A 265,407-nucleotide genomic window follows, 5' to 3' on the forward strand; every position below is an offset into this window, starting at 1 on the left:
GCAATTCCTAGGCTCTGTGGTTTAACCCACAGTGCTACCCGCAATACATACACATAAAACAAAGCCTCATAGCTTCGCAAGAGCTTCCCAGTTCATTCTGGAGAAGTGGGGAAGGGAACTGAATCTTGCTCCCTAGGGTCGATTGCTCTGCTCCCCCACTCTGAACCGGGTCTCTCTTTAGCATTTCAACACATTTTAGTGTCCAGGGATGGTTGGTCAGCACACTACATTGACAAATGTCCCATCTAGTTTGGCTCCAGATGAGCACTCTCCTTTAAGGAAGTAACGTTCTCACTCAAGCATCAGAAAAACGTAGCTGGGACCACCCTGGGCAGCAACCAGCATCAGCCTTCCTTTTAATGCTGTAAGTGCTAGTATAAGGGGAAATTAAAGCAAAACCACAATTAATGGATTTGTTTCTAGTACAAGAAAGATAGGAATGTGCTAAAATGCAAGAAGGGAAACTACAAAGGCTATTGAATGGTATGTGTAAAAAAGAGTTGTGCATATATATATTTTTAAAAAGGTTTTTAGTCATTGTCTTTATGGATTCTTAGGCAGGTCATGTGGTGGGGAATCATTATGTAAGGAAAGCTCAAAGAATGAAAATAAACAGGATATCGTATATAGAAGAGCCTTTAAAATGAATTTTATTGTCAGATTATTATTTTTTACAAGTAGCCTTTTAGAGGCTTCATACAAGAACTCTGTTGCAAAACTCTAATAAATAGTCTGCCCCAAGTCCCACTGTTTAAAATAAAATAAAAACTAAAGAGAAAGAAAAATAAGTCAGGATGCTGAGAGATGTTAGCAATATTTCCCGTTTACAAATTACATCAGGCATTATATAGATCTCCTTCATACAAATTATTGAAGATGAAAAACAACAACAACACCCTAAGACATTCTATCTTTCTGCGAAAGCACTCCAGAAATACTCTCAAACCAATCCTCTCACATGGCCAAATGTTCTCAGGGGGGAAAAACACCCCGAGGGGATTTTCATCAAATGAAGTTGTAGGTCAGAAGGAACCATGTGGGTTTGTACAGTTAATTAAGAGTTATGAAAATGCGTATCAAAGAAGGCCAGGAAGACTCAATGGAAGGTAAAGAACATTCCCAGTGATGAATGAGGCCTAGAACACAGGGAAGGAGAGGAAGGTTGATGAAATGGACAGGCATGGGCTGCTGCCATTAGGTGCAACAGTGCATACGGAAGAGTATCACGGCTGCATGCAGAGAAGGTCACAAATGAGATTTACCACATGCCACTTGAAACAAAGCTTAGGCAGGCTGCAGGGCACATCGGTTTCTTCCCCCAATGCTAAGACTTCATTCCTTGCCGATGTGACGTTTTATGGCAGTTCTAATGGAAAAGTCACGTGCCAAAGATTCAAGAGTAAGGATTCTTCCTTCTCCTGATTCTAAAAATCAAGGGAAGACTTCGATCATGTTAATAAAGGAGCCATCCCATTGTCTTTTCACTCAGGGCAATGATGACAAAAAATTTACTTATATGACAGACGCCTGCTGATTGGAGCGCAACTCGCAACAGTTGCTTCACAGCTTCACCTTATTTTGGATATGTACGAGTGCTAAGAAATAACACATGGGCAGCGACACTGGTGTGTCCTATTAAAGTCTCAATATGCAAGCTATTAAAATGAAAATCCATTGAGGTCAACAGCATTCAGGCACACATGGCTTTGTGTGCAGTCTTAACAGTACAGCACGTTATCTGTCAAAAGGCCACCAATGGAAACTGGGGGTCGGTATTGTCTCGTGCTCCTTTCCAAGGCAAACTTCAGGGGTGCTGCATAAGGGTGCCACACTGCTAGGGTGGGGTATGGAGAAAGAGCTTTGGCTCATTTCCTTTCTCTGGAGTGGGCCCTGTCAAGGCCCACAGACCACTGCTTCCTGGCCCTTTTCCTCCTTGCTGTTGCCGACTGTTTGCAAGCAAAAGACAAAAACGAGGAAGCAGGGTAGCATCCTCTACTTCCCTCTAGGCAGTTGTGCAGATTGGGCCCGGAGGGAGAGAGAAAGGCATTGAATGGAGAAGAGGAGGAGACCCACGGATGAAGGGTGCCTGGCCCAAAGAGCTCCCCAAACCTAGAATCCACACTGGACATAATTACACAATCTCCAGATCAACAGGAGTGGGCTACCTGTATTAAAGAAATGTAAAATATGCAATGCTATCAGGAAGGGATTGGTGAAAGAAAGGTCCCTAGGCAGGAAGACACAGAAGGCAGTTCTTACAAAAGGAGTGAGTATTCTCTTCACTCAAGGAGCCTGAGAAAGGATATCTGTTCAGCATATCAAATTTGTACTGTCTTTCTGTCCCTTAGGTAGCTGGAAGCCCATGCACTTCCGCTGGAAAACAAAGGCGCAACAACCACCGATTCAAAGAGATGTGCAGAAATGGAATTGGGTAACTTGCCATAGCCATGGCTCAAGTCTCCACTGGCTACACTGTACACACTTGTACGCGTGCACACTCTAGGGGAAATGGCTCTATACAAGGTAGGTGGAGATAGCACTAAGGATGGCCAAGCACAAATCATTAAGGTGACACCCAAAACATAGCTCACATCCTCTGGCTTGTGGAATACGTCAGAAACAATAGAAAGGAAGCAGCAAAACAAACATCTTCCTAGTTTTCTAGAAGTTGTAATATTTGCCAAAGCAGCAAGAATAAAGCAGATTAATCTGAAACTGATACAAAGGAGTGAATAGAAATAAATAGAGGCAGATGGACAAGTTATTCTGGTCCACTCTCCCAAGTCATTTTTGTACAGGACAGGTAAGGAGAATGTGCAAAAAAATAAAGACATTCACATTTTAGCAGTTAAACTTTTATTTTCTTTAAAATTACTTTTTTTGTTGCTTTTATTTTTTTCCTACAAAAGGCAGTCAATGATTGTTGATCTGCAATAGTTCTGGGTGCTTGCAGAGATGCATAAAAGGGTAATCAGAGTATGAAAGATGTAAAAGTGCTCTGACTGGACTTTCAAAGGTCATGATGAGTGTGGTATTAAAGCAAAGTCCCACTACAGAGGTGATTTCACTTTTTTTGCCAATGTGTTTGTTTCAATGTGTGCTGTTCTTAGCTCATATCAATTGTGTTGAAAACCCATTCCGTGAATTTCTTCAGTTTCTCAGAGGCGTTCTGGGATTCCTCTTGTAACCGTAAATTGTCTTCTCGCAAATGCTGGACTTCGGCCTGAAGATTGGCTTTGTCTTCTTTTTCCTGGAAGAATGAGCAAAAGACAAAAGATCTCAGATGCGGATTCTATGTGACAAGCCCTATAGTGATCACCAGGGCAGACCTTCATCAAAAAGGTCTCTCCAACCTCCCCAGGCTTCCTGCCTTCTAATTTACTACTACAACTACTACTGTGATGGGATAATGAGCTGCTTGTGCGTAAAAGCTTGATCCCTCTGGGGTTTGGCTAGTCACCCAAACCTAGGCACTAACGGAGTCCCCAAAGCATGACTCCGTCAGTCGCTGGTAGAATCCGACAGTGGGCGTCTACGGAACTTACTCCAACATAAAAGTTGTTTGACGGACATGTGCCTCCTGGACTCTCTGCGTGACAGCTTCCGGCGAGGGGTGGGGGTTGCTAAAGGGGGTCTTGTTACCTCCTCACTGTTCTCACTAGAAGTATCCCAGAGCCTCTCCCCCGATTCCCTTTCTGCTGGAACTCCTGCTCTCCCCCTACTGGTTCCTTCTTCTGCTGTAGAGTCTCTCCTATTCTCCTGGAGCCTCTCCACCACCTGTCCCTCCGATGGCAGTTCCCTGACATCCACCTCCCCCCCAGGGCCCCCTTCACCCCCCCGCCTCCTCTCCCACTGGCGGTGAGGGCGGAAAGCCCCGGAAGGAACTCTCCTCGTCGTCCGAGGATTCAAACACTTCTAACCATGGCGTACCGTCTCTCTCCTCGTCTTCCTCTTCTTCGTCGGAGTCGGCTTCCTCACCCACCCCTGACTCTGGGAACCCTTCAAACTCGCCTTCCTCATCGGTGGTCCCAAAGTGTTCCCTTCTAAATCGTGCCACGGGTTGCGGTTTTTTTGGGAAACGCTGATGAAATGTTTCTATTAAAACCTCGTCCTTGACTAACTCTGCTGGTACCCAAGTGTTTTCCGACTCAACTTCCCCCTCCCATTCTACCAGATATTCCACCTGATTCCCCTTCCACCTGGAATCAATGATTCCTGCCACGTTCATGTCGCGTTCTCTCTCTTCTATCACGGGCGTTTGGGTGACCTCTCTCTCACGCTCCCCCCACTCACGTCCCTCTCGGTACGGCGACAGTAATGACCTGTGAAATACTGGGTGCAATTTCATGTGACTGGGCAGTCTGAGTTTGAATGTTACTGGGTTGACCTGCTGTATGACCTCAAAGGGTCCCAATCTTTTGGGTCTCAATTTCTTACTCCCTCCCTTGAACGGTAGTCCTTGGGTGGATAGCCACACCCGGTTTCCCACCCTTATAGTTTCACCTCCCCTCCTATTTCTGTCTGCTTGTTTCTTATATTCCTCCTTGGCTTTCTCGAAGTTAAGTTGAAGCTGACGGTGGATCGCTTCCATCTCTTCAAAAAAGTGTTCCGCCGCTGGCACGCTCCACCTCTCCCCTCCTTCTCCTGGAAATGCCCGGGGATGACACCCATAATTTGCCAGAAAAGGACTCATCCCTGTGGACACGTTCTCCGCGTTGTTGTAGGCAAATTCTGCCAGAGGTAACTTATCTACCCAATCATTTTCTCTGTCTTTTACATAACACCTCAGGTATTGTTGTAAAATCCTGTTTGCCCTTTCCGCTTGCCCATTTGTTTCTGGGTGCCGGGCAGTTGAGAAATTGAGTTCCACGTGCAGTAAGCTCATAAGTTTCCTCCAGAACCTGGAAGTAAACTGTTTCCCTCTGTCGCTGACCACCCTCAAGGGGGCGCCATGCAACCTGAAAATATGCTCTACAAATAACTTGGCGGTTTCCTCCGCGGTGACCGCATGGGAACAGGCTATAAAATGACACATCTTAGTTAATAGATCTACCACCACCATGACAGCTGTTTTGCCCTTGGATTTTGGCAGGTCTGTCATAAAATCTATGGATACTGCCTCCCATGGCCTTTCTGGTGTGGGTAAGGGTTGTAATAGCCCCGCTGGCGCCACCCTCTCCCCTTTCGCTCGCTGGCACCTGTCGCAACCCCTGACATATTCCCGTACGTCCTCCCTCACCTTGGGCCACCAAAACTCTCTGGTAACCAACCACATGGTTTTGTGCTGTCCAAAATGCCCCGCTGTGGGGCTGTCATGCAACTGCTTGAGTACTCTGCCCCTCAGTTCCCCATCTGGTATGTACAGTGCCCCTTTGTAATACAACGCCCCGTTCTTTTCTTCAACCCCCCCTGTGTTCTCCTCTGTCCTCCTGAGTTCTCTGAATTTCTCTTGGGCGTATTCATCGTTCTCAGTACCCTCTATCAGTTCCCTCTGCCCCACCAATGCCGCCCCACACACCCAGCGGTCTTCAGGGATTACATGCCTTGCCTCAGGCGCTCCCTCCCCCTCTAAGTACTCAGGTTTCCTGGAGAGAGCGTCCGCCCTCACGTTCTCGGAGCCTGGCACGTAACGAATCTCAAAGTGGAATTTGGAGAAATCCTGGGCCCATCTCACTTGTCTCTGGTTCAGCACTCGTGCTGTTCTCCAGTATTCCAGATTTTTATGGTCAGTTCGGACTTGAACCTTGTGCTGCGCCCCAATCAGCAAGTGGCACCATCTCCGGAATGCTTCATGAATGGCGAGCAGTTCTCGGTCGTATACTGTGTAGTTCCTCTCGGATTTGTTCAACTTCCGCGAGAAGAACGCACACGGTCTCCATTCGGACGTATCTTTTCCCGGCTGGAGAAGCACGGCCCCCACCGCTCGGTCTGACGCGTCAGTCTCCACCCTCATTGGTTGTTGTAGATCTACGTGCAAAAGTTGCTCTTCCTGCTTTAAGTGTTCGAACGCCCGCTGCGCTTCTTCCGTCCAAACAAATTTTTTCTTGCTGCTAAGACAATCCGTGATGGGTGCTGTTAAATGGGCAAAGTTTTTGATGAACTTCCTATAGAAGTTTCCGAAGCCCAGGAATCTTTGCACGTCCTTCTTGGTCTTTGGTGTTTTCCATTCCAGTACCGCTTGAACCTTGCTGGGATCCATGGCCAATCCCTTGTCAGACAACCGGTACCCCAGGAATTCCACCTCCCTGGTATGAAACTGACACTTCTCCAGTTTCACCCACAGCCGATTTTCTCGCAGTTTGCTCAGTACTTCTCTTACATCTCGCACATGCTGCTCCTCATTCTCTGAGTATACCAGGACGTCATCTAAGAACGCTACGCAGTTCTTGTAGAGCAATGGCCCCAGGACGTGATTCATGAACGATTGAAAACAGGCCAAGCCCGCCTGTAGACCGAAGGGCATAACGAGGTACTCAAAGGCCCCCAAGGGGGTGAACATAGTGGTTTTCCACTCATCCCCCTTTCTCACCCGTATCAAGTTATATGCCCCTCTAAGGTCCAGCTTGGTAAAAATTTTCCCTTTTCTCACACGTGTCAGAATGTCATCAATTCTAGGCATAGGGAACGTCACTGGTTCTGACACTGCATTTAGGCCCCTGAAATCACACACAAGCCTGGGTTTACCCGTGTGTTTTTTGTCCACAAAGAACACTGGGCTGCCCCCCACCGCTCGTGACTCTCTGATGAAACCTCGCTTGAGGTTCTTGTCAATGAACTCCCTTAACTCCTGCATCTCACTGTCTGACATTGCATACAGCTTGCCCACTGGCAATTGTGCTCCTGGGAGTAAGTTAATTTGACAGTCAAAGGGTCTGTGCGGGGGCAGTTTATCTGCTTCCTTTTCGCTAAAGACGTCAATCAAGTCAGCGTATTGTGGTGGCACCTTCCCCTTGTCCATCACTTCCATCCCTGCTAGAGTGGCCCTGGCCCCTGCCTGAGCCTCTCCCTCCTTGCAGTGTTCTAGGCAATGTGCTGATCCAAAGGAAACCACTCTCTGATGCCAGCCTACTAGCGGATCGTGTAGTGCCAGCCAGCTCATTCCCAAAATAATAGGAGCTCCTCCCAAGGTGGCTACGTTAAACGCTATCAGTTCTGTGTGTCTTGCCACCCTCATTATCATTGGTACAGTCTGTTGGCTCACTTCTCCTCCCAACAGTTCCCTCCCATCAATCGTGGTAACCTGCAAAGGCTTACTTAATGGGATAGTCTGTATCTGGTGTTCAGCTGCAAACTCCTTACTCATGAAATTACAGGAACTACCTGAATCCAATAGCGCTTTTATCTTTAGTGGGTGTCCGTTTGCCAGTTCCAGCAACACCTCTATCACAAGCGCTGGTCTTGGGGGTTCCGGCATGGGCACATTCACTACTCCCTGGCCTGGCTGCTGTGCCCTGATGTTGGCAACCAGGCGTTGGCTTTTACTTGCTCCCTGATTTCTTCTTCCTCCTTTCCCCCAACAGTTCCCGCCATCCCTTGCCATTCCTTCCTTTGCGGACAGACTCTGGCAAAGTGACCTGGCTGTTGGCAGAGATAACATCTCTTGGCGCTCTTTCCCTCCTTCTTCCGCCCCTCACTGGTGTTTGAAACTGCACGCGCGCGCGCTGTTCCAAGTTCCATCGGCTCTGCTGGCGGGAAAGGCTGCTCCGGAATCTCAGGAATGCGGAAGTCCTTCCAACGTTCCCCCTTTCCTTCCCGCTTTTCCAAAGCTCTGGCTTCCTGGCGCGCTCCTATGGACAGCGCAGATTTAGTCAGCTGGTCCATAGACTCCGCCCTAGGCGCCCGGGAAAGTTCATCTTTCACTGACGGAGAGAGCCCTTCTTCAAACAGCATTTGAATAGGTTCACTCGCAAGGTCCCACCCCAGTCTATGAATCAGCATGGTGAACTCAGTCCAGTACTCACGTACAGATCGGCTCCCCTGTTTACACGCCATTAACTGCCTGCGCACCACCCCTTGCTCAATCTCGCTGGAAAACATCAAGTCCATGGCGCGAAAAAATTTCATTGTGTCCTTTAAGATTTCATTATTGGCTGCCATCAGGGGCCTAATCCAGTCATGATCCCCTCTGCTTGCACAAGCTGCTTTCAAAGACTGTCGGATTGCTGTGATGGGATAATGAGCTGCTTGTGCGTAAAAGCTTGATCCCTCTGGGGTTTGGCTAGTCACCCAAACCTAGGCACTAACGGAGCCCCCAAAGCATGACTCCGTCAATCGCTGGTAGAATCCGACTGGGCGTCTACGGAACTTACTCCAACATAAAAGTTGTTTGACGGACATGCGCCTCCTGGACTCTCTGCGTGACAGCTTCCAGCGAGGGGTGGGGGTTGCTAAAGGGGGTCTTGTTACCTCCTCACTGTTCTCACTAGAAGTATCCCAGAGCCTCTCCCCCGATTCCCTTTCCGCTGGAACTCCTGCTCTCCCCCTACTGGTTCCTTCTTCTGCTGTAGAGTCTCTCCTATTCTCCTGGAGCCTCTCCACCACCTGTCCCTCCGATGGCAGTTCCCTGACAACTACTTATTTTATTATTTCTACTCTACCCATCTTGCCTGGGTTTCCCCAGCCACTGTGGGCAGCTTCCAGCAAAATATAAAAACAGAACAAAACGTGAAGCATTAAAGACTTCCATGTTGTGGCATGTCAAATTTTCTGGTGTTTTCTGGTGTTTGCGATGACATTCCTTTCCCTCTTTCTAGATCCTTGTGCCATCAATTCTGCTGAGTTTTCCCTTGTACAGTGGTGCCCCGCAAGACGAATGCCTCCCAAGACGGAAAACTCGCTAGACGAATGGGTTTTCCGTTTTTTGAGCTGCTTCACAAGACGAATTTCCCTATGGGCTTGCTTCGCAAGACGAAAACGTCTTGCAAGTTTGTTTCTTTTTCTTAACACCATTAATACAGTTGCGACTTGACTTTGAGGAGCAACTCATAGAATGCAGTGTACATAGTAGCCTTTTTTGAGGTTTTTAAAGACTTTGGTGATTTTTGAAGCTTTTCCAAAACTTCTTTTGCAGCCATTTGGTAAGTTAAGCTTTTAAAACTTTTTGGATTTTGGGTTGGGGTGTTTGGAATTCAAGGACTTGGTGTTGGGGAGGGGTTTGCAAGAATCTGGAAGCTTGTGTGTTTTTTTCTGCATTTTTATGATTTTCTGTGACCATTGGGCCACTCTGCTGTTTTTTAAAAAAAATTCTGGGTTTGAATTTCTGTGTGCTGGGTGGCTGGGGGAACAGTTGGGGAGGGGTTTGCAAGAATCTGGAAGCTTGTTTTTTCCCCTGCATTTTTATGATTTTCTGTGACCATTGGGCCACTCTCCTGTTTTTTTTAAAAAAATTCTGGGTTTGAATTTTGAAATGCTCTTTACAGTATGTGTGACTTTAAAGAGCACTTAATAAACTCTTGTTGTACCAAATTTGGCTTTGTTTGGACTTTTTTTGACCATAGGAACGCATTAATTGATTTTCAATGCATTCCTATGGGATTTCGTGCTTCGCAAGACGAAAAATTCGCTAGACGAAAAAATTCACGGAACGAATTAATTTCGTCTTGCGAGGCACCACTGTAAATCCAAGGCTTCCTCCCTCTGCCAAACAGGAAATGGACCACTGGCCGATCCAAAGCAAGATCTCCTCTTCATCCGCCATCAGTAGGACTCAATGTTATTCCGTGTTTCAAACAAGATACGACACCAAACCACACACTTCATCAGAAGTGCTTGGGTTTTCAAATTATCACTATATTATTCTATTAATACAATTATTCTTAACTGCCACAGGTCTCTTCATTCTCATTAGAATTACAGAATGTGGGCTTAAATCTATCTTTTCCTGCCATGCTCTCAATGAAAACCACCACTGTCACCTCTGGTTTGGTGGCTATTAGTTACAGGAGTTACACACACTTGTCTTCTGAGACTAATAGCTGCTGTGGAAGGCAGATTTTATTTGGAGCGTTGTGGTGGGGGAATAAAGGGTCAAGTTCTCTTTCTGCACTCCTGACAAACACTCCCCCCCCCCAGCAGCTACGCATAACAAAAAGCACCAGGGACACTTCAAGTGAAGGGCTTTGCACTTGGTTTGGCTGTAAGAAAGTACACCTTCTGATTTCATCTCCTATCTATGTTTTCGTTCCAGGGCTTCTTAAAAACTCTGTTTTGAAATACAGCACAAGATCAGGGCTCATAGAGCTGTTAGCAAGGACTAGCATTTAAACAGAAATAACTCAGAAGTTCTTTAAGTCAAAATATTTACCTTCTTTAAATCCTCCTGCAACATTCTCAGCATACTTTCCAGCTGGTTCACTTTAGAAGCAAGAGAAGGAGGAGATTCTTTACTGCAGGAAGGAGGAGACAGACACAGAGTTGTTTACTTTCTCTGTGGCCTTATGCCAGCCCCCCCCCCCACCCAATGTTTAGGACTCCAACTCACATCAGCTCCAGTGGCTAATGGTGGGATGATGAGAGTTGGATTCCAATAATGTCTGAAGGGACCAAGTCCCCCATTCTCTGTCTTATGCAGCAGAACCAGTGGTTTGCTTCCCTTAATCACAAATCAGTGTTACATCTGCATATATAACCCCTGGTAAGTAAAGGATGTTAATCAGTAAGAACACAAGCCCCCTGCTGAAACAGATCACGTGTCAACCGAAGCCAACATTTCATTTCCAATTCCAGCCAATCGGGCACTTCTTGGAAGCCATGGAGGAGGGCACCCTCCGCAGGTGTTTGTCTTTGGGAGCTGGTTGTCATAGGTATATCAACCCACCTATTCCCTACCTCCACCAAGAAAAGCATATGCCCCTTTCTTTTTTCATGGTTCTGACCAGGAAGGATCCATTTAGATAACAAGCACTACATTTCTCCTTCTTTAAAAGACATCTAAGCTAGTTGACATCACCACATTCTGCAGCAGTGAATTTGCTAGGTTAATTATGCACTGTGTGGAACAGTTATTTCCTTTGCTCTGAACCTATTGCATCTTGTTAACCAGGTTAAGACACCAAATCAAGGTTAGTGCTAACCAGGGTCCACCTGTAATAATAATAATAATAATAATAATAATAATAATTATTATTATTATTATTATTATTATTATTATTATTATTAATCATTTATACCCCGCCCATCTGGCTGGGTTTATGTCTGTGGGAAGCCTTAGCAACACGTTTCGGAACAGCTGTATAGACATTTGGGTTGGTTTGGCATCCTATGACAGAAACTGCGTGTTTCCAATACCCCTTCTGGAAAGACTGATCTAAAAACATAGGCAGACTCTCTCAAAGGTGGACCTCTTCTAGAGTTTTAAACCAATGTGTGCTACTTGCCATAGCTATTGTATGATATTACTACACATGCCGTCTTCTCCATCAACCAGACAATGATTATTTGAAATGCTGATGAGCAGATCCTTGAACTCATCCTCTCTATCAGGGATGGGGAACCTGTGACCCTCCAGATGTTGATGGACTGCCTACACACAACACTCATGATCCTTGGTCGTTGGCTATGCTGGCTGGGGCTGATGAAAGCTGGAGTCAAAGAACATCTGGATGGTCACAGATTCCTCACTCCTTCCCTAGAATAAACTGCCAAGCATCATTTCACATTTTACATACCCAGTGTAAGGCTTCATCTGAGCAGGAAGCTGGTCTTCGGTTTGATCACTGTTGGAAGCAACACTGACAGGTCTGTGGTTTTCATCACTAGTGGCAAAAAATGAGGCTCGCTGGACTGGAGAGAGACACACAAACACATGCCACAAAATAATTATTTTTTTCTTTTGCAGCAGAAGAAAGCAGTCTTCTTTCACATGAAAACAAAACAGGAAGACAAGGAAAAGAATGTCCTGTAACAAAGTCAAGAACTGGAATCCTCTTCTGAGAATGTTTCCATTTCAGATAATCATTACAGAAATGACTTTATGAAGTGGTGTCTTGATTTTGTTTTCCTCTTTCCTCCTCATTTCTTTCTTTTTATGTCATGTATTCTAGACTGCAAGCCTCCTTGCAGGAACAACCCTGTTTTAATTGATCATGTATAAGGTGCTCTGGGAGCCTTTTTCTGCTGAAAATGCTAGTTATATCACTAAATGGTCCACATTCCTTTTTTAAAAGTCTTTCTGGCCCTGTGGCAAAAGGCTGCACATTTAAGCCTTGATATTTGCAAATCAAAATAAGGATGAACTGAAAACACTGATTGACAGCAAAGCACCTATTGCATTTCAGATACAATAATAAAACGGGAAGCACACCAAAAATGCAAAAAGAAAACTGCACTGGAATAGTGTTAAGTGACGTAAGATTGTCATTGCAACTGAAGAGGAAACTTGGGTTTCAGAGCTGGAAAACCTATGCAAGACATGGTAAATTAAAACAAATTTGTAAAGAGGGCATAAGAGCTTTTGAAGCAGTAACCTGCCAAGACCTACCCTCAAAGGCTTTGGCAGCATCTACCAAGTTTGACCAGTCTAGGTCAGAAGCAGAATCGGGCAGAGGCATGAGACCAGGATCTGGCATGGGCTGCCTTCTCTGATCCTGGATATCTGTGAGGGAGCTGTCAGAGGCAGAGAACTCTCCTGAAGCAACAAAGAATACAGACAAACACACAATTAAAAGCAGAAATCAGGAAAAGCTAACAACACTGAAATTTAGCTAGCTAAGAGAATATTCTAAAGAAACAATTTTCTTCTTGAATTTCCACAGCTTCAGATCCACATGGAAGTTATTCAAAAGTGAAAAGGAAGGTAACTGAGCATTATAGGCCAGATTAAACTAATAGGTCCAGCCACTGAGAATGCCATTCTTTGTGCCATTGCTCCTCTGACTTGGCATATCAGTGGTATGGTGAAAAAGGAACATACCACTGATTTTAAAGATTGTTCTTGGTCTGAAGAGTTTCTACGATATGTCTAAGATGGGTCTAAGTTTCTAAGATATGTCTAAGATAAAGCCATATAGAGCTTTATAGGCCAAAACAATCACCTTAAATTATGCTCCAGAGCCAATAAAGAGCCAAGCAGATGCTGGAGGCACTGGCATAAAAAGCCAGTAATGGCCATACTCTTCAAAAGCAGGTCTTATATTCTATATCAGTTGTATCTTTTGAACCATCAAGGGCAGCACCAAGCAGAATACACTGCAATATTCACGTTTCAAGCTTAAATAAGGCATGACCAACATACCTTTAAACCCATCTCTAAGCACAAAAGAATGGTTGGTGTGAAAGAGGCTTGCTTATTCTGAGTTCTCAGGACAGAGCAGGCTGCCGGCTGAATCAACACACGGCACTTCCACAATAATACTGAAGTTGGAAGCATACTCACCGTGTAAGGATTTCATTCCTAACGTGTACGACGGCCTTCTTAATGGTAATGACTTGGGAAGAGAAGGATATGTGCTGGTGAAAAGGACATCATTTGGCAGGGCTTGGTCCAGAAGAGAAGCTCGCGAGGGGAAGAAGTGTTCCCTTTGACTGCTGTAAATACTCTCATCTGACAGAGTCCTCTGCAACGCACGCCTTGAGGTAGGAGTGCTGGGGAACGGAGACTGGAAGAAGAAAAAGGAGCGATAACTGCCAGTAGTACATGTCAAAAGCGCATGGTGTTTTTAATTTGTTGGAAGCCATCCAGAGTGGCTTGGATAACCTAGTCAGATGGGCGGCATATTAATGACAACAACATGTAATAATAAGGTGATTTTAGAATGTTCCTTTAAAAGTGATAACCAGTTCCAGTAGAATATTTCGTCCCTTACAGGTTTTTCAGAATGGGTGCACAGAAAATTGTAGTTAACCTGTACTGATTCAAAGGTTACACGTGTCTGCATCCCAAAGGCATTTATACCCACAGCTACAATGTGGAAAAACATATCTGGATGTACCCTGGACTAATTTTAAGTAAGCACGTGCTGAAAAGGACAAAAGGCCTATCCTGAATTGTAAAATCAATATTCTTAGTGGATATTCTCCTGTCTGTGCTAATAACATGATAACCTGCTCTCACGTAACAAAAAGCGATCAGGCATGCTTGGTGGCTGCTTGACATTTTCTGAACTTCAGGGAGATACCTGTCCTAGCGCTGCATCCATCCTCCAAAGAATGAATTAGAAATAGAAAGCACAACGTTCATTATGACCGGTATGTGTATTGGAGGGTAAGCCTGTCTGTCTGTTAGTCGCTTTTTGAAGGGGTCACTGAACATTCCTGCACTTGAGTGCTCACACAACCATGTTCCACCAAACAATGTTTGTTGGGTGCTGAGAGCAGCAGGGTTGGAGAGGCTGAATTTTTCAACAATGAAATATTATGGCCAGAGTGCTAGGTAAACATCTCCAAGAAACAGAAATCATTAACCCGTGAAAGCTGCTTGGTGGATCCACTACAATAAATGAGTAGCATCTGTGCCTTTACTGCACAAGAAAAATCATATAGAAGGCCCCTCAGACGGAAAAGGCAATTCTCATTTCTTCTACTTCCTGCATTTTCTATTTTATTATACAATAAACTTTCAACAAAGTGCTGAAGAGAATCTATCAATTCAGCAATATTCCTCCTACACAGAGAAGGTATGGAAGGAATGGCTCCTACATCTGCATGGTAAACAATGCTAAAAGCAGAGGTCTCCCTTAGTCCCTTACCTCCCCAATCTCCCAAGTTCCAAATCTCTCAATCATCATCACTGATTGGCTGCAAGCGATGCATAGTGAGGTTGTAGCAGGAATTATTGGGTGGCATGTAGACACCAGAAGGGTGGGATAGCAGTGTGCCAAACTAGAATTAGCCTCCAAATCATAAGTTTATTAATTATTTCTCCTGTAGGATTTTTTTTGAAGCCTTACATTCTGTATTTTTGTATGTACAAAAGTTATCCAAGAGTTGTTGTGGATAAAAGCCATAGTGTAGGGCAAACTTCTTCTTCTTTTGTCTGAGAGCTGCGTGCCATCAATACTTTCTCACTTCCACACCTAGGACAGATACATACAGCTCCCTTCCTCAGTTGCTGTGGGAGTTATTGCCACCTCTCCATTCATTAAGATTAATCTGATGAGTAGGGAGGGGTCAATTTGCATGCCCTTCAGGGCTTCACAGAGAGGTTTAAAAGTTCTCTACCTATTCCAATGCTGTGACTGCATACTTTTTCTCATTTCCTTCCACTGCTGCCAAAATTGCTGGGGCCATTGGGGTGGGGGTGGGCATAAAATTTGCTGGGAGGGCTGTACCTGGTCCCCAGGGCAGAAGTACTCATCCCTGAAGTGAGTTGCTCCTGTATGGCTTGTTTATGAGAAGAGAGGAGGAGAAAAGAAAAGAGAAGAGAAGAGACCTCAAACATAGGAAGATGCTTTATGCAGAATCAAGAACATTGGTCCATCTAGCTTGGTATGGTCTTCAACGGCTGGCAGTGGGTCTCCAGGGTTTCAGGCAAGGGTCTCAAGGCAGCTACTCTACCACTGTACCAATGCATATGAGTATCTTTAGAGAGAGAAAGAGCAAGCCCACTCTGCTACTGCATGTCTTCTGCCAAGAGTTCTGTAGTTGTTCAGGCATGGTGGTAACTCAGAAGCTTGGTAGACAAACAACTTATCAAAGAGGTGAAACTCTTTCTGGACCAGACCTCACTTTACACTGCAGATGCTGAACCATATGGCCATTGTGTACTTGGATTTTTAAAAAATCCCCACCTAATGAGATGTGCCTGAGACAAATGTGGGAGTTGCGGAGGAGGAGCTTCACAAACTTTTTTTTTGCCATTTGTGAAAAGTGCTCCCCTTAGCAATCTTAGGACGCGGCGGAGTGGGTGTTGTAGCACAAGTTATTCTCTTGGACTGGAAGCACTTTGCCAAAAGAAGAGGAGTCACACTGCAGGGACTCGGCAGCATGGCCCCTCCCCTTCTTCTGACAGGAGGATAGTGAAGGAAATTATATAAAAGAGCGGCTAAGAAAGAAAGAAGCGTCCCCTCAGAAAACAGCTAATTTTGAACAAAGAGAATGTAAGTGCTCGTAATGAACTCTTTCAAGGAGTTAGGGAAGGGCTATCTTAATACCCTTGTCTACTAAGAGGATTTTTTAAATAAAGAGAATAGGCAGTAATAGTAACACTGGTATCAGGATTCATGAATTTTGGCAGGTTATTTGTTTAAACGAGTGACTACCGTCTAAATGAGGAAAATAATTTGAGAGAGAGCAGACTCCATTGATCATGAGGAGTTCCACAAGAGACATGTACTAACAGCTACTAGGACAATCAATCATTTAAATGATTAGCAATTTTGCGAAAAGAGAACAGTCCTTGTCTGACGAGTCATGAGAAAGTTGTTCATCTTTCCCCTTAGAATGCCAGTAGGCAGTTGGGCGGGGGGAATACTTGCCTGTGGCAATTTGCCTTTGCTCCAGCCTCAAAGACAACACTGAAAAATAATCTGTATATGGAACCTCATACTTACAAGTTTTAATAAGCCTCTTTGGGTTTTGACAAGCAAAGAAAGAAGTTGCGAGTGCCCTCTTTTGCATGGTTGCTGTGGAAACCATTTAGTCTCTGACAAGCTTGAAATGTTAAGCAGTGGCTTTCAGCACAGAGGCCTTAGAAATCAAGGCTCTTTCTTCAAGATTATTCATTGGATGTTTAAAGATGGTTAAGTCATTAGTACTTCTGGTGAAACCTTAAGGAATTGTTCTGGGTGGATTTATTTCAAGTGTTTTAAAGTTTGGGAAGCAATTTTGGCCCTCACGAAATGAGGCATGGGTTCAGTAGAAATTTCTGCTCGCTCCAAGCATGCAGTTACTCAAGAGCTCTGATCAGAAAAGTGGAAGAGCCACTCAACTGCACGAAGGCGGCCTTTGGAAGAAAACATTCCATTAGCACTAGTGGCTTTTCAGCAAGTGATACCTCCTTCTGATAAAAGGCTGCATGCAGAACTATGAGGTGCAATTGTGGCACCTGCTAATGCAGTATATTGAAAGCTTCCCTAACTAAAACTCCCCAAGAACAAAAGGAGGCCAGTGGCAATGTTGTAATTCATGAAGAAAATTCACACCCTGTCAGAAGCTCTGTACCACTCATCTGACCACAGATCAGGCTGTAAAAGGTTTCCATGAGATGCTGTTAAGATGCTGTAATGTGAGATACCGCGAAAGCTCTTTAAAACAGAAAGCATTCATCTCCTTCCCTACAGTGTGGTGTAGTGGTTAAGAGTGGTAGTCTCGTAATCTGGGGAACCGGGTTCAAGTCTCCGCTCCTCCACATGCAACTGCTGGGTGACCTTGGGCCAGTCACACTTCTCTGAAGTCTCTCAGCCCCACTCACCTCACAGAGTGTTTGTTGTGGGGGAGGAAGGGAAAGGAGAATGTTAGCCGCTTTGAGACTCCTTAAAGGGAGTGAAAGGCGGGATATCAAATCCAAACTCTTCTTCTTCTTCTTCTCTGTCTGGTGTTGAACCACAGTAGCATTTTCTAATCTAGCAGATATTCAGAAACTTTCAGATTTAGTGTTTTACTCAGCCTTGCACTTTTCAGAAATATACAAATAAACATAAAGCCATTGAAGAAAAATATCCAGCAGTTCACCTAAACCCATTCTCTAGAAATGCAGCGGGTTTGGAAAGAGTTGCCGAAAAGGGCAACTCCATTAAGACCAAATGAGAATAAATTGGGTGGGCTTCTCTGGAGATTTTGTTTCACAAAACACAAAAGATGCCCTATTCCTTGTGGCCCAACCCACCCTGAGGAGTGCAAAAGCAGACGCACCTTGGGAAATCTCTAGGCACATAGGAATGCAGTTGGGAGAAAATGATTCTTAAGATACGCTACTACCATGCCATGTAAGATCAGGACTAGACCTTTGAACCGAGTCTGAGAAAGCAATCGAAGCCCTTCAAGAAAATTAAGGGAATCTCTGCGGCCAAATCAAGTTATCATCCTGGCCATTACACTCAGAACCCACTGATCAATTATTTACAGGAAATGCAAGTTAATGTATGGGAAAGGTAACTGACAGTTGTAGCTTTTATTGCGCACCATGACTCCCACAGTTGTTTATACTTAATCATAAAAAGAGATAAGCTCAGCAGTCATAGGACTGAGGAAAACCTGCTCTTTCACACCAGCTGCAGCAGCAGCTGGCTGGCCTTGACATCCTCTTCTCAGCAGGAAGGTGGTGATACCATTCTGTAACACCTACCTTAAAGTTTTTCTGAGACTCTGGTGTCGGGCTGTCTAGATCTATTAGCTTCTTCAGCTCTTCCTCGATATTTGACTTAGATGCTCGCTTTGGTGAGGCACGAAGATCTCTGGCTGATGCGCGCAACCGAGGATGTGCCATTTCATTACCATCGCTTTGGTGACGCCTTTAAAGGAAGGAAGATAAACCCTTAGGAATCCAAGCCCAGACCTTTGCAGCACCCTCCCGTTATTCAGAGAAAATGTTTGCATAGAAGGTGGGCACTTGGATGGGGAGAGGGACTGAGAAAAGTTGTATAGGAATGCCTGTTTAAAGGAATAAACCTGTTAGGTACATTGGCTTTTCCATAACTCTATAAGAAGCTCATCCTAAAAGCAGAAAGGCTGACTGCATTGCCACAGTATAACCACAGCTAAGGCAACTGACACCAGACTTACTGGCTAATGTGAAGCCGTATGATTATCAAAGAGATGTCTAAGAGGCTTTGCTGCTATCATTCCCTTTGCTTTGGTTTTGCTTAGTACCATTTCAGCATCCCAACCACATGCCTTCTTGAGAACAGTCTTAACACTACTACCTGTATTCAAGCCCTTTTTAGTCAATCTGTAACCTAGTCTGCCCTCTCTGTAATGCTTTACGACTTGGAATGTGATTAACCTTTGACCTTACTTTCATTTTACCCATGATGGCACTCTGCTGCATGAGCCCTCATCCTGACTCTTCAATTATGATCTCGGTTCTCGACATAGCGCCAGTTCTTGGCATAAAAGAGCGGCTCTTTTTCCACAATAGCTAAAAACCTAATTGGCAAACCCTTTTGAAATAGTACAAAAGGAAAAAACCCTATTCAGATTATCTTTGAAAGCCCATATTTGCAAAACCCTGTTGTTGCAGTCTCCCCACTGGCCCCCAGTATTCCCACTGGCACTCAGTTGAAGGGTTATTGGCATTATTTGCAGGGGGGTGGGGAGTTTCTTTTTCACCAGTAAGAGTTATCCACAAATCCACTCACCAGCTCTGATGAGTAGGGTGGCCAGCAGGACAGAGATTCTCCTAGTGCTTTATGTTGTGGTTTGGAGAAGATTAGGAATAGCAGGCTCCCTCCCACTCTTTCTTACCTTTCCCATATCCTAGCACACATGAGATAAGACTCAACTCTAATTTAAGATCTCTGCATAGAGAGATGATGATGGGTGGTTACCATACAAAATGGCTGAGACACACCAAGGCAACATTGGGGGATTGCTGATTAACCATGACAGTTCAGTTTCTATTACCAAAGTCACTTTTTCTAAACAAAGCTCCTTCTCTCAATACATTTAAAAACTGCACTTGGAGGATCCTAAACACTACTGGTGAATTTTCAGTATTTTTCAGTTCAATTAAAACATCCTGCCATAGGATTAAATGTGCAATTGAAGAGATAGAACAAGAGTTTTTAAATTCATCAAATTAAACCATTTTACTTCAGTTATTTGAACACTCTAACAATCTCCAAAGAATTCTTAGATGGGTTTAAGAGCTTAAATCACTGTACTACCCCTTAAAAGAGTTTCCGCCCATAATGTATCAAATTACTATACATTTTAGAAGCCTCTTCATGTAGAAAATTAGCACCCACCAGAACAGAACAAAAAATGCTCTTACTTTCTGGAATCCATAAACCCCACAGAGTTTATTGTCCCCTCAGGTTTTTTCCATCCAATCAAGTACTTGCTAGTAGCACCCTGGCGTGGGTAGAAAGTCCTAGGACCAGAGGAGGAGGAAGAGGAGGAGAAAGAAGGCGCAAGCTGTGGTGAAGTGGCAGAATGAAGCTCTTCTTTGGGTGAACTTCTGGCACTGGTGAAAACAACGGGACTGGCAGAGTGTCGGGAACTCATGGTACTGGGAGAGAAGCATAACAAAGACAAAGCTTAAGTGTACATGCTGACATCACGTGCAATTAATTTCAAAGCTGCATTTTGTCATGCTGGGCAGATACCTTTGCCGCCTTAAAAAAACAAAAACACCACAGCTGGAAAACAAATCATTCACCCTGTTAAATTAGAGGCACAGAAAGATTAACTACACAACTTAGTTACCTATCAGGAGACCCACCCATCCCTAATCCATCCCTTGCATCAAACTTAATAAGAGAGAGAAATGACTCTGCAGACTAACTAGTTTTCTCTCATCGTGTTTGTTCCTGTGGCAAAACTGTGATGTGGGATGGATTTAGTGTGTCTTTATGTGCAAGACTGGTACAGCACGCTAGGACACTCTCATGTTATTCAGCCTCCATTTGGCTTTTAAGAATCCAGACATAAATCCACTGCGTGGTAACATATTCCCATATGGAAGGGACGTAAGAGAAGACTTCCCTGAGCAAAAACTATAATGTGAGAAACTGCTCTAAGAAATTACTCATTCTGATTTATTCTGCTGTTATCTTAGATTCCCAGTTTTCCACCGACTGATTTGCTTTGTTGCTCTGAGGTCAGGCCAGGTCTAAAAGATTTTGCTGAATGTAGCTGCCCAGCTTCTTCTGCGACTCTCAAGAAACAGCATGTTCTTCCAAACTGAAATGCACTCCAATACTGCCTATTCAAACACTGGGATTGGTAAGGGAGCGAACAGCTCTTCTGCATCATTACATCATGCCAAGGTTGTGTTGGGAAGGCAGGTCTTTGCAGTGCACTAACCAGTTTACAGAGAAGCTGCCTGGTAGTTTCACATCTTTTCACAGCTCCAAAGGGGAAAGTGCTCTTTCCCATTATACACATTGCTTCCTGGGCTGTCCTTCACTTAAACAATGGTCCTATTAATATTTACAGAACAACCCTATAGATGTCTACTCAGAAGCAAGCCCCAATGAGTTCAATGACACAGGCTTCCAGATTTTAAATAGGATTGCAGCCTTATTATTACTATTATTATTATTATTTACATCGTCCTGTTTAAAGGGTTCTAAACTACTTGGTAACTACTCAAGAATGCTAGCATTACACAACAATGATAAATGACCCTGCCTACTATATAGCAAAACTAAATAAACTTGAGAAGCCACCATATATTACAAATGCTTGCAACAAATGTTGTTTCCTATTTATTCCCTAGAAAAAGCAGATAAGATGATGGAAAAGATAAATGGCCTGGAGAAACCATCATTTCAAATGCTGAGTGTTTGTGCTGCAGAACACTGTGTTGGTGACATAAATTCAGCAACACCGTCAGTGTTTAAGCCTGTGTTTTAAATGTACATTAAGGCCTTCTCAACATCTAAAATTCAAGATGGGGGGGCGGGGGAAGAAGAGATTTTACCAGAGGTGAATCACTGTTTTACAAAATGGATGGTTGTCTAATGCTATAGATGCTAGTTTTAAGATTTCAGAAATTGAAGAAAAGATTCAGACAGATCACCATGTGATAAATCTATTTTTCTCAACATGCAATTGAAGAGGGTGAAGTCATCAGACTGACAAATCCCCACAAACAGGGCTAGGTTGAAAAGGCAATGAACACTGCACCACTCTGCAAGTCAGCTTCTTAAGATAATAAAATTAAGAGGACAAGTATATATGAGTAGATATTCATCTATAGATATAAACAGATATAGAAATTTCTACATTAAGAAGCACTCTGTTTGAATGGCAGCAATCTTAATATCCATAGAGAAATGACAAGATAATTGGTGTGTTGAGGAATAGATAGATAGATAGATAGATAGATAGATTCTTTATTGTCATTACACAAGTGCAACATTGCACAAGTGCAACGAAATTGGATGCCATCCCTTAAAAACAACAAAAGCAAAACAACAACAACAACCAAACAAACCACATTCCAGCCACACCCACACCCACACCCATCAAACTCCCAGGTCACACTATCGAGTTACTGCATTTAAGAAGGCCACAGCTCTTGGATAGAAACTATTTTTCAGTCTATTTGTCCTTGACTTGATGTTTCTGTATCTCCTGCCAGAAGGCAGTAGTACAAACAGACTGTGTCCCGGGTGAGATGCATCCTGCAGGATATTGTTTGCTTTCCTAAGACAACGGGAACCGTACAGTTCTTCCAAAGATGGGAGGGGATGACCAATAATCCTTTGGGCTGTGGTTATGACCTTCTGGAGCACCTTCCTCTTCCTAGCTGTACAGCTGGAGAACCAGGCACAAATACAGTATGTGAGAATGCTCTCTATGGAGCCTCGGTAGAAGGACACCAGCAGTCTCTCACTCAGATTGTTCTTCTTTAAAAGTCTGAGGAAATAAATTCTCTGCTGGGCCTTCTTCACCAGAGCAGTGGTATTTGCGCTCCAAGTCATGCCCTGATCGATAGTCACTCCCAAAAACCTGAATTCCGCCACCCTCTCCACCCGTTCCCCGTTGATATACAAGGGCTGAATGTCCGCCTTTTTTTTCCTGTAATCCACCACCAATTCCTTGGTCTTAGTCGTATTAAGAGCCAGATTGTTCTCTCCACACCAAGCACAAAGCCGCTCCACCTCGTCCCGATAGGCGGACTCATCCCCTCCTGAAATGAGCCCCACCACCGTAGTGTCATCAGCAAACTTGATGATTTTGTTGCTGGAATAAATGGCTGTACAATCATACGTATAGAGAGTATAGAGCAGGGGACTCAACACACAACCCTGTGGTGAGCCGGTGTTAAGGCTAAGGGCTGTGGACATATGTGACCCTACTCTAACCCTCTGAGAACGTTCTGACAAAAAGTCCAAAACCCAGAGACAGGTGGAGTTGGAGAGTCCAATCGCCTCTAGCTTGGACACCAGTCTATGGGGGAGGATAGTGTTAAAAGCAGAGCTAAAATCCACAAACAGCAGCCTCACATAACTCCCCGGCTGCTCCAGATGGAACAGAGCAGCATGGAGAGTGGTAGTGATAGCGTCTTCCGTGGATCTATTTGCCCTGTATGCAAACTGGTAGTTGTCAAAAGTTGATGGAAGACAGGAAATAATGTGACGGCGCACCAGTTTCTCAAAACACTTCATGATGATTGGAGTCAGTGCAACTGGTCAGTAGTCGTTCAGACTACTGATTGTGGATTTTTTGCTTTGTTGCTCTGAGGTCAGGCCAGGTCTAAAAGATTTTGCTAATCCTGTTTGAAAAAAGTTGGTATGTTGAAGGAAAGGCTATTTATATTATTAGGTGATGCATCTATCCTTGTCATAGCTAGCTTTCTAACAGAACAATCAAGCCAAAGTGGAAACTCCTCTCACCTCTACAAGTGTTATTCATTTTGTTCAGATAAAGTCATGGACATCCCTGGGAATATTTCTGGGTTTGGGTGGGTGTATTAATACTCCAAATTTTAAAAAAGCTAGTTTCTCATAAAACAAATGAGCAGAAGCCTGTCTGCACATTTTTGCCTCATCTCTCATGTTCTATAAATGCTAGAAACATAGGTCTCATCCACACTGGAGTGTAATGTGAAACTGAAGCTGCTTGTTTATCTATCTTATCTCCCTCATCCTGCTGTTTTTGGACTACAACTCCCATCATCCCAAGATCTCAGGACCAGTGGTCAGGGATGATGGAAATTGTGGTCTGAAAACAACTGGAGACCCAAGTTTGGGAAATCCTGGCCTAAGGCTTTGCTTGTACTCATTCCAGCTCATAGACCACGGTTTAAGCATTATGTGTGAACCAGTAGCTCTGTAGTGCAACTTTGAAGTTCCTTTAGAAAGGTCCCAGCATTCTGTAGACTTTACACATCCAGGTCCCATACCTGGATGTAAAGTAATATACACTAGCCTTAAATTTAATGTGGTGTATGTGTGTGAGGGAGAGAGGGAGAGGGACAGAGAGAAGGAAGGAGATGAGCTGGAAAGGAAACAGAACAGACAATCCTGTAACCTATTCCCAATCACTGAAGCTATGGCTAAGAGATCAAGAGTGTCATATTCGCACGAGCCTTGTACATCTGCAACACTGTGTGCACTGTAACACAATGTATATTTCTGCCATGCTTAGATCCAGATTCCCATGTGTTCCAAGACCCCCCTACAATAAAGGAAAGCAATCTCCATCCACATATGGAAATATTAAACTTGCTTCCTATTTCCAAACTCTCCACATTGTGCCTCTTTTCAAACTGCTGGGCCGCCAAGAATCACAGGTATGTCATTATCCATAGCATTCACTCCCCATGTCTGCTAGAAAGATCTAGAGACACCAATCATCATTTTAAAGAATATTACCTTGTATGGGAAACGGCATCACTAAGGCTAAAAGCACTGTTCTCTCTTGTTAAAGGGTTGGAGGCTGGTTGGCTTTTGGTATGAATGTCCAAGCTTAACGAAGACTCTGTCTTCCTGTCCATCATGTGGCTGTCTTTTTCTAAAGTCCGGTCTGCAATAGAGACTACTTCACTGGAACTGTGCCATAGTGGTGCCACTTTCTCTTTTACAAGTCCTGATCGGGGAGATGTTGCCGAGTTGCCCAGGGAGGCTGTGCTGCCATGGCTGGGGCCATAGGAGGTGGTATCAATGCCACTGTCAGCAGAAGTACCTTGAAGATAGTTGTAGCTATTCAGCTCTGACTCAGTCCTATCTCCACTGTCATACCACTTCTCCTCACTATGGACACTGGATGCATTGCTGGACAGCGTGTTGCTGCTTGAATGACTGGAGTAATGGCTATCAGACTGCAAAAAGGGGAGAAATTGTAGATAAATTCAAGGTTTCGGGAGAAAATAAAATAAAATGGGAATAACTGTACAGTACTGAAGACCAAACATCCATAAGCCCAAATATAAAATTAACAAGAACAAAATTCATGAATACTGAACTCAAGACTCATGCTACAAGAGTTATGAGCCTGAAACACCCATCAACAGACCACTTTACAAATGAAACAGCCATTTCCACAATAATTTTCAGGCAGGACGCAGGTGGCGCTGTGGTCTAAACCAGTGGTTCTCAACCTTGGGTCCCCGATGTTTTTGGCCTACAACTCCCATGATCCCTAGCTCACAGGACCAGTGGTCAGGGATGGTGGGAGTTGTAGTCCCAAAACATCTGGGGACCCAAGGTTGAGAAAGGCTGGTCTAAGCCACTGAGCCTCTTGGGCTTGCCAATCAGAAGGTTGGCGGTTCAAATCCCTGCGACGGGATGAGCTCCCGTTGCTCTGTCCCAGCTCCTGCCAACCTAGCAGTTTGAAAGCATGCCAGTGCAAGTAGATAAATATGTATTGCTGTGGCGGGAAGGTAAACGGCATTTCCATGCACTCTGGCTTCCATCACGATGTTCCGTTTCACCAGAAGCAGTTTAGTCATGCTGGCCACATGACCCAGAAAGCTGTCTGCAGACAAATGCTTGCTCCCTCCGCCTGAAAATGAGATGACTGCCGCACCCCATAGTTGCCTTTGACTGGACTTAACTGTCCAGGGGTCCTTTACCTTTTTACTTTTACAATAATTTTCCATCAATTTGCTTTCAAATGCAAGTAAGTCCACTTTAAATTCATTGTTTAATATATTCAAACAAAGCAGAACAATTTGTCATATTGTCAGAAAGAAAGAAATCGTTAGTGGAAAGTTATGAGCATGAAAATCTACATGTTCAGAGCTGAACCAGGTGAAATGAACCACAAGGATTCCAAGATTGGATTCAGACGTTCAAGACACCAGGGGAACAGAACACACCAAACAATCAACATCCTATGCATTTCACAGCATCTGAAGTGAAACTTTTGCATCTTTCTTCAAGGCAGCTGTATGCCAGTTAAAGCAACTGATTAATGAAGGAGTTAGGACAGCAGCAGCTCAGTATATAAGAAGTCATGCTGAAGAATATGGATAAAACAAGTTACACTGGCAAATGTCTGCAACAGTTAAAAGTGTGTGTGTGTGTGTGTGTGAGAGAGAGAGAGAGAGAGAGAGAGAGAGAGAGAGAGAGAGGGCGAGCGAGCGAGCGCACGAGAGAGCTTAAAATGCAAAAGTGTGATGGTATGTACTATTAAAATAAAAAAGGATTTTAATGGTTTGGGGGAAATTCCTACTTCTCGGGCTAGTTCCTTCCCCTTTAGAAATCTGGCAATGCACCAATCTTTGCACATTGTTACAAGGGTCGTGTTTGTGCACTTTCGAGAGTGTGGATTAGTCAGACAAACACCACTGTGAGTCAGTTCACATGTTATGGTAAGCCATGGGTTATGGCTTGCTGTGAACAAGCAGTGGGCTAGAACGCGCTGCTCAGTTGCTCCCACTCTGCGCCATTTTGTTTGGAGCTGGGAGAAACAACTATGAAGATTGACTCAGCATCACTTGTGAAAGAACATTTGTTTCTTCCCAAACAAACCATGAACAGAAGCAAAGATTTGTATAGCAACTGCTCATGGCTTATTTGCATGTAAGGCAAAGCTTATGGTTTGTTTCTCCTGGCTCCAGGAAGGGCAGAGCAATGAAGGATTGGATGAGCAGCACGCACTCGTAAGCTGCTCATTCTTGGCAAGCCATAGTTTATTACATGACATGTGAACCAGATCTCTCCAAGCAGAAATATTCAAAAGAAAAGTTAAGGCAGCAGGAGAATTGTAGAGTTGGAAGGTCCCCCCAATAGTCATCTATTTCAAACCCCTGCAATGCAGGAATCTCAACTAAACAGAATGAAGAAAGGATATAGGGCTATAAATAGTTTGCTGAAAGAACCTATTAATGTTGGTAAGTCACCAAAGTCTCGCTTGTGGAATGCGCAACAAGCCAGAGGGACTGAGCAGGAGGAATCTTATTTCTAGAATAATGAAGGTTCCCACAGATCTTTGGACTATCACACTATACTGGAGCATAACTCTACTTTTGAGTTGGCAGCAAAACATTTCTATTAATAAACTTTATCTTAAAACTGCATTTAGCTCTGAAAATACTGAGGTCAGCTCTACTGCCATTTCCTCCATACTCTTAACAAGGACGTACAGGTTCAGGGAAAGTAAAGGATATTTTACCTTCGGAGAACTGCAGGGAGAGCAAAACAACTTTGCACAACAATTTTGAAAGTGGACTTACATGACCCTGCTTATTTGGAGACAAGTGGACTACTGGATCTTGCCTCATCAGCCTTCCAGTGGGGCTCTCTCTGAAGGATGGCAGCACCTTCGACACTGCAGGGAGATGGCATGTTGGTTCTGTAATGCAGCATGGAATACAGCATTTGCTTTCAGGAAGTTTGGTATTAAAAAAGAAGAAGCTTAGAACCAAGAGAACTAAAAGCAGAGTATGCTTTCTCATCATCAGCAAAATTATTGTACCAGCAATAGGCATTGACAACTTTTAAATACACTACAAAAAATACCAATATATAAACAAGAAAGTAAAAAAGGAGTATGCCACCTCTTCACCTCCTGAACTAATGTTGGCTTACCTGATACAGTTTGTATCTTAATTATTTCGAACTACATAATTAGAATCAACTTTTTTTTGTAAAAGACTGTATATGAGAGAGTACTTTTAACTGCCTTAAAACAGGAAACTAAACTATTCAAAGAGACCAACAGGTATCACTGTATTTGGGTTTCTACCTATGACATTGTCCTTTCACTCCAAAACCACACTTTTCCCTCTCTACCTGTTCCATTTTGTTCAGGTTGATATGGGGGCATTTTAGTTTCCACAGCAGATTTTTTTTGGGGCAGCTATGTTCAGTGCCAACATTAACACACAAGGGAGGGTCTGCAAAAGTAATTCTGAGTAAGATTAACTTTACACATGTTGTTACCATCTCAACAGTATAAAAACACATGTGATTAAAGTATTCTGCCAAAATGGAAACTAGAGATCAGTATAATCACAGGTTTTTCCTGTTAAGCAGATATGGGGGATGGGGAATTACCAGATGGCTTTAATAATAAGGCGCAGCTCACTGAGCCTCTGAAGTTACTAGAACAAAAGTGTATCTTTTGAATCTGAGAATCGCATTTCATTTCCTGAACTCCTGAGGCATTCGCTGAATACTTCAATCTGTCTCGAAGCCTACCTTATTTACACAGTAGCAGTCTGTTGTGATGACAAGAACGATAGTAAGAGCTGAGCATCTTCAGCTTCTCTAGCATTCAGCTAACCTAGGACAATGGAGTTACTCCCACCCACCAATCTAGCTGTCAATTATGGATACCTAGGATAACAGGAAGGATCTCCCAACTCCCAATTATCCTAGGAAGTCACAGAACCTTTCTGTTTTCAAAGTAACATCATATGGAATTTGTTCACGCTCTGATGTGGTATTCCAGGTAGTTAGATAAGCCCCTACAGAGAAGTTGAGCCTGTGTCAAATCTTATAGTTCTGGGAATCAGGTTGTCTCAGAACTTCTTTTGTTTTATTTTTAAATTATCCAGTTCAAGTACCACCATTTCCAGCTCCTATTTTTCTTTGCCTACATTCCCGCAATACACAAACCATGCCAGTTTGACCTGAGAACTGATGATGCAACAGACTTCCCTCCCAGACCTAACAGATACCAGGCTGGATGTGTCGTATCTGGTGTACTGCCAACCAGGAAGCCACACTCTCCACGCTGGAATCCTTAATCAACGCTAGTCACACTGTATCAGTGTCACTGCCAAGATGAATGAAACCATAGTAAAATTCCTATTAATGCAAAAGCCTCAGCAGGATCTACCAGTGTCAGGTCACTGCTTCAGTAGCTACAAATGAAGAGAAACAGGTCTGTGTACTGAGATGCCAAATGAAGGCTTAACTTCATTTAATCTGCTGAGTCCTGAGGATCTTTCTTTCATCTAACTACTTAACTGCAACGCACCGTGCAAATACACCCAGCGGTAGAAAGTGATTCTCACCCAACTGTACATTTTTACTTAGATTTTATCTGCATTAAAAAATAATAATCTGTACATGGGTTGTTTATACTTTCAACCATCTAATAGCATATAGCACCATTAGAAAGGAAGCACTACAAAAAGAGCTACAGAAAAGGTAAAAATTAAATTAAGCTGATGCAGTACTGAAAAGAGATGAGGGTAAATAAGCAGTAAGGCCAAGTAATATTTGTACCTGCACCACTGCTTCTTAAAAGATGCCCCAGGCACTGAACCATTATAACTGATCTATTCTCTAGAGAACTTTATTTCTACATCACATGATGTTCCCAGGTCTCAAGGACACAAAGTGCAGATGACAGTATACCTCACATTTAATCATTCATTCTCACTAACAGGGGTAACATTAAAAAAAATAAAAATGGAATTGCTCCTTTTAAGGAAGGAACAGGTTGCCAAAGTCACCTTGTGGGGAAAAACCATTTAATTGCTGCAGAAGTTATTGCTTACCCATCTGGTCAGCAATGCTATCCTCACTTCTCTGCCAACTGGGGGTGGATTTGCCACTGCCACCCGTATCTGTGTTCTGCCTGTCGATGGAGGCAGGAGATCTTCGACTCATTCCAAACCTGAGGTAAAGAATTATTCTTTAGTTCCATACATGGTAAATGTGGTACGCAGCAAACATCTCTTTACATCAAGAAGCCATACTTACGCAATGCACTTCTGAAACAAAGGATTTAAAAAAAGCAAGCAAAAAAAAAAGCTATGCTTTTCTTATTGTGGAGGTTTCTGACTTTCCATTTCTAGGATTATGAATTGAGAATATACTTCAACTGCCAAACATCCTTCATAAGTAAACTCCACTACTGCTAGCCAAGTGTATGAAGAGCCAGGATTTAAAGGACTGTGGTAATAACCAACCCAAACATGAAATATGTAATCTTGTGATGCCCATTCCTGCACAGAGAAAAGTCTGAAAGATGGAACATGAACAACAAACACTCCTTTCATTGCTAGCCCCAAAAGGGCCTCAGAGCCAAAGTCAGCAACAAAACAGAGGGCTTCGGTCCTACTTAAGGATTCTCTGCAAAAGACACCTCACCATGAATTGGCTAGCAGTCCTTTCAGTAGACCTTCCAAATGTGAAAATGCCACATGGGGGTGCATTCTGACTGGCCAAGTTTTGTATGATGCACACAGAGATTTGTACACAGTGGAGGTGCAATCTGAGTGAGTGGGTTACTGAAGGAAAAGGACAGGTGGTGGCTCAGATTCCCACCTGGATGGAGGCAGCACGGATATCAGGGATAGCACAGTAAGACAGTGACTGGTATGGAATTCTCCTTGCAGTTCCAGTGCCACAAATGGTACCGAAAGAACTGTTGTCCCACTGAACTGGGGTGGGTACACTAATTCTAAAAATGCATCCAGGGCATCCAGATTGATCAACGTTATCAGTGTGCATTTGCATGAACTTTGCACATCTAATACATTATAATTAGACAAGCCAGGTGTGTAACGTCTGAGAGCACCTTGAGTCTAGAAGCAGTGGTAGCAGAGCATTGCACCTGGCCTTTCCCATAGACGACTCTCTCCTTGAAGCTGATTTATTTTACAACATGAATGTGATGCTCCTGAGGTGTGTAGGGTACTGTTAGGCAGCCAAGTCCAACTGGTGAGCTTCCTTGCCCCACCCAGCCTTTTCATTGGGAAAACACTGAACAAGGGGAGAGAAAGCAGTGGAATCCAATGGGTGTGCTCCCTCTACCTGGTCTTTTCTCAAGGGAAAAATTAACAGTAAGGGGTTTCCATTCTTGAAAGCCTCAGGGTGCAACCCTATACACACCTTCCTGGGGATAATTCCCACTGAACACAATGGGATTTAGGTTTTGAGTAAATATGCATATGATTGCCCTGTATGATACTGGAATGCTTTTGGGAAGTGGCTGTTCATGGGTGAATTTCTGCACTCTGCTTTAGTCACTTCACTACAGCTTTCAATGTTTTTGATTGCCACTTGTATGAAACAATTGTACTCTAATTTCCTTCATACTAACAATCTGAAAATGGGTAGACTTTGTAACCACTAGATTTCAATCACTTAAACCATTCAGAACTGTTGGTTGCAATCAAATTCGTCATTCATTTTAACAATGCTATAATCCCCTGTGGCTCACAGCTTCAGCACTAGTAAATAGCCACGGAGAAAAGATGTGAGCCAGTCGACAGAAGATGAGTAATGGAGAAAGGTGATAATGAAGATTTGTTGGCCTGGTGACTATGGATAGAAACTTTTATTATTGCTGCTATCTTGTTTATTCAAGTTTACAATCTGGACTTTCAGAACACAGCCATAGCCAGGAATCCTACCAACTCCATCAAGGATGCAATGCATTTTCTGATTCAGACATAGCAGCTGTCATGCAAGAATGCCATTACAACTCTGAAAGTGCATCACTGCTCCTATTCTGGGGTTCCCATTCAAAACTACAGCTAATAAAGAATGTGGAGGGACAATAGCCTTCTCATGTCCACTTGCAATACTGGATAGTATTTTTCACAAATCACAAAGTGCGAAGACATACAGGGCCAGTTGCAGTACAACATTTTACATATTCAGTGTTTGGGGGTAGGTGATAGAAGATGGACAAAAAGATGTCTAGAAGTGGAAATAATTTGACAATATATGTTATCGTTTCAAAGACAATTTCATGAGCTGGGACTGTTGATAGGTTGCCTTTCAGCAACACTGTATTTCAAGACTAGAAGATAAAGTCTTCTGAAATGTTTTCACATACACTCATCAGTGGGAATTGCCTGAAAGCCACCTCATGGAAGCATAATGCTGTTCTGGGAACTGGCCCCATAAAACAATTATTGAATTTTAATATACGCTCTGCATTAAGTGTTAAAGACAGGCTAAGTCAAAACAAATGCTGGTCAGTTTCTAAGCAAGCCAACTTCAAACTGTGGCTTATGAAGCTGGTCTGTTTAACTAAAGCTTGTTTCAAACCAAGATCTCTGGCTTGTAGAAACCCACTCAGAATTAGGGGAAATGCTAGCAAAGTCCTTCTCCAAAAACTTGGATAAAGAGAGAAGGAGAGGGGAAAGCATGAGTTTATGAGTCTTCTCTGGGCTTCTTCCTCCTGATACACATAGCAGTAAACCAGCCCAGTGAGTTTAACAACACTTGAAAAGAGGCTAAGTACTAATTTATACTCTTCTCCAGTCTCAACGAAACAGTACACAAAATAAACAAACATACGAGAGCCTACCCTTCGGGCATAGATTTTTGCCTGTAGGTGCCTCCACCAGAGCCAGTTTCACTGGAGGATGATAAGTTGCTGGGAGAGTTACGGCACTGCTGTGATCTTGCTAAGGCAATGGATGAAACGGTGACGTAAACATCAGAGCCAGGGGATAATCTGTTCAATACAAACAATCCCAAATGTTACATTATTAAAGGAACCGTTGCAGCACAAAGCTTGATAGAGCAACAACACTTTTGTGGGTACTGCCACATCAGCAGTGTCAATTCATTGAGACAGTAAGAAATGAAGCCAGCTGGAGGGCAGTATGTATTTTCCTCCATTAACCTGCTCCCTATGGAACAGCGGTGAAAGATTAGGGAGTGACAAAGGGGAGAAATGACTGTTTCCAAGGAGTTCCAGGAATAAAGTTGCTGAGTTGCATTTGCTATTTGCAAGCAAGGAATATTAACACGTAGCATATTTTATACAAATCCCAAATAAAATGTGATTTAACCAAGCACCTCAGAACAAGCTTTCGCAAACCATTTTTTAAAAATGTTGTATTTACCAATACGATCTGCAAAACATGCCACAACTTTGCAAAATCAAATACTGGCATTTTAGGTAAAGCATATTTCCTCGGATAGTCAAGAAAACATGATGCAGGGTATTTACAGGTACAAGTCCTTACATCACAGGAATGCTTCATTTTTAATAGCTCTCAACAAATATAAAAAGACAATTGTTTGTCATAAGCTGGGTGTGGGGAACCTTTGGTCCTCCAAATGTTGATGAACTACAACTCCCATCATCCATTCTCGCAACCGCCAGTTGGATGCCTGGGGGGAGCTAACAAGGAGGTGCTGAAGTCAAATGTCACCCCCTTCTTGCATAGGGTAGTCGCTGCAGCCCCTTGAACATTTCAGTTGCTCTTTTCCGAACCTTCTCCAGCTCTAAAATACCCCTTTCTGAGGTGAGGAGCCCAACGCTGCACACACTATGGCAGATGGGAATTGTAGTTCAGCAACTTCTGAAGGACCATGGGTTCCCCACACCTGGCATAATAGGTAGCTTAATGGCCTGTTTACCCAACCAGTCTCTGAATTCACTTTGCACTTTGATTTACTTACACACACTGTTTCACAGGTGGTGAAACAGTAAAAAACAGGTTCTGTTTTTATGATATGAGCCTCCCTGGACGTTTTTTAAACTGTCCAGCAGGAAGATAGTCGTACAACTGAGAAGGTGCAAAACATATGTAAGAAAAGGAAACTTCCTTTGCTGGCTGGCTAGCTGACAGATGAGCGCAGCACTGCTCAACCCCAGTTGGGTTCCGAGTAGATCACAGCTTTCGTTCAGCTTTCAATGGTGGCCCAGCTTTACCACTGCACAGCAACTGCCTATCCTCTGTTGTCTGTGTTCTGGTAAACTCTAGGACTAATGCAATGTGTTCAGAAACTGCAGCTGGTACAGAATTTGGCAGCCAGACCATTGATTGGGGCAGGATGGTTGGAACATATAACACAAATTCTGGGTACCACTTAGTTTCTGGACTCAATTTAAAGTGCTGATTCTTACCCCTAAAGCCTTATGTAGCTTAGGATCCACAGTACCTCAAGAACTGTCTCTCCCCACATGAACCCACCCAGAGCCTGTGATCACCATCTGACTCCCTTCTATTTGGAGCATGGACTATGGACTATTTGGAGCAGAGCTTTCCAGACTGTGTGTCGCGACACCTTAGTGTGTCGGCTGCACTGTGTAGGTGTGTCACATGAACACTCCCTGTGCTCCTCCCAGGGCTGGAAAGGGATTAGTTTAACCTCCGGTTTGGTAGTAAAACTGAATTACTGTGTCGTGAAATGATGCGTGTATAAAAAGTGTGTCACCAACATGAAAAGTTTGGAAAGCTCTGATTTGGAAGGTGGCAACACAAGAAAAGAGAAGTCTTTTCCTGATGCCTAAAGCTGGATAAGGGACGCGGGTGGCGCAGTGGGTTAAACCACAGAGCCTAGGACTTGCCAATCAGAAGGTTGGCAGTTCGAATCCCCGTGACGGGGTGAGCTCCCGTTGCTCTGTCCCTGCTCCTGCTAACCTAGCAGTTTGAAAGCACGTCAAAGGGCAAGTAGATAAATAAGTACTGCTCTGGCGGGAAGGTAAACGGCGTTTCCGTGTGCTGCTCTGGTTCGCCAGAAGCAGCTTAGTCATGCAGGCCACCTGACCTGGAAGCTGTACACCGGCTCCCTCGGCCAATAAAGCAAGATGAGTGCTGCAACCCCAGAGTTGGTCACAACTGGACCTAATGGTCAGGGGTCCCTTTACCTTTACCTTAAAGCTGGATAAAGATGTGCTGGGCAAGTCTCCCTGGGGAGAGCATTCCACAATCAGGAGGCCACAAATGAAAAGGCCTATTCTCTGACTTTTGGCCCTTCACTTGAAGGATGTCATTGTGGCCTCTTCAAGTGGGGTGGGACCCATAGCCCTGCCTTTTGTTTACCTGCGTTTTCCGGCTGTGCTTTTAGGTTTTCATTGTTGCTTATAATGGGCTTTAATGTAAGTCACGTTGGATTGCTTTTCAAGAAAATCGACCAACAAATATAATATAAAGTAACAGCCAGATAGGTTATTCTGGGCTGGTGGCCAGCAGGCTTGCCTTTAGCAAAGAACAGGCAGCATGGCTAGCTGGGAAGGTTTGGTCTTGCCATGCACACCCATGGGTGCGATACAACTGCTGTTAAGGTGGAGTGCCTTACAAAGATTTGAAATGTACATAATAATAAATGTAAATAACATGTAATAACACACACACAAAAAAACCTAGCACAGCCAAAACTTTTGTTAAAGCAATATGTACACAACACATGCACCACTATATATATATATTTTAAAATTAAAACATATATTAAATTGGCTAACATGGATGGGAAATCAGCTTCTCTCCTTTCTTGTCTAGGAACTGCTATCTAAGGAGTAAAAAAACCAACAAAAATACCGTTATTGGACTAGGATTGTTTTGAGCAATATGGTGCCATGATAAAACGGCTAGCATATTTGCAAAGCTAAGCAGGGTGGTTGTTTTATTTGGTCAACTAGCATCCCTTGAAATGAGGTGTCTGCCATTTTGCTCAAATCAGTATTTTTAGTCTTGGTTAAACATTATTATTACCAGATGACTGCTCTGAAGTTCATGTCCCAACCATTTTGCCTGCTAATCATTAAATGCTGGCTGGCTGGCTGCAAGAGACTAAATTTCATTTTTAAAAATTCTACTGCATCTTGGGGCAGAAATCCAATTTAACAGCAGCAAAAGCATTGGCTTTGAGGTGCTATTATTGAGAACCAGACAGTTTGAATCAGTTATCCAGTTCAAGGCTCTCTGCATATTCACTGAGGCACTAAAGCCATTTTCCAGGCTTCCCACTTGCAAAGTTTAATTTTTCAGACAAATAATATGCTTATACCAAAAATATTTTGTTCTGAAATTCATGGTGAGGTTTCGTAATGCTGTTCTTTGGCAGTTCTTCTGCCTGCGTTTCTTTTAAATATTTATTTTAGTTGTTGCTTCTGTGCCTGAGGGCACCTGCTTTTTGCTCCCTGTATTTGCCTCAAAAATATGTTGCACATATTACAAAACGTCCCCTGCTGTGCCTTGTCCCTGAATTCTATAGTTATGAAATGGGTTAGGTAATGATATACGCAGAAGCAGAAAACTAAAAATGTAATTTGCAAGCTGCCTAAGGAGTGACTGCCAATATAGTGCCTTCACAGCTCAATTAAACACAGGTTCACTTGGAAGCAAGCTCCAAGGGGTTCTACCCAAAGGTGGCTTTGTGCTCCTGGAAAGTGATTTTATTTTGCAAGGTGGAGAACCTGATTTCCAGTGATTCTTCCTCACCTACCACAGCCCTCTTTACTCCATACTCAAGAGTTCCAGAGGGTGCTTCACCCCTCAAGAATAGCTCTTCAGATGGCAAGGGAGCTGCCACAACTTGTGCTCTCTGCTACTACAAATATACACTGGCTACAACCCACTGTCTTCAACAGGAGTTTTTCCCGAGCAAGTGTGTGGGGTTGCAAAACATGTGGCATAAAGCGTTTTCCAATCTTTGTCCGCTTATCAGGTTTGTTATCGCAACAAGTTTCTATTTTTACTTATTTATTAAGTCTATATACCACCAAGCACGGGGAGCCTTATGGTATCAAAATACAAAAATACAAAGCAAAATAAGAAACAAAACAATAACAACACACACACACAGTTTAGAAGATCGTAGGTGGTTTAACTAGCCAAAGGCCTGGGAAAAGGGGAAAGTTTTCGCCTTGTGCCTAAAGATATGTGATGAAGGCGTCAGGAGAGCCTCCCCGAGGAGAGAATTACACAGATGGGGAGCTACCTCAGAAGCCCATTCTTGTCAAAAGAAATAACCAAATTACAACTAACAAGCTCCCAGCATTCCTAACACATTTGGAAGAAGTGGCCCTGTGGTTATACTGGATGAAGGGTGGAATATAAATAACAAAACAAAACAAAGAAATGAAACTGCCCCACCTGAACACAGCAGAAACCCAACATCAAGGGTGTTTATTGTAGAAAGTAATACCTGACACTTTTAATTTCAGTGATTCTTTTCAGCTGTGAACTAGTTCATTGAGGGGAGAAGGGATGTAGGAGAGATAAAGCAAAAGTACATTTCATGGCATCAACACTCTATGGTGCCCAGGACTTGCTGTGAGCAGAACATATGACAGCCAAGAGCACACAGGCTTGCTCTATCAATGTCAAATGAGCTTTAGTCAAAGCTTGGCTCTCTAGACAAAACTGGCTGTGCCACATGATAGCATGAAATGGCAGGAAGCATAGCTGGTATCAAGTGATCAAAAAAGAAAAAAAAGGGCCAATTTACTTGGTGCTTTTGGTGTGCACGAGAGAGCGTAGAAATGGCGTATTTCAGACTACATTTGCTTTGCATTCCAGCAATGTTGGGAAAATCCAGAATGTACAAAAAAGGTTGGTGGTTTTTTACATGTCAAACTAATTGTGTATTGTAGAAACAACATCAGCCAGAGACTTCACATGTTCTCTTCAGAAGGAAGAGAATTCTGATAAGATCTAAAATTGCAACAACAGGTATTGGTACCCCAAGTAAATGGCATTGCACTCTGCAATGCTATAATGACATTTTGCCTAAAAGCAGGCAAAGAATATCTGAGGAAAGAGAAGCACAATTATCTTGGAACTGTTCCCCTTCTTTACTGACTACAGGCTTAGAGCTCATACGACCAATATAGTGAGGTCTTTCTTCCAACGGACTGTGTTATTCATATACTTTAAAGCTAGCCCTTCCACTTACCGAACCAATCTTCAACATGTGCTAATCCCCTAAAAAGTTCAAAATCCATTGATTTCAATGTGGAAAAAAGGGGGTGGAAATAAAGTTTTAGAGTGCTGAGGCAATTTGCCAAACGTGAACACAAGCGGAAGGGCTAGTCCTATAGGCGATTCTTTCATATTCCAATATGAACTGCTTTTGCCTTTCTTCCCTTACAAGATGCTCTTTTCTTAATATAGATATAACAACACAGGCGTATGTGTTTTGCAGGTTCAGAGAGGAAAATATAATCAGGGATGTTTTTCTTTTAAAAAAAGAATTTTTTAAACAATAGAGAGACATGAGTATATGTGCATTTCTTCATACTCCAGTTACTGGAAAAGTAAGGTGGCTTGACTAGAAATGGTACCTGAAGACTATGAGCTAATCTCCAAATGCTGTGAACTAGTTTAGTGTCATTTCTTTTAGATACCAAATACTTTCTGGAAGTGAATAAAAACATTTTGCTGAGGTGGGGGGTCAGATTTGATCTGGATAAGAAGCGGGGGAATTGGAATGTGAACTTGTGTGCCTGAGAGTTCTTACTGCTGTTGTTTCAAAAGTCTCAGAATGCTGCAACATACCTTGGAGGAAAGACAACATACAAATTAGTTATCTACCTTCTACTCTCCAGTGGCCGCCCGTCACTAGAAATACTGCGTGGAATATTGGCTGCTCGCTCTGGGGGAGGTATTTTCCCTTCACCTTTCCCTGAGGCAACCCTAGTGGTCGCAGGACTTTGCATCTGGGGTGGCATTTGCTGCCCATGAGGCCCTTGTCCCTTGTTAGCATTTCTCTGCCATTTGTTGTTATTCCTGAAAGGGAACTTGAACTCGTATGGAACGCCGCCGTCGTTCATTTTGTATTCCATCACCGGCATGCGATTAATTTCTGAAAAACTTCTGAAAGAGAAAGAAGAAAGCATAATGCAACTTTGAAATAAGGGAGAAAAGTACACTCGTTACCTTGGAAGTCGAGCGGAATCTGTTTCGGAAGTCCATTCAACTTCCAAAATGTTCAGAAACCAAAGCGCGGCTTCTGATTAGCTGCAGGAAGCTCCGACAGCCAATCAAAAGCCGCGAAAGCCCCGTCGGATGTTTGGCTTCCCAAAATAGTTCGCAAACTGAAACACTCACTTCTGGGTTTGCGGCGTTCAGGAGCCAAAACGTTCGAGAACTAAGCTGTTCGAAAACTAAGGTTTTTGCAATATACCCTTATATGACAGCAATTGTGATACTCCCACTCTTGAGTGCTAAATATGGCCCAGACTGGTTAGTTACACATTAATTCTATCCCTACTTTATAAGGCACTACTCAGACACAATCAAGTCATACTCAGACACAAGGAAATCAATTGATAAACTAACTAATGTTTCTGTATGTCTAACACTTGATATCTCCCATAGTCTCTGGAACAGAAGTCTGGTCATATCACCTGAACTTCCAAAAAAATCAAAATCAATTACAATCATAAAAACAGAAAGAAGACCGACTGAATTCAGTGGACTTACAGCAGAATAAATATGCTTAGGGTTATGAAGTAAAGTTTGGATTCAGAGATCCTGGAAATGGAACTCAGATCAATGGGGCTTACTCTCGGGAAACTGGGTATAGGATTGCAGCCTAAATGTTATTTTAAGAATTGCATTTAGGAAATAACTAAAAATACTGAACTTCAAAAATGACAGGGTTTTCTTGCCTTGCTGTTCTATTCTTCTACTTCAAGGCTATGCAAGTTTTATATTATTATGAACAGGTGGTTTTTGAAAAATATCTGAAAGCAACAATATGAATGATGGCTAATAACTTTTGACAAATTGTAAACATCAATTGCCCTAACTTTGAGCTGACTTATCTTAAAACATGCATTTAACACAGAACTAGCTGTTAGGAAAATGAGATAGCCTCCCACATAATATTTGTTCATTCTGCTCCAGGAGAAAGGTTCTATTCTTTCATACCCTGGCACTTGACTTTTGTACAGATAGGTGTGGGAAACCTGTTGATGACTGTTAATGGCTGTAAAGCCCTTGCTTTTTCTGTAAGACCAACTGCAGTTGTTAACAGTTGTCAACAGGTTTACCACAACTATCAGTCAATCACCCATTCCCAACCCTCCCCACCCTCTCACTATATATAAGGGTCTGGTGACTTCTGTTTCAATTTATCTGAAGAAGTGTGCATGCACATGAAAGCTCATACCAATAACAAACTTAGTTGGTCTCTACGGTGCTACTGGAAGGAATTTTAAAATTTTGTTTCGACTATGGTAGACCAACACGGCTACCTACCTGTAACTAGAACTTTTGTATAGAGAGTTAAAGTACAAGGTGAAACTCATCTCAAGTTATTCTGAGGTCGGCTGAAGGATCCAAATAATAAAAACAGGCAGCAGCTCCTTCAAAATAAGTATATATGTAGATCCCCAGCTTAAAGCGCAAATGGTGTTTTAGTTCAGTGAAGTGTTAAAATAGCTATATGACATTTAAAGATTTTGCAGTATCTCACATGCATTTATTTAAAAAGTGAGCATCACCAACATAATTGCAGCTATGAGATGCAGCTATTCAAAGGCTACGTAATTATTAACTGACTAATGAGAATGTAAGCAAACACTAGCACTGGCAATCTGACTTGAGAATACTCAGCACCACCAATGCTTCCTTCAGAGACATTATACATGTAACACAATCCTGTGGGATGCTTTGACATATCAATGGCAATGCAGAAGCACACCCATACTATAAGAATAAATAGGTAAAGGTAAAGGGACCCCTGACCATTAGGTCCAGTCGTGACCGACTCTGGGGTTGTTGCGCTCATCTCGCTTTAGTGGCCAAGGGAGCCAGCGTACAGCTTCTGGATCATGTGGCCAGCATGACAAAGCTGCTTCTGGCGAACCAGAGCAGCGCACGGAAACACCGTTCACCTTCCCGCCAGAGCGGTACCTATTTATCTACTTGCACTTTAACGTGCTTTCGAACTGCTAGGTTGGCAGGAGCAGGGACCGAACAACGGGAGCTCACCCCGTTGCGGGGATTCGAACCACTGACCTCCTGATCGGCAAGTCCTAGGCTCTGTGGTTTAACCCACAACGCCATCCGTGCCCCAAACATATTTATTTAAGAATAAATAGGTCCCCTTTAAAAACACAGTAACCACCTACGACTCTACATCCATAGCCAAATGAATGTGAAATGGGACTCTTATTTTTATATAGACCAAGTTAGAACAAAATTTCTGCTTTATAAATTCAGAGAACACCCTGAAAAAGCGAGCAGCAGATATAACTCATTTATCCCCCCACAAATAAAAATACCTTCGTGGAGTACAATCCTCATGAGGTGGGATAATGACAACCTTCACAGTAACTGAAGTCCGCAGGAGATCAATCATTTGCTCATGGCTCAGAGTAGCTACAGCCACAGTGCAAATTTCCACTAATCTGCTGCCTTGTCGTAATCCTGCTTGCCAAGCATAGCCATAAGGTTCAACATCTGCCACAATTCCTTCATAGTTCACATGGAAACCAAGCTGGCCTAGTCCATTACGACGTAAAGTCATTTCCACTGACTCACAGCCCTTTGTCACAAGCTGAGAAGTGAAAAGAGATGGGAAGAGTTTAGTGCAATTAATTACATTCAGTGGGAGACAAATACATGAGGCAGGTTTTTTTAAAAAAAATGGTACATGAAGCAAGATGGGACAATGGTATTCCTTATTTTGACAGCTATTGCTGTGTACAGTTTTCAGTGCAAGTTGGCTAGGTTACTACTGGATGAAAATCCAGGCACAGTCAGATTTTGTATAAATGACTGGCTTTAGAACTTTATGAAAATTATAGAAGCATTAAGGTAATGTAGCAATACATCTGAAAAATTCATGGGTGGGGTTATATATCAGCATTCATGGTTAGGCTGACAGAATGTTCCTTTATATTATTATATCCCTATTGATTCAATAAATTGGTAGTTCTTTGTAATTTAGTCATCTTATTTACTGGAATGCAGCTATCAACATAAAATGCAAACTTGTTCTATTGGCTAAGTCATCCTGCTAATTATGAATATTTTTGAATGCAATAGACAAATGCAGCTTTTCTTCATGACGTAGAGACTGCTATTTTCTGAATAAGAGAATAAAATGCAGTTGCTACTAGAATAGGTAGAAACTATAATATTAAGTCTTGAATAATGTTTGATACATGTCAGGGACTGTGCTACGTGTCAGTGCTCCTGTGGCAATACACTACCCAAAGGTCTCAGTGAATGACTGAACAAGCAATGGGCAATACGTAAGAAAGTATTCTTTGTCCTACTCCGCTTGCAATTTTGGAAAACTGGGAGAAGAATTAGAAAATAATTTCCATTAATATTTTTGCACAATTACATCACAGGGACTGTTGAGGGACTGTTTCACTATCAACGGATCTGCTACCAAAATCTAAGAATGGATCCAAACCATGTTAATGTTTCCATCACAATTCTTTGAATTTACTCATGCCTGAAGACCAGATCTACATATTTAGAGAGGGGGAGAGAGGGAGAACAAACTCTAACCTCTAGCCTTTTGACAATCTCTTTGATATCTTCAGGGTTTTTGAAACTCTCCACAGAAACACATTCACCCCTTTCATAGAAAATTTTGACACTTGTGTCTGTTGAAGTCCACCCTATGACATCTCTGCAGGAACAATTGAACACAACACTCTTTGTATCTTGTTCAATGATAACAACAAATTCATTAGAAATCCCCAGGAGACAGTCTATATCTACACCCTTGCTATAGTCTTTAGCACGGAGACTCCATACAACAGCACCAGAACTGTGGAGTTCTACTCCTGGATGAGGCTTGGACTTCTCCTTCTTCTTAGAGGCAAGTGAGATGAAGGGGAATTTGCCCGAAGGGTCAATGGGTGTGTTTGTGACATTCTTCTCTGCCAAATCTTTCAAGTATTCCTGACGGGTTCTGGTGGCCATGGCACGGAACTTCTCTGATTTATGAGCTGCATTCTCAGCATTGATCACTTTAGCAAGTAAGAAGTCCCTGAATACATTGGATTTGGGGAAGGTAATGCCTTTAGGGATTGGTGGTCCAAACGATGGCACATCTCTGGATCTCGTTGCAGCAACGCTACATAAAGGAAAAGGAAATGTGAGTTAAGGATGAGCTGAATCCACGGAACTCATCTTTCTATTCTGCCTTTGACTTCTTTGCTTTGATCTTTAGAAACGGCAAAATTTATTATCTACGACAGGGTAGCATGGCCTAGCAGTACAAATAAGAACAGAAAACAGTCACAGCCTCTTTTCTCCCAAATCAAAGACCTTGACCCCACTCAGCATTGAAATTGCTGGTTGGGGATTTATGAAACAGCAGTCTAGTGTTCCCTACTTCACATGGGAACCAATGCTTTAACAAACAAGCAACGGTACTACTTTACAGCAGAGCAGTTGTGTTAGCCTTCTGCAGCAAGAACAACCAAGAGTCTTGTGGCACCTTAAAGACTAAGACATTTACTGCCTGATACTTCATGGACAGCAGTCCTGAAAAGTATTTCTACTGAAATACCATGTCTTAGAATAGACTTCTCCAGTATTTTATTCCAAAGGGTAGTATGTTAAATTTGACTGAATTCATTTGTTCTTCTTGGATGTTCTCCAGAGGGAGCAATATATTGCTATCTTTCACAACCACATTCTCTGCTCCCTATGTGTGAATTCCTAAGAAACTCCATGCATATAAACAATGTGAGAAAGCCACCATGAATCTGGCATACATGGTTTCCAGACTGCTTTTCAACTTGCCAGAATTTTATTATTTTATTTTCATACACGCTGAATTAACCCAGGCTAGGATTATCACCAGGTTAATATGAAGCCCACTTGGCCATTTTTGAAGCTTGGCCTCAATGCAAGGCAGCTAACTCTGGTTCTAAAGTATCCAATTAACTCGCATGCTCTTTCTTCTGTGGAAAAAAAGTAGAAACGTTAACTGGTTCTCAGCCTGCCAAGTACTTAATGTTAAACCCAAAAATAGTTTTCCTGAAAATTAACAGTAAAAAAGCATTGTAAAATAAAGCATAAAAAATTCCAAAATGTGGTTAGCCTCTGTGTGTTCACAAAGTAATAGGTACCTGTAACAGACGTTGTCGGTGCATGGATTGTGCACACGGACAATGACAAAGACATGCTGGAAGTGAGAGCGAATATTCTTTGGGCTGAATGACTCTGCTCCAGGTTCTTGGAAAACGATGGTCACAATATCATTTCCAATATGTCGTTTTCTTAAGAGCTATGAGGGTAAAGACAAGAAACATAAGGTATTGGGGGGGGAGTACCCGCTTATAGCATATTGTGCATTGTTCCTGTTAATTAATGTTTGCGAATCATGGAATATTTTAAATTATTTCATTCAATGCTTTATTCTGAGCAAGTAAATGAGAAATTGGCCAATATATGGCATGCTGAAACTAACGACTAGCATCTTTCACCCCCCGTTTCCATAACAACAGCTACACATCTATTTTAATACCAAGAAATGTCTTCATAACAGACAGATTTTGAATGTCTCTAGAATCAAATTTATCGTAATATAACACTATGTTTGTCTACCTGCTACTTTCTTCCAACCATTATAAATTGTTCATAACCTAGACAATGTTATTCTGCGCATTAAAACTGTGCTTTTGTATTTGATAGTGGCAGTGTTACCAAACAAATTATTGTTATGCTTTTTTGTCAACTTATTCTTTTTCTTCTGAAAAGAAGCCAGAAAGCTTCCTTTAAATTACAGCATAGCACTAACCATCTGTATGATAGAACTGACCATTTAAAATATAATGAGCTTCAAGTATGTTCATGAGCAGGCAGAATCAACTAAACCATGTTATTGTTCCTTGAATTCAATGTTAGCTCCTTGAATTAACCATTGTTTTGTGGCTTGTTTGTTTTTTGTTTAAATCAGATATAAATTCCAGCTATACATAGACTTCCGCAGCTCAGTTCAGTTTAAACAATGATTAGCAAAAATTTACAAAATGAAAATGATATCAAAGAGGGCAATATATGTGGTAAAGTATATAGTAATCACTCAAGAAAGAAACTAGACATTGCCTTTAAAGGTAAAGGTACCCCTGACCGTTAGCTCCAGTCGCGGACGACTCTGGGGTTGCGTGCTCATCTCACTCTATAGGCCAAGGGAGCTGGCATTTGTCCACAGACAGGTTCCGGGTCATGTGGCCAGCATGACTAAGCAGCTGCTGGCGAACCAGAGCAGCGCACGGAAATGTCGTTTACCTTCCCGCTGGAGAATATTGCACTTCGTGCTTTCGAACTGCTAGGTGGGCAGGAGCTGGGACCGAGCAACAGGAGCTCACCCCATAGCAGGGATTCGAACTGCTGACCTTCCAATTGGCAAGTCCTAGACCACAGCGCCACCTGCGTCCCCTGGACATTGATTTTATGAATCTAGAAAAGTGCCATGGGACACATGGGGTAGATCCAAGTGTGCCCTTCTTCTAGCACATGGGGACGCAACCTGTATGCCAAGGGCCACATGTGAATGGCAAGGAGGGCAGAGTGGTGGCAGCAGGGAAAAGAGAGGATACCCCATGTACCTTTGGTTTCGGTATTGCCCACGCACTGGCTTTGCCCCTAACTCCCATTGGTATGCAGTCCTTGGCAGAAAAAAGGTTCCCCACCCTTGCACTTGCACACAATTTCTTCCACTCATGAAAGGGCTGCTTCCTACCACAAACTTATGTAAATTCTTCAGTTTGTATATGCTCTTGTACAAGACTTATACCACACTATCATAGCGCTACTCCAAGCTGAATGTATCAACTAGGCTGAAGTTTAGTCACTGGCTCTAAGCAGTAAAAACACAAGATTCCCCCAAGGCTGTCTTGTGGGTTTCATTTTTTTGAGTGCAATAGTTGAAAAAGGCAAGGTGGGGAGACAATCCTTCTGTACCCCAGACTGCCATCTCTCTCTCTGACTCTATCACAGCTCTCATGTGAAAGCAAATGATCTGGAAAAAGCTATGCTGATCAGATTTACTACAGATAGGTAGCCGTGTTGGTCTGCCATAGTCAAAACAAAAAAAATTCCTTCCAGTAGCACCTTAAAGACCAACTAAGTCAGTTCTTGGTATGAGCTTTCGAAAGCTCATACCAAGAACTGACTTAGTTGGTCTTTAAGGTGCTACTGGAAGGAATTTTTTTTGTTCAGATTTACTACTTAACTCACATTTCCTAAAGAGAAACAAACTTTAAATCAGCCTCAGATTTGTTCATTCCCAAAATCTTAAGTCATCACTAGCCAACTTGTCTACTGAAATATAACTTCTTGCAGCTACTTGGAAGTTTTCTTTATTACGCCAAAACCATTTTTTAAACAGCTTAAACATCTTGGAGGATGTTAATGAAACAATGCAAATGGGTGGGGAAAACATTATCAATCAACGAGCAATGTTGTTTCAGAGCATTCCCAACCTACTTGGTGCATTTATACCGATTCAGATGCAAGACTGCAGCAAGTAGCAAAGTTTTTTCTTGTTGCTAGGAATTAACACTCGAATACTATAGCTGTACGTTGTATATAGACTTATGCTATGGTGTCATACCTCATGAAATTTCTTCTGCAATGAACCAAATTCTCCAGTTAGTGTAAACTGTGGCTTGTTTAAACAGGACAGAATTCAACAGAGGTTTATGACCATGACTCGTTCACAAAGCAGTCTAAAGAAAACTTAGCTCCTCCTAATTCAGTTACAATGGTACATTTCTGTTAGTTTAAAACAGGAAACAAATGCCTCTAATCTCTTATTCATGGCTGCACTAGGGAGGATAGGGGAGGGGAAATCATGTCTGTCAAAAGCTTTCTTCCGCTTATTCACACAGTGCTAAATAATGCTTTAGTGTTACATCTGTAATGGGCCCACAGAATTCTTTACATAGTGAAAATGAATCCTACCTGTTGCTTGTTGTTAGGTGTGTAGGGCAGCATGGTGGAAACATGGAACATGATTTCATAGTCCTTGTACGTTGTATAAAGAGAGTGGGTGCCAGTAGAATCAGCTAAGATTCAAATAACAAAAGAAATCCAACTTACTATTTTAAAATACTTTTACATAAGCTGCAAAACTGCATGATGTTGTAAGCATCAGCTATGGAAACAATCGTACAATAGCCTCAAGAACAACATGAAAAATACAAACAAAATCTGAAAGGGAGGTAGTACCTAATAGAGATGGAATAATTTATCACCTTTGGCTGCTTCCACTTTTTCATTTGCCCCCACTCTTAATCTCAGTATGATATATTTCAGCATCAGTTTATGATTTTTTTTAAAAAAAGGAAGACCACAGAAAAATTCACAGGCATTTTACTGCACATTTCTCCTGAAGTACATGTCTGAATGCCTTTTCCCCAACACACACATTTTACAAGAAATGTTCCCTAATATAATGCATTATGTATTATTTACAATCCCCTCTACCCAAAGAATACATATGATAAGTAATTTAACTCGTTATAGAGCTCTTTGATATAGGAAAACTATGATTACAATTTAATTTTTTTAATATTTGAACAATAAATTTATCTTTTAATACAGGCCCGCACAATTTGTGACCTACCAAGCTACACCAACTACATAAAAGGTAAAGGTAAAGGTACCCCTGACCATTAGGTCCAGTCATGACCGACTCTGGGGTTGCGGCACTCATCTTGCTCTATGGGCCGAGGGAGCCGGCGTTTGTCCACAGACAGCTTCTGGGCCCTGTGGCCAGCATGACTAAGCCGCTTCTGGTGAACCAGAGCAGCGCACGGAAACACCATTTACCTTTCCGCCACAGCAGTACATATTTATCTACTTGCACTTTGATGTGCTTTCAAACTGCTAGGTTGGCAGGAGCAGGGACTGAGCAACGGGAGCTCACCCCGTCGCGGGGATTCGAACCACCGACTTTCTGATCAGCAAGTCCTAGGCTCTGTGGTTTAACCCACAGCACCACCCACGTCCCATTACATACAGTGTGCCAAATGCTTAAAGCTCTGCAATTCTGCAGTCATGGGGGGGGGGACCAGGAGGATTATTAAGCCTTTTATGACTGCTGTTAAAGGGTTATCTATGATGGGTCACAAGTTGTACAGGGCTTTTTTAATCGCCTATCTGGGCCCTAGTACTACTCTCAATATGGCTCCCAAGACTACATTTTAAAATCAGAACCAGCATTGGTCTCTGCAGGGGTGATCTCTCGTTTAATGAAAGTCTATCTGCATTGTGCCCTCATCCCAATTAGATGTGTTGCTCATCTTGTTTGCCTGCCTGGTAGAAGGAAAACATCAAAACTAATGCCTAAAATGTGAGAAACAGATGGGGAAGGATGGCAGCATATTTCACACAGCAGCAAGTATTTGGAAAAAGGTTCTTGTTGAACATAAATACAGCCTTCTCATGATGGCCAAGCTTCTGAAAGTTTTAAAAGTCCAGAACAGTAACAACTTTTAGTTTAACAATTCATTTTACTTCATAAATGATTGTAATCATAGTTCTGGTGTGCAGAGAAACTTTTGAGAACTGATCTAAATGGAGCAGTGAACTAAAACACAGGGGAAAATAAAAATCAAGCAACCGAGTCTTCAAATGGCTCCAGGCCATTTGCCGGTTAAGTAACGAGACCTGAACTAGCAGATCACTACAAGCAAGGCAACAAGTGCTTATCATAAAACACTTGTGTCTTGGGAATCATGTAAGTAACCACAGTGCTCCTCAACCATGAGTGAGGTTATATCTGAAGTCAACATTGTCGACTTAAAGCAAAATAAAAAGTCTACTGTGTGAAAAACATAGGAGAAACAAACATTAGGCCTATAAACATTTGGGATGAGGGATGCAATCCCCTTTTGAGATGGAGAAATTCTTCAAGCTGAAAGCAGAAAATTGTAAGTACACAGTTGCTCAATATGATCATTTTCTAATGATGCACAAAGTAGGCATAAATTTTTGGTCTGAAACGTTTCCTTAAGGCATTCATATACTTGAATATTTCAACTCTGGTCGTTTTTCAGGTCTAGGATTTAACTCTAGATTGTTAAATACCTGAAAATAAAAAGGAAGCGTGGTAAATAATCATTGTCAGCTCCTTGGGGAAGGGAACTGCTTTTTGTTTGTTCTGCTTGTTATTCTAAAGTGCCAAGTACATCAATGAGACACTATGTATTGATTGAAGCTCAGGTGCTTTGCACGCAGAAACCCCCAGATTCAGTCCTTGTTATAGCCAGTTAAGGATCACAGGTAGCAGGGGGCTGGGAAAGATCTCAACATGATTTACTCTTGAAGATTCCTTTTTGTTTAAGGGGAGAGGGCAGGAGCATTAAAAATAAAAATAAATCAAAAGTAGCATGCATCACATCAGCTGCTTTTGAAAAGTAGGTTGCATTCCTACCTACACTTACTTAAGACATGAACACGACTGATCTCAATGGGACTTCCTTCAGAGTAAAAGAGCATATGGTTGTTTCGTCAGTTTGAAAACCAGCATGTAAATAATCTAAATAATAAACACATTTTGTAGCTGTTCTAAGCAATATGTAGCACCTATCAAATCATGTTATAGACTTGCTGCTTGTAAATAGCTATTCAATTTTGGGTCACGTCATGCAAAAACTAAGGGACTCAGGGCTCATTAAAGAGAAAAGGTTTATGCTGATAATAAATTTAAGCAAAGTGAGCAGAGCGTCAACAACATTAGCTGCATTTTAGCACAGTTCAACTTTAAAGAAAAGACCAGGGTAGGTGGGTAAGCAGTGCTTCAACACTTGCTAGAAGAACCAGCATTATTTTCCCCTCTTCTCCCTTAAATATTTTCCTGCATAAGACCCCTCACATTACAGGTAAATTACATGGCAATGACTAGGTAGAAATAGGGGAAGGTCATTTAAATTCAAAAGAAATAAAGTAATTTCAGTTTTGTACTACAGATTTTGACATTTATTGGCGTTTCTAAATATATCTAACTGGCTTTAAAATATTCTAGGTTATTTCATGTTTTAATCGTTTCCTTCTCTGCTGCCTATAGTCAAAACATCAGTAACAGCAGAAACCATGGCAACAGAAAATTCACTGCACTGTTTGCGAACGCTTTTCTACTTTCATGACGCATTCTTTACTTTAATTTCCTATACCGCAAGTGAGATAACCATGGACCTCAATACGCACGGTTCAATCTAAATACCACATAATGAAAGCTCACAGCTATACGTGTGTGTATTTCACAGGGAGGACTATACACTGAGGAGGTGTTTACAGGAGTAATTTTGCTGATTTCTCCCCTTCCCTTAAAAAACATGCATTTTGTTTCAAGATCTTGGCAAAAAGTCACCTCTTTACTTCATTTTAGCCATGAAATTTATAAACCAAGCCAGGAACTATGTTTTAATGCACTCAATTGAGGGGAAACTATGTAGAGATTAAGAAGAAAGAAGGTGTCAGGGTTTCAGGGACAGAGAGCGAGGGGGAGGGGTCCCAGGGCGACGAGGAAGAGGACGACGACGACCCGAGGTTGTCAGTGAGTCCGTCAAGTGAATCCGAGGATTCCCAAAAGGGAGCCCCCCTGGTCAGGCCAAGGGGCAGTAGAGAGGGAGGCAGTCAGAAGCAGGGGAACGAAGGGGGAATCCCCAGTGGGGGCTGGAGATCGGGATCGGCCTCTCCGTCGGAACAGAGTGAAGGGGGTGGAGTTGCCAGTGTGTCAGAAAGAGCAGAACAGGGAGCAGAGAGGGGAAGGAGTTCGGAGCAAAACGTCCTGCCGGAAGGGGAGGAGTGTAGTACCGAGAGTAGCGTAACGGTCGAAAGGAAGGTCAGAGGCAACGTACGCGCGCCAAGTTCAAATGTGGAGGCGCGCGGAAATGAGGAGAGCCCTGAGGAGGAGCCTGGTCCCAAAGCACGAAGGAGGGGGGAGCAGGCGGCAGAAGACTCAGCCTCGGGGGAGTCCCGGAGGGAGGGAGCACAGGGGGGCAGGAAGACCCTGCGGAAAAGGAAAGAGAGGAAAAGGTGGAGCAGTACAAGCCTCTTAAGCTGGTGCAGGGGCGGGACTGACTCAGAGGGGACTTCTAACATCTAAGGGTAACAGATGCTGAGCCACGGAGCTTGGATGTAACGACAACAATGTTCTTCAATAAAACCTTTTGTATATAACTTGGACTGGATTTTGGTCTCTTGTGAGCTGGGACCTCGGGTGGCTCTGACAGAAGGTAATTTATGCTGAAAGCTCTTTGGGACAGGAACTTGTCTTTTGATTAGGTTATTTTGTGAAATGCCATGTACACTGATGGAAACAAACAAGCAAAATTAAATTTCAGGACTAATAAGAGAAGATGCCATAAAGATACACTATCAATATTAGGGACTGTATAAATCAACCAAATTCTCAGAACAAGTACTTCTGTAACAAATATGAGCTGCAGCTGCAGTGTTGTAATGAGAAGGTTTCTGAGAAGTTCACACTGAAAAGATAAGAGAGAGTGGCGGCTTGCCACTCTCCACTTCCTCAATAGGTCCACTGTCAAAATCTATTTGCTGACCATGGCTGTAACTATGTCTTATTAATCTGCATAAGAGAGGGTCCCTTACTCTTTGTGTCTAGTTGAGCACGGTATTTTTCAAATCCCTTGAGCCGAACCCGTTCTCCCAGTAACTGAAGAAACTCTTCAAAGGCCGGGCCTGCTGATTCATTGTTGTACATTTCCTCTTCTGTGCTTTGTCCAGACTTGCAGTACATGATCCCCACTTTAAGTTGATAGCTTAGCTGTAAACACAAACAGAAACTCAAGTTTTGCATTCTCATCAGCTTATGTAGCATCTATGCTGCATTAAAAGACTAACATAGAGAGTCCTTCCAAAAGTCACCACTGACTTCTTCCTCTTCCCCTTCAACAATGAGAAAACCATGACTAATAAATGTAGGCACATTAAATCTGTGTATTTCAAATCACTCTGCAAAGGACATCGGTTGCTATGTGCATTTCCAACTCAAGATTTCCCCCAAAGGATGCAAAACAGAAAGAGAAAGAAAGAAAAATATAGTTTCTAAACTGTAGACTTCAGTTTTGTAGATACAAACTTAAAAACTTCAGCGTAATGTTTCTATGTCATTGAGTTTTGACTTGAATGCAGCACTATTATCTTTGTATTGGGAGATGATTTGAATTTAAATGCGTAGTTTAGTCTATGAAAATAATCAAGTCAATGGAATACTGAGAACATAAGTGTGGCTGGATCAACTTTAAGTCCCATCTACTTCAAAATTCTGTTCTTACATAGCCAACCAAATGCTTATGGGAAGCCTGCAAGCAGGACACGAAAACTCTCCATTTGTGATTTACAGCAACTAATATTGAGACGCATATTGCCTCTGACAGTAGAGGTAGAACACATCAGTGGCTATTAGACACAATGGCTAGCCACATCCTCCATGAATCTGTCTAAATCGCTTTTAAAACCATCCAAGTTGGGGGCAATCACATGGGAGCAAATTCTGTAGATTTCAATATGCACCTAGTGAACTTTTTAAGTGGGTTTCGTGTTCTATTGTGGATTATATATTAATTTGGTTGTTATGTTATCTTATGTTGTACTCCATCCTGGTATCAGTATTGATGAAGGGCAGGCTATAAATATTTCCAATCAATAATAAAATAAATAAACTACTGATAGCTGCTGAAAGGTTTTGGAGACTAAACAGTGTCTCACTGCCCCATTCATCTCCTAACATATGCCATTCAAGAGAGTAATGAAGCCACTTTCAGTTCCGAACGAGGCCAGAAAACCAAGTTGGAACAGATCCAAACAATGAATTGAATACTTTGGTTTTGGACACCACCAACTAAACAGCTTCATTAAATACAAGCTACTGTATTTCTGTTAAGTTAATTACTTAATTTCTGTTAAGTTAATTTCTGTTAAGTTATTTCTGTTATGAAATTCTAGATATAAAAAAGCAGTATCAAAGAGTCTTCAGATATTAAAAAGTAAGGTCTAATACTATAAGAGGTTTAAGTTGTTAGTTAGAATGTATGATGATAGTGCCTAATATATCATGGATGACATAAGCAGCTGAAATAAGGCATAATTCTTGTATCAATGTCTTACACACTGTCTTCCATTATACCATGCAGGAAGAAATTAAACATGCTAGGTTATAATATTCTGCTTTAAACAGTACACATTTCAGAATTTTTGAGTTTGCCTAATTCACTTTTTTTGGCAGCAAACTCGAAGTCCTTAGATCTCAGGCAAACCCTTTATTCTGTAGCATTGGATAGACTTGGTAGATTTATTTAGAGTTTCCAGACATGGCGGCGAAAAAAGATATCTAGATCTGTTACCGTAATGCTGGCCTAGTAAAGGATTAAAGTTTGCTATTTTGAACTTACCCCTTGTTCATCAAGCTTCATAAGTTGTTCTGTGACTTTAGGAGTGTTGAAGGCCAACCTGAGACAATGTATATTCAGTTCAGGAACCACGTGCTCAAGGACCTCTTTTAAGGGCAACCCTCTAGCTGTACAGTGCTTTGCAGTTGAAGGTATAGCATCTTCCAAGACAGAACCTCTTAGGGTTGTAAGCTGTGAAACCAAAGTTATTTCCTTAGATATATGAAGGGAAGGTGGGGGTAGGCTAGTAACCCAAAGAACTAAGGATTCCTGGGTGCTGTGCTTCAAATGTTACAAGAAAGAAATTCCAATATGTAAATTATACTAAGTTGTGCATCATTGTTTTGTTTAGTACCAATATCTGAAGAACTTACACAAGTTCAATTTGAATGATTCCTTAAATGGAAAAGCAGGCATTGTGCTCCTAGAAGATGAGGAATTTTCCTCTTGATATGTTATCCAGAAATACGGAAAACAGATGGACAAGCTACTCATGCATTCACTTTTGCTTCTTCCCAGAAATGTGTAAAATGGTTTTGTTTCATTAAGTCAAGCACCTCTGTGCTACTGTTAACGCAGAAGTAAAACAAGAAGAATGCTCCTCACCCGCCCAAACTCAACATTTGGACTAGTTAATTTATTGTTATTAGTACTATTATTATTAAAGCATATTTATTTATATCCTGTCTTTCCCCCCAAAAGGGAATCAAGGCAGTTTCTGTCTACATGATAGAAACCCCACTGTACATATTTCTTTTTACCTGGGTTTCTATGTTAAAGGCTGTCCATAAACTAGCATGTTCTCTTGATTTACACCTAGTTGAATTTTTTAAAACAGGGAGGTTTCTTTGTAAAATTAAAGCAGGAAAATGTAAAAATTAATCCAAGTACCAGGAATAGAAGATGTACATATGATTTAAGCAGACATAGGCTGTGTTCAACAAGCCATGTGTCATCTCACAGAAAAAATAAGCAACAAATTGTTTCTCCATAGCTTGGTTCACAACACTTACATGCCACTTGAGTAACAAAACCTCAAAGCGGTTTACAAAAAGTTAGTGTTTTGGCTTATTCTTTAAATATGCCACGCGTTTGCTAAACAAACTGCGGCTTAGGTATGTGTGAACCAGGCCTGGTTATTAGTGAGTGGTAACTTTTCATCAGCCCCAGTCTGCATGGTCAATAGTCAAGGGTGTTGGGATTTGTAGTCAAGAACACCTGGAGATCAAGTTACCTTCTGATATAAAATATTATATACTCAAGAGCAGTTTACAACATTGCAAAAAATGGCAATTAAAAATAGATACCCAGATCTAAAACAACCCAGTGTAGAATCATAGAGGTGGGAGGATTTCTGAGAGTCATCCAGTCCTATCCCCTGCAACACACAAATCACACCTAAAGAATCCCTGACAGATGGCCATCTAATCTCTACTTAAAAACCTCCAATGAAGGTGACTCCACCTTCTGAGGTAGTCCATTCCACTTTTGAGTAGCTCTTTCTGTCATCTTATATATTTTCTGATTTAAAGGATCAGTACATTTTAGACCACAGGCAAAACATGAAAATAACCCTTATACAACTCACATTTACAGTCAATCTTAAGAGTATATAGAAAAAACATTTTTGCATTTCTTATTCTTATACTTTCCATATATTGTTTACCTCACTAGTTCTGAAAATGATGCGGTAATTGTATTGCGATCCATTTTCTTTTATTTCTTCAGGTTTTTCTCTTCTGATGCTGACAGCTACGGGACCAAGGTTCTCATCTGCCCCAAAGTAGTTCCAGTGTTCTTGTGCATTTAAAAAAAGGGGTGCGGGAGGAGAAAAAAATATTTTCCATCTCAGAAAAAAACGGTTCTGTATGTTACATTTCCATAGTAAGTAAAGGATTAAGGACAGTTTTGTTCTACATCTGAGCAAGTTCCAAACATCCATGGGCACATGCTCCCCTGGGCAAATGTAGCATGTACATACAGCTGGGAACCAATCCTAAAGATTTTGGTGATACTCATTTTAACCACTGTGATAACAGAAACTGCTACCAGTTGTAGCTATGAACATCTGGTTCACATGCTCAGTGTAATATTTGAATGTTGTAAAGCACAAAACCATCTTCCAGGCATAGCAGACATTTTCCCAACCTACAGGCTGAGGTCCATTTTCTGTATTAAAGGCACAGTAGAATTATGTTAATTATACTCCCCTTTCTAGAACAGTAAGAAGAAATGTGTCAACTGGAGATTTGGAAAAACCATTTAGTACAATGAAATATATTATAATAGAGAAACCTCCATTTGACCATTTTAATAAATGTTTTACAATGCTATAGGTGCCAGAACATTCTCACAGTCCCTGTTAAACAAGTTTTAATTACATTTCCATTTCCAAAATATTTTTAAAACCTCTGCATCTTTCTGTAGATTGTACCTTTCGATTTGGTCTCGTGCCATGTACATGTTAGAAAACTGCCTAAACTATAAAGTCTTAAAAAATCCCTGTCATATTATTAAAAAGCAAATTGCAAAATGTAAGTGTTTGTATGAATTATGCCTAGAATGATCAAGGAACATTCTGTGCGCCAGGCAGTACTTGGAGAACATTTTGTAAAATAGCAAAGAATAATGCTGTTCAAGGTATTAAATGACTGCTCACCTTTCTGATAGAAGAATTTACGATAATAATATGCACCAAGATCCACGTGTTCAACGATGTATCTCTTCCCTCTATCCAAGTGCAACACCAGGTTTTCCTTGGGTACTTCAAGAACAGCCACTCCTGCATTTGTGCAATGAGAGCTAAGAGTGGACTCAAAAGAGGCACTTTCACAGCCACCGAAGGATCCAGAGTTAGATTTTGTGAGACTGATCTTTCTTTCTCCTTCCCCACCAATCTCATTACGAAAATAAGGACAACTCATAACAAGGTCATTGCTTTTATCGTCTCCCTGGTCCATATTGAGACTTCCTTTGGAATTCAGGTCTTCTGTACTGCCCATTGGGGAATTGAAACTTGCAGAATGGGACAATGGTCCAGAAGCTAATGACGCAACTGCTGCAGCAGAAGCTCCAGTCGTTGTATTCCTTCGTTTGATCACATTGTGCCGGTTAACTGCCACTTCATTTAAATCAAATAATATGCTCTGGCAATCGTAATGGGCAAAACACTTTGGACAAGTCCAAGGCCTGACACTGTCTTCTGATCTGCTGTCCTCAAGATCTGAGGACTTCCCAAGATCCCCTTCAGCTTTGGCATTACGCAGCTTTCGAAAAATGGAAGAATCTCCCGTCTCTGATTTTGAGCGCCTCTTCAGTGGCTTCTCCCTTTCTTTAAATAGTCGAAGGTTCTCCCTCTGAGTTATGGGTCCATCTATCACATCCAAGGAAAATCCTGAGCCCTTACTTCCACTAGCTATAAGGAGTTCACAGAATTTGCTGGTGCCTGGACCTCTCTGGTCAGACTTTTCATCTTTATAACTTTTCAACAGGTCAAAAAAACCTTCCCCTGAAGTACCCTGCTTATCTATTGATGAAGTGCTGCCATATTCCCTGTGCAGTGATGGTCCAGATTTATAACTGGGCGAGATACATTCATCATAGCTATCTACATCAAGCTCACTTAGGGTAATGTCACTATTACTTCGCTGTCTTATTCTGCGAAGAGCTTTTCTTGGGGAGCTGTGGTATCCATCAGGAGTGAGAAACCTAGAATCTAGGTTCTCAGACTGCCTTGTTTTGCTCTTAAGTGTGTTTTGGATACTCTTTAACATGACAGAGTCACTAGAATTCAAGTTAATAGAGCTCCCCTGGCTCCCGGGACTGCTTTTTGAAGACATACTATCAAGGCAGCTTGATGTATCCATTTCTTGACTTGATCTACTATTTTCTTTGACATTTTCCTTCCTTGGGGGCCAGTCAGCAATCCTGGCCCTAACCCCCATTTTAGGTACTCCAGGAGTAGATGTAAGGTGATGAGACCCTTCATTGCGTGGAGGGCCTACTGGAGCCATCACTGAAGATCCCAAGCTACCATTCTGTGACCTGAAGCGTCTCATATAAAAGTCATCTGAGTGGACTTTAGGGGTTCCATCTGACACTCCGGTGGCAACAGCCCTTTCAGTCTGGGACCGCTTCAAACTGGTCATTATTGGAAAACGTGTTTATCCTTAGTAAGCTCCAAAAGAAAACACAGCCATCTCTGCCTTTCACATTTATAACTCTCTTCCGGAGAAGGTTATCCAGAAAACACAAAGGTTGCATGAGATCCCAGTTATGATCATGTAATATAATGGCAAATGTTCTACAGATGCAGCTTTTCTACGAACGACTGTTGTTCAATCACTTTTGACTTCTTAGAAGTCTTAATCCATCCATTTCAAAAATCCTTCCATACGTCAAAAAATAATAATCTTCGTTTGAAGAATGAACTTTCAACTGGTAAACTTGCTTTAATCCTAGAGCAAATAAAGAAGAGAAAGTGATTAGCCAGCACATTCACAGTTATATAAAGCAGAAAATTGAAAGCTTCAATACAGTAGTTGCTTTCTCAGTACATTTCACCAGAAAGATCAGCGATTGAGACCTAACATACTGTATTTGACAGCTTTGAATGCAGAATGATGTAAGTTACTTTTCAATATATACAACAGACTTCTCTCTAGATCAACAAACTATAGGAAAGCTATTACCATCTATAAATATGGAGAAAGAACAGATGTGCTGCTCAGTTAGGAGATACTGAGTTGGATCCAAACTGTTGTTCTGCCAGTGGAAATCACTGTTGGTTCTGTACTGTGGGACTCTCCACCCCCTATTTTTGGCAATTGCTCCTTCTCCCTTCTCATGTCACTCTGTTCCAGAGGGTCCTCCAACCCCCAACAGAAGATTTTGGGGGGCACAGGAGACTGCAGAGGAAAGGAGGAAGCATGAAAGCTCCATTTTGTAAACATTTATGGAATGGGACTTAGGATTCAAGCCATTCTTAGCAGATTGTCTATTGATTACATGTATGATTTAGGAAGACCAGGTGTAAATTATGAGTTTTTGTATGGAGCAGTCAGGATTGATTTGGAGATGACTGCTGAACCAGGCTACTACTGCTGGTTAATATCCCAAGGACAGACATGAGAAGCAATTCTTTTCATCTATTTATTAGTTGCTATCATTATTATGACTATTATTATTATTAACTGCTTGGTTTTCTCCTCAAAATTCAGAAGACACCTTAAAAAAGACGTATCTTGAAGCTCAGCAGTAGCAGCAAAGTGAAATGAAAATCAGTTACAATATTTCAGGAAAAAGCTCTTCATAAATTGCATGAAAGCAGTTTTTGAAATGTACCGTATTTTTCGCCCTATAGGGCGCACCGGCCCATAGGGCGCACCTAGTTTTTTTTGGGGGGGGGGGAATAAAGGGGAAAAAATTTTCCCCGGCACGGGGCTGGGGCAGGGGAAGCCCGACCCCAGCCCCCAGAACAGGCTGCTATCTGCAAGCCTTGGGAGCCCGGCGGGAACTCCCCAGGCTTGCGGATAGCTTCCTGAAAGCCTGCATTCGCCCCATAGGATGCACACACATTTCCCCTTCATTTTTGGAGGGGAAAAAGTACGTCCTATAGGGTGAAAAATACGGTAAATGACCACCCAAGACTGGGATCAAAATGTGTGAGGGTTTAACCCTCCTCTGATCACAGCCCCAATGAAAATGCCCCTGCTCCCCAAACAAAAGAAAAGCTAAAAATACCTTGAGTGTTTTTTTTTTTTGGGGGGGGGGGGTAACAGTGGATAGGAAGAGTTGAAGAGTTAATCCCCCCATGTGCATGGAGCTGATCCTGTTCACTTGGCTCAACTTGTGGCAGCTATCTACATTTCAAAAACTACTCATCAATTATTTTCACACAATTAATGTAGCAAAGCTGATGTGACTACCGAGAAGATGGTGCTGCAAATCACCAATCTCACTTCCAAAACTAGGACCAACTCTGGGTTTTGTGAAGCCCTTGGCAAAATGATTTGGGTGGGCTGTCCTCTCCAGTGAAACCCGTCTTTGGTGTTGCCACTGCCTGTGGCATTGGCTCATTTGCCTCCCTGCTGTTCTTTCACTCACCAAGAGGATGAAGAAGTGAATAGGTAGTGGAGAGAGGCAGCAGCAGTTTGGGAGGGGTCTTTGTGAGTGGCTCTCCTCCTGACGTGCTGGGGTTGCAACTACCACTAAATGATTCCGACCCCTGACTGAAAATGAGGCAACATGAGGCAGATATTCCTCTGCCAAGCTCAGAGAATAAGAAGAAGGAAGGGCCAAGTCATCTTCCACTCTCCTGACGAGTGTCCCTATGTGGAGCTGACTAACCAGGAGGTGGGTTACCCTGGGGGAATAGTGTGCTGGGTAAGATGCCCCCCCCCCAAGCAGGCTAGGTGCCCTGCCCTGGCAGGGCCAATCTCATTAGAGATGGCTTAGATCACCCCTTCCCCCCAGATCATCAAAAAGAGACCCCTCCTTGAAAGCAGGAGCCACAAGTACTAGGTCCATACAATTCTGGAAAAAACCAGAGTAGGGGAATAAAAGGAGGGAAAACACTGAATGAGTTCCTGGAGTTTGCTTCTGATCAAATTTCAAAGGTGGCCAATGAAGAATAAAGCCCAAGTCAACCTTCAGGACGATGACTAGGAAGTCTTCCCAAAGCATTTCTCCTTGTAAACCTTGGCATAGGTTAGTGTTCAGAGATGACTCAAGACATTTTGCTGATGGCAGAATATCCAAATGTCACCTTCATGGTGCCAAATATATAATAATAAACTGATAGTTAACAGTAGACTTCCAAATCAGGCTTGCTCAGCCTATTACAAAGCTGGTCTTACTAGCTTCATGTTCCCAAACTTATTTTCCTCTCTCATCCCTTCTACCCACCATCCCAAATCTTCTTCTCATCCCCAAATTGGAACTCTGTTTGCATAAGCAAGCTCTTACTGCTAATGGCGGGCAGTGCAAGAACCGTCACAGAGAAGTTTTAAGCTGGAGCCATAGAGCAGCCCCTTGATAACTGCCCGGCTGGATACAGCCTGCCAACCATTTATTGCTGCTCCCCTGTTTCTGCTATTCTAAGCAAACAGAAGTAGTTTTGTAAGACCTTAGTAGCCCACAATACATGGTTAGTGGGCTGTATCTGGTGTGATGGTTCACAAATTATCCAAGTCATCAATGTGCTTAGCACCAGTGGGACTCCAGACAGCCATGTGGCACTCTGGTGTGAGAAAAAGTATTGCTCAGAACAATTTATCGCAGCATTTTCCCCATGAGCGGCTATAAAAATACAAATGGAGTTTTGCATCTGCAACTGAGTCTTCAACTTCCTTTCTAGCACAGCCCCTTGCACCTTCTGAAAAATGGCTTCTGAAGGTCAAGGAACCTTCTGGAGCAGCATGGGATGCAGTTCTGGGACCACAACTGGGGTGAAAAATCAGAGGTTCCACAGAAGCGTTTTCTGGCCCAAAGCCCTCGATTATGAAAGCTGCCCAAACAAAACGCAAAAAGCAAATGAAAACATTTTGAAGCATTTCCGCAATATTTTTACCTGAAGGTTCACAAAACAGAAAATACAAATACTCAAACCCTCCCTGCCCCAGACTAGTGATTCAATATATGAATGAAATTTTTCTACACTCTTCTTGCATATTAAAATACAAATGTTTTATCTTCTGTCAAAATAAAGCACCTTTTAAATTCTAATTTTATAAGGTTACTGAAACCAAAGGCACTTCCTGCATTGGCTCTGGACTGATTACAAAGTGGTAGTTTGTCTTTTAAAGCATCTTTAACAGGAACAACAACAAAAGCCACCTCCACAAATGCACCCTGGCAGGGAGTAGACAAAGGCAAGAGAATGTCAGCATAAAATCCTGCACTGCTGTATACACCCTTTAACACAAAGAAGAGAATCCTATTCAGAGACTCAACCAATTACACAAAATGTGGCCTTCAAATACTTGCCAAGTCTATGCATGTAAGGATGCTGCTGAACCAGCACCACATTGACAGAGAAGCATTGTGTACAAATCAAGGCTTCTGACAGTTCTAGGGAAACCAGCACTTTCTGCAGCCTCTTCTCAAAAGTAACAACCTCTAGCCAGAACATATCCTACCTCCAACAACTAGCAAATTTAAAGGCGTTTCATGGAATGCAGTATCTGGAAGAGGGTATGGTTGTCAAAAAGGAACAGTTAACTGAAGCACCCTAGGCTGCAACATTTTATTGCAGGCCTCCCTTATGTAGGCAAAATATTCATGTTTAAAACTGCAATAAAATGCGCCACAAGTTTGCTGCAATATTCACACGCTTGCCTTGCAATTTCCTATTATCCATTATTGAAAGAATAATAGAGCTTATATGTCTAAGTTAACAATCACCATGCTTTATCTGCTAAGGCAACACAATGGCTAGACTGTTAATTAAACAAGCCATTCCAAACAATCCATGTTTAAGACGCCTTTCATAAACCAATTGCTATTTTAAAATCTATAATTAAGGTTTTAGAAACACACAGGGTGAGAAGCAATGCAGTGCAAATGGGAGTTTGCTCGTGGAATGGGGCTTCTCCTTCCTTTCGTCCCCCTTTATGCCTTCTGAACATCCCCAAAAACTGCCCTGGAGTGCCTATGGACACCCTAGAGCAGGGGTCAGCAACCTAAGGCCCAGGGGCCACAAGCGTTTAACCAGCCCATGGACCCCCATCGCCCGCTTGGTTGGCTCCTGTGTGTCGCATTAAACCGGCGTGGAGCAGAGCGGGGACCGCCTTCTGCAATGCTGGTTGGCTTCCCATTGGCTGCAGGAAGCTCCTGCAGCCAATGGGAAGCTGCACACACCTCCTTTGTGCAGGAAAAAGAGCCAGAAATAGCATTTGCACACACAAACACTCTGGCCCACCGCAGCATCTGCAGGACCGTGGACCAGCCCAAGCCACAAAAACTTTGCCGACCCCTGCTCTAGAGCGTATTTTGGTGGCACAAAGGGGCTGAAGGGGAGCCGAGAAAAACCAGAAGTCCCACTGTGCAGGCAGATTTTTGTTCCACAGGGACATCTCACAATCAGTAATGACCACATTGTCTTCATAAAGGATTATCTAACCTTTTAAAAAGAACATTCATTTTATAGATTTAAATATCTGAATTACTACTGTTGGCAATAAATATTATGTGACGCTATACTCATCAAAGGGACGTGGGTGGCGCTGTGGGTTAAACCCTGATCTTGCTGATCAGAAGGTTGGTGGTTTGAATCCCCACAACGGGGTGAGCTCCCGTTGCTCTGTCCCTGCTCCAGCCCACCTAGCAGTTCGAAAGCATGTCAAAGTACAAGCAGATAAATAGGTAACACTCTGGCAGGAAGGTAAATGGCATTTCCGCGCGTTGCTCTGGTTCGCCAGAAGCAGCTTAGTCATGCTGGCCACATGACCCAGAAGCTGTACGCCTGCTCCCTCGGCCAGTAAAGCGAGATGAGCGCCGCAACCCCAGAGTCGTCCACGACTGGACCTAATGGTCAGGGGTCCCTTTACATTGATACTCATCAAGGGGAGGGGGAGAAATTCAACTTCTTCAGAAAAGTTTTTATTTCGAATTGAGTATTTAAATAGCTGGGGTGCCTAGATGAACTCTGAAGAAAATGGAGGGGAGAGAGATCCACTGAGTTTGGTGAGCTTATACAGTGTTACCTCGGGTTACATACGCTTCAGGTTACATACGCTTCAGGTTACAGACTCCGCTAACCCAGAAATAGTACCTCAGGTTAAGAACTTTGCTTCAGGATGAGAACAGAAATTGTGCTCCGGCGGCGCGGCATCAGCAGGAGGCCTCATTAGCTAAAGTGGTGCTTCAGGTTAAGAACAGTTTCAGGTTAAGTACGGACCTCCGGAACGAATTAAGTACTTAACCTGAGGTACCACTGTAACTGTTCCTTCCTTGGCTTCAACTGATCACAACTCACTGTAAAAGCACAATTGCTCAGAAAAAGAAAATGAAGAAAAAAGAAAAAGAAAAAATACAGTATTTTATGTTTAATATAATTCAATGACAAGGTATAATTTCTGCATGCCAAACGTAATCTGTAAAGTAAATATTTGGTATTTAAAAACAAGTAAAAATAAGAGGCGGGGGGAGTTAGTCATCTGGGGTTTATTCAATGTGGTTTTTTTTATAAGTCTGTTACTCGAAATAAATCCAGCTGTCTGGTGCTTACTTCTAGAGAGAACTCTGCATGCTCTGTGCTGTTTCACACGTAAAGATGACTGAAAATACAAAATATTTGCGAAAACAAATCTAGCTCTTGTCTTAATGTCAGCTGTGCTCTCCAGCTTGACTACAATTTATCAGTGATTGTCAAAGAAGACACATGTTGAGCATTGAGCCAGATTCATAGGGTTGTCATAGTTTAAAATTGTTTTAACAGCGATTTCCCTGATTCGGCAAAATTCCCCCTGACACCATTTTTACAGCCCAAAACCAGGACGTGTCAGGAATTTTCCTGACATATGGGAAGGCTACAGATTTATAACTGTAGGCACCGAAACTTTATGACACTGGTGGATGGCAATCTACTCCTAAAAAAACTCTCTAAGAATCCTGGCCAAAGGGGAGGTATGGAACAAATAAGCCTCTTAAATACTGGAGTGGGGAGAAGGGAGAACCAAAGAAAAACAAGCTAAGTGACATTGTAGGGTGGAGCCAGAGCTTTAGATGTACTGGATATTATTATTCAGCTTAGGAAAGAGCCGGGAAGGGAGTGGCTGCATTTTTTGCCTGTTTTATGTGTTAACTGTTTGTTTTTATAATTTATATTGAAATGAACTAAACTGATCTTGGGATCTTAAAATAAAAAAGCATTGGGGTAAACTCATTTCCACCTTATTAGCTGGCTGTCGCAAGCCACACCAGCTGTTTGACCTTGATGCTCAAGTTGCACACTGTAAAGTTTATTATTAGAATGTTAATGCCGTAAATCAATGAGGGGATCCTTTCCTCAAAATCCATGATCTTCAAAGTAACCAGCAAAACGCAAATAATGATAATCAAAACAATACAAATCTAGCAATAACATCTGTGTCCCTAGAGCTAAGGGTAGGCTGAAGAGACAGTGATGGCCAAGGCCATTCAGTGAGCTTCGCAGCTAAGCAGGAGCTTAAACTCCAGACCCTTCAAGCCTTTGGCCCCTGGCCTGGAGGTTCCTCAAACTTGAGTTAGAAGAACCACTTTGGATGCCCCTACATATGCATGGAACACTCCGTAACTCCAGTCAGACAACAAACTGCACAAAAATCAAGACCCCTATGTTCTCTCTTAACCACCTGAGATTATACTGCATAGGCCTCAGCTCCCTCAAGAGTCTCTAGCCATTGCTGCATGTTTGTCAAAGCTCCAGATTCTTTTAAAGGCCTGCTGAATCTCCAAACAAGGCTACTGGATGGAACCCAAGAGAGCGCTGCCTAGGAATTCTACTGATAGTTCTAAATCTATTGGTTGGTTGGTAGGTATCAATTGTCCTGGGAGACAATGGAGGAGTGTATATTTGGGGGTGAAGTCAAACTGTTGGGGAGTTACAACGCCTGCTGTGGCTGTAGAGACCGATACAGGAGAGACATGTGTTGTTGCAGCTGGGGCAGATGAAGGTGTCCGGCTGTGCTGCTTCACAACCATGCACCATGGTGTTTCTACTCTTTGCGCTCCTCCCAATTGTCATTCCTCCTCTGCTTTGCCAAAGGGCCTGGTGCCTGAAGTCAGCTCTCCCTGGAGCACATCCTTGGCGATCTACTGATAGTTCTAAATCCATTATCAAATCTCATTTTGGGCATGTCTAGTTAGGCGGTAATTCTAGTTAGCAGTGATATTCAATTACTTTTATTTAACAAGGAACCAGTTAGAAGCAATGCTGGGTGGATGCCAATGGATAGGTCCCTGCCCCCGAATATTCTGCTTTTCTCATTTTGACCACACATTAGGAAGAAATTCCAGATGGTACTAAATGTTCAAAGGTGGAACAGACTGCTTCAGAAGATGGTGGGCTCTCCTTCATTAGAGATTTGTAAAGAGGGTAGATGGCCACTGATCAGGGCTTTGGAGTAGATGACCTTCAAAATCCTTTCCAACTCTATGGTTAATTATGGTTAGTAAGGAAAATACTCACATCTGTTCTAGCCTGCTTTTATTTTTACTTCTCACACACATGCACATAAACAATCTGATTTAGATTCAAATTCAAAATCCGCACAAGCAAATTACCTACGGCACATGTGTAGGCGTCTGCCTGTTCCTCTGCATCAAACAGCTTTAATCAGCCTTTCCACACTATTTTTTTGATTGCAGTTTATATAATAACGTCACATGGGTAAGAGTTCTATAAAAGTAAATTTAACTCATTCTGGGATGGAATTTTGTAAGCCTATTTGGCTGTTGGTTCTTTGTGACTGAAAAAAGGCCTCCCACGGCTGAGACAAAGAAAACGTCAAGAACCTATGAATTAAAAAAAATAAAAAATCACAGCATAGGGTGCTATCCACTGAAATCAAGGGACTTTAATTTTCACAATTAAAAAGTTATAGGTGGCAATTTATCAATTAAAATTCCAGCCCTTTTATTTTACTGCCGTACCCATTAGCCTACAGGAGGCAACCATTTTATTATGTCCAACTGATGCACGATTGCCAGCGCATGGGTCCTTTTGGACCCAGAAGAGGGCAGAACGGGGGTGTAATGGGGGGCAGGGCATAACACAGCAGGGTATGCTTCACAGTAGAGTGAACAGAAGCCTTTCCAAACAAGCGAATAGATGTTTTACCCACAATGCAAACTGCATCCCCACCCCACCATGTCCCACTCCTGGTCTAGATCCAGAGGCTCAGTTGGCTGGATGGGAATCCTTCAGCCACCTGACGAACAGTTCCTCATCACTACCATAGAATAGGACCAGCTTTATTGCACTAAGAAAAAAAAAGGTAAAAGACTAGAGGAGACTCCTCCTCTAGCAGGTGATACTAATACAAATAAAAGACAATTGCTGTGAGACCTGAGCATCCTCTGTGTTGCCCTTCCATCTGGGGCTGGCTATGGGGTTCCATCCAGTGTCAATCAAGCCTTGTGTATCTCAGTGCAGGTCTGAATATATTTTGCTTTACTAGAACAATATCTATTAAAGCCAGCTCCAAATTTTCATCCAATTACATTTTTCTCTCTCTGTTACACAGTGCTATTCGCTATTACACATAATTTGTCTTTTGTGGGAGACAAGAACTTCACCTGTCTATTGGCTACACTCTCCATGACTATAGTTCTAGAAGATTTAATTAATTAGGGACATGAGCTGCTGATGTGAGATACCAAAAGCATTAAAAATGAAATTTAACATGCTTTAAGGCTCCTTCTTTCAGCATCTTCCATGTCACTGTCACCCCCCCACACACAGTGTCACACTAAGGAAATGGCTATTATCATCAACTTAATGCTTTTAGTGGTATAAAAGATAAATATAAAACTGCAGAGATATGCGAAACCTTTGTGATTCATCTGTAAATTCTATACTGCGCCACAGTGTGGAGGTTGGTTTCTTCACTTCAGAATGCAGATGCTGAGAGTTGGCAAATCACAACAATTTTGTGCTAATTCATATTTGCCTGATAACTCACGCCCTCCTAAAATAAAGCTAAATTATATGTTTAATCTGCAGAGAGACTAAGAGTAACAAAGAAGTAAGAAACATGGGTTGATTTCACTCAAAAGTAGTTTCAAGTTGTCACAGATACGTTTATAATTAATTTCCAGAGGAGTAACTGTGTTTAGTCTGCTGCAGCCTCGTGGCATCTCAAAGACTAACCAAACTTATAATTAATGCGAGCAAATGAGAGACAGCACTTGTGTGCACATGCATTTGCATGTAAAAAGGAAAAGCATTCAACTGAGTGGATTTTGCAAAGCACCAAGTGAGGAAGCCGGTCAACTGGCTAATCAAACAGCTAATTCCGTCTCCTATTATTTCACAGCAGTCAAGTCCTTCAGGATGCCAAGAATGCTCTTGTGTAGGTCGCTGCCTACCTTTTCATTTGCATCCTGGTGTGACATATGATGGTAATGGGGAGTGTAAGGGCCTTTTGCTCTCAAGCTCCGCATACACACCACCCACTCACCCGTTATTTAAGAGCGGACATCCTTAGCCCTAAACAATATCCATGGCAATATTTAGAAACTGACTTTATATTTCATACCAAAGTACCTGAAAGCAGAAATTGCTCTAAATATTTGAGAGTGTTTCCTTGTGTCGTGCTTTTTACCGGGATACAGAATGCAAAATAGAAAATATGTGCTTTGCAGGACAAGTGAGAAGTTTCATCTGTACAGAAACAACTATTTTTGTTGTTAAATACACGTGAGAAGCTACTGGGAAAAGACTAGGCCCCTAGCTTCTTCTTTTACATACATTTGCTTTTTCACTTGCTTCACTAGAACTATGCCTGTACTCTGTATCAGTGAAAGTACAACAATATAGTACAGCAAACTATCATGATCACATTATCAAGGAAGATATTCAGCAACATAGAGTGGAATCAGATAACCATTTATCAAATGTGAATGAAATCATTTTGTGAACTGGTTGTCTATCATCCTGCCAAATAGAAAGGAGAACTTTGCCCACGTATCAGAGGCAGACATATGGTTATTCTTCGGGATCTTTGTTATTAGCCAATTCAAAAACTGGTTCATGGTTTGAAGCATTACTTGAAAACATGTTCAAGTTAAATAATTCCATCTAGCTAACTGGGTCTTTGTGAGTTGTTCTTGCTATTTCCTGTTCCACATTCTGATGTCCCTGCTATTTCCTGTTCCACGTTCTGATGTGGGCTGTGTTCCCACCTCAGAATAGGAAGCAGATATGTAGAAAAAGAAGAAGAGACAATCCCTAGGACTATGTTGTCTCTCCCATACATGGGATTTTCCAGAGTAGAGAAGAGTTCATGGAAGAATTTCAGCGCATGGGACTGTTGAATTAAAAAGGCTCAGTACCCAAGATCATGACACTCCTGACTGTCCTAAATGAATTGACAAACAAGAATAGCCAGTGATCACTACCTGTGGACAAATATTTTGTGGGTTACTGAGCCTATAATAATTCCTGGGTGCTGGATAAACTGGTTGAATCTGGCTATTTTCCCAGTTGATCAAGGTCCTCTAGTATAACTGAGCTCCTGATGATGAGAAGATAATTTAGAAAAGGATATATGTGAATAGTCATTTAGTGGAGATGAGCTACCCACTAAACCAGAATATTGGTTAATTTTCTGTGACAGGCAGAGAGGGTAAGGTAGAAAGATCATAGTGCAAGCCACAATATTAGAGAGTGCTGATTTTTGATGCAGAAGTGGAGAAATCTCCTGTGAACAGGTCTGATCAGACTAGGCAGAAGCCTGGTTGAAAGTCTATCAGTCGATCAGTGATAGGGTCTATACCGTATGTGAAAGGACCAGAATCTGACAATTTTGTTTAACAGTTTGAAGTTTAATATGTTTTTTCCAGAAATCAGAAAAAACACACATACTATAAAATAGATGCCAGTAACTTCCTAAGTGTCTGTCACTTGGCTTGCGATTATAGCAACTTTTCCATTAACTGTGGCTTTGGAAGACCTCAAACACTCTCTGAGCACCATCTCAAACTTGACAACACAATCTCTTATAATGATGTTTAGAACCCACCTGTTCCTGAATAATCTTTTTCCATTCCAGAGCAAACTCAGCTGGCACATTGCCCTCTGGGCTTGTAGGAGGAGATATTGAACACCAGCACCTGCTTTGTATCTCACCTTGTCCCTGCCCCAACTTCAAGTAGGGTTTGACTTCGTGTTGTAATACTGACAGCTAAACTGATTAAAGCAACAGCAGAAGCTATGAGCATTGCTTGGGGAACACAATGCCAAGAGAATGAAAAGAAAACCTATCCAAAATTGGGAGCATAGTCCAAACATTTTGGAGAAGTGGAGGAAATGACCTGACGTGCTACTGAAAAATATAAAAGAAAACACCTCTTATAAAATCAAGGAGAGCTCATCAAATTTATCTTAAAGTGCAGTTTCTACATTCACTGCATTCACAGAAGAAGCCACAAAGTTTGTATAGAAAATATCTTCTATAGCAGCAATTTTAGTTCTGGAAACTTTGGGAGCAGGAGGTACAAGTCAGGGATAGGTTCAAAAACATGCTATGCCACAATTACTATAAATGCTGCATCACTCTGGACTACAACATTATATAGACATGTAATTGACATGCTGAAAGAGCACATCTGAATGTTTTTGCAAGTAGGACAGCAGAGGTGTCATCAGAAATTGCAAAACCAGCGGAGTCCAAGAGTCAAGATTCTTTAGCGGACTTCTGGCTAGCTGTTTCTGCTGAAATAGTCATTTTCATCAAGTCCCCAATCCCACCAGCCCACTATGGCGTATCCCATTCTGTTATCCCCATGAGCAAGAGAAGCTTTTGGGGGCAGAGGGGGCTGCATGTTGTTGGAGGAATCAGTGTTGGAGGAATCAAGTGCTCTTCATGCACAAGCAGAAACATGTCTGCTAGCGCAAAGCCTCCTGTGGTGAGGCTGGAAGAGATGCTGAGGCTGTTTTCTCCCCACCCATGTCAGGAGGGTGAGGTTAGAAGAACAGAGGCAGGAGACAGGTTGTTTCTGCTTTATAAGCCACAGAGAAAGAGGAAGAAAGGAAGGAAGGTGGAGGACAGGGCAAAGAGAGAAACAGAAAGATATCCTCAATCCTATCCTATAATGAGCTGGGGCTTTCAGGTCCAAAGCATGGGCCAAGAGAAGCTCTAAGCCCTGTCCTCTGGTGTAAGAGGGGGCTGAAAATGATCTAAAGGTTATGGTCTTCTGGAGGATATCCTACCACCTTTGGAAAGAACCATATACTTTGGCTCAGAATATAAATCCAGTGAAATTCTGACAGTTCTAAATATGGCTAGTATATTCTTAGACAATACACACATGTTAAACACCTACACAAAGCACACTGTAGGGAGTGCATGGGAAGCAGAGAAAGAAGGTAACTCCAGCAACTGTATCCTCCTGGCACTGATGCAGCCAACAGGCCCCCAGGCTCTGTACTAAAAACTCATTTTCATATGTCTAATTAAAGTCCCTTCTTCAAAATCAATTGTCCCAACTTTACCGCACAGACTAATTTTGCTTTCATAAATACAGAAGAGGAAATCAGTAAGACTCAAAACCTCAAGGTAGAGAGAGAACCTTCTCCCAAACAATCAAAATAAATAAGGGAGGAAAGGAAGAATACATGGAACACCTTCCTTTTTGTTTGAGCTTCATCTGGCTATCTTAAGAATGAAAAATCAGCACAATAGTTGGTAAGGGCTGGAGGAGATTCCACCCAACACCTGCTGTTGCAGTTGGCTTAATAGCAGTCCTTTGCTAGATTTGACAATTACACCCACATTCCCCTGTGAGGGATTAATTGTTTGCTAAAAATAAAAAGAAGATTTGCATTTCAAGTGAACTGCCTGAGCAGTGTGCTATTTCACAGAAGGTGAAATTAATCAACCTTCTTGCTGATGAACCCAGATTTTATTTCAGATGTCCAGACTTAAATTGAACCCAACAAAAATATGTATTTTAGTATGTTCTACAACTCACTAGAACAACACACAGTAATAAAATTAATCATATACTATGGCACTGATGAGGAACCTTTTGCCCAAATGCCTAATTAGGCCTCCGCATTTGGTCCACAAGGTGTTGTCATGTGGGACAGGTAAAGGTGCCTGAAAAACCCTGTACCTTTGCAAATGGTACCAATCAGTTAATAGGTGAGCATTGCAATTGTACAGAAGGGAGTTGCAAGAGCCAACTATCAGCTATGCCTACAAGCGCCATGATGGTCGCTGCCTGCAAAGGCACAAGCACTGACCATCAGCCGATTGGTGTTGCCTGCAAAGCCCTATAAAGGTAAAGGTAAAGGTACCCCTGCCCGTACGGGCCAGTCTTGACAAACTCTGGGGTTGTGCGCCCATCTCACTCAAGAGGCCAGGGGCCAGCGCTGTCCAAAGACACTTCCGGGTCACGTGGCCAGCGTGACATCGCTGCTCTGGCGAGCCAGAGCCGCACACGGAAACGCCGTTTACCTTCCCGCTGGTAAGCGGTCCCTATTTATCTACTTGCACCCGGAGGTGCTTTCGAACTGCTAGGTTGGCAGGCGCTGGGACCGAGCAGCGGGAGTGCACCCCGCCGCAGGGATTCGAACCGCCGACCTTTCGATCGGCAAGTCCATTGGGTCAAACAGTTCGATGTCAAACCATGTGAGAAAAGGAAAACAAATCACCTGATGTCAATCAGTCATTTTATTTGTATGCCACCTTTCCAAAGTTAAAACCATGTTCAAGGTCGCTTACAACATATAAAAACTACGTAACTACAAATATAACAGAACTAGTCATAAACAATAAACAAAACTTCAAAAAGTATGCAACAAAATCAAACAACTTCCACAAAGATCCTAAGATCCAAAATAAAGATATAAAATATTAACAGCAGCAGCAGCAACAATCCCCGCCAACAACCCTCCTAAACAATCCCCTAGCCCAAGATACTGTTCAGCAGTCTCAGCTTTCGTAGCTGGAGTCAGTCAAGGACATACCTCCTGGCCAGGTGGAAAAAGGCCTGCAAGGCAGGGAGGGAGCAGGACTTCCAGGACTTCCAACCAAGATGTCACTGTACCATCAGTTGACTGACATCCTGCCCATCTGTCGAAGTTGGGGCCAGTGGCGTAGCGTGGGGGGTGCAGGGGGGGTTGGCCGCACCATCTGGGGGTTACGGTTAGGGGGCGGAAATCCACGGGTTAGGGGGCGCAAATTACTTGCCTTGCCCCGGGTGCTGACAACCCACGCTACGCCACTGGTTGGGGCACAGGAGTAAGGAGGTAAAGATCTGGCCTGCTGGCCTAAACCAATTCCCCATCCTATGGGTTGGAGCCAGAATTCCCCTTCACAAATGGAATGCCCATTCTTTTCTTCATTACACCCTGAAGGCTTCTGAACCAGCAGGGAGATCCTGGGGGCTGAAGAAGTGGGAGGCAACACTTGACTATTCCTCTCTCCTCCTGTAGTCCTCAGTGTCATTTCCCACACTGTTCCCCAACTCTCTAGAGCATGTTTTCAGAGATTGCAATGCAACAGGCTGCAGTGGAAGAGGAAAACCAGCCAAGGTCACCTTCCTCTCCTTCTATTTGTAGAACCAAAGTCTTGATTTAAGCCTAGGAATGAAGCCATATGGTTTCACATGTACACATATGGATCTGGCATATAAGAGGTACAATGGGAAAGAAAGAAGCACCTACTATAGCTTTATGGCATCCTGGCAAATTCATGAACTTCATTTTCAGCATCCACGCAGTAAAAAGTAAAACCTAGAGAAAACAAACAATATGCCACTATGACAAAACGTTCAGGGGACAATCAGTTGTTACAAATGACAACAACAACGATAATGCAAATCAAGAAGAAAGGGTGGAAAGGTTAAGTCAACGTAAGAGAAACAATTTCCAAAAATCCAGGGCCAGGGTTCAAACCAATTGGGTGCAGAGGGCAGACATATTTCATTCAAAACAACTATTCACTTCATTTTCTAAAAATCTATTCACTGTTTTTGAACTCCTGAAAACGTATATGGTTGCCTGAGGATACACACTGGAATGCCAACCAATACAAGAGGCATACTTTGTACTGAGCATACTGATACCTTGCTGTTGTAAATAAATAAAATAAAAAGTAGTGTGTGAGAGAAACCACAAAACAATCCCTTCAATAGATGCCTAGACATATTTCAGAAGAGCAAAATATGTGGGAAATTGGATAGCGCTTAGTATATTTGGCTGGTTTATTTCATTTATATCCATACTTCTGTCTCAAAAGAGTCACTCAAGGTGGCTTACGTCAGTAAGAAATACAAAACAATAAAACCATGATATTTTGAATTATATTGGAGAACAAAGTCAGCAGGTTAAAAAAAGTTTTTTTATTTAACAAAATTAAACAAAATCAACCAGCCACCTGGGAAGACAAATGCCTGTCAGAATAATAACAGGCCTTCACAAGGTAATGCAAAAGCATCAAGAAGGGAGCCAACTAAACCTCCCTAGGCCGAAGTCCCCCATTCTGGGTGCAACCACAGATGGATGGGCGGTGGTCTGCTCTTGATGAGGTTAGACTCCCTGTGAAGGAGTGGCTTGGGGGTACTTCTGAATCCATTGATGTCACTTGAGGCTCAGGTGGCCTCAGTGGCTCAGAGTGTCTTCCATCAGCTTCGACCGGTGGCCCAGCTGTGTCCACAAGAAGTATTAGCATCACATTAATTTTACTTGGCACTGCGGAGTCTGCTGGTTTGTTTGGCATGTATAAAATATCACCAATATTACAATTCAAAATGTGAGCTTATGCAGGTGCCAGGTAGCCTGACAAACAGTGTGTGGAACCTGTGCCTTGGCCAATGTTAAAACCCAGAACGTACATATTGCATTTTTAAGCCTAGCTCTCTGAAGTAACAACCTTATTGCTTCTGTTTAAAAAGTTTCATCTAACAGGAGGACAATAACAGAGCAGAACTTAATTAAACAGAGAAAGGCTGTGATATTTAAATGAAAAAAGAGCTATGAATATTCTATTGACTGTAAAGATCACTCGAAGTATCAAAAGCCAGGACCAGCATAATGGCAGAATACAGACTTAATTGACATTCCAAGGAATTACCAAATTAATCAAAATGTGTTGGTATGAGATAAAAATTCTATACAATATGTGAGCTCAAAAGGGTATTAACCGAACCGATTTCTTGAAAATAGTACAATTTTAGAACAGAAATCACTTTATTTTAGATTTCCTTTTAGTGGCTAAATAGCCTCATAGAAGAAGGCACCCAACGCAGGCATAACTATGGGAAGGACCACCTCAAATCCTATTCCGATTTCTCCAGTGACTTGTCTTGATGACTTGTTGCATGTTGATTTTGTTTAGTTTCAAAAAATGCATTGCTACATGTAACCTGTCTTCAAACGATTTCTATTCTGAAAGGTAATAAAATAATAAATGTGCCACCAATTTGATGCTTTGCATTGCCAAAATAAGAACACTTTTAATGAGAACATTTGCCCTGGGCATTAGAATTTTCAGCATCCGAGTAAGAGCAGCAGGCAGTTCACTTGCTACAAAATTAGGTACCCCTTATTTCATCATTATTAAGGGCTATGGGTATCTGTACACATTTAAATCTTTGCAAAAAACAAAAACAAACCCACGCTGAATTGTGTGATTATGCAAATGAGACAAGATAGATATATTTGCTTATTTTATATAATATATTCTGCTTCTGCAAGTCATGAAGAAGGGCAAAAAGCAATTCAAAGTACTAAAGCTACAACTACTGGCCACAATTCCCCTTTGGCTTCAAATATTTTACTAGTCCAGGAATTGCTCAAGCTAGTCTTTGCAGTTTGAGGATGAGATAATTTTTTGCTGAAAATAAAAATGGAGATTGTCTGGATGCTCAAATAATGCCATCTACGATCAAATTCTGCACTTGCTCAGAAATGATCTTGTAACTTTATTATATAACATTTCACGGAAAATACTGTGGACATTTAGCACTTCAAGAAGTTTTCTTTCCTTTTTATAACAATTTTATACATCTCAAAACAAACATTTTACATAATACAATGTAACAATTGACTTCCTTTCTTCCCCTTTCATGGTTCATTTTACTTATCTCTCATTCCTGCATATTTTACTATAACCAATCTAATCGTTTCTCCATTTTTCACCCTTCAAATATTTCCCATACTGCTGAATTTATCTAAATGCTACCAGTGTTTTCAATTGTACACAGTTATTTTCAAAATATTCAGCAAAAAAATTCCACTTCTCTTTGAATAAAAATTTTCTGGCTCTCTTATTCTATAAATTAAACCTGCTGCTTCTGCAAATTCTATCAGCTTAAGTTGCCAATCTTCCTTACTAGGGATCTTGCTCACTTTCCATCTCTGGGCTAGCAAAATTCAAGCCACCGTGGTTGCATACATAAACAATTTTTTCTGACAACTGAGAACTTTAGACTGAACTATTCCTAACAAAAAGGTCTCATTTATTTATTTATTTTGAGAATGTTGTTTTAAACATTTTTTTAACGCATTGTAGGTCAATAGTCTTTAACTTTTTTACATTTCCACCACATGTGAAAAAATGTTCCTTCCATTTCTCTGCATTTCCAACACAGATCTAATTCTACTTTGCACATCTTAACCAACCTAAAAAAGGTAAAGGTACCCCTGCCCGTACAGGCCAGTCGTGTCCGACTCTAGGGTTGTGCGCTCATCTCACTTAAGAGGCCGGGGGCCAGCGCTGTCCGAAGACACTTCCGAGTCACTTGGCCAGTGTGACGAAGCTGCTCTGGCGAGCCAGCAGCAGCGTAGCACACGGAAACGCCGTTTACCTTCCCGCTATAAAGCGGTACCTATTTATCTACTTGCACTTAAGAGTGCTTTCAAACTGCTAGGTGGGCAGGAGCTGGGACCGAACGACGGGAGCTCACCCCTCCGCGGGGATTCGAACCGCCAACCATACGATCGGCAAGTCCTAGGCACTGAGGCATTAACCTACTCAGAGTTAAATACCATCTATGCATCATTTTCATATAATTCTTTTATAAATTTTTGCTTTCCCATACCAAAGACATGCATGCCAGCCAAACTTTAAATCATGGCCTTCCAAGTCTAAAATATATGCATTTTCCAATACAATCCATTCTTTTAACCAACATAAACAAGCTGCCTCATAATGCAATTCCAAGTCTGGCAGAGCAAAGCCTCCTCTTTCTTTTTTATCAATCAAGATTTTATGTTTAATCCTAGACTTTCCCCCCTGCCAAATTTAGAAATATATTTTTTCCATTCTCTGAGGCAGTTTAGGTTGTTGACAAATGGGATCAACTGGAATAAAAACAACATCTTAGGTAATACATTCATTTGAAAGGCTGAAATTCTACCTAATAGGGAAACAATTCTTTCCCGTATCTCTATCTCTTTTTTAATATCTTTCCACAGTTTAATATAATTATCTTGAAATATGTTGGGATTTCTCACTGTCAGCCAAATCCCCAAATACTTCTCCTTTTTAACCTATTTTTAGGCCAGACAACCTTTCCAGAATCTCTTTCGACTGCTCATCTATGTTTTTAATCAACATTTTAGTGTTTTCTACACTTATTTTAAAGCTTGCCACTTTCCCAAACTTTTTAATTTCCTCTAAAAACCTGGGGAATGCTTACGTTAGGTTGTTCCACTATTAAGACCATTAAGATCCGCAGAAGCCTTTAATTTATAAATTCTACGCCCTAGTTCTATACCCTTGCTATCTTTGTTTCCCCTTATATTCTGCACATAGCTGTCAACTTACAGATTTGAAAATAAGGGACCTATTGAAACATGAAGGTACCTGAAAAGAATAAAATAATTGCTAGATACTTCCAGAGGAAAGTGGCTGCTATATTCTGGGAGTCTCATCACAACTTTCTGGGCACAGAAACCTATTTATTTGACTAAATAAAGAGTTTAAGAAGATAAAACAACATTACTGCACTATTGTGATTCTGCTCTGCTTTCCAGCTGCCAGGTTTAGACATGGTGGATTTAGAAACAGAGGCTTCTAACAGACTGTGTTTGATTGCCAGCATCTTCGTCCTCTTACAAGTTCCTTTCCCCCTATTCCTTGAAAGCACATATCCTGTTAGAAACAGTATGTGGCTGGCTGCCACAGAAAGTTAAATAGATGCACTTGACTTAAAATATATTGGTTATCTACCTGTGTAAAATTACTTCTCCACATAGAACAAATGCCCCTATCAACTCACCCCCATCCATCCATCCCACTGCTTTGCAACCTTCCCTATATCTGACACTACTTCCCACCCCTCATTCCTCTCATTCTTCCCCTCCACATCGCCATGCTGTATCATCTTCCTTCTTTCTGGGACCAAGTGCACTGCCATACACTTTCAACATGGTGGAGTCCCAGTACTGATCTCCCTGCCTCTCCTCTGTTACTATTTAAATAATAAAACCAAAATACATTAACTACACTGTCTAGCTTGGCCTATATAGATAGGGAAGTGACACTCTCAGTTTTAATTCACTAACATCCAGTGTATAACGCTGTATGTTGTTGCAAAGAATGGAACCTTTTACATACTTTGTTAGCAAGAATTATGAATTCTTCAATTTTCAATTGTAACTATATAAAAAAATACATTTCTTAGTCCAAAAACCCTAAAACCACTTGGGTTCATTAAGAACAGTAGAAAGACTTTTTACCAACCACTGTTTTTAGTAAGTTATAAGAAAGTAGCTAGTAATAATAGATGGTCTTTATTCAAACTAAAAATCAAATAAATTTAGGCTGCAATCCTATACAAACATACTTGGGATAAGTTCCCTTGAACCCAAGGGGGCTTACTTCAGAGTAGACATATACACTTTGAATTACATAACAATTGCCCTTATTGCTGAATTATGTACAGGGTGCAGTCTTCTCTCCCAAATACAAAAACTGTTATTAAAAACTATATGGGAGCTTTATATGGTTATCAATTTTCTCATGTTTGAAGGATGTTTTAAATTGTTTCTCTCTATTAATAAGATAATTGAGTATGTATATGTATGATTGAGTTCATTTTTATTATTATTACAGTGGTGCCCCGCAAGACGAACGCCTCGCAAGACGAAAAACCCGCTAGACGAAAGGGTTTTCCGTTTTTGGAGGTGCTTCGCTAAACGAATTTCTCTATGGGGTTGCTTCGCAAGACGAAAAAATCTTGCGAGTTCCCGCGTTTCCCCCCCGCTTTTTTCCACCCTTTCCCTAAGCGCTAAGCCGCTTATCAGCTGTTCCGCTGATAAGCCGCTTCTCAGCTGATCGCTAAAAGCCGCTAGACCGCTAATAGCGCTAATCCGCTAAGCTGTCAATGGGCTTGCTTCGCAAGACGAAAAAACCGCTAGACGAAGAAAATCGCGGAACAGATTAATTTCGTCTTGCGAGGCACCACTGTAATGTCATACTGTAACCTACAATGAAGAGTGCCTTAGCTTGAAATGCACCGTGATCTGATATTTTCTACTGAAGTCACTTGATACCCATTTTTTTTAAATTATGTGGGTTTAGTCTTCCAGCTCAATTAAACTTTCAAGAAACAACTGGCATACTGGGAGTTGGGATAAAGATGCACTCTGCCCTGCTAAACATTTTAGGCATCCTGGTGAATTGCCCGAAGCCCTAGTGTGTGAAGTTGCAATTATAAGAAGTTAGCAATTTAGGTCAGAAGCAGGGAATGGATTTATTCTGGACTAATTAATCCAGGTTTAGTGTGGTTTTTACAAGTGCCTGAAGGGCTCCAAGATAATGCAGAAGGCGGACTGGAAGTGTGAATGGACTGAATTCTAGTTTAAAGCAAGCAGGCTGCAACACATCCCTTCTATTGCTAAAATGATTAGTGGAGTGCGATTTTCTCCAGGCAAGAATGTCACTTCTTAGGAGGCACCACACTGGAGCCAAAAAATGAATGAAGCACAGCTTTTCAAACTGAGTCTCTTATCTAACCGCTAAATCAAGAGTGTAATGCTTAATGAATTGAAGATATCTACAGGCACCCAGCTGGCAACTTTACAAGTCCCTGCTGCAGAAATTCATGCAAGACTGGAACAGAGCAGGTCACAGCGCTCATGAAGCGAGTCTCAAACCCTTTGAGTATATTTCTGGGCAACATTCTGTAACTGCAAAAGAGAATCCAAGGAATCTGCTTTGCATAGGTATGTACAACATACTTTATTGATTATAAATTAGGGTTCATGAGAACAAAAGAATTCTACCAGTGAATGTGCTGAACATTGGCAGGTTAATATTAGGCAAGCAAATCTTAGTGCCACCTGATTTGCAAACAGTTTAACACCACGCTGAAACCCACTATATGCAACATGTTCAGAGCAAAAAAATCTGTACTCCAATATTCTATACTAGGAAGGGCTCTATCCTTGATTTTTAAAAAAATAATAATCATATTTTTAGAAATATTTTTTCATTAGTGGAAATACTAACAAGAACGCAGTTGGATAGGTGGGATTCATAAGAAAATAAGATAGATTAGGCAGTGGCTGTGAATTCCTATGAGTGGCAGATAACAACATTACAATAAAGGGGAAGGTGGGAGAGAAATCTTCCATGGCAGTGAAAAGTTGGTGTGTGTACAAAAGCTTCCAATTATTATTCAGACTAGCTGAAGAGGATACAATATTTACATTCCCACCTTCAGATACGATTTGAAGAAAATGTTTAGAAGTGCTAACTTAATTGAAAGTAATTGGAAATAGTTACCCAGAGACACAGTTAAAGATGATGTAGTGTAGTCTAGCTATTAAAGGGAGGAATTGCCCATGTTCTCCCAACTTGGGGAACTATGGTCTGTTTAAACTAGGGGATGAAAACAAACCAGAATCTGAAAACATGGTTTGCTCTTGTCGGTTCTCAAACACAACACAGGTTAAACAAGCCACAATTCCTGAAGTTTGATCATCACGGAAAACTGCGATCTCCGGCAGTGACCATTTTGCACACGTGCAATTGATGTGTGGGTCCTTTTGGACGTGGTAGAAGGCTGAATGGGGCGGAACATGCTTATGCACACTCCACCGACGTGTGCGGGGGCCAGGAACGGACCCCCCAGGCAAAATGGGTGTCACCTGGAACATAAAATCAAAAGCAGAAGCTTTTGACAAAAAAGAAGAGAGAAGCATATAAGCCCAAGCATTATGCAAACTGGTGTAGGTAGTGTACTAGGGTTCTATCCAAAGTAGTACCGAAGTAACATGTCATTAATATAAGGATTTATACTTGTGCAACAGGACTTCCCCCATCTCCTCCCCTAAACCTGTTCTAGTGGTTCCCCCAAATGTCCAGAGAAGATCTGGGGTCAGATGGGGAAATCCTTGAGCTGACAGGACATGTTTGTTGGATACTGTCCCAAATCACAAATTCATGAACTCACAGGACATCTTAGGTAAATCATCCTAATTGACAATATGGGGATAATACGAGCTGCTGCGAGGCTTACTGAGATAACGTGTGAATAACTATTTGAAAACTTGAAATGGGCTATATAAATATTTATTGTTATATTAAATATTCCATTTACACAAGCACTGCCACTGTAAGATTCTTTGGAACAGTAGAAAAAAAAACCCATGAAGGTGACTTTGTACTAAGCTGAGAAGCTTCAAGGAGAAAGGGGGGGGGGAATCTCTAGTTGCTGTGTCAGCATGGCATAATCAGCTATTAGATATCCCTCAGCGATACTGCTTGATGCTATCACACAGCAGCAGTTCCTTTCAACTCCTTTTAAAGGAATTAACAGAGCACTGCATTACCTATGTTTGTCTAATATCTCAATGACCCAGACAACATTTTACTTTGCTGAAATCAGAGAGTCTCCCTGCTTCTTTCAGTCTTACTCATCTCCGCATTTACTCACTACGCCAGTCACCAACAGATTCAAAACCAAGCTTAGCACAGGACTTTAATGTATAGGCCAAACACATCAGACCAAGCTTGGAATTTCTAAAGACCTTTTCTGAGATCGACTTTTTGGGTTGCATCCATGCTTAGTAATGCTTATTGTTCAGCAGAGGCAGCCAATGTGGTGGCTGTGAGTGCAGTGGCCCTTGAGGTCTTCCTGTTGGTCCCAATGAAAGCTCTGAGTTCCCTACACACTGCCTTTGGTCACAAGGTGATGAGAATAGTTACTTCTTTTTCCTCTTGAAAAGTACATACTGTTAAAGGAGGAAGTTGGAAGGGTGAAACTTTCCCGCTTAACTACAGGCTTTTCAAGGCTCAAATTAAATCTACCGGATTTGATTTTTACTTAGATCCCTTGGAAAAGCAAATATTGTGTTTGTGTGTGCTTTTTCTCCATCTTTCTCTGGCTTATCCAGGTTAGCGGGGGGGGGGGGTAGAAGTGGCCATGCATGGTGGTACCCAAGGCACTAAAGCAAAAAACCCCAAATGTGTCCATGGGTCTAAAACATTCTGTTTTCAGCTTCTCAAGTTCAAATGAGTCAGCTTAAAAGTTTGAGCCTAGGCTAAACTTTATACGTGCACCTCAACCTAAAGTTTACCTAATCTTAGGCTATGGAACAAAAGCATCTGAATTGGAACCTAGACTGTGGCATCTTCGTTTCCATTTAAGGTGCAAAAAACAGAATCCTACTGGCTAAAACCATGTGGTAGTTTCTCCTTTTGAAATATATTTATTTATTACTATACACCACTTGAGTTTAGTCATTTTGTGATATTGCAGCAGAACCTCCTTCCTGTCCATATAATTTAGTTCATTATGGAATGTTATTATACTTGCTGACTTTGCACATTGCCTTTTCATTCTAACGTACAACTTAATCCCACCAAATCAATTTGCTGAAAAGGGGGCTTTGATAAGCTTCGAGGCAACAAATTAAACATTTTAAATTTGTTTTTCTCATGCAGATTTGAACCAGGAATAATACTTTTTTTTAAAAAATATAAAACCTATCATACAAGAACAAAAGAAGTGCCAAACTAAAACCACCCAATGGTCACTGGTATGAGGCTTACACACACACAAAAAGAAATGCACAAAAAAGAAGAAAAGTTAGCTTTGCTTCCAGCTATGTTTGTTTTGCTGTAAACACAGTACAGCAGTGAGAAACGAAGCATATGGCAAAACAGTTTCCCATTGCCAGCCTAATTTCACATAAGATAAAGCAAAAACCAGTAAGCAACCAAACTGACCTCCAAAAAATTAAAATTCATTATACAGAAATTATTATTGTGTCAATCTCTATTTATTCAGGATAAAATGAAGAAACAGTCTACAAAGATCTCTGAGGTAATTTTTTACCTTTACTGAGGACCAAAATTACTATCTAAAGGCACCCAATTATATATACTGCATGAAGTCATGATCAGGTATCATTAATTATGGAAAGGCCTCAAGATCTTTCACTAATACACATGATAATATAGGAAAGAACAAGGGGTCATCTCTAAATCTTACATCTTCAAAAGAGGAATACACTCTACCACAGCTGGCCCTCATTTAGCAAAACTTTTTTTAAAAATTGATTTCCAATTGCAGCATTCTGAGATAATACACCTGTCTTTTTTTTTGGACCAGATAAACTCGCACAGAGATTTCCTTTTGATTGCAGCAACAAATACACTTCACTACCCTACACCCAAACTGTCAACCCTCTGGTTAAAAACTTGTCGTGCAACTGAATGTCAAAATGCAGTGAGCCTGCATGCAGCAATGCCTTCATGTTTCATGGCATATTAAAAATATGCTGTTGAGCATCAAATAAGCATTTGCTGTGCAAGTGTTCCCTTTGCACCTTGCTTTAAAGGTTCAAAGAAAGCTATTATGGCCTACTTCTCTAAAACATTACACACAGCAGTAAACACTGAAAGTTAAAAGGATAGATAAAAGGGATTCAGATGACAGCTTTTCTTAAAAAAATAAATGTAGTACTGAACATAGATGTAGAAATAAGAGATTTGTTACCATAGAAATATCAGATAAACTCTGATAACTGTTTGGGAATTATTATTGCTCCAGAAGAGTGCTACTACATTGTTTCACAGCAGTGCAATTGTCATATAGCTCACTGCCAACTGCAGCATTCTGCTGTGTGTGAATGGTGTTACTTTAATCATCCTCAGCATCTCACAATACTAACATTTGGGCTTAAAAAACCCCCAATAATTAAAATGAGAACAACGTTCCTATGTTGTCAATGGTATATTAGAAAAAAGGACTGGTACAAGTGGTATGTGGGCATGTAATGGCTGATGCAGAAAAAGACTCATACCCAGCAATGTTTCCCTTCTGCTCCCAGCAATAAGCTGTTCCCAGGATAGAGCTAGAAACAAAGGGATCAGCTCCCCATGCAATCTTACCCACTGGGGAAGAAAAAGTGCTTCTTGCTTTTATAGGAACTTGTCCCAGTATACTTGTTACTAGTAAATGTACTTCTGTGTCTACTCCTGAACATGGCTTCAGAGAACTTTTCTTTCATTTTCTCTTTGTAGTTAGAAAAGCCCATCCATAATATTTTCTCCTTTGGGACCTACCAATTCTACACAATTAAATGTGCACCACTGTATCTACCCTTAGGATTTCAGTGCAGGTTTGAGCAGGTAATAGGAATGAGCACATTTTACATAAGTTGTGTCAAACAGGGTTGTACTGAAAGATCACCGGGTTGTTGTTATTTTTAGTTCAATACCTGCTTTCCAGAAACAGGACAAATGTCAGCAAATTCCTCCAGATTTCAGCACCTCTGATTGGCACCAAGCTTTTGCATTTCTGTGCTTCAGTGTGCACTACTGATTCAGTCATAACATAAATACAGTATAAAGTTGAAAAGCAAGCGAGCAAGCAAGCACCTATTTTCTGCAAGCAAGAATTTCCAGCCACACTTACAATGAACTAGGTCCAGCTAATTTCATCAGGGCTACCTTCCAAGTAGGTGTGATCAGCACCAAAGCCCAAGACAATTAGTTCTCTCTTTTGCTCAAAGAATACATAAATGAACAGCCGAACAGTGGTTGGAATAAATTCTAACAAGCTCATGTCCATGATATTATTCTGCAGATTAATAGCCAGCTGGGCTGTACTGAAAGCGCAGATGGTTATTAATCTACAGGAAGTGTCCAGCAGCCAGCTTAGTGCTATTTTAAGATGTACAGAAAATGTTTAGATACCATATGCTTCGTTTCCAGCTGCATCCAATGTTCCTGAAGTTGATGAGTATATGTTAAATACGATGAGCGTATTTAGAGACTTGTCAGGTTCTCCCTTTGGCTTACAGGTTACTTTAAGAACATCTGAGAAGGCAAGTGATGTCTAGGAGGGAAGGGCTAGATTTGCAATAGTAAAAACTTGTGGCCCAGATTTAAATAACCAAGCGTGCCAGCAGAAGGGCTTCTACCAGCACAGTGGGGCTTTCCTCTCCTCTTCTCCTGCCGATGTCTCCCAAATCTGCTCTGGGGGGTCGAGAGAACAGCACACAGTGGGAGGAGGGGAGGTATTCTTCCATCTGGCAAGCTGAAATGTCTGCACTGATGGAACGTGATACAGAATGTTTCACTCTGTTCTTCCCTCAATTAACTTACTTCCACAGCTCTTTTGACTTAAAAGATCCTTGGAAAAGGAAACGAGAAATTTCTCTGGTTTTTGAAATTCCATTCCTGTTTTTAGAACAACAATTTCGGAAGAAAGTAATTCAACTTTTCAAAATGTTATGTTATAGTTTCTCAGTTCAGTGTTTATGGGAAACATTTTCTCATAAAAGAAACTGTTGGTTATTCCAGTTCGCTTTTTTAATGTATACAGTACTGTTGTTTTATTGCATTTTGTTGTTTTCTGTTGTGAGACACCTTGAAATAAGTATTTTAAATACGCATTGTCTCAACTGCTTCATTGTAACATGATTCTTAAGTAATAAGTAAAATCTGTCAGTTCGTCTATTTCACTATTTAGCAGCTGTACACATCCTTCTCTCAATAACAAAAGCTATATTCAAGCCAAAAGACCCACTAAATTAAGAGTCGTACAACTTGCCTCCTTTTAATATTAAAAAATCTCTTCAGTCTTTTAATAATTTAGCAATGCCTAGGGAATTGTAAATTTGACTAAAATACAAGCTCATTTTGAAGAAAAAGTTTTTAGAAAGCATATGACAATATACTTAATATCCTTTCACTCGCAAACTTATTTGCAGCTGTGTAAAAATGCTACCTTTACTGGAGGCAGAGGGCCTTCTCAGTAGTAGCTGTGGAACGCCCTCCCTTCAGATGTCAAGATGTCAAGAATTACACAGCTTTTAGAAGACACCTGAAGGCAGCCCTGTATCGGGAGGTTTTTAATGCTTGATGTTTTTATTATGTTTTCAGATATGCTGTAAGCTGCCTAGAGTGGCTGGGGAATCATCATCATCATCATCATCACTTGTTGGTTATTTTGCAGTACTAGACAAGACCATGAAATAAACACATTCAGTTCCTTTTTATATTCATTTTTTGAATCATTTTAGTATTCTTACATTTTTAAGTTGCAGTCATTCATGTTATTCAAGGGCTGCTCAAATAGATCTAAATAATTCAGGTTTGGGGGCAATACACAGGCAACTCCCCATTTCCACAGGGGTTGAGTTCCACTTCAAAGCGCTCATTGGCAGAGCACGCATAAGCATACACCACTTCATTACACTCACACCCCCATTCTGCCCCCATTCCTCCTTCTTTTGGGTCCAAAAGTACTTGCATGTCTGTGGTCATACATCAACTGGACACACCTAAAATGGTCGCCACCAGGGTATATCCACTAATGCAACAAAAAGCTAAACTTTAAAATAATTTAAAAGGCACATGCAATGGTATACATCTGTTCAACCGCATCTTGCTTCTTCTTCCCAAGTTTGCTGTCAGGATTGAAAGGAAGCTCACCACTAGCCTTAGAGGTAAACAGAGTCTCCCTCTTCCTTTTCTTGACTGCTGATGCCCCTTAGGCTCATCTTTTAGCAACCATGGCCTGGAAGCCATTTTGTTTCTTAGGAGCCATGGCCTGGAAGCCATTTTGTTTCACTCATAATGCCCCTGATGAAGAGGGTGAGGGAAATGGGGGCCACCACAAAGAACAGGGTTTGAAATTAGCTTAAGGTCCTGGGTTAAATGGAGATGTTCATTGACAAAACTGTTAACCCCTCTTAAGTCTTGGAAAACAGGCACCCCAGAAGAAGTAGGGGTGGGGTAGAGAAAGGGTGCAAAAGCTAACTGCCCACTGACCTTAAAAGTTATTTTTCATAGTTACACCCCTCCTCAGAGCCTATAGCTCCCGGGGCAGCTTTAGAAGGAGATGCAAAACTACAGACTTCAGGGAACAAAGAAATGCAGATGAAATGAAATAACAAGCCTTTATTTCTTACAGCAGTCCCAGCCAGCATGGTTAATAGTCAGAAATAATGGGACCATATCTAGAGGCAAAAGATAATCCACTTCTGCTTTCTTCCCCTCCTCTAAAAACACTAAACACTATATTCAGTCTTCCAGCCTTTATTTCAGATACTTTATGCAGTTAACCTGTGCAAACTGGGTTGTATCAAACTGTACCCTTATGCAAACAGGAGTCCTTCCATTCACAGAAATGTGTTGTGTCTTTACCCTAGCAGAGGTCTTTCCTAATAGAAGGAGGTGTGATTCTCTCCGCACCTTCTGTACCACCTTCCACACACTCCTGGAGGGACCCCCCCCCAAAAAAAACATGTGGAGCAGATTTTCAGGGGACAAAAGTGGCTGCAGGGGGAAAGGTGAATTGGGAAAAATAACCCCCTTTCCATTACTAGAGGTGTGAGCAGGATCTGAAGTCTTTCGTTTCATGGAAGAGAAAAACTGCATTCCACCCATTAGTGTTAACCTAATAGATCCATGTGACAACTTTAAAACATATTAAAAATTGCTATTAAAGCCATTCAAAATATCACAAGCACTTAATTAAAATCTAACCGTGTGCATAGAGAACATGCTTAAACATCTCTCAGTAAAACTGAGTGTAATTCCTAAAATCGGGTATCTGATACTTATACCCACATAGACTACCATGATCTTATTAATCTGGGAAATATGGTATGCCACAGGAATGCAATCATTCACACAAGAAGAAAATTAATTTATGAGACTATGAAAAGAATGCAAGCTTTTCAATCATTTCACTGTACTGCTTCCAAAAATGCAAGCAGCCAAAGGGGGGAGGGGGCCCTGAAGTGTCGTTTTTTCACAGAGCTCAGTCAGCATATGAAGCATATACAAAGGAAAGCCTTTGCATTGTGCATTTCTGTAAGCATTCAGCACATTTTTGCTTTAGTTTTATAGAAGAGCCATCACATACATAAAACTCAGTTCTGGCTTACCATCTTCCTCAGTACACAGAGAATGGTTTATAGAAAGGCTGAGATTCCTGAAATCAGGCAATGCCTGAAAGAAGGAATTGGGGGTGCAGGGTAGTGATCGAGGTGCCACTACCACAATAAGTGTAAGGTAAGCAAGCGACAGGGCCATTTCACCAGGACTGATCTCACCCCATTACCACCCCCTAGCTGGGGCTGGGCAAGGTCAGGTTTTCAACATCACAATGTTATCACCAGCCCCAAATCGTGATTTAGCGATAAATTCCAATGGCCAAATGGGTTCCATATTTTGGAAATATGGATTTCTATCTCATTGGGCACCAATCCTGGCAAAACTTTTCACATCAATTAATTCAGCTGGAATAATGTCAAATTGTTGGACATCTAGCATTATAGTTCCAATTTATAAGAGAGGTGATCAAGAAGAACTACCAGCCAATAAACCTCCCTGATGTCCCTGCTAATATATTTGCACAGCATATATACCGATCTACTAGACAAATCAGAACAGTGGGTAGAAGAACATCAGGTTTTGTCCCCATTACAGGCAGGTTTTGTAAGGGGTATAACACAATCCATCAGTGCATTGTATTGAATTACCTTATACAAAAGTATGTAAACAGCCCTTTAAAAAAGTTATGTTACATTCATTGCACTTTCATCTTTGTTTGACTCATTAGACTGGCAACACTTATGGAAGAAACCAGATGCCATTTCAGTTGATAAAACACCTGCTGTATCTTGTGAAACAACTTTATACCAATACTGACATTAAAAGTAGGGTTGGCAGGACAGGTTTTCTATCTGATTCAATCCCAACAGTAAAGGCAATTCAACAGGGCTGCATCTTGGCACCACTTCTATTTAATCTTTACATAAAGAACATAGGCCAGGAGCTTTCCTCCTCATCTGATGTTTTCCCTCCTGCAGTTGGGAAAGAGAAGATCCCAGTCTTGCTTTATGCAGATGACACGACACTCATCTAATTGGTATGAGAAGGTTACACATCAAGTTTAGAAGCTACTGTAAGAGAGGGCTTACAGCAAAACAAAGGTGTTTGCCAAAAGGAGTAAACACATATGGACCATGGATGGACATAATATCGAACAATGCCAATCATATAAATATTTAGGGCTTAATTTTTCTGAAATGCCACACCCACCTAGAAACAATAACACTTTCAGCTACATGCTTATTGGGGCCCATAAAGAAACTGTATCACACAGAGGGCCACTGTTTAGTCGAACCAGCATTAAAAAAAATTGTAGCCAAGATTGGGTCTCACCTTTTATATGGTTCACCAGTCTGGGGTAACCACTGCAGGGAGGAACTTGATGTAATTCAAAATAAGCTTCTGGGTATGATATTGGCAGCGCTACATAGTACACCCGGAGCATTACTAAGAACTGAACTAGGTCTTCCTTCTATAAAAGCCCATAGACACAAATCTAAATTTTTGTACTTGGAAAAAATATCATTACAACCAGAACAACACTTACGCAAAAGATTTTTTATTTTTTTTGGATTGCAGAATAGGGAAGGCTGGGTAAAATCCTGTAGAAGTCTGATGCAGAGTTATTTGATCTCTCCAACTTCTGGTTGTAAGATACGAGATAATTGTGTTTAGCAAAGATGCAAAAATAGATCTTGAATACATAAAAAATTGTAAATCTGCTATTTGGTATATTAAAATTAAAACAGACCACAAAGGGGCTATGTACTAGCAAGAACTAACACCCCCACCCGTTAGACATGCTTTCACCCAGCTCAGCTTCCAGACCATGCCTACTGAATACCTTGCTGGGAGATATACTAGCAGACCTGCAAGAGAGCACCTCTGTATATGTGGATCAGGGTCTATTGAGGATATTGGACATTATATTCTAGATTGCTCGTTGTATGATTCACCCAGATCCAAATTTATCTCCCCTTTTCAGACTGCCTCAGAAGGTCAACCAGATGTCTTTAAAATTAAATGGCTGTTGGAAGATGTTGATAAATGCATCAGTTATAGGTGGCACTATTTGCACTAGCAGCAAGAAATATAAGGGCAACCTTTATGGATAGTGCAAGTGCCAAACCCTAGGGATAATGAACAGAAGGAATGTTTTTTTTTAAAAAAATCTGGACATTGTAGATGTGTCTTGATCTGATGTGTGTAATGTCTTTCATTCTGTAGTTATATGATTTGTGCTTATATTGTATTGTGATGGCCATTGGCTATAAACAATAAAAATCTATTGAAAATTTTGCAGTGTAAGTAGCTTGTATTATTTTCTTTCTGAGCAAAGAGCAGTATTTAACACACAACAATGCCCATCATTCATAATGCAGCATGCATTTATAAGCTATAAAACAAGCATGGAGAAGTTTACCATTGATTGAGTCAAGACTTAAAAAAGAATTAAACTCCTGATTTAATTAGTAACTAATCCATATCCCCTCCTTAAACCACAACCCCACATGCATGCACACTACATGAATGTGGTTAATATTTCATAATTTATATTATCCCTATCGAAAACTTTGCATTAATTAAATTGCATTGAATTGACTTTATGTCAACATTTTTAGAACTAAGATCTATAAACCTGCTGCTACTATTTGACCAAATAGTGACTGAATTAACTTTCGATATTAGTAGGATATGGGAGGTGGCATGGATTTACTAGGACTATATGTGAATTGATTTATTAACATTATTTATGTGCGGACTTTCAGGTTACAAATCCTCCCATGGCAGCTTACAAGTAACATTAAACTATTTTTTAATTAAAGAAAACCCCCACAGCAATCAATATTAACATAAAATATCAGGATCATTCACTCAGGGTACTTGTTAGAAGGGCCATGGTAGGGTAAGGGGAAGTAACTAGCTACAGCAGGATCGGACATGATCTTCACCTGCATCCCCCGCCTCTTTTTGTGTATTCAAAATAATGTGTGCTTTTTAAAAATTCTCATTATAACACTTCAGCCACTCTCCTACTATGTGTTCTGGAACATGAACAAGTTTAACAGGGATACTAAAAAGCAATTTCCCACAGTAAAGTCCCCCTCTAGAGACATACATCTACAATACAACCTAGTCCAGTCTGCCAACTCCAGGTCAAAAACTCAGGAATAACTTATCAAGGCTCCATGAATTCCACAGCAGGAATGATGTAAAATTAATCTCTCATGGTAGCAAATCTATTTTGGGGTAACAGTAACCTTGCATGAGTCATTACCAGATGCCCAGCAGGTGTTCTTTTGTGAAACCAATTTATAAGATATAAGCTAACAAAGTGGTTTCAGGCAGACATTTCTGAAGACAACTTATCAACACTTCACTGTGGATGTCTATACCGACTGACCAAATCCGTGAAAAATGTGCTCATCACTAATTGTAAAATAGATGCAGTGGTACTTCGGTTTTCGAGCATCTCGGAAGCCGAACGTTTCGGTTTCCGAACGCCGAAAACCCGGAAGTAAATGCTTCCGTTTTCAAATGCACCTTGGAAGTCGAATGGCTTCCGCTGTCTGTACATGTTTTTGGTTGTTGTTTTTTTCAGTTTTCTGCAGACCGTTAGAAAACCGAGGTATCACTGTATTGGGTTTAATACCTGCATTTACAAGTTAAATTGTAAATAGAAATTGCAAATATCTAAGATGTTTTTATATTAAAAAAAATGCATATGATTACATTCTGGACACTTTTCAAAGAAAAAGTTTATGGAATCAAGTACAGTACCCAAAAATTCCTGCACCTTACACAAACCCCTCCTAGGAACTGCAGGAACACATCCTCTACCCTAAGAAAAATTGCATTTGGAGAAAAGTAGACAGAATGGATAGTAAATCTTACTAACAGCAATTTTGTAAACAAGCTGTTTTTTCCCTTCCAGTCAATAAGCCCCTCAAATTCAGATCTTTTGCAGCCAAACTGGTTGCCCACCTTTTGACTATACAGTACCCTTGTTTCTTTCCAGTAAATAAAACAGCAGCAATGGAAGGAGAATATTCTGTTCATCAGATGGCTTAGGACTCCGCCCACCCGCGGCTGCTCCCACCTTCCTTCCTATGACTAAAGGGCCAACAACTCTCTTCCAGTTGACAAAAAAAAAACGTCCTGGCTGATTGCCGAAAAGGAAAAGTCTTCCACATAAAAAGCAGCAGGAAGACAGGCATCAAATTCCAAAGCATGGCCACAAAGAAAGCTCCCTCCTGATTCCCCACAACCTCATCTCTTTACACAATAGGTTGGCCAGATGCAAATCAAAGCAAGCTCATCTGATTAAAAACAAAAGCCAGCATGCTGAATTGGGCCAGGAAACAGACTGAAAGGCCATGGAGTTGTCTCTAATGAGGAGTCACATGATCACGGAAGCCAGCTCCAGCTCTTTAAGCTGCTGTATTCTGGCCCAGCTGAACTTTCCAAACAGTTTTTAAAGGTAGTCCCACCTAGAAAACATTCTAACTTCCAAATAAAGCTGTGTTTGTCAGCTATCAGGCAAGTGGCTGTTTCCAAGCTTGATTAAAAAAAAAAAAGACAATCTGGTATTGGGAGTTTTCACTTTCCCTGCAAGGATCTATTGTCATAACTGGCAATGTGCTAGGGCCAAGAGCTTTGCCAGTCAGAGAGAATATGGCCTGCATCTTCACCCATCCCACCAAATTTAAATTTTGTGACCAAAATTTAATCCTTCGTGAATAAGGCTGCATGGCTGATATTCACGAGAGAGCTCTTCTATGCACAGTTGCAAAGGTCCAGTGATGGTAACCAGCTGAGGATAACATTTGAGTTCCAAGACGGAATTAATCAAGGAATGGGACAAAAACATATCCATGTGTTTCCCAGAGACACTGATTTAATAAAGCTGCAGGCTGTCTACTGACTGAGTCCAGAAAATTTCCTTTTGTACTGTTTCTAAATCTGTGTTTTCAATTTCTTTGTGTCTACACTGCGATCAATAGCCTTCATCCTTTCTATTCCCAGAATTCAAATACATAAGGGTTTATATGTCTTTGCTTCTGCAGTAATATTATTCACAACATACATCTTAGACAACCACCATGCCTGGCAGGTCATACAGCAACAAATTCATCATTAATAGGATAGACGTTTTTCTAGGTTTAAAGTTTGAAACTACCCAGAGACATTTCAGTATGAGTACAACTGAGAACACACACACAAACACACACACACACACACACACACACAGAGAGAGAGAGAGAGAGAGAGAGAGAGAGAGAGAGTAGGATTCAAAGTTTACAACTTTCTTCCATAATACATAACATAAGTGCTAGCTAGCTCTTATGTTCCCATGGTTATTGCCATAATGTTTTTATAACCAGAACGCTAAGCAAGATTTTTTTAAAAAAATAAAATAAAATGTGTGTGCCTGCTATTTTGCCAAGTGAATTCTCTCCCCCTCCCCCCACCATTGCCACTTCAGGGGGGAAAGGAGGGGACAAAGATAAATGTGCAGATCCTTTTATAATTAAAATTCCAACCACAATACAGTGCATGAAAGTGCATTTATCACCCTTCTGAATGCAGTAAGAATGATTTAGAAAATATTTTATCCTTTACTGTCTTTCATTTGAAGTGAAAGCACAATTTATTTAGGATGGATACACAGCAGAATTCTTAAATGCAGCCAATCTCTCTAGCCACATCAGAATAAGCTACAAATCTGAGCTAGGAAAGATTACAGCTGCTAGGGCTGTGCATCTTTTAAAATGATTGAAATCCCAGAAGACACTACTGCAACAGGTCTAAAAATTTGCTGGCGAGGAGGAGAAAGCCTGTACCACAGTATTCCCCTTCGGCCCTGTAAAGGGGGAGCTCACAGCTTAATTTTTAAAGGGATCAAGAAACCATTATGAAGAACAAGACTGGGTTAAGGGGCCAATTGACAGCTGCTCAAGTCAGGGAACCTACAAGCCTTTAAAGGATTTTGCATCTTGGTTTGTAAACAGTATGATACCAGTTAAGGCAAACATTTTAGATACTTTAAGACTTATTCATCTGGATAAGCCTATCATACATCAGTTTGGAGCATAGTTTCCACAGGGATAAGCGGTCACTGTTCAACAAAGACAAGTAGGTATCAGTTACCTAACGCGCCCCCCCCCAACCCCAACCTAACCTTGAAACCTAAGACATAGGAACATGGAAGCTGGGCAACATCAAGGCTGGGCAACATCAAGGAAGCAAATGAAGGCTTAGTAAACTAGCAACCATGTGCAGGCTGTTCTTTATGCACGGGCAACTGCTTCAGGTCGGCAAAAAGGTTTAGAACAATGGTTTCCAAGTACTGTGGACCCCCTGTTTTTCAAAAGCCAAGCCATGGACCCCAGACTTTTGAAATTTTTGATATCTCTATGGTAGTTTTTGTTATGTGGATGGTATATCGCCCAGGACTGGTATGAGGAGCAGACTGCAATATTGCTAGTGAAACTGCCACTGCTCCTGAGTCCCTCTGCTAGCAGCGTCCACTGGAGGAAGTCAAGAGTTTGCATTCACATGCAAATGTTGAGAGCACCAGGGCTGTCTCAGCTGGGAGGGGGGAACATTCCCTCACCCCAGCTGAGCAGCGCAAACAAGTTGCATTGTCCCAGCCTGCAAGCCTGGGTGAAACCACCTCAGCTCATGAGGTGAGAGCTTGGGCAGTTTCACCCGTTGTCTCACGGAGAGAGACCAATGCATCTTGTTTTTCAACATCACGGTATATCGCCAAACCGCAATGTTGAAAAGCTGACATCCCCCAGCCCTAGTGAATGATGCCACAGACCCCCTGAGGTGGGTTACACAGAGCCCTTGGGGTCCGCAGACCATTAATTAGGAACCACCGATTTAGACAACAGGAACTGGAACCACGCACAGAGAAAAAGGTGGTGGAAGGGAAGGGGTTACTGGGCTAGGCTAAAAGGACATGGTGATAGTAATAGAGTAAGGCACCACTCACATGGGCCCAAGTACAGGTCTCCTAACAAGGAGAAAATGTGTATTCCCTTGACTCTCTGCACACGGTTCATACCTGATATTTTATGTAGGGGTCTATGCCACTGGGGAAGGTTTGTGTATCATCCTATTCTTTGTTATAGCTAATTACATTCTTGATCACACACACTGTGTTTCACCAGACTGCTTTCCAACAAGGAGGGGCATGCTGCCAATATTTTTATTCGACTTTGTAAAAATACTCAAGATATGATCACATTTTTCAGAGGCATCCCTTTCCTGCACTGAGATTTTACACTGATAATGGGAAAAACATTGATTGAAAACACAACAAAAGGAAATGAAACACAGGAGAGCAAAATGATGAAACATCAGGATGAAAAATAAGTTATTCCACCTACACGTTATAGGTTTTTCACTGCCTTAGTGAATGTAACTGTTACCTACCAACTTCTCCTCCAAACCCTATGTTTTCAAATACGCAAAGAAATGTTTTCAGCAAATAACCACATACAGTGGACGCTCGGGTTGCGAACGTGATCCATGCAGGATGCACGTTCACAGTCCGCAGCATCCGCAACCCACAGCGGTGCATCTGTGCATGCGTGGGTTGCGATTTGGCACTTCTGCTCATGCGCAAAGCGCAATTTAGTGCTTCTGCACATGCACGACTGCCAAAACCTGGAAGTAACCCGTTCCAGTACTTCTGGGTTTCAGCAGTCCGCAACCCGATAAAAGCATCTGTAACCCGAGGTATGACTGTATTCCTGATACTTATGTTTTGTGGAGCAAGCAAAGTATTCAGGAGACAAAACAATTGTTTACTGCACTGGTTTATATTTAGGACAGAAGTACATGCCACAAAACAAGCTTTTTGAGATGGCTGCTTTACTGAAACATTTTTTTTAAAATCCTGCTTGAAACAGCACAGTCTTCCAACTTCAAATACAGCACAGGGAGAAACATGCTCTGTCAGACAACTTCAAAATACACTACAGTGGTACCTCGGGTTACAGACTCCGCTAACCCAGAAGTAGTACCTCGGGTTAAGAACTTTACCTCAGGATGAGAACAGAAATTGCACAGCGGTGGTGCGGCAGCAGCAGGAGGCCCCATTAGTGGTACCTCAGGTTAAGAATGGTTTCAGGTTAAGAACGGACCTCCGGAACGCACCAGAGGTGCCACTGTATGTGCAGTTCGAAAGAAAATACGGCATACTATAACAGAGCAGTCATGCTTATTTGTAGAGACTTGATTTCTTTTAAAATACTTTATGGGCGCAATGTAGAAAGTCTTGTGGCCAGAATTCCACAAATCCACCCACCAAACCATCCCTCCATCTCTGGCAAGCATGAAGAGGGTACTTCCTTCTCCCAAGTTTACAGGCAGGCAAAGGGCGAGGAAATGGTATCACCCTTTTAGTCATGCTGCTCTAAGCATCACAAAACTTCACACAACATAGACAAGCCTCTAGTCTCCATGTCAGAGACCCAACCCCTTCTCCATGCTGAGGGAGGGGCAGGGTCAAAAGTTCTGGCAAACTGCATATGCACTCAGGCTACCAAATTTATTTATGTTTAAAGAGTGACCAAGCAAGCCACTTGGTATCCTGTCTGGAATTTCAAAAGCCATTTGTGGTTTATTATAAGTACTGTGAACAATGCATGTCATGAAGTTACACTTTGAGCACCCATTCAGGAGAGAGGGAGAGGGAGAAGGAGAGGGGGAGGGAGGGAGGGAGGGAGAGAGAGAGAGAGGGAGGGAGGGAGGGAGGGAGGGAGGCATGGAATGGAGAGGGAAATTGAGATTTATTGAGACAGGGTTGTATCCAATGGTGGAAAGGTTTCTGTCAGTGGAACGAAAGGGGAAGCAATTTTTGGTGATCCTTCTTTAGCCCTGCAGCTCCCTGCACCCCTCCTAAATGTGATCTAGAGGGTTGATGATGCTCTAGAGCAGTTTCAGGAGAATCTGCAAAGGAGAGGGAGAATTACAGAAAATTGCTTCACTTCCCACTGCACTGGCTTACCATCAGCTGAATAACACCACAGATATTTTGGAAAATATGTATCTGAATCCTGGCTGCTTGGCCTTCGGTTAGGCATTGAGGGAGGGAAAAGGGCTAGCTCCCAGTCTGAAACCCTTTGCTATAAAGGAGAAGTGAAGCTTTAAGTGAAATCTGGGCAGGTTCCAGAGAAGGAAGTATAATTTTTTTAAGATGTGGCAAGCTTGGTCAGGTAGTAGTGAATAAAATGAAGTTATTAAATATGGCCATTCTATCAAGGAGTGGTAATTTAAAATACAGTGATTCCCGGACCATCCGCGGGCTGGATTGAGAAGGTGCTTGGGCAGTATCCGGACCCCGGGCCTTAGTTTGCCTACTCATGACCTAGTTCATCACAAATCCTGGCGCTGGTTCCAACTAAGTGTCAAATGCTGCACAACAAAACAAAGTTGTGAATCTAGTAAGAGACTGGGATCAAGTGTGCCACTTATAGGCAACAGGAGAAGCCAAGCCCTGTTCATCTATTGTCAAAAGGTTGACATTTAAGAAAAACAAATCCAGATGGCTCAGGCTGTTTATACCATTAGTTACAATATAAATGAGCATGTAATGAAAGATACTCAAATGAACTCCAAACCCAGAAATGTTTATCGATATTTCAGTTTAGTAAACTAAATGTGGCATGCTTTAAAAAGGCAAAAGTTTCAGCTGCTAGGTAGGAGGGGGTTGCGAAATCCAAATCAGGGGCTCTAAAAATACCAAAACCTCTTTTTGCTTATCTTGCCCTGTTTTACTTTGGTAGAAACCTCAAAGTGGGGGGGGGGGAGAGAAATGATGAATATCTTTCACAAGAGGAACCCAGTGATGTCATCGTTTAGATCTGCGTAATATATATCTGCAATAATACTTTCTTTTCTTTTTATACTTTTCTCAGAGCTGCAACCTTCTTGGCTATAACTGAAATGCATCACAACTCTGAAAACAGCCCCTCCATTTTCTTTTTCTTTAATGTTAAATTATAGATCTGCTGTACAAAACGGGTTTAAATTTCTTACAAAGTTCAAGTATGACACAGAAGGCCGCCTACACAGCAGAGAAAGTGATAAAAACCACTTGCCGAACTGGGTAAAAAACACAATAGTGTAGGCGTATATGGAAGCGAGAAGGAAGAAAACTGAACTCTATTGTAGCCTCTCTCCTCCCTCCTCAAACAAGCTTCACAAACATGGGTAACTGGTTGCCTGGAAACAAAAAGAGCTAACCCTTTAGTCCAAACAGGCATCACACGATAAAGCCAAGGACAAATCATATGAAACACATGAAGCAATCAGAAAGAATCAGACACAGTCCTGGCAATCCTATAGGCACGCCACAATTGTGGCCCACTTACCCCAGTCTTAATATCTGCATTGCTTTTTGTTAGGATGCTATAGGGAACACTGCAACTCTGACGGCCATTCCCCAAGCACCCATAATAATCAGCTGCAGAGAACAAGGCAACATTTCCCTCAGATCAGTCATGCATGGGCTATGCAAATCCATACAGAGAGACACCACCACACCCAACCAGCCAGCCAGAGACTGCCCTTCAGTGCATGAGACACTATGGAGTAACTTACAACCGAGAGTCTCCAGGAACCCCTGTGGACACAAGAGTGATTCTCCTTATACCACTCTCAGTGAGTGTTAATAAGTACCCCTTTGACTGCACAATACGAAGGGAAGGACAGGTGGTGTACCCAAAGAGATCCCTTAGGAGGTGGCCTGCACCACAAACCTAATCGCAAATGAGAGCAGCAAAACAGGTGACCAAGTATGGCATAAATGTGTCATGTTTCTACAGTGTGTTGGTAGCTTTAAATTGTTTGACTGTAGGCCAACCACTAAGGTTGGTTCTCCAGAAAATTCTGAACTGTAAAACATAACCTATGAAAATTAGGGTAACTTGCATCAGAAAACCTACTGATGCCTCTAGAGCAGGAAGGAGGACTTGTGGTCCTCCAGGTCTTACTGACCTACAACAATACCCCCACCATACACAGTTTAAAACGCCATAGATTGTTTAACTAGCCAAAGGCCTGGGAGAAGAGGAATGTTTTTGCCTGGTGTATAAAGATACGTAAGGAAGGTGCCAGACAAGCCTCCCCGGGGAGAGCCACCGCTGAAAAGTCTGTTTTCATGCTGCCACCTCTGGACCTCTCGCAGAAGAGGCACACAAATAAGGGTCTCAGATGATGATCACAGGGTCCAGGTCAGTTCATATGGTCCATTCCATCATTCCTGATCATTGGTTCTCCATCCCCGCCTTTGAGAGTGATCTAATTTAGCATGTCTATTTTACAGGCATTTATTAAACAAATCATAAAATGGTGAAAGTGCCAAGCTTTCTTAATATTGTATTTGCAACTGGCATCTGGTTCATTGTTGCCACCAAACTTTTAAAATGGCAAATTCTCCACAGAAAAATAAAGCACTGGAAAGTTTTCCTCACATCTGCAGATGTTGGTGGACTCCCATTATCCTTGACTAGTAGCCATGCTGGTTGAGGCTGATAGGAGTTGGGATTTAACAATACCTAGAGGGTAACAAGTTCTCCATTTCTGGCAGCAAATATACTTACTGATTAGGCTATAACAAAAATGGGTACAAGTTTCAAATAAGCACATCAGAAAAGATCTAGGGCACAATGGTAACTGTGTGGAAGAGGAGGAGATGATGGTGATGATTCTGTAGTTGGCTAATACAACTTTAAAATGATAATGAAAAGCATGGGCCTACACATTCATAATGTAATTTTTAATCATGTTCACAACCATCACTGTTTATTACTATCTATTATTCTTACTGGGACGCAGGTGGCGCTGTGGGTTAAAGCCTTGGCGCCTAGGACTTGCCGATCGAAAGGTCGGCGGTTCGAATCCCTGCGGCGGAGTGCGCTCCCGCTGCTCGGTCCCAGCGCCTGCCAACCTAGCAGTTCGAAAGCACCTCCAGCTGCAAGTAGATAAATAGGGACCGCTTACCAGCGGGAAGGTAAACGGCGTTTCCGTGTGCGGCTCTGGCTCGCCAGAGCAGCGATGTCACGCTGGCCACGTGACCCGGAAGTGTCTCCGGACAGCGCTGGCCCCCGGCCTCTTGAGTGAGATGGGCGCACAACCCCAGAGTCTGTCAAGACTGGCCCGTACGGGCAGGGGTACCTTTACCTTTACCTTATTATTCTTACTGCAGGCATAACAAGACTTAACACAGTAATTAAGAATATCCTAAGATTTTTTTTGGGGGGGGACTACCATACATGTTTGGTTTACCACAATTTTACCCAACTGCATACCATGAATTCTGCTCTGTTTGTGGCACACAAAACAAAGTGTACATTATACAGGGAAGATCAGACTAAATAACAGGTGAATGCCCTAGCTGCAGGTACAATGGGGCTAACAGCACTGACCGTATTTTTCGCTCTATAACTCGCATCCGACCATAAGACGCGCCTAGTCTTTAGAGGAGGAAAACAAGAAACAAGAAAGCAACGCAAAGCCTCTTGAGAGAAGAGGGAGGAGCGCTCCAGTTGCACTCAAGAGACTTTGCGTGGCTATCGCTGAAGCCAGAAGAACAAGAAGGATCACTGCGCACCGATCCCTCTTGCTCTTCTGGCTTCAGCGATAGCTGTGCAGCCTGCATTCACTCCATAAGACGCACACACATTTCCCCTTACTTTTTAGGAGGGGAAAGTGCGTCTTATAGAGCGAAAAAATTGGTGGTTGTTGGATGGTGGCAGGACTAGACTATAACAGCTGGGAAACTCAGGAGCGTTCCTAGACTACATCAACAGCTAGAGCATATGGACACACTAGAACATGGTACTGGATGCCTACATAAAACATATGCAAAAGGTAGCAAATGTAGAGGAAAGAGAATAGTTTGAAGTAGAGAGCGGATCTTGCAATAAGATTGCCTAGTAACTGACAGCTTCCTTCACAGTCTATGAAAACAAAACTGATCCGTTCCATTTGCTGGAGGAACATATTGCATCCATTAAAAAAGCAAACAAGTGTACAGTAGTTTGTGGGGGTCCAAATACTATGCTCACCCGGCAGAAAGGACAAAAGTTCACACAAGGAAGCTGACACGCCTAATGATGTTGCATCCATCTAATGCAGCACATACTGGGCACCAAATGTTCATGGTCAGATGGGACTGTGTCCAACATTCCAGTGACTAAAGCAAAGACAAATGTCACAGGTACACTGCAGCATTTAAAACTGCAACCACTTTGGGCTCAAGGAAATCATAGGTATTAACTATGTTTCATGTGTTCACTGGCTGTGATGTGACCATATTCTTTGCCAAGAATAGCAAAAAGTCAGCTTGGGACACATGGAACATATTTATTGATGTCACAGGTGCATTTCTGATATTGGCATAAGCCTCAGCACTATCCTTGACAATTTCATGGTGCTAGTTAATAATAATAATAATAATAATAATAATAATAATAATAAATATAATAATAATAAATATAATAATAATAATAATAATAATAATAATAATAATAATAATAACAACAATAATAATAATAATAAAATTATTATTATTTATTTATTATTTGTACCCCATCCATCTGGCTGGGTTTCCTCAGCTACTCTGTTGAAAACTCTGCAGCGCCTCTGTATGACAGAATCAGTAGATTGTGTAAAGTCAATGAGAACAGGCAGCAGCTGTTTTCAAAGTCACAATACCATTGATCTGGTCTAGGGAACCACCCACAAACAGGGCCTCAGTCTTATCTGAACTGAGCTTCAGTTTGTTGGCTCTCATCCAGCCCATTACCAATGCAAGATAACAGTCAAGCAGATCCACTGCCACACCTGGAGATGTAATGGAGAAATAGAGCTGTGCGTCATCATATATGACAACCAAAGAAGTTTCTATGCAAAAACTGGGCCTAAACCCTGATTGAAATAGATACAGAAAATCTGTTTTCCCCAAGAGTGCCTGGATCTGGTCTGCAACTCAAGAATCTTGACCAAGAAGGGAAGACTGGCAAGACTGGTTGGTGATTTTGTGTGTGTGTGTGTGTGTGTGTGTGTGTGTGTGTGGTGTGTGTTTGTGTATGTATTTCTGCTACTGAATTATTATTATTATTTTATTATTTATTGAATTTATTTAGTACATTATATAATATAATATAGAATTATATAGTACATTATGAACATACATGTCCCCTTGTTTTATGTTCACTGTTTATACACATACATTCTATATGTCTTTTAATTAGCATCACCATTGAAAACATTCTCTTGATTCAAAGTATATTCACTTAGCATCAAACAGTGTAAAAATTAAAATTCATTTATTTCAGAATGGGTGTGAGAGTGCATCCACATGAAATATTTAGACATTGTCCATAACAGGTTTGATGCTTTTAACCCAAAGTGCATATATGGTTAATAATCTTGACTTAACTGCTGCACCATTTGGATGGGCAACTAACTGAGGAGAGAGAGTTGACAGCGGGCAGATAGTTCACAAACACATAAAAATTAAGACTCTTGCAGCACAATTGTATGTTACGCAAATACTGTATATAACAAATGTGTCCTGCAGCCAAAATGGTGTCCTCAGCTTGTTAGCTTTTATGAGTATGAAGCATTATATGCATTATGCCACAGATAACTTTCAAGAAGACAAAAGGAGTTATACTTTAGAAGGGTCTTTGAAAGACAGAAGTTATTTAAGTAGTCACCAAGTTAAGTCATTTAAACATTACAGTGGTGCCCCGCAAGACGAATGCCTCGCAAGACGGAAAACCCGCTAGACGAAAGGGTTTTCCGTTTTGGAGGTGCTTCGCAAAACAAATTTCCTATGGGCTTGCTTCGCAAGACGAAAATGTCTTGCGAATTCCTGCGGGGTTTTTTTCCTTCCCCCCCTTTTTCTAAGCCGCTAAGCCGCTTATCTGCTTATCCGCCAAGCCGCTAAAAGCCGCTAAAAGCCGCTAATCCGTCAATGGGCTTGCTTTGCAAGACGAAAAAACCGCTAGACGAAGAGACTCGCGGAACGGATTAATTTCGTCTTGCGAGGCACCACTGTACTAGCAATCTGTAGTCTATAGTTTGTACTTCTGAAATTCATAGTTTCATTTGCAAAAAACCCCCCAACATCACTGCATATTACTTTTAATCATCATAATCTAATAATAGATTTCTCCATTCCCCTCAAAATACTATACTGGAGGTATCTTAGAGATCTGTCATCTGATAAGTTCATTGCTACTCACCATCCAAACAGCTTTGCTGTGCTAATATATTTTGGGAAGTTCATTAGTTGTTCATCTGTTCTTTTCTCCTCCCCCTCATCCTAAGAGGCTGCCATAATACAACATACCATTTCCCCAGCATGAAAAAAATGTCAGGGATCCTGACCTTAACGCCAGGAAAAAATGGAATGGAAGCCAATAGTAGCAACCGCCATAGCGTTTTATCCTTGAAGCAAATCTCATCACAGCTGAACTGTGATTTTAGCAACAGTATTTCTTTATTACAACTACTGCTTAGCAGCAGTAGTAATGTGTTAATGACACTGCATTGTTAAGTGAATAACTAAAGATGGGACAAGGATGAAACATAAGTCTCAGTTCTCGGATAATGTCAGTGATCTCAGCAACAAAAAATTACTTTAAATGAAAACAAAGATACAGTTACAGATGACCAGCAATAGTAAAACAGGTTATGTATTCTCACTACACTGGAGAATTAGAGTTCCATTTTGGCATACAGGATTTCATAAAGTGTACTTTTAGATTCATACAAATTTCATCCACATTGAAGAACGTGGAAATAGCTTTAGAAATCAATTACCTGTTTCAGTATCATTAACAGAACTCTTTAGTCGTCTTCCAACAGCACAACATTACTTAAATACTGTAACTGAAGTAAGTAGAATACAGTCCAAGTTCTGCTTCACAACTATAATTTCATCCAGACAGACAAGTTCTGTTAACTTCTGTTACCTACCTTTAGCTTGGCGGCATCTACCCACCAAGGTAGGTAACTCCCTCCCATCAGACAGGCGCCTCCTCTATTGTTTTTTTGGTACCTGTTGAAAACACTTTTCTTTCAACAAGTCTTCGAAGTGCTGTAGAGTCTTTTCCCCCAGCTGGTTTGGATTTGAACTGATATATCTGTTTTTGCTGTTCTTTTAAATTGTTTTGATATACATGGTTGGTTTTCTATACGAAAATGTTTTAGCTGTTCTGTGTATGGTTTTCGTTGTCCTGTAAATTGCTTTGGGATGTCTCAGGAGAAGTGATCATAAATGAAATAAATAAATGAATGAGTAATACAAATTCAGCCAGAAGACCCCACAACGCTAGATAAGTTTGTGCTCAATCTTTCTCCAAAGATCCAGATTGTGTATATTCAGAGTGAGTAAAGATATGCAATCTCTGTCATTTCCACTGTGATCAGCACCCCTACACAAACCTCTCTCAGGTCTTTAGTGATATACTATACAAGTATAAATGCAACCTCCAACCTTATGATGCATTTCACTAGAACACTAGAAAGCCTTCTTTCTCCTGCTTTTTTCTTTAGTGCCAATAGTAAGCTCTAGCATCTCTCTTACATAACTTTCACACGTCACAATCACCAGGCAAAATTTTAATAATTCTCTTGATGTTCTACACACCAGGACCTTAACTGAGAGGCTCATATGCATAGGCCTCATGTTCTCTTCTACAAGTACTACTAGACCTAGACCTTTCTCACGTTACAGAGTTCTCTCTTAGTCAGCATACGAAGCCACTTTCAAATCCCGGAAAAATGGAAACTATGGGAAGCCCTAGCCATGGTAAATCGTGGTGCCAGTGTAATAATGGATCAGGCTAGGAGGAATAGGGGAGAGGGAATTTGTATTCAAGATGGGAAGGAGCACACACTCTTATACCCAGCACAATCCTTCAGCCACAATGAAGAACAAGCCATACTGCATCCTGGCAGATGCATAATATTAATCATAATCAGTACAACCATAACATTTCCCATCTCCTAACTACAGTTAGGAAATCTGAAGCATTCTCCATCTCCTTTCCCCCACCCCTTCAGATGCAAATTAACACTTTCCTGTTCAGAACTATGAAGCAACATTATGCCTGTACTAATATCAGCACTAAACCTTTAGCTGTTAAAACCAACCTGCTTTTAACAGTGGGTACAAGCTCTATTTTTGGAATTACCTCCAGTTAGTATTATTATATGCAAGGAAAGGAAAGGAGAGATCTTAATGAATCTGCAGCCCTCCTCAAATCATTCATTTCATTAATTAAAGGCCAAGCTGCATTTTCACGAGTTTCAGTTTAAGGAGGAATGTGCTTGTTCAGTGAGAGACCTTCAACAGCTAAGAAAATCACATGAAGAGTGTTTCTCTGTTTGTCATCTAATTATAGCCTAGACAGAGCTATGTAGTAGTCCCAGGGCAATCCCTGGACTAACAAAAAGGGCAGAGCTCATGGAAGCTTCCATACTCCCAACTCTTGGAAGCTGTGCTATCCCAGAGAAAGTAACAGCTTCAGCAGAACCTCTTAATTTACTCTCAGGAAGAAACCCTCAGGGCCATGATGTAATTAGTAAGAGCTCTGCATTAATCCTACACAACACTTCAGGTTTCTACCTAGCATTAAGAAGAGAAACTCAGGAATTTCACATCACCTTTGTTCCAAAGGCCTGGGGGCTTCCCTGAGTCATGCCCAATGAGCTAGCTCAGGGGCTGCAAAGGTCCTAAGAACCTTAGAAGTCAGTATTTGGGAGCTTCTGCACACTTCCTTCTAGTGTCCATAATTTGGATGAAAAATAGAAGGCAGTTCTAAGGAGACAGTTGAAAGCTTCCTGAAAAACAGAGATAATTTCTAACAACAGAAAACCAAACATATTACAGTGGTGCCTCGCAAGACGAAATTAATTCGTTCCGCAAGTTTTTTCGTCTTGCGAGTTTTTCGTCTTGCGAAGCACGGTTTCCCATAGGAATGCATTGAAAATCAATTAATGCGTTCCTAGGGAGACCGCCTTCAGACCAGGTCCGGGGACAGTCTGTACCCGAACCTCTTCTGAAGGCTTGTGGGGGGAGAAGGACTTTTCTCCCCACCGCCAGCCTTCAGAACAGCCTTCTGAAGGCTGGCGGTGGGAAGAAAAGCCCTTCTCCCGCCGCCAGCCTTCAGAAGAGTTCCTGCAGGGCTGCCTAGGCTGCGGATAGCAGCCTGCTGCCCGGTGCGAGGGACGCTCTGAAGCAGAGCGCCCCTCGTGCGGGGCAGACATCTGCAGCTTGGGGAGCCCTGCAGGACTTCCCCGCAGGGCTCTCCAAGCTGCGGATAGCAGCCTGCTGCCCCGCACGAGGGGCGCTCTTAAGCAGAGCACCCCTCGCGCGGGGCAGACATTCGCAGCTTGGGGAGCCCTGCAGGACTTCTCCGCAGGGCTCTCCAAGCTGCGGATAGCAGCCTGCTGCCCCGCACGAGGGGCGCTCTTAAGCAGAGCACCCCTCGCGCGGGGCAGACATTCGCAGCTTGGGGAGCCCTGCAGGACTTCCCCGCAGGGCTCTCCAAGCTGCGGATAGCAGCCTGCTGTCCCGCACAAGGGGCGCTCTTAAGCAGAGCACCCCTCGCGCGGGGCAGACATTCGCAGCTTGGGGAGCCCTGCAAGACTTCCCCGCAGGGCTCTCCAAGCTGCGGATAGGGGCAGCAGGCTGCTATCCGCAATTTGGAGAGCCCTGCGGGGAACTCTTCTGAAGGCTGGCGGGGGAGAAGGGCTTTTCTTCCCACCGCCAGCCTTCAGAACAGCCTTCTGAATGTTGGCGGTGGGGAGGAAAACCTTCCTCCCACCGCAAGCCTTCAGGACAGGTGCGGGAACAGAGGAGAAGGCGGCGCTTCGCTTCCCCGCTGTCCCTGGAGATTTCCCTATGGGCTTTTGTCTTGCGAAGCAAGCCCATAGGGAAATTCGTCTTGCGAAGCCGCTAAAAAATCGGAAAACCCTTTCGTCTTGCGGGTTTTTCGTTTAGCGAGGCATTCGTCTTGCGGGGTACCGCTGTACTTCTTTGGCTCAGCTCTGTTTAATTTCCAACTCTTAACTCTTTTACATTGAGATTGGGCAATGGCTTTTCATTTGCGGCTCCATGCAAGACAAAAACCTGAGAATTATACCAGTCCCAACAGAAGTCAAACTCATTATCACTTCCCAGTGTTACCTTCCTGACCACTCAAAGATATGCAAAGTTACAGCTCCAAATAAAAACTGAGGATAGTGTCAACCTGATCATTCTGCCAAGTCAAGCCATATGGACACCTCAACATGCTAACATTTTCTTTTAAAAAGTCTTCTTTTAAAATGCATTGTTTATTGGTTTTTCCCCTTAACAGAACAAAGAAGGAAAAAGAAAATATATCAGCAAAACATGTCCATTCATAAAAACATTTTACAAAATCAGGCACATGTGGAAACCAATAATAAAAAACAAGAAAGAGGGGAGAGGGAATCAGACAGGAAAGGATAAAGCTCTGGCCGAGCCTGTACTACATGCATATTGCACCAATAGCTCTAGATGGGATCTCAGAAAAGTTGTGCCCTTTGCACCTCTAGGCAAAAGCAGCTTTTTCATAAACTGCAAGAGAGGAAAGATTCTCCAACCAACAAGCTATGAGAGGAGCCATCCAGTCCTTCCAATGTTGTAAAACCTGTTGGTTAGCTACCAATAAAGCGTGCAGGATCCAGCTGTGCTGTCTCTCCAAGTTCCAAAACACTCAGATATAATGTGTAACATGAACATACAAAGATTTCAGAGACATTCTCAGGAGCAAATTTATTTGAGATTTACACCCCCAAATAAGCCGCTACAGGGCGAAACCATGTCATCCTCACCACAAAACTGGCAGGTGCCAGTAGATATAATGCAGTCACTCACTGAAGATTTCATGCCAAACAGTGGTTAGACTCACTTGTTTGTATATCAAATATTGCAGCATAAAAAACATTAATGTAATCACCACTTAAGCAAGGCATAATATTTAACATGGTAACATAGCTTCTATATTTTATGTTGCATAATATATCTAGCACTACTTACACTACTTACAGTAGCATTAAGCAGTAACTGCACCTAAGAAATAATACCTTCAGAAGCAGACAATTCTGATAGCATAGAACTATAATACTATGTCCAGGTAAAATACTATCCATACTGAAACAGTTAAAAGACCTGAAGGTAAGCATTTACTATGAAATGTTATGTTCCACGCACATTTATCATTGTTCCATTTATAGTTGCTACCTCTCTGTTACCTCCTTGAAGACAACAAAAAACACCCATCACAAATGTGAGGAAAAAAGAAACAGTGCCTATGAAAAGAATCCTCTCATTTCCTTATGATTCAGCATGAATACACTAATAATTCATCCTCACTATTAGAAAAAGAAACTACAGCATACTAGTCATGTGAGTCTGTCTACCAATAGAGGCACCTCAGAAGACATTTTCTGCTTAATAGTCAACTAAATCCAATAAGAAAGGGTTTCCTCTTCATGTCCCACTGGGTAAATTAATATACACATGTGCTAAGTTGTCCCTAAATCAGTAAGGACAACTCATTTTACTGTTCCAAATTTTGAAACAGTGCATTCGGAACTTTCAGCTCATTGCAAGTTGCATTCAACATGTAAAAACACAGACCCATAAACCTAAGAGCTGACCCCTCTCTGTAACTGCTTTGAACAGGTGTCAAACGTTTTCACTGTAGTCCAGAAAGTATAACTATCTGTAAGGAGAAATGTCTCTACCAAAGTACTCCAAACACTAAGCAAGACTCAAGTGTCCACATTCTGTCACTTGAGTTTGTGATTTCTTTCTGCTTGTCTTGTGACAGAATCCTATGCATGTTGATTTTCACTTGTCTCCCGCATGGAGCAATTGGTATTCCAAACCAAGTTTGAACAAACAGCTGAAGTCCCTAAAGACCTTTAGCGGATTTAAGACAAGTGCAGAAGTGAAATTATTTTCAGGGCCAGGACCAAACAGTACACTAGTAAAATTTCTTTGATTTTTAACCCATGACTAATCCACTTCTCTTTATGCCATTGAGTGATCTGCTTTCTAACATCATAGAGGAGTATCACAGCCTAGAAGCAAGCAGCTGAACACTCACGGGAACTGGAGATACCATATAATTCAGTCCTTTTTTATAAAAAGAAGAAGAATTCAGTTCTAAGCAATGATTGTTAAATTGCTGAACAATAAATTTCAACAAGTTTGAAACCACCACCTTGGCTGCACAAATCAGCTGAGCAGTTTCATAACAGTGCTTGCAACTAGGAGTATGGCTTTTGGCTTAGGTAGGATTAAATCTCATATTTGGCTTTGGCACTACGTAAGGACATAGGATATATATATATATATATATATATATGCTTTCGTAGATTTTCACGGGTACAGGAATGCAGGTTTTGGTGTCCTCGGGTGTCTTCCCGTGTAAAAGTTGGGGTGTCTAGGCGACGTTTCGACGAGGTCTCACTCGTCATCTTCAGGCTGGTGCTTTCGGCTTCTTGTTACTGGAACAGAGCGGGATCTCAATGTTTGAGTTCCTATAAATACTGTAGAGGGGGTGTGGTGTCTAGCCTCCAATGTTCTGGGCAGAGAGGAAGTTCCCAGGCTAGTGTGCCTTTTCTTCTTTTGTTCCTTAATTACTTGAGAGATACCTTGAGTGATTTCTTGAGTGATATCCTGAGTACCACTTAGGTGGGTCATTAGGTGTGGATTAGTTGCTAAAGTCTTTGTGTCTTGACCTCTTGAACTTTGTGAAGAGTTTTCCTGAGAAGATGGCTGTATTGCACTTAGTTGTGCTTTGGCTTGGCTTCGTGTATAGGGGCGAGCTGTGGTTTTGTGGCTTGTGTCAGCCAGATCTGTGTAGGGATTGCAGGGGGGGTGCAGCATCCGGAGGTGCCACCATGGATTGGCTACTGGATGGTGTCAGTAATTCATCTGTGGAGAGGGTCTGGGTTTGGGTTTAGCAACTAATCCACACCTAATGACCCACCTAAGTGGTACTCAGGATATCACTCAAGAAATCACTCAAGGTATCTCTCAAGTAATTAAGGAACAAAAGAAGAAAAGGCACACTAGCCTGGGAACTTCCTCTCTGCCCAGAACATTGGAGGCTAGACACCACACCCCCTCTACAGTATTTATAGGAACTCAAACATTGAGATCCCGCTCTGTTCCAGTAACAAGAAGCCGAAAGCACCAGCCTGAAGATGACGAGTGAGACCTCGTCGAAACGTCGCCTAGACACCCCAACTTTTACACGGGAAGACACCCGAGGACACCAAAACCTGCATTCCTGTACCCGTGAAAATCTACGAAAGCATATATATATATATATATATATATATATATATATATATATTGCAGAGAGCTAGAGGTTTTGCTAATCAAACTCTTTATACTCTCAGCACTTCAAAATCTGCATTAGTTTACAACTTATTTTTCAAAGAGAGAATTGCTTTACCCATCTGCAGTACAGATAATCATTACACCTTGATGTGCAAATGAAGCTCAAGAAACAAACTTGTTTCAGCAATCAACTCCATAATATATGCATGGAAATATGTTTTATTATCTGTAAAATGCTTACATAACCTGCTTTACCGCATTACTGTTTGAAGAGAGTCAGGCAACAGAATTAATAACTGAATATACTCTGTCAGTCAACATACTTTCATGAGACCAAAATAAATGGAAACTTCCTGAAATGATTAAGGCAACCCAAACTAAAAGTGGGACTTAGAACATTTTTTAAAATGAACGAGCATAGACTGTGGTACACAGTTATACCTCAAAGACAAGTAAATTAATTTTGCTTTGAAAGGCTGTACTTATCATTCAGTCTTGACAACTGAAATAGTTTCTCTTTAAACTTCCAGAGATACAGTGGAACCTCGGTTTTCAAATGTCTCAGCTGCCGAACGTTTCGGAAGCCGAACGCCGAAAACCTGGAAGTGAATGCTTCCGTTTTCGAATGTGCCTCGGAAGTCAAATGGCTTCTGTGGGTATCAGCTCCAGCCAGCATGGCCAAAGGGTCAGGGATGAAGGGAGCTGTGGCTCACAACATCTGGAGGCCATCGTGCTGGGTACCACTGTAAGTGAAAGATTTCAGAACCAATGTAATGATTTTATTTAATGAGCTGTCAAAGTATGACAATCTACTTAATACATTCCATTGTTAATAATGATATATACTGACTTACAACAGTTAGATTTAACTGTTAGTTGCGTAACTTTTGTTATATAACTGAAGCTACTGTATACTTAAGTATAGTATACTTTTTATACTGCATTTTTAAAAAGGAAATGTAGGTGGCATTTCATCACCCTTTTTTTTACATTTTAATTGTGGTACTAGGCAGGGCCAGCCCCCTATTAGCACCATGAGACATCTGTCTTATGCAATGCCTCCGGAGGAGAGGCAGATCAGGCCTTGCAGCCTGCCCACTACAGCTATTTGGCTCGCTGCTGCTGCTACTGCTTTTGCCAGTCAGCCTTCAGAGCTGCTGTGAGTTTTGCTGCCAGCTGCCGTCCCTGCCTTGCAGACCCACTGCTGGTCCACAGGGTGCCCTGCCTGGTGATGGGTCCCACCTCCTTTCTTCAGGCACCAGAGTGCTGTCATTGTCTTCTCCACTGAGCTGCCTGGACAACTGCTTCTAGGTGTACCCTGTGGCTGGTGTAGACCGAGAGGCTCTTGGCAAGGGGAAGAGCACAGGCAGTGTGTATTTGTGGGAAAGGCAATGGGATGCTGATTTTGCTTTCATCACCTTCCCATTTCTTTTTCACCATTAATAGGTGAAAGCAGAAGCAGCTTTTTTAAAAATAGGGGGGTGGCAGAAGATGACAGGTGCAGAGATGGGGAGACAAATCCCCATGATCTGATTCGTGCATGGGTAAAAGAAAGCAAAGAACATAAAATACAAGGTCTCTAATGCAACACCTCCCTTCTTCTTACCTTTGGGCTGAGGGAGCTTTGGGCAACCAAGAAAGAAAGGTTTGTAGGAGTTTGTTTCCATGGGAGGGAAGGAAAAGGAAGTCTAATTCAGATAAGTGGCCATATCCTGCTCCTAGCCTGAGTTCTAGTTTGACAAATGAAATTACTTTTCTTTTTCCCGGGCTAGTTCTTGTTGTGCTTGCCAAATCGTCACTGTCCTCCTCATTCCTTCACAGCAGGAAATTTCAAACACAGAAATTAATTTATGGCCAAAGGTAGAGTTTCGTTTCATTTCATTTCTCGCTTGTTGGCTTTCTAATACCCCCTTTCCTTGGAGGGCTGGCTGCTAAACAGGGCAGTCCCATGTAAGTCTACTCAGAAGTATACTCCAGTGAGCAAGTGTGCATAGGATGGTGCTGCACAGCAGCAACTTCTGTTGGGTTGCCATAGGGTGATTAACTATTCTTTTTTTGTTGTTTTGGGAAATGAGTAATGATTAGCCTCATGCAGCACCCTCACCTGTTCAAAGTGCTCCACACACGTTATCTAGGTAATCCTTGCAACAAACCTACAAGGTAGTTCAGTATCCGCATTATATTGCAAGTGGAAATTCCCTAGTAAGGGTGCTCTAAGCTGCAACTGGACTGAGTTCATCAGAACTGGAGGAATTCTCATTTCACAGCTTCAGTCTCATAGTAACACATACTTAAACTAAAACTGATTTATATAAACTATACATATTTTTAAACATATAGACAGAAATGTTTTGAAGCAGAGGGAGCAAATGGCGGTCTTTGGGGAGCGGCCCTACCCAAAAATATTTTCTTATGCAAACATAAGCTGGTACAACAAAGATGACTGGGGCTTGGGTACTATGACTGGTGGTGGTTGTTGTTGTTGTTTTGTGTGTGTGTACACTATTTGTTGCTTCACCTCTGAAAGGAAAATTTTGTGGGCCCAATACTTGGGACAGTAGAGATTCATTTCTGTTTTTATTTTTGTACAAAATAAAACCCAGCCAGATGGGTGGGGTATAAAAATTATATTATTATTATTATTATTATTATTATTATTATTATTATTATTATTATTATTATTATTATACTTTTTACCCACCCTTCATCAAACAAGTGAATACAGTGTGGGGTACATAAAATAAAAACAGATTATTCCTTTTTTATTCCTGTTTTGTTGAATCAAAGGATTACATAAAAGCACTATAAAACTCACTAACATTATAACTATTCACACTCCAAGGTTCAGTGACCTATCATTTCAAAATCAACATCATTAAAAGCCTGACTGAAGTAGTAAGCTTTTAGCTGGTGCCATTAGTAAGGAGGAGAGAACATCTCCATCCCCTCAGTAGCCTGGAAGACTCACAACTTAGCCTGCTCAGGAGTACTTCCATTGGCAAAGAAGCATGCAGAAGAACAAGATTTTCCTAAGGCTGCTAACACAGTTTCCAAACTGTTTTTAAATTACTCCATTATGATTTAAATTTGCTACGCAATTTACAATTATTAAAATCAAGTTCCTCTTGCTCGTTGTCACCAATTTTACGACCTTGGTTAGGATTCCCATACAAACAATTGTTAGCAGACTGCTAATGTGATGATTTTCCTGTTCTTGGAAAAAATAGCACAGAACAATTTTCTCCCACTTGCAGCAGAGTCAAACAATGCATTTGATGTTGGGCTCATCAGGAGGTCTGTGACTCAAAGTGTTGAATTCCCACGGTTTTGCAAAGTGTGATTTCAAAAACAAGAGTTTTAAAAATCAGTTGCTAAGCCCAAAAAGCAGTGACTTGTTAACTAGGTGTGGGTGTCAGAAAGAGAGGCAGAGACAGAGACACAGAGAGAGTAAGACAAAGAGAGAACTGCACAGAAACTTTAAAGGTAAAAAAGCAAAATCTTCCTATTATGTCAGATTTGGGGGGGAGCAGGGTCTAGGCTTTGCAGTTTGTGGACTATGGAGAGGAATCGGCAGCACATGACCTGAAATGTTTTATTTCTGATTATTGTGTGACGTTTTAGGAGTTGTATTTAAGAATATGTTCTGGTGCTTATGTATTTTTATTGTATTAAGCTTTATAAGCCAGCTCATGTGGTCATTTTTTCAGAGTGATTAGCAGCAGAAAAATAATATAATTCCATTACTTATTTTTAAAAGGGTGGCAAAATATTGCCCTGTAAATTCAACCTGAGCCCCTTGTAATATTTTTGTAGCTAGTAATTATATTGCTCCTGCAGGTCACTTAAACCAAATGTGTGGTCACATGAATTTCAGCAGTGCATAAAGGGAGGTTGAGCAGCCATAAAAAGTAAATTGCTGCCCACCTTCAGAACAGCAAAATATATTCAAAAACACAAATGGAATCCCCTACTCTCTACCAACTCTCCTGAACTCACTGAGAAAAAGTGAGAGTTGAATGAATATTTTGTTATCCAATTCCCACACCCCAACAACAGCTACTTGAGCTTGAATAAATATGACAATCATATTCATGTTACCTAACATAAAATTATGATTAGGCTTTCTAGTATAAACTTTACAGAGATGTCACTAAAATGAAAGTTCCTCAGTCTATGTTAAATATATGATTTTCAAAAATGCTTGCCTAGAAATTTGAACCCCTAAATACTAAGAAGCATCTGCTCAAGCCAACAAACTTAAGTGGACATACCTTCCATATCTCTTGATTTTTAAAAAAGTTTTAAGTTAGGCCTTCAGTCAGCCTCCACGGAATTGCACTGACTACTTGGGCATTTTCTATTCCTAGCTGTCGAACCATGCAAATTCTCAGCAAGTTAATCAAATCAGCATCACTTTTCGGTAACGCCAATAACTGTTAAGCAGCAATAGCAGGACAGGTTCTGGCTGGGAGGTGGATACTAACCTTAGCCTCCTCAGACCTTTTCTGTTGCATGGTACCTGGTGAATGGCAACCTACTGAAGCAGCCAGAAAGCTTGGCTAGCTAGCCCCACTAAGGGCTTTTGGGAGGCAAAGGGTCCACAGCTGTCAACTTTTCCCTTGTCTTGCGAGGAATCCTATTCAGAATAAGGGAATTTCCCTTTAAAAAAGGAAACATTGACAGCTATGAAAGGGTCATCTGTGGGATAACCCCAGCTATGAAAGGGTCATCTGTGGGATAACCCCAAAAGCAAAGGGTAAAAATCCCTTGGGATCTCTCCTTTGGGGTGTGACGAGGGCGAACAGTTATGGGTGGGCCTATTCCTAGATGAGAGATTGGAGCAATGGACAGGCGTTGAGAGGGAGAATTTGAGTTTACCTTGCTTTCAAGTGAGAGGTAGAATGATGAGGAGCTGCATCTGTAGTGAGAGCATGAATACACTCACAAATGCATCTGCAGTGTTATCGCAGGGTGATATTGCCATTTTATATTGCTTTATTGTACTTTTACTGTATCTTTCTTTTGTATTAGTTTATTGCTTTGGGGGTGGTCTTTGGTATATAAAACCACTTTTCAAAAAGCTTGCACTGAATATATTCAATGAAGGTGTTATGCAAATTCTATAGCCAGTCAAAACAATAGCACAAAGAATTAAACAGAACTGTTCATTTCATGGTGATGTCAACATTAAGGTGTAAGATGCCAACATGGTCAGACATTTCACAAACACCACAAAAAGAAACAACTATTATTAAGATCTTAAATATACTTATGGTGGTGGTTTCATTTTGCCTTTGAGATGGGTCAAGCTTTGTGGGTAGAACTGGGAAGTGTGCCACAGTAAGCTTTTTCCATCAATACAACCATTTTTCCACTTCATCTTCCTTCCGAAGAGCAATTGTGGTCTGAACTTGATTCTACAAAGGTTTCTTTCAAAACTAGTATATTTCTTCTTAACTAAAAAATTGCCCCTAAGGAAATGTGGTTACAGCAACTGACAATTTTATCTCCTTTCCAATTTCCCATCATTAATATCCAAATTAACTTCCAGGAGTGAAATTAAAGCACTATTATTAGAAGGGTAAATAAGCTGTATTTCAAAAAGGGAATCATCAGCTGCACCAGCAGACTTCTCACAAGCAACACTGGATACAACCAAAGTTGCTTATTCTCTTCATCTTTGCATTCAACTCTAGCCTTTATTTATAATTGGCTTTAAATAGAAAAAAATCTACATAATTTTTTTTGGCACCCATCTTTAATTGAGGAGCAGTTTTACAAACTATAGAATGCAGGACGACACAGGAAAAGCACAAGTGTTTTGTGTTTCCTGTTCTTCTGTGTCATCCAGAATGGAGCTCGTCTGAGTTCCATTTTGGACAATGGCGAAGAGCTCAAGAAACAGGAAGCACAAGGCATTTGGGCCTCCTGTTCCAAATAAAATTATACAACCTTTGAAAATGCTAAGTGCTCTGTTAAAGGAAGGTGTAAGGATCACTGTGCCAGTCAAACAGCCAAAACTGGAATTGCTCCAGTACAGCCACACACCCTGCACTGGTTTAGCATCTCAAGACACTTCCTCTGAATAGGAACAGTAGAAGTAATTCAGCTGCAGTGAGAAAGAGATGGGACAATACAGGTGTGCCATGAAATCTAGGTGTGAGCAGGTGGAATAGCACAGCAGGATTCAAGAGCAACAACATTAAGTACAATCTAAAAAGGACAAAAACTCACCTTACGCTGGTTCACATATATATTTGATCAACACATCTCGACAGACTAAAGGTAGACACATAGAAACAGAATCACATCATCAGTTCACCACTAATATAAATCTCCCCTAGATGTCCATAGATATGTCAAAAGGAGGGGAACAGAGAAAGTGCACTGAAGTCTGAAAAGGAGACTGAGAACTTTTCAGAAGTATGCATTGGCATGCTGCATATTAAAACATAGTTCGCTTTTAACTATAGTTCAATGTGATGTGCAAGCCAGGCCCATGAATGTCTACAAACTTTTGCTTGGTATCAAAAGGGCATAAAAAGCCAGTCCATAAAACAAACACAGGATATGTTTTCCATAACAAATCTGAGCCACACAAAATATCCTGAAGAAATAGAGGGGAAATTTGTTTACCACTCATAACATGCCCTATGTAGGTTTGCTAGACGGGACATGATAACAATAAAACCATATCTAAAGGGGGATTAAGTGTATTATTCTAAAATAGCTTGGTGTCTGCAATGCAAGCAAAAAGAAAAAATCCTGAATGACTTTTTTGGCCTGTCTTTCAGCTGAAGGCAGATGTTCAGCACACATAGCATCTGTTAACTAGCCCAAGGTTTTGGTGCCTCTCTCATAGCTGTCTCATTAAGTCCTGCTGTGCCTGCTCCATGTCATAAGAATACCTAGGGGACATTTATGAGTGGGGGAAGGGTGTTTATTGTCCAAAAAATTAGGGCTGCTCCATACACGTTTGAATGTTCATAATCCTTTTACATGTTTTTACATTTTTTAATGTTTTTATTTTCCTTTTAATAGTATTGTTTTATCACTTTGTTGCTTGCCACCCTGGGCTCCTTTTGGAGCAAAGTCAAAACAGAAATTTAAAAAAACAACAATAATACATCTGTACAGACAAACATCATGTAAAGGACCCCTGGACAGTTAAGTCCAGTCGAAGGCGACTATGGGGTGCAGCGGTCATCTCACTTCAGGCCGAGGGGCCCGGCGTTTGTCCACAGACAGCTTTCCAGGTAATGTGGCCAGCATGAAACATGGAACACCATGATGGAAGCCAGAGCACACAGAAATGCTGTTTACCTTTGCACCACAGGAGTACCTAATTATCTACTTTCAAACTGCTAGGTTGGCAGAAGTTGGGACAGAGCAAGAGGAGCTCACCCTGTCGCACAGATTTGAATCGCCAACCTTCCAATCAGCAAGCCCAAGAGGCTCAGTGGTTTAGACTACAGCACCACCTGCTCCCTCATAAACATCATGTACACATGTGACAAATGTATTGTGCAGATATGCAGAAGACAACTAAGACTAGCTTCAGTTTCCTGCTATATATTTAATATAACTAATATGAAAGTGCTTTCAGTACTTTATTTTTTTACTGCTAGGACATAGGCTAAACCCAGGAATATTAATGTTTTTCTGGGTACTTTTTGTTATATGTATGTCTAACTCCTAAAAACTTACTGCATACTTAAAGTATGTTAACTTGAAGAATTGCTGCACCTTTTCCATACAACACTGAGCAATAAAACTTAACATAAAATGGAACATTATCTGGAACGTTGTCAAACGCTCTACACTAAGAGAATGCTATCTAGAATGGTGGTTCCCAACCTGTGGGCAGGGACTGCAGAGTTGTCCCAGGGGAGCCACAAAGCTTTGCATGCAATGCTTTGCCAGCCAATGTTTGGTTTACATCTGCCACCCACTGCTATGAGCAAGGCATGTATGGATTTTGCAGACCAAGCAGAAGCTTGTTTTACCTGTTCCTCATTAGAACTGAACTCCCTTTCAACAAGAAAAGCATGGAGTGAGTGGCCAGAACAAAGGCACTCCCAAAACAGCTGCTACCTAGCCATCTAGAAGCAGAGGTATATTCAGAAAGAAGCACAAGATTCAAGGGCATTTCCAAGTTGCAAACTTGATTTTAAGGGTGAGTGCAAACTCTTCCAAAATAGGATACTGTATACACCTACTCCCAGATCACTGGAATCCTTAAGCAACAGGACCTCCATTGTCCCTAAATTAAGTTTTAACTTGCGTGACCTCATCCAACCCCAAACAGTGGCAAAACACAGAGTTCAGAACCAACACTGAGTCCCTGATACCAGGAAAATATTTGTGAATAGACTAATTTCTCTCTCAGTCTGTTACAGCTCCCTCCCACCTATTTCATTTCTGTATGTAATGTGAATGGCCTCCAAACAGATAAAGAGACATTCTACTGGTGTATCACAAAAACGGCCTGATTCCAGGTAGTCCTGCAGCTACTAATAACCTTTCCAATTGTACAAGACACACTATCTAAAATCCCCAATTTAAATACTGCTCACATTACATTTCACTTACACCTCAGCTAAAGGACTACTTAAATCAAGTGTTTTGAGGTGCCTGAAAGTAAAGAGTTTTACAACTAGCAAAATATGGTGCTTGATGACAAGAATCAGAATTTTGTGTGTCACCCACTTTGAAAATGGATGTCAAACTAGTATACAATTATGGAATGTAGAATTGTGCTCTGAACATATACCTCATTCTGGTGTCTCAAATAAACTGGTTAAAACTAGAGGCCTCAATTCACCCAGCTTTCCAAATATTGAATTGAACTTTGCACCTCCACATTATCTGTCTCTACAGCACAACGGCTAACAGACTGAGTCACTGGTTATGTACTACTACATCAACATTAGAATATTATCAGCAATGCTAGCTTTGTGTATTCAGTACAATTCATACAGCCATTAGTGAGCCGCGAGATGATTTATGGAAGTCGCGTTGTAATGGATATGCATGAAATCTGGTCTTGTGAATGAGTTTGTGCATCACTGACTGAGCATGATTCATGCTCCCCTGTGGCCAAGCAAGCATGAGAGAAAGGAAACCAAGCAGACCTCTAGGATGAGCCAGCACACTGCAAAGTTTAGCCTCACAATTATCAGAATGCCTCCTGAACTGTGTATGGCCAGACTCCACCCCTTTTATAAGAGAATCTGTGCATACCATTTAGCAACAGCCATCTCTGCTTGTGATGAGTGATTTGGTGGGGTGTTGGAAGAGACAATTTAAGTTTATTTTCTACGTTGGAAGGTGGAGTGTTGTATTATAATTCAAATGATATATGTTTTGTACATAGGAAGGGAATAAGGAAGATAAATAAACCATGTTGGTATTTGTGCATCTTTTCCCCTTTTCTTGTTAACATATCACCCAATTTTATTACTATAAATAAAAACACATCTTCGGATTCTTTATCTCGCTTGCTTGTTTTTCTGAATCATTAAGTTTTGTGTCTCTTCACTATATGAGTTCTCTCGGTCTTAGTAAAATCGTTCTACGTTGTCGTAATGTCTTTAATTTCTCTTTGCAAATATATTCCTTTAATTTGGAACAGTTTATAGTTGACCATCATATATTTCAACAGTTTCACCATCAGAAGTCATCTTATTGTATTTACATTTTTCATTTCTGGGCTCATTTGGGAAGAAGGGCAGTATATAAATTTAATAAATAAAGTAACATAAAAATAAAATTCTCTTCATTTCCTAAATTATTTTTTTTCCTGATTATGGGCTGTAGTGCAACAGGAACCTCCACTTCCTCCACCTGCACATACCTCCACACCACCCCCAATCTGCTCTGAAGGGCTGAGTGAACTCCCAGAACATATTTAGGAGACGCTTGGTCATCATCACAGAGCACTTCCCACCATTTACCGTAGGTTCCAATCATAACCTGACCTGCCTCAATGTCCACCACACCACAATGTATGCATCCTCCTATCAGAATCAGAAGAATCTTTATTTGCATCAGCCACTAGCCATAGCAATTTTATATAAAATAAAATGTACTGAAGATAGAGGTAAAAACTTAACTATACAAAATACATTCTGGAAGTTTACACCAATAGTCAAATACAGTGGAACCTCTATTTGCAACCATAATCTGTTCCGGAGGTCCGTCCGGAGGTCGAAATGGGTCGCTGGGAGAGGTGCCATTGTGCACAGGTGTGGGCGGTGATTGCCCGCTTCTGCCCATGCACAAACGCAATTGCTGCTCCTGTGTGAACAGCGGCAAACCCACCAGTTACTTCTGGGTTTGCCGTGGTCGCAACTTGAAACGACCATAGGAAGAGGCGATGGTAAGTGGAGGTTTGACTGTAATAGATCTTATCCTTCTGTCATCCAGGGCAGGTATCCCAGGACTTGTTTTAACCCAAACATGCATTTCAGGACCCATTTCTTAATTAATCTTTTACCATATATTTGCATGATGGTAGTGGTCATGTTGTGACCCACCTTGAATCAGGCTGCAACCCGCTAGTGGGTCCCAACTGACCAGTGTTCTTTAATGCAAGCCTTGTGTGTGCAGTGATAATATATCCAATGCATCATGGCGTTCAGCCAGCTATACTGCCTGCAGCAAAACTGATTTGCTGGCCTCCTTTTCACCCAACACCAGGATTGTATATCCAGAGGTGAACCAATTGTGAATGAAAAGGCCAGGCTACATTGGAAGGAGAGACACACCTGAGACTGCTTGCCTAACACCAGCTTGAGAAAGTGGCTGTGTGCGTTAGCTAAATAGCCACATATTATTTCAATTATATGAATCATTTGAATTACATAATTTAAAATACACAAGACCAAATAGTTGCTATACATGTTCAGAAGCCATCTTGAGCTAATGTTTATCAAATATCAAAACGTGACACACAGGCACACAAAGCTTACTTGGCAACTGCTAGTTAGGGCGTAACCAAAGAGAGATTTAACAACAAGTGTTATTTCTCCATGACCTGACCCTTAAAGTGCTATGTTTCTGCCAGCCCAATCAACTGTAACACAGCTGAATGGCTGGAACACTCTGAGGATTAGGCCACACAAACATTTCCAGTTCTACTGTTCTGATGGGTGCAGCAAGTTGCAACAAATTCAGAATTACATCACAGGACTGAGAGAACTGTTCCTGGGATAGCCATGAGGCACACCTGGCCTATCACATTATTGGATCAGTTACTCTGCTGGTCATTGCCAGAGCCTTATGTGCCTCCAAAGAAATGAGCTTCATCATAAAGAGTTCTGCTTTAACGAGAAACAGCTGGTTTTCAACTGGGAGTAAAACCCCAACATTAACACATATTTGTCTGTAATTGTAATTGCCTCATAATGGAAGAACTGCAGGTATCAATCTATTTATTAGGATTGGGAAGGGAAGGTGGGAGAGACTCATTCAATTCAGTTCCATTGACAGAAAGTAACTTAGGATCCAAGCCACAGAAAGCTATCCTGCACTCTGTGCTCAAACAGCAGTTTCCATAAGGCTCTATGAGTCTTGCACGTGACAATCCTTGCTCACCAACTACCTCCACTCAGAGCTTCAGAGCACACTAAGGCCCAGCAGGGTTATTCAATAGCCAACTCTGCCCCAGGATTCAGATGTGCAGAAGAGCTAAAGAAGCATGAGAGGAGTGCCATACATGGGGGACCAGGGGAAGAGCCAGAAATGGGAGGATGCTACAGATATTCAAAAGAGCAATGGCTGCTATTGAATGGGCCTACAGCAGGGATGACTAGACTCTGCCCCCCCCCCAAGATGTTGCTGGGCTACAACTCTCATTAGCCCCGGACAGCACAACCACTAGTCCAGATTGATGTAAATTATAGTCTAGCAACTGCCCTACAATGTCACAACATGCTCAGTGAAGTTTTGTGGGAAGAACTGGTGGGGTTGGAAAAGTTTATCTGTAGGAGTCCCTCAGGAGCACAAGGTGCAATATTGCTCCCATAGTAAAGTAACTTTAAAACATCATTGTGTAAAATTTAAAAAGAGAAGGAAAAATAGATCTTAGCCCTTTACATGAAGGTACTCTGGTAAAACATAAAACGTTAACTTTAAAATAGTCCATTGTTTCTCTTGCAACATGTCTCCATTGTTTACAATCAGGTTTTTTTGTGTTGTGCTTAGTCTAAACTACTTCCCTGAAGGATGCGCTTAAGTTGCTAAAATAATACATTTGACACTCAACACACCACCTTTTGCACCTTTCAAAAATGTGATACTTCCCCCTCAAAACATCCTTTGCTATTGCAGGTGCCACATGAAATGCAGTTTGTACAGGTACCCTGGGCAACTATCACTTGTTGCCTGTAATGTTAACATAAACTATTCATAAAATGCCTAAAAGAAACAAGGTAATGTGCAATACAAAAACATAGAATAAAGAGAAAGAAAACCTTGCTGGCCAGCCTCACAGTTATATTGTGACAAGTAGCACTACTCTCCTTTGTCAATCCCAAACTTAACTTCATTCACATTCTTCTGTGGCTGTTTACTCTCCCACTGCAAAACTCCAGCACTAGTGTGTTCATTCAAATCTTTTCTTCCACGTGGCAAAGAGTAACAGATCGAAACATAGGGATGCCATATTTCAAACAGTGAAAACCTGGACAGAAAAGTTGCTGAGCTTTTTTCTTTATGCCAAATCTACTGAGCTTTTTTAAGCTTTGCCAAAAACTGTTGAGCTTTTTGGGCAAAATTGCTTTTTTAAAAATGCCATTTTTAGCAATTTTTATGGAAAAACAGCAATAACAGCACTGCCAACATGGGCTGCCAAAAGTCCAGATTGTACCAGACATTTTTTACGATTTCTGCCCGGGCACAGCTGCCAACTACAGTATTCCGAATATGTCCAGGAAAATCCGGACATATGGCAACCCTATCGAAAACTCCCTGCCCCAAAGCTCATTCCTCTTTACTATGAGGGGCAGAATGTTGCCCTTGGATCAAGGCTTGTGGGAGATGAGTGTAAGGCCTGAGGGGACTGAGTGCTGTAAAATAAAGACATTTACAATGCAGTTTGTTCTTATATGAAGAATCTTGAGTATACAATGGAGCATCTCTTGCAGATATCTGCAAAATAACATGGTGGTTTATTTGTGTCTTTATATCACAATGTATTGCTTCTGAAGCTCTTAGAGATGACTTACACACAGGCTATGTAATCAGTCTTGTACTCAAAGCACATAATCCAACAGATTATGCAACTGAATAGCTGTAGTAGCCTGAAGGTATTTTATGCTTGAAACACCAAAGCATCTGCAGAGATATCCTTTAAGTCACAGTATCTCTTAACCTCAGTGTAACCACTACATGAGCTAACTTGTTAGGACTAAAACAAGACAGATAAAAAGATCAGATTAAAGAAGATCAAAAGCACTAGTATTCACCCTGAAAAACAAAACTGATTCAGTTTTTTTATGCAATGAAGTTTCAGCCATTTGTCTAGAAGGGTCTTTATAAAGGCAGAATCTGACCCAATGTGGGAAGGGAGAGAAATTCAAGACCCATAAAATATAGACTATAAGAGCCAAAGCAGACTGGTTCTGGTGACTAAAACATCATGTAATTGATGGCTGAGCATATAATACCTTCAAAGATGTTACATAACTTAGAAAAATGGGCATGGGGCAAAGATATCGCTGCATCAAGATCACTAGTTCCAGGCAAGTCTCAGCTCCATGCAATATTAGCTCCATCTGGTATGTTATTTGAAGGCTCTACGAAAATAGTTAATCTCATTCCATTTCCATATGTTCAACATATTTTTATCTACCACAACCAGCATACTGACTGTAAACCAAAGGATTAGCCACTGTTTAAATGTTTTTAGTTCTCCTTTCTCAAGATTGCCCTCAGAACAAGAATAAAATCAGCTAATGGCAGCAAGCATCAGTCTGCATTCCTACTGATTTTTACTTTAGAGAAAGGCTGTATTTCAGTGGTAGAGTGCATGCTTTTTTGTTCAGACGATCTCGAGTGTGATCCCCTGCATCTCCAGGTAGGTCTGGAAAAGAACCCTTCCTAAAACTCTGGAGAATCACTGACCACCAGTGCAAGCAATACTGAGATAGATGGAACAATGATCTAACTTGATAAAAGACAACTTTCTAAACTGTAGCTCACTCCATCACACATTACACTAATCCTCTGTTCAGAAATGTTTTATTAAGCAAATTAGTAATTTTTTCTGTTTCCAAACCAGTAAAGTGCTGTTGATTTAAATTAACCATTTATTTAATGCTTCTGTTACAAAAAACTTGCCTTGGTGTTCATTTAAGCAGCCAGCAATGTAATCTCTCTACAAAGAGGAAACCAACATTCAGCAGTTGGTTCAAAATCAGCAGCTGCTCAGTAGCTTAAAAGGAACCTTGGTGGCTCAGGTTTTGTTCCCATTAACCATGACTGATAGATAGCATTTAGGTTTAGCTTATTCCTCTTCCTCTGAAGATGAAAAATCAGTGATTTCTATTCAAAGAGACCAGTGCCATAAGCAACCCACCACAGGGTATCTACCCTTAGGTTGTAGCCCTGGTCAAACAGCAGCATCTGTATACATTAAGCATCAATATGAGTGGGAACTAAGCAAGCTATAGTTCTGGACTAAGAAGGGTTAGGGTTAGAAGAGTGAAGACACAAAACTATATTATTATTATTATTATTATTATTATTATTATTATTATTATTAATAACTGGTTGTAGGAGAGGAAGAAAGAGGGCGAGTGCAGGAACCCAAGGGTCACCCAAACTCATTCATGACAACCACAATTCCTGACCACAGCAAGTTGTTATGGGAAGTGGGCTTATAAACTAGGTATCCATGACAAAAAAAGAAATGTGTCTGCTTTGACTATACAAAAAAGCAAGTCTTTAAACCTTATTCAGGATCTTTCTCCTTCCTCTAAAACCCCTTTGCAATGCCCTATACATCTGAAATGCTACCCCTTACCTCACTTAATTCCGAAAAGAAAAAATCAAGAGTAACTACAAAGCCAAACATCTGGAATTTGGGGCTGTCCATTCCACCAATAATAATAATAGTAGTAATAATTTTATTATTTATACCCCGCCCATCTGGCTGGGTTTCCCCAGCCACTCTGGGCGGCTTACAGCATATATAAAAAACTGTAAAACATTTCCTGATACAGGGCTGCCTTCAGACACATTGTGCTTCTTCAAAGTTTATATTCTTACCTCAAGTTTTGTTTGTCTGATCACTCGTTAACATAATTGAAGTTCCTATTCCTTTTGTCGGCATCACTGTACAATATACCCAGGGAGCATTTCAGCTGTAAAATACAGGGGGACAAAGAAAAGAGAAAGATTATTTTATAACCATGTATGAAATGGTTTGACCTCGTAGTAAATTCTGACCTTTAGAACAACCCTTATAGTACACTACGACCCTTTTCTATAGTGTTAAACTCATTTTCACTACACCATAAATATACATTAATGGGAGTGTTACTGGCTTTTGCCTTAAACATGCCCCTAGCACCTTGACTCTAAAATCTCAAGTTGCTTGAGAAAGTGTAAAAGGAAAAGCATACGAAAGCTAGTTGCAAGGGTGTACTTCCTATCTCTCATATCCGCATGAAGTTCTTTCCCCCCTTCAGGTCCATTCACAATGTTCCTTAATGAAACAGAGGGTGGAATTGAGGGGAGAAGATCCAATAACAGGCCTCTTCTTCGCTGTAATAGCCCAGCGTGCAGAATGCTCACACATGCATGCCATGGGGTGGAATGACTGGACTCTTGTATATAGCAGGGGTCGGCAATTTTTTTAAGCCGTGGCAGGTTGGAAAAGCAGCAGGGGGGGGGGGCTGGAAGAAGAGGTGAGGGGGGCAAGTAGTCCTCCTCCCCACCCCCAGCTGCTGCTGCTGCTGCCACCACCACCACCACTGCTTCTCGTGGGTAAGCAGAGTGAGTTCATCTGCTCCGCTCTTTGGCCCACAGGAGCACCAGGGCAGTGGCAGAGGGACAATGAATGGCGCAAAAGGGCTGGTTCCGGAGAGGGGCTGCTTAAAATGGCGATCAGCCAGCCCAGCCACCTTCCTCCTCTAGGCAGGGTGGGGAGAAGCCAGGAGGAGGGAGGGTGTGTGGGAGGGAGGGGGGAATGGAATGGAATGGCACGGGGGGGTGGGAATGGTGCAACTCAAACGAACAGAATCCCCACGCTGATCCACAAACAGTCCACAGGCCAGATCCTGAAGGCAATTGGGCCTGATCTGGCCTATAGGCCTTAGTTTGCTGACCCCTGGTCTATAGGAATCTCATGTGTAAGTGCTGTCTTCACAGCAGGCTGGATTACACCAAATACAAATGCCAACATCTTAATGCTGTATATTTTTGCTTTTTCTCAAAGATGGGCAGATTAGAATCGAATCAGGAATGTTTTTTTCTATATCTAATTTAAACAGTCAGTTGCTTTGCCACAAGAGACTAATTTTTATAGCAACATTGATTATGTTTCAGGAGGCTCAAGCAAGAAAAGATCAGCCCTTGAACTAGTTTCTGTGTCCTGGAAGATTTACATCTGTTAAGCTGCAGGAGAGGGACTATAGCTTGTGTTGCTCACATGATTTTCACGCAAAACGCCATAGGTTCTATCCTGGGTCGCAGCTGAAACTTTGCCAGTCAGTGTCAACAGTAATGACACTAGATGTACCAGGCAGCTTTTTGAGTACTACTATTTCCTGCAAAAATGACTGGACTGGGTGGTAAATTGGCTGCTGAAATAAACACCTGTATTCAAATTATATCCAACAGGAGAACTGACATGGGGGAAAACAAGCGAATTATAATTATATTTTTTAATATATTTATTTATTTTATATAGAAATTTCTATCCTACCCTTCTGGTGTATATGCACAACTCAGCACAGCATACAGTAACTTATAATCACATCAACACCACCCACTTCACTGCCCCACTAAAAACATAACAAAAGCGATGACCAAAATCATAATCCAACCTTTACACAAAGCTGCTGATACTTAGCATCCAAATGCCTGCTAAAAAAAGAATGTATTTACCAACAGGTGGGGAGGGGAAGGCTACATGTTTCAAGAAACAAGATACAGTACTGTATTCCATAACACTGGTACAGCCGCTGAGAAGGCCCCATCAAGTGCTGCTCTCAACCATGCTCCCATCAACCATGCCTCCACCCCAGGTTGAACACAGAGAAGAGCATCACCTTCTGATCTTAGGGAGCGAGCAAAATACTACTATGGAAGGAAGTAGCTCCTCCAATATTGTGGACCTAAGCTATTTAAAGCTTTAAAGAGAATCACTGAAGTTTCAATTTGTTACCAGAAACAACTAGCAACCAGTGCAGACATTGCCGGATAGGTGTTAAGACAGACCTACTGCTACATTCTGAGAAGTTCAGCAGAACCCATAGGGATGTACTCCCTCTGTCTAGTTCCCAGTGGAGGTTGTCTACAAAGTCAACCAAAGCTGCTTTGGTTCCAACTTCAGGCATGAAGCCAGATTGAAATGGATCATAATCCATTTTATCCAAGAAACTGATATTCTACTATGCCTTCGTGTACCTTGCCAAAAATGGTAAACTTGAGACTGGTTGGTAATTGTCCAACATGATGGGGGGTTTAGAGGTTTCAACAGGGGGTTATAGGTAGTTAGGAATTCTTTTTACGTAAGTCAGCGCTCCTATAAAGGTTCCTGTCAGTCTGAAGACAGGTTCAAGCATTCAAGATCTGTCAATGATGAAAGGACCGTACACTGCCCCTCCATACCTCTTGTTCAGAACAAAAACAAAACAAAATTCAAGCCCAAAGTATATCCTGCTATGTGAAGGAGTCCCGATATAATTTGGGATAGCCCCACAGTTGCTGTGGAGGGCAGAAAGTCCTGAGCGACTTCCAACAAGGTGGTCTTTGCATGGATGTCAAAGTCACTCAGTAACAACAGGCTGGGAAACTCCAACAACATGGGAAACTACCCTAGCTAGGTCACATAAAGAGCCTGTTACACAACAGAATCTCCCTTCTGTGCCAGCCACCTACCTCAAGAACAAACACTCAATGATTCAAACAGGGCACTAGGTCAGGGTGGATGGAATCATGATAGACCACAGCAATTCTGCCTCCCTGCCTGCCCATACATGCACAGCTGATGGCTGTACAGAGAAACCTGGTACAGAGAGATAAAATATGTTTACCCATCCACTTCTTCCAACCATGGCTCTGCAATACATTCCAGGTCAGATCCTGGGAGGTCATATTTTACCACGTACTGACATGGCATTCGAAAACACCACCTCCAGACTGGAAGGATTGCCACCATACGCACAAGGACCTTGGTTGACAGGTAAATTGGAAGGAAAAAAGGTATACCATCCAGTTATCCTTCCCTCTCTGGGACTCTCTGTGAAAATGAAAATAGCAGTTTGCAGATTGTGCAACTCTTTTTTCCCTCTTGCTTAATTTAATTTAAAGTGCAACACCCCCAAAATGGGGGGGGGGGGGAATCAAGCATTCGAGATCATTATTCTTTTGAGATGAAACTAGATAGTAATCATCTTGTCATGAGTTTTTCTAATGATCTGCCACTTACAGACCAGACTGACAGGAGCCAACTCTTCTTATGCAATAGAGTATTTTGTAGGGCGGGCAAGCAACCATGTGCAACCAGAATGCATAGTATCCTTTGAGCTGTATGCTTAAAATAAACCCAAAGCGGGTTCTCCATGTATCCAACTTAATGCTCAAAGGAACAAGGACTAATGGACACTGTGCCTTGTTGGGGGTGCTGGGAAATGTAGCTCTGGGAGGGAGAACTACTGTTCCCAGTATTCTGTTGGGGTATGCGCATTAGATGTGCTTTAAGCGTCTGGTATGAATCTGCCCACATACTCCATGAGGCAAGACCATATGCAAGAGCATGCTATCAGAAGACAGGCAACAGCTAGAAACCATTCTGCCTTGAGGATTTCCCATTTTTTCCTGACTCCAGCCCTCAGTAAGAGAGTTGGTTCCAGGCAAGTGTGGGACAAGATGAAAAGGATGGAATTGAGGTAAGCGACAACACACCTGGACACTAAGCTAATAGCTGCTGGAAGGAGGATTCACTAAGTTCCTGACTGTCACCTTTGTGCATGGACACTGAACATGAACTGCTACTTCCTTAGACCCCTTCCACATCTGCAGAGCCTATTGGTTCTTCACTAGGGTCCTACAAGTGAACATACAGTACAAAGTATTCCCCTGTCAAAGATGCCAGTCCTAGCCAGATTTTCTGTAAGTCTCCTTGGAGGTAGACCTCATAGGAGACTGAAACTGGAGCTTACCATATGACGGGTGGTGGAGAGATGAAGGAGCACACCTGCTGATTGTGTATTTACTATTCCTACACAAAGATCTTCATGCACAACTGCTGAGGCACACAAAAGAACTGAGCATGAGTGTATCTGTGTACACATCCCATAAACAGAAGACTGGCACAGGAGTAGTTGGGGAAGAGAATCTGCTGAGCAAATTTAGGCCAGAGACAAGTTCTGGGGATTTCAGGTTAGTGTCACTTGACGGTAGCTTTGGTAATGTGATCTACTAGATTTTTTAATTGAATCCAGGGGGCCAAGATCTGTACATCTTTAAACAAAAATGAATTCAGTGCTTTAGACATACAACTCTTAAGAAGAAGAATCTACAATTAGGCGTCAATGCACCTAAACATTTAAAAAATAATAACAACAACACATTTTTGAGTATTTCATCTAATAAAACTTTGCAGATAGCCAGTCATCTGTGCTGAGAGTTTCAGTGGCTGGGTTGGAATTTTAGAAACACAAAACCACACTGAGCTTCAGAATACAACATGTAGCATTTCACCCCATTTATCCTTTCACTGCACCAAGTGCTTCACTGTAATAGTATAACTACCACCATGAGCAGATGAAGTATAGTAGTTAAGAGCTACCCTTAGCCAAATAGTTTTGAGTTCCAATCTCTTCTCAGCTATGCTATACATTCACTGGATGTGCCAAAGCAAACCACTCTTTCAGCTTCAGCTTCCTTTTTTCAGAGCTGCCGTAAAGATTACTGAAAAAATGTAGATGAAGCTCTAGGAACATAGTGAGTAACTGCCCCAAGCAGAGATTTAAACCTGTCAAGGTCTCCCGCATTCAATTCCAGCACAGTATAAATTACATTATACAGGTCCTCAAGGCACTCCATGATCAACTTACATATTTGTTCTACTGGCGTTGACTACACAGCATTTATATTGCAGTTTCTCCAACTAAGTTAACTAACTTACTGTTAATTTTGTTGTGATCCCCAGAGGTCAAATGAACAGACTTGCTACAAAAGCTGAAAAAAATGACTATTTTTGCATCAAATTAATGCCTTCAAAAATGGAAAGCACAGGAGTTTTGAAGTCATGTAATTGCCAAATTCAGCTTCATAAGAGTGTCCATTTAGGAATAAAACATTTCCAGTCCTTTCAAAGAATGAATAATTGTAAAAATGTAAGATTATATTATTTAAATAAGATTCAGTTTCAGTTGTATTAAAAGATAAAAAGTTGTCCTTTAAATGAAATCTGCATGTAATATAAACATGTTAAGTATGCTGAATTAGTGGTAATTGGAGAACTTCAGCAAACCAAAGCAAAGTGCTGCGCTCACAGATTCCCACCCACCTCCTATTTTCTTACTATTAGGCCAGCAGGAAGAGAGCAGCTAAAATTACTTTATTATCCTGAATCCCAACTTATCATTAAGTACAAACTAGAATCGTATGTAAATCAGCTTTATAACGTACAGTTTGAAGCGGGCTTTTTTGAAAGTGACTAGTTTGTTTTACACTAGCTGTCGAGATCCAGAGAGAGTGTAATATTTACAGTTCCTATGTGGAAAAGCACTCCCCCCCCCCAATAATTATCAGCCTAGCTTCTGGACACAGAATGCTGGACTATGGCCCTTCGCTCCAAATGATATTACTTACAGACTTTGCACACATACAAGAAAGCCAGTAAATTAATTTTCATAATCCCCACCTCATCTCTACAGGCAGATATAATTGAGTAGTGCAAAATACATGATCAGAGATCTTGGATTATGCTTCAAGGTGGGATAATTTAGCTGCAAACCAATTTGTGTTCATTTGCTGCAGCAACTAAATCTTGTTCGTAGAATATATGAATCACAAAAGGGAAAATTCAATGTACACCAGTGATTTTTAAAGGGCTCTCATCTTAATGACTTACATCAACAACATTTAAAGTAATTCACATTTGCCCTTATGTTTGGGAAGATGTTACAGAAAGTGTGCAGCCAATGCCTGCTGAAAGCTCAGAAACCAGAAAGATAGCTGAGTAAGATTTCTGCTATGAGACTTGTCATTTAAAAAACATAAGAAGAGTCTGCTGGAGCAGGACGATGCTCCATCTAGTCCAGCATCCTTTTCTCACAGCGGCCACAATAGGTGGGAAACCTGCAAGCAGGACCTGTTTCAGACATTTACTCCGCCTTGGATGCACCATCTTTCTAATCCACTTATTAGGTGGTCTGGAAAGAATGGCAGAGAAAATTGGTTCCTATCTCTTCCCCTCTAACACCTATTGCATACAATGCTAGCTTAAAAATAATAATACAGATTTCTGAAAATTGGTCGAAGGCTTGGACAAAAAGGGTAATATAGGCTGAAGGGCTTTTGGATTAATGACATAAAACTTTTATGTTACTGAAATACAATTAAGGCTAGACTTGGGTAAAATTACCCGGGGGTGGTTGCAAACACATTAGCAGTTTTATTTTCTAAAAAATCCAAATTACAATCTGCCAGCCCATTAACAAGGTTTGAACTTCTGATCTAGAATTCTATTCTAGATGTTATGGGTCTACTCTCAAATATATACAACAAACTAACAGAAATTTCAACAGGAACCGTCACTGGCCAGAAAACATTATGGGAGACGAATTTAGGTTGGCAAGACCCAATGGCAAGTTATATGTAATACATAATAGTTTTGTTGTATTTTCCAGTTGTCACGCAGACCATGCATATATTCTCTTTCAACAGAGCAGCTTCAAAGTATGAACTTCTAGCTAAGCAAAGTCTCTTTCACTGACCTTGGTGATTTGTCTTTTAAGACAAAAAAAATTCCTTCCAGTAGCACCTTAAAGCCCAACTAAGTTAGTTCTTGGTATGAGCTTTCGTGTGCATGCACACTTCTTCAGATACACAGAAGTGTATCTGAAGAAGTGTGCATGCACACGAAAGCTCATACCAAGAACTAACTTAGTTGGGCTTTAAGGTGCTACTGGAAGGAATTTTTTTTGTTTTGACTATGGCAGACCAACACGGCTACCTATCTGTAACTTGTCTTTTAAGATAAGACATACATTTATAATTTACATCAGGTGTGGAATGATATTTTGACCTGTGCTATCCTAGTACATAACTTTTTATTTTATTTTATTTAAGTGAGTGAGCTCAATTTTATACCCATCACAATACCCAGCTTCTCTTGGCACAGATTTTTTTTTTCTTATTTGCACAGCTCTGAAAATAAGCTGCCTCTAGCCTAGCCTAGTTCTTTCATGTTTTGGATTTGTCATTTCCTCTCTCCTCCCACAGAAACCATGCATAGGATTTCTAGAACAAGTTCAGTTTTATGTCTTACCAAAAGAATTATTCTAAAAGCAACACTCAAGAAAGCACCAGAGTGGCAGTTTTTATAACAGGAATTTATAAACATAAGTTCTTCCATGGCTATGATTCTAAAAGTCTGTCCATTCTTTCAGAACCCTGACAATTTCAGCTTTTATTTTAAGAAAGGACATTTCCAGATCTCTTGGTTCCACAAACAAGGGTGGAAAGGTTCTGTAAAACAAATTATTATTATTATTATTATTATTATTATTATTACCCCTTCCATCTCGCTGGGTTTCCCTGAATGGGGCTGCCTTCAAATGTTTTCTAAAAGTTGTGCAATTCGTTATCTCCCTGACATCTGATAGGAAGGCGTTCCACAGGGAGGGCGCCACTAACGAAAAGGCCCTCTGCCGGGTTCCCTGTAACTTTACTTCTTACAGGTAGGAAACCACCAGAAGACTCTCAAAAGTGAACCTCAGTGTCCAGGCTGAATGATGGAGGTGAAGAAGCTTCTTCAGGTATGCTGGGCTGAGGCCATTTAGGGCTTTAAAGGTCAGCACCAACACTTTGAACTGTGCTCAGAAATGTACTGAGTGCCAATGTAGGTCTTTCAGGAACAGTGTTATATGGTCTCGGTGGCCATTCCCAGTCACCAGTCTAGCTGCCGCGTTCTGGATTAGTTGTAGTTTCTGGGTCACCTTCAAATGTAGCCCCACGTAGAGCGCATTGCAGTAGTCCAAGCAGGAGATAACCAGAGCATGCACCACTCTGGCGAGGCAGAAGTATATAAAAAATGATTTAAATCAAGTCTTACTGATTAGTGATTTAAATCAATTTGATTAAATCAAATCCACCCTGGCTGGAGGTTTATGATGCAATACATTTTTCAATGCGTACATCCAAAGTAGTCTACATGGTACCCCCTGACATTGTTTAATTATAATAGCTATCATCCCTGATCTTTAGTCATGCTAGCGGGGCTTATGAGATTTTTATTTCACAACATCTGGAAGGCATCCCATTGGCTAGCCCTCCCCTGGTTATTCAAAACACAAGTATAAGGCTTTGTTAGTGAACATGAAACCACAAATAAACCAAGTTAAGTACCCTACAGAAAACAAAACAGATAATACTTGTGATTTTGCTAGAAATATCACGTTACCTTAAAGATCTCAAAATGCACAAGGCAAACTGCAAAGCAGGCATTTGCAGCAGTGCATAATTAAATGGTGGCTATCGTAATGGAGATTAAAGGGCGATGGGATAGTTCAGTTGTGGGATTATACAGTTAACAGAATTGTATCACAGACCAAATTAATGAGTCAAACTTTAGTAAAGCATTGGTGTCTCTTCTCATTTAGAGAGGTTTATGATGCTAAAAAAAGTTTCTTTAAAACCCCAGCAACTAAATCCATCATTCATATTTTCAAATACTGAAACATGAGCATGTTTTTTCTCAAACCATAAGACAAGTTATCTGTAGTCATATCTCTAACAGCATATAGGAAAATATCCATGCAGTGTTTGTCTGAACATCATTCTCTATTGTGAGATAGAACAATAATCATTTATTTAAAAGAAGAAGATTGCATTTCTAGTTCAGGAATCGACTAAGTAGATGGTAATCAATATGAAATCATATACTTGCTAAGAGTTTATTAAATTTATTAGCTGATTTTCTGAACAATCAACTGCACACAAATCAACATTCAAAAATAGAAGTCCTTTATTTCTTTTGCCTTAGTACTTATTTCTTCTGCCTTTGAGGCAGATAAATCCAGGTCAGCTAAGCCAGTCATAACACAATACTTAGCCAAGTCACTGATCAAGTAATGGGAGCACTCCTGCCATAACAGAAACAAGTAGCTGTTTTATGAAATCTGGAGCAAAAACAAACATGCTGGTTCATAACTCTTGTTTTTAACAACTTGCCTAGGAGTCATAGGTGACCAGGAATGCAGACTACCAGCCTCTCTTAAAGGCTAGTAAAAAAATGTGCAGGGTAGTAACTGGTCCCATGCCTCCTGGCAAATAGAAGGGGATTAAATGGAGGAAGTGAGAAATTTTACTTTCTTGGGCTCCATGATCACTGCAGATGGCGACAGCAGTCATGAAATTAAAAGTCACCTGCTCCTTGGGAGAAAGGCGATGGCAAACATAGACAGCATCTTAAAAAGCAGAGACATCACCTTGCCAACAAAGGTCTGTATAGTTAAAGCTATGGTTTTCCCAGTAGTGATGTATGGAAGTGAGAGCTGGACCATAAAGAAGGCTGAGCGCCGAAGAATTGATGCTTTTGAATTATGGTGCTGGAGGAGACTCTTGAGAGTCCCATGGACTGTAAGAAGATCAAACCTATCCATTCTTAAGGAAATCAGCCCTGAGTGCTCACTGGAAGGACAGATCCTGAAGCTGAGACTCCAGTACTTTGGCCACCTCATGAGAAGAGAAGACTCCCTGGAAAAGACCCTGATGTTGGGAAAGATGGAGGGCACAAGGAGAAGGGGACGACAGAGGACGAGATGGTTGGACAGTGTTCTCAAAGCTACGAACATGAGTTTGACCAAACTGCGGGAGGCAGTGGAAGACAGGAGTGCCTGGCATGCTCTGGTCCATGGGGTCACGAAGAGTCGGACACGACTAAACGACTAAACAACAACAACAAGTAACTTGTGTGCTTATTGTTGGTTTCTGCTTCCTTCACTGAGCAGCGAAGTGCTTGTCACAAGACAATGTTTACATTCCACAGTCAAGTGCTGTTGGGTTTTCTCACGGGAAAGGAGACTGGATGTGACGTACACTGGTTTCCTGTTTTTCACTGTTCTTTGCAGTTCAGTATGTTTCTCTCCGTGCTTTAGAGGAGAGAGGATGCCTTTCTCTGCTCCGGCAGAGGGAAGATGTTTTTCTGTAAATTACCAGCTTTGAAGTGTAAATAAAGTAATATAGAGCATGTTGGCACGTACTTTTCATCATTCCGCTGTGCACTGGACACTGCTTATCTCCAACATTTGGTTCCGGGCCCAGAAAAACGCAGTGTTTTGAGAATGGACTCCAGAAGTCGGGCTCCTGGCAAAGGAACAAAGGAGCAAAGAATTGGAGTGCCGGCAAAGGATCGGAATGCAGAGGGCCGGATCGGACGATATCTCTGCGCGTCAAGATGATTTGATGAGGTATGTGCTACAGCTCCGGGCAGCCTGCCAGCTTCTAATTAATGGCTTTATGGCTGGACTTTGAACTTTTATAGCCGGTTTTGCCGTGGCACAGGCAAAAGGCTAGAAGGATAAATTTTTCCTATGCTGGGGGAAATCGAAAGTAAAGCAGCTGCAGCAGTGTCGCAGCATGAATTTAAGACAGCAGAGAGAACTTTCACTTTTGAACTTGCCTTTGGAATGCGGTTTGAAGCAGCTGCAGATAAGCAAAGCAGTTAAGCAGAAAGGCACAGGTTCACAGGCAGAGGCTGTTTTGGATTTGCTTTTGGATTGAAGCAGCTGTACACAGACGCAGCATGTATAAAGCAGCCTGATTTAAAGCAGCAAAGATGACGCTAAAGGCTAATGCCAAAGTCATGATGGCCCTTCAGGATGCTTGTGGGATTCCTAAGCTCAATAGGAAGAACTATGCGGACTGGGTTCTCTATGCAGAGGCTATTCTGCAGAAAGAGGGTCTGTATAAAGTTATTACAGAGACCCCCCCAGCTCCAGTTACAGATGAATGGAAAGCTATGGATTCCAAGGCAAGGGGAACTCTTACGTTGATAGTATCCCCAGAAGAGCTCTGTCTGTTGCGTGATAAGACCTCAGCCAGAGAAATTTGGGACGCTTTGAGAGAGGCTCACTTGAGGACAGAAGCTGGGTCCACAATGTTTTACTTTAACAAGCTGCATAATATGGCTCTTGCTGAAGGTGGAGATGTGCGTATACATCTGATGGAGATGCAGAATCTGAGACATGAGCTGCAACAGAGAGGACTCAACTTTCCAGAGGAAGTGTATTCCTTTATGATACTACAATCTTTGGGTTCAGGTTGGGAGTCTGTTGCGACTCAGATTGCTGTACAGCCAACTGCTCAGCTAACAGTGGACTATGTTACTGCCGTGATATTGAATGAAGCGGATCGCCGGGGTGCTAGCTGCATCAACAAGGGGGAGACTTCACAGACGTCATCCCATAGTGCAGTGGAACCACCAGATGGCGCCAAAGCTTTGAAGGCAGTGAAATGCTACTCGTGTGGACGTCTAGGCCATATGAAGAGGGAATGCAGATATCCCAGGGCCAAGACAGAGCAGCGCAGCGAAAGCTCATCGCGTGGAAAAGGCCGAGGCAAAGGCAAAGGTCCGGTGTCCAGGACAACGCAGCACAAGGCAATGGTCTCACGCTTCACTCCAAAGGTTGCAGAGGTCCAGAAGACATCTAGATCTTTCTTCGTTGTTGATTCGGCTGCAACGCATCACATGTGCAACGATAAGCGACTGTTCGTGTCTTTTACACCGCAGGAAGGTGCGATTCACCAGGCGGATGACCACACAATCCCCAGTAAAGGCTACGGAACTGTTGTTCTTCACAGTTTGGACTTATCGATACAGGATGTGCTTTATGTGCCAGATGCCAAGCATAATCTGCTCAGCGTTGGACAGCTGAATGAGCGGAAAATTGACGTTTCCTTTAAGAACAAAAGGTGCATCATCACAAAGAAAAATGATTATGTATTGCATGCTGAATATGTTGATCGTTTGTATGTTTTGTATTTTGATGATGTTGTGCAGGATGACACTTGTTGCATTGCAGGTTCTAACAAAAGTTTGCATGCAGAATGTATTCACGATTTTCATCGAAAATTTGGTCATTTGCATTTTGAGGCAGTATCTAAAATGCCTGCCTTGGTTGAAGGTATGACTATTAAACCCTGCAGGTACCACATGAAGTGCAAGGCATGCGCAGCAAACAAGGTAAAAATGGCTGCGAAAGGTAAGGTGTCTAGTAGGCAAGCTACAGAACCATACCAGGTTGTTCATGCTGATTTGGTTGGACCACTAGCGCCCTCTTTGGGTGGAAACAGGTACTTCATGGTTCTCATTGATGCATTTTCCAGGTATATTTATGTGTACAATCTCAAGCAGAAATCAGAGGCTTTTCCAAGGTTCAAGGAATTCTGTGCTTGGTTGGGAAATGTGCATGGTAAGAAGGTAAAGACTCTTTTCAGTGATCGCGGGGGAGAATTCACTTCTCAGCAGTTTGAAGCTTTTCTGACTGAGAAAGGAATTCAACACGATTTGTCTAGTCCTCGCTCGCCATGGCAGAATGGACTTGCGGAACGAGCAAATCAGACATTGCTTCAAGGGTTAAAAACCTTGCTGCATGATGCCAATCTTCCAGAGAGTTATTGGGCCGAAGCTCTCTCATGTCTCACTTACAGTTATAATCGCAGGTTATCTTCAGCGATTGGTTGTACCCCCTATGAGAAGATGTTTGGCAAGAAGCCATACATCAAACACATGAAAATTTTTGGTTCTGACATGTGGGTTCACTCACCACAAAGCTCCAAGTTAGACAAGCGTGGATTGCATGGTATCTTTCTAGGTTATCAGAAAGGGTCTTACAGAATAATGATGACTGACTCTAAGGCAATTAAGCTCACAAGAAGTGTTGAGTACAATGCCAAGTGGGGGGAGAATGTGGGAATTTTCCAATGTTATCCTGATGACAGTGATGAAACTGAGGATAGTCAAAAGCAACCGCAACAACCCACACCCACTGATGAAGGTTCTGATTATGAGTCTGAAACTGAATCGGGTGATTCAGAGGATTTCAAGAGTGCGAAAGCCTCTATGCGACCCTCTGAAAGCTCTGATCAAGAATTAGAGGAACCATTGTTCACAATAGGTCACTTTTCTCCTAAGAAGGAAGAGGAGAGTATTGAAGACTTAAGGCTAATTCGTAGGTCACAGAGAGCGACAAAAGGCAGACCTCCAAAGAGATTTGCTGATGAGTTTGCTAAGATAGCAGTAACAGCTGTTAAAAGCTCCAAGAAGGTGTTTGAACCTTCAAGTTTCCAAGAAATCCAGGATTTGGATTCAAAGGAAGCTGAGCCATGGTTAAATGCCATGAAGGCTGAGCTTGATTCCTTGGAAAGGAACAAAACATGGGACCTTGTTCCAGTAGTTCCAGGAATGAAACTGCTTGGAAGCAAATGGGTCTTCAAAGCGAAGACAGATCAAAATGGCAAGATAGTCAGACACAAAGCCAGATTGGTAGCCAGAGGTTTTGCACAAGTACCAGGTGAAGACTATCACGAGACCTACTCACCCACCGTGAGGTATGAGAGCATTAGGCTTATGCTCAAGCTAGCTGCAGAAGAGAATCTACACATTAGTCACCATGATGTGAATACAGCTTTTCTGTACGGATCTCTAGATGAATCACTTTATATGCTTCCACCTGATGGCGTACAGGTAAAACAGGGATTTGTTTGTGCTCTGAAGAAGTCCCTTTATGGTCTCAAACAAAGTGCACGGTGTTGGCACACAAAACTCACTGAAGTATTGTTTTCTCTAGGTTTTAAGCAAGGGAAAGCTGATCCATGTGTATTTGTCAAAGAGGAGGGGCAAAAGAAACTGTATTGTTTGTTTTATGTTGATGATCTTTTATTCTTTTGGAAGGATGTCACAATGTACAATAACGCCCTAGCTCAACTGAAAGAGCACTTTGACATGAAAGATCTTGGTGAGGTAAACAACTACCTATCTCTGGAAATAGAGAGAGATCAAGATGGTAACATTCTAGTACACCAGTCACGGAAAATTGCTGATGTGTTAAGCAAACTAAACCTGATGGATGCTAACCCTGTGGACACACCGATGATAACAGGTTATCAGGTAGATGACACTGAAGAAGCATTTTCTGACACTACACTGTACAGAAGTGTGCTAGGCAAGCTAAACTTCATTGCCAGATGTTCAAGACCTGACATTGCTGTTAGCTGTAATTTGCTAAGCAGACAAGTCAACAATCCTACTGTTAAGGATTGGAAAGCTCTAAAACGCATAGCGCGGTATTTGAAAGGCACTATGCATTACAGACTGAGATTTAACAATCAGAAGTCTGGTGGTCTTGAGATATTTGCAGATGCAAGTTTTGGAAATGACACTACAGACAGGAAAAGTACGTCTGGAGTTTGCTATAAGTACAATCAGGGTCTATTTGATTGGTCATGCAAGAAGCAAACAACAGTTAGCTTAAGTACTTGTGAAGCTGAACTGAATGCACTGTCTTATTCACTTAAGGATTGTGAATGGTTGTTACAATTGTGCAAAGACATAAAAATTCCTGTCAAATGTCCAATCCAGGTTTACCAGGACAACAAAGCATGTTTGGCTTTGCTGAATTCTGAAGGTTGTAAGCAAAGCACGAAGCACTTGCAATTAAAGTTGCAACATGCTAGGGAACGTATTCAAAAGGGACTCGTAACGGTGTCCTATATGCCAGGTAATGAAATTCCTGCTGATGTATTGTCCAAGATTGTATCAAGGGATCAACACTGTACCTATGTGCAGAAGTTGGGTTTGTACTGATATTGTACGAACACGCTGCCCAGTGATGTTCACAGAAAGGGGGAGGATGTTGGTTTCTGCTTCCTTCACTGAGCAGCGAAGTGCTTGTCACAAGACAATGTTTACATTCCACAGTCAAGTGCTGTTGGGTTTTCTCACGGGAAAGGAGACTGGATGTGACGTACACTGGTTTCCTGTTTTTCACTGTTCTTTGCAGTTCAGTATGTTTCTCTCCGTGCTTTAGAGGAGAGAGGATGCCTTTCTCTGCTCCGGCAGAGGGAAGATGTTTTTCTGTAAATTACCAGCTTTGAAGTGTAAATAAAGTAATATAGAGCATGTTGGCACGTACTTTTCATCATTCCGCTGTGCACTGGACACTGCTTATCTCCAACACTTATTTCCAAGACTGGGTTCATACAAAACTCAAATCAGTTTTCAAATTGCAGTACTGTAACTAGAAGAATGATGAACCATAAGCTTCTAAATCTCTCATCAAATATCTGTGCTCATGGCAGAATTTTCCTAAAAGCCCTGGCTCTCCTTAAATCTGATACCATGAGTCAACAGGAACACTCCTGATCTAAATTTCTGCTACTATATTGGGGCCTGCTAGCCTCAGCATATGCTTTATAAAGCACCAAGAACTAAGGTTTGCAGTGAATTTGGTTGCTGTTAACATGCTGCTAACAGACCAGAGTGAGAACAAGGCACTCATTCAATAAGGGGCATCAAAAGAGCCTAAATAATTCAGAAGAAGCCACTGATATTAATTGCTATACAGTAAGTTTGTTCAAGAAGCCTGGGTATAACAATACCAAGCTGCCGCATACACCCCAGATCAAGTAAATCAATAAAAATACCCACTAAATTTGATTAATCTGCCCTCCACTATCATGAAGCCTGAACCCCAACATAAATCGTGGCTACGCCCATGAATAATAACTAACTGGGAACAACAACTACAATAGGCTGTAAGTGAAGGGAAAAGCCAAGCCTTGAGCAGATACAGCTGTGGTAGGGGAAGCCTTCCAAGATGGCGCCGAGGCAAGTCACGCTCCCCTGCGCTCCCCGGCACTCACTTTTATTCTTTTAAAACTTTATCTTAATTGCCCTCCGGATGCCAATTTTTAACGGAAAACATTTTAAAGACTCAGCTTGCCTTCAGCTTGTCCCAGCCTGCTCCCTCCCTCCTTATCAGCTGCCTGGTCAAGGTTGCCAGAGAGGAGGGAACACTGCTGCCTGAACTGAGAGCAGAGAGAGCAGAGAGAGAAGCAAACTGCTCACCCGACCAACGGAGGAAAACATTTTAAAGACTCTGAGTACTTTTACAATTCCTGCTGCCTCTGAGAGCTTCAGCTTGCCTTCAGCTTGTCCCAGCCTGCTCCCTCCCTCCTTATCAGCTGCCTGGTCAAGGTTGCAAGAGAGGAGAGAACGCTGCTGCCTGAACTGAGACCAGAGAGAGAAGTGAACTGCTCACCCGACCAACGGTGCCTGGAGAAGGAGGGTAAGGAGAGACACGACTGTGAGCCCTGCTTTGAGACTGGCCCATAGATACCCAGCTCTGCTGAACACAGAGAAAGATTAAGCTTGGAGATTTGGGGGTCAACTGAACTGACTGACCCCCGCCCAGCTGGGGAGCTGTGTGAACTAGCTGGAGACAGCATTCCTGCTTCGCAGCTGAAGAGGAAGTGCAGTAGCTGGAAAGACTCCTTATTTTAACAAACTGTTCTGAGGAGACCAGCATTTATACTCTCAGAGACTCCTGATGAAGGCATCCTGAGTTTTGTTTGTTTGTTTGTTTGTTTTTGTTTTGTTTTTGTTGTTTTTTTTTATAGGAAGTTTTTAATCTAGAGAAATATACTGAGGCTGTTGATGAGCACATCAGGAAGCTGCTGTAGAGAGCAGGTGGGAATATAGATTGATACCCCCACTTGCCCCCCAATTTAAGGCAGTCGCACCTGGGGTAAACTGCCCTCTCTCTACATCAAGACAACTTTTACCATGGTTTTTACTAGAAGAACATATAAGGAGTTGGGTATACTGCCTGACTCGGCAATCAGCCCACCGGGCGGGCCCTGGTAAAAGACAAAGCAAAATCACAAATTACTTCCCTAAGATGGAGGAGGACAAGAGTCCACAAAAAGAGTTAATTCTTGATGAAGTAATACCCCCCTCTCTAACTGTTCTTGATTGGACGTCTTATTTTAAAGAGACATATCAAGATACTGGAAATATTAACTCTTCATGCAACCTAGCGCAAGAACTAGCTTTAGCCGAGGAACTTCAGGAGGGAAATACCTCTATTACTAAGGAACAGCGGCCCACGGAAGAAATTACATCTACCCATCAAAAAATACTTATTCCAAAATACTCTCAAACAGAACTGAGTGACGGCTGCCCTTTGGATTATTCCCTAGCAATAAGTACTGATCTAGCTAACATAAAAAATTATCTAATAATAACAAATGGGCTATTGCTGACGTTAGTAGAAAACTTCACACCTCAATTAAAAGAGATAAAACTAAATGATATGCCCCAAGAGCATAAAACAGTTGAGCTAGTGGGGACGAACAAACCAGTAATAAATAAGAGTCTGCAAAGACATAACTCAAGGGTAAAAGTGAAGAAAAGTAAAAATATCAAAGCAACAAGGAAAGCCAAGTATACCTGCAGTAATCGAAATACACATTGGCAGAAATTGTTTAAACTTCTGCCCTCGGCTCCAAATAAATCGACCACACGGGGCAATAAAAAGAAGGGTAAAAAGAGAGAAACAAAGAAACAAAGAAACACAGCAACCGGCTAAGGAGGACTCGCCAAGGCTGACTCCAGTAGCAAGTGAGAAGGCAGAAGTAACAATTCAGTCCCTGGATAACCAACTCTTTAACAATCCTGATGCTGCGGAAGTAGAGGCCTCTACCTATGAAGGCAATAAAACACCTAGCAAATTGAACAGCGGGGAAGAGGAAGCGTTTAGTAGAGATGATACCCCCCTTCAGACCTGGCAAGCCTACAGTCAGGAAAGAGAGTGGAATTTGATTCTAAATCCCCAAAAATTGGTATTCACGAACTTCCCAAAACCTAAGGGCTTCCTTACAGGGAAACAGCGAATAATGAACTTTGTATCTAGTCTAAATGATATACTACCAGGAATGGTTAATTCTAATAATATCACCTCGGTGGAATATCTACATTATGATGGTCACTCAGTGAGAGCACTGACCACTTTTGGGGATCAGAACCTGGCCAAGTTTATTTTTAGGTCAAGACCTGCCTTTTTAAAAGCACGGATGACAATACTTAGGCTCTTTGAAAATAAGGCTCCTTTGAGCCCCCTTTTGAAAACTAAGCAGGCAAACCTTAGAAAGGGGAAACAACTCCCAAAATTCTGGCCTGACAAACAGAACCCGCAATGCCTTGTGAGCAAAGGTGAGGATTTCTTTACTATGGAAGAAAATATCCTAATTGACCAGTTCTGGACGTTCCCACCATTAATACAAACTAAGAGAGAAGCTGGCCGAGAGAGCCTCAGGCAACGAGGTTATTAAGGGGGACCAAAAAAAGACCACAGCATGTAACCTTCAGATTAAAGCGGAGATTAACTTTCCACCAAGAGAGAATGTGCCACCCTCCAAAGAGAGCACTCCATCACCCCCCCGAAGGAGAAATATCCCTAAGGTGACCCCACCAGACGTATGGGACAAAATGAGATACCTAGATGAAACAGAATTGGGCCAAAATCAGGCCGCAACAGAATATCCACAGAAGGAAGATATGCATAATAAAGATTTAGTGTTCACAAACGTGAGCACTTTGCATCCACCTAGTGAAATCATAGAGCGGCTGGATAGCCCGCCATACAAAGACGATAGGCGACCGATACATAAAGCGACAAACCCTAAAAGTACGTTAGCTAATAATTGACAAAGACCTGACTCCGATAAAGCCAATCTTAAATTTTTATCATGGAACATTGCTGGTTGGCTCAACAAGGCGACTGACCAATCATTTGTCAATTTCATTCAAGATCATGATATAGTCTTCCTGCAAGAGACATGGCTAACAGGGGATTTAGATGTAAATGGTTTTGCCTCATTCTCACTCGCAGGCTCACCAAGCAACAAAGGGGGACGAGTTAAGGGTGGGCTAGGCATTCTAATATCCACAAGGCTGAGAGCATCTTTCGTCGAGCTGGAGCCTCTGAGCAGTGTGGCCATGGCATTATTAATGAAATGCAGATATTGCACACTTCTATTGATTAATATATACGCCCCTCCCCAAAGAGGCAAGCAGCTTATCAAAAATATCTGGCATAGGCTAGAATCATATGTCGATGAGCTAATGAACCAAACTCCTGCAGCGGCAGTGCTGCTGGCTGGGGATTTAAATGCCAGAATTGGCCAATCAGACGAAGCGTTATATGCTCATTTCCATGACGTACCTCCCATTTCTGAAGAAGCCCATCTTATTCCCCCAAGGCTCTCAAAAGACAAGGGCTGCAACTACGCAGGCCTATGCCTTCTACGTTTTTCCAACAATTTGGATCTGACCGTATTAAATGGTCGTGTCGACAGAGAACCCAGTGGGGAATTCACATTTATATCCAACATGGGAGCCTCCACTATCGATTACGTCCTAGTGTCATCTAACCTTTTGAGCAGAGCACGGGAATACAAAGTGGTGGAGAGGGTCGACAGCGACCACCTACCGCTCTGTTTAATACTGGACGTAAGAAAAGATTTATTTTGCTCTGATAAACTTGAAGCCCCATGTTTCGAAAACATGGAGCTAAGATACTCGCGTATTAAATGGTCCAGCAAATTGAGTGATGAAATATCGGAAAGACTTCACTCAGATACTTTTCTTGCTAGAAAGGAGAACCTCGTTAATTCCCCAACTCCTGAGGCTAGATTAGACATGTTCCGGGAACTGATTTCGTCCCTACAACCTTATCTGACTAACAAAAAAATGCCACGGCAATCTCTACACTCTAATAAATCCAAACCCTGGTTTGACCAAGAATGCATGGCTATGAAACGCCTCCTGCTGGATAAGTACAGGAAATATAGAGCAGCGAACCTACCTTCGCTTCCATTAGACTGGTTTGAGTTAAAACGTAGTTATAAAGCTTTGATTAACAAGAAAAAGCTCCAGGCACAAAGGGAGGAATGGCAGTGCCTAGTGGAGGCCTCCCGAAGGAAAGATTCTGCCACGTTTTGGAAAACAATCGCAAAAAACTGGAGAGACTCCCCGATTGAAATCGAATACTCTATACCTGCTGGAGCATGGGAGGCCTTTTTCCTCTCATTATATTCATCAAATCAACTGGTCCCAGTTCTGCCTCCCGCTTCAAGTGAATTTGGCAAGGAATGGCCCCCTGTAACCACAGAAGAAATTACTGGCCTTATTCAATCTCTTAAATCAGGGAAAGCCCCGGGTGCTGACAATATCCCACCAGAAATTCTTAAGGCAAATGTTGAATGGTGGGCCCCTGTGCTAGCCGCCTTATTCACCAGTATAAATCAAACAGCTATTATCCCTGAGGACTGGGGCTTAGCCATCATCATTCCAATATTCAAGAAAGGAAACAGATCTGAGCCAGCTAACTATAGACCAATCAGTCTATTAAGTATTATCAGCAAACTATACGCTGCTCATTTATGTGACAAATTAGTGGAGTGGATGGAAAGAGAGCATATTCTATCAGAAGCTCAAGCTGGTTTTAGAGCAAAGCGTTCAACTATAGACCAGGCCCTTATCCTTCAACACCTGGCAGACAAATACTCTAGAAAAGGGGGGTCTTTATATGCAGCTTTTGTGGATTTCAAATCGGCCTTTGATCTAATACCAAGGGATAGACTCTGGGAAAAGCTTGGCGCTACAAACATAGATAAACGCTTATTACGCCTTATCCGTGGTCTATACGAAAACACCAGGGTGAGGGTAAGATGCGATCGGTCAGGCCATCTAACTAAAGAAATTAAAACACACTATGGGGTTAAACAAGGATGTGTCCTCGCGCCAATGCTATTTAATTTTTATATTAACTCTCTAGCAGCAAATATGGTGAAAGAAAATGCCCACCCTCCCAAACTGGCAGGTATGCCCCTCCCGGTGCTTCTGTATGCGGACGACACAGTCCTACTCTCCTTTTCCTGCGTTGGCTTGAGGAAGCTTTTGAGATCACTTGCTGATTATTGTCAAGTGGAACAACTATCAATAAATTACAGCAAATCTAAAATTATGGTGTTTTCAAAAAAAAGAAGGAAACACAAATGGAGAATTAATGGTCAACCTATTGACCAGGTAGCAACTTTCAAATACCTGGGAATAACTTTTCAGGAAAGGGTCTCGTGGCACCAACAGATGAAAAACGCCATCGCCAACGCAGGAAGGGCCAACAAAGCCCTTACAAGATTCTTTCACGGGAAAGGGGGAAAATACGTTCCGGCGGCCTCCCAGGTTTTTGCTGCAAAAATACTCCCACAACTCACTTATGGATCCCAGGTTTGCAGTTTTAAAAATTTTGCGCCTATGGAGGCATTTCAAGCAAAATTCTACCGGTGTTTATTGGGGATCCTTCCCTGTGTATCTAATATAGCTGTCCGCTTAGAAGTTGGACAACTACCTGTTAACGCGCGTTTGTGGATTCTAAAGATACACTACTGGTTAAAACTTATTTTTTCCCCGGCCAGTTTGGCTCCCCTAACACTCTTAGACACCTTTCATTCTACCTGGAAAGCTTCCCTGTTTGAAAAGATAAGAAGCTTGGGTTTCTCCCCGCAGATCTTGATAGCGGCAGGATATGAGAGAGCCAGAAGTCAAGTGCTCCAGCGCATTAGGGACATAGAGCTGCAATGTCATATGGGCAAAATGGATAAACACGCCACAATTAGAGACTCTGGGAGAGGGTTCTCACCCGCAAACTATCTGGCTGATTTACAAATACCTAAGTACAGACATTCCTTTACCCTGGCCAGATTCAACGTTCTGCCCTCTGCCCTGCTGCTAGGCAGATATGAGGGCAAACCATATGAGTCACGTGTTTGCCCATGTGACTCATCGGAAGTGGAAACAAGTTTGCATGTATTGCTGCACTGTAGTTATTACGAGGATCTACGCCTGACCTTTATTGCCCCAGTTCTACGAAAGTTTAAAAATGAATCAGAACTTCAATGTATGAGAGCCTTGGTAGAAGATAAGGTTCCTGTAATCACGATCAATGTTGCTAAATTCTGTGCAGCCGCTATCAGGCGCAGAAAACAAGAGCTTTCCAATGTCAACATGCAGGTGAAGGCAAATACTTAATTTTATTCATGTTGTCCAATTTTAAATTGTAGTTATGACCTAATTTGTATTGAAATTGTCCTTTGTTTTTTCCGGTGTTATGTTTCGCTGACTAGCTGTACGAGTCAATCTGGTCTGTGACCGTTTAATAAAATTTGATTTGAACAACTACATTACATTAATAAACAGGGAACATAAAAGGAAGAAAGGAAAGCTGTTATAGGAGAGAGAACTGAACGTAAAAGGATAAGGGAGGTGAGATGAAAACAACTGGAGATAATAAGGTATAAGGAGAATGGGAGAAGAAATTACAGGGGCTGAGTAAAATATGTTCAGAGGCATGTCAGGATGTGAAGGGAAAACATAAAAAACCCCTCTGCTTAGAGCCTTTGGATCAGCAAATTTGGGAGGTTGAGCCACATGTCTGTACAGTGGTACCTCTGGTTACGAACGCTTCAGGTTGTGAGCTCCGCTAACCCGGAAGTAGCTGCTCCTGCTTGCGAACTTTGACCCAGGATGCGAATGGAAATTGTGCACACAGCAAGAGGCCTCATTAGCAAAAGCACGCCTCAGGATAAGAACTGTACAGTGGTACCTCTGGTTACATACTTAATTCGTTCCAGAGGTCCATTCTTAACCTGAAACTGTTCTTAACCTGAAGCACCACTTTAGCTAATGGGGCCTCCTGCTGCTGCTTGCGCTGCCAGAGCACAATTTCTGTTCTCATCCTGAAGCAAAGTTCTTAACCCGAGGTACTATTTCTGGGTTACCGGAGTCTGTAACCTGAAGTGTATGTAACCTGAAGTATATGTAACCCAAGGTACCACTGCACTGAGATTCCGGGAAACTATAGAACTCCTTCCACAATGAAAATTTTGAGGCAAAGAATTTAGATATCAGTAGATATGGATTGTCAGCAATTTCCAGCTGATTATGCCAAATTCTGACTCCATCGGTTTCCATTCTGTGATTGGTTCTACCCCTGCACCACCACTTTGTGACTGGTGGTCCTCAGTACAGTAATTTTCAACCATCTCAAGTTGGCCCTAGTGGTAAAAAAAGTTTGAAAATCCCTGCTCTAGGGCATCAGAAAGTTTTCTGATGCAAGTTATCCTATGCAAATTTCCAGATGATTTTCCAATTCAAATATTCCTGGAAAACCCACATCACTGGTACTAAGTTAAATAGGCAATAAGAGCAATGAGGCAAGGAGTTTGCATTTCTACTGAAGCAAATAGTTGCTCATACTGTGGAGCTGATTTGGAGGGGAAGGTTTTATAAGGCCTGTTATTGGCCCATTTGCTTGTGAGATTAGTGTGGGGTTAGTTAACAGTCAAGCCCCCTTGGATCAAAAAGTTTAATCTGTCTGGTTAACAGATGAGAGTGCTGGTGGGTGCAGGCTCTAAGACACTAAGTTGACCCCGTTCAAGATCTTCCCTAGAAGGGTTTCTGTCCTTTAGAGCAGAGACTCCTTCCTCAACCCCAGCTTAGCAGGAGATTATAATATTGTTCCTCAGTGTGCTTTCAAGCATAGGGTGGCACAGAAGGTCCCAAACATTCTGCCTATGGCTTGAAAGGGATATATTAACTTTGACATCATACTGATCACATACAAGTGCCTCAATCTCACCATTCTGGGACAAAGTCCTGGCAAGTATAAATTTTGGCTGATTACAAAGACCAGCCAACATTTAGGAACTCTTGAATCCAGGTCTTCAACAAATGCAAGCCATAATCTCTAACCCAGAGTGGGGAAACATTTTCAGCCCAAAGGCCACATTTCTTCACCAGTAACTTTTTTAGAGCTGCATGGAAAGTATTTTTAAAGTGTTAGTCTGAAAAGAAACAGTCTGATAACTTGGATTCAAAGACAATAGAATATATGTGAGAAGCCAGAGGACCAAGTCACAAATGTACACATCTCTAACTTTTGAAAGTTGGCAGCCTATCACAGTAAATAAGAGGAATGTTTGAGTAGGATATGAATAATGAATGTGCTCTGAACACAACTGGAGTGTTTACAGTAGTAAACTAATTTGCACTGCTCCAACTGTTCTAACAAAATCAATAGCAGAAAGTGTCAAACAAATAAAAGCTTTATGTGCAATTACAGCAATATAAATATTGATGCACAAAATATAACACATCTATCCACTAGATGATCAAACCTTCTTTTGGACATCCTCCATGAGACGCACCATAAGAACTTCCAAACACAAATGCATCAAACCTCTTCATTGCTTCCTGTTTTGTTTATTTTCCAACCATGCAAGGGACTACTTGCTACTCTTATTCTATAACTAACTAAAGAAGTAGCTATACAAAGGTCTACAAGGAGACGAAGTAGGGCCTGCATGTGCCTGCCAGAATCAAATTGCAAACCCTAGTTTATATAAATAAAAAAGGCAGTGTAAGTACAGTATATGATATATTATTTTTGTATTTCCTTTCAGTCCAGAAGAATCACCAATAAAATACACAACACAATAACACCAGGATTGCTTCTGCAGCACATGGTACAGTTCTGACAGTATTTAAACCAGTAGTGCCTGAAGAGCACACATGTTAAGCAGTAAGGGTGATAAATTTAAGAACTGGGAAGAAGATCAGAAATGAATTACCCCAGATCAGAAAACTATCCTTCATGGGCAGGGCCCAAATCCTGCCCAATTTCAAAAATGGCTCATAACAGGCTCACCACAGCATCAACAAGTCCTTCCTGCCACCTGTCTCTCCCCTTTCTCAAAAAGTGTCATTGCAAAAAAAAGGAGGGGCCAATGGCAGGGAATACTGTAGAAATACTATCTTTACAAGTAGAGGTAATGTTTGAGACCCAGGTGGCCATCAAGAGAATCCATTACTACCAGGGAAGATGAGAGGCTGTGTCACCAATGCCTCCCACTCCAGCAACAAAGAGGATATTGAGAACTCTATTTCCCAGGCTCCCCCAGCAACAATGGAAATTCCCTCTAGCATCCAGGCCTTTAAAAATATAGTATCTCTGGCACTGCTGAAATCCTCTACCCTACCCTTCCTGACACCATTAGTAATGGTAGGTTTGGGGGGGAAGGGCTGGAGAAACCAGGGCTGAAGGGGTACAGTGGATCCTCAGTTGTTGAACGTAATCCATTCCAGAAGACGGTTCGACTTCTGAAACATTCGACAACTGAGGCACAATTGCAAATTCCTTTTTAGAAATGGAGAAACGCGTCTTGGAAGACTTTCGAAAACGGAAAACGGAAGCATTCACTTCCGGGTTGTCGGCGTTCGGGTTTCGAATTGTTCGGCTTCCGAAGCATTCAACAAGCGAGGTTCCACTGTACTTCACTGAGCCTTGTCATTCTGAACTCTCTCAAATAATTATTGGAAAGGACTCCAGTTTCTGCAAGAAACCAGAGAAACAGGGAACCAATTGCAATGTGGCATGGTTGTGGAGCAGCCCACCTTTCACTGTTTTAACTACTTGTGAAACAAATAGTTTTCCCACTTTTCTTTATGTGTCACTAATGGGAACATTATTTTACAGGAAAGTAGGATAAATTGCTAGGACGGGGGTAGCGCTGTGGTCTAAACCACTGAGTCTCTGGGTTTGCCAATCAGAAGGTTGGCAGTTTGAATCCCCATGACAGGGTGAGCTCTTGTTGTTCAGTCCCAGCTCCTGCCAACCTAGCAGTTCAAAAGCACACCAGTACAAGTAGATAAATAGGTACCGCTCTGGGAGGAAGGTAAACGGCATTTCCGTGCGCTGTTCTGGTTTTGCCAGAAGCAGCTTAGTCATGCTGGCCACATGACCTGGAAAAACTGTCTGCAGACAAACATCGGCTCCCTCGGCCAGTAAAGCGAGATGAGCACCACAACCCCAGAGTCATACGCGACTGGACTTAACTGTCAGAGTCTGAAGGTACATTGCAGGAAGGCAAGGTTCAAGGATGTGTAACAAGGTAAGACAATAAATATGAGCATACTGTTTTCTCTGTTCTGGCACCTCAAATACACTAGGCATTTGGCTCATTTGACCTTTGCAACACTTCTGTTACTCCAAAGAAGTTTAAATCAGGATGGATCTGTGCACACTTTATCAGCAACACAGATAATAATCTGTGCACACTTTATCAGCAACACAGATAATAATCTAGTTGTACATAAGCTCCACTATTCATATGCAGCCCTGTGCTAACCTGACAGAAGTCCAAACCTGAAAAGATTCTGTTAGACTGAAGTCTGGGGATTAGAAGCTAGTGGCTTGGAAGTTACATCTGTTGCGACAATCCTTAAGATGCTACTTCAGGGGTCAGCAAACTTTTTCAGCAGGGGGCCGGTCCACTGTCCCTCAGACTTTGTGTGGGGCAGGACTATATTTTGAAGGGGGGGAAATGAACGAATTCCTATGCCCCACAAATAACCCAGACATGCATTTTAAATAAAAGGACACATTCTACTCATGTAAAAACACGCTGATTCCTGGACCGTCCGCAGGCCCGATTTAGAAGGCGATTGGGCCGGATCCAGGCCTTAGTTTGCCTACCCATGTGCTGCTTAAACACAAAAGCAGAATCCAAACACAAAAATGACTTCTAAAAATATATGCCTGAAATTAGCAGAGGGAAAATGCTGCCCTTGAAGTCATAAATCTGCCCCCTCAGTGAGGTTCTTAATGAGTCTTGGCAAGGCAGGTGCCCTGCTGTCTTGGACATGAAGTTCAGCACAAGACTCTGCTTGCAAATACAGCCTAAGACAGGCCTGGCAGTGTGCATACAATGCTGCAATAGGGTAGAGAACACATCTGCATTACACCACTGCTAGGCAAAATGAAAGGTGGACTATTTATTATTACGACACGTTTAATTATTCACTTCTTTTTAAGTGGTGCTGTGGGAATCAATGCCAACATTCACTTGGAGTTCTGCAGGTACATTGCTGGTGCCTTCCTGCAACTTGCCCTTTAGTAATACAAAGGAACAAGTGATACCTGGAACAAATTGTTGCAACATGAGATGCTCCTCTTTAGGGACCTCCAGTCCCACACCTTCTCATTTTCTTTTTCTAAACAATATATTACTTATTTTCTGCATATATAATAATGAACAAACAGAAAATGGAAAAATAAACCATGTCCAGGGAGGAATTCCAGTCTACACTCATTTCCACAGTTCCACAGTGAGATTAGTACAAGTCTAGAGGGAAAGAGAATTTGAATGCCCAGTCCAGCTTAAAACAGATTTTTGCTAATACTTATTTTTTTCAATAAATTTTTATTAATTTTCATCCAGTTATACATTTTAACCCGAATACAACAAATTCTGTCTGTTTTGAACTTCCTTCAGCGTCTCTCTGAGAGTCATCCATTTTTGTATCTTTAATACGCATTCCCTATATATATATATATATATATATATATATATATGATTTTTGCTAATACTTAAGTCCTTCATCCAATGCAAAGCCCTGCATAGTCATCACTGCGTTCACCCTCTCTCCAAGAATCTACAAAATGCTGGTACTAATGTCAAATCTCACCCTTCCAGGTCTAGGTTTAACACACACACACACAAAAAAAAGTTAATCAATATTCTCTGCCCACTGAACATGCTGCACACTCCAAGGACTTTTAAAAAAAATTTTAAAAAAAGTGATGGGGAGGAAAATATGTCAAAAGTGTTTTTGTACTTTTGCAAATCTCAAGATACTCCAAGCCTAATACTGTAATACCTCCTTCTGTGTGGCTACTGTTGTTCTGGCTACATAAGCAAGTAAAGCAACAGCAATTGCAGTATCAAACTGGGTAAGAATATAGGGAGATAATGATAACAGTAAGACATGACTTCCATAAGACACCAATGGTCAATATCTAGAACAGAACAGTTCTCACAAAATCCTTTCTGAATGAGTTTTTACTAATGTTATGCTAATGGCATTTAAACTGCAACAAATTGAGGAAGTATTTATGTACAATAGGCCCCCAGCTGGCTCTAATCTCACCATTTATCAAAAGCAAGTAATCAGGAGGAGATTTGCAAGCTAACTGGATGCAACTACTCATCTCACAGTATTTAATACAACCCTCATTGAACACAAAGATGTGGATACAGATTGGTAGTAGCATTCACAATACATGCTGGAAATAATTTGTATTGCTGGAAATAATTCATAAAACGACATCATCAATACTGGACTAATTTTTTAAGTGTTTTCATTCCAATTTATTAATGAAGTAAAAGTGTTGTACAGGCTGACTCTCCAGAATGAATGAAAAGCCCAACACTTGACAATTCAATTCAACTTAATCCCCAGGAAATTAGTCCCATGACTTTTGTGTCTCCAATATAGTACAGGAGCTCCTCTGTGCCAGACATTAAGGTATGCCAGTATACATGCATGTGGTAACTTTTTTCTGAATAGTGCATTATGAAGGTTATGTGCCTTTACACAAGGAGATAAAACTTTTCACAAAAAATAGCTAAATTTCATCCAATCTGTGGCTTGATATTTTACAGCACGGTCATATTGATATTGTAAACTGCTTTGAGGTTTTTTCTACAATCAAGTGGTATATAAATTTTATGAAATTAAAAAAAAAATTATATCTACTCAGAAGTAGGTTTCATTGAATTTAAAATACATGGGTAAAAGAATGCAGTGATTGTGTAATTTCTGCCAAGTTACCAAGGAGTGGGGGGATATACAAACTGGCAATTTGCATGGGACATTAAACCACAATTAAAATAAGCTACAGTTTAATGTGAATGAGCAACATGCTGATGCACACTGCTGAAAGCCAAGGCACTTCACTTTCCCCCTAAACTTCCCACACTCCCAGGGAAAGAGCAATAGTCTGACTTGTCGTGTTTATTTCTCCCAGATAAACTCACAAGAAACAAGTCAAGATAAACCGTTGTCTTCTGCTCATGGTTTGTTTGGAAAGAACAGACAGCACAGCTGCAATAGAAGGAGGAGTAGATAAGGAGTCAAGCGCCCAGGATTTCAGCAGCTGTTTCACATTAAACCATAGTTTATTTTAACTATGGTTTAAGGCAATATGCAAACTGAGTTTTCATGTAGCATTCTATGGGCTTTTTAACCTGTATTTCTTTCATGTGAGACGTGTGTTTTACACTGAGCTCAGGTTCTGGGCAACAGGTTATTATGAACACTGTGAATTATACCTTTATAACTTGAAAAAGTTTGTACTGGTGTTGAATAACTTGCATGTATCAGCAAGTTCTAGTCACCCAGCAATCGTATAAATCATATCCTAGCTGATTACTACAGCTCTGGTAGCAAAGCAATGCATTATGTTGTAGCATCATCAAGGGAACAGAATATATTCAATTCGTGTCACAGACTACACTGATGCCCTTTGGCAAGGAATTCTGCACATCAGTTAACACAGTGACAAATAGATAAAACAAGGACATCATTTCCAAGGGTCAGTTGGGTATGTCTGTTGAACAGACTACTATGGCATAATACTGGAAAGGAGAAGGGACGAAAAGCTCCATTGCAGGGGTATGGAACCTGTGGTCTTTAAGCTGCTGAACCACAATTCCCAACATCCCTGGCCATTGGACATGCTAGCTGGAGCTGATGGGAGCTGGGGCATGACATCTGGAGGACCACAGATTCCCTCTCCCCTGCTGTACTGGGATACCACAATGCCAGTATTTGACTGCTGGCGGAAGAGTTCACACTTATATAAGAATTGCAATGAGCTTCATTAGAGCGGTACTCCCTTCATATAGAGCAGCGGTTCTCAACCTGTGGGTTCCCAGATGTTGTTGGACTACAACTCCCATCATCCCTGAGCTCTGGCCTTGCTAGCTAGGGGTGATGGGAGTTGTAGTTCAACAAGATCTGGGGACCCACAGGTTGAGAAAGGCTGATATAGAGACACAAATGTACCATTCCCCTCCCCCAATGCTTCTAGCGAAACATGGAATGTGACATCAGTGGAAAGGAATGTGTAAATACTATTAGTAAGCATTCAACTTTTTTTTTTTACCCTTTCTATGATACTCCATGTAATTTACTTTGCTTTGTCCAATTAGGGCTCATTTTATATAGTAATAAAAGTAAAGGACCCCTGGATGGGGTTGCAGCGCTCATCTCACTTTCAGGCCAAGGGAGCCAGCATTTGTCCACAGGCGGCATTCCGTGTCTTGTAGCCAGCATGACCAAACCGCTTCTGGGGCAGCGGAACACCGTGATGGAATATATAGTAATATCTTCAACCATTAACAATGATTGTAAGCAATGGGATAGATTAAATCTAAGTTGTTATTTTAATCAATGTCAATTTCTGAGCACATTTTTTAAAGCCGCCTCAGCAAAACTGTTACACACTTTTTATCATCAACAGACCCACACAGGTGCACCAACCAATTCCAATGCATGTCTTGCATCACAGAATGCATACAAAAACAAGCCCTGTTTGTGTTTAATATTATAGCCCTTAACTGCAAGAACAGGCATGAAACACCCACGTACGAAAGCACAGCCAAGAGCTGCTATTATGCACTACCACCTGTAAAATATTGTTGAAACAGTGAGCACTGCATCACAAAATCTGCTCTTTCTCCAACGAAACACCACAGAGGTGCAGATAAGCCAAAAGGTCAATCTTTCCAACAGTCAAGGCAACCTAGAATGAAAATTATAATTGTAACTGCCAGGGATCCCTTTAAAGAAAGGTCTAAATCCCTTAGGATGCACACTTACATCAACACAATCCACTTCACCAGAACTAAATACTTCCCAGTAGTAATGGCAGAAGTGAGAGCACTGCTCCATCGATGGCTTACTCTTTAAAAGAAAACAAAATTAGAGTTCTGCATCACTAAAAAGAAGATCTATTGATAGTGGCTTGCAGCTCAGGCAGCTATTGCCCAGACAGCTCATTATTTGGTAAATCAGTCGTCATCATCTTGCTACTGCAGGTACACTTGGAAAACATCACACAATACTGGTGCAAACCTTCCACCTACCCTTGGACCATGCAAGTTCCATGCCTTCAGAAGCACAAGGCTTGTCTACTGGGAGGAGAAAGCGCTCACACCTTAGAGCAGCCTTCCCCAACCTGGTGCCCTCCTGCCATTCCTTGCCATGCTCATTGGGGCTAACAGCAGTTGTAGTGCAAATCATCCAGGGGGCCCTAGGTTGAGAAAGTTGCCTTGGAGACTCAAAATGAAACAGATCACAGCCATCGGTCTCCCACCAAGCATGGGTGCTTAAAACAGCACTGATGCTCCTGGTCCAAACTAGCTTTGGAGTAAAAAAATATGACCCTACATTCTTTAAATATTGGCACCATTCCCATGTGCAGCCTCTCAGCAACACCCCCTTAACAATGCCATCAATTCACAATTACTGAGCAATAGCAGCACAGATAAGTATTTTGGGTGGTTAAGCTACAGGGGGGGGAAATCCCTCTCTAAGCTTTTTATCAGTTTTGCCTACATCTGAAAATGGAAAACATAAAATGTTTTATTTTAATTAATTTTATATTCCTTATATCATTTTTCAGCAGATTATGAAACACTTAGACTTAGAGCAGGCACGTTCAAAGTCTGTTTTGGGGGACTAATGCGGCCCGCCAGTCAGTTTATTTCCTGGGGTAAAATCAGGTTACAGACTCCACTAACCCAGAAATAGCACCTCGGGTCAAGAACTTTGCTTCAGGATGAGAACAGAAATCGCCCGGTGGCGGTGTGGCAGCAGCAGGAGGCCCCATTAGCTAAAATGGTACCTCAGGTTAAGAACAGTTTCAGGTTAAGAACGGAGCTCCGGAACGAATTAAGTTCTTAACCCGAGGTATCACTGTAGTATTATCATAATGATGAGCAACTGCTCTCTAGAGTTTCAGATGAGAAGAATAATTTCCAGCCTTAAGTGGAGATCCCAGTGACTGAACCTGGGATCTTTTGCATGTAAAGCATGGGTTTTCCCATCCAGCTACAGTCATACAACTATCATTTATATTAATCAGAAATTAAAGCGGTACACTGTCAGTGATGACAGTTAAGTGATGAGAACATTTTTCAAGAACTGGGTATCAAGCATTAATAGAAACATATCAGATCCAAACATGTTTCAATCTACAGCTCTCTTCATTATTCTTAATATCATTAAGGACTTTTAAGATGAGTGGAAGAAGAATAATTAGCCTCATCAAACCTAGTCAGGTTTGTAGAGTTAGGTTATTGGTGAGAGGGGGAGTTCTCTTTAATAGAGAAGTGTATTAAAAATTGTTTCAAACACCTGGCCTTCTTAATGGTTGTGGCCCACTTTTATTATAGTTTGGTGGGTAGAATTAGATTTCTCAACAAGATCACCGCATATACATATATTTCCAGGTAGCATGGGAATTAAATCAAATCTTCACTTAAAGAAAAACTTGTTTTGAAATGGAAACCAAACCACATTTTCCCCAGCATTTGTGCAGAAATCAAAATGCCTTCACACCCACTGCCTGTCATGTTGAATACAGCTAAATTTGCAGTAATAGTTTTCCAATTCAGGAAAGCCTTGCAACCTGAGATACATGCCGTGTGTGCATGTATGTTTTATATTTCATGTGTTCTTTTGCATGTGTTTTAGCATGCTTTTTCTATTATTTTAGCTTGTTTGTTAGAATCTGTTTGCTCAATCTCCCCCCCCCCCCCCCGCTATAACCTGAAACAATGAATTTTGGAGTAGATAACTTATGCCACAAAATTTGACTGGGGGAGGGTGAGTCCACTGATTCTTCTGGACCTTTTTAAGGCTTCTGATGCCGTTGACTATAATAACCTTTCTGGTGCGACTCTCTAGGATGAGACTTGGAGGCACAGTGTGATAATGGCTACGGTCCCTTTCTGGGGTTAAAAACCCAGAATATGGTGCTGGGAGACTTTTGTTCCATCCCTTGGCCATTGATATTTAGGCTTAATTGGACATCTAGCCCTAAAGTTCTGTCTTTGTTCTCATGCTTTTCAACAGGTATGTAAAACCACAGAGAGAAATCAACTGATGGTTTGAGCAGAGGTAGCATTAATATGTGGATGAAACACAGCTCTATCTTTTCCACCATCTAATTCCAGGGACGTAACCCTGAATAGGTGATTTGGGAAGCTCCAGGGTTACACGAGATGTTTACAAGATTCACCATTACATAAACCTTTGCTGTCAAAAACTAATGAGTACTTGTAAGCAGTAAGGAACTAGAAAATGTTAAGGAGTAACAATTGGATAAAAATGGAAACAAAATGCAGAGAAGATGTAAAGAATCAGTAGAAGGGGGTGGAAGGAAGTCTTGAGGTTTAAAGAACCTCAAAAGAAAGTTTGTAAAATAGTAGGATTCCTTATTAGAAGTTCAAATGTTAGATTGTGGTTTGATTTTTGTATCTTTATTTTATTGTTTAATATCTGTGAAAATTAATAAAAAAATTATTTACAAAAAACACACACTAATGAGTACCAACAATAGTGAAGAAAGTTAATTCCATGATGCAATTGTAGAGAACTAAAATCATAAGAGCAACCTAGAAGATCCCATAATTAGTACTAATAAATAGCTATTGAAATAATTAATTAACAGTATGAACAATCACTACCAAGTTTATTTTTTATCACTTGCAGGTGTCCAATTCGCTAAGAAGTTACTTTTTAAAAAGCAGCTTAATATCTCAAATAAGAATCAAAATGAAGCCAACAATTTATAAATATGTATCAACTGGGGAATCTTACGTTAACAGAGATTCTTGGGAAGCAAAGTCACTGAGTCATATCTCCCTGGAAACATGAAACTAAGAACAATCCAGCACATTTTCATCTGATTATAAGATGATATTTAACACACAATTACCCTTCGTAAAAGAAAAAATATATCCAGATCTACCAAGAGCCATGGAACATCACATTCAGGTTCCTTCCAAATTGAATTAATTCAACTGATTTAAAAATGACAGACTGAACTATTGATATAGAAAATTAGCCAACAAGCCCTGTGATAGAATCTCCCCCTACCTAAGATACAAAGGAGCATGGCATTTCCCCCTAGTTGACAGTAGCATAATATCAAAAGAAATCCAGCATACACACACATTTACAAAACACTACAAAACTATATACCAAATTTCTAAAGAATTAAAAATAAAACTTCTGAAATGATGTTAATAGGGGGGAAACCCAAGGTATGAATCACCAGTTATATATTCGAAAAATTCAGTACATCCAAGTATATACTGGAGTTAAGTGATAGATGTGTCTATAAACAGGGGCATGGTGCAATAGCTAAATAACACCCAAAAAGTACTTTGCTGACATACCAAAAGTAATCCCAACTTTCACTAGAAATAGTTTAGAGGTGGTGGTAAGAAAATAGTTGTTAGACAAGCGATCAGCCTGCAGGATTTACGTTTTTTAAAGCAGCACTGGAGCTTTTTCTGCATCCCAGTGGGGTATCCTGAATGTCCTGTAAGCAGTGAATATTAAGCAGCAAGTCCCTTGGTGTAAAGCCTATACTATTGCTATGGAGAAATCTGTGCCCCTTTCTCTCATTGAAGAGACATACTATGGTTGTATAAATGAGGATGGATACAAAAGAAATTCAAGGGGGACACAATCCTCTCTCTCTCCCTCTTTCGGAGTTTGTAGGTTGTCTAAAACAATGGCTGCCTTCCAGCTTTTCAATTTGTCCTTCTCCATGTACTGTACAAAAAAATGAAACCCTAGTTGAACATACAGAATAATCAGGCATAGTAAGAAGAGAATAAATAAAGATAAGATCCAACATGTTTCAAAATAAAAATAATTATACTTGATACAATCTAGTTAAGATATTAGTGGAATACATCAGATACAAAGTAGGCTCATAAACTGTTTGAAAGTGGGGTTGTTGTTTTTAAGTAATTGTCTTGGTTTTAACAAAACATTTTAAATAAATGTTCTAGTATTTCACTATAATACATTTGACCATTACGTGGGAGGTCCAGTCATACTCCCCTAGATTCTGTCTAGGGAAGGGATGGGAATCTGTAGCCCTCCACATGTTTTCACACTAAAATTTACATAATCTCTGACAATCTGCCATGCTGTCTGGGGTTGATGGGAGTTGCAGTCCCAACAGTATCTATAGGGCCACAGGTTCACCAATCCATTCTGGGTCCTATGTAAGAGATTCTGCAACCCTGCTCTTCCCCAGAGCTCTGCATCCAAGTTGGGAGGGTATCTCTTTCCACATATGCAGAGCTGTGTATAGGGCTGGGATAGCAGAAGAAGTGCCACGTGCTATTTCAATTCATACTATATGTCTTTAATCCAAATTCAAATCTACAACTGCTAGTACAAATGTCTACATACCACAGCTGTCAATGTTTCTCTTTTTTTAAGGGAAATTCCCTTATTCCAAATAGGATTCCTCGCAAGAAAAGGGAAAAGTTGACAGCTATGCTACATACCAAGCTCAAACCTAACACCACCACAGAAGTAAAATTCATTGAACCACCAATATCACCAACATTTCAAACAAAAGATACAGCTATTACCTGCTTAGTACTTTGTTCAGCCGCTTAGGTAAACTGACCCAAAGTAAACCCAACTGCATATTGATACCTCTATTGTAAGCTGGCGTGAAGGAGTTTACTCTCAAAGGCAGCATAAGAGATAAGATGCTTCAACAAAAATTTGAATACTATCTAAATGAGATTATACTGCATTATGCAAAAACTGGTTAAAACAAGAAGGCAAACTATAAACACAGCAAAACACAATTGGGTATAAGAACAGACATGTTCAGGCAAGCACAATTTGATGAGTAACCGAAAACTTAAGGCTGCTGGTTGCAGGCAACCAATATTTAACACACATACAAATGTGTAAGTGCTCATGGACCTTGTACACAACAAACAAATGATCAGGAAAAGTGATTCCTGGATATTCTTCAACTGCTTCCTTCCCCCAACAGGTGATCATTTACTATGCAGAGGGAAAAGAAAGACCTCAAACAGAATAGTGTGTGCACAAGGCTCTTGCTGGTTGACCATCACTGTACTCGTTTCTTCAAAATACTTTAAAAATATAGTAAAGTTGGACCTGGTTAACCTCTGGACAGTTAGCCAGAAGGATAACTTAGGAAATGGAGGTAGTGAAATATAAATGCAATGAAAACCTTTTGCAATAAATACTATTGTCAGAAACTTAAGATTCCACTTTCCCTTATGCCTCAAAGGCAGAACAAGGAGCTGTACTGTTGAACTGCACTGCTCAAAAATAAACTGCTATACTCCCAACTCTATATGAAATTGGAGACACCTACTGCACAACCAACAAGAAGCACCAAAAGAAAATCCTTTATGAAGCTTGTTTACAATTTAAATCCATAAAAGTGAACATGCACCACATGCAATGTGCACAGCAGTGGAAAAGAGGAGGTTCCAGGTCAGTTTCATCATGAAAGGCAAAATTTAAAGAGGAAGGACCAATATTCATTCATCCAGACAGACAAACTGGGAATCTAATGAAACCTGACACCTCTAAAGGAAAATTGTAACACTGCAAGGACCCACACTTAGCAGAATCACCAAAAACCCAAGAATCAGTAGTCAGATTTTTAAATCATCCTGGACAAAATGAATTCAGGAAAAAAAGTCTGGATTTGTAGCAGAAAAAAATGAACAGCAGCAGTCAAGGTTAGACAAGGAGAATTTCCTACTAAAAGCATTTTCTGTTCTACCCCCCCCCCAAATGCAGACAAGTGCACTCCTCAGCAATAAACATAATCCATGATTATCCAATAGATATGCATACATTAATTTTAAAACCATACCATGTGGCAGAACTGTTACTAAAAATATAACATTTAGAACATAAAATAAAATGTAGTTTTACTTCACTTATAATCCATTTTGTTGGCAACCATCCGCCTCGGGAGACAATGGAAAAGTGTGTCTATTTTTATTTTAGAAACAAACCTGTTCAAAGCTACCTGTTCTACAAGATCCAGTTTTAAAGCATTCCCTATTCACTTATCTGAACTACCGGGAAAGAAACTACATTTCATTCTTCCACTCCCTTTCCCACACTATAAACATTCAGATTATCCCCAACGGCATTACCTTTGAATTAGCTAATAATTATCACAGTGTCCAAACTGGTTCAGAAGAAAATAACTACAGCAAAGCTGACAACTAAAACTGCTGACTCTTTTGACCCATTCCCCCAACCACCCCAAAAAAGGATGGGGGAACACAGAGGAAGAAAACCTTTCCACAGCAACCGCCTGTCGGTTCTACCCAGAGGAAAAATAATCAACTTGGTCAAGAGGTTTGGGGAGAAATACGAGTCCTCTTCTCCCTCCCGCACTCTCTTTTTTTTTTTTGGAGGGGGGGGGAGGTGGAAAAGAGATGAATCCAATGAGTACCAGAAGGCGGGGCGGGGGGGGGGCAGAGAGAAGGAAAGCCAAGTGAATGCCGCTGCTTCTTCTTTTCCCTTGTTTAAACTGGGGGCAGGGTGAGCAAGTCAGCTCCGAATCTCGCTGGTCAGTTGCAGGCGAAGCTCGCAGACTTTCCGTGCAGCTCATTTCTCGGGGATATAGGAAATATTTGGGCAGGGGGCGCTGAAAAGAGAGTCTTTCTCTCTCCAATGAATCGAAGGAGGGGAGGAGGAGAGGCTCCCGGTTTAATGAATTGGGAGACAGAGGGGGCGACCATCATGCAGCAGCAGGACTTTGGCAAGGTGCGGGGTGGGAATCAATAGCACAGAAAACTCAAGGTCTCGGGAGTCAAAGGGAAGGGGGAAGGGAAGGGGAAAGGCGCTTTAGGAGCAGAGGTTTTCGGAGAAGTGGGATTAGAGCGGGGAGAGAGGGGGCGTGTTGCCTCCACCCGTTTCATTCAGGTTTTCAGCTCCCTCCCGCTGCGACTACCAGAGTCATTTTTTTTTGGGGGGGGGGACTTGGGTTGGAGGACGGGGGGGGGTCCTGGTTTGTGTGTCGCCGCTGCCCCGTAAGTATGCGGAGGAGACTAGAAATATGTACTGTATGTGTGCATGCATATTTGTGTGTGCGCGCGCGCGTGTCTTCGTCAGGTTCAGCCGCACTCGGGGGCAGCAGAGGAAGGTGGGGTGGGGGGAAAGAGGGGGGGTCTGAAGCCGTCCGTCCCCCCCGCTGCCCAGCCCAGCCTCGCTCAGCTACCTGCCTCCCTGCTTCCCTCCCCAGAACTCACCCAACAAAGTTGCTGCTGCTTCTGCGTGAGCCGCTGCTCGCTCCCTCTCCAGCGCCCGGGATGAGCTCACCCAGCAAGCTTGCCTCGCTCCGCCTGCTTAGCAGTCCAACTCTCGCGAGAAGCCGCGTGGCTGCGGCCATCGCCGCGCGCCGCGCCAAAGAGTGGGACCCGAGCAGCCGCGGCAGTTACTATGGCAACTGCCAAGCGCCGGGCCTAGCGATGGACCGCCAAGCCTTGCGAGCCCAGGCAAAGGAAAGGGGGAAAGGGAGCTCGGCTCCGGAGGGTGTTGTCGCTGCGGTAGCCTGTCCTCCGCAGCGGCTCTGAAAGTCGAGGCACGCTCCGCGCCCTTGCAGTTGCAGCAGCGGCTCGATGGACGAAGCCGGGGGAAAGGCACCCCAGCAGCTTCTTCCCGGTTCGCGTCTACGCAGCCAACCTACTGATAATACCTAATGCGGCTGCTAAATTCTCGCCCGTAATTTTTCCGACATAAATCCAGCGTGGAGACTGTCCTTGGGAACTTATTGCAAAAAAAAAAAAAGTGCAGAAGCCTTCCTGTGCAGCGACTTCCGTGCAAAGCAGTGGCTTTTTCCATCAAGCCATGCACGAACACACAGCGGGTGGGTACTTTAGCATCACACAGATTAGCGATCAACAGCCCAGTGCTATGCACACTGCAAGTCTTGCTGCTATTTGTAGGGCTTGCTCCCAAATAACTGCGTAAAATTCAATTTGATTGAATTCAGCAGCAACCAGCAGACACAGACATAAAGCTCCAATATCCCAGCCACAGGAACAGACGCCACAGACCTAGTGGGACTTACTTCAAAGTAAATAAACGCAGGGTTTTTTTATTTTAAAAAATATGAGAATACAATCTTCCTTTCAAGAAGGGGACCTTGAGGTAATACACAAGCTCCTTTTTATCTTCACAACAACCCTGTGATGTAGTTTAGGTTGAGAGTGAGTGACTGGCTCAGGCTGTGCAGCAAGTTTCATGGCAGAGGGGGGATTTGTACCTGGGCCTCCTCATACTTCACAATCCATGCATTTGGGGGGGGGGGCATGAGAAATAACCAGGGTGCTGTTTAAGTAGATGTGTTTGGATCCGTACAGTCACTAAAGAGTTATTTTAAACTAAAATGCAACAAATGCTGCAGAGTGGGGGAAACTTGTGGCTCACCACTATATTAAACTGTGGCACTCAAGCAACCACATCCTACACATCAATCTGAATAGCACTGAATGCTTTCTGTGTGGGAAGCACCATATTTTCACAGGTAAAAAAATAGTGCACAATGACTTGGAAAACCATGCTATCCCTGACAGAAAGGCAGTTTGAGGGATTATAGGCTGTTGGTGCATGCAAAGGGGGGTGCACATTTATTGCACAAAAACAACAGCATGCACCTGTAAACTGAACAAAGATATTTCTTTTTCTGTGCTTTTGCTGGTAAAAAGAAAGGTGTCCCTGAATCTGGTCATTTCCTGTGATGTGAATGGTCTATGGTTCAATCCTAGTAACGCTCATTTGCAAGTAAGTCTCATTAATTTCAATAGCACTTACTTCCAAGGAAAGTTATTGTATAAGATGCTTAAGAAGGCCTTTAGGAGTAGAGTACACCTGGATATAAGATGCATGCCCCATCTCACTTTTTCCTTCTTGACCCTGTCTTGCCCATCTATTTCTGATATGCAGGGTCTAGTCCACTCCTGGTGCCAGATATATGTGAAATAGTAGAATTAGTGGACACACTAGAAAAGCAGATAGCCTGCTCAAATGCAGTGTAAGCAATCCAACTGAACAGCACATCAGACAGACAAGTTTACTGCAATGCAGACATGGCCTATTAAAGGAAGCACAACTGAAGTTATTGTGTTCCACTTCATTAAGGTCAGTTCCCAAAGTAAGGCACACAGCTCTTGTTCTAGCAACTTACAAATAAAATAGCCTCAATAAAATGCTGACACATACCTGTTACCAGTGCTCTCCTAACATAGTGTTGCTTTGAAGATAAAGAAACATTGTACAGGGTTTTTTATATAGAGAAATGCTACATAAGTTATTTTTAATGTTGAAACAACCATGCACACACAAATGAAGGACAAAAATCCACAGACATGAGGAAATCTCTAAACCTGACATTCTACAGAAAGTTTGTGTGTGGGCATAAAGAAGCATAAAGACAGGTTCAGGAAAAGGTGAGAAAAGCAGGTGAGAAAAGAGGCCAAGAATTGTCATGTATGAGGACATTAGTAGCAAAAGACAATACTGCACCAACCAAACTGTGGAATCTTCTATTACCTAAAAGGTACGGCAGGAGAACTTTCCAAAACAAGTGAAATCTGATAATTGCAGAATTTAGGAACTGCAGTATTTGTCCATTCCACTGACAGATCTTATCCTCCTATCACGTATGTTGCCATTAGATATTCTGCTAATGCTTCCAGAAATCATTTGGGGGGAGGGTTTTCTCCAGTTTGCCATGCTTGGTAACCTGGAGCAATAGAAACTTAGCTAGCTTTTGTTTTCCTTTATATACCGGTAGGTCCCTTTGAGAAGTGAGAGTGCTCTGAGCATTCTCAGAAATAATCTGTTCCCACTTCATAATTCCATCAGCTTGCAAAACCCAGTTCATGTTGCATGAATACTAAGGGATTAAGAGAGTAGGGATTCACATGTTTTACAGCTGATAAAAGTCCTGTTCTTCCCTATTTCTGAGGATTCTACAGTTTCACTAGGTCTAAGGCACCTCACAATGATTCCAACTGAACACTCCCCTTCCTCTGCTATTTGCAAAATGAGAGAACTCCAGGGCTTCATTTCCTAAATAACAGAGGGGTGTGGTATGTGTCAAACATCCCCAGAAAGCATACCCTCCACCTCTTTTCTGTAATTCAGAATGTGTGAGGCCTGGTTGTAGTTACTTATTAGCAAAAGGAATCCATTGTACACATACCCAGAATCACTCTTTTATTATCACTTCTCCTGGTGTCCCGCCATTGAAAAACATAGCCAAGCACTGGTAAACTCATTATGTGGTCTCAGGAAAGTAAAGTTCACTCCTATTGTTGCTTGCTGTGATGGGAATCCAAGGTGACACATCAGAGGTGAAGAAATCCAGGGTAATGTTAGACTCAAGCAGCTCAGGACTGTATCTTTCTTGCTGGAAATTTCCCCAGCCACGACCCATGTATTAATGGTGTTTAATTGGCCAGGTTAATTCCCTCTGCGTAGCCACAAATATGCTCTCATCACACTATATCCAAAAACCTATTTTGCTTTGCTTTTATGCCCTTAATTAAAAAGTTAGAAAAACAATGAGGGTACCTTTGAAAACACATGCCATACCCATACATAAAAAGGTGCAGTGATGCCTACATGAATCCACATAACTCTTCTCTCCCAAACCTGCCATCTTCCCCATACTGTAATTAGAGAGTTTGGAATTTTTCCAAGATACCATAGAATTCAGTATTTTTAACATAAAATCAATTACGTTTAAGGCAAACATGTACTTTCTATTTTTTGTTTCCCTCTCCATGCTGAGCTCTGCCCACAGAATATTGGCTTCTTGTTTTCCAGCCTTCCCTTAAGGCTTAACAAACCAGTGAATTATAGTGTTTGCTTCTTGCAATAGCATAGTCACAAATATTCTTTCTTTCTCCTCTCTCCTATCAACATGCTATTTACTTTTGAATTTTAATCTCCGGTGGACTCATACAAAATATAAATCAGACTGGATGCCAGCTTGTGATATACATATGGAAGGAAGTACTGAGTCATTTGAAAACCAAACAAAGGAAGTGATTGAAAGTTTCCAGCAAGGCCTTATAGATTTTCAGACTTTTATTTAAATTGCAATATTGAAAAGATTAAAACTTATCAAGCATCATGGTTTGAGTCACTGCAAATAGGAAAAGCTGCCAAGTCTCATTAATTGGAAACATTGATTGCACTTTGTGTTGCAGTTATTAATATGTTGGCATCAGTGGATGCCATCCACTTCAAAGCAAATTGCCTCTCAAGTGACAAGCACAAACCACTTAAACCACTGTACTTGCGTTTAAACCAACTAATATTAGTAACTCCACCAAGCCACCTTAAACTGGTTCATTTGCACACAGACAAGTGCATGAAGTAGTTGCTGTCATAAGCACTTTGCCTCCCCCCAATGTTTTCCTGAGGGGGTTGGGCCCCACCATTGTTCAGAGGGTGGAGGAGGGCAAATGTGGAGCCAGGCATGGTGTGGCTTCAGTGGCCAGTGGTTCCTCCTGCCACTGCCATCGCCACTGGCCCGGGGCAGTTTTCCCCGTCTTTCCCTTGTGCGGCACGGGGAGGGGGAAGATGGTGGCCGCTGACCACTGGGACCACATTCAGCTCCACCCCTGGCTCCTCACAACGTTGAGCGTGTGACATCAGTCCATCGTGTCAGGCGCCCCCAATCTTTTTTAGAAGTTGGCACCTCTGGCTGCTGTAGAATCTTGCCCCATATACTGAGTTTGTTGGCTTCAGCAATGCTTTTGAAGCACCCACTTGAGATGATCAAAGCAGCATTCTCTTCTTCTGGTTCTGTTTATATCCTGTACATCTCATGAATCACTGATGTTTTGCTCTGTAAGCTTCTCATCTGAACAACATCATGCTGGCCACCTACACAGGATCCAGGGGAGGGAAGGAGACCGGATTGGCAATCAGTCTGCTATTCTACAAAAAGTCCTGTGGCTAAAATCCAGAATATTTGGTTACATTCCCATTTTGGTCAATATGCAGAAATTGACCTACAATTGTAGCTTTACAACATAAGAATGGGACTTCTGTTTCCTCTCCTCCTTCACCCTACCCTGCAAGTCTTCTCTAGATGCCGCCCCAACCATCCATTACGAATTTTGAAGGCACCTCATTACTTCCTTCCAGATCTGCTAAACCAGGAGTCCTATAAGACAAAGGTCTGTCTATTTCAAAGATTGCTAAAGTTCCTAAACTTAAGATATAACAGTACCTATTTTTACACCTGTTTTCATTTGCCAAGAGGCACAGGACCCTGAGCTTCTACTATCACTTTTCCTTCTGTAACTTCTGCTTGTTTTGCCTTCTCCCCCACTTGATGTTCTCCTTCTCCACAGCTTTCAGGCAGATAATTGCATCTTGCTTTCAACAGAGATTACGATTTCTGCAGACCACTTAAATTAGTTCATTCCCACATATTAGTTCATGAAATACCTGCTACAAAATCTGAGTTCGTAATCCAGATCCCCACAGATTCTGCTACTATAAATCCTTTCCCCTTCCCTTCTAGATTGCTTTGGCTTCAGCCACTGGGGAGGAAAGGGGTGCAGAGGGAGCAGACTGCCCCCGGCACCACTATTCCAGTAAGGTGCCATCGCGGTGCCCCCCCTGGACACGTGCCACCCCTCCCATGCACCGGGCGCCACACCCCCACAGGTGGCATGTCATGCCCCCAGAACACGTGGCATGCCCCTGTGGGTGGCGTGCCACACCCTCGCAGGCGGCGTACCATGCCCCCCCGGGGCAGCCCCACCCCTGCCTGCTCTCTGCCCCCGGTAGTGCAGCATGCAGCTTCACCACTGGCTTCAGCATAGGGTGGGAAGGACATGCCTCTATCACATGTGCATTACAGAGTTCCCACAAATCCATTTCTCATCTCTTTAATCACTCAGAAGCCCCACATTACCTACAAGGCACACATACCATATTTTCCGCTCTATAAGACACACTTTTCCCCTCCTAAAAAGTACGGGGAAATGTGTGTGCGTCTCATGCAGCGAATGCAGGCAGGAGGGTCTGTCAGCGCTCCCTTTAAAGCGCTCCCTTCCCCCACCTCCCAGAAAAGGCCCCAAGAGCCGCACTCCCTTTAAAGAGCGCATGGCTCTTGCGGGAGGAAAGCCAGTAGGCTTGCTTTCGCTGAAGCCAGGAGGGCAAGGGGGATCAGTGCACACCGATCCCGCTTGCTCTCCAGGTTTCAGGGATAGCCCCTCCTGAGCGAAGATGGAGGAGCGCTCCCTCTTAGCTCAGGCTGCTTTGCGTTCCTTTCTTATTTCTTGTTTTCCTCCCCTAAAAACTAGGTGTGTCCAGTCGTCCGGTGCATCTAATAGAGCGAAAAATACGGTAATTCATAAGTTACAGTTTAGCTGCCCCAACCTGTTGTGTGTATGATTGCTGTCACCTGTTCTTAAAGTGGGATTTAAAATACATAAAAACTGTATTGCTGCATCATTATGGAAAGTATTACCAAGGAGGAAAGTTACATGAAACATCATAGAGTAGAAATCAGATATATGGTACACAATGGAAAGATGACAGGAAAAGATATACTCAGGGATGATCCTTTGGGAGATATCAGTCTGGAAGCATTCAGTTAAGATGGATGTTGGCAGGCCACATATTTTAGTCCAGATAAATGTTCAATCATATTCATAAATATTAAGTTTTCCCCTTTCTTCTTTCTTCCTTCTTTTTTGTCGTCCTGCAGTCCACAAGTACTGCATCATTTTTACGCTTTCTAAAACAGTGCCAAAAGGTTTTATCATACTAGATTAGAAGGAAGTACCCTCCAACGTTTAGCACACAAAAAGATACATGTAGGCTATCTTTAGTGATTTATCAGTTCACAACACAGTATACTTCCAAAAAGAGAGATGTATAGGCCATTAATTAGCACAGATAAAAAATAAAATAAAAGACAAAACTTTAGCCTTCAGTGTCACAAAGTAATATAACTTCTAATTCAAGATGGCAAGGATAGATAAAGAGACTTGTTTTTTCAGTCTTTGAAGAAGGTATGCTGTAATATAAAATGATTACATTGCAATTAATCCATGTGAGAGTAGTCTTATGACTTTCTATTATTCAGAACAAAATATTAGATGATACAGATATTTATCTTTAAGAAATAGTTCACAAATACAAAATAAAACTGGGCAGTTGTTGGGAATTCCTGGAGAATACCAGTTACGTATCTAGATAAACTTCAGTCAGGGCTCAGGTGCCATTTTGGGACAGAATCAGAGGCAGAATCAGTGGGTTGGTGGTTCCCATGCCAAGAAGACTGGCCAGTTGCCTGCTCTGAATGGGTCTGAGCACCTTCTGAAAAAACAGGTTTCAAGTTTGGGGGTGCTCCATCTTGATCGTGGGTGGCTCACATGGCCTCAGTGACTAGGAGTGCCCTTAACCTGATACAGCTGGTAGATCAGCTACAGCCGTTCTTGGACAGGGATAGTCTGGTCACAGTGATTCATGCATTGATAACTTCACTACCCCATTACTGTGGTGCACTCTATTTGGGGCTACTCTTCATCTGTCCAGTGGCTCCAGCTGCTGCAAAATACTACAGCTAGACTACTGATGAGGATGACTAGAACAGCGTCAGCATCTGGTGCTCAAAAGCTTGCACTGGCTGGGTTCAAGGTTCTTGTATTCATTTACAATGCCATTGACAACTTTGGTCTAGGATACTTCAGGGACTGCTGGATTCCTTATGTCACTGCTTGATCACTGAGGTTTGGGGAAAATTCACTATTAATCATCCCCCATGGCTTGGATGCATGGCTTATATTCACAAGGAGTCATGGGTTCAATATTGTGGGCCCAATACGGTGGAAATCCCTTCCAGCTTAGGTCAGCTGAGGCCCACTCCCTGTTGAACTTCCAGCGATTAGTGAAGTGGCTTTTTATTGAATCCTGATTTTATAGTTTTAATTCATATTTAGTCTTATTGTATTGGATCTCCTATATAGCACTTAGATACAGCTATGATTAAGCAGTATACAAATGAATGAACGAACGAACAAACAAACAAACAAACAAACAAACAAATAATAAACTGGAGAGAAATTCCTAACAATCTACTTACACTTCCTCACTCTTTGCAGACAAGCCTGCTGAGTTTACATTCCTAACACATTTAAAGAATTACAAATTAGTTACGCAGTTGTATTAAAAAAAAAAAGCCTTTAAATTAGAAGCTTTACCACAGGTGAGGAGCTATATATAATATTTTCATTTCAGGACAACAAATATTCTTCCTGTGTGTGTAAAAGAAAAAAATCGCCCGTACTTCTTCCAAATCTACATAAAAAGGATACCATCAACTTTTCAGAATCTACTAATGCTGATAAAGTAGGCATGCAAGCCAGGGAAAACATACTATGTATATTTCAGTTTATTTTCTTCACATATTCAACATATTGTTATAAATACAGTCCTTCGCCTTCCTTCCCGACTAAATACATAGAAAATTGTATACTTATTTTTTTCCCTTCTGTTGGAAGTTTAATTTCATTAAAAAGAAGGAATGAAAGGGTACTTGGACCTCTTTAAGAAACACATATCTGGGGTTCCTTTCAGAAGTAGCAAAACATCTCTGAAGTTTTTCTCCTATAATGGGATCCCTACAGAGAATAATTTTCAACTGTCTGCTCCCAGCCACCGGGGATGCTCACCAGAGCAAGACAGTTTGAGCATACAATGGTTTGAACATATAATGCCAATTGTGGCCCAACTGCACAGGTTGCTGATTACTTTCCGGTCCCAATTCAAAGCGCTGGAACAATGCCCCTTTCTGCCAGCCCATTTGCTCACCTGCATGGAATCCTTTGATGCCTATGGATGCCAGGATGGTTGTATCATCAGATGTCAAAGAGATAAACAACTACCTGACATTTAGAAGACATCTGAAGGCAGCCCTGTTCAGGGAAGTTTTTAATGTGTGACATTTTAATGTATTTTTAAAAAAAATGTTTTTATTAAGCAATTTCAACATAACAAATTGTCAAACCGTATAATCACATACATTATTTTCCCCCTTTTTCCCCACCCCCTTCCATTCCTCCCTCTCCCCTCCCACCAAGGAAGTCCCTCAGCTCCTCTCTCTGATTTGTCTGCACTTATTATTCTCTGCATGTTATAAAATTATACATATCATTACCTTATCTATCTATCATGTTATCAACCAATAAATTTGTGTATGTTTATTCAAAACCTGCCAAGGAGTCCAGTTCATTTTGTTGTCTTTTTAGATAATTCGTGAAAAGCTCAACATTTTAATGTATTTTTAATCTTTGTTGGAAGCCGCCAAGAGTGGCTGGGGAAACCCAGCCAGATGGGCAGGGTACTAATAATAACAACAACAACAACAACAACAACAACAACAACAACAACAACAACAACAACGTGGGTGGCGCTATGGGTAAAACCTCAGCGCCTAGGACTTGCCGATCGCATGGTCAGCAGTTAGAATCCCCACAGCGGGGTGAGCTTCCGTCATTCGGTCGCAGCTTCTGCCCACCTAGCAGTTCGAAAGCACCCTTAAGTGCAAGTAGATAAATAGGTACCGCTTTATAGTGGGAAGGTAAACGGCGTTTCCGTGTGATGTTCTGGTGCCGGTTCGCCGGAGCAGCTTTGTCACGCTGGCCACGTGACCTGGAAGTGTCTGCGGACAGCGCTGGTTCCCGGCCTCTAGAGTGAGATGAGCGCACAACCCTAGAGTCTGGCAAGACTGGCCCGTACGGGGCAGGGGTACCTTTACCTTTAATAATAATAATAATAATAATAATAATAATAATAATAATATACAAGGCTGTTTACCTGTCTCCACCCTGAACCTCAGCATTGGTCAACACCAAAAGGGTTTATAGTCAAACTTCCAACCAAAATGTAGAACCTGCCACCAGCCTAAAACCAGCCTAATTCAGATCACTGTGCACAACAAGCAGAAAGCATGTGTGCTGCTGATCAAGGATGTGTGATGCAAACAGTTCCATAAGAACGTAAGAACAGCCGTGCATCTTGTTTCCCCACAGTGACAAACCACATTCTTATGGAAAACCTACAAGAAGGAGATGAAAACAGTAGGCTTCTGCTGTTCTTCCCCAGCAACTGGTATGACTCAAGCGACCATGTGAGCATTGAAAGCTCAGTATGGTGAATTAATCTGTCTGACTGGTACTAACATAAAGTGCATTTATAAATACATGTTTCTAAAATTAACTGTACTTGCAGCTCTGAGGTTTCTGAGCAAATATGGCTTTTAATGCGGTGATCTTCCTAAACTAATCTGTTCCTGTTAGCTATTCAATCTCATCTTGTAGCTTTTTTTCCTTTCACGGATTAAAATATATTGATGCCTCAATCACAACTCTAGACATTTTATAGAAACCATTATAAATACAAACTGAGTTGGTTGCACTGTAAATTTGGCCATAGCATTTTTATATCACTTGATGATCTCCCTAGCAACATTAAACACAATGATTAGAACACCCGGCAACTTGCGTAATTAATTCACTGATAAATGCCAGCATTGTTCATAGCAAAAGAATGCAACGTGTTTTAAGGGTCCGCCTATAATTAGGGAAATGACAGTTATATATAGTTACAGAATATAGACAGTTATAGAATAAGTTTCTCTTTGAGTGCTGAAGAGGATTTTACTATGTTCCCTAAAGACAACAGGCATCAGTAGAATTGTTTTTAATAATTAAATTTCTGTACTGCATCCGAATACCACAGGAAGCTTTACAGCATAAAAAACCAAAATACATAACAGAAGAGTAAAAAACCAATACCTCCCTGACGTATTTAAAAAGCCATAGATAGTTTAATCATCCAAAGGCCTGGTTGAAAAGGAATGTTTTCGCCTGGCACTTATTAGTACTAGGTGACAGTAGATCTTTATTGACAAATATTGCCTGCAATGATTTCATTTAGCAGGGAAGACTAACAGAGCAATCCTGAACTCTTTGGGAGGGTGGTTAAGGAGCCACTGAATATTGCAGACCCTTCTCTCTGTGTCCACAGTTAGCGGAGGTCTTCTGGCCACTGCGAACCTTCTTCAACTGACACTCCAACAGCGGGTCAGCCCGCCAAAATGGGAGGAAAGCTATGGTATAGTTGACATCACCTTGCCGACAAAGGTCCATATAGTTAAAGATATGGTTTTCCCAGTAGTGATGTATGGAAGTGAGAGCTGGACCATAAAGAAGGCTGATCGTCGAAGAATGGATGCTATTGAATTGAATATTTATACCTTGCCCATCTGGCTGGGTTTCCCCAGCCACTCTGGGCGGCTTACAGCATATCTAAAAACATAATGAAAACAACAAGCATTAAAAACCTCCCGATACTGTTATTATGGCATATATTTTTGTGTTGTTATATTGTAAACCACCCTGTGATTTTTGATGGTATAGAATTATTACTATTATTACTATAAATTGGCTCAGATGGTCAGGAGAACTCCCAAAACAGTGAGGGTTTGTTCCATCTGGCAAGATGATTGAATGATTGCTAAAGCACTACTTTGAATTCCTCCCATAGATTTTGTCATATTAAAGATTTAAGAATATTCATAAATATTAAAACAAATATGTCAATTCTAATTGCACAAGATTAGACAATGATGTACATGTCCTCTCAGATTAGCTGATTCAACAAACCACTCACTCTGGTTTCGTTGCCTTATTTTTATTTAGTGTTTTCTCTTCTTTTTTAAATTTTCATTATGGATAGAAGCCTTGTCGGCTTAAATGGTCCAAGCTCTTCTGAAATTCTATGGGGTGCTCACATATCCTCTTTACAAAATCTGAAACTTTCCTCTCAAACAGGGCAGATGCTTCTACGAGTCTTATCATCTAAAGACTGTGTCACATTGTTGTCTGGAAGAGGAAAGCATGTCCGAAATATATCAAATATTGTTAATATTTAAAAGACAATAAATAACCATGAATAGTTAAATTAATTATTATATTGTATAGCAATAATAAAGCAAATACTTTTCTGTATAGCAGCATAATTTTCATTGAAACTTCACCCAACCATAAAAAGCAATATCAATTTTGTCTCATTCTACCAAAAACTAGTAGCAAAAGTCCTGCTGCATCATCTCAAGTTACAGATCTGTCTCATCTCCGAAAAGCACTCTTTGACTGATGGTGCCCCAAAGACATGTTGCGATTTCCAACGATTAATAAGCCCTTTTGTGAATACTATAAAGCTCTACTAGAAGATTAGCTAGGAAAGATAAAAGCAGAAACACAGGTGAAACAGTGATATACTCAGGACTATCCATTAGCCTCTCTTGTGAAGATCCCGACTGGCAAGAAAATCAGAATTTGAACACTGGTATCAGGGGAAATGTAGATGCACGCTGAGATTAATTTTTCTGAGCACGCAATGCGTGTCTGAAGAAAACAGAAAACGACTGGCCCTTCATGTATAGATACTGCAGATGTATAGGCATTACTGTTGTGTCAGGAAGTGGCTGTGGTTTGAGTAACAGCTTCAGCAGAGCCAAAATACAGATTTGAGCCAAATTTGAGAGGTGATGATAGACACATGTAGAGATAGATGAGGTTGTGATATGAGAAGGAAAGGAAAAAATCAGCATATGATAGATTTATTTAGGCTGAGCAGTGCTTGCATTTGAGGGATAAACAGGAAAAAGAGAGAAAGAGAAAGACATTATGCTAACTACTAGGTTACATCAATGGTTTTTGTTGTGTTTTATTGCTTCTGTCAGTTGCCCCTAAAGAGAAAGGAGTGCGGATGCTTTCCCACCTTCCACATTTTCTTATGGTTCAGCTGCATATCTTAAAGTGAATACACATATTCCACCCTCAAAACCACAAAAATTTGGGCTTTAACTGTGGATCTCCTAGGGCTGCCATATGTCCAGGATTTCCCGGACATATCCAAGATTTTTCCATCATAAATAGCGTCCAAAACACTGAATTCTGCCCATAAAGTAGACCCCTTCCCATAATCTTCAGATGGACTTTTTAGCTTTCTGCTTTTTAAAAGAGCAGTTTTAAGTGCAGCACTAATCTTCTATTCATTTAAACATTTTGCTGATTGCATTATAATTTTTTTATTACTGAAAATCCATGTTAAAAGAGCTGCAGAATTGTACTAGGGACTAGAAAAGTTAGTGATGACTCAAGTGCCAGCCAAACTGTGCTGCCTCAGCTGTAAACAGGGAGAACTGACCTCCTGTTAGCTTGATCTTGGACAGGAAATTGTACGTTTGTATACAACACAGTGAGCGTACTTCCGCCGAGGTTCAACAGCTCAAATAATGTACAACCTAGTTCTGGCAAAAGAACAAGATGGTAAAATCCAGAATGAGCCTGTAAAATTCTAGCTAGCTGGCAATTATAAGCATGCAAAACATACACAATATTATTGCCCATGTCCCCCAAACAATATTAATATCTGTCTCTGGATTCAAGCTTTATAAACAAGGATTCCCTACAAAATGGAAAAGTAGCTCTAGAGTTGGTTTTGAATCTGTAGAACTATGAAAGTTTTTTCTGGATGCTCCAGCATTCCCGTTTAACCACTCACACCCACATCTGCTTCAGTGAGCCCCTCCAAAGCTGAGCTCACCACTCAGAAATAGAATCTTCAAATATTCTGGTGACCCTTTGCTCCCATTAACGATGCTACTTTCTGGGACGTCTGACAGTCTGCTATGCAGCTTGCAACATTTAGCCAGTGACAGAAAAGACTGGAGAGAGAGAAAAGTTCACAGGATATCCTTGTTAAGGAAAATAAAGTATCTGCACTTCCCAGTTTATTTACAAAATTCCTGTCCAGCCCAAGGAAACACTATCCAGCAGAAATGTCTCTGCCTACATTCTCTTCTTGCTAATTAAGACAAGAGTACACAAGCTACAAGCCAAACTAAATACCTACATAAGACCTCTCTCATGTCTGAAGAACTCTTTATCTGGGTTTCTGTCCAAGAAATCTCTCTCCCCTGAAACGGCTGCTATAACTTGAGCCTAAGGAATTCTAATCTTAAACTCAACTCAAATGTTTATTCAGCTTTACGCCCATCATGAAACACAACACAACAAAACAAATCAAATAAAACTGTGGACTCGTACAAACCACAAGTAGTTTAACACAGTTCACAACTCACAAAGACAGATATTAGCCATTCATAAGAAAAGTTTAAGATTAAAATTAAAAAAATTTAGGCACTACACTAAAATCAATATCTGATGTCATTATCGAAAATTCTTATAACTATCAATAATCAGCTAACATTCTGTTCCGTCTCTTGTACGAGAGGACGGCTGTTAGGAATTTAGCAACCTGTAGGGTAATATAAGGATCCACATCTTGAAGAACCCAGGCGAGCTGTAGGTCTACTGGTTTGTCAGCCATAGGCTGGATTGTGGAGTTTAGTATACTAGCACGGACTGAACTGTACAAAGGGCAGATAAACATAACATGATGTAGAGATTCAGATGTTTTCATTTCACACGCACACATTGAAGGGACTTGGCCCTTAGTGAATCTATGTCTCAGCACGTTTGTTGGAAAGACAAGGTTTCTAATCTTAAAGAAATCACTTCTGTCTGATTCTACAGATCATAACAATGGAAGAAGAAATTATCTTGGGGTCAGCTGACACCCCTTTAGAGATAGCAATTAGCTTGTGTTCTGTATTGTGTGACCCAAAGAAATACCTATTTTAATCTTCATTTCAAAATGCATTTTGGTTTGTAACAATCCAAGTTCCATACAATTGTACTTTTAAATCTCACTTCCTTTATCAGCTGAGATGGTCAGCAATAAATATAAAAAATGCAATAAATCAGATGATGTACAGATCTAGCAGTGTGCACTGGTTCTCAGAAGAATACCACTGACTTTCTAGCAAGTGTGTTTAGGATTGTAGCTTTACTTTTTCAGGACCTTACCTTTATGGACCTATTTGACATTTTCAGTATGGACTTTGCATGGTTCACACTAAATGCTAAGCATTTGTATGCACTTTTGCCCAATAAGTGCATTTTTATATAAATTACTTGCTTGGAAAACTGCAACGCAGAATTTGGAGTTCGCCTTTCAAAGGATAGATGTGTTTCAGTTCGCATATTGATTCAAGAAGGGCACATTAGGTACTTTCTCATTATAATGCAAGCAAAATCAAATTTCTCTTCCATCCCTTAATGGTAGGTACCTCCAATGTCACCTTGCAGCACATTTCCCTCTGAGTCATGTACAGGGCTAAACATCCATTAAAACACACTCATGTCTATTTTGCTTAGGGCGTTATTTTTTTCGGCAGAAATTCTATTTCTTTTTATATGCTGTTATATGGAGGAGGTCTCTTTTTCAGGCTTCACAATGATGTGCGTGATTCATTAAATCCAATACATCTGTTGATAACCTCTGAAATGACTGTATTTCAACACTGCAACGATTCATAAAGAATGTACGAAATAAACAGAGCGCATTAACAGATTGGAAGTTCTGTGCTCCAGGTTTGTTATTCTCTAGTCTCAGAAGGCATGAAAGCATAAACCAAAACTGAGATAAGCTTGAGATGTCTAGACTTCTTGAGGGATTTGTCATTGCTAATGATCAGCTAGATGCTGATGAGAAACTTACACCAGTCACCAACTGAATCCATTCTTAGTTTTGATGTCTGCATAAAGACAGTGACAGTTTAAATTGTCTGGTTTTCTACCATTAGGACAGACAGGTAGCTATGCCCTGCTTGCCAACCTCTTATTGCAAAGATCATGCAGTGGACTAGATCTGGATGGCTGTGTTTGCAGCACGGTTTTCACTACAGGAAAACAATGGTGCGGCAACCTGGCCGGGTGTACCATCAAACCACAAGTTGTTATTATTGATTGATATTAGTCACTTTACTCACAAAAATGACCCAAAGCGACTAACAACATATTATAAACCCTAAAACCAATTACAGCAAACAAACCAATAACCCCCTCCCCCAAAAAATCTATACAAATGAAAGGCAAGACTTACAAGAACCTGCCCTTCTATAAGCAGCCACAAATACTTGAAACCCTTCAAAGGGGAAATATTTTGCCTAGTTCATAAAAGAGATAAAAATAAGGCCAGGAGAGCATTCCACAAGCAGGGAGTTATTGAAAAGACCTGATGTTATGTTGCCACCCTCTATCTCTCATGGAGGAGGCAAATGGAGAAGGCCCTCAGCTCAAGATTGCAGGGTTTGGGTCAGTTCATGTGGAGAGAAGCAGTCCTTGAGGCATTAGGCCTTATAGGTCAAGACCAGCATTTTGAAACTAGTTTATAACCAGTGCAGTCGTGCTGGAATTGGTGTTATAATACACTCAGGCTGTCCTGCCCTGCTTAGCAAACTGGCTTCTGATTTCTACACCAGCTGACATTCCTGAAACATCTTCAAAAGTATCCCCACATTTAACGCATGGCAGCAGTCCAACCGAGAGGTCACCAGAGCATAGACAACAGAAGTTAGGCTAACCTTGTCTATAGAGGGGCTCAGCTGGGCCACCAGTCAAAGCTGATGGAAGGCACTCTGGGCCATCTTGGTGATGGTAATGGACCCAGAAATACCCTCTCTGTACCCTCAGAAGGAGTATAACCCCATCCAGAGTAGGCCATGTCCCGTTTCCGAGCACAATTCAAAGTGTTGGTGTTGACCTTTAAAGCCCTAAATGGCCTCGGCCATGTGTACCTGAAGGAGCATCTCCACCCCTATCATTCTGCCTGGACACTGAGGTCCAGAGCCGAGGGCCTTCTGGCGGTTCCCTCACTGTGAGAAGCAAAGCTACAGGGAATCAGGCAGAGGGCCTTCTCGGTAATGGCGCTCGCCCTGTGGAACGCCATAAGATGTCAAAGAGATAAACAACTACCTGACATTTAGAAGACATCTGAAGGCAGCCCTGTTCAGGGAAGTTTTTAATGTGTGACATTTTAATGTATTTTTAATCTTTGTTGGAAGCCACCCAGAGTGGCTGGGGAAGTCCAACCAGATGGCAGGGTACAAATAAATTATTATTATTATTATTATTATTATTATTATTATTATTATTATTATTATCCTGCCTAGGGAATCACCCACTAACAATGCCTCAGCCTTGTCTGGATGAAGTTTCAGTTTATTGGTGAAGTCCAGTTCATTTCTGAGACCAGACATCAATCTAGCACATCAACAGCCACACCTGCAGGTGTAAAAAAGAAACAGAGCTGCATTTCATCAGTCTATTGCTAACAATGTACTCTGAAAACAGCAGCTTGTCCCACTCAGCAGTATTATGTTGATGTTGAACTACATGGGGGATAAAAGTAAACCTGCAAACCCCACATTTCATGGGGCTGAACAACATTCCCTAAGCCCCACCTTAAGCACATTTCATGTAAGTCCCCTGAACTCAAGAGTAAAAGAGAGAGAAAATACAGCGGGGTGTGTGTGTGTCTGTGTGTGTGTGTACAATTGGATACAAATTATCTATGAAGTTTATTTCAAAATATTATACCACGCAATCTGCTTGTAGTTTATTTTTATAGCGACATCTTCCTCATTTTTTGGCAGTTAAAATATTGTTTCTGAACTCCTGATAGTACAGATTCTGGGGTGGAGGGAGGCATTCCTCTCCCTACAGAATGACACCATCTCACAGTCGCCTTCCTCCAGTTTTACAAAAATAGCATGTTTTCCAGCTAAGAAGGGTAATTTAAACAAAATGTGAGCATTAACCAATCAAATTGTGACTTCTTATTTTTTAAAGAGAAATTATCTTATGCTCCCAACTCCGCCTCCTTTTCTTGCTTGCCACTTTCAAAGGAGTAGAGAGAGATGGAAGGGAACTGTTCCATAAAACCCATTACTGTCATATAAATTCATGACACTGCATGGAATTGCTTGAGATCTCAGAGAGCAGATAACGTATTTGGCCACAACTAACAGGGTGTTTCGGATTGTGAAATCTATTATCTTTGCTTTTTAAAATGGGTCCCCACTGCCCTTTTAAGGTGATAGGCATGTAATTAAAGCAAGTGTAAGCAATGAAAACTTTTGTTATATTTGAGAAACCATTTTACAACTGGAGCCCTTTTCATTGTGTGTGGCCTAGAAACACCCCATCTTTCTTACTGTGTGACAATTCCCCAATCAGGGATACCACACTTTTCAGCATATAGGCACATTTGAGAATTTGAAAAATTGCTGTGGGCACCATCACAAAATGGGGATTATGGCTAGTCACAAAGGACAAGTAACTTGCTCAAGAAACTGAGTTTCAAGCTGAGTTGGGGGGAGTCAATTTCTGTATACAAAACCTCTCCACTGAAAAGCCATTTCAAACTGGTCAGGCAAAATTTGCCTAAGGCCTTTCTTAGGCATGACTTGGGCAAATGTGAGGGGTATGGGGCTAATGGGTTGTTGTTTTTATTTTGATTATGTATTTTGTGGTTTTATATTTTGATTTTATTCTGCGAACTACCTCTGGGTATAGGGTGGTATATAAATTCAATAAATAAATTAAAAAGTATGGTGTGGTAAGTGGGAAAGAAAAGGAAAAGTCTGTTGAAGAAGGACTCGGTGTAGAGGGGTGAGGAAAGAGAAGAGCAGAGTGAAGAGAAGCTGAAGAAAGAGCAATGTCACAAAGAAGGAAAGGGGGGAAAGGGAAGGAAGCCATTACACAACAGAGCAGAAAATAAAGTGAGCTCTGACAAGCCGAAAGACTGGGGTCAGAAATTTTATCACCCAAACTGCGACAGTTATCTGACATCATTGACTCATATATCTTTTTAAAAAGTGCTGAGATGAATAACCAGTATTGATGTGAGGTTGGGACAATGTGATATGGTTATTTATTGTTATAATGCTTCATTTATTGGCTTAGTTGTTCCTTAATTTTATGAGATAAAGTAATAGCTTTATGTTCTTTGACTCTCAAGTGATTGCATTCTGCCCCTCCTCATTCCTGAAAGTGAAGTTACTCATTTGAACTGCAGTTTTCTGTCCAACAGAAAGCCCAGAAGGCAGCCAATTTGCCAAAATTACTTCTAAATAAACTCACTCCCCCCATTCTCTCACACTTTTTCAGGTTTATCTTCCCAACCTATCCCTCCATCCCACTCACAAGCATCCAACCAATTCGTGCACACACATCCATCTCTTCTTCCTCCTCCTCATGGCAACATATGATCTCTGTTTGGTATCCTTTTAAATATTTATTTAATTTATTGAAACATTTATGAATCACACTTGTCGTTGAAAATGTAACAAAGCAGTGTACAACATATTTCTAGCCCATCCTTCATTTTCCAGGGCAGGTTACACCACAGAAATCTAAAACGATGATCTGAACTTGCTTTGTTGAATAATGCATTGCAGTAATATTACACACACACCATAAGGCTAATATAACAGCACTTTTCAGGTCCTGTCTAAAGATACGCTGGTAACCCCATCTCTCTCTTGGCTGTAGGTTATTTTGCAGCAGGCTGCCCATTGTAACATTCCAAGAGGAGCTGATGTAAGTAGGAAACCGGAACTCCTTGTCAATAAACAATCGTGGTCTAATTTTGGCATGGAGGAAGAAAGATAGATTGGCAGGAAAATAGATGGCAGAATTCTATGCATTCTTAGACATGCCTAAAAGGCTTTCACACATCAATAGCACAGAACTGAGACAGCAGTGACCACTGTCAAATCTCATCCTGGGGTGTCCTATGAAGTGTTCAGCTTTCTGTCTGGAAATTATATTCTGCACATAATGAAATCTTTCATGCAGCCATTTCCTGCGCATCTTTATTTAGAAGTGTGATACTTCCAAATGGATGTGCATATAGCTGAAGCTGAACCCTTAAATGTCATCTCAGATCCTTCGCTGAAATACACTTTGACCCTCGCCACGTTCCCTTGCTTGCTTGAACTTTCACAAACAGGGAAACCTTGTAACGGGTTCCTATCCTATTAATCCCTCACCCTTGTAATACAGATAGTTTGCTTCTCATGCTGGACATACCAACAGAAATTTCAGTTTTCTGCGATACTGACATGTTGTTCTTTTTGGTTTCGTGAATCCAAAACAGATGCTTGCACAATTGGATCACAGGCCAAGGCAGCATCAGGCTCTATCAAGGGTTAGGTAAAGGTAAAGGGACCCCTGACCATTAGGTCCAGTCGTGGCCAACTCTGGGGTTGCGGTGCTCATCTCGCTTTATTGGCCGAGGGAGCTGGTGTACAGCTTCTGGGTCATGTGCCAGCATGACTAAGCCGCTTCTGGCGAACCAGAGCAGTGCACGGAAATGCCATTTACCTTCCCGCCAGAACGGTACCTATTTATCTACTTGCACTTCGTGCTTTTGAACTGCTAGGTTGGCAGGAGCAGGGACCAAGCAACGGGAGCTCACCCCCTGTCAGGGATTCGAACCGCCAACCTTCTGATCGGCAAGTCCTAGGCTCTGTGGTTTAACCCACAGCGCCACCCGCGTCCCACTCTATCAAGGGTTAAGCATAAGCAAATTCTAGAGAGAACTGTTATACCTTGAGGAATAAATCAACAGGCCAAAGGAACAGGTACAAACAAATTGACGTGAGTTACCAGGAATCAAAATTGACACTTTTCTTTTGAAAGGAAGTGAGGGATGGGCCTGGTTATAATCCTGTGTTCTTAGCTCCAAAAAGGCAGACATACTGTTGGCAATAACAAAGCAGAACAAAACAAAACAAAAAAAAGTGTTCTGCATTCCCATTCCCACACTGAGGGAAAAGCTTCTGTTGAATTTCTGTCACATGGAAGTTTATTGTGGACTACTGCGGTTTTTTTGCCACATTCATACACCATTGTTGTCATCAAAATGTCACCCCATACTTTCTTTAAAAAAGTATTTAATCTGGATCTCTCCTTACCACACAACATCTTCTGTCACTGCTAGCATGGAAGCTTCTTTGCAAGTGCTTCTTTTCTTTTTAGTGGGAAGTTTGTTAAATGCTTGATGACATTTTGACAGGCAGCCTCCTACTTCTGTTTGTTCCTCCGATGAGCACAATTTGGAGGGTGCGGGCGGGGTTGTTCTGGCTATTTAGACAATAAGAGCAGGCCTCTTTGCACCAAATGTTGCATAAATGAAGTCGAATTGAAATTCCAACAACCTGAAAAAAGTTGCTCTCTGACGTTCTTCCCAAAATAATACATGTACAGTACAGGAATTACCTCAAAGACTGTAACTGTAGTATATATGTTGGGATAGAAAACACACCTCCATATTTTCCTGCCAAGCTCTGTCCACTTTTATGGACAACAAACAGCAGATCAGCAGTGAATATACAGGACTGAAAAACCAGGAATGTATCCGTGTGCAAGCTGACATGCCAAACATGCACACGGAAAAATTGAATCTGGCTCACCCATTTACTGTATAAGGCGCCCTTCAGGATTATCCTTTCTCAGGGAAATAAGTGTACCCTAAGAAGCACCTGGAAATGCTTGTGCTTCCACAAGCACACTGCCTGGCCTAAAATGGGCAAAGTCAACTAAATGAAAACCTGCTAAACTTCCAACTACTTGCTTCTCTTGTCCTGATTTTGTGGAGCCTTAATGGAATCAGTTCCCCAGGGTCCCGTAAAACTGGTGCCTTTCTAGCAGAGTGCAGGTTTTAGTCATTTCTCTACTCTGCCAATTACAAGAGGAAGTACAGTATGAGGGGACAGTTATAGGACACAGCTGGGCATACCTGCAGGGTCAACCTTCATACTAGGCAAATCCTCCCTGAGATTGCTTCCTTTCTACCACTGGAAGAACACTGAGAAAATGGAATGAAACAGAATGCAGCCTAGCCAGCTCCTAAAGAGTAAAAATAAAACACAGTTTGATGCATAGGCTAATTCTTTTGGTTTAATTATGTAAATCTGGACTCTTTGCAGCACAGAGACCCTGAAAAAACCTAGGATCCAAGCAGTTACATGCAGAAGCATGGGGGTGGGTCATAGCTCAGTGGCCAAGCACATGAAGAAGAAGAGTTTGGATTTGATATCCCGCTTTATCACTACCCGAAGGAGTCTCAAAGCGGCTAACATTCTCCTTTTCCCTTCCTCCCCCACAACAAACACTCTGTGAGGTGAGTGGGGCTGAGAGACTTCAGAAAAGTGTGACTAGCCCAAGGTCACCCGGCAGCTGCATGTGGAGGAGCGGAGACACAAACCCGGTTCCCCAGATTACGAGTCCACCGCTCTTAACCACTACACCACACTGGCTCACATGCTTTTCCTGACATCTCTAGGTAGGCGTGGGAAAAAGCTGCCATACCCTGGGAAAGATCTCTCATATTCTGGAGAGCTTCTGCCAGTCAGTGCAGACAATATTGAGTTAGGGTTGTCATATGTCCAGAATTTTTCCAGACATAGTTGGAATACTGCAGTTGGAAGCAGTGTCCGGGCGGAAATTCGATGTGTCCACAGTGTCGTTTTTGGCGATTTTCCTTTAAAATAGCTCAAAAACTTCTCTCTTTTTTGCGATTTTGCCCAAAAAGCTCAACAACTTTTGTGTCTGGATTTTCACCTTTTGAAATATGGCAACCCAAACTGAGCTAAATGGAACACAGTCGTACCTTGGTTTTTGAACAGCTTAGTTCTCAAAAGTTTTGGCTCCCAAACGCCGCAAACCCGGAAGTAACTGATCTGGTTTGCAAACTATTTTTGGAAGCCAAACGTCTGTTGGGGCTTCCGCGGCTTCCGATTGGCTGCAGCAGCTTCCTGCAGCGAATCTGAAGCCGTGCTTTGGTTTCCGAATGTTTTGGAAGACGAATGGACTTCTGGCACAGATTCTGTTTGACTTCCAAGGTACGACTGTAATGGTCTGATTCAGGATAAGGCAGCTTCTTAAGCAGAAATCATCATGAAAATGCAATAAAAATGATGTCCAGGGGGGCCCTCTGTTTCTTTTGAAGGGGTTATTAGGAGGACAGGGTAAATTATGCAGAGAGAGCACAACTGGAAGGACCAGCTCAGCTTCAGGCAACACCATTGAAAGGACTGGGGGAGATAGAAAGGCAGAAAGGTGAAGTCTGGTAGAGTCAGACTTTTTAAAGGGTGCTATGTGGGTGCCATTTTCTTCAGCCAGTAAATGTCTTCTTCCAGCACTGACATCTAGGGTGACTTTGTGGATCTTCACTGTATGCAGCAGCAAGTCCTGACAACTGCATTGCAGTGCTGGCATTTCAGCATCTATCAATTTGCACTGCCTTTTAAAGCTAAGAAATACTCTGTGGCTCAGACTCAAAGACGCACAAGCAGAGATCTGTACAAGCAGCAGAGCTTGTAGCTATAAACTCACAAGATGTGGACTGAAATTAGATACAGACAGTACATGGCGAAGTGCCATCATTGCTATAATACGTCTTTGAAATTCAGATACAAACGATGTGGCTTGATCTCATCCCCAGTTATAATTGTATAATGGACTAATTTGTAATTTGCTTTTCCCCCTTTTGATAAAAAAATTAATTAAAGTGTGTTTGATTGAATCAACTATTAACTTCCCATGGGACAGAGTTTGCTTTATATTCCTTTGATTCTCTGGCTTTAAATGCATCCCTGTTGCTACTACAGAGATATCATGTGGAAGGAAAAGGAAGCATGCAGAGCATAACCAAAATTTTAAGGAAAAAATAGCAATTCTTCAAGAAATGTCAAATGTTTGATTAGAGAACTTTTTTTAAAATGTTTGAATTTGCCATCAAAGTTCTCTTTCCCTGCACCCTGCTTTGGTTCAACAATGTGGCAAGCTGTCGAGAAGGAGAGGAGGAGTGTAGCTTCTCTCAACCTTGTCAGCGCACCCTGTGCATTAAAATAAGAAATCAGCTTTGGCTAGTTGGAACTCCTTCTCTCCTATCATCTGTTTGCAGAAGTTCATTACTTAATTCCCATTCATATCGCCTCTGCAGAGAATAACAGGCTGATGACATTTCAGTTAATCATATTCTTCCCCTTCTGTGACAGCCTGCCAAGAGTCTTTGGGAAAATAAACTAGTGGGATTGTTTAAAAACGATTTTTTTTTTTTTTACCATCCCTGCAGAGGGAAAAACTGACAAGATGACTACGAGACTATTTCACAGCATTTTTTTATCACTCCTTCTCTGTCTTATTTTTCTTTTTTGCGCTTTTGCCAAAATTTTGCTCAGCATTATTTCTCACCTCTGTCACTCATGATGGTATTTCCATTGTTGCTGCCGTGTGCTTACAAGCAAGAGAAAAGGAGTGAGTGGGTGGGTGGGGCACTCAGTCCTCATGCACCAATGTTAGAACAGACAGGTAGAACAGATTTGATTGCATGCCTTTATGCAAGTCAGTCAATTATGCCTGAGTATTTAAAGAATTTCCTGGTGGCTATACAGGACCCAGTGACTGTGGTAGAGGAGAATGAACTGAACCTCTAAGACAGCATTGTCCCAGCAAGAGCTTTCAGTGTGAGAAGGGAAGGGGTGGGGGATGACAGATCTATGCTAAATTTAGTTGCCAGGAAATTATTGACTTAGGTTTCTGTTAATGGGTTTCCTGTGGCACCCTGGTTAAAGCCTTGGACTTATTTACAGTCCTTGCTTTCTGGGTGATTCTAGCTGATAGCTTTCACTAGCTGGCTCGAAAGGACAGTGGCGTAGCGTGGGTTGTCAGCACCCGGGGCAAGGCAAGTAATTTGCGCCCCTTAACCCGTGGATTTGCGCTCCCTAACCCTTGGATTTGCGCCCCCTAACCCTAACCTAACCCTAACCCCCAGATGTTGCACCCGGTGCGGCCGGCCCCCCTGCACCCCCCACTGCGAAAGGATTAGGGAGTGGGTAGAGATACTGTTCTATATATGGGGGCATCTCTTCATCCTTCTGGCTCTGCCTGCATGGGTAGGTAGGAGGCACAGCATGGCCCCACAAACCCTCCATACCCCATGCCCGTCCGTCGTCACCGTCGCTGAGGGATGGGCTGTGTTTCAGTCACAACCCATTGACCAATGACCTTTAAATCTTCCTTCTCAGCCTGCTCGTTGGCCTTTAACGATAAGTCAGTGAGAGCCAAAACAATTTTAACAACTAGCCTATCAAAACTGTCTAATATAGAAGCTGACAAGTGTTAACTGTGAACCATTAAATCTCATCTTGCAATGGCCGACAACAAGCTTATTAAGGTATAAGTTGTGCTTGAGCTTGAGCTGACTGCATCTCTCGTCATTACCTTTCAAAATAATATATATTTTTTCCTGTTTGCAATACATTACAAAAAGATTTTGTCTCTGGATTTTAGTTCTGCAATGCCTGACACCAGATAAGTCAGTCAGGGCCACTAAGAGAGAAGCTGGAAGGCTCCAGGCTACTTTACTCAGGCTCCCTTCAAGCCCAGAACCAGTCCTGGTTACCGTAAAGGTAAAAGGTAAAGGACCCCTGGATGGTTAAGTCCAGTGAAAGGTGACTATGGGGTTTTTTGGGTCATGTGGCCAGCATGATTAAACCACTACTGGCACAACGGAACACCATGACGGAAGCCAGAGCACACAGAAATGCCTTTTACCTTCCTGCCACAGTGGTACCTATTTATCTACTTCCACTGGCATGCTTTTGAACTACTAGGTTGGCAGGAGTTGGGACAGAGCAACGGAAGCTCACTCTGCCGCAGGGATTTGAACTGCCGACCTTCCTACTGGCAAGCCCAAGAGGCTCAGTGGTTTAGACCACAGCTCCACCCGTGTCCCTTGGTTACTGTATAGTATGAGGACACTGCAAAGTTCATTGCAAGTCCCTGCCATGACACCTCAGGACATCTCAATATCATGTCTCTATAAATAACTTTCAACACTTCCCCCACTATCCTCATCACATTCCCTCCACTTGACAGTACTAAAATAAAAACACTGTTTATTGAGCATTCATCTTGATTTTCATTTATTTATTTTCAAAAGTATATAAACTGCTAATTCATATAAAATATCCAGGTAGTGCACAACAATTTCTACAAGAAAACATAAAAGAATCATTAAAATGACTGGCTAATTAAGAAAGTTTGAAGAGGTGCTTTAGCCTGTTTGCATTTGTTTGCAAGGAGGTCAGATGGTATTGGCTATTTATTGAGCTTTCATTCTGATTTGTCTGCAAGGAGGTCAGACAATGTGGCATCAACCAAGCATTATCCCATGCTTTTCAGTACAGTGGTACCTCGGGTTACATACATTTCAGGTTACATACGCTTCAGGTTACTAACCCAGAAATAGTACCTCGGGTTAAGAACTTTGCTTCAGAATGAGAACAGGAATCATGTTCCGGCAGCGTGGCAGCAGCAGGAGGCCCCATTAGCTAAAGTGGTGCTTCTGGTTAAGAACAGTTTCAAGTTAAGAACGGACCTCTGGAACGAATTAAGTACTTAACCTGAGGTACCACTGTACATTTCCCTATCAGTTTTCCTTATTGCAAAACATCCAATATTTGTGGGTCTGTTGTGTGAGAGCTCCCAAACAGCTTTAATTATGCAACCTGAATTTGGCTGGTAGGGGACTGAACCACAGCCAATAATAGTAAGAGTCTGGAATTGTCTTTTCTGCAATTAAAAAGAAAACATTTATACCCCAGCGGCATCTCTATCTGCGATAACCCTTGGGAACAAGAATATCACTCAATGCAGCCACCACTAGGGAAGTGCTAATTGAAAAAGATGCCCCAAACTCCCCTGTAGCCTTCATCTGGGAAGCCCCAGATCAGGTAATGGAATTTCTTCCACAGATGAATGGCAAGAGGGACAGTGAATGGAAGACCACAGGAAAAAGTATGTGAATGGCTTTCAAAACCACAAAACTTAAGAGGCGGCTGTTCCTCCAGGCAGCAGTGAAGCCCATTGAAGTTATTAACCAGCTGTTGGGCTAAGGTCAAGGAAAGTCTGAAAGGGAAGCTGTGGTAAAATCCACAGGGAATACTGCAGGCTAAAGAAGATGATAGTCCCCAAATCCTGTTGGATAAGTCTGGCGGTGCTAAAGAAAAGTTAATCATGGCTTCAGCTCAGAGCTGCTTTACATGCTAGCATCTGGTTAAAGAGCATGTATAGGAGCCCCCATGCTCCTGGTCTTGGGGCCAAACTACCTGCTGTGTTAGCTACAAGGCTGTGCATTTAAATACAAGGATTTTGTTCAGTTGTTTTTATACAAAATTGACATCATGGGGCCTCTGATCCCTGTGTGAGAGATAGAGGACCTTTAATAACTCCCACGATCCTGTTGTGGATCAACCCCCTATTTCTGCAATTTGCACTGAAAGAAAATTCCTGTTCACTCCAACTGGAGCTTCTCCCCACCCCCACCCCACATCATGTAAATTGGAAGTCGTCTTCTTCTTTGGCAATCACTCATAGTCAAGTAAGATTGTCTTCCATAAACACGGTTTTAACAATGAGTCCGTTAGTGACTGTGGAGGCCAATTCTGGATCCACACGTCCTTCCACAATGGGGACATTGGTTTCCGGGTGGGAGTTGGTCACGGTGTGGATTTGCCATGCCTGCCTTCCTCTTAGCACATTTCTCCCTTGCGTCCTGAGTTCGAGTGTCTTCAAAGCCCATGACACCTTTGGTAAAGGCTGTTTCCCAACTGTTGGTGTTTATGCTACATTTTTTTAGATTTGCCTTGAGACAGTCTTTAAACCTCTTTTGTTGACCACGAGCATTACGCTTTCCATTTCTTAGTTCGGAATAGAGTAGTTGCTTTGGAGGATGATAATCAGGCATCCGCACAACATGACCAGTCCAAATAAGTTGATGTTGAAGAATCATTGCTTCAACACTGGAAATTGGAAGTGCAGAGGAGTTGGTCTGGATTGGGACCATGGCAGAGACCAAGGGGTTAAAGTCCCCTAGCACCCCGTCCCCACTGGGTTCCTGATCCACATCAGGTCTTCTGAACTGTAAAAACAACAAGTGGGGGCGGAGGGGGGGGACCTTTTTGGCTCCACAGGCCAAATTGTTATCTGGCCTTACCCTCAATCAGCTGGTACAATGTGAGGTGTAGTTTGGTCCTTAGAAAAGCCAAGGAGGAGGAGCCACCACCTGCAATGATCTGACTTCGCTTTACCCTGTCCTCACATTCCTGGGGAAGAAGGAGACGATGGGAAGATATCAAGCTGTTTGTGGAGCAGTAAGATCCAGCTTAGGTCCAAAATGGCAACAGCTATCTGCCTGACAAGATGATTACTGAGTTGCTCAGAGCCTAAAGTTATGCATGGGACTGTAAAAGTGTGGGAAACATTGTGTGATTGCGGTAAAATGCTTTCAAAATGAGGTTGTAATGCACGTCAGAGCCTTCAGACAGAATCCATCATGCATTCTAAAATGAAAAAAATATACTTATAGAAGCTCTATGAAATATATGTTGAATGAAATAACATTTCATAGCATTATTATATAGGAAATCTTAACAATTTTAATCGCTTATAAATTAGCTGTTGTTGGATGCAGCCATCACAGTAATTCCTATCCACCATGAACTCAGTCTGACCCTCAGCTAATCTTGTAAGATTTGACTCAGAATATTATTTAAGCATCATGAATATCCTGTTTGTATTTTTCAGCCAACCTCTTGCAAGGTTGTCTCATCTCATTAGGCTAGGCATGTGAATCGATTGTTTTACAAACACTATTTTTGGGAAGTGTGTGCACCCCAGGCTCCTATTCCCAGACAGCTTTTTAAAGATACTTCCTTGAGATCCATTCTGCTTGTATCGCAAGGTTAGTCATTGGCAGCTTAGTTTTAAAGCCAATCATGTTCAATGAGCCAGATATGACTGGGCAACATACAGGGCAATTTAGTTCATATTCTTGATTCATATTCAACAGAAAATAGAAAAGAAACAGAGATTATATAGTAGTATTGTGAGTTTGAGTGGGGTAGTAGGCGGTATGCCAAGACCCTTCTAAACCCTGGACCCAGCAAGTGCTAAAATATAAGCCAGGCTAGCTTCCTGAAGAGGTGATCACCTGGGGGATGGGCCATTAAGGGGAACAAAAGAAAGGGGCTCTGTGTGAGAGGGCAACTGGTATGGGACCCTAACTTGTGGTTAGTTAGAAGAACAAAGCCAGAGTTGAGGGCAGAGAGTTTGCAGTGGGGCTAGAGAAGCAGCAGGAAGAAGAAGCCAGAGAGAAAGAGGCCTGCTTGATTTCTGTTTAAATCCAAGGCTGCAGCTATGGGAGAAACAAGACCCTCTTGGGTTTTTAATGCTGTGAATCCCTCCATTGTAGGCTCAGGTTATATACATGTGTAAATAAACTATAGCCACCACAGTCTCTGCTGTACCTCATTCCCAAGGGAAACAAGAACCGTGGGTAAACACCTGGATTCCAGCAGAAATCTGGTATGGCTCAGTCTCCCAGCTGAAGAACCTGCAGCCTCTTGCCTCTAGCTTCTAACTCACACCTCCGAGGGAGGAGGCCGGCAGCAACAGTCATATAGAGACCACGGGATGCTCCTTCACAGCCACCACTTCCACCGAAGTTCCACATGACAAGCACTGGCTCATCCTCTTCCCTGAGCTTGGTGGGAAACATAGGGACATTCCAGGATCAAATCAGAAGCCAGGATGGCTTTTGTAATTCCAGCACAGTCCCTGGAAAATAGAGACACTTGGAATGTATGTGCTGGTGGCACAGCCTCTGCGATGTGGCGTTTGTTTAAACAGTGAACTGGTGTCAGCCTGGAGATGTGAGCAATCGGTGTCAAGGTGCTGGAAGACACAGCTGTGTGTGCCACAGGTCTTGCTTTGCATCCCCAAGAGCCTGCTGCTCTTGGGTGTGGTTGAGGACCTGGACCTGTAAGATTCAACTGCTACCAGTCCACTCAGCTTCTGTATATAAAATTACAGGGCATGTTGGGAAATGCACCACTTTGCTCTTCACCTTAAGCAGCAAAAGGTCTTGGGTCAGCCAGAAAACTATTTAATATGTTTCTGCAACAGTCACATGAAAACACACACCAATCTATTGCCACCCTAGTTATACTTCCGAAGTCTTGTTTTGACTTTGGGGGAAAGCTTTAAAAATGATAACCTACAAAATGAATTTGGAAAGGGCTGTTTGCACTCAGTGCTTGTTGCCCAGGTAGACAGAACGCAGAATCAGGAAGAGAAGGAGAGATATCCATCGCTTCTATAATCGTGGAGTGGTGCTTCAATGAAAGGAGAAACATAACAAGCTGGATAGCAAAAGATTTTCACAAATCTTCCAGTAATTTCTACTGCCTGCAACAACAATGCTGACTTTGGTAAGTGCTTGCTTATTCAATGGAATCTCTGTTCTCTCTATAATATTTTCAGCGCTGATGATTAACGCTATCATTATTAATTTCTATAGACTATTTCGGTGCATGAAATTTATTAACAATTATCTCACTTCGCTTCCACAACAACTCTGTAATTGAGGTAGTCACTTTCTCAGCCCCAAGCAGAGAGCTTCGTGGCTGAACAGTGATTGGTATCTGCTCTGCCTTCCCTTCATCCAAACGCTCCACCGCCTATACTTTGTACCAGCAAGATGGATGGATCAGCCTCTCCTCAGTTTGATTTCTTTTCATTGGCCTGTGGCTGAATGATTAACCTTCTGGTTAGGAAAGAACTCTAGCTATATAATTAATAGTGTCTTAAGGTATCACTTCAGTTGCCAGCAGGTTAGAAATTAACAGTGACGATTTGTATAATTAAACTAATTTTTATTATTGCAGTACTTGTATCGCATAGATAGGATTCCATTGACTTAGACTCCAATACTTCACCTGCTCAGTTGGAAGTAAGCCTCATTATGTTCAGTGGGACATACTTTGAATCAACATGTGCAGCAATATGTCAATAAGCTTTTAATATCCCATTGGTATCAATAAGTCAAGAGTTGGGGGGAGGGGCATAGCGTGGGGGCTACTAGAGGGGCCGTGGCTCTGAGTGCACAATTTTTCAAGGGGCATGAACCAGGCACCCCCGCGCAGGCACCCCTAGGCTGGCCTAGTACCCCTCTCCACCCACCAAGGGCTGCGTCAGTCAGCCGGCCTCCCCCGCTGAGAGGGTGGGCAGGTGGCTCTGTGCAGCCCTGCTTTGCTCTGGTGTGGGTGGGGTCGCTCCAACGGCATCAGTGGCACCTTTTCGCCCAGGCCAGGCCAGGGCGGGCACCGGCAACCACCACTACACCACTGGGGAGGGGAGAATCTGTCTATTTATGTTTCTTTCAGATTCTAATATTTCCGACCTTAAGTTCAGTACTCCATAGTTTGCATTTTTAAAAAGAAAAGTAGCCACCAGTATTATGGTGGCAATTTATCACAATATACATATTTTTTGTATTCAATTTTGCCTAACATACACATTTTTGAAGTCTTCCCTCAGCCACCTCTGGCCTAGAGCTATCCTAGAGCTGTCTTCTACTAGCTAGCTTTCCTCCACCTCTGTGATTAATGAACAAGGGTTGTTCAAGATGTGGAAGTAACCCATTCAGTTAGTATATAGTAAGGGTGTACATGGACCCCAAATTCACTTCCCATCTGTATCTGTGTTTCTTCTAAAATTTTGTTCCTAAGTCGCTCTGTGCTCTGTCTACTTCTATCTGCCTTTCCAGTTCCAAGCCACTCTCTATAAAACAAAGTTCTGTGGTTCCTCCTGAGCAGGAGCTTGCATACTGCAGTTGCTTTACAGACAGCCACATGCAAACCATGGTTGTAACATGAAGGAGACATGATGTGAGGGGTGGAGCTAAAAGCATGGCTGCACTTCCAGGTAAACACAGCTATGCTTGGCATGAGGCTATAGTTACTACCATATACAGTGGTACCTTGGGTTACATACGCTTCAGGTTACAGACTCCGCTAACCCAGAAATAGTACCTCGGGTTAAGAACTTTGCTTCAGGAGGAGAAGGGAAATTGTACTCTGGCGGCGCGGCAGCAGCAGGAGGCCCCATTAGCTAAAGTGGTGCTTCAGGTTAAGAACAGTTTCAGGTTAAGAACGGACCTCCGGAACAAATTAAGTACTTAACCAGAGGTACCACTGTACTAAATATAGTAAGAGACCAGTTTGAAAAATGGCTGTCGCTATCTACTATTGAACCATTCTGTTAGTTTTAGAATACTCTGGAGTAAATACACTCTGGATTATGGGCAAAGTATGCATAATTGCGGTAAACTAGGGTTGGAGAAAGTGTGGAAGATGTTGTTGGACTACAACTTCCATTATTCCTGGTCATGCTGGCTGGGCTGATGGGAGTTTGAGGACAAGGACATCTGAATAGGTTCCCCATCCCTGCTGCAAATAGCAGTCAGCAGAGATGGTTTGTGTGCTTGGTGTATCTTTATTAAAGTCTACACAAAGCAACTGTGAGAAAGCCCTAGAACTCCACCATCTCCCACCTGCCCAGCATTTGCAAACTTCTTCCTTCCATAGTGAGTAGTTAGCTACATCTACCAGCCACCCCCGTGGTTTATCTGGCTTCTGTTAAACAATGTGCAACGTCATAGCACTGAACATCCTCAACTTGAAAATAGGCAAGAGCACAATTGGTAACCATAGCAGCTGCAATTACTAAAATAAATGATAATGTGCATCTTGTTCTGTAGCATCGCTTTCACTTCCTTCTGAGACTGCAGTATAGAATTCTGCCATGGCATTTGATGTAGAATGAAATCATCCTGTAGCACATCACAGAATTGGGAAGGCGTAAGACAAGGGCCCCAGGTAATGATACGTGTTTATCAACTATCTCAAAGTCTAGGTAAAAAAGTAAAGGGACCCCTGATGGGTCCAGTCTGGGGTTGCGACGCTCATCTTGCTTTACTGGCCGAGGGAGCCGGTGTACAGCTTCCGGGTCATGTGGCCAGCATGACTAAGCCGCTTCTGGTGAACCAGAGCAGCGCACGGAAACACCATTTACCTTCCCGCCAGAACGGTGCCTATTTATCTACTTACACTTCGTGCTTTTGAACTGCTAGGTTGGCAGGAGCAGGGACCGAGCAACAGGAGCTCACTCTGTTCCGAGGATTCGAACCGCCGACCTTCTGATTGGCATGCCCTAGGTTCTGTGGTTTAGACCACAGCGCCACCCGCGTCCCTAAATCTCAAAGTCTAGAGTGCACAATTTATAAGTTCGCCTGCACAGGCACCGTTAAAATGAACAGGAGCTGTGCAAGAGGGTTATTCAGCTCTGCTGCAGCTCCCATTCATTTCAATGGCCCCTGCATGGCAGAAATTCGCAGTGAATGGCTGTCATGCCCAGGTATCTGTAATATGGAAAACGGAATCCCTGATACAGCTAAACGATCTAAGGCACACCTACAAGTGTCAATGGATGATTGGTCTATCCACTCTTTTAAAATGTTTCTTAGCTTTGATAGTAGTGAGGGGCACACAATCAAGGTCCCAGTGTTGGGAACAGGGAGTATTTAATCCTCCTCCTGTTTTACTGATGAACATTGCCCCCTCAAAGCTGCTGTTTGCCACATGGAGTAAAGCATACAGGTGTGGTGCCACAAATGTTTTGATCAGGGGGGAAATAGCAGCACTGGGAGCAATTTTCATTGGAAAAAGTCACTCCGAAGACTGTTCCAAATGTGGCTGCTCTTAAACTTTTACATGGCAGATCTAAACACAGATTTTCTGTTGCCATTTCAATTTTTGATGGGCAGGGAGACAATAATGGCACTGTCAATCATGCATGTTGCATGGTCAGTCAGTGGAATGCATACCTTGTCTTTGGCATCTGTGACACTGATTGCATGCATTGTTACCTGAGAATAATAATAATAATAATAATAATAATAATAATAATAATAATTTATTTATACCCTGCCTATCTGCCTGAGTTTCCCCAGCCACTCTTGGCGGCTTCCAATCAAGTGTTAAAAACAATACAGCATTAAATATTAAAAACTTCCCTAAACAGGGCTGCCTTCAGATGTCTCTTAAAGATAAGATAGCTGCTTATTTCCTTCACATCTGAAGGGAGGGCGTTCTACAGGGCGGGCGCCACTACCAAGAAGGCCCTCTGTCTGGTTCCCTGTAACCTCACTTCTCACAATGAGGGAACCGCCAGAAGGCCCTCGGTGCTGGATCTCAGTGTCTGGGCTGAACGATGGCGGTGGAGAAGTGAATGTTCTGTCAAAAGCTGCCCAGAATGGCTGGGAAAACCCAGCCAGTAGGGCAGGGTATAAATAATACATTAATAATTAATAATTTAATTATTACTTTAATTCAGCAGAAAGGCGTATATAACATACAACCTTCCCCGCCCCTGCTAAGCCATATTCATGTTCTTCATTAGAAATATACTCCAGATAATCAGAAGAATCATTGCCAGTGCTATCCTTCTCTTCTTGCATCTAAGCTGTTTATTAAAATATGAGAACAGTAATTAGTGGGACAATAAAGAGATTGTGTCAAATGTTTCCACTTGGAATACGGCATTTTTAAATAAATAAAAAACACTAAGCATGTTGCTTCTTTATTAGTCAAGACAACATGTGCAATTACAGAGAAGCTCACTTTGCATAAGGCAGAAATCAGTATTTATTTCTGTTAAGTCCATCTCAGCTGTGTTCATGTCAGCTTTGATAAGAATATTGATAATAATCTTAATAACAGATTTAATAGTATATGCTAATTACCTTCAATATATTCTGACTTCGGAAAAGAATGCTCAGGTAGGCTTTCTACATCTTTGGAGGGGAATGAATAAAGATGGGGAAATGTCTTACTTCTTAGTCATTTATGTTTTGAGTTTTTTTAGTATTGTTTCCACTCACTGTTATCACTGGAAGGCCTCTGTAACCTGAGGCTTCTGAGCAAGGCCTGTTTGGAATCAGATTAACATAACTTGCTAGAGCCTCCTGATATCTGTGTTCTAAGCAGCTTCTACTTCATCCATGTAGCCAAGAGCTGAGATCTGTTTCTGAAAAATAATATCCAATGCTTGCCATGTACACCTAAGCTGGAGAGACGTCAAATATTTCTACTTAAATGTGTTCAAGCAAAATTCGTGTTCAGAAAGAGAGAAATGGCAGCTGACACCCACCTTGCTTATCTTTTAAACCTTTTTCTTTCAGGCTATTTGTTGCCCAACCAGTGGCTCCTCCAGGGCCTTTTTTCTTCAAAGGGAAAATGCAACAAGAAATCAATGAATTAGGATACAGCAGAAGGCTCATTGCTCTTGCTTGTAGATTGAGCTGAGACAAAGGAGTTTCAGCACATTGTTATGCTTCAGCTGGTTTACCCATGCTAGGATGTCTGTGTTATCAACAACTGTTTTATTGAATCACAACTGTTAATTATTTAATTATGACTTTCTCTGTTTTCCTGCATTCCATTTCCATCGGATGCCATTGTTTACAAACCACCAACATGCCAACCATGTATGTGTGTGTGTATATGCATGTTTGTCTGTTTCTGTCTCTTTCTCTTTCTCTAAATATATATACACACACAAGTGCCTTTTATATTATTTTTTAGTAAAAAATAATAATGGGGCACCAGTACTCATATATTGATAAAAATACTGTGGGTGCCAACAATTGTCTAAATCCAGAGAGATAAGTATCTGTAACTCAGGATAAACACATCATGCATTTTATGAAGGTAACTGTAGTCCATGTAAGCTAAGGCCATAATAAATTTGTTAGTCTCAGTTTAAGGTGCCACAATAAACTTTCGTCTTTTTTCTGTGATCCCCAGATTGTTCTTTCCCAAGCCCTTGCCCTTTGATAAAATGAAAGCAAGTGTTTCCAAATGATTTCTCATTCTCCAATAATGCAGAATGAAGCTGCTAAAAATAAGGAATTACAAAATCAATTTTTGCTTTTTAATCTCTAATTACTGCTGTTTCGTCTCTCCTGGGATGGAATGGGGAGGCATGCTTGAAAGATTAAGAAGACGAAGGAACAGAAGCAATTGAAGCATTGTTTAAATTCTATTTTAAAACATTTCAGGTCAATATTTGTATTTAAAAGTCTTTTTTTAAAGAAGCTCTTTGCTGAAATGTTTTGACAGGGCTGTTTGTCCTTGGTACAACACAGTACGGAATGACTCAAATAGATTCAGGGATGGAGAGAACAGAGCTGAAAGCAGCAATAAATTCCAAATTAGTTAACAAATGTTGTAAAAGTCTTAGAAGGTTTATGGAACACAATATGTTTGAGGGAAACCTTTTGCTGAAACTCTTTTCTAATGGAAAATAACTGAAAATGAAATAAGATTGGGCTGTCTGTACCAAATGGAGCACTTTGCCATCTCAAGAGATTTAGAAAGAAAACATGAAGGGTAGCTTAAGAAATTGGATTCCCTTGTCAGTATGTGTCAGTTTACTAAGGCTTGATCTGTCATTTGTCACATTAATTCATTCCCTTTACTCCCAGCTATTTTTAAAGCAGAAATTGCTCTCAAATATGTATAGCTAAACTTTGCAGCTGAGGCCTGCTACACTACTGTATTCTTTTTGGCCATTCTGTTCTTTTGAAACAATAACAATAACAGATCTTTCTTTTCTTTCCTTTTTTTCTTTCTCTTAAGTTGTGGGTGAACATATCAGACGCCACAGCGATTCTTCAAACAGCTCTTGTTTATTCACAGGCCAGGACAGAACTGAACTGAAGGGTTCAGTCAGCCTGCTTATATAGAGCTCCAGTACCACGTTACTGTAACAACTTTCTAAAACTATCCAATCACTGAATGTCACTTTCGAGCCTTTATTTGCATAACTCTCTATAGTATCCCCCTGCTGGCACAGGGTGAGAACTTCAGTACATAACACTTTCCTTTCCTTTTGGAATCAGAAACAGGCATGCATCTGTTGAAATGGAAATCAAAAGCTTATGCTATAATTAGCTGATAGTCTTTAAGATGCCACCATCCTCTGTGGTGTTGTTTTTGCTGTGAGAGGCCAACACAAAGTTGACGCTTTCACATTCTTATTCTAGCTGTTTTTGTCTTCCTTTGTTTATATCATTTCAGTTGCTTCAGGGGATCTAGGTGTCTTTCATGCTCTTACGCGGAAGCTGTATTGTCTCAGCAATACATTTCTGCCTGGTGTTACCTGGAAAATGATACTCCAACCGCCACTAATGCTTGCACATTGCTGTGACAGGCCTTGTGGACCTGTTGTACGTGTGACACCAGACACTCCAATGACATCACTAGCAAGAGAAACCACAGTTATTTCTCCCCCATCCAATGTTATTCTGTGGATCTTTTTAAAAACAAAAACAAAATCCACATAAGTTCATAGCTGTCAATTTACAGATTTGAAAATAAGGGACCAGCAGCCTCAAAAATAAGGGATCAGCAGCCAAAATAAGGGATTTTAGTCAACCAGCTGAAATACGAAGTTAAAAGGGACCAGATAATTTTGGAGAGCAGCGTCGGTTTTTAGCCCTTCGTTTCCAGAGGTTGCTGCTCAAGACACCAGCTGATGAAACACTGCAATTAAATAACTACAAGCAGCAACCACTTTTCACGCAAAACGAAGTCCAAGCTACGAAGATGCTGCTGCAGTTCTGTATCTTTTCCTTCGTGCTCCAACTGCAGCTCTCAGTTCCATCAAGTAGGGCAGGAGGAGGGGGGGGGGGAATAGCGCCCGAAGTAAACTCGCAGATAAGACCATCTATGCTAGTCTACCACTACAAATCTATGGGAGAAGTGCTTGCGGTCCTTTCTCCGCTTTCCCCCTCTATGGTTAGCTCTTGGAACACCTGCCCGCGCCCCCGCCTCCTCCTCCTCTCTCTGAACTGCTTTCTCTATGGTTGCCCTCGCTCTCCTCTCAAGGCTCCTCAGCAATTCATAGGCCATGCCAGGCTGCCCATCTCATCCGGATCCTTCAGCGGCACAGCTGCAGTACAGCTTCCTTTGAAACCCGGGAAATTTAAGGGCCATCATCAATAAGGGACACCAGCGGGACACGGCACTGGGATAAGGGAGTTTCCCGCCAAATAAGGGATGGTTGACAGCTATGCATAAGCTCTCTGCTTTCCCACTAATTCTGGGAAATCATGCTCTTTCAACAAACATTTAAATTATAAAATGGAGGAAATATCAACAAAGCTGTCTCCCTTTCTTGCAACAATACTTAACGTTGTTTCGCTTTTTATTTTAGAATTGTGAAGACAATGTGATACCCTGCAAAGTGTAGGATCATTGCAATGAAAATAATGAATAGAGTTGGGGCAATAACACAACCCTGTTTAACACCTGATCCCACTGTGAATGGTTCACTTTGAGAGCCATTGTTATTTGCGATTGTTGCTGTCAGATCGCCAAAGAAGAAGAAGAACCACACAAAGTAATATTAAGTACAGCACTGTCAATTTCAGCTTGGTGAAATTGACAATGCACCACAGAAGAGGAAGACATACACCCCAAGCGCCTGTTTGTTTCTCCTTCACGCCTCATGAAACCTCTACTCCACTTGCCGTTGCATTCAGGAAAAGCCCTGTAGACAGGTGATTGCAGCGCATGTGAACAACAACAACAACAAAAAAGGTAGACAGGAAGTACTTTGCATGTGCTACTGCATGTTTTCTGTAGTATTGGTGGGAAACATTTCCATAAAGCTGACAAATGTACATTTCCTTGCAATTTAAGACTGTCTGATCTTGGCAGATCATGTCAGCCAAAAAGCATAGCTGCACTAAGAGGATTGCAGGAAAAGAGAAGGAAGCTTCTTGCTGTAATAGTTTCATAATAGTCCAGTTGCTGGTTTCCTTTGCATAGTTCAGTGGAAGGTTGAGCCATGCAATTATTAAATTCTATATCTAACTTAAAGCACTGAAAGAAAGTGCATGTGCACATATTGAAGTGAGCATATCACCGCCCCCCTCCTATTACTATTGATATTATTCTTGCTGTTGTTTTAAAAAGAGCATCTGATAATGCAGTACTGACACTATGAGGTTAGTAGTGTATTGTTGCCAATATGAAACAGAACAAGATTTAAGCTCCTAGGCGAATGACTCAGTTTAGATTAAGGAAAAGAAACAGGGTATGTTAGACAAGGGATAGATGTCCTTCATTTTGAATCTTCATTTTGATCGCTTCATGGACCTTCCCAGAACGCAAGCATAGTCTCACATTTAGAAGAGCACCAAGTACATGATGTGCATTTTATTATCTACACGTGGCATAAGATAAGACCCTCACCATTCAAATTTCTAAATCCCTCCAAGAAATCTCAGGTAAATAGATAGCATGCCTGGAAAAGTCATTAAGCTTTCCCAGTCCATGCCCTGGCTTTATTTCTCCCTATTTTTGCTATATTTCCTAGGGAGAAATACAACACCCGTTGTCATGGAGAGTATCCCTTTGACCTGATACAATCTCCAGGCTTGTATGATTTGTTCTTTCCCATTAATAATGGTCATGAACTATCTTCACTGTTGTTTTCAGTTTAAGAAATGAAGAGGGGGCGGGGGGAAGAGAATCAAAAACATATTGAAAATGCACCATGAACCAAAGAGGAATCCAGAGGCAATCTGCATATTTTGCACATATTTTCCTCTGTTACAAAAACCAGTTGTGGGAGTGGGGACCACAATGCACACAGAGAGCTCCTCCACCTGTAAAGGAATCCCTGCTTAAAAGAAGAAGATGCAAGAGGCAGTCAGGTCTAGGTGCATGGAGGTACGTGCAAGGAGGGTGACACTCCCTTTTCCACTGAAATGAACACATTCCGATTCTGGGCACAGATCACCAGGGACTTCTGTGCACGTCCCACTGACCTGAAAAGGACCTGTGCAAAAACATGTCCGTGTTCTATTCTAGGAGAATTCCTCTGTCACCGGCAAATTCTATAGAAATGGCTCATGAGGAAAGGGAAGGGAAATAACGGCTGCTAATAATGTAATGCCTTTACAGCAATCTATGGTGTGATCATTCCTGGAATGTTCTGTGCAGTTCTCCAAAAGGATGTTGTAGAGCTGGAAAAGCAATGGCAGAGAGCAACCAAAATGGCATAAGCTCTAACATTTCACTAATGAAAATAGGAACGTCCTAAGAAAAAGTGGGACATTCCATTCCGGGATCAAATCAGAAACTGGGATGGCTTCTGTAAATACAGAACTGTTCAGGATGAGAACAGAAATCGCATGGCGGCGGCGCAGCAGCAGCGGGAGGCCCCATTATCTAAAGTGGTACCTCAGGTTAAGAACAGTTTCAGGTTAAGAACGGACCTCCAGAACGAATTAAGTTCTTAACCCGAGGCACCACTGTATTCACATTCTGCTGCTGCTGCTGCTTTGGGAAAGACACCTACAAAATGCTTTGGTCTTGAAGAGAAGCACATGTTGAAAGATCAGAGGCCGATTTGCCAAGATAAGCAGGAGAGTGTCAATACTTCTTCCCAAGAGAGGAAATGCAAAGTGCCTTTCCCCCGTCTTCCTGAGGATATCTTCATTATGTTTTACTAGTATGTCAGCATCACATTCCGGTATACGAGGAAGTTGTTAACAAACCCCTCTAGGCTGCAGAGTATAAAGTCTCATAAGGGTATTCTGATTAAATGCTGTAAAATCCTGCATTTCTAAGGAGCTTTCCCATTTAACAATCCTTATGCAGAATGCATGTTTAAAGTGTGTAGAATAATACACAGGCACTACACTTTCTTGGAAGTGACTATGCTGTGGAAGAGTCTAAATCTATTTTAATTGTGCAACCTGAATTTTTCAGCATGTCATTGAATCCCACTTGTGCTGGTACTGTTTTAAATTTCAGGCTCCTGGTCTTGAGTTCTATGCTGTTGTTGCTGCCACCTCAGGGGAAGAGTTTCCTCACCAGCACTAGCCTGTTGCTCCAGTGGTCAGAATTCCCTAGGAATCCCTCTTTTGGATCTCTTCATCCTTCAGTGAAATCTTTCCTGTACCTATTGGGTGTTGTTGTTTAGTCGTTTAGTCGTGTCCGATTCTTCTACCTATTGGGTAGTCAATTGCAATCTAGAGCAACTGGTGCTAACCTATAAGGTGCAGATGGCTGCATGTGACATACAGTGTATCATTCACCATTCTATCATCCATACCTCTAATGTCAGGTTTTATTTTGATGCATGTTTTTAAGTACAGTTAGCAGCGAGCTTCTAAGCAACTCAAATGAGTCATTTACTCCTACACAAACACATGTTGTAGCTGCTCCTGTTGTGTGCCTATCCATTAAAAAAGAGGGGGGAGGAATCTTTAATTTTTATATATATTATTCTGCATGGCTGTAACAGCTTTTGTGTGAGAATCTGAAGGTGTTTTGAAAACAACATGGAATTAACACTTCCCAGACTTCTATGTGGTAGCAAAGTGATACAAAAATACATGACCTCTGCAGAAGGGTGATGCGTGTTTTCCCCGCATGACATGGAGAAGCACCTCCAACTGTACAATCCTATCCTCAGAACTGCTCTTTGTTTCCAATGAAGTTTATTCCTAGTTCACTGTGTCTCACTCACCCAATTTGTGGGTGCCTCATTAGGCTAGAGAACAGAAGAGATCCATTTGAAAGCCAAAGGCACACGATGTAAGTTTCACATTCATGTTCCAGATGTAGGATTAAAAAATCCCAACAGATTTATCTTTCACAAAGAAAATATCTGACTTTTGTTTCCCTAAGGTCATTGGCGAACACTGGCAAAAGTCGGGAATAGAATCTAGGACACTTAATTTACCCACCCCGGTCTTATCTTATCAGTAGCAAAGCCATCCTTTTGCTTTGTGTGGCATTCCTTATTGGGACAACAGGACTGAGGAGTTCTCTCCTTGTTGCTTAGCTACATCTGTGACCTTTCTGTGTCCTCTCCCTTTGCTGTGTGAATTCATTTCCTTTTGGATTTCAGATGTTTAGCTATCTCTCGGACTTTTCCACCCCAGAATCGTAGTTCACAAGCCTCCCTGCATTACTTCCACCCTCTTTCCCTCCCTGCCTATATCTGGGAAGGGTTTTGTTTTGTTTCTTCTGTAATGAATGATAAAAATAAAGGAAATAATGGAGCAAGTGCTTCAGAGAGTCAAGTGGGCCCTTTTCACTGCTTGAAAAACTGCAGTGACTCTTTCTCGTTCACTGGAGAATGTGGACTTTTGATTGCTGCCTTGATCTTCACATCAGAAGCTTAGGTGGTGATGAGTTGGACAGCACACACTTCAACGACTAGCCAGAGAGCTCAAGCCCAAACAGTTAGGGTCAGGCAAGAGAAACGTGTAGCTCTTTTCTAGATCTTTCCATGTAATACGGACAGATGCAATGCAGTCATGCATATTTTTCATGAAATTCTTGTGAGCTGTGATGACGGAGCTTTTTCATCTCATACAGGTGTCACCCTTGAGGGCGGAAAGCGACCTGAACAGGAAGAACTGGCTGTGTAAATCCGCTTTAATGAGAATTTGGCGGTGAAGCAAGGTGATCTGTTGCCTTCAACCTGATATGGCCAGGTAACTTGGGTATAAACTAATATAATAGTTCATACTCACTTTTCACAGGTAAAATGATTGTCTGCATAATTGTCGCATGATTCAGTTCTTCGGCAGCTGCTTGTTATTGATCAGGATGTTACACCCAATCCCACTTGGCTTTTGTCTACCATATAGTGAAGTTTCCTGTCACCTGCTCAATTCACAACCTTGGTGAATGTGGCAGAATGCTATAGATGCAGGTTGGGAACGTCGTTTTGAATGTTCCCACACCCTGCAATTAAACAACAACAACCCTAGCACATCAGAATGCAGCAGCTAGACTGGTGACTGGGAGTGGCTGTTGAGACCACATAACACCAGCCCTGAAAGACCTACATTGGCTCCCAGTATGTTTCTGAGCACAATTCAAAGTGTTGGTGCTGACCTTTAAAGCCCTAAATGGCCTCAGCCCAGTATACCTGAAGGAGCGTCTCCACCCCCATCATTCTGCCCGGACACTGAGGTCCAGCGCCAAAGGCCTTCTGGTGGTTTCCTCACTGTGAGAAGTGAAGTTTCAGGGAACCAGGCAGAGGGCCTTCTCAGTGGTGGCGCCTGCCCTGTGAAACACGCTCCCACCAGATTTTAAGGAAATAAACAACTACCTTGACTTTTAGAAGACACCTGAAGGCAACCCTGTTTAGGGAAGTTTTTGATGTTTGATGTTTTATTGTGTTCTTAATATTTTGTTGGGGGCTGCCCAGAGTGGCTGGGGAGGGCTGGCCAGATGGGCAGGGTATAAGTAATAAATTATTATTATTATTATTATTATTATTATTATTATTATTATTATTATTAGCGAGAGAACTTCTAGCCTGTGATCACCTGGTCATGGATTGGGCAGGCAATGTTATCATCAGTGGCTGCTAGTTGGGAATGGGTCCTACCCACATGAATTGGATCTTGCATTCATTGAACTGGTTTCTTTATTCACTTCTGCTCTGCATTGTACTGTGAGATGGTTTCTGCTATCTTGTGCATTGCTTTACCTTTGGGGCCCACTTTGTAAACCAATAAAATCCTCCATCTTCCTGCACTGGGAAATATAGATGTCTGCCTGAATTGGCTACCATGTCACACGTCAATGTCCATCTTCAGAGCACCATAACGTGTCCATCTTCAGAGCACCATAAATATTGTTGCACATCACCCCAACCTCTGAGTGGTGCAAGATTCCAGGGTTCATGTTTCTTTTTGTAAACGAGGCATAGTGGAGACGGTGGTGTCTTATGATATATAGTTTATTTACACATATATACAACCTAAGCCTATGATGGAGGGGTTCACAGTGTTAACACCCCAAAGGGGTTTTGTTTTCCCCATAGTTTCAGCCTTGACTTCAAACAGAAATCAAGCATCGCTCAGTATTCCCGCTGATCAGGGGTCAGCAAACTATTTTAGCAGGGGGCTGGTCCACTGTCCCTCAGACCTTGCGGGGGGGGGCAGACTATATTTTGAAGAAAAAAATGATGCAAGAGCCCCACGAGCCCCGGTGGCTGCTTACCTGTCTCTTGCAAGCAGCAGGGGCTGGTGGCAGCGGCAGGACAATGAGCGGCACACAAAAGGGCTTCGAAGAGGGGCTGCTTAAAATAGCGGCCGCTTGAGCGCTGCTGCTGCTGGCACCGACAAAGCCCAGCCTCCTTCCTCCTCTAGGCAGGGCGGGGAGAAGCCAGGAGGAGGGAAGGAGGAGGTGCCGCCACCACCGCCGTGTGAGGGAGAGGGAGGGAGAGGGAAAGAAAGAACGCATGCACGCTGGTGATCCACGTGGCAATTCTCGGACCGTCCGTGAGCCGGATCCAGAAGGCAATTGGGCCTGATCTGGCCCACAGGCCTTAGTTTGCTGACCCATGCCGCTGATGATCCCCTTGATTTGTCAGCTTCTTGCCTTTTCTCTGTTGCCACTTTCATTTATTGGATCTCCAGTTTCGCTCCACTCCTACACCCCGGTGGTTGCTGCTCCTGAAATCATCCTCTCTAACTGCTGCCAGTTATCTCTCACTTGCCCACCTCTGACTCTTCATCCATTTCTTTTTTGATGCCCACAATCTCTCAAAAGCTCTGTTCTGCTTCCTTCCGGTCCCCACTTTTCCTTCCTGTGGTCTGAATGGCCTGCGCTGGAACACTGATGTCCAGAAGTGTGCAGTGTAGTGGAAAATCCAGGGGTTGCTCCAGAAAGTTATAGCATCAGATATGAGGCGCACCCCCACATCGTGAAAATACAACCTTTACCTTAAAAAAAAAAAAAACAGAAACCAGGAAGGCAACGAGCTTAAACGGAGATATGATGGCTCATTTCCAGTTGATGATTTGTCTGTGTATTTTGCATTTGGAGGTGCATGCTGAAACATAAAATGCCTCTGTTTCTCCAGCTATGCTGCAACAGAGGCAGGTGGAGCAGCTTCATTACTGCATTCCTCCACTTTCACTCTTGTGTGGATCAGTCTCTGGAGAACAGTTATGGAAATTACGTTATCAACAATTGGGTTCTCCAAGATCCTTAAAAAAAAAAAAAAGCTCCTAAGTGCTCACAACAAATGCATTTTCTTGGAATGTTAAACGGTCTGCGGTTTTATGCTTTCCCTTTTAAGCTTTTAATGTTTTTCTGTAATATTTTGCCCAACACAAAATACCACTGTTGTCTTGTCATTGCTGACTACTGGGAGAGATTTAATTACCCAGAAAGGGATAATTAAAGTTGATTTAATGGTCCTTAGCTAAGAAAGAAGCCTCTTTTGGGCTATCCAAAGTCAAGGCGAGATGGCATTAACTGTTTCCTAGAAACAAAAAATGGTTCCGTGAAAAGTATGCCCCTGTTAAATAGAGGGGATTGGCACAGCATGTGTCTTCCCTGAGAGGCCAACACTGAGGACTCAGCTATACAGCTGCAAATAAAACGTTTCAAGTGTGTTTTAAGTGCAATATGCAATGTGACACTAGATGGCGATGGTGAGCCTTATTGAAAATTCAGTGCATTTTAAAAAACACTTTAAAAAAAGCATTTTATGCTTTTTCTGCCCACCTCTAATTATTAGATTTTTTTCAAGAACGGGGAAGAGCAATAAAAATACAATTAAAACATAATTGCTTAAAAAGGGACCAAATTGAGATGGGTTAAGCTTTACTACGAAGATCATCTAAAAATATGCATTAGTGCTAGAAAAATGGAGGCTGTAATTCAATATATTAAGAAATATTATATGTATTATATGTATTCATAGGTTTATGAATTATAATATCTATTCTTAATTTTTCTATTGGGTCAGATCATTGCTATGAATGCATTACATGTTTTAAGTGAATATGTAACTGCATGTTTTAATGGAGTTTGCACAGGTACACTCTTTATGTTGTTTTGAATAATTTCTTAAAATTAAAAATTATGACCAGCAGGATACAGATTACGGTAATCAAAGTCCTCTTCTTCTGGCACTTTGTGGGTTACAAGGGAGAGTTATCATCTTGTGGCAGCATTGCATGCACAGGAAAGATCTAATTCGAGTGAAACTGGAACTCACCCTCATCCAAATTTCAGACGCAGGTCCCCCTAATCTAAACCAGGACCACAGAGGGGAGCAAAAGCTCCCTTCCACTATGCCTGGGTCCTGATCTGGCATCGAATGGGAAAATCTTGCAGAAATCTTGCAGAGCACTCCCAGAAGGTAGGGACACACCACCTGACTTTCTTGCCTGCCTGATGCTGGGTGCTTCTTTGCCAGCAAAGGAACACCTGAAAAATACCACCACCACCCCACTTGGTCTAGGTTGGGGGTGTGGGGAGAAGAGCAATAAAGAGTCAAAAGGTTCTTAAACATAAGCCCTGCCCCCAACTACTTCAGAACTAGATACAGTGGTACCTTGGGTTACACACGCTTCAGGTTACATATGCTTCAGGTTACAGATTCTGCTAACCCAGAAATAGTACCTCGGGTTAAGAACTTTGCTTCAGGATGAGAACAGAAATTGTGCTCCGGTGGTATGGCAGCAGCAGGAGGCCCCATTAGCTAAAGTGGTGCTTCAGGTTAAGAACAGTTTCAGGTTAAGAACGGACCTCCGGAACGAATTAAGTACGTAACCAGAGGTACCACTGTACAGGGTGAGGTATGTGGTCCCCAGGTTAGCCCAGGGTGAGTTGCCCTGGATCAGGACCCCTGGATCAAAGCCATGGTATGGATGGGGAGGTGGTGGGCACCAACCCCTACTTTATATGCGCTCATGAAAGCCTTATCCAATGTTCTTTTGCACTTCTAACTATAAATAAAAATCTCTTTTAGACCCTTCCCCCCATTAGCACATAAATTAAATATATAAGGGAAAACACAGCCATTCTCCCTTTCAACCTATATGATGTCCACAGTGTGTTCAGGGATCCCAGAGGATTTGACAAGAAGACATAATGAAAAAAGGCAACTGTTACCGGCAACAATCAATACTGTTAGCAACCTGTCCCCATTCTCTTATCAGTTTTGTCCCTTGGCTCATCAAGACTCCCAAGGAAAGGATATAGATTTCACCTTCTTCTCCAACTAAGATTTCAGAGAGACTGAAGCTGCAAAATGCGGATTGGTTCCGGCCAACCGCTATGCAATTCACCTCCTCAATAATCTGGAATCAATAGAGTAAGAGCATTTCTAAAAATATTCCCGACTGGAAAAGAGCAAGGTAGAGCCTGGCTCCAAAATGGAAGGAGATATGCTTTGTGGAGGATATAGATTAAGTGAGCCAGGCTCTGTCCGTGCTTTTGAGAAGTCCCTATCTTGATCAGGAAGAAATGTGAACTGTTGAGGAAATTGTATTTTGCCTGTGATACATAGGCATGGAGAGTTGCTGCTCGTCTTCCTGGATGAGGAAATAAGAAGGAAACTCTGGCATAGGTTGTTGTTGTTGTTGTTGTTGTTGTTGTTGTTGTTGTTGTACCCCATCCATCTGACTGGATTGCCTCAGCCATTCTGAGCCGTTTCCAACATATATAAAAACATAATAAAACATTGCACATTAAAAGGTTTCCCTATACCACATTAAAAGGCCTTCAGATGTCTTCTAAGAGTAATATAGACACTCATTTCCTTGCCACCTGATGGGAGGGTGTTCCACAGGGTAGGTGCCACTACCAAGAAGGCCCTCTGCTGTAGCTTCACTTCTTTCAGTGAGGGAACCGCCAGAAGGCCCTCGGCGCTGGACCTCAGTGTCCGTAAATCATGTTTATTAACGCTGAAGTTAAAATAACATGATTCCTCCCCTCTCTTTCTGTATATATCTATCTATCTCCTCAGAGGCAGCATGCCTCTCAATACCAGTCATTGGGGAATATCACTGAGTGTGGGCTGTTGCTCACTTGTCTTGCTTTTTGAGCTTCTCCTAGACGTTTGGTAGGCTCTGTGGGAGACAACAGAAAGGCCTTTGGCCAGATTCAGTGGGGCTCTTCTTTTTATCTTAAGATAAACTGATTTCCCCCTTCAGGATATGCAAAGTACTGAGGTTTGCAATGTGTACATTTATTTAAATGAAATCAATTAATTCATCCGTTAATCAGTTAAAAGCCAATTAATTAATTACTGAAGCATTTCCATTTCATGGCCCCATTTAGGCTTCGCAAACAGAATTCTAGCCACAGTCCTTCAAAACAACATGACATTCACTTCCCCCAAGAGAAGGCAACTTTCCACAGATCTCCTCAGAAAGGGCAGGGGATTTGCTGTACCTTTAGGTAAAGAAGGGGGAAGGAAAGAAAGCTCTCTGTGGGGAAATTGACAATTTTCAATTATTTGCTTGGCTTGATAAAATCCACTGCAAACAGAGCTGAATAATGAGAAAACAGAAGATAAAAGACTGTGTCTGTGTCTGTGTGTGTGTATGTGTGTACACACATACACAGTCTTTTATCATCTCTGTTTTCTCATATATATTCTTATATATATTCTCTCTCTCTGTGTGTATATATATTCAAATGCAAGATAAATTCGCAGTGGACCCACATGCCAGCACATTGCCTCGATTAATGTCTTTACCTTTACATTGCCCACCCCCTTAATTTATCTGCAGTAGAAAGAGCCCCACTTAGGATTCAATTAGATAGAAACTCAGTCTGTCTTCTGCACAATGAAAAGCAGCACAAATTGAACATTTCATAGCTACAGAGCAGAGCATGCAGACTCATCGTGCTGGGCTGGTTTGTAAAAAAAAAAAAGGGATGGAAAGAGGATCGCTGCCCCAACCCAACTTCTACTCCAAAACAGCTGGTGACTTCCATGACTGGAAGGTGGGCACATGCCAGGCTAGCAGATGAGAGAGGAGAATACATAGTAGATTTCATGCAACTCCTCCCACAGAGTCCCATTTAACTCCTCCCATGCTGTTCTGGAAGATCCCCCAATACTCTGGAGCAGATTTGGGGGCACAATATTCTTTTATATAAATATTTTTATTGAGTTTTACATAACATATTTCAGTTTAAACATATCGTTCGCCTTCACATTTAGGATTCTCAGAATCCCTAGACTTCCTACCAGCCTTCTCTGGTTTTCAATGTCAATCCCTTTTTCTTTCAGCTTATCCATTTTTTATCTAATTTTCTAACAGCATTATTACCTATCTCCATTGTGTTTTGTACGTTACAAGTATTAGTCTAATGCTGACAAAGTTTTTAGTTGTTTACAGTGTCCTCTTAAATAATTTTTTAAAATTTCCCATTCTTTCTTAAACTGCCTCTCATCCTCATCTCTGATTCTTCCGGTCAATTTTGCCATTTCAGCATAGTCCATCATCTTCATTTGCCATTCTTCTCTGGTTGGAACTTTATCTTCTTTCCATCTCTGGGCCAGTAATATTCTTGCTGCTGTCATCACATACATGAATAATCTTCTTCTCTTTCAAAATCTCTGTACCTAAAATGCCTAACAAAAAAGCCTCTGGTTTTCTCACAAATGTTCTTTTAAACATTTTCTTTAGTTCGTTATATATCATTTCCCAGAATGCTTAAGTTATCTTGCACTGCCACCACATAGGGTAGAACATGCCTTCTTTTTCTTTATATTTCCAACATACATTAGAAGCAGTTCTATACATTTTAGCTAATTTTACTGGTGTTAAATACCATCTGTACACTATTTTCATATAGTTTTCCTTCAACAAACAGCACACTGTAAATTTTAGATCTTCCTTCCATAATTTTCCCCAAGACAAAAGTTGAATATTATGTCCAATATCTTGTGGGGCACAACATTCTTAATATGTAATAAGACTGAAATTGAACCTGGGAATAGCAATGGTCACCTTTTCAAACGTGGGTTTTTTTACGTTGCTATTTTTCACAACAGATGTTCTAAACTTTCAAGAGAAAGGACTCAGCTTTTTTCCCAAAGTTTGTATAGCTCTGAGCTTCTGAACATTTGGGTCACGTACGGAAATTCTGCTTCTGTAGCTTTGCAGTTTATTGAATCCCGGCATAACCTAGTTGTCTTTAAAAGGTAAAGGCAAAGGTACCCCTGCCCGTATGGGCCAGTCTTGACAGACTCTGGGGTTGTGCGCCCATCTCACTTAAGAGGCCAGGGGCCAGCGCTGTCTGGAGACACTTCCGGGTCACGTGGCCAGCGTGACAAAGCTGCATCTGGCGAGCCAGAGCTGCACACGGAAACGCCGTTTACCTTCCCGCTGGTAAGCGGTCCCTATTTATCTACTTGCACCCGGAGGTGCTTTCGAACTGCTAGGTTGGCAGGCGCTGGGACCGAGCAGCGGGAGCGCACCCCGCCGCAGGGATTCGAACCGCCAACCTTTCAATCGGCAAGTCCTAGGCGCTGAGGCTTTAACCCACAGCGCCACCCTAGTTGTCTTTACCATAAGTCTATTAGCAGATATTTTGGAGTCTCCAGTCTTCTTTTAGCAAAGCACCTTGAGAGATGCCTCTTCTTCCCTCCCCATCTTGATCTCTCCCCCCCCCCTTTTAACAGAAACTAGCAGGCACACTTGTCTAGATACATCCAGGCTTCCAAAGAAAGCATTGCTAACCACAGGATTTGAGATCCTGAGGAATAATGAAAGATCTCGCAGTGTTAGAAGGGTAAGTAGAGAAATGACAGGTGTGAAGTACAAAGTTGTGCTTAGTGGAAAATATGTGAAATGGTCTATTTTCTTCTAAATTAACTACCATTACCACTCAAAAGCAGGTGTTGGAATTATGGATACTTCCATGGAAACATCAGTATAATAAGCTGTCAAAAACAGATGGAATGTCAGGGAGATAAAGGAAGTAGAAAAAGAAAACAACATTTTTTAGAAGGCACCATTATAGAAATCCATGGCGAATCCACCACTTGAGTCCTGGCCATCAGGAAGGCAACTTCATGTTTAGCTCCCTTTCCATATAGTTTGCATTTCTAGCTGTTATGGACAGCCAGGTTTGGAATTGGATTCAAAACCGCCGTGATTGGGAGTAGCTGTATGCTTAGTTTATTAAAACCACAAGACCAGGGAAAACAGTGCAAATATTATATTTGTTCCTCATGAGAAATCCAGCACTCACACTTCTGAAATTTCCCCGTTTTTGGACTGGCTTTTAGGCATTGATGAGGGTTTCTATTTTCCACTGCTCTGAAAAGTATAATTTATAGCTTCCATTAGAAGTGCCAAGGAATGCTGCCAGCTTTCCAGCTTTTTGCTTCATTCCTCCTACCTGAAGGCCAGAAGCCACAAGCTGAACGACTGTGCAACGTCTTTTCAAACACATGCTGCAGCCATATTGGTCTGATCATATTAACTGCAATCAGAGCATCTCATGAAAGACTCTAAAAGATAAGTAAGCTGACAATTCAGCCATAGGATTATGGCAGATTTCTAAAAGGTTTCTTCCCAGACTTCCCCATCTATCTAGACTTCCGGCTCATCTCTTCAACTCACTGGACAGACTCCCAGTTCACTCATCCCTTACAGCAGGATCTGGAATGACCCTCCAGATGTTGCTGAGCTACAACTCCCACAAGACCCTGCAGTTCTGTTCAATGGCCAGGGATGGTGGGAGTTGTAGTTCAGCAACCTCTGGAGGGTCAAAGGTCACTCACATAAGGAACCACCATGCCAGCTTTCCGATTCTTCAAAAGCTCCGTGCTGCATCATACACATTTTCCCCACACAATAGCCTCCATTGAAGCCCAGTTGAAAAACATATTCCACCTGCACTCAGAAGCTGGTCCATCCCAGGATCTAGCAACTGTAGTGCAGAAAGGAACCACAATGTTTCGCCAGCTCACATGCTTCATCTCACAGAGGACCATAGGAAAGTAGCTCATACACCACTCTAGTAATCTGCTTCTCAGCTTGAAAATGATTAGGCATTTGGTTTCTCAATTCATTCCTATTTGGGGATTTGACATCTCAAGGTCAGGGATGAGGAACCTCAGGTCTGGGAACTGTAAGCAGCCAATTGGGCCACTCTATCCAGCCCTTGGGACCCCTCACCCCAGCTCTGTGGCAGCCTTGAAGTGTGTTGATGCTTCTTGCTCGCCTGGCTGGATGATGAAGAGAAGAGGGAGAGGGCATGTAGAGGAAACCTGATTTTTGCATGGGTGGAATGCAGCCTACTGTACAAAGGGGAGAGTCACATCTGTTGCTCAGCCCACTTTCTTCTTTGGCTCCACCCACCACTGACATGAAAGGCCCTCCAGAAAGTTGACCATGATGGAACGCTTAAGAGGCTTTGCAGCATTGGTAGCTGATACCCCTTTCCCTGATGGTTAAGGCTTCCTTCACAAAATCAGCAAACCAGATGGGAGTTGTGGGGTGTTTGTAGCAGGATTGCTGGAGGCTGATAGCATGGATCTTGGCCAGCTCATCAGCATCGGGGTACTAGCTGGGTGGGAAAAACTCATGAGATCAGCCCTGTCAACATAGGTGCAGCTTTCACAGACACCAGAGTCACGTGGGAGAGAAGCACAGAGAGGCAGCTTCAATGCTGCATGGCAATTGTAAATGTGTTGTGGAGCCTCAAGATCAGGAGCACCGCCAATACCAACTGCAGATTTGTCTGTTCATCCCTGCTCATAATGTGAAAGTCCAAAACAAGGAGACTTAGTGTTCAGAGTTGGAGGAGGAGGAGCCAGCAGGTATGGGGTTGCTGTGCCACCAGCAGGACCAGCTTCCTGATGCTGAGTCTGACGCTGGTGGTCCCAGAGTCCATGGAACTTGTGACTCATTCTGAGACTCTCACAGAGGCTGTCAGCCAAGTCTGACTTGCTGATGGAATCTAATGGCTTCTGCACTATCATGTTTGCCTATCAACACAGGGAGCGCAACAGGGAGGATCAGGAGTGCCAACTTGGCCCAGTGACTATGGATGCCCAGGGCCATGGGTGCCAAGCAGCATGCATGGCCCTGGCACTGAAACTTGTGGGTGCCTGGCCTCTTCCTGGGGAATTTTGTGGGTGCTCAGGTATCCAGGGCCCCAGGGAGTTGGCACCTATGGACGAGATGGCACAGAAAAGCAAAGAACCACTTCCCTTCAGGTCAGAGGGTTGACTCTTTAAGATCCTGTGGGTGAAGCTCAGGAAAAGCAAACTAGAGGAAGGCCTTCATTCACATCCAACCATTGAAGGAGCAACTTGTCCAGAATGCTGCCTTTCTCTCGTAGATACTTAATACATTTGAGTCGGAACACTTTGGTCTTCTCTTCTGCTTTTGAGAAAAAGAAAAATCAACAAGCTAGGTAAGATATTCTGAAATGTTTAGTCACCGTGATAACATTTTGAAAGGTATGTTAAAAGACACAGTGAGATGGTGCGTATAATTTCTTTTTTAGCAGACAAAGGCCCCTTTTCCTTGTAAGTTCTTAAAAGCCTGTCATGCTTCTGGTAATTAATTTTCCATGTGTTAACTAACCTGCAGAGGTGCTGAACTCTCAGAGTAGCTCTGCTTTCATCCTGAAAGCTCCCCTTGTTTATCTGAATTGCTGGTAATGTTCCATTTTAGGCAGTTTGTAGTGAGGAGCCTGTAAACATTTTATATGAAACTGGTTAAAACAAAAGCAAAGCCAAAAGGTCTAGAATATTCCCAAATGGTAGCAAAATGCATCGCTCATCCCAGAACCAAAGAAACAAATGACACATTTGCCTGCTGCTCTAGGACATCAAGGGCTCAACTGCTAGGAGGATGAAGGGTGCTTTAAATTGTTTTTAAATGCATTCTTATTTTTACTTTTAGTGGTATACCACAGATGCGTTTGCCACCTGGGATTCCTTTGGGAAGAAGGGCAGGATAAATACTTAATAAACAAATAAAATTCAAGTGGTTTTTTTGTTCATTTGCACATTCAGCAGCAAGTTGTCAATTGCCAAGCAATCCAATGATGGAAAATCAGGTGGTGCGTGTAAGCACTGGCCTATAGCTGTGTTTATCTGAGAGACCACGAATCTCCTTGCTCGCTCTTAACAGGCCAGTAGTTCATTTCATCTTGGTACTGAGTGCATCCACTGAGGAGACATCTGGGGTGGTGACACCATCCACCTGTAACAACCTCATCTTTATTTAAAAAGCAATCAAAGAGCTCGCAGACGTTGCCTTAACCTGGGCGAATTTGAGCAAGTGACCTTCAAAAGCAGCTGGCATCTCACTACCATCCCCCTCGGGCCACTCAGACCTCACCTATTAGAGAAGCCTCCTAATCCCCCCCCCATCAAATTAACCTCCTATAGGCTTTCATCAAATGATTAAACTAGGCACTGTTCTCATTGGAAACATTACATGAATTAGAAACCAAGCCCTTTATCATTCAGAAAGATGGGAAGCAATATTAGGTTACTAAGTAAAAAGGTTCTTTCAGCGCTCAGACGTCACTCCAAGTGCAGCACAAGGGTTCTTTTCTCCCCAGAGATCTTGAAGGAAGGCAAGCTATTCATTTCCTGATTATCAGCTTCTGCCTCTGCAATGCCGATGCCATCTCTGTGAATAATGGACGTACATGGGGAGAGGGGGCTGCTCAGGTACACAAAACTGCACAATAAACAGCAGAAGCAGCCAGATTTCCTTCCCTGGAGATGGGTAGAACAGGAAAAAGAACGCTGGGCTTCCTACGAATAAGTGATTAATATTGTGCATGGATGAATCAGTGTTAAATTTTACCTTCTTTAGCAGGCATTATTAGTTTTCTTGAATTTATATCCCAGATTTCTCCCATCATGCAACCCAAGGTGGAGTCCATACAGTTCCCAGGCAGTCACTCAACCAGAATAAAGTAAGAAGAGCCTGCTGGATCCAGCCAATGTCCCACCTGGTCCATCATTCTGTTCTCACAGTGGCTGACCAGTTCCCCCTGGGAAACCTGCAAGCAGGATTTGAGCATGAGAGTCCCCTCCCCTCCCACAGTGGTTTCCAGTAGTTGGTATTCAGAAGCACTGCTGCCTCCAACTGTGGAGGTTACTGGGCAGATCTGGAGATGCTTAGCTTCTGCAAAATGGTAGAGCTGTGTGTCTTCAAACTATACCCAGACATGCACTGGCAACATCTGGAGGGCTACAGGTTCCCCACTTCTGCTTCAACGCGATATAGAAAAAATAAGGGGGGTTGACTTTTGCTGCCCAACTCCCCAAGGGACTGAGTCCCCTAAGTCCATGATTGGTCAGAGAAGAATGGATGGAGGCAGGATGCAGTGAAAGCAAGGCAGATCTTACTTTTTCTGTTGCAACAGAGTTCCCTCCCCTCTTAGCAAAAAGGCAAGAGAGACCCAGAACCAAGAAGAAACATCTCTTTTAAGGATTGGCATTTTGGCATGGAGAAAAAGCACGTCCCCTCTACAAACAGTCAGAAATCACATCACACATAAGGTGGGGTTACTGTGGCTCAGGCAGGCTAAGGTGTAATATTCCCGAGGATTTAGCAAGTTTTACATATTTCCAGACACAGTTTACACAAGACATTAGCATTTGATAAGACAATCAGGATGCCCGGCAGAGATCCCTCAATGCAGAGTGTCTGGGCAAACAATGACAATTAATACAAAGGAGGTTCATAGATATAGGAGAGGAATCCCTTCAGAAATCCCTTCCCAATTGCTATCTGCCTACCTGTTCTCAGGCAAGGGGGATTAAGGAAGCAGAGGAAATATTTAGAGTCTTTAGGAGAGCCAAGATGGCTTTTGGATGGCTCTCACATACTATTTAGACATGTGGTTTATATACTGAGGTATGTGTTTTTACCTTGTGCAATTATCAACATTTATTCTATATTTAAGACCTTAGAATTCCTATTACAAAGGTAAGAAAGTTGCCCATCTTTTTTAGGACGGAATTACATAAGGCAAACACAGGGTTCAAATGCAGCATACATTTGACACCCCATCCAGTGAGTCAATTCTGGACAAGGAGGTTCCAAGCAGGGATATTGTTAAGCCTTCCGTCGCCACTTTCACCCGCTCCCAAAGTGGTCTTCCCTGGAAAATAAAGCGTTCAGTCATACACATTTGACTGCCGTGCTCAGGCTTTTGGGCTGGAATCCCAAGCAAATGTAACTCTGAAATGTGTGCTATTTAAATCAGTGGGGCACTTCTGAGTAAACACGGTTAGGCCTGGGCTGTGAACCGTCGGAGTGAAGAGGATTGTAAAAGGCAGATGAAGGGTTTTTGAATCCTCTTGTCCTCTGTAAAACATTCCCCGTTTCTTATTCTGGGAGGCCATCCAAATGCTGGGTTGTGAAGAATGCAGCCAACCGCAGAGGCCTTGGTTCCCAGGTGCACGGCTCCTGATTGTCTTTTCGATTGCTTAGGTTAATAAATGGAGAGCTGGGCTTTTTAAAAGTTGCCTTGCTGGCTTCCCTTTTTTCCCCTTTGCTCATCAGTTTTCCAGCATATTGCTTTCATCAGCCATGAAAAATATCTCTGCATAAATTGCATAGTTTGAGCACCAGGTAGCAAGTACGAGCTTACCTGAAAGAATAGGAACAGAGAAGGCAGATTCCCTACTGGTGCGTGGAATATTGGGGCTGGCTCTGATTTCAGGGAGCAAGTACAATGTCTAGGGGGGGGGGTGCTTCCCATTTCTGCAGCTCTTTACCAGGATTATACAGCCCAGCTGGATATACCTTAGCAGTGCCTACCTACAGGCTGGTTGCACATGTATTTGAGGCATTCTATTTTTTTTTTTTTTTAAGTATTACATCTTGCACAACAGATGGGAAGAATAGCTCAGTGATCATGAAAGGAAGTACAGAAACATATAATATATAGCTACAGCCAGCAAACCTGCATAGAAACAGCAAGGAACAATGGGGGCAGGGAACAAAATGCGTAAGGGTGCATTAGAGTGGTGCTGCTGTCACCACAGTCTACGATTGGTTGCGACAGTGCAAAGGGTGCCTGCCCTTTGCATCATTTTCCCACATCTACTCCTTTCATAAATAGTGACGATGAGCATCATAATGATCTCTGTGTGATTCCATTAGTACTTAACAGTTTGTACTATCAACTTTTTGCGGACAGAATTCAAACACAGCTTTTCACCTCTAGCCTTTTTGCCTTTGGTTCAGTGTTGTACTTTTTAAACCGGGGTGAGGAACCGGCGGCCCTCTCCAAATATGATTGGACTATAGATTCCCATCATCCCTGAGTGTTGTTTAAGCTGGCTGGAACTGATAAGAGCTGGAGGCCAACAACATCTGGACATGGCCACAGGTCCTCCACCACTCAATGCCTTCCCAAGCTTAGTGTGACAATGACCAGCCCCCTAATCTTCCCCGAAAGGCATTTGCCACCTAGCTTTCAGCTTTGCTGTAGCTCCTTGGATTGTGGCCATTCTTGTTATGTCAGAGCAAGAGAGAAGGCCACACTATGGGCATATTGAATATTTGGGAGGGAGAATTCCTCCACTGTGATATCTCTGGGTTGTTGGACAGATGATGATGATGGTGGTGGTGGTGGTGATTTGCCAATTAATGTTTTATTGCTTTTCAAAAAAGTTAACAAATTAACATCAACTTAATAATTTAATACAAATTTAAAAGTTGACTTCCCACACTGTTTCTCTTTCCTTCCTTACTCACTGCTCAGTGTAACATACATTTCCTAATAACATTTCGATGCTTAAAATATTTTAGCATTTTATCATTATTCCCCCCCCTTCTTCGTTTCCCATCAGCTGTACATATTTCGATTCCTGATTAGACTTTTATTTAACTATAACACATTCCCAAAATGTCAAGTAGAGTTACTTGTCAGCCCACAAAAAACCTCAGTTATAAATCATTATTCCGCAAATACAGCTTATCCTTCCTGCTGTTTTACTTTTGTAAAAGTCAGGCTGGTGATGGTAAATCAGAAATCCTCTTCAGCCGCAGCATTCCATTCCCTCTACACACACACAAATAATCCACAGGACCTCCAGATCCGGCTGTTGGGCAGATTAACAGGAGTACAGTAAGTGTGAGGATGAGCATGCATGCAATGTCATTGGGGGTTTTGGTCTTTCATTTCCCTGTTTTATTGCCTGACATGGAAGAGGCTGATTCTTGGGTAGCATAAAAGCCTTTCATCTAATATTGGCTTCTTGATGTAGGTAGCACACAAATGTCTTATGGGGATGCAGGTGGGAGGGCTGCCCATCAGTGTTATGAAACAAGCCAACCCAACAGCCAGGGCATGCCATGGACAGGCTGGAGTTGTTATCATGGGGTCAGGATTCTTCACCATGCCCTGGAGGGGGGGGATACAATGTTTGCAGACCACCCGAAAGGTTAAAACATTACAGCATATTACCCGAAGGAAAAGGCTTGCTGAAACCCAGCAAAGCGGAAGCCCATCGCCCTGGAGAAACTGGCCTGCTCAGAGTCATGCGCCCATGTTAATACCAGTGCTTTTCTTTTCTGGAAGAATGAACAGAGACGAGAAGAAAATCCATAAGGGAGAAAGGCAAAAACATTTCAAAACTATAAATCAGAAGTGTGGGCATTGGCGGCAGAGCTGCCTGAGGCATTTCTCCAAAGGTAGCTCTCCCAGTAGAAATCTCCTACCAGTAACCCATGTGAAAGATTTGTAGCGCAGATAATGTGCCTGAAAGACGGAGAGTGGGGGGGGGGAGGTGTGCAACACTGTCCACAACTTTCTCAGCATTTGGCTGCACAAAGGAAGCTAGTTTAAATTCAACTTAGAGCCACCTTTGTGGAAGGAACTAGCAGCAAATCCAATCCAGTAGTGCTTCGCCTCATATTCTCAGTATACTCTTGAGTACAGTGGAACCTCGGGTTAAGAATTTAATTCATTCTGGAGGTTCGTTCTTATCCTGAAACTGTTCTTAATCTGAGGTACCACTTTAGCTAATGGGGCCTCCCGCTGCCACCCCGCCACCACCACTATGCAATTTCTGTTCTCATCCTGAAGCAAAGTTCTTAACCCAAGGTACTATTTCTGGGTTAGCGGAATCTGTAACCTGAAGTGTCTGTGACCTGAAGCGTCTGTAACCCGAGGTACCGCTGTATTAGGAATGCGGCCATGCCAGGCCACTAATTAGCTTGATTAATCCATTTTAAAAATCAACTAACAGGGTACCCCCTGATTAATCTGGCAGATTTTAGTTTTTAAAATAGTAGTAGTAGTTGTAACAGCTAAGAATGATAAGCACCCCTTTGTGACTCCCTCCCTTTCCTCTCATATAGTACATAATCCACTGTCACAGCACCTTCAGGCAGGGCATGTCCACAGAGAGGAATTAGGAGTTAGGGAAAGGCATGTCTATTAGTCCTACGTCTCTCAGCTGCTTCTAGGTGTGCACCTGATGAAGCAGATACAACAACAGAGAGGCCCTGCCACTAACCTCAGCTTATGTATCTCCCTATCCAAGCTGCGCTTAAGCAGGTGCAGACTCCGCCTGTGTTTCACCTTCTGCTCCTCCCTCTTCAATCCTCTATTGGTCCTGGGAGACAGTGGAGCAGGAGAGATGAGGGCAGGAGGAGGAGGTGTGGAAGCCCTGGACTCCACACCGGCCTGACCTATCTCTCCCTCCTCCTGCATCCGTTCCTTCACTCTCCAGTCCTGCAGCTTCTCCTGCCTCTGACTCTGGTCTCCTGGCTGTTACAGGTTCCTCTAGTTCACCCTAAGTAAGAACATAACAATAGCCTGCTGGATCAGGCCAAGGGCCCATCTAGTCCAGCAACCCGTTCTCACAGTAGCCAACCAGTTGCCTGTGGGAAACCAGCAAGTAAAATATTAGCATAAGAGCATTCTCTTCTCCTGAGATTTCCAGGAATTCTACCAAGGTTCAGTTGCGCTACGTTATACACCCACTCACTCTTAGGCATCAAACTTATTTATGTTTCACAAAGGCTAAACCCGTGCAATGTTCCACTGGCCAGACTGTCTTGCTGTATTCAGGACATAGGTAATGAACTTATTCTGAGATCATGTGACTCCCTGCTTCGTCTGCAGAGCTCTCTTCCCTATTCCAGAAGGTGCACTTTGACCCGAGGTGTGAGGTTAGGGACTGCATCTCTCAATGGGGCTTTGCCAATGTGTGACTGTTTAGATACAACTCTGCCTCCCAATCATTTTCTATTAAGCTACACAAAACTATGGGCGATAAGGCCTAAAAAGAGAATTTTCTTCTCTGAAAAGAAAAAGAAAAAGAAAAAGAAAACCACCCTTACAATCCTCTTTATCACATTTGTAGACACAAAAGAGCCACAGAAGCCTTTGCTGTTTCTGGGCCTTCTGCTTTTGATGTGTACTTCCACTTGCTATATAATTGAGCCCAACTTCAGCTTCCTACAAATCTCCCCAAGAGACTGGTCATCATCCTCATTCATGGCAGCACAGAGGTAATTGAAGGAAAAGAACTCGCCACTTTCAGCTCCACTCCATTAATCCAGACCGTCGCTGGGATCTGCTGCTGTGTCATGACCTTGAGCTTATGGACACTTCTGGCAGAGGCAGAAAGGTGGGCTCCATGCAATTATCACATCTTATTATCCAGACCTCCAATGCTGCGGCAGCTTCTGCCTTCGATCTTCCACATCTCCTTAGCAATTACTGTGGAAGTTGTTTCTCACTTCAGTGGGGATTTATGTGCGTTTAGCAAATGGCTAAGAGCATGTGTATTTTTACTGACACGTCAAAGGGAGGGGGAAACTGGATCTGGGGAAAATAACCTTTCTTACATTCAGAAGCGTTTTAAGGCACTTCAAGCATCCTTTTTTTAAAAAAAAACACCATCCTGTTTCTGCTAGGATCTTGCAACTTATTTTGCTGATGCACAATATTTCTGACATGGCTTAGAGGGTCAGACCCCCCCACACACTTTCCAAAACCTGATCAGCTTTTTCCCTCTCTCTCCAATGACAAAACAGCACTTCCTTGAAGGCTTACTTTCTTCTTCGCTAATCCTACACATTAATGTAAAGCTGCAGAGAAAATGCACTCCAACAAATGGTAGAAGCAGCTAGTGCAGAGAGAAGAAGGTAGTGTTCGAATCCAGCATGCCACACTTTATTTGCATGTTGGATAGTAACAACAATATTTTTTTTATTGTAACCGTTGGACTAAATTAATAAACAGAAGGGTGTCTGACTCACTTGTGACTCCTTGTCCACTAGCTACCCTCATTTAAGAATGCTGCTGATGGTTCATGCTAACCAGTTATGACTTCTGGAGAGCAAGGGTCACAGATCTGGAAAGGGGAAAAGTAGGCTTTTAAAGAGAATATGGATGGGTTGAACTGGTTTCTTGTAGAAATGCTTTAGTTAGAAGATTGCCAAACTTCACTGGCTGGATTATTATGGGCAGAGATCTACCCTTTGGTGAGATAAGCCTGCAACCACTCTATACCTGGTTTAGCAATTCCTATTACTTTGGAGCTGCAGAACTACAGAAGGACCTCTGCTGTCAGCTGCTGGAGGTCCGTCTTGTAATATTCCTCAGTTGCTGTTGCAGCTTCTTTGCTGCCGCCTGTTGATTGCAGTTCCTTACTGCACTACAGTGGTACCTTGGGTTAAGAACTTAATTCGATCCAGAGGTCCGTTCTTAACCTGAAACTGTTCTTTAACCTGAGGTACCACTTTAGCTAATGGGGCCTCCCACTGCCGCCACTCCGCCACCATACAATTTCTGTTCTCATCCTGAAGCAAAGTTCTTAACCCGAGGTACTATTTCTGGGTTAGGTCTGTAACCTGAAGCGTCTGTAACCTGAAACATCTGCAACCCGAGGTACCACTGTATTCTCAAATTCTGACTGCGAATAAATAGGAAGGGTTGTCGTGCTGTCAGTTTAGCAGACTCTGTTCCACAGCAGTGGTGTTTGCTACTGGTGTACATGGTTGTTCTGCCACAGCAGCCCTCTCTGATACAGTCCAATACAGCCTTCCTCAACCTGGTGTTCTCCAGGTGTGGCTGGACTACTGTTCCCATCAGCCTTGATCATGCCTGATCATGCCTGATGGGAGTTGGGATCCAGCAGAAACTAGAGAGTGCTGGGTTGGGGAAGGCCGCATTAGAGTGTATGGGCAGGGGGGTGGGAGTGTGGGAGCATGAGGAACTGACCCTGGGGTGCCAATCTCCATGGCAAACACAATGTCTAGATGAGGCCCAAGCTAGCAGCTTCAGACGTGGCTCCTGCATGCCAAACGGAGGTTTGGAAGCAGATCACAGGCCAGGGAGAAACACTTGTAACTGCATCCTTTACTACTTCAATGAATTGGAGAAGACCAAGAGTAAAGGCGAAATGAAAGGGCCTTATTAAAAAATATCTTGCTTTTATATCAAGCTAATGAGGCATGCATGGTATGCTGACAGGGAGGAGAGAGTGGGGGGAAACCCTTCATTTTACCACCAACTTGATCCTTATATTTGTTCTTTCCCCTTTTAATAGAAAGTCTGTTTTAACCTGGGAGAAAATTCATCACAGTCCATTGAGCGTATCATAATGGGACGCGGGTTAGGTCTAATGCACGGCTAATTGGGAGTCTAACCTTTCAAAGCACTGCAAAGGAAATAACTCAGGAGGAAATGTTTCCAGGGGTAGAAAAGTCCCTCCAAGCAGTTTCCTCCTTTCTGCCCTCACTGCTCAGCCTCACACAGAAACAGATCCTTCAGATTATTAACTTTCAACTTTTCATACACTTTCCACAGTCATGCCTCATTTTTTAAAAAAATGTTACTACCACACAGAGGAAAGTTGCTCAGTGCTAGAAATTTCTGAATGGGCCATGGGATCTCCTCCTGGTTACAATTTGGGTTGCTGCACCTTTGCAATCCGCTTCACTTGCAGGCAAAAAGCAGGTGGTCTTGTTTCTCTCCGTGGACATCTTGGGCCAGTCACCATCTCTTAGCTTAGCCTACCTCACAGGGTTGGTGTGAGGGTTAAATGGCAGGGAGGAGTAAACCACCTAGAGATCCTTGGAAGATGAAGGTGGTATATAAATTACTACTAATTATTATTAATAATAATGCCACCAATGGTGTGCAGGGGTTGTTCAGCAGGTACGTACCTTTTTCTTTTGTATCCTAATAGATGGGGTTGTCTCCAGCTTGTGTTTAGAAGTTTGTCCCTGTAGTCTGCCCCATCACAATAAAATTTCCCATAATCCTCAGGGGAAGAGGGGGAGGAAACCAAGGCCACACTGGCACCATATATTTAAAGTACTCTCCCACTACTTAACCATCATGACTCCACCCAAAGGATGCTGGGAACCATAGTTTAAGGTGCTAATAATTGTTGCTCCTAACAATTCTCATCACTCTTAACAAACTATGGTTCCCAGGATTCTTTGGGGAAAGCCATGGTAAGAGTGGTGTAGGAGGACTTTGAATGCATAGTGTGGATGTGATGGATATATCCATGGACCACGTGAATATGGTCAAGTAACTGGAGGTGGAGAGGAGTCAAGCTGAAGTTGTGGGAGCTGAGGGAATGGGTTAAAGACGGAGGGGAGAAGCACAAGGAGGAAGAAAGTTCACATGGGGGCTTCATCACTCTCCTTGAAAAAGCTTGCACAGTCTAAGGCTGTGAGAAAGTAGAAGAGGCTTTTTGAATTTTATTTTAAGGAATGGCACAAAGACAGCAAGGAGAAGATGGTAAATGTTCTGAGTGGAGCAGAGAAAAGATCCCTGAAAACACTTCATGGCTCCCATCCTGGTTTTTGTTCACCTAAACAAAAGGTTTTGGATGGTACCTTGTTTTGAGAAAGTGTACAGTGCAGAACACTTAAAGTGGAGGTTGTGTGTATGTGTCTCAAGGGGAACTGCGTAAATGAGAGACCTACTGGAATTACACAAAAACAAATGAGTTTTATAGGCCTGGTACCATTGAAACCAACATTTTTGCCAAGATAGACAATACTTTTCTTTACCTGCTTCAAGGCATTCTATGCTACTAGGGTATCCAAGTAGCTTGCTCACATTATTAGCCAAGGAACTCTGGATGACTGCTGGCAATTCCTGGAGGTTTTTACAGCTCCTTTTCTGGGAAGTCCAGCACAACTTACTCTGGAACTTCTTCCAGATTCACTCATAAAAGCTTCCAGCTGCACTAAATAACTGGAGAAAGAAAAGAAAGGTAATACTTCATCATTCCAACAGTATTTGTATGAGTCACTTTCCATTCAGCATTTAACTTTCTAACCTGAGCAATAATGTGGTACAACTGAGCCTAAAGTTGTGTAATTTTTACATAACAGGCTAAAAATGGACTTTTACCTACCTGGACTCCCTTCTTCTCCAGATCCTGAGCAAGCTGCTGTGATAGAATATTCATAAACATTCTGAATGCTCAGGGGGAAGTCATCAAATGTTGAAAAATGTCGCTGAGGAAAGTGGAAATATAGCTTGGTCTGTTTCAAAAGAGGATAAATTTTGGATTGTAGGATTAAATGGCTGGCAAGAGATGGAAATGAGAAGTGGGAATCGAAGAGCAAAGGGCAGGGAGATAAGGCATGGGAGAAACGCTCATATAGGAAATGGAGAAGGTAGGGGTGTAAGCTTCAGGGGGATTTGCTGTTTAGGAGACAGAGTAGTTCGAGGCAGAGAAGGATGAGGGGACACTAAGAAAGCAAGAATCAAATGGAATCAAATCTTACTTGGGAATCCAGGGGCAGGGAGGGCTGTGATCTGCTGGTGGAAAACACGCAACGAGATGATTCAAAATAACTAGCTACCTTTGCTCCAGGCCAGTGGAATCACTGCTGTTTCTTACTAGGTTGGTGTGTGTGTGTGTGTGTGTGTGTGTGAGAAAAGTCTTTCTATCCCACCGTCTCAAGGCCCACAGGATATTGCTTTGTGAGTGGGAGGTGGGTCAGTAGGTGTGGTCCTTGCTTCAAGAATGGCAGTTGGCAATAAGAGGACGACACATATCAGATGATTCCCCCTTCGCACCCCAGTCCTGGCTTTAGATTCTTCTGCTGCCATCCGTGTGAAATGGGAGAAGCGACTGCTTTAAGCTCTGTGGCAAGTTTTGAGTTGCTGCTTCTGGGTTAGCGGAGTCTGTAACCTGAAGCGTCTCTAACCTGAAGCGTCTGTAACCCAAGGTACAACTGTACTTACTGGAAGAAGGGATTTAGCCATCTACGCTTTTCATATTCACTATCATTGATGCTCTCCTAAATCATCTGACAATACCTGGCGAAGTTTGAATCCTTGGGAAGAATCAACAACTTTTGAGATTCTGGGGAATTTTGGTCATGTAAAATCCTGGGTGTTGGGCTAAAGAATGTCCCCTCTTTCTTACCTCTAATTACAACCAAAGATTGAAACTCAGGAATCTGGTGTTTACAGATTAGTTGTTGTTGGGCTTCTGCCTCTGAAGGAAGTGCCTGCGCTCCTAACATGTGTATAATCTGTTCATTTCACCTTCATTTCCATAAACAAGTTACAATCTAATCCAGGCTTTGTCTTGCTCATGTGCTGGTGTGGAGCTTTCCCTCCCTCCCTCGCACCCCACCCTCTGTTTTCCTTTGCAAGGCCTCCAAAGCGCTGGCTTCCAAATTGCAAGGGAGATAGGAATGAGAACAGCAGAACAATCAAAACACTTAATACTGAAGGAGTTTAGTGCGAAAACACTTCACTTCCTGGCTGCCACAAGCTGGATATTGAGGGAAGGAATTGCATGTATGTGAAACTTTGCAAAATCTCTCAAGTCAAGAGATACCCATGCACATTTTTCAGAATCAGCTTGCCTCTTTGGATTTTCAGTTCCATTCATTTGCCCCCCCCCCCCAATGGACAGAGATGTTCAAATGTAGAACTAAACGTTTCTTTACACTACCACCCACCCCCAAACGACAATTAAATAGCATGGACATGACCTTCCTGTGTATGAGGTTTATCAGATATGTTCGTTTCTATGGTTCATAAATCTCAGGGTGGCCATGTGTCCTACTGTATACAGGACAGTCCTCTGTTTGAAGGACTGTGAAGTCCAAGTCCACTTTTAAGATAAAGAGGCATCAGAAGATAAAGGAATGTCAACAGCAGGGGTTAAGCAGCCTGAGCTGGCACACAAATCATCGAGCCACTATGGTATGAGATATTTAAATTACAGTAATTTCTTCTAATTCTGCACAAATAGGGTCCTCTTTTTCAATGATGCATTTTCTTTTTCTTTTTTTCCTCCTTGGAAATATGTAAGCAGCCCCTCTGAGATGACATTCGGTAAATGAGCATAGAAATTTGTCCCAATAGGCAACAATAAATACCAGTAACTTTTTCCACTTTCTAGTTCTGCAACAGGGGCCAAGTGTTCTCCACTGACAACAGTTTAAGGAGTGAAGAGCAGGTTGCCTCCATGTTACTCTCGCTGCATGAGGAATTGGGTGGGCAGTTTCTGTTGTGCATCAACAAAGAACAGAGACAAGATGTAGTATTTTGGGACTTGAAGAGACCGCAGCTTTATTGCTGAACGTAAGAATCTCCAGCAACAATCCCACCCCCAAAATGCAGAAATTTAAACTTTATAGATTATGAAGTAGTGAATAAAGCACTAACCTCCCAAAGCCAAATCAGTCTACATGAAGATGATATTTGAGGTAGTAATTTTGAATATTTTATTCATTTAAATTTTTTTCATTCCAGGCATTTTATATAAATAAATGTTTATAAATTTGCATTTGCTTCTTGTATAACCCCCCTCTCTCCCCTAGTCTAGAGCAACATCCAATGCAGAGTGAGTATCTCCACCCACAATAGAAAGACTCAAGTGATTTAAAAGCTCTAGTCTTGCAGATCATCCTTCTTGATGAAACACTAACACTGGGAAGGAAAAAGGACTGGAAGGGAACAAATGTTTAATAAAATGAACTTCTCTTATGGTCTGTGTTGGCAGCAGCCTATAGGTCTGTCTGCCATGTTGCCTTATCGTACACTGAAATAAATTCTATATTTCCAAAAACAAAGAAACATTATCCCTAAAAAAAAGAGAGAGAGAAACCCTTTGAGGTTTCAAGAAAGGGACATTTTGCACACGAGTGCATATCTGGGCTGTTGCAACATTTTAAAAAATCTTTGGTATTTTCAACATGATGGTCGTTTCACCATATTATTGGAGGCCAGTAGCTACTGGAGAGGTGCATCTATGTGATGAAGATATGAGCATTTTGTCCAGCAGTAAAGAACGTAGGTTTTGTGGCTTCCTGGGGGATTTCTGTTCTTGTGTTCCAGCACCGTTTTGGAAAGGATCCCCGCATCCTGTTATCATAAGCTCTACCTGGGCTCTGTGAGGCAGGATCTCTGGGGTGATTTGGAACATCCATAACTGTACAACTTCCATTTATAATATGCAGCTGGTAGCCAGAAATGAAATGTTTCGACTCTGCCAAGCACTAAATTCCTGTACAATATAACTTTCCTAGCACATTATCAACAGAACTTTGAAGCTAAGCTGCTGGTTGGTGGGCTGGAACATGCAACCTTGAAAGGAGCATACCCCACACACAATCTTATGGTGCATAAATGTGAAAAGTAACATTAGTTTTACGTTATCTAATCAGTGGTTGATTTGGGCATCCGAAACTTGGTTTTCTTCTCCTCTAAGCACTTAGAATTGAAGGTGGGTGACATGGGGCATTATTCTGTTACCAAATATCCTATGTACATATTATGTACACATGCTAAAAATGAGATAAAAATTGCAAATAAAAGCACACTGCAAACTTGCCTCTGCAGCAAAACAAACAAACAAACAAACAAACAAAGCAACCTCAAGACAAAATAAACCCATTTACATAACTCTGTCCTTATGCCATTGCAAAGGTTTTCATAAAAATAAATTCTAAAATACACATACTACATTAGGAGACCAGAGGGCTGTGCTGATTTCACAGAGATGTGCAGCTGTGAGACACCCTAGGGCTTCTGTTGAATGGGAGTTTTCAACCAGAAAATGTATTGTGTATTGTGAATAGTACCTGCCTGGGTCAATTTCAAATGAGGCTATATTCCCCTGCTGAACTGCAAGTGAAAAGGAATTGGTTTCAGCCATTTTCACATTCCTTCTTGTTGTTCATAGTTTTGCCTCCACTAGACTGTCAGTATTTTGCTTGAAGGATTCAAGCACATACTGGGTATTTAGGTTTGCACAGTTAAAGTGGATTACAGGGCTCTGTTGCCTTGTCCTTGCGAGGCTTCCCCAGTGCTAAGGCATTATTGCCAGCTGGTGGGGCACTCTTGTGCTACAGCGCAAGAAAAGCAGGACACACACACACACACGGAACATCTGTGGTATGAAAAGAAACAGGATTTCAGCAGGAAGCTCCGGGACATGCACTGATTGGAAATGAAGCAGTATGTTTCCCCCAAAAACGTTTGGAGGAACCAACAGTATTGAAAGAAGGATCGTGTATTGGCACCCTGACACCATCGTGAGCACAAGTAATCATGAGTGCACAGTAAGAAGGATGTTTAGAGAGGCTCCTGTTCTGGAATAATTGACCCTGAATACCCACAAGCTCTAGTTTCATGCTCATAATTCAGGTTGTTATCATTTATTTTCCCCCATGACGATGCCTGGAGTAGCTGCGTGACAGGCAGAAATTCAGCATGTGTAGTTTTCCTCACACATCTCACACAGATGGCCCACGAGGGAAGGCCATGGGTGCTGCTGATAATCTCCTCATATCTGCCACCTGAGATGATAGCTTCACTCTCTCTAATGATAGGGCTGGTCTGCCTGATGAATTTCCAGTTGCAGCATTGTTGTTAAAGTCTCAGGACCAAACTTGAGCCTCATCCGGACTATATATTTAAATCAGTATCATATGACTTTAAACAATAATAGATTCTCTCAAGGAATCCTGGGAGCTGTAGCTTCTTATGGGTCCTGAGAGTTGCCAGAAGAGCCCTAATCACCTCAGAGCTTACAAGTCCTAGAGCGGTTAGGCAGCCCATCCCTCTTCCCGGCAAACTCTGGGAATCATAGCTTTGTGAGGAGTCAGAAAACTCTTAACACCCTTAACAAGTCCCAACATTCTCTGGAAGAAAAAATGCCTGTTTAACATGGTATGATACAGCTTCAAATGTCTAGTGCGGATGAGGCCTTGATGCTACACACACACACACACACACACACCAGTTGTCAAAGGTTTGTTTTGTTTTTGGTGCTTGCTCTTTCAATACATTTGCAAAAGAAAAGGGCCATCTTTGAAAAGTATCATCCCTTTCCCATACCCTTTCATTATCTTCTAAATGCTTGGCTATATCCCCTCCATTCTTCCAGTTGTTATGACACTCTGTTCCTGTGTAACTCTTGACATTTTCTTCTGCAGTGGCTGTACATCTTTTCCTCCCACTTGGTTGAAGCCTGTTTGGTACTCATTATGTCAAGGGAGGCACTAGGGCTGAAGATCTGACCTGAGGGAAATGCTATGGAAACAGAGAGGTCGGGTGCATGGACTCCCTGGGAGAAGCTCACAGCTGTAGCCGTAGAACCAAATGTTACCCTGTTGGAGAGAGGCACAGAAGATGCTATTCCCTTCATCCACCTTATGCATCTGGACAGGAGCCAAATGTCAAAAAGAGAAAAACCTGGAGAGGTTAAAACCAAGATGGTGAATCTTGGGTCCAGGGACCAAATGTGGCCCTCCAGGCCAGCCTTCCCCAACCTGTTGTCCTCTAGATGTTTTGGGCTCTCATCATCCCCAGTCAACCATATATTGCTTCATAAGCAATACATAAATAAATATGTATTCTGTGTCCAGGGCAGCTGTCTACCAGCTCCATCTGGTACGCAGGCTGAGACCCTACCTGCCCGTAAACTGTCTTGCCAGAGTGGTGCATTCTCTGGTTATCTGCCGCTTGGACTATTGCAATTTGTGCTACATGGGGCTACCTTTGAAGACGACTTGGAAACCACAATGAATCCAGAATGCAGCAGCTAGACTGCTGACTGGGAGTGGCTGCTGAGACCGTATAACACTGGTACTGAAAGACCTACATTGGCTCCTAGTACATTTCTGAGCACAATTCAAAGTCTTGGTTCTAATCTTTAAGGGCCTAAACAGCCTCGGCCCTGTATACCTGAAGGAGCACCTGCACCCCCATTGTTCAGTCCAGACACTGAGGTCCAGCTCCAAGGGCCTTCTGGAAGTAAGCTTACAGGGAACCAGGCGGAGGGCCTTTTTGGGAGTGGTGCCTGCCCTGTGGAACGCCCTCCCGCCAGATGTCAAGGGAGTAAAAAACTATCTGACTTTTGGAAGACATCTGAAGGCAATCCTGTATTGGGAAATTTTTAACGTCTAATGTTTTACACCTTTTTATGTGCTGTAAGCTGCCCAGAGTGGCTGGGGAAACCCAGCCAGATGGGCAGAGTATAAAAAATAAATTTCTTCTTGTATCTTAAATACAGGCAACGTGCTAAACTGACAAATGCCACTTTCCAAAGTCTATGGAACCCATTCAACATTAACCATAAAATAACAGCTCCCATACAGTTTTTGTGCATTGCATGGCTCAGGCCTGGAGTTCAGTGGCAGGGAGGTTTGGCAGGGCTAGCTGGAGCCTCCAGAAACCAAAGAGCACATTCTCCTTCTTTTCTTCCCATATAAAGCCACTCACTGTCTACTTATGCACTGTATGTCTGTCTGTCTGTCTGTCTGTCTGTCATGTCAATTCCTGTTTAGCAGCAGGGAAACCACCAGCTGTACCAGCATCTGTGTGGTTTACAACCACATACTCCCATTGAAAAGAAGGCTTGAGGTTCCTTTGTGTAAGATTGACAATGCCTAGCCAATCAGGGCGCACTCCTCCATTGTCTCCCGAGACAGATGCCAAGAACAGCCAATCAGGATAATTAGCAGAGGAGCAGATGATTCCAGAGATGCTCAGTTAATTGTGTTGCTTAACATGTAGGATTACTGTAAGCACTATTTTTAGTATTGTTCGGTTTTGAATATAGAGTTTGTATTGTGTTTCTGATTACAGTCGTACCTCAGGTTACATACGCTTCAGGTTACATACGCTTCAGGTTACATACGCTTCAGGTTACAGACTCTGCTAACCCAGAAATAGTGCTTCAGGTTAAGAACTTTGCTTCAGGATGAGAACAGAAATCGTGCTCCGGCGGCGCGGCAGCAGCAGGAGGCCCCATTAGCGAAAGTGGTGCTTCAGGTTAAGAACAGTTTCAGGTTAAGTACAGACCTCTGGAACGAATTAAGTACTTAACCTGAGGTACCACTGTACTTTTTATTAGGATTCGTAAACCGGCTAGGGATTTCTGTTGCATTTACACCCTTGCCCCACTTTGACAAATATTCCCCTAGCAGGTTCAGTGTCTGGGTGAGTACTGCGGTTCCCTTCTCTGCCACATAAGAAATTTGTATGTCACACTTCCATAGCAGAAGAACTATTCACTGTAGCTTCTCTGGCATTTCACCCATTGGCTTTGTGATGATAGTTTCCAGAAGCTTGTGGTCAGACTGAATATTCACAAGCATGCCACATTCATGCTGATGGAATGTGGTCAGAGTGAGTACAATGACCAACAGCTCCTTTTCAATCTGAGTGTAAGTTTTGTTTGCATGCTTTTAACACTCCCAATGCACAAGCTCTAGATCAGCGGTTCTCAACCTGTGGGTCCCCAGATGTTGGACTACATTTCCCATCATCCCTAAGCTCTGGCCTTGCTAGCTAGGGGTGAGGGGAGTTGTAGTTCAACAACATCTGGGGACCCACAGGTTGAGAAAGGCTGCTCTGGATTATCTTCTCTGGAACACACACAAGCACAAGTTGTTTTTGGGTGTGCCCACTTGTCCTTCTGGTAGCTCTGCTGGAGCACCTGAACAGTGGCTTGTTTCAGCCCATGGGTAGGCAACCTAAGGCCCGGGGGCCAGATGCGGCCCAATCGCATTCTCAATCCGGCCCCAGACGGTCCGGGAACCAGCGTGTTTTTACATGAGTAGAATGCGCCCTTTTATTTAAAATGCATCTCTGGGTTATTTGTGGGGCATAGGAATTCCTTCTTCTTTTTCTCAAAATATAGACCAGCCTCCCACAAGGTCTGAGGGATAGTGGACTGGCCCCCTGCTGAAAAAGTTTGCTGACCCCTGTTTCAGCCTATCTAGAGACCCCTGAAGCTCTGGTCCCTAATAACAGAGGACATAATTCCAGAGTCCTGTCTTATTTCTCAGCTCGTATATCCTAATACACATTTTAAACCAGTGCTTTTCTTCTAGGAAAAAAGGTGCCGGTACTGTGTACCCTTGGGTACCCCCAGAAATAAAGCCCTGCTTGTAGCCCTTTCTCCTGCTTGATGCAGGACAGCTTTCAGAAGTTTCCTCTTCACTGGAGAGTGCATGCATTAGAACCACATGAACTTGCCTAATGAGATCCAGGGTGGAGCATTTTAAAAAATTATTTTGTTTAGAACATTTATAAACCACATTATACTCAATGTGGCGTACATAATTATTAAAAAAAACCCCATACATTAAAACAAAACAAAAAAACCAATGCAGTTTTTTACCTCAGGTTAAGTACTTAATTTGTTCCAGAGGTCCGTTCTTAACCTGAAACTGTTCTTAACCTGAAGCACCACTTTAGCTAATGGGGCCTCCTGCTGCTGCCGCGCTGCCAGAGCCCGATTTCTGTTCTCGTCCTGAAGCAAAGTTCTTAACCCGAGGTAATATTTCTGGGTTAGCGGAGTCTGTAACTTGAAGTGTATGTAACCTGAAGCGTATGTAACCTGAGGTACCACTGTAATATACAACCCATCATCATATATAATACACAGTGTTCTCATAGGAAATGCCTGGATAAATAACAAAATTTTCACCGGAAACATATTACTGTCAGTATACATTGCCTAGGCAGTTAGAGGTGGATCATCATATGTATGTCTATCCCAAGTCTATGGCACATCAGCAGCTAGGCCAGGTGACCCAGCACATTAGCCTGGTTGCAAGCGCAGGAATCTTTCTGAGTGATAAAGAAAAGTGTGAGCCATGCTTCATTGAGCCAGGCTTTACGGTGAGCTTTTATTCCACCCTTCAATTTATTTCTGGTACCTCAGTAAGTAACTAATTTACTGATGGTGCCTGCTTTTTGCACCCTATATTGCTACAGTGTTTTCTGGTACCTTATCTGCCTCAGTTCCGCTTTCTAGCTTGAAATTTCAGATTTCTGAGGATCTTAGACAAATGGGTGTCATTTAGCTTGGTCCCTTTTGTTCTTTGTGTTCTTTGCGGCTGTTTAAACCCAGTGCTTGCCCTTCCTTCCTTCCTTCCTTCCTTCCTTCCTTCCTTTGTATCTTTTTAGTAAAAATTGTGGTGCCCATATTCATATCCTGATAAAAGGTCTAGTAGTAGCACGTCTCACTTCTGGAGCTCTAGGATTCCCTGTCCCACTGAATTCAATCAACCCCCTCATCATGAAGTCCTCTGCCACACCAGGTTCAACGTCTTCTCTACCAGAAGAGGAATGACCGCTGGGAAGAACGCAGAGAGAAGATACGCCATGGTGCACCTGTAGCAGCAAAGCCAGTCGCCTTCATTTGCCCCGGCTGCAACAAAACATGTCTCTCCCATATCGACCTCTACAGCCACAGCAGGCACTGTAACTCTCCAATGGTTTGACCTCACCCCCAAAGGGACACTTCTCCATTGTCTCCTGAGACAGATGGATACCAACAGCAAATATATCTTTTCCAGGCACAAATATATCTTTTCCAGCTTGCCTCATCAGATATGTTTCCAAACTGATTGCTTTAATTAATTTTTTTTAAAGAACTACAACGGGGCTCTTTCTTGGTTGAAAAGCAACTTTAAAACATGTTGGGCTTCTGCTAGAGTTTTGCTTGGAGACTGGACATTTTGCACATTGTTATACATTTCTTATGCCCCGTCTCCCATTTAATGAAGCATGACAGCAATTTAAATGGATCAGACTGACAAATGGTTCTTGTGAATGTCAGGTAAAATCAGAAGCTTCTGTTCCCAACTGCTCCAGTTTTTGCCAAGGTTCCCCATTATGCTGGTGGCTTAAATAGCTCCATATGCTACTGCAGCCGATAGGACAACCTTTCCCAACCTAGTGCCCTCCAAAATCTTTGGACTACAATTCCTAACAGACCCCCCATTTCTGATACCATATAAGACAGGTGTGGATGAGCATGCGGCTCCCCAGATGTTGCTGAACTACAACTCCCATCAGCCCCAGCAAGCATGACTACTGACAAGGGATGATGGGAGTTGTAGCTAAACAACATCTGGAGGCCCAAAAGTTCCCCACACTCGATTTAAGATTTGTTCAGCTTGAGCAAGCATACATGCTTGCTTCAGAGCTCAAAATCTGTCCCCAGAGTCAGGCATCAATAAAATGCATTAAGGGCTATAAATAATAGGATAGTCTTTTTTCCCAGCAATAATACTAGCTCAATATGGCTGATGAGCTGGGTCAAAATAAACAGACAGTCATGCAAACACAGAGAGATTGAACAGGAAGCGTTTACTCAGTATTTTGAAAGATAAACACTCATATCATAGGAAACCATATTGCCTTGGACTGCTAGGATCTTCCCAGTCTACCAGCTCAGAAAGCAGAGTGTCACTGCAGCAGTAAACTGAAGTGAGATGGGGGAATCTTGAGACAGTTCCTAGCATCTAAGTTTGGGATATTATTACAGTGGTACCTCAGGTTAAGTACTTAATTCGTTCTGGAGGTCTGTAAAACTGTTCTTAACCTGAAGCACCACTTTAGCTAATGGGGCCTCCTGCTGCTACTGCGCCGCCAGATCACGATTTCTGTTCTCATCCTGAAGCAAAGTTCTTAACCCGAGGTAATATTTCTGGGTTAGTGGAGTCTGTAACCTGAAGCGTATGTAACCCGAGGTACCACTGTACTTTAACAGCTGCTGATATTTTTACCTCCATCTCTTCGCTCTGTTGCTTCTAATTGATCCTTGTTCTTTCTCTGCCTTCTTCCTCAGATAGCCTGTAGCAGGAGATGGATGAGGTAGCATTTTGGCCCTTTTGCTGAACACACCACTTACTACTTTCTGTCTGGATTCCAGCAGCACCTTGAGTAACCCATCTTGCCTAGCTAGAACTTGGGCGGGAAGTACAAAATAGTTTATACTCAAAGTGTTGCACAATATCCCTTAGGACAGTGGAGTTGTTGCAAGATGGTTGAGGACATGTTTTCTTGCAGCTGGGGCAGATTAAGGTATCTGGTTGTGCTGCTGCAGATGCACCATGGCGTTTCTTCTCTCTGAGCTCCTCCCAGTGGCCATTCCTCCTCTGGCCACTGCTATGGATCCATGATGTTATGAATTCAGTGGTCTGTGTTTGACTGAGCTTGAGTCTGGACTAAGGATTCCGAGCCCCCGTGTTCTGATTCGATACATGATATCCAATCAGAGAACATTTCAGGATTTGGGCCTCTGCTATTGGCCCTTAAACTCATGATTCACAGCTTGGGAGTTTAGACAGCCAGTCACATTGGGAGTGGCCCAGGCCTGCAGAAATGTATATAAGCAATTGCTTTGCCCCTGTTGTCCAGTTCCGTTAGTTCAATAAAGGTCCTTGCTGTTATCACTGTGTCTTGCCTTGTTGGAACCCACCTACACTTCACATGACCTGCCTGTCTCCAGGCACTGCAGTTGTCTGCAAGGGATTCCCCCACAGCAGGGTTGATGTTGTCAGCCTTCATGTCATGTTTGTGGACATCTTTGTAACACAGAGTTGGTTTGCCAAAGAGCATGGTGTCTGAAGCCTGCTCCCCATACGGCACATCCTTGGGGATCCTGCCATCTTCCATTCTGTGGACCTGACCAAGTCAACATAGACGTCACTGAGACAGGAGTGCAAACCAGCTGGGGCTGGGAATGTGGACTTAACCCAATAAGAATGCCTCGGGAGGGAGTGTTGAATTTTTCAACTTTCAATTCCAATAATATGGAGTGCTAAAAAGTTGTAACATGACTTGGGAATTCAAAACATTTTCTGGTTAAATTAGTTTTACTTGGTAAGTAAAATGTGTTTAAAATTGCATAAAGGTAAAGGGACCCCTGACCATTAGGTCCAGTCGCGGACCACTCTGGAGTTGCAGCGCTCATCTTGCTTTATTGGCCGAGGGAGCCGGGTCGTACAGCTTCCGGGTCATGTGGCCAGCATGACTAAGCTGCTTCTGGCAAACCAGAGTAGCGCATGGAAACGCCGTTTACCTTCCCACCAGTTTACCTTCCCACCTATTTATCTACTTGCACTTTGATGTGCTTACGAACTGCTAGGTTGGCAGGAGCAGGGACCAAGCAATGGGAGCTCACCCTGGTGCAGGGATTTGAATGCCGACCTTCTGATCGGCAAGCCCTAGGCTCTGTGGTTTAACCCACAGCGCCAACCACGTCCCTCTTAAAATGGCATAGAAATCATTAAAAATTAAAATGATTTCTAAGTACTTGCAGTTATGTTGCATATTAATACTACTCCTTTTATTTATTATTTATTATCATTAGCTAATATTTTTAAAAGTAAAAGTAAAATTCTTTGGCTTTCCAAAAGCAGTTTATGTGCTTCTTCATTGAACGTAGACTTACCAAGCTTCCAATCACAATAATAATAGCAGATTTGAGTTCCTTGCACTCATATTTTAAAGACCACTCACTGAAGAAATTTGCAAAAATTAAGTTTCACCCCCTAAAAGCACACACCCTGATTCCCAGGGCATTATGGGAGAACATTTCATTAATTTTCAGACTAAATCTTTCTCCAGTACATTTTAATCTTCTTGCAATTCCTCATAAAATTATGAAATCTGTGCTTGACTGATAACCATACCAACATTGATATTTTTTTAGTGGTGTGACTGGAGATAAATACTACAGAAAGAGCATGTTACACAAGTTTTCTTTGCAGCTGGTTTTGATTGAACACTTTGATCCTAAAACCTGTGAGTTTCCAAATACTGTATTATTTAGGTATTTTCACTCACAGTCTGTGGATTTAATATTGTACATTTTTTTATCACCACACTCTTGCATTTTGTAGGAGAATCTAATCTCTGTTCAAAAGGTTGCAATTCCCCTGTGGTATTTTGTTTTTTTGCACAGTGGCTATGAAATTCCTTGCTCATAAATAAGAGCCTGACCCTATGTACATTTACCCAGAAACTAGTTCCATGCTGGTTAGCGGGGGTTCCTTCAAGATACATGGGTATAGAATTGCAGCTTAGAAGTGAATGACTCTTAGCTACGTTTGTTACTTAAGCCATAATCCTGATCACAGAGAATAGGGACGGACAAAGCTCTGAATTTCAGTTTTTCAGTTTTCAATTCTTAAGCTAATTTCTTCACATATTCATATCAGTTTGCAGTTTTTAAAAAAGGAATGCTCATGAAAATTCAGAAGCATTTCAGTGTAAATTTATCCTAATATACATGTTTGCATGCAATTTCTCCCAATACACATTTGTTCAATTAAATTTTCCTTATTTTAATGCATGTTCGTATGTTATTTTCACCCACACATGCATTTTTATGCATGCTTCACCCTTGTATATGCATTTCTGTATACTTTACTTGGCTGGGAAACTGCACTGCAAAATTCAGAGAAATGTAAATCTCAAAGGATGACTGTTTCGGGTCTCAATGTTTCTGTAAGTGCAAATTTAAATATCAGCTGAATCTATTTCTCCCCCTTCCTGGGGGGGGGGAGAGGTAAAACTCTACGGTCACATTGGGATTTTCTTCCAAATAAGCATGTGTATGACTGTGTTTTCAGAGCAGGGAGATAGTCCATCTTAACACCCCCCAACCCTCCCTCAAAGCTAATCAATTTCCTTTTCTCCCACTGTGAACTTCCACAAACCATAAAATATCCTATTTCGTTGGCTTCTTATCTTCACAAAATCTTACCAGAAACCTGCCCCTTTCGAGAAATACGAACCTCAGCTGTAGCCTAATGGGAAAAATGATCCTAAGCCCTCTCATTCAGCTAAAAGCAAATGTTTGTTAAGGACCCGTTGCTGCTGCTACTGGGCTCTCCGCTCTTTCTCTGGCTGGGCTCCTGCTTTTGGGACACATTGCTGGGGAGAGAGGCGTCGGCAGGGGCAGTGGTCCAGCAAAAATAAGCGTGAAGCAAAAGAAACGCATGATTTTCTTTCAATACTGCTCACTATTCATGCTTCGCCAGCCCAGCCCCTGTCAGATCTGGTGCTTTATCATGCAATGCATTTTCACTGCAGCTGGAGGAAGGCGGAGGGGGTGCGGGAGGAGAGAGAAAAAGAATAAATCCAGCCCTATAATTTTGCTTGAAAAGAAATAAAAGCTGGAGCCAAGACTTCACCTGCTTCGCTCCTCTCTCCCGCACTCCGAGCACAATGGAAAGTTCACTGAGAGGAGGGTCCCTTTGCAACTGCAAGCACTCGCTGTCGCTTAAGTTGCTGCTTTGTTCTGCTGAAGTTAAATTGCACAGGTCACCTTGGCAGACCTGTGGGGCCTTCTGCTCATCACTTCTCTCCCCGGTAAAAAATGCAAAATTGATACCTACTCCCTGCTGCCTTACTTTTTACTGGCTGAGAATCCCTGGAAGGGCCTTCTGGGAATGCCTTTAGCTTTTCCAGTTGCCATCCTAACCATGTCTACTTTAGAAGTCATTCCCTTCTGAAGCAACCAGGCTTACTCCCATGTCAGTGGGTTGCAACCTTAGATCATTTTAGCGAGATTCCTTGAACTATGCCCTTTGCATAGTTGGTTTGTCATGATATTGGTTTGTCATGCTGCTTTAACCTAGCATAAAAATCTTCAGGTGCAATTTTAAAAAAACAAATCTAGATGCCTAAAAAGAAAAAGAAAGAAATGGTACTAATTAAATAAGGTCAAGTTAAAGGACCCCTGGACAGTTAAGTCCAGTCAAAGGCTACTAAGGAGTTGCGGTGATCATCTCCGCAGACAGCTTTCCGGGTCATGTGGCCAGAATGACTAAATCACTTCTGGCGCAATGGAACACTGTAATGGAAACCAGAGCGCACAGAAAAGCAGTACTTCCCGCCGCAGCAGTACTTCTTTATCTACTTGCACTGGCGTGACTTTGAACTGCTAGGCTGGCAGGAGCTGGGACAGAGCAACCTTTTGATTGGCAAGCCCAAGAGGCTCAGTGGTTTAAACCACAGCGCCACCTGCATCCCATACTAGTTAAATATTGTGCTCTACTCATCGATGTTTCACTGGCATACAAATATATGCCACCTGCTCCCTTCCTCCGCATGCTACTTTTCCTGTTTTACCTAGGAAACTAATGGTAAAGGTAAAGGTAAAGGGACCCCTGACCATTAGGTCCAGTCGTGACCGACTCTGGGGTTGCAGCGCTCATCTCGCTTTATTGGCCGAGGGAGCCGGTGTACAGCTTCTGGGTCATGTGGCCAGCATGACTAAGCCGCTTCTGGCAAACCAGAGCAGCGCACGGAAACGCCGTTTACCTTCCTGCAAGAGTGGTACCTATTTATTTACTTGCACTTTGACATGCTTTCGAAGTGGTAGGTTGGCAGGAGCAGGGACTGAGCAACAGGAGCTCACCCCGTCGCGGGGATTTGAACCGCCAACCTTCTGATTGGCAAGCCCTAGGCTCTGTGGTTTACCCCACAGTGCCACCCGCGTCCCTTTAAATTAATTGTAATTAGAAGCAAAACCTTTAGTTGTAGGGTTGTGGAAAGCTGCCTTATACTGAATCAGACTATTGATCCACCTAGTTCAATACTATTCACAATGACTGGCAGCCTCTCTTCAGGGCTTCAGACAGGGGTCTCTCCCAGCCTGACTAGGAGATGCCAGAGTTTGAACCCAGGACCTTCTGGAAAGCAGATGCCCTTCCAATGAGCTAGGGATCCTTGCTAGCAGAAGGAGATGGCAGCTGAGACAACGTTTAACAATGTCAGGGACAAAGTTAGTATACATATAAGATTTTACTGAAAACTCACAGGCTAGAAATGTCTGCAAGCACTGCTCTGCTGGGGAAGGACAAGGGTTTAGGTGTGGACAATATACGTGACACCTGTTTATATATTAGCAGAAATTGTGCAAAAACAGGATAGCCTGATTCCCCCTTACACTGGCATGTGCATGTTTTTATATGAAAGCATTATTTTATGAGAAACAAGTAATTTAATCATGTTACTTAGCAAATTACTTAGAATGTGGGATAGTAACAAGTATGCAGAGCTAGTGTTTGGTTTTGAACGTGGATTTTGCATAGTTATATTGATCCATTTTTGTTAGGATTTGCAAACGGCCTGGAGATTTCTTCTGAAATATGAAGCAGTGTTTAAATTAAACAAACAAATGTTGTGAGTCTGACCTGCATGCAGAGACAGAGCCCCAAAGCGAAATGGTACCTTTCACTGTGGTATAAATAATGATGAAATAACTGACCATTTGCTAAACTTCAATGATAAGGCCAAACTGCCACCTCACATTGCCTAATGGTAGGGCCGGTCCTGGCTCCAGTCCTATAGTGTGCCCTGCATGGTGCTAATCTTATGCTGGCAGTCCAACACAGGCAGCAAAAACAGGAGGGTGTTGAGAGGCTCCCTTCATGGCTGCTGGCAGGCTATATTCAGCTTGGTGGTAGTGAGTCATCAGCTATGCAGCTCCCTTTTATGCCAACTTTTTTGTGGTCTGGGGAATGTCTGAAGACTGAAACCAGGAGTTCAAAAGAATTAAAAACAACACAGAGAGACTCTGAAAACCTTAATGTGGTCTTGTGATGGAAGAAGATTTTTTCCTTTTGCAGGCAACTTGTAAAAATTCTCTCTCATAAAGTCTAAAGAGTGCTATTAGGGAGCCTTATCTGACAAAATTGTCATTTTGCAGGGACTGGTTTCTAAAAAGGTACCCTTCACATCCTAGCATGAGAGAGACTTGTCAGTCAAATAAAACTCCAGGAGGCAGTCATCAAGCAAATTAACAACACAGACGGGATCTTCTTAGGGGTAAGATCTATAATAGGATATTGCAGGGATATTAACGGGGCTGATTTACTAGTGTGGTTCTAATCCCAGAGAGGTCTTGCATCACTGCGACACTCAAGGCATGTGGAAAATTCTTTGGCCTTGTCATAAATTCAAGCAAAGCAATGAATTATTCAGCACCGCTAAAGATCGCCTTGTTATTCTAGAAAGCATTCCAGCACAAAAAAAAAAACTCTTCAAGGGTAAAGAACCATGAAATAAATATCACAACTGAGATGAATAATGTGTGGCTTGAAGTATAAACTGATGTCCACCGAAACATGTAGCATTTTCTGCTACAACAGGATACTTGCCAGAGTTGGTACGTGTTGGAACAGGAAATGTTGCAAGTAAACAGCTCCTGGAGGCAAATGGACATGGCATCTCTGACATGCACATTATGCTGTAAGCATCCACCGAAAGCAAAAATATTGCGCTCCTCTCCTCTTGAAGCTGAGAAACACAGATCTGTTTCTACAGAGTAAATCCACACATTTCTGTGGGGTTTGGAGCTGGTTCCCAAGTAGTTTGCTTGAGAAGGTTCTGAGGTTTTTGATGCTAAGGCTCTAGTCTTAGGAGACTGAGAGGAGATATGGTAGCCATCTTCAAATATCTCAAGGGTTGTCCCGTGGAAGAGGGTAGGACTTCAACCCATGTCTTCAATTTGCAAGAAAAGAGATTCCGACTAAACATCTGGAAGAACTTCCTGACGGTAAGAGCTCTTGACAGTGGAATGGATTCCCTTGAGAGGTGGTGGACTCTCCTTCCTTGGAGGTTTTTAAGCAGAGGTTGGATGGCCATCTGTCATGGATGCTTTAGCTGAAATTCCTGCATTGCAGAGGGTTGGACTAGATGACCCTTGAGGTCCCTTCCAACTCTACAATTCTATGATTCTAGTCTAGGGCAGTGAGTGGGGAATAGCACAAGGAAGTGGGTCCTGCAACAAAATGTATCATGCCACTTTAAACAATCGTGGCTTCCCCGCAAGGATCCTGGGAACTGTGACTTGTTAAGGGTGCTGAGAGTTATCCTTTCCAGAGCGATTTAACATCCAATCCCTCTTCCCAGGGATCTTCTCAGGGAATTTCTAGACTCCCATAACCCCTGGGTAGTTTACAAAAATAAAAATGCATAGGATTGCGCTGCGAAGGGAATGAATAAAATAATTTGCCCATTTTATATTTTTATACTTGAATGGATCAGATTTTATGACTCTGTGTGTTGAGAAAAGATTGTGTTCTACTATAAATAGAAAACTGTTCCCCAACAACAAGCACCCTGTGAAATCTCTGGCAATATTTCTTATCTGCTCAATATGTCAGCTGAAAGATGGATTAATGAATGTGATTTGGAATCTCTCTCAGGTTGCACTTACCCAAGAGTAAGTCCTCTTGATTGCAGTTGAGACTTAATGCTGGCTAGACCTGTGCAGGGTAGCGCTGTATTTTAACTAAATTGCCAGTTTCTAGAAAGGGAGGTGCTGTACTGCTGCTCAAGATGCACTTCAAGGTTGGCAGCTGGAAAGGGTGCGCCAGTGGAGGTTTCCTGGTGGCCAGGAAAGGCACTCTGCACATGCTCATCTCACTCTTCCTTTATTAGAAGTATGTGTATGTTCACACATGCACCTTGCTCTGAACACTGTCTCCAATACTAGGCTGCCAAATACCTCTGAGAACTGGGAAGGCAGAGAGGATGTGCTTGTCCCCAGAATCTGGTTAATCTTCACCCCCTATGGACCACATATATGTGATCCACTCCCCCCTCCATCAGCCCCAATTAAAATTGTTCCTTGTGATGTTTATTACCTATGGTAATGGTGAGTCATAAATCCGCTCGCTGTACCAGAATGCGTACCAGAATGCGTTTCCATAGTAACAGCTAGTGTTTTCAGCCACAAGGCAATCTAGCGCAACAAGCCAGAATATCACAGTTAACATCACTAATGCTGCTCTTTCAGTGTGCAAAGTGCTTTACAACTATCGCTTTCCAGTCTTGCTTGCACTGCTAGATCACTGGTGCAAGGTGGCTCACGGGGCCCAGGGGGAAAGTTACTACTACTTATCATGGATTTATTATTTCAACTATTATTATTATTATTATTATTATTATTATTATTATTATTATTAATATGCCACCCTATACCCACAAGTATACCTTTATTGAGGTCTCCCTCAGAACAACTTTCAGATGAAGGCCACCCCCTAACTATTTATTTTATTTTTATTTTGCACAGGGAAATTGAGGCAGAGTGTGATTCATCTGGGGCTTCTTTCATTGCAAAAAACAAAAATGAAACCTCATTGCAGAAGACACATTTGGGGGGTAGGTGGGGGACACACAACCTTTTGTGTGGCAGTAATTTCATTTATTGGGCCAGATTCAACTAAGTAGTTATGCTTGCCCTCCGGGTGCAAGTAGATAAATAGGGACCGCTTACCAGCGGGAAGGTAAACGCCGTTTCCGTGTGCGGCTCTGGCTCGCCAGAGCAGCGATGTCACGCTGGCCACGTGACCCGGAAGTGTCTCCGGACAGCGCTGGCCCCTGGCCTCTTAAGTGAGATGGGCGCACAACCCCAGAGTCTGTCAAGACTGGCCCGTACGGGCAGGGGTACCTTTACCTTTATGTTGTGTGTAGATCGGTTCTGGGTCCACAAACAGACTAGAGGAATGAGGGATGGCTTGACAGAACTTTAGTCCCAAGGCTCTAAGGCAAGTGTGCACAACAACATCCCGGCCAGGGGTTTCCAAAATGTGCTCTGTAGAGCACCAGCAGTTCACGAGCTTCGTTCAGGTGGTCCACAGCATATATATGAATAATTAGATGGTTGTGACTAAGGCAGATGCTTGCATTGTCTTCTACATATGTTGGGCAAAATGAACTTGCAATCAGCATCCACGTGAGCACAATCCAGCCAAAGATAAGTATGTTTAACTCCCAATGATTTATATTTCTATAAGAGAGTAAATCATGCCCTGAGCTCTGTTCTGTTGAAGCGAGTGAGAATTCTGGTAGCTTAGCATGAGTCAGATTGAGCCCTGGGTTTGTCAGTGTTTGTCAGACACAATGAAGTCAATGGAAGCTTCAGGCAGCACAGCGCACTGTACATAACAAAACGAAGCACAAAATGTACTGCACACGGCAGCAACTGGGTGGGCAAAAGCCCTCTGAATTCAGAGCTGCTGATTAAACAAGCAAAACAGCTTAGAAAGAACAGTAGAGCGCCCAGTGCCTCTGTCAGCAGTTCCACTTGGGCAAGCTCCCAGGATATTTGTGAATGGATGCCAGATATCACCAGAAGAATGTAACTGCATCAGTGGAATCCGTGTGATGGATGAGCATTCGTGTGATGGATGTGGGTTTGTTTGCTTTTCAAGTTAAGAAGCCACAACTTTGCACCATTTGTGAAAATAAAAATGGAAACTTATTTTTGTAGGCAAAATTGTGTTCTGCAAGATAAAAATAATAACAACAATAATAACAACAATAACAATAATTCATTTATACTCCGCCACTCTATGGTCTATGGTCTCGGCAGCCACTCCCAGTCACCAGTCTAGCTGCTGCGTTCTGGATTAATTGTAGTTTTTGGGTCACCTTCAAAGGTAGCCCCACGTAGAGCACATTGCAAGAGGTGTGATTGCACTTGCGCCTGCCTTTTGGCCCTCTGCAGTTAATTAGTTTCAGCAAAGGTTAGGAGATGATGGACTTGACCCATTTTGAGATTTTCCTGAGTGCCTAGAGGGCTTTTCAGAACTGAACTGCTAACAATGTTTGGATGTCTTCAAATACATTCTGGCTCCTGCACATTCACGGATGTGTTTTGCCGTTGCTGCACCAGTTGCACTAGCTTCCTGTTTGTTCCCAAGCTCAGATTTAAAGTGTTGGTTTTAGCCTTTAAATCAGGGGTTGGGAACCTTCCATGTACAGGGTCTTACTTGAACACAGGCCAGACAGGACAGCACCCTCTGCTGCTGCACCTGAGGGCAGCAGGATAGCATAGGGGGTGCAGGACAAGAGCCCTGGGGAGGAGGCGTTTAGCTCAACTAACTTTTAAAGGTGAACCTACATAATCCACACTTCCTGAAACATCACATGAACTGAAATGCAGCAAGCCTTCAAAATTTGTGCTCCTCTGAATTTTGCAATGCAGTTCTCTGGTCAAGCAAAGTGTACAAAATGCATATACTGGCTGCACAAAAAGCATTAAATTAGAGAGAATGGATTGCAAAAATTAGACAAGACTGCAAAGAAAATTGTGCATATTTGAAGCAAGTCACACTAAAATGCTGCAAACTTTTGTTTAAAGGTGAAAAATGGAACTCAAGGCAGGAAAAATAAGAAAATGAAATTGCTGGGTTCACCCATCCCAATGCATGTGACACAACTGTGTTCCTCCAACAGAGAAGAATAGCCAGGAGACACAGGAGGAAAAGATGGGAGGGCAGCTGCTGCTTATCTCCCCACACCCCCATATCCAACACTGGTTGCCTAAGGCAGCTGCCCCACTCTTCCTAATGGTCGGACTATCCCTGCATGAAGTGGAGGAATCTGTTGAAAAGATTCATTTATTAAAATGAATACAATATATCCTGTTATAATGTTGTACTAGTTTTTAGTGCACTGAGAATTTCGAATGAAACAGGTATTGTTATGTGTTTTTTAGACATTTCTAAATTCCTGTATCCTGTAACTATTAGAATTTAATCAAGGTTTGGGGTATTAAGATGGTTGCCAGACCTCTCTAATCCCTGGGTCCAGCAAGTGTTAAAAGCTAATTATTTGTGTCTGGCGCTGTGGGTTAAAGCCTCAGCGCCTAGGACTTGCCGATCGAAAGGTCGGCGGTTCGAATCCCTGCGGCGGGGTGCGCTCCCGCTGCTTGGTCCCAGCGCCTGCCAACCTAGCAGTTCGAAAGCACCTCCGGGTGCAAGTAAATAAATAGGGACCGCTTACCAGCGGGAAGGTAAACGGCGTTTCCGTGTGCGGCTCTGGCTCGCCAGATGCAGCTTGTCACGCTGGCCACGTGACCCGGAAGTGTCTCCGGACAGCGCTGGCCCCTGGCCTCTTAAGTGAGATGGGCGCACAACCCCAGAGTCTGTCAAGACTGGCCCATACGGGCAGGGGTACCTTTACCTTTACCTAGCATCCTGTTTTGAGGTGATTGCCTAAATGATGATTAACAAAGGCTCAAGGGGCTAGCATGAGATGGAAAATGGGGGCGGGGCTCCCTCAACATATAAAGCCAGAGTTGAGAGCTATTATGTGAACTAGAAGCTGGAGACAAAAGCAGCAAGCTGGGAAGCTAGAAAGGCACAGCATGGCATTTGATGTCTGTTTGAATCCAAGGCTGTGGCTATGAGAGAAACAAGACCCTTTTGGAGTGTCAATGCTGTGAACCCCTCCATCAAAGGCTCAGGTGGTATATATGTGTGTAGATAAGCCATATATCATAAAGACACTACTGCCTCCGCTGTGTCTCATTTCCAAAAGGAAACATGAATATGGAACATGGAAACATGGAATCCCTTGCACTGCTTGGAGATTGGGGTGGCATGCAGCAATATATGTAAAATCAATCGAGCTAGGATAAGCCCCTTGCATGAACAGAAGCAGGTAAGGCTGGCTGCAATTAGAGCTTGGTGAGAATCATTTCCCTTCCTATGTGGAAAGCTCAGCTTGTGGTCCAGACAGAAGTCCCAATTGATACATTCTTTATTGCATCTTCCTTTCATAGTTGTCATTCGTTCGCCCAAGATCTGAGAGAACTATACTTGGCACTGGGGTGCGTGTGGAGTGGGGAATCCACATTTCAGTTGCAGCTAACGTTAATTTCACAGATGCCAATATATCGTCATCCTTCTGGCTAAGTCTTAGGCTCCCAAGGGAGAACTCTAGATAGAACAGCTGTGAAATTCTATCTTTGCCATGTCTACTTCGAGCACGTCAGTTTAGCTCCCTAATTGACCATCATCTATGTAAAAATACTCCCGCTCTAGCATTGCAGTCCACAGAGGACAAGAAACATTCAGCACTAAATATCCTGGTCTTCCAAAGACTGCTGACTTAATAGCAACAGGTCAGGTAGCTAATGCCACTTTAGAACTGCTTTTAAACAACAAGAGTCAGCACAGTCTATACAGTAACATTTGTATTCCACCCATCCTCTATGGAGTCTACAAATATTTCTCTCATCTTGCCTCATAGGAACCCTGCAATGTAGGTTAGGCTACGGCTGAGAAGGAATCTCTGAATGTAGGCCTCCCTAGTCTAACACTTTCTTCTGTACCAGTGTTCTCTAATTTTTCAGTTGTGAACTGCCCTGGCATCTTCAGAAGAAGAAGGGTGGTATACAAATTTAATTAATAATGATAACAACTTGGTGCCCAGTTGTGGTGACTGGGGCTGATGGTACTTAAGAGCGCAAAGCATCTGTAGCCTTGGATTGTGGAAGTTTGGGCTACACCCGGTTGCATGTTGTGGGTAGGGTAAAACCAAAGGATAACCAGAAAGGGCAACTTCTATTTACCTTCCTCAGAAAATAGAGGCACTACTGAAATCTGTAGGACTTCTGTAAATAAAACTGATTTCTTCTATGTGTTTACTGCTGGTATTCAAGTCTGTGATTTGGGAGATTTGGTTGATGAAGGGGAAATGTTACTGTCTTATATCTGCTGTTGATTCCTTTACCACATTTTTTAAAATATATTGACACACATTTTTAATGGCCAACATGGACATAGCGTGATTATTTGCTTATTTATGGCCTTGGCCATTATTATTATTTTTACATTAACCAGGAAAACAAATATGGTGCTGCCAGGTAACAAAGAACAGGACTTGGATTCCATGCCATTCTGATGCAGAGCACTATTTCAGCCATTTGGTACAGGCTGCCGCTGTGAGGTAACTCTGACTGTCGGCAGACACAGCAGACTCCAAGTGGCAAGAGACTGACTTTAGGTGAAGGATACAAGCAAATAGATTGCATGCAAGCAAATTAATCACGTCCGCCACACCTCCCAACTCACCATGTAATAGCTGCCAAGACCTATGTCCTGCAAACATTTCTCTGACATTTGGGCAGTTCAGAACAGTAGTGACAACACTGAGGATATTGCTGCAAGTGTCACAACACACAGCATTAGGACCAAAGCAGCACTTACAACATTACATCTTATTTTGGATTTTGTTGAGGTTTGCTGCAAGTGTTCCTCCTGCTTGCAAACCACACAGCTTCCCTTCCCACACTTTCCACTCTTTGGCACACAATTTTCATGCCTTTTTAAAGCCATTCCTTCCCTGGTGTTCTGCTGCAATTCTCTGCTGCCATTCTTTTTAAAACAGGGAAGACCTTCACTAAGTTATCATATCAGCACTTCACAGCTGGTTGGAATTGGCAACATCAGTGAGAAGCTTCTCTGTTACCCTCACTCCAAATCAGGGAGAGATTGACCAGGTATCTGGACCAGAGGCACTGAAGAGTACTAGTGGTTTTGTTTTCAGTCAGTGGGAAACATTTCATTCGTTTGATCTGTGCCACTCAGGCAGATGTTGCAAGCATAAGAGCACCATCAGAATAAAAGTTGGCAACCCTGTCCCAGATAGTTGCTATTATTATTTGTTATTTGGTACTGCTCATATTGATTCAAAGCAGACTCCAGTGTATAGTTAGCAGAGTAAAAACTTAAATACGTTGAAGGATTCAAAAAAAAAAAAAAAAAGACCAGAGGCAATTAATTATTCATCCAGCAGAGCAATAATAGTCACAAATCCATAAATCTTCAGGACTGGCACAATAAATAAGAAAACCAGTTGCATCAAAATTAACTTAAACTTACAATAACTTACCATAAGACTAAAACCTTAACACTAAGAATACTATATTCAAACCACTACACCAGAGGAAAAGAGACAGAAAGTGAAACTCAGGCTCCTTCTGGCCTGAAGTCAGCATGACCTTGACAGAGATAACAGAACCAGTTTAAACCAGTTGTACAGCTTCTCTGAAGGGCTAGCCAAAACATCAAGAACCTTCCTCTTGTTCCTAGGCAGAATATAACCTTGCTTGTCAGCTAGAAACTTCCAGCTTGCACCAACTTGTATCGCACAGAGAAGCTTCCAGAACCTTCTTGAATTGATTAGAATAGAAAAGATCTCTACACATTAGATCAATACGTTCTGTACCAAAAAATGCATACCTAACATTATCATTTATTTAATAAATTTCTAAACGGCCCTTCATCCGAGGATCAAATCATCATCATCATCAACATTCGAGGATTATTATTACAAGATAAAATCACAAAAATACATAACATAGTAGCAAACAAAAACAATGCCCCCTTCCCCCTACCCACTAGTTTAAAAGGCCATGGGCTGTATTTATATTTATTTATTAAATTGTTGTTGTTTAGTTGTTTAGTCGTGTCCGACTCTTCGTGACCCCATGGACCAGAGCACGCCAGGCACTCCTGTCTAATTTATTAAATTAGTATATACAAATTCGCCACAATGTGGACATATGCGTCTTTCTTCAGAAGTCCTACCAAGTTTAATGGAACTTACTCCAAAGTGTGCAGGCTGAGGCCTACAGTCTTGGTCTCGTTTTGAAAGCACATGCCCTTTGTAATATTTTTTTGGCTGTTCTCGCGTGACAGTGAGTTTTGGAACGTAAGGAGAACTCTGCTGTATGAGACCGAAGGCCCATCTAGTCCAGCATCTTGCCACAGTGGTGAGGTACTGTTTTAGACATAAGCACTGCAGTGCTTCTTCAGCATGTGCATCACCGTTCGGTGGAATTAAAAACCCACTTAATCACTACCCCCCTCATCTTGATAATACGTGTCAAGTAAATTTTAATGGGGGCGGGGGGGGGCGAGTGTTTACACTTTGTAGCTTTTGTACATCCTAGAGTAGTTTTAATTAGCAGTGTAATTTTTTTTCCTGCAGACCCCCAGTGCACTTCTGAGAGCAGAGCGGAAAGGCAATTAGAGCTCTCCTTGCTTGAAAGCAAGGAGCAGCAGGCAAGGTCCCAAGGCTGCACAGTCACTTCTCTGCAAAAGTGGCATAATGAGGAAGTGACAGTGAGCTAATGCAAGCATATGGAACTATTCATAGGCACGGCCTGCAAAGCAAAGGCAGCATGCGTCATTACATGCTCCGCGGCAGAAAAAGCAACCTGCTTGGTGGAAAGGAAAAGAACAAACTATAATGGGGAAGATGGGGCCACTAGTCAGTTTTGCAGGCAGAAAATCCCAGGTTCCATCTCCAGGGAGGTCTGGGGGAAGACTCCTGCCTAAAACCCTGCAGAGCCACGCCAGTCAGGGCAGATAGTATTGAGATAGATAGGCCAATGGTCATGCCCTCCAACATTTCTCTGATGAAAATAGGGAGATTCTATTCTACGTGAGTATCACAGCTAGAGCATTTCTTCCTGGTCAAGTGCAAACGTTATTAGAGGAAACACAGAGGACTGCAGTATTTTAAGCACAGAAATGGTTGCATTTATTTATTGCATTTAGGGAAGCCTGAGGGAAAAAGAAAACCCAAATCAATAAATGCAATAAATACAACTAACTCGTGTGTGTGTGTGTGTGTGTGTGTGTGTGTGTGTGTACTATGCAATGTCAGCACACATTTAGGAGTATTTTGGAAGCTGTTGTGATTGTGCAGGTGTATGATATGGGGTATCCCAATGTTTATTTTGGAGTCCAGGGGCATATAAATTTTTGAGTTCAAGGATGCATAAGCTTCCACTTTTTTTGGTGTTTCAAACTTCTGAGCAAATGAGGAATGTGTAAGCAACTGCAGCATTCTGGTGCTGTGGTGAATCCTGTGGGCATCAGCTGCATAGATACGCCCACCCAGATTCTGCTTGGATCTCCTAACCACTGGCAGATGAAGTGGGATGTGGGGGGTGCGGCCTATCCCAGGTGTTATCCCTGAGGGGGGTGACATCACCACCCTGCCCTCATGGGATGCTCACTGCGGGTGGCGGCACCCCCATGCTTACTGCGCCGCCCCCATAGGACACTTGCATCGCCCCCGGGCGCACAGTATTTACACCGCTCTGGGTGCCAGAGCAGCTAACTCCGCCTCTGGCTCCTGACGTACACATCCAGTACAAACGTTGGTTCTCAAGAGAAGGGGTGCCCAGAATAGAAACTCCCACCAAAAATAAGGGGAAGGGGGTCCTCTGAGGGCAGATAGTTCTGATAGTTTATGCCTCCATTTGTGTCAAAGCGTGGAGTGCACCTTCCACTTTATTTTTATTTTTTTATATAAATATTTATTAAGGTTTTTGTAAAAGAAAAGCATAAGTAACATAACAAAATTTCATAACTTGTTTAGACTTCCTCACGTCTCCTGCTCCCACTTACATTGTTAAAAAGTTTTTTCAAGCAAATTATCATCTTGTTTGCAATCTTATATCCACTCGTTTAAATATAATCTAATAGTTCTCCCAAAGGGTTTGTCTTTTCCTTAATCTCACTTATCATCAAACTCCAATCTAGTTTAGTGGTGGCCAATTATTTATGATCAAGCATCCTTCTTAACATTCAATCAAGTTACAATATTTTTGTAAATAAATTTTAAATTTCTTCCAATCTTCTTCAATCCTTTCTTCTCCCAGGTCTCGGATTCTGCCGGTCATCTCTGCCAGTTGCATATAGTCTATCAGCTGCATCTGCCATTCTTCCAGTGTGGGTAGATCTTGAGTCTTCCAATTCTTGGCAATGAGTATCCTTGCTGCTGTTGTTGCGTACATAAAAAATGTTCGTCCTTCTTTAACACCTTCTGGCCGACAATACCCAGGAGGAAGGCCTCTGGTTTCTTAGTGAAGGTATACTTAAATACCTTTTTCAACTCATTATATATCATTTCCCAGAAGGCCTTCACTTTAGGGCAAGTCCACCAGAGGTGAAAGAATGTTCCTTCATTTTCTTTACACTTCCAACATTTATTATCAGACGAATGGTATATTTTGGCAAGTTTAACTGGGGTCATGTACCATCTATATATCATTTTCATTACATTTTCCTTCAAAGCATTACATGCAGTGAAGTTCAGCCCAGTGGTCCACAACCTTTCCAAGTCCTCAAACATAATGTTATGCCCAATATCCTGTGCCCACTTTATCATAGCAGATTTAACCATTTCGTCTTGTGTGTTCCATTTTAACAGCAAGTTATACATTCTTGATAGTACCTTAGTCTTTGGTTCTAACAATTCTGTCTCCAACTTCGATTTCTCCACCTGGAACCCTAGTTTTTTGTCATTTTTAAAAACTTCTTTAATCTGGGCGTAATGTAACCAGTCTCGCACTTTACCCTCCATTTTCTCCAAACTCTGCAATTTCCAATTGTCACCGTCTTTTTCTAATATTTCCCAATATTTTGGCCATTTGGCCTCCATATTGGGTCTTTTTCGGGCCTTGGCTTCCAGAGGGGACAGCCACCTCGGAGTTTTGTTTTCCAATAAGTCTTTGTATTTTGTCCAGACATTGAATACTGCTTTCCTGACAATATGGTTCTTAAAGGCCTTCTTGATCTTAACTTTGTCATACCATAAGTATGCATGCCAGCCAAATGCATTGTTAAAACCTTCCAAGTCCAACACATCAGTGTCTTCAAGAAGTAGCCAGTCTTTTAGCCAGCAGAAAGCTGCGGCTTCATAGTACAGTTTTAAGTCTGGCAGGGCGAAGCCCCCTCTTTCTTTCGCGTCAGTTAATATCTTAAACTTAATTCTGGGATTTTTGCCCTGCCAGACAAATTTAGAGATATCTCTCTGCCACTTCCGGAAACACTCCGTCTTGTCCACAATTTGCAATGTTTGAAACAAAAACAACATCTTTGGCAATACATTCATCTTAATAGCAGCAATTCGGCCTAACAAAGAAAGCTTCAATTTTGTCCAACTGTCCAAGTCTCTCTTAATTTCAGACCAGCATTTTTCATAATTATCCTTAAATAGACTCAGATTTTTTGCTGTTATGTTTACCCCTAGGTACTTTACTTTTTTTCCACAGTTAGTTCTGTTTCTCTCTGAAACCGTTCTGACTCTGTATCTGTCAAGTTTTTCCCCAACACCTTAGTTTTCTGTTTATTTAGTTTAAATCCCGCCACCCGACCAAAGTCTTGAATCAGTTGTAATACTCTTTTTGTACTAGATTCTGGCTCCTGCAAAGTCAAGACTAGGTCATCTGCAAAAGCTTTAAGTTTATATTGTTTCGCTCCGACCTGAATCCCTTGTACCAACCGGTCCCCTCTAATCCTATTCAAGAGCACCTCCAGAACCGAAATAAATAACAGAGGGGAAATCGGGCAGCCTTGTCGTGTACCTTTTTCAATTTTAAACTCTTCTGTAAGCACATTGTTAACTATCAGTTTTGCCTTCTGTTCTGAGTATATTGCATCAATCCCATTCTCAAAACCCCGTCCCACTCCCATTTCTTTTAAATTTCCCTTCATAAATTTCCAAGAGATATTATCAAAGGCCTTCTCCGCATCTATAAAAATTAACACTGCTTTTGTATTTATGTTTGTCTGCAAAAGTTCCAAAATGTCAATGATGTTCCTTGTGTTGGCAAACATATGTCTACCTGGGAGAAAGCCTGCCTGATCTTTATGAATTACTTCGTTTAAAACTCTTTTAAGTCTGCTTGCCAAAATATCTGCGAATATTTTGTAATCCACATTTAAAAGGGAGATGGGACGATAGTTCTTGAGTTGTGTCTTCTCAATTTCCGATTTTGGTATCAATGTGATGAAAGCTTCCTTCCACGATTCCGGCGCCTTCTTTCCCTCCATAATTTCGTTACTGACCTCCATCAATGGTTGTATCAAATAATCTTTTAATGTCTTATAATACTTGGAGGTCAGGCCGTCTGGCCCTGGAGATTTGCCCAATTTCATGTTCTGAATGGCTTGTTCAATCTCTTGTCGTGTTATTTTGCTGTTCAGGAGTGATCTATTTCCTTGTGAAAGTTTTTTAAGTCCATTTTTCCCCCAAAATTGTTTAATCTCAGCCTCATTCTGCGGCCTCCACTTTAATGCCGAAGAGAAATATGTCTCAGCTATCAAACAATTTAGAACTCACTTTATGAGCCTAGATCCAGAATCTCCTGAATCATAAATTGGCTGGAAATGCTTTACCCTGAACCTACCAGTGTTTGGAGATTTTGTTTTACTACCACAGCTAAAAGGTAAAGGTAAAGGGACCCCTGACCATTAGGTCCAGTCGTGGCCGACTCTGGGGTTGTGGCGCTCATCTCGCTTTATTGGCCAAGGGAGCCGGTGTACAGCTTCTGGGTCACGTGGCCAGCATGACTAAGCCGCTCCTGGCGAACCAGAGCAGCGCACGGAAACGCCTTTTACCTTCCCGCTGGAGCGGTACCTATTTATCTACTTGTACTTTGACATGCTTTCGAACTGCTAGGTTGGCAGGAGCAGGGACCGAGCAACGGGAGCTCACCCTGTGGCGGGGATTTGAACCACCGACCTTCTGATTGGCAAGTCCTAGGCTCTGGTTTATGCCACAGCGCCACCCGCGTCCCTTACCACAGCTAAAAACCTACTAAAAAGACAAACAGTCCCTCCCACCGCCAAAAATACCCAACGGGAATATGCATAGATCATCCTTGTAGCAAGGCAAGAACCAAAAGCAGAAGAATCTGAACAACTGTTGTAATCAAACTACTTAGTTTGAACTCAGGCTTTGCTTAGCATTATTTTGACCACAACAGTGAAACTCCACTTACATTCAATACAACTCTCCAGTTTCATAGAGCTTGGATGAGCAATCAAGATGTGCCTCTCCATCCAGATCCAAATCTCTATCAACTGCATGCAGAAATCTTCCTTTGCTGGGTCAGAGCATTTAATATCCATTTCTTTAACCTGTTAATTGACTCAGATATGTGAAGATGAGTGTGCAATTGCCAGATGCTGTTGTTGTGAACGTTCACCGTGCTTATTTTGTTTGCTTGCATTTAAACTTCAGTGGATTTGGAACAGATGTACTCGTTGCATTTCGTGACTTTTGGCATCACTGTTTCCTTCTCCCCCTCCGTCTGCACCCACCATGTTTATATACACATGCCAAATGAAGATAATGCTTCGTGCATTCGATGAAGTGGACTCTAATCCACAAAAGCTTATGTCATAATAAATGCGCTAATCTTTTAAGTTCTTTCAGCCTGTTTTGTTGCAACAGACTAGCACAATGTACCCTTCTGGAAGACATAAAAATACTGGACATGTTCATATACACATCCTAAAGGATGAATATGATGTGTGTATTATACATGCACATAGATCAGGAAGATGGAACTGGCCTTAGCTTCTCTGTGCACAGGCAGAAGCAAGCAGGCAGTCCATAAATACCTAATAGCAGATGCTCAATAAATTGCAATAATTATTTCTTGCTGGATTATGCGTGAGGCAGTCCACGCATAACATGCTCGCTGTTGTTACTTTTTGCTTTACCATGAAAGAGAAAAACCTATTTTTTTAAAAGGAAGTTGTCATTTTCCTCAAACCTACCAGACACAGGAAGACCTTACAACACATCAAAACACCAAATAAAACAAGAATAAAACATTACTGAAGAAAGACCAATATACATTCAAAACAACGAAATTAACAGGAGACGAAAATATTATCTTAAACATTTCAAAAGAAAACATTACAAAAGGAAGTCAACTATAAAACACACATTTAAAACAGCATAATTAGGAAGGGAATAAGATACTACAGTACCATGAGCATTAGAACCAGGGCTGTCTTAAGTATATGCAGCACCGGGGTGCAAAGATCCGCCCGGCGCACACACACACACCCAGGTTGCCCAGTCCCAGGCGCGCAGGATGGCAGAGGCAGCCGGCTGCCTCAGTGCCTCGCCAGCTCGGTCGCCCCCAAACTTGTGGTGCAGAGGCTCCGACCGACAGGCGGGCTCTTCCCCGGACTCAACTCTCTGGCCCTGGACTCTTGGCCTGGCACCCCTGAGAGCCCAGTGCCCGGGTGCCCCGCACCCCTAGCACCTATGGGTAAGACGGCCCTGATTAGAACGTATCTTCTGCTGTTGCTGCCAATCCTGCCAATGGTTATTCACGGAGGGTGGCAGCTGTGGAAGCTCAGGCTCAACAACCTGGGCCTGCACTAAGAGACAGCAAATATGTTGTTAAATCAGTCAAATTGATGGGCTGTCCAGTTCAAGTCCAGTTTAAAGAACTTCAGTTAGATGCACAGATTGTTTTCTAAATAGTTCAAATAAATAAATTATAAAACTACAGTTTCCAGGTTCCTTGGGGTAAAGGAAACTCTATGGAGTTAAATATTCTGATTGCACATTTTGGAGCCTTTAGTAATTCAAGCTGTAGGTTCTTCTTTCTAACTCATGCCCTGCTCTTGTCACATCCCTGTTTTCTCAGGGTGGCCAGCTGGAAAACTTGATAAGGCTTCTGCCGCCTTTAATAGACACATAGAAGGGAGAATTTCAGCAGTTGTAGCTTACATGACAAATTGCCCTTGCTGAAATGCCTTCTCCTACACAGCTAGCAGAAGGACTTTTCTAGACTCGGCACAAGATTCTTGTGTGAAAGAGAATGGAAATCAACGCACAAGGTGTGGCGAGTCTCTTGCACAATGTCTCAAGATGCATGCACGCACTGTGCAGTCTTCCACAAAGTGTTGTGCAACAGAACGGCAGCAGTATCAGAATTGTTGCTGCTTGCGTGCTTTTCAGATCCAACTCTCAGTCTTCAGTGTGCAACAAAGCACAATTTTATGTATTCTGTTTATTTTTTTCGCAACAGACTAATGCAGCCACTCCTCTAGAAATCTCTCCTAGTGACACAGAGCATTTTATTGGTACAAGCAGGCCTTGGTGAAAATTGGCTATATAATGTCCAGTTTTGGTTCTCAAGTCTCTTGGAAAGAAGGCAAAGGAAGGATGACTATAAAATGCCTCTAAGACCCTGAAAACAATTTGATGTTATTGTTCCAAGACTGTGTCCCATCAAGCTGATAAAAATTGAATGGAACAGATTTGTCGCCACTCTGCACATTCCTGACACATTCACCAGCCAAGGCTTTGGGCAAGTTCCAGGCAGGGCAGTTTGGCCATGTGGGTTAAAGACAGACACCAACAAAATTAGTGTTGTTTTCACCTAGACTTACATTAATTCCTCTGCTAGTGTGGCGGATGGCCTCAGTCATTCTCCCAGGAACCAGACTAGAGACTCAAGGCATACATATCCTGTTCTTCAACAGCTAGGGCCAAAGTACATGCTAACTACATTACCTTTGAAGTCCCTTCCAAGTCTATGGTTCTGTAGTGGATAGTGCAGGGGTTGCCAACATGGGATGTGATGCACCAGCCAGCATGATCAATGGGAAGGAATGATGTGTGATGTAATCTAACATCCGAAAGGGCACTGTGTTGACAGTCCCTGGGACAGAGGATGGGAGGTGGGCAACTAGGGCTCATAAGTCATAGCAATCCCCATTGAACATGGGCACATCTCCATAACAGGGCTGGCCCTACCATTAAGCAGAGTGGAGTAACCACCTCAGGCAGCATAGATAGGTCTCTTGAAAGGGCAGCAAAATTGTTAGATATTTAATTTGCTGTCTGCTTTTATTGCCAGAGAATGAGGGAGATGTGTGTAGGATTTAAGACAACCTTTCTGCTCAGCAGGGTGTTAAACCCCTGAGACTCAAAGTCATTTTCTCCAGCTTTAGTAGACAGTCAGATAGGTTTTCACCTGTTGATCTCTACACACACTCCTTCCATTGGCATTCAGGCCCTGTCTGTGCCCAATTGTAAGATAATTTGATGAGCTTAATACTTGAGGCAATTGTGTTTCCAAGAGGGCATGGTCATGAAAAAGGGAAATAACTTGTCTGTAATCACCTTAACAACAAAATCGTGATTTGGCATTGTACTACTGCTGCCATCATTTTCACCTTTCAGCTTCAGTATTTATCAAAACAACAAGGTAAATTAATTTTAAAAGAAAAGGATGGATAAGAAATGCATTGTTGCCAGGCAATACAGCTGAGCAGGAATACATTCAATATAGCTTTGCTCTAAAGGCAGTTTATGGTGCGGATTCTCCAACAATGATTTATATCTTCTGGATTAGGATTCACTGTAAAATAACTTTCTCCAAAATATTATCGAACTATTCTGAAATTTTCTAGCTCTTGCCCACTTTGCTTGGAGCATCCCAGAAGGCATAGTTTTTCTGACATTATTGACATCCGGCTGTCATGAAACTCAGTGAATCTCAACCATGTGTGACATGTAGGTTCAGAATGGCCTTATCCGAGCAATTATCCAGCATCTTATATTTGCAACGTGTTTAGACAGTGCAGTATAACCTCCCACTTAGGGCAAGATACATTGGTTTGGCTTGCATGGCTGTCCCACTCATATAGGACAGAGATGTGGAACCTGCAGCTGGGGATGGAGGAGAAATTCAGTTCAGTTCACATCTAAAGGCAAATCTACTTAATTTGCTGTTCCCCAAACAATGCAGTAACCAAAACATGGCCATCCTTCGAAATAAATTTTGCAATAGCATTCCAGTGACAGAACATCAGCAATAAATAAGTAAATCCCCCTAGAGCACCAGAGGGTCAAGTTTCAGACATCCCTCTCCTCAAATTTCGTAGGGATGTCATGTCACAGCTTTGCAACAGGAACTGGAAACTTCCAATAAGGTTACATTAGCAAGTGTCAAAGGTAGCGAAATTCTGAGGTGGTTTCCACACACCAGAAGGTGACACATCTCCAGAAAGGAATAAACAGCTTTTACAAAGGTTAATTATAACCCTGTTTCTCCATGGAAGTCTTTCCTTGGCTGGCTACAGTGGAGAAAGTCTACCTATATTCCTATGCTTAATTCACTTTACATTTTAATCCTTGTAGCTGACCTTTAGCAAAAGGCATATCGGGGAGGGGGAGGAGAGACCAATCTGGCAGTCATTTAAGCAGCAGCAATCCACTGTTGCCAGCGGGGTTTGAAATGAGAGTTTTTCTTCACCTGGCAATTCAGTCCTAGCACAACCACAGTATGGCTTGAGTAAGTGTGTGAAATACTTCGCACTGGTTGATGATTTCTTCCATCACTAATGCGAAGGACTCAAATACAGTGGTACCTCAGGTTACAAACACCTTGGCTTACAAACACTTTGGGTTACAGACTCTGCTAAAACGGAAGTAGTACCTCGGTTTAATAACTTTACATCAGGATGAGAACAGAAACCGCGCGCCAGCAGCGTGGCGGCAGCAGGAGGCCCCATTAGTTAAAGTTGTACCTCAGGTTAAGAACGGTTTCAGGTTAAGAATGGACCTCCGGAATGAATTAAGTTCATAACCAGAGGTACCACTGTACTGTTGCACATGGCGGTTGGAGAGATGGGTAGGGGAGATTCGCCTTAGGCAGCCCCCAAGATGTATTGAGGACTGCACTGGGATTTTTAATAGTGATTTGGTCATTTTAAATGACTTTAGACAAATCTGCATGTTGTTACTCAGTATGCTCTCCCCTTGCAATTTCTAAACGCCCTTTAAAAAAAGAAACTATTTCAAATGACACCCCCCCCCAATTTCTAAAGGAAGTTTTTTACATATTCAGCCACTAGTCATACAAATGCAAAAGAGAAAATAAAAATCACTGCTCATGGCACCTAACAGATTACAGAGGACAGGTCTTTGCCCTGAGGAGCTCACAGTCTTACATTCACAACGCATGGGATATGGGTGGAGGCAGGAGTAAACAGCAAAAGAATATGTGACTATTTCAGCTTTACATGCTCGGGCTAGGATACAGTAGAGCGTGGGAACCTGGGGGCTGAGCCCAAGTCTTCATGCAAAAGGTGGGGTTTGAGAGGGATCTGAGGAAAGTAGGAGAGGTGGTACCATACAGATTTTTTTGGAAGAAATTCCAAGCATACAGGAAGCAAGGGCAGCAATTTTTTTGGCATCTCAAGAGACCTTCAGATAACTAAGGGTGGTGGAGCAAAGGTCACATGATGCAAGAATGGAGAGTTTGAAGGTAAGGTGAATGAAGGACGGGTGTCCTCAGAGCAATAAGAGAAGTGTGTGATTATGGCTTCAGGGTCCTGTTTAGAAGGGAGGGGACTAAGGCGACACAATGAAAAACCAGAGGTGAGGTGAGGATGGCGATTTCCTTTGCTCCCCCCTTCTAGCCAGTCAGAGCACTATGCTACAGTCCCTGACAAGGCCAGCCCACTTTGAGACGGGGTGAGACCGTTGCCTTGGGCAGCAAGCTCCAGGGGGCAGCATGTTTGCGGCTGGGTGACCACCATAATAGCCAGCCAGGCAAGGAGGCGCGGCACACTGTGAGGCCTCCGAAGTCTGCCTGCCTCCTCCCATTCAGCCGCCCTACAGCTGGGGGGAGGCAGCAGACAGACCGTGTGGGCAGTGCAGAGCCTGTGCGCATCCAAGCCACTGTGTCTCTCCCAGGAGAGATGCGTGGCTCAGGCACGATATAGGCCCTGTGGTGAATGCCGCCCAGCATTTTGTCATCCCCCCCAGTGGTGACACCCAGGGTGGCCCACACCCACCGAACCCCCCCTTCCTCTGCCACTGCCCACTTGTACCCTCTAAGCCAGCCTTTCTCAACCTGTGGGTCACCAGATGTTGAACTACAACTCCCATCACCCCTAGCTAGCAAGGCCAGACCTCAGGGATGATGGGAGTTACAGTCCAACAGCATCTGGGGACCCACAGGTTGAGAACTGAGGCCGTGGTCTAGTCATCTGTCAGTCTCAACTTCCAGTCTGATTGGCTTCTGCACAGGAACTATGTGGGGAGGGGCAGAGTGTTTATATCGGGCAGCAAAATGTCTTGGACGATCCCTGTTCACTACTGACTTTATTTGCCAGTAAATTGTTCAGGCAATGAGTCTAATTTATAAGGCAGGAGCTGCCTCCCAACGGGGTAGATGTAGCAAAAAGGCTCCCCAAACAAGACTTAGACAAATACAAGGAAATAGCTTGAGACCACAGGGGGAAATGTCCACTTAGGTTTGCTTGTGAAAAGCATCTCTGCCGTTTTCTGGGATTCCCCCTTTGCCCTCCATCCCCTGCACCACAGCCTGCTCCATTCAGCAGAGTCCCCTGAGCACCAAGAGGGGCTTTTTTGTGAGCCCCCTTCCATAGACTTTTCACTGCATCCAAATATATATTGTTTACCTGGATTTGTGTGTTCATATTAGCTTTTTTGAATTGGGTGCCACTGCAATAATTCAACTAGAATATTTTTACTAGCAGCCTAGTATCAGCCTTTGCTTAAGAATTCTTGGAAACCAATAAACTGCACTTTTGAAAGCTTCAGTCTGCCATCTTGATTCAAAACTATGGCCAAACAAAGCTGAAAACCAGCTCTTTGATGTTGGGAACTCTCATACAAAATCTGGTTATTGTATCTTAAGGAGTGTACAAAGTTTGCATGAACAAACTTTCCAAAACATGTAGTAGATTTATCAGAGAATAGCTTGCAAAACCAACCAACCAACCCCAAGGCTGTTGGCTTTAAATACACAGAACCAGGAATTGGGTGGCTGGACAGTTCTGCCAATAAGTATAGAAGACGAAGTCTGAAGATGGAAAAGACTTCCATGAATCATCTTCTTCTTTGGCTATCACTCGTAGCCGAGTAAGATTGTCTTCCATAAACACGGTTTTAACAATGAGTCCGTAAGTGGCTGTGGAGGCCAGTTCTGGACCCACACGTCCTTCCACAGTGGGGACGTTGACCGCCTAGATGTGATCATGAACTGTTAGGGCACTGTTTGGTGAAAACAAAATAGGTAATGCCTTTAATTTTGGAATTTGTACAGTGGTACCTCGGTTTTTGAACATAGTCCATTCCAGAAGACTGTTCGACTTCCGAAACGTTCAAAAACTGAGGTGTGAAGGGTGGTCTGCAAATGCAAGGGGTAAAATTGAAAAACATTCAGCGGAAGCTCTTTGACTTCTGAAGCACATTCAAAAATGGAAGCATTTACTTCTAGGTTTTGGCATTCGAAAACCGAAACGTTTGGCTTCTGAGACGCTCGAAAACCAAGGTACCACTGAATACAGCCTTGGACATGCTTATAGCTGAAGCTTATAGCTGAAGCAAGCTCTGCATGCATCTTGTGCAGAAAGTAATCCTTTCTAGTAGGCTAATACCTGATGAAATGGTAGTCACCATTTGGCAGCCCTTTTAAAGCAGAGATTGTGTTGCATTATGGATTTATACTAATAGCATAACAAGCTTGTGCAAAAGCAAACTGTTCTCTCCGCTTTACCAGAATTGTCACAGCCGTTTGCCTCAGCCCACATAAAATGTGGATGCCAGCTTGAAAATTACTGTACAGTACTTAATAAAAAAAGGTTTTTGGGGGTGGGGGTGGTGGGATGGGGAAGAAAATATGATTCAAGGAGCAGGTGCAGTGGAGATGCATTGTGAACTACTCACTTCAGTCAGAGAAACATTATTAAAAAAGATTTAATGGCCGTGTCAGTGGCTAGCTTGAGCTGGGATTCTGTTTCCCTCATTCCCCACATGAGGTAAGTTTCTC

General features: G+C 42.2%; 1 protein-coding gene and 1 long non-coding RNA gene across 9 annotated transcripts; both read right to left on the minus strand.

Moving 5' to 3' along the window:
• Positions 1–627: 627 nt before the first annotated feature.
• SIPA1L1 (signal induced proliferation associated 1 like 1) lies at positions 628–163,344 on the minus strand. Of its 8 annotated transcripts, none has more exons than XM_083746251.1 (23): positions 163,219–163,343; positions 124,762–124,856; positions 72,425–72,493; positions 55,709–57,506; positions 54,716–54,846; positions 53,053–53,241; positions 51,251–51,425; positions 46,592–46,695; positions 43,753–43,910; positions 42,176–42,749; positions 40,936–41,210; positions 38,237–38,518; positions 32,272–32,421; positions 29,504–29,622; positions 27,227–27,321; positions 24,423–24,868; positions 19,868–20,104; positions 18,221–18,386; positions 13,373–13,595; positions 12,479–12,625; positions 11,667–11,781; positions 10,304–10,385; positions 628–3,250 (listed from the first exon to the last, which is right to left on the minus strand). In XM_083746251.1, the coding sequence occupies exons 4-23, from the start codon at positions 57,195–57,197 to the stop codon at positions 3,107–3,109; spliced, it is 5,301 nt and encodes a 1,766-aa protein (XP_083602377.1). In that variant the 5' UTR covers positions 57,198–57,506; positions 72,425–72,493; positions 124,762–124,856; positions 163,219–163,343; the 3' UTR covers positions 628–3,106. The 8 variants fall into 8 exon arrangements, with proteins under 8 accessions (XP_083602377.1, XP_083602373.1, XP_083602374.1 ...); XM_083746247.1 differs by having other exon boundaries at positions 27,227–27,345; XM_083746248.1 differs by lacking the exon at positions 163,219–163,343 and adding an exon at positions 162,115–162,296 and having other exon boundaries at positions 27,227–27,345.
• A 3,733-nt stretch (positions 163,345–167,077) lies between these two features.
• LOC310848849 lies at positions 167,078–179,802 on the minus strand. Its single transcript, XR_014566656.1, has 3 exons — positions 179,718–179,802; positions 176,621–176,741; positions 167,078–167,869 (listed from the first exon to the last, which is right to left on the minus strand). It is a non-coding gene; the product is annotated as an uncharacterized lncRNA (long non-coding RNA).
• Between the last annotated feature and the right edge of the window lie 85,605 nt (positions 179,803–265,407).

Source organism: Podarcis gaigeae (assembly GCF_964106915.1).
Source record: "Podarcis gaigeae genome assembly, chromosome: 1".
In the NCBI taxonomy this organism is placed as follows: domain Eukaryota; kingdom Metazoa; phylum Chordata; class Lepidosauria; order Squamata; family Lacertidae; genus Podarcis; species Podarcis gaigeae.

Excerpts from the sequence above, each read along its gene's own strand:
- SIPA1L1 (XM_083746249.1), bottom strand. The coding sequence starts at position 57,197 with ATGACCAGTTTGAAGCGGTCCCAGACTGAAAGGGCTGTTGCCACCGGA. Across the intron at positions 43,911-46,591 it reads CACCTAACAACAAGCAACAG|CTCTTAAGAAAACGACATAT; the intron begins GTAGGATTCATT and ends TTACCCTCATAG. Across the intron at positions 20,105-24,422 it reads GATGCCGTTTCCCATACAAG|TACCATGAGTTCCCGACACT; the intron begins GTAATATTCTTT and ends CTTCTCTCCCAG.